The sequence below is a fragment of the Monodelphis domestica genome, chromosome 1 (assembly GCF_027887165.1).
Source record: "Monodelphis domestica isolate mMonDom1 chromosome 1, mMonDom1.pri, whole genome shotgun sequence".
Classification (NCBI taxonomy): Eukaryota; Metazoa; Chordata; class Mammalia; order Didelphimorphia; family Didelphidae; genus Monodelphis; species Monodelphis domestica.
This window is the reverse complement of record NC_077227.1, coordinates 515,044,948-515,310,185: the sequence shown is the minus strand read 5'-3', so window position 1 is coordinate 515,310,185 and position 265,238 is coordinate 515,044,948. Positions and strand designations below refer to the sequence as shown.

Below are 265,238 nucleotides of genomic sequence, written 5' to 3'. Positions count from 1 at the left end.
CAAGATTGGGAGGGGCTGTAGGGTTAACAAAGGAGAATAACAGGAGCAGGGAAAGAGGGCATAGGTACTGACTATTCTTTGGGAATAATGGAAAACACTGGAGAGAGAGTATGGGAACATCTATATGAGATCAAATTCAACAAATTCAATTCAGCTTAATTCAGTGAACATTTAATCCCTTACTACTTGCCAATCACTGTTCTAGGTGGGATACTAAGGCAAAAATGAAACCATCCTTTCCTCAGGGGAGCTTACTTGTTATTGGGGGATGAGAGGATTAAAACACAACACAGACCTGACTAAGTGAAGCATAAATGTGATGAAGGTTGAGAAATTTCTTCAAAGACTTGCAGGAACATGGTGATCCAATACCTGGGACATTTGAGAAGGATAAAATTCTAAGCTACTCAAAGCAATGGAGAGGCTCAGCACTGAAAGGACTTGGAATTTTAAAATAAAAACGCAAATCCTGAGTGGGCCCTTGGTTCTCCTTAACTTTTTAATAACAACATTGGAGCAGGCTACTGTATCAGGAAAGACCTGTTCTCTTCAATCTCCAAGAAGCATTTTTTTTGGTATTCCAAATATTCAAAATCAAGGCATATAAAAATACCAATTTGTAAAGACAGATTCCAATGAGAGAGAGAATATAGAATGCAGATAACCTTGAAGCTACATGCAATAATTGTCTTGATTTTTTTGGCAAAGGCTGAGAGTCCAGTTTTTTGTTTTTTCTAATATATAAATTTTATCCTTCTGTGTAATCTCATACTCTTTCTCTGTGTTGAAAATCTCTCTAGGTGTCTTTGTTTATACATTCCACTTTCTACAAGAAACTTTTCATGAGGGGGCAGCTGTGTAGCTCACTGGATTGAGAGCCAGGCCTAGAGATGGGAGGTCCTAGGTTCAAATTTGGACTCAGACACTTCCCAGCTATGTGACCCTGAGCAAGTCACTTGACCCCCATTGCCTAGCTGTTACCACTCTTCTGCAATGAAGCCAATACACAGTATTGACTTCAAGATGGAAGGTAAGTGTTTTAAAAAAGAAAAAAAAACTTTTGATGATCCTTCTTAATTCTAATCCCTTCCCTCAGCAATTATCTTCATTTTATCCTGTATATAGTTTGCATACAACTTTTGCATATTGTCTCTCATTAGACTGAGTTCCTTGAGATAAGGAATTCTCTTCTACCTTTCTTTGTGTTCTCAGCACTTAATCCAGAGTTTGGCACATGGAGCTGCTTAATAAATATTTACTGATTATATAGCTTCTTCTTGAATTATCAAGATGATTTGGAACTTTTATATCCAAAAAACCAACTTTGGTATAGGTAGCAATGACAAATTTCTGATGGGTGCTTCCTAAAGGAACATGTGGTCAGAGGTCCAGTTACAAATAGCAAGCAGTTTTTTCAAGAAAATGATTTTTGCCTCTGTGATAACCAATAAGTATGATCAAAACCAGGCCAGAAGTGATGCCAGCTTGTTGTTTCAGTTCATTTGTTTTTCAGACATGTCCAACTCTTCACAACTCTGTTCAGAATTTTCTTGGCAAAGATATTAGAGTAGTTGTCGATTTCCTTCTCCAGCTCAATTTACAGATGAGGAAACAAGTTAGCAGGGTAAATGACTTGCCCAGGATCACAAAGCTAGTGTCTGAGGCCAAATTTAAACTCAAGAAGATTGAGTTCATTCTATCCACTGAACCACGTAGTTGCCCATTCTGCTAGCTTGCAGTAACATATGCAGACTGAGAAACTTTTTGTTACAACAGCTTTCAAGGCACATCTTCAATAGAGTAATACCAGGTATTCTGCAAATTTTTATCACCACTAATTGGCTTTGAAACAGAACCAGGAAATTTCTTTTTCAATCTTGGTTTCAAATGAAGCAAACTTCCATTTAGACATGCCTGTAATTAATTTCTCTGACAGCTGTATATATAAGTTTAAGTTAATTTATTAAGCCACTATCCAGGAAAATCTAACTAGCCAATGGACTCCCACCACAGTCCAAAGAAATGGCAAAAGAACTCAAGCAGGAGAATGAGAGAGAGAAAGAAGCTCAGCAGTTAAGCTGGGTGTGAGAGATTAAGGCCAGAAGAGGGGCAAAAGAGGGACTTCCTTGTGACATCATCATCCTGGGACAACTCTGATTGGAAAATGGTCACTGAGAAGGTGGGCTCAGAAACTTCAACCCTTCAATATTTCAGCACAGAAAGAGGTGGGCCTCAGGAGGATGCCAAAATGCCCTTTCCTCCTTGCCATGTGACTGGATCATCACATATTCCAATGTGATGGCTAGAGCAGACCAACTTCATTACCTAAGAAAGTTCTTGTTTATAGATAATAAGGAGCAGGCATCCTGTAACAAAAGCCAGCCCTTTGAGATGCCCTTAATCCTGTTATCCTTAACAAAGACAAAAGATCTAGACAAAAGAAGGGAGAATCAATCCAGTTTCATAGCCTGGAAGAGAGACTTTTTAGCTTTAACATCAACTGTTCTTGGTGGAGTCAAATGCAGAAACCATTTCATAAGTCAATATTAATTTCCTACATCTCACCATTGCAGAGAGGGAATATCTACCAATCTTTTGAGCCAGAACAAGATCCCAACTATACTGCTTTCTTTCTAAAATTTTGTCCTTTTTGTCTCTCTTTTTTTTAACTACTATTTTGAAAGCTAAAAAAGAGAAGACATCACGTAACTGTAAGATTTCCAGTGAGGGATAGGACAAAAGCTAGCCTTTATGAGCATGGTCTCAGCTAGACCAGCTTATACTTTGACCCTACTTGCTTTTTCTGTTATACAAAGAAATTTGAGAAAAAGAAACCCCTAACAAGGTAAGGAGATCAAGGAAGGCTTCTGAGATCAAAATCTACCTATAAGATTTGTCCTCTTAAAAAAGAGGTGGTTTTTTGTTGTTGTTTTTTTTTCAAAAATTTATGTATACATTTCTATCTGTTGGTTAACTTATAGATAAGCACAGAACTACTGGCTGGCTTTTGTGCCCAGATCTGTACTAAAATTTTAGGAGTTTCTAAACTTATTGGGAAGACCAAACATAAAAATGTGAATAGGCAAAAGTGGCAATATTACAAAAAGCTTAGAAATATTGAAAGAGAAAACAAATCTTACACACAGTACCAGAATAACCAGTACTCAGTACTCCAAAGAAAGAATCAAAAGAATCCAACACGACAAAAACTTGATCTAGACATCTTCCCGGAAGTATGAAACCCCAATAAAAAGTCAAGAAATAGATAAGAATAATAAACAAACAAAAAAAGAACCCCACCATAACAAGCTTTTATAGGGCCAGGAATATGCAAGACACAAACCTAGAAGAAAATTACTCCAAAACATCTATAAGGAAAGCCTTAAAGGAAAACACAGCTTGGGCACAAGTCCAAGACAAATCCCTACAAGGGAGGAAGCAAGAAGTTTTTGAAAAGCAAATAAAGGGGCAGCTGGGTGGCTCAGTGGATTGAGAGCCAGGCTTGTAGATGGCAGGCCCTCTGTTCAAATCTGGCCTCAGACACATCCTAGCTGTGTGACCCTGGGCAAGTCATTTCACCCCCATTGCTTAGCCCTTGCCACTCTTCTGCCTTGGAACCAGTACACAGTATTGATTCCAAGACGGAAGGTAAGGATTTTCAAACAAACAAGTGAGAATGTTGGAGGAAAACTAGAAAAATAAATGAGAGCCAGGGAAGAAAAATTTTGAAAGAGAATTAACAACTTGGCACAAGAAGTAGAAAACTTTGCCCCCCTCCCAAACACTCCTGATAATTAGAATCAACCAGATAGCAGCTAATGACTCCATGGGACAAGAAATCTTAAAAAGTCAAAAGACTAAAAAAATTAGAAGAATATGTAAGGTATTACATAGGAAAACAATTGACCTAGGAAACATGAAGGTAACATTATAAGAATAATTAGTCCACATGAAAACCATAACAATTTTTAAAAGGACCTAGATTTCATATTTAAAGTAATCTTAAGATCTATAAAAATTAAATTAGTATCTAGTGTGATATTGAAATCATTTTGAAAGACATATATATTAATTTAAGGTCGCCTAGGAATTCAGCTATGTAATTCCTAAATGAAATACTCAAATCAGCTGCCAACTTTTTTTTATGGTGTTTTAATTACAAATAGGAGGAAGAAAGTATTAGAGGGAGAGAGAGAAAAGAAAAGAGGGTTTAAATACCCACTCTGCTCAGGCTGAGCCAAAGTGGGCTTAAGGCCCTAGATAGCCAAGGCAAGGAAAAGAGATCAGTCCTTATCACTCACTTGACCAAACTGGAGAAAAACAGTCCTCGGACTCCTCCAACTCCAAGCACCAGCCTCCAACTGACTCTCCCCCTCCTCACAGGAAGTCCCAAAAACTCCAGAGGCTGTTCCCTACCCCACTTCCTGCTTCTCACATGTGCCAATGGTGCCTCTAGCTTGAACTAGGACCCCCCAGAGGTCTGTTCTTTTTTGCACATGTCTGTTGAAGGCCATATTCTCGAATAATTAAATCTTGAGTTTTGCTGCAGTCCTTCCTAATCTTGTTACCCCGAGTAGGGTGGAGATTGAAGTTTCCAAGACCTGATTCTGTTATTCCAAGTATCTCTATTGTTATTGATCAGGAAATAGCTAAATCCTATCTTCTAAAGAATGGTCTGAATAGGGTGGAGTAATTTTGAAATTCACAATATCCCCCTGAAGCCCAAGGAAGACTAGTCTCTCCAGGCCCGAGGAAGACTAGTCTCTCAGATGGGTCTTGTAAACATACCAGCTATGAAATTACAATAGTTAGAGATAAGGGGAAAATAGGAGAGAGAGAGAGAGAGAGAGAGAGAGAGAGACAGCAAAACCAATGTTTGGCTGGGCACATTGACAAAAGCCAAATAGGGGGGCAGTCCCCTTTGGCAGAAGAGTGTACATTCAAAATAAGTTCAATCAACCTTCAGTTCAAGCAACCACACCCCAGGGTTCATTCTTGATCTTGATGTAATGTAGGTTTTCTGGCATCTTTCTGTAACAGTTCATTCTCTGGATTTAGGAGTTAGCAAGCTTCTTCCTTGAAGATCTTTCTCAAACAAACAAAAAAAAAAACTTTTCAAAATCTTGGATTTTTATTAAAATACAATCCCCCCTGAAGTGGGTGATAAAAAAATCCAGTTCAGCTCAGGATGCATTGTTGAGTTATGGGGGTGTATGAGTCAGTTATTAAAAGAATTCAAAAACAATAAAAACAAAACAAACAAAAAACAAAACAAAAAATATATAAAGGGAAAAATATGAAAGAAAGTTAAACTTTTGGGAGAAAGGGAAGGAAAAAAATTCAAAATCAGAATCAAAATACCAAAGTCTATGTATAAAATGTTGATTAAACAAGAATAACTTCATAATGGGCCCTTGTAAAGGTTCAATTTAAAGTAATTTCTATCCCACAAGTGTGAAGGACAGAATGCAGTAATATTTCACTTACCCATTTGCAGCCAAGACTACAGGAAGTTGTCATATTATAAGAAGGAAAGGAACTAGAATTCTATTTTGATAGGGAAGAGTCATTGCCTGGTTTGAATTTTTTCATTCTCAGGGATATAGGGAGCCAGCATGATATTTAAATTTTTGTATTTGTATGAGTACTTCATAGTGTAGACACAAGGAAGTCCTACGACTTAATGTATGTCAAGCATCGCAACCTCAAGTCCACATTTGTATTTCCTGTGTGCTCTTTTGGCACTATTCAGGTTAAGTCTGTGCTCCATGTTTTTATCCCATTTCCTGGAATCAGACACAAACATTAATCATAGTCCCATAAGATTTTATCAATAAATGGCAGGTTCCCACAGTCTAAAGCTGTTTGGGTATGTTTTAATAATATAGCAAGTATGTATATTTAAATTTATATTAGTACAGAGAGAAAAAAATTTAATTCTATGTACCTTTTGTACAAGAAATGAGGAAAGGGGGGAAAATTCAAATATTCAAAAGAAAAGCAATAAAAAAAATAAGGGAAAGAGAAGAAAAAAATCAGGAATTCAATGTGTTTTTGAAAAACAGCATCCACTTGTCAATGGATTATTATCTTCAATGCATGTGGTAGGATATAGTCAATAAGTCTCAGCAGAAGATGCTCTCTTTACACGTGAGCAATGAATCCAAGAGTCCTTCTCTCCAACCTTTATAGATTTTGGAGTAGTTAACAATATTTGGAATGGTCCTTCCCAGGAAGGCTGAGTTGCTCCAGTACACTGGAAATTCTTAATATACACTTTGTCTCCTGGGTTCAGGTCGTGAAGTGAAAAATCTAGTAGTCCTGCGTGTACTGCAGCTCCAGATTCATGAAGTTCACGCAGTTTATGCTGTAATTCCCGTATATAGGAAGCAATAGTAGTAGCTCCCCCTAATAGTGATGTATATGCTAGGGAGAAAGGCTTAGCCTGTATAGGTGGATGTCCAAAAAGCATCTCAAATGGTGAGATATGTAAGTCTCCTCTAGGCCTGCTTCTAAGATAAAGTAGGGCCAGAGGGAGAATTTCAGGCCATTTTAAATGGGTCTCAGTGCATAATTTGCCAATCATAGTTTTAAGTTCTTTATTCATCCTTTCAATTTGGCCTGAGCTCTGGGGATGATATGGAACATGGAATTTCGGAGTTATCTCCAAGCAAGAATATATTTGGTTTAAGACAGAATCAGTAAAATGACTTCCTCTATCTGAATCAATATATGCTGCCAGGCCAAAACGAGGAATAATTTCTTTTAAAAGCACCTTAGCAACAAAAGCTACTGTGGCTCAGGTCGCAGCAAATGCTTCTGGCCATCTGGTCAGTTGATCTACTAGGACTAGACAAAATTTAAAACGTCCAGCCTTTGGGATTGTTATGAAATCTATCTGTAGGTGCTCAAAAGGTCTGTAAGCCAGAGGACACCCACCGAAAGCTTTGCCACAAAAGGCGTGTCGGTTATATGCCTGGCAGTTAGAGCAGGCTGAACACACTTTAGAGGCTATGGTAGTTATACCGGGGGCTATCCATACTCTCTTAACAGAGTCCAAGATGCCCTGGGTACCAAAGTGACCATTTTTATGAACAGATTGGCAAATTTGGTTATAGAAACTTCTAGGGAGCAGGGGTTTCCCTTCAGACGATACCCATACTCCATTAATCTGTTTTGCTTTAAAGTTTTATTTCCATTTTTCCACTTCCTTTTCATTATAGGAAAGTGATAAGTTTAAATCATCAGTGGTTGTTAATGTTAAAATTAATCCAGGTCCTTCTATGGCTGCTAGCTTTGCAGCGGCGTCTGCTCGGTCCTTTCCCCTAGAGATAGGTTCAGAGCCACCTGTATGGGCAGAGCAGTGAACTACAGCTAGGGCTTCAGGCAGTTTGAGAGCAGAAAGAACTTCATTAATAATTTCTGCATTAGCTATGGATTTTCCAGCTGAGGTTAAAAATCCTCTCTGGAGCCATAGCATCCCAACTGAGTGACAAATGCCAAAAGCATATCTAAAATCCATTTAAATTGTTGCCTTTTTATCCTTGGCAGTTATACAGGCATGTTTCAGAGCTATGAGTTCTTTCCCTTGAGCGCTAATATTAGAGGGCAGCGAAGCTGACCACTTAGTGGGAAATTCTGTGACTACAGCAGCTCCGGTGTAGCATATGCCATCTCCCATAAAAGAAGAACCATCAGTCAATAAGACCAGATCTGAGTTTAAGGGAATGTCCAAGAGATCATCTCGAGGCTTTTCTGCCATGGACACTAGTGTTTCACAACTATGTAATGGTTCTCCTGAAGTTGATAAATCTGGAAGCAAGGTGGCAATGTTAGATTTAAAATAGTTTTGAGCTTTAAATAGTTGTAGATAAGAGAGTGGGAGCCATAAAATGTGATAATTAAAATGTTTGGGAGCAAAGGAAATATATAACAATTATGACCGCTGAAATATGTTTTCTACTGTGTCTTGGTTTTATATAAATATAAGATGGTTGCCAGGGAATATATTCCCAATTTATGAATATGCCCAAGCCAACTGGGTTTTATAGAGAAATTTAATTTATAATACACTGATTAATCAATAGAAAAAGAGAGAAAGTAAGAAAGGAATAAGAATAAAGGGCCTCAAGCCAATAAGGCCTAGACCTCAGTCCTAAGAGATAAATCAGTCAGTTGGTTTTATCACTCACCCAAGATCTCTCTAGGTAAGGCTTCTCATGCCAACCTCAGGCTCCACCTTCAAGAGAGCCTCCTTTCAAGAAATGTTTCCAGAGCATTCTCCTCCTGACTCCTCCTGAGTTCTCCTTCCACAGCCTCCTTCAAGACCTCTCCAGGAGCTCTCCCTCCAGGACCTCTCTCCTCTCAGACCTCCTTCAGAGCATCAACCTCCTCCTTTCTCTCAGTCCTCAGACCTCGCTATCTTTAAGCAAAAAATCTAAGTTCCCTCCCCTCAGTTCTCACATCTACCAATCACTGTCCATGTCTCCCCTGTGCCAATGGTGGCTCTAGCTTAACCCAGGACTTCCCAGAGGTCTGTCCCCTTTGCACATGTCTGTTGAAGGTCATACTCTCAAATAATTAAATCTTGATCTTTGCTGCAGCCCTTCCTAAATCCTGTTACTCTGAGTAGGGTGGAGATTGTAGTTTCCAAGACCTGGTTCTGTCATTCCAAGTATCACTATTGTATCAATCCTAAAATCAATCATGACTCAAAGAACTTCCTGTTCTATGCTTAAGCATAGGTCAAAGCCCTTTCCATTGTTTAGCAAAAGGTTTCTGTCCTAAAGTAGTCTTAAGTAGGGAGGAGAAGGATCCTCCCATGCCAAGGAGTTTCATATTCCAATAGACTTCTTACTACCAGTAGGAAATTTTTTCAAGTATGAAATTTCCCAATGGGGAAATTCCCAACATTCATAAGTCTAAGAAAATTTAAGGTTTGCAGGTCCCAATCCAGGTATCTGTCCCCAAACTCGATTATTCTATCCATGAATCTGGAGGGTGTTTCTTCCTCCTTTTGCTTAATTTTTTCAAGTTCCATCCACTTATCTGTATTGTCTGCACATACCCTCATTGATATAAGGATGGCCTCTCTACAACAGTATAGTTGTAGATAATCCTCAGGGTTGTTATAGTCCCATTCAGGATCCTGAGATGGCCAATGTGCTGCATTACACCCCTGGGTTTTGTTGACATGAGCAATTATTTTATTTTTCTCACGTTCAGTTAAAAAAGCCTGTAGCAAGTTCTCAACATCCTTGTAAGAAGGATGATACTGAAAAAAATCTGTCTCCCATCTTTTTTGTTACTAGATCATATGTGGGGATATTTCGTGTAAATTCATTTATTTCTTGGGGTGTGAACTGTGTCTTAAAGTCACCACATCCCCATTCCATCCTATTTCAGGTACTTCTCTTAGAGGAAACTGGCCTCTAGTTGAATTTTGTACCTGTGGGTCAGTTTGACTAGGACAAGTTTCTCTAGGAGGACGAGATCTCCTTTGGGCTGGAATTTGGTTTTCTGTAGGAGAGAGAACGTGAGAAACTGGGATTGCAGGGGAAGGGTTTTGGGGATTAAATTAAGTCAAAATTTGCACTACATGAGAGAAGCAATCTGTTAACTGAACTATAGGGAAGGTGTTTTCCATCTCTATTTCAGGGAAGGAAAATTCCTCATTCAAAGGTTCTGAAATGTAAACCTTAAAATTTCTTAGACTTACGAATGTTGGAAATTTCCCCATTGGGAAATTTCATACTTGAAAAAATTTCCTACTGGTAGTAAGAAGTCTATTGGAATATGAAACTCCTTGGCATGGGAGGATCCTTATCTTCCCTACTTAAGACTACTTTAGGACAGAAACCTTTTGCTAAACAATGGAAAGGGCTTTGACCTATGCTTAAGCATAGAACAGGAAGTTCTTTGAGTCATGATTGATTTTAGGATTGATACAATAGTGATACTTGGAATGGCAGAACCAGGTCTTGGAAACTACAATCTCCACCCTACTCAGAGTAACAGGATTTAGGAAGGGCTGCAGCAAAGATCAAGATTTAATTATTTGAGAGCATGACCTTCAACAGACATGTGCAAAGGGGACAGACCTCTGGGAGGTCCTGGGTTAAGCTAGAGCCACCATTGGCACAGGGGAGACATGGACAGTGATTGGTAGATGTGAGAACTGAGGGGAGGGAACTTAGATTTTTTGCTTAAAGATAGCGAGGTCTGAGGACTGAGAGAAAGGAGGAGGTTGATGCTCTGAAGGAGGTCTGAGAGGAGAGAGGTCCTGGAGGGAGAGCTCCTGGAGAGGTCTTGAAGGAGGCTGTGGAAGGAGAACTCAGGAGGAGTCAGGAGGAGAATGCTCTGGAAACATTTCTTGAAAGGAGGCTCTCTTGAAGGTGGAGCCTGAGGTTGGCATGAGAAGCCTTACCTAGAGAGATCTTGGGTGAGTGATAAAACCAACTGACTGATTTATTCATTCTTATTCCTTTCTTACTTTCTCTCTTTTTCTATTGATTAATCAGTGTATTATAAATTAAATTTCTCTATAAAACCCAGTTGGCTTGGGCATATTCATAAACTGGGAATATATTCCCTGGCAACCATCTTATATTTATATAAAACCAAGACACAGTAGAAAACATATTTCAGTGGTCATAATTGATATATATATTTCCCTTGCTCCCAAACATTTTAATTATCACATTTTATGGCTCCCACTCTCTTATCTACAACTATTTAACTCTGAAAACTATTTTAAATCTAACAGAAACAGGTCTGTTTCTGGTAGGGTGTATGTTTGCCAATTGATCCTGTAAGAAACATTTTAAATTTTCTAATTGGGCTTACATGTTCTCTTGCATTTTATCCTCAATTTTTTTGGTGTTTTTTTCTGAATTTCAAATGATTTTTTTCAAATTTTCAAATGAATTTCAAATGATCTTTTTATGTTAGCATCTCTAAACACAGTGCTGAGGAGTATAAAAATGATATTACCTATTAATATAAAAAATTGGAGGTATCCTACATTCCTCAATATCTCTAATTCTTCAACCGCCATATAAATGTCGAAGAATGTAGTATTCATTTATATATATATATATATATATATATATATATATATATATACATATATATATATATATATATTTTGTAATCGGACAGAATCATTAAGCAAAGTCCCATACATTTTCTTTTTAAACAATCAGTGGCATCATTTTTATAGTCTCAAGCTTTTGCGGATGCGTTGACATTATAGCAAATATATTTTAAACTTATATTACTGCTAAATCAAAAATGTTAAAGAAAATCTAAATACTGGTGACGTGCTTTACATATAAAAAGGGAGAAAATAAAAACTGAAATAGTATATTGCACATGCAAGCAAAAACAATAATAAAAGAGTGTTAAAAATAAAGAAAATACATAATTTAAAATCATTGACACACTGTGTCAGCTAAAGAAATAGGCTTCTCACCAAAAATGAGATCCATTGCCTCTTCATATCTGTCCATGATCCACTGTGAGTACAAGCAAATGATTTTCACAAGGTAACAGTTTGTTTGTTTCTTAATAAAGAGCAGTAGTATAACATGTAATGCAAATTCAAAAGGTATCAAAATCCCTAAAATTTGCCATAGCCCAGTTAATTAGACTAGCAAACAAACCTACTATGATATTTCACATAAGTTGCTGTATGACATAAAAAAACCCTATGAATTGATGGATATTTGTCACAATTTTTACAAATGTAGCAAACATTTCAACCCTGGCAAATACATTTTAAACAAAGTAAAACTTATTTGGGTCTAGGTCATCAACATGAAATCTAGAGATCATTCTGGTGGAAGTAAAGTGGGTTGAAGAGTTATAAATGAGAGATGCTCCTCTTTGGGGAGTCATCCAGGGGTACCATGCCCTGGGATTAACTTCCCTGCTCCTTTGGTATGAGACTGTGATGTCCCATTCATTCACATTTTTATAAATGTGGGAGGTGGGAATTAAAATTGTATTTCACTTCAGCTACTAAAATGGACCTTACCTGTTAGAGGCAGGCAAAATGATCAGAGTTGTTGAAAAAAAAAAGTCTAAAAAATCATGTCTAAAAGACTCCTTAAAATCAGTTTGAGATATTTAGCTCATTAAAATTTCCAAATGTTGTTATACAATTGTAACCAGTCTTTATAAAGTCCATTCATCCTCTATATGACAACTTACAAGGTCAAAATAGAAAAGGCTGTTTTTATATATGAGCTTATTCAATAATATTTGTTCAGTATAGTTATAGGAGAAAAGCAACAGAATATAACAATAGTTAAAACCCAGTACATTAAAATGATTCAGTGTAACAGAATAGTATCGAATACACAAATATATGAACTTAAAACCAACAAAATTAAATCTTAAAACAACCAGCAAAATGCAATAAAATACAGAGGTTTTTTAATAAAACATTGGAGTCTGAAATGCCTTAAATATATAACCTCCAGTCTCTTTAAAGTTCCTTGTTTTGTTTTATCCTTTGAGATACTGTTTGTCAGAGCTATGGAATTGGTTCCAAGGCAGAAGATTGGTAAGTGGTAAGCAATGGGGGTCAAGTGACTTGCCCAGGATCACACACCTGGGAAGTGTCTGAGGCCAGATCTGAACCGAGGACCTCCCATCTCTAGGCCTGGCTCTCAATCCACTGAGCCACCCAGCTGCTCTACCATACTGAGGGTAGGTTTTTGGAATCTCAAATTGGGTAGGCCCAACTATCAAAGACCTTGCAGGGAGATGAATTTCTCTCCTGAATCTCAGGTGAGATGAATAAAAGGATCAGTGAACACAATAAATATCCTTTGAAATGGGAAATGCACTGCTCTCTCATAGAATATGCCATACTTGTAACTTCCTGATTGGAAAAGTCTTATTTCTCCTCATCCCATCTTCCACCCCCCAACCCCCCCCAATGGTCCCCTGCCACGTGGAGGCTAATTGTAGCCTAAAGGAAGAACACCCCAGTTTTTACCAGTTGGTTTGTGATTTCTGAAGACACAGGAACAGCTACCAGCAATCTGGGTCCTAGGAATGGCTTGGGATGATCTGCCTTGGAGGCTGGAGATCAGCTGGGGCCGGGCCTAGGGCAGGTTGGGCCTGGGAGAGCAATCTGGGTCAAGCAGATCCAGAGCAGATGGCTGGAGGCAAGTGCAGATGGAGAGCAGAAGCAGGCAAACAGGCAGCAAGATAAAGCTGAATCAAGATGCTTTGCTGAAAAGCCTTGGCAGGAGAAACGTGGCTTTAAAAAATTATGTAGGCTATCTTTTAAAAAAAATTGAGACATTCTTATGCAATCTGGTGGTCACCATTACTGTTACAATTAAATTACTATCTAGTAATAAAAATATTATATTTTATGAGGTTTATTAAGGATTATTAGAATTCAAGGAATAAAGAAAATACAAAAATAAGAAACCATGTTTCCATGGCTGATTAGCCATTTCAGAATTCAGCTTACTTACTACATCATTGTAATAGGAGAGCAGAGCATAGAAGAGAGAGAGGTAGGCATTACTGCCAGTTTAAATACTAATTGTGATCTCACCCAGGTGGAGTCTGAGATGAGATTATAGGGAATTCTGGGAAAGGGATTGAAGTCTAGGGTACAGATCCAGCCATAGCACTGCTGGGTTTGTACCCCCAAAGAGATAGTAATGAAAAAGACGTACAAAAAACTAGAAAGTGAACAAATTAAAAATTCTCAGATGAAGACTAAATTAGAGATCCTAAAAATCAAATGAGAAATTAATAAAATTGAAAGTCAAAGAATTATTGATTTAATAAATAAAATTAGAAGCTGGTACTTTGAAAAAACAAATAAAATAGACAAAGCACTGGTCAGTCAGTCTAATTAAAAGAAGGAAAGAAGAAAACCAAATTGACAATATCCAAGATGAAAGGGGATACATCACCTCTAATGAAGAGGAAATTAGGGCAACCATTAAAAACTATTATGCCCAATTATATGGCAACAAATATGGCAATCTAGGTGATGTGGATGAATACTTACAAAAATATAAACTGTCTAGACTAACAGAGGAAGAAATAGATTACCTAAATAACCCCATATCAGAAAAAGAAATTGAACAAGCCATCAAAGAACTCCCTAAGAAAAAATCCCCAGGTCCTGATGGATTCACAAATGGATTCTATCAAACATTCAAAGAACAACTAATCCCAATATTATACAAACTATTTGACAAAATAAGTAAAGAAGGTGTTCTACCAAATTAATTTAATGACACAAATATGGTACTGATCCCAAAGCCAGGCAGGTTAAAAACAGAGAAAGAAAACTATAGACCAATCTCCTTAATGAATATAGATGCAAAAATCTTAAATAGGATGCTAGCAAAAAGACTCCAGCAAGTCATCACAAGGGTTATTCACTATGACCAGGTAGGATTCATACCAGGAATGCAAAGATGGTTTAATATTAGGAAAACCATCCACATAATTGACCATATTAACAAACTGACAAAAATCACAATTACCTCAATAGATGCAGAAAAAGCCTTTGATAAAACACAACACCCATTCCTATTGAAAACACTAGAAAGTATAGGAATAGAAAGGCCTTTCCTAAAAGTAATAAACAGTATATATCTAAAACCATCAGCCAACATCATCTGCAATGGGGATAAACTAGAAACCTCCCCAATAAGATCAGGAGTGAAACAAGGATGCCCATTATCACCTCTATTATTTGACATTGTACTAGAAACACTAGCAGTAGCAATTAGAGAAGAAAAAGAAATCGAAGGGATTAAAATTGGCAATGAGGAGACCAAGCTATCACTCTTTGCAGATGATATGATGGTCTATTTAAAGAACCCTAGTGAATCAACCAAAAAGCTAGTCGAAATAATCAACAACTTTAGCAAAGTTGCAGGATACAAAATAAACCTGCATAAGTCATCAGCATTCCTATATATCTCCAACCCATTTCAGCAGCAAGAATTAGAGAAATTCCATTTAAAATCACCCTAGACAATATAAAATATTTAGGAATCTATCTGCTGAGACAAACACAGGAACTATATGAATACAACTACAAAACACTCTCCACACAACTAAAACTAGACTTGAACAATTGGAAAAACATTGATAGCTCATGGGTGGGATGAGCTAACATAATAAAAATGATAATCCTACCCAAATTAATTTACATATTTAGTGCCATACCCATTGAACTACAAAAAACTTTTTTACTGAATTAGGGAAAAAAATCATAAAGTTCATTTGGAAGAACAAGAAATCAAGGATATCCAGGGAAATCATGAAAAAAAATGCAAAGGAAGGAGGACTTGCCATCCCAGATCTCAAACTATATTATAAAGCAGTGGTCATCAAAACAATTTGGTACTGGCTAAGAGACAGAAAGGAGGATCAGTATAATACACTTGGGGTAAATGACTTCAGCAAGACAGTCTGTGATAAACCCAAAGATCCCAGTTTTGGGGACCAAAACCCACTATTTGATAAAAAGTGCCATGAAAATTGGAAGACAGTGTGGGGAGAGATTAGGTTTGGATCAACATCTCACACCCTTCAGCAAGATAAACTCAGAGTGGGTGAATAACCTGAATATAAAGAAGGAAACTATGAGCAAATTAGGTGAACACAGAATATTATATTTGTCAGAGCTTTGGGAAAGGAAACACTTTAAAACCAAGCAAGAACAAGAAAAAAATCACAAAATGTAAAAATCAATAATTTTGATTACATCCAATTAAAAAGTTTTTTTACAGACAAAAGTAATGCAAACAAAATTAGAAGGGAAGCAACAAATTGGGAAACCATCTTCATTACAAAAACCTCTGACAAAGGTCTAATTACTCAAATTTACAAAGAGCTAAACCAATTGTACAAAAAATCAAGTCATTCTCCAATTGATAAATGGGCAAGGTACATGAATAGGCAATTTTCAGTTAAAGAAATTAGAATAATTAAATCAGTTAAAGAAATTAGAAGAATCAAAACTATTAAAAAGCACATGAAAAAGTGTTCTAAATCTCTTGTAATCAGAGAAATGCAAATCAAAACAACTCAGAGGTATCTCCTCACACCTAGCAGATTGGGTAACATGACAGCAAAGGAAAGTAATGAATGCTGGAGGGGATGGGGCAAAGTTGGGACATTAATGCATTGCTGGTAGAGTTGTGGATTTATTCAACTATTCTGGAGGGCAATTTGGAACTATGCCCAAAGGGCGATAAAAGAATGTCTGCCCTATGATCCAGCCATAGCACTGCTGGGTTTGTACCCCAAAGAGATAATAAGGAAAAAGACATGTACAAGAATATTCATAGCTCCTCTCTTTGTGGTGGCAAAAAATTGGAAAATGAGGGGATGTCCTTCAATTGGAGAATGGCTAAACAAATTGTGGTATATGTTGGTGATGGAATACTATTGTGCTCAAAGGAATAATAAAGTGGAGGAATTCCATGGGGACTGGAAAAACCTCCAGGAATTGATGCAGAGTGAGAGGAGCAGAACCAGGAAAACATTGTACACAGAGAATGATACATTGTGGTACAATTGAATGTAATGGACTTCTCCATTATTGGCATTGTAGTGATCCTGAACAATTTGGCGGAATCTATGAGAAAAACCACTATCCGCATTCAGAGGAAACACTGGGAGTAAAAATGCAAAAGGAAAACAACTGCTTGAATACATAGATCAAAGGGATATAATTGGGGATGTAGACTCTAAATGAACAACCTAGTGCAAACATCAACAACATGGATATAGGTTCTGATCATGGACACAAGTAATGCCCAATGAAATTGCGTGTTGGCTGTGGGAATGGTAGGTGGAGGGAAGGGAGGGAAATAATGTGATTATTGTAACCAAGGAATAATGTTATAAATTAACTAAATAAACCAATTCAAATGGAAAAAAAGAAAATGCAAGGAAAAAATATTCATAGCTGTGCTCTTTGTGGTGGCAAAAAATTGGAAAATGAGGGGATGTCCTTCAATTGGAGAATGGCTAAACAAATTGTGGTATATGTTGGTGATGGAATACTATTGTGCTCAAAGGAATAATAAAGTGGAGGAATTCCATGGGGACTGGGAAAACCTCCAGGAATTGATGCAGAGTGAGAGGAGCAGAACCAGGAAAACATTGTATACAGAGACTGATACACTGTGGTACAATCAAATGTAATGAACTTCTCTTCTAGCAGCAATGCTATGATCCTGAACAACTTGGAGGAATCTACGGGAAAAACCACTATCCGTATCCAAAGAAAGAACTGTGGGAGTAGAAACACAGAAGAAAAACAACTGCTTGACCACTTTGGTCGAGGGGATAGGGTTGGGGATGTAGACTCTAAAAGAACATCCTAGTGCAAACATCAACAACATGGAAATAGGTTCTGATCAAGGACACAAGTAATACTCAATGAAATTGTGCATCAGCTGTGGAAAGGTTGGGTGGATGGGAGGGAGGGAAATAATGTGATTATTGCAACCAAGGAATAATGTTCTAAATTGACTAAATTAACTAATTCAAATGGGGGGAAAATAAAGATGAGAAAAAATGAAAAAAAAAGTAATCTTCAAACTTCACATATATTTTAGATCCAGAGAGCAAAGAAGAAAAAGAACCTACCAGATACCTGCTAAAAGAAACCCAAAATGAAAACTCAAAGGAGCATTATAGCCAAAATCCAGAGCCTCCAATTCAAAGAAAAAATACTGAAAGCAATCTGAAAGAAAGCATTCAAGTGCTGAAGGACCACAGTCAGGAGCATACAAGATTTAGCAGTCTAAGACTTAAATTTAATATTCCAGAAGCTAACAGATCTAGGCCTATATCCAAGAATTACTTATTCATCAAAACAATATAATTTTGCTTGGGGGGGGTAGAAATAGGTCTTTAATGAAATTTAGAAGAAGCATTTCTGTTCAAAAGCTCTACTCCAGAGCTAAGTAAAAATTTTTAAAAAACAAACATAGTAATCAGGAGTCAAGAGAAGCACAAAGGAACAAAACAAGAGTGAACTGTTTGCATCCTAATACAGGAAAATGACCTCAAGCTTCTGTCATCATCATGGATCATAGAAGGAATGTAATTAGGTAGAGGGCTTAGTTCTGTTATGTATAAATGATCTTGGTGGTTGTCCTTCATACTTAAAGAGGTCCAAAATGACATCACTATGTCACTATGTTGGGGTCAATGTATAATGTGGCAATGTATAATGGGGAAAAGAGCAAAGAGCAGAACCAACAGAGAATTACAGGATCCAAAGGAATATAAGCAAAACCCCAAAAAAGAAACCTGGGAATTAAGCTCATGCTCTGGAAGAATCCAAAATGGAATTAAAAAATCAAATAAGACAGATTGAAGAAAAATGGGAAAAAGAAAACAGTAGCTTAAAAAGGAAAATTGGTCAACTGGAAAAAGAGGCAAAAAATCCAATGAAGTAAAGAGTACACGAAAAGAGTGGACCAAGTGAGAAAGGAGGATCAAAAGGTCATGGAAGAAATTCAGTCTTTAAAAATTAGAATTGTACAAACCTGGTTTGTACCTGGTTTGAACCTGGTTCCTGAAACATCAAGAAACAATAAAACAAAATAAAAAGAATTTTTAAAAAAATAGAAGAAAATATGAAATATCTCATTGAACAAATAACTGACCTGGTTGGACTACCTGAAAGACATGGCAAAAAAAAAAAATTCTAGCATCATATTACAAGAAATTATCAGAGAAAACTGCCCTGGTTTTCTTGACCAAGAGGGAAAATTACAGATTGAAAGAATCCACAGGGAACTAATGAAAAAAAACGACGGTAGCCTAGCAGTACCAGTTCTTAAATCGTACTATAAAGCAGTGATCATCAAAACAATCTCGTACTGGCTAAGAGATATAAGGGTGGATCAATAGAATAGACTAGGAGTAAATAACCTCAGCAATCTTGTGTTTGAGAAACCTGAAAATCCCTGCTTTGGAAATAACCTACTATTTGACAAAAACCATTGGGAAAATTGGAAAACGGTATGGCAAAAATTAGGTTTAGATCAATATCTCACACCCTCTACCAAGATCACTTCACAATGGGCATATGAGTTAAACATAAAGAGTGATATAAGTAAATTAAGCAAAGGTAGAATAGTATGCCTCTCAGATCTATGGAGAAAGGAAGAATTTATGTTCAAACAAGAGTTAGAGAACATTACAATATGTAAAATAAATAATTTTGATTATATTAAATAAAAAGGCTTTGTACAAACCCAATGCAACCTAGATTAGAAGGGAAACAACCATCTGGGGAAAAATTTTTATAACAGATTTCTCTGATAAAGGTCTCATTTTTCAAATATGTAAAGTACTAAGTCAAATTTATAAGAAATCAAATAATTCCCCAATTGACAAATGGTCAAAGAATATGAATAGGCAGATTTCAGATGAAGAAATCAAAACTATCAATAATCATATGGAAAAATATTCTCCTGATTAGAGAAATGCAAATCAAAACAACTCTGAGGTACCACCTCACACCTAGTAGATTGGCCAATGTGATAGTAAAGGAAAATAATAAATGTTGAAGAGAATGTGGCAAAATTGGGACACTAACCCATTGCTGGTAGAGTTGTGAATTCATCCAACCATTCTGGAAGGCAACTTGGAATTATGCCCAAAGGGCTTTAAAAGAATGCATGCCCTTTGATCCAGCAATATTACTACTAATTTTGTATGTCAAAGAGATTTTTTAAATGGGGATGGATGTGTTTATACAAAAATATTTTATAGTTGCACTTTTTGTGGTAGCAAAAAATTGAAAAATGAGCGGATGTCCCTCATTTGAGGAATGACTGAACAAATTGTGGTATATGATGGTGACAAAATACTATTGTGCTATAAGGAATGATGAATCAGATAATTTCTTTAGGAATTGGAAAGACCCACATGAACTGATGTGGAATTAAATAAGCAGAACAAGGAGAATATTATACATAGTAAATGAAACATTGTGGAACAGTCAAATGCAATAGACTTTGCTACTAATAGCAATGCAATGATTCAGGACAATTCTGAGGGACTTATGAGAAAGAATGCTGTCCACATCTAGAGAAAGGACTGTTGAAATAAAAATATAGGAGAAAACATTATTCATCACTTGTTTATATGGGTATATTATTTTGGGGTTTGGTTTAAAAGATTGCTTTACTACAAAAATGAATAATATGGAAATAGATTTTAAGGGATAATACATGTATAGCCCGTAGAATTACTTGTCAACTTGGGGGGGGGGGGGAAGAGAACATGATTCATGTAACCATGAGGAAAAAAAATTTTAATAAAAAATTAGCACAAGTAGCAGAGAATTGATCCATATTCTGTTGCATCTCAGCCTCAGAGGTTGCATTGATTGCATAATCATTAGAGAACATAAAGTCCAGCACCAATTCTCCCTTCACTTTAATCTTGCCTTATGGTCTTTTAAGTTTAGTTTACCATCAGTGCAGTAGCTGACATTGATACCATTCTTTACATCATTGAAGGCATCTAGCAACATCACTGAAAACACCATGCTAAAAAGCATGGGAGCAAGCACAGAGCCCCTTTTTTTCTTGGTGACTAGAAAAGCAGGAGAGTCTCTTCCCTCATCCAGAACCAGCACAAATATGCCATCAAACAACTGGAATATAATACTGGCAAACTCCAGAAAACCAAATTTTTTTTGTGATCTTCCACAAAGCCTTCATGACTGACAGTATCAAACACATTGGTCAGATTGACAAACATTGTGTACAGACCTCTATTTTGTTATTCATACTTCTCCTGGAGTTGTTGGGCACTAAACACCATCAATTAGTCTTTGGTCTTTCTTGATGATACGTTGGCTCTCAAGTTGGTAACCATCATCCAGGTAAAGGATCAGCCTATTAAAGAGGACTGTGGCAAGAATCTTGCCACTAATAACCTAAGAGAGAGACATCCTTGCCCCCATTGTGATTGTCACAGGACAGCTTATTTCCTTTTCCTTTCTAGAGATGGACAATAGAGATATCTTTGATCTCCTGGGGGATAGCCTCCTCTTGCCATATAACCTGGAAGATTTTGGTCAACTTTTGTATAAGCAGTGGACCCCTTGCCTTGTAGATTTCTACTGGGATGGAATCAATACCAAGAACTTTGCTGAGCACTTTGACTTCAACCTGAGGCATACAGTCATTGACTTCAGCATTGCTTGATGATGGTCTATTGAGAATGGTTAAAATATTCAGTCCATCTCCCCAGGATCATGTCCCTATCACTGGTCAATGTAGTTCCATCAGCACTGAGTAGATGAAATGTGCCAGAGGTGTTTGGCCAATAACCAGTCTTCAAGGAATTGTAGAAGTACTTAGTATTATTGCTGTCAACATAAAACTGAATCTCATCTGCCCCTTTACTGAGCTAGTTAAAAAAAAAAAAAGATAAAACATTAGCTTACCCTTACCTTCCATCTTGGAATCAATACTATATATTGGAAGTGTCTGAGGCCAGATTTGAACCTAGGATCTCTCTCTCTAGGCCTGGCTCTCTATTCACCTAGCTGCCCCTATTACCTTTTTTTTTTTAAGAAAGAATGAAACAATTACCAGTGTAAAAAAAAATTTTTTTAAAAACTGAATTCACAACCAGTGAAGTAGAAATAAAATTAATTATTAAGAACTATTTTGTCCAATTATATATGCCAATAAAATTGACAGTCTCAATGACATGGATGAATATTTATAAAAATATAAAATGTCCAAATCAATAGAATAGGAAACAAAGGACTTAAATAACCTCATTTCAGAAGAAAACAAAACAAAGCACAAGTGAACAAAACATCATGAATACTTAGAGAGTGACAAAAAAGCGGGAAGGAAGTAGGCATAGTACTGATCTGAAAATATATAAAAGTAGTAAGCATAAAAACAATTTGGCACTGGGTAAAAAATAGAGGCTGTCTAGTGGAACAAATTGGGTACACAATATAGAAAAATAAATGAACACAATAGCCTAGAATTTGATAAACCTAAAGATCCTATCTACTGTGGCAAGAATTCATTTATTCAACAAAAAAAAAATTCAGAAAAAAGTAGGAAGTAGTCTGGCAGAAACTAGGTGTAGACTAGCATCAACACACCATACATGAAGACAACTTCTGAATAATCTATGACTTAAATATAAAAGATGACATCATGAATAAATTCAAGAATCATGTAATATAAGATCTATGGATAAGGAAAGGAGTTGTGATGAAATGAGATAGGGAGGATCACAGAAAGGAAAATGGGAATTTTTGATTATATAAAACTAAATACTTATACAAATAAAACCAATATAGCTAAAATTAGAAGAGAAGCAGGAAATTAGGGGGAAAGCTTTGCAGCAAGTTTCTCTGATAAGGATCTCTCATCTAAGATATATAAAGAACTAATTCAAATTTATAAGAATGAGAACTATACTTTGTGATGTATAAATAGTTTTATGAGAAAGAAACTCAAGCTGTCAATAACCACAGGGGGGAAAAGTTCTATAAATAATAGAGAAATGTACATTAAAACCACTCTGAAGTTTCACTTCATGCATATCAGATTGACAAAATTGACCAAAAAAAGGGAAAATAACAAATTCAGGAGGGGCTGTAGAAAATTATGACATTTATTAAGTGTCTACTATGTACCAGGAACTGTACAAAAATTCTGGGGATACCAAAAAGAGTCAGAAGGCAATCCCTTCCCTCAAGAAGATTACAAAAATAGATATATTAATAAACTATTAATAGAGCAGTAAACTGATCTAGATATTCTGAAAAACAATTTGGAACTAAGTCCAAAAGACTGTTAAACTATCCATACCCTTTGACCCAGGGGTACCACCACTAGAGCTATACTCCAAAAAGATCAGAGGAAGAGGAATAGAACCAATAGGGACAAAAATTTTTACAGTAGCTTTTTATAGTAGCAAAGAATTGAAAACTGGGGGTGTCTATAAATTGAGTAATGGTTGAACAAATTATGGTAAAGAAATGTGATGGTATATTTATGTGCTACAAGAAATTATGTAGAGGATGGTTTCAGAGAAACTTGGGAAAACTTGTATGAACTTATGCAGAGTGAAATGAACAGAATCTGGGAAATAATTTATGTAAGAATAACAATATTGTAAAGAAAAATATTTTTTTTTCTTAAAATTCTTAAAATCTTAACTCTAATCAACAAAATCAACAACCATAATTCCCAAGGAGTCAAGATGAAACATACTACTCACCTCCTAATAGAAAAGTAAAGGCCTCGGTACAGACTGACATTTTTTTATATGGCCAATACAGGAATTTATTTTGCTTAGCTATATATGTTTGTAACAAAAGTATTGTTTTTGTTTCTTTATCATTTGCAAGGCGGAAAGAGGTAGGAGGGAAAGAATGTGGACTTGAAAATGAATTTAAATTTTAATTCTTAAAAATTTTTATTTTTAGGTTAAAATTGTATGAAATGTTCAGCAAGAAAAATGGTAAGAACTCTTCTGCCTTGGAGCCAATATATAGTATTGACTCCTAGATGGAAAGTAAGGGTTTAAAAAAATGGTAAGAATATTTTAAGAAAGAAGTTTTTAAAAGTATATCTGTCAGAGGCTAGCAGAGGAGTCAAGATGAAACATAGTGCTCACTTCCTAATAGAGAAATAGTAGCCTCATAGTACACAGAGACTTTTTTTTTTGTAAAAATATAAACTTGCAAAGGAAAAGTTTGCTTTTTAACTCCATCCTACCTTACTGAACCCCTTCCTAAAGTTGTGTCTTGATGGGCAGTAGCTTTTTTCTGTAACTAGATATTCTCTTTTCTACTTTAGGTTTTACAAAACCTACTTAGGGGTCAACTGATCTTTGTTCCTGCTCCCAAGCTAAAGAACACTATTAGAGGAAGGCAAAAACCTGGCCCATTATAAATAATACAGTTCAAGTTCCTGATACTCATTGATCAGTAAGAAATCTCTTTATTCCTCTCTCTCTGCCTTTTGAGTTTCTTGCAAACAGTAGTTGCTCCAAATCTTTACTATTTTCATTAAGCCCACATTTTTTTCCTCATTTTCCATCCAACTCCCTATCCCCACGATTTAGTACTGCTTTTCTGAATCTATTTCCTTCCAGGATTTCCCCCCCTAAACTGGAAAAAAATGAGCAGGTTTCTTTTTCTGTGCATGTTAATTCCTTTTATGTACTTCTCAGGAAATATGTTTCCAAGTGAATGACTTGGTTTTAAATTAGTATCCACATTAGGAAACAGAAATTCCCCCACACAAAAAATTATGATTCCAAATGAGAGTTGTTGAAGGAGATTCTTTATAACCAACTCTAAAGTGAACTGATACACAAATAAAATGAATGCAAATTAACCAAGGGTCTGCTTCATACCTATCAGATTGGCAAAGATGAAAAAAGGACTGTTGACGGATCTGAGGGGAAACAGGTACATTAATGCAACTCTAATGATAGAACTGTGAATTGGTCCAAATTCTGGAAAACAATTTGAAAGTATATACAAAAAAAAATCACTTTTTGACCCAGCAACACCAATAATATGTATATTTCACCCAAAAGGCCAAAGGTACAAGGAAAGGACCATATTTGCAAAAATATTTGTAATGGTACCTTTGTATTATAACCAAGACCTGCAAACAAATTGATTGCCCATCAATTATGGAATAACTAAACAAATTACAAGATGTGAATGTATAGCAAGTACATTCAGAGCCAAACTGGTTGTATTTCCCCCTTGGGGTTCTTCAGGGTCAGCATGTTTCTTTAACGGTCTTGACTTGAAATCCTACCCCCACCCCCATGATATTCCTCCACCTCACTGATAAGTAACAATGAGTTGTGCACTAGTCCCACCTCAGTGTCTAGGAAGAGTTCGTGTGGGGATATAGGATGGCTGACGGTAAGTCCTTGCTACTTGAAGTATTTATGTGGGACTGGCTGCAAAACTCAGGTGCTAGGGCACCCAGACACCTGGAGATTCACTCTCTTCCATGTGAGAAGGCACTATCAGAAGCACTCTATCTACATCGGTGGCATTTAAAAGAGTGGATGCCATAAACTGTAAGAGTTAAAATGGTTGAGGTTGTAAACTGTAGTGAGTAAAATAGTGGAAGATATAAGTTGTAGTAAATATAAGAGTGGGTGAGTAAATTGTGACCACAGAAAATATGTTTCTACTACAGTGTCTTGTTTTAAATCAAATATAAGGTGGTCACCAGGGAAATATTCCCAATTATGAATATACCCAAGTCAACTGTGTTTTATAGAGAATTTAATTAATAATACAATGAGGAATCAAAGAAAGAGAGAGAGAGAGAGAAAGGAAATAAATGAGAAAAGAATAGGCCAGTGTGACAAGGAAATCACTTTTAAAAGACTGATATATATTAATTTAAGGTCGCCAAGGAATTCAGCTATGTAATTCCTAAATGAAAACTCAAGTCAGCAGTCAACCTTTTATGGAGTTTTAATTACAAACAGGAGGAAGAAAGGAATTAGAGATAGAGAGATAGAGGGAGAGAGAAAGGGGAGAGAAGGGAATAGGGCTTAAATACCCCTTCTGTTTAGGCTGGGCCAAAAGGCCCAAGCCCTTAGATAGTTGGGGCAAAGAAAGGAGATCAGTCCCTATTACTCACATGTCCGAAATCGAGAAACAGTCTCAGAGCCCCCACCTTCAGCTTCCTTCAGAGCAAGCTTCTCCGAGCACGCTCCCACTACTCAGACCAACTCCTCAACCACCACCACGAGTCTTCAGACCCCCCTATCCTTAAGGAAACCCATCCAAGTTCCCTCCCCTCAGTCCTCACATCTACCAATCACCTGTCCATCAATTTCCCTGTGCCAATGGAGGCTCTAGCTTAACCCAGGACCGCCCAGAGGTCTCTGGATTTGCACATGTCTGTTGAAGGTCATATTTTCAAATAATTAAATCTTTGATCCTTTGCTACAGCCCTTTCTAAATCCTGTTAACCTGAGTAGGGTAGAGATTGGAATAATTAAATTTTGATCTAGGCTGCAGCCCTTACTCAATCCTGTTAGGACTGAATAGGGTGGAGATTGATTCCAAGTATCTCCATTGTATCAATTCTAAAATCAATCATGACTCAAAGAAATTCCTGTTCTATGCTTAAGCATAGGTCAAAGTCCTTTCCATTGTTCAGCAAAAGGTTTCTGTCCTAAAGTAATCTTAAGAAGGTAAGAGAAGGAACCTCCCGTGCCAATGGGGTTCACATTCCAATAGTCAAGACCCACTATCAATAGGAAATTTTTCAAGTATGAAATTTCCCAATGGTGAAATTTCCAACATTTATAAGCCTAAGAAATTTTGAGGTTTACACCAGCCCAGGCAGCCCTGGCCAACCCAGGCCTAAGCCCTAAAAGAAAAGATCAGTCAGTCCTTAATCACTCACCATAAGATCTGTTCAAGCGAGAATTCAGGGGGACAGAGTTTCCCCAGAGGGAGTTCCAGCCAGAGTCAGCCTCCCTTGAGAGACCTCCTTAGAGATTGTCCTTCTCTCAACAACCTCCTTAGAGACTGTCTTTTGAGAGCTTCAGAGATCCTCTTCAACAGACTGTCCTTTTCTTATATAGGGGGTTTTCTCCTATGTCACCTCTCCTAAGTTCTTCCATCTACCAATCACAGTAGATGTTTTCCAAAGGACAGCCCATTCTGAATTCACACCTGAGTAGACTAATCCTTTTAGTAATCCACACCTGAGTAGGCTAGAATCTCTGAGTAAGTTTTTTCCTCTTTGCTCCTTGTAAGTTCGCAAGTTGCCTGACCTTTATAGGTACTTAGCACCCCTTTGTATAAATTCTAAAAATAGGCATGGCTTAAGTATGGGTTTAAGTATTTTTCATTGTTCAGCAAGGAGTTTTCTCCCCTAAAGCAGGCTTAAGTATGGGTGGAGTAGAGGTCTTCACATTTTTGATCTAAGTAGAGTTCTCACTGCCCAAATGGGGAATAGTCCCAATAGGGAATTGTCCCAATGGAGAATTCCCCAATGGGAAATTTTTTTAACATTCACAAGTTTGAGAAATTTCAAGATTCACACATCCCAGAACCCATTAGAAATATGATAGGATATTACTAAGCTATAAGAAATGACAATTTAGGAATGGAAGTGAAAATGAGAAATGAAAAAATGAATGGAAAGAAACATGGAATGATTTATATGAGCTGATGCTGAGTGAAGTGAGTATAACCAGGAGAATAATTTATATGATTGCCATAATAAGAAAGGAATACTTAAGAACTCTGATCAATGTAGTGACCAATCATGACTTCAGAAGACTAATATGAATTATAGTCCTCACATTTTGGCAGAGAGGTAATGGACTAGAAGTCCAAGATGAGACATACTTTTTCAGATATAGCCACTGTATTGATTTGTTTTGCTTGACTATTTGTATTATTTGTAACAAGGAAGTGTTTCTACTTGAGAGAAGAGGGGAATGGGGGGGGTGGACTTTGAACAGGAGGAAAGGAAGCATCACGGGAAGGAAAAGTGATGGAAAAAAAAGAAAGAAAAAGAAAAAATCAAAAGCCTTCACTGAAACATTTTAAAAATACCCAGAAAAGAACAGAAGAAAGTTCAGAAGGAGATATAAACAAGTAGAAGTTTTGTTACCACAATGTTAATTAATTAATTTCCAAAGCAAGTATCTGAGATGTTCATGATTTTATATACAATTATCTTTTTTGTTCTTTGAGCATATTATAATGAGAAAATCAATAATCAGTTCCTTAATCAATGCTTAGAGTATGGTTAGATTATAATCTTAGAACTGTAATAATTAGAATAAATATTTCTACCTAGAAATGTATTTTATAAAGTTTATTGGAAGGGTAGACAAAGTTCCTATAAGTAACCTGACTGCATGGTAGCCTGCCAGTCTCTTCCTCATTTCCCCCCCACCTGCCTGCTCTCTCTCTTCTCCTCGTGGTTCCCTCTTAATTCTCCCCCAGTTCTCCTCGTGGTTCTCTTCATTGGTCTCCCAGGTTCTCCCAATTCTGCCCTAAACCTTAACTTTTATTGACATACTGAACGTACACTAATACAACCCTGGCGCAATTGTGGTATGTCAGGAATGTTTGATAGACACGTAAAGTTACTGAGGAGGGGGAGGGGATGAGCTTCATTGACACCAACCTCCTTGTGATCCTTTGGGAGACCTGTCTCCTTGATGGATCATTTAAATATAACTATCTTAAAAATATAAATAACTTCTAGCTAAAAGTTCATACAATATAGCATTTTTCTAAGAGGGAGTTACAATAGTTAGAAATGGGAATAAAATACAAAAACTGATTGATAGATGCATTGACAAAATGCCAATTAGGGAGCAGTCCCCTTTGGCATAAGAGTTTACATTCAGAATAAGTATGTTCAACCCCTTCAATTCAGTTCATTATATCCCAAAGTTCATTCTGGATCTTCTGATGCAATATGTAGCTTCTTCAGGCATCTTTACAGCACCTTCTCCAAAAGGATACACTTTCTTGATTCAGGATGTTGGCAAGTTTCTTTTCCTGAAATTTCTCAAAAAAATTTTAAACCTTGCATTTTAGGATAATTACACAATCCCCCTGAGAAGGGTGTTGACCAACACCAGAATCACACTGGGATACATGACTGAGTTAAGAGGTATATGAAACAATTGTTAAAAGAAAAAAAACAAAAACAAAAAACAAACCACCCAAAAAAATCCCAAATAAAAGAGTAAAAATTAAAATTCTGTATAAAAATAACAAGAAATACAGAATAAAATAAAAAAATCTTACATGTATAAAATTCTGAGTAAAAAATAAAAATAACCTGTAAAAGGTTCTTGAATCACAGCAAGGACCAATTAAAGTGACTTATGTCCCACAAGCCTGTAGGACAATAGCAGCAATACAGCATTTTACCCATTTGCAGCCAGGACTACAGAAAATTGCCAAACTGTAAGAGAGAAAGGACTAAGTTTCAACAGCAAATGAGAAAATTCATTCACTGGTCTGATTTTACCATCACTTTCAGAGATGGGAGAGTCAAGATGATAGCCAGCCTGAGGTATGTGAGTCAGAATATTGCACATCGAGTGAGGTACAAGGAGTTCTGCATCTTAACATATGCCAAGTGCCTCAACCTCGATTTGCACACTAGGTTCAAGTCCTTTCGTATCGGCATAGAAGTTCAACAATCCTCCCTGGATTGAATTTGGTCTGTTTTGACCTTGTGCTACTTGGCACTGTATATTGACTCTTTTGTTCCCTTTTCCTAGAATCAGACATAATCATTAAACAAAGTTCCATAACATTTATCAATAAATGGCAGGTTTCCATAGTCGAAAGACTTTTGGGAATGCATATTACTAGGGTTAATAGATACTATAAACTTATGCTGTAAACTTTATCCTTCAAGGCAAAAAAAAAAGCACATTAATACTGATCTCATGTACTTCAAACATCACTGTTAGGAAAAAGAAAGAAAAAATCAAATATCCTATTACAAACATAAAGAGAGAAAAAATATATAATTTAAAAAAAACATAATTTCACAGTTCACATTCCATGTGACAATGTGTTAGTCAAGCAAAGGCACAACACAAAAGGTACTCACTCAAAAATGAAATGTATATCACTCTTAACTTGGCCAGGATCCACAGTGTGAGTGTACATAATTCTTTCACCAGGTAAAAACCTTTTAAAAACTGTAATACAATTAATACAGATTCTAAAAAATACCAAAATCCCCAAAATTTAAGAGCCCATTTAAGGATAACTGCAAACAAGCCCATTTCTTTCAGCCTTGAGAGGTTCTACCAGCTATCATTAGGATTCACATGAGTCTGTATAGATACTTGCTGTGTCATTAAAAAGTTTCTGAAGCTCATGGATATTTGTCACAAATTCTCCAGACCTATTTACATAAGAACAACAATACTGATTAATAAATGCACAAGCACCTTCTGATGTGGCAGTGGGCTATCGAAGGCTAGTTGATTTTATAAGACTGTTTTTGCTAAGGAGTCAATCTCCTCCTGCAGATAAGAGATGGCTTTAGTGGTTTGAGAGATGGCTTGAGCTGTGTCTTGTGCCAATCTTTCAACCTCAGCTGAGATATTCCTAACAGAGTATCACTGCCATCATTCCAAAATTTGGCAAGAGAACCCAGAAAAACCTCTGTCCTGCTGATGAAGAAGCTACTGAATTTGGTCTTAACCTCTTGGGTCTAGAATGCCACCCTGAGCCTAGAACTTTGGCTATTGATTTGTCTATCTAGCCAGTATTGTGATCATGCACAGAAACAGATGCAATAACATAGGCCAAACCACAAGTAACATACCATCCTGGTGACAGGGTAGAGTAAGCTGAGGAGTTACAAATACAGAACTGTCCAGGAGTGACCAAACCCCATAGGAAATCCTCCTTCCTCTAGGATGAGATTGTTATAGCTGTAAAAGACATGTACTTAAACATCCCATCCATTTCATTTTTAAGCTGCACTCTAGCACAAATAAAAGTGGAGGTAGGGACTACAATACTGTGCTTGCACTGTGCCTTGTCTCACATGTACTTACTACTACTCAATGGACCCTTACCTCTTCTTACACCCAAGTCAAAGGTGGGCATATGATCAGTCATAGGCAGTGGTGCACCTAGATATCTGAAAATTACTTCTGAAGACCCACTAAAATCAACTGAGATTTTCAGCTCATCAGATTTTTCAAAAGTCACTGACACAGGTTGTAACCATTTCAATGGCATCCACTTAGCATCATTAATGTGACAATTAACAAAAGCAAAAGGAGCAAAAGGCCGTTTAGACACCATGTCACCTCCTTGTGTTGTAAACTGTGGTAATGTCTCATTACTGAGGACTGGAATTGTTGCCCATGACAAAACAGAGCTCCAATGGATCTAGTGACACACCCAGCACCTGTGAGGAACAATGGCATTTCCCCAGAAAAGAGTTTTTCCAACTTGTCTATAGACTTTTATAATGGTATTATCATCAGTCCAGTCATAGAGGGAGAGTACAAATAAAGACAGTGTAACAGGACATATAGCTAATAGCCAAAATGCAGTAATTGAGTGTGACATAGTAACATGGAATATGATAGATTAGACTGATATGTGAATACAAAACCAAAATAAAATCTTAAAACAATTAGGAAATACAATAGATGTGACAAAAGATTAAATCAGTCAACATCAACAGAAGGTACCTGTTTTACATGGGAGCAATGTATCCAGGAGTCCTTTTCTCCAATTTTAATAACTATAGGAGTGGATAACAGTACTTGGAATGGACCTTCCCAGGCAAGCTGAGTTGATCCAGCATGCTGGAAGTTCTTTACGTACACTTTTTCTCCTGGGTGTAGGTCATGGAGCAAGAAGTCTAGAGGTCCTGCTTGTACTGCAGCTCCAGATTTGTGGAATTCTTGCAATCTGACCTGCCAATCCTGTATATAAGAAGCAATAGAAGTGTCCCCATCTAGTAATGATATGTATGCAGGAGAAAAAGGCTTAGCCTGCATTGGGGGGTGTTCAAAAAGCATCTCAAATGGTGAGATATGTTACAGACAAAAGAGTGGTTGCCATAAACAGTGACTGTGAAAATATGGTTTCAAGACTTTGAATTGCCAACACTGTAAAGATAATTTTTAGTGTCTTGATTTTATATTAAAAATAAAGTGGTTGCCATGGGAAAAAATTCCCAAATATGAAATACCCAAGTTAGCTGGGTTTTATGGAGATTTTAATTAATACAAATAAAGGAATTAAGAAAAAGGAGAGAGAATAAAAGAAATATAGTATGAAGGGCCTAGGCCAACATGGCCTAGGCCTGAGCCTTAAGAGAGACTACTCAGTCTTTTATCAACTTACCACAAGATTTTGTTCCAAGCAAAACTCTAGTCTTCAGAGAGACCCTCCAGTTTATCTCAGGAAGCTACACTCAGTTCAGAGCCCCAGCAGCCTCCTCTGACTCCTGACCTCCAATTCAGCTCCAAAGCTGAATTCCACTCAGAGGCCAAAAGCCCTTCCTTTTAAAGAAAATTTTCTCCTATGTCACCTCCCTTAAATTTCTACATCTACCAATCACAGTAGACATTTTCCAAAGGACTGACCATTTTTAATTCACACCTGAGTAGACTAAAACTTTTCAGTAATTCACACCTGAGTAGACTAATCTTGTCCTTTGCAAGTTGCCTGATTAATTTGATCTTCATAGGTACTTAGAACCCCTTTGTATTAGATCTAAAAATAGACCTAGATTAAGGGTTCTTGCTTCACTTTAAGTATGGGTTGGGGACTTTTCATTGTTCAATCAGGAGTCTACAACTTTATCTTCCCCTAAAGTATGCCTAAGTATGGGTGGAGTGATGTTAGAGTTCCCACCTACATTCCTGACTCAGTACCTTCATTGAAAAATAAGGGGATAGTGTAAAGATTAAAATTTAGGGGAGACTGAGGCAGGTAGAAATTAGTTTCTCTCTGCAAGGAGTATTATATTTTTTAGAGGTTTATTAAAAGTTAAGGATTAAAGAAAATACAGGATAAGAAAAACATGCCTAGGCCAGAGAGGCCTAGACAAGATAATCTCACATCATGGAAGAGCCGTGTCTGCTCCAAAATGGAAGTCCAAAAGAGAGCACAAAAGCCTTTACAATCAGGTTAAATCCCTTCTCGATCTTGGCCCACCTGAGAATTCAGTGAGATTACAAAGCATTCTGGGAGCTAGCAAGGACTCCTGGGGAATGGAGTCCAGAGTTCAAATCTCAATTTTACAATAGCAGCCTTAACCAAAAATGTTCTAAGGTAGAGTCTGAGAATTTTTAAGATTCACAAGTCTGAGAAATTTTAAGATTCACAATCCCCCCCCCCGATGATCATTGGGAGACTAGTTTTCCCATTGATCATTTAACATAATCATCTTGTAGTCCTAAACACACTTCTAACTACAGATTCATACAATATTCAATTTTCTAAGAGGAAATTAGAGTAGTGAGGGAGGAAATAGAAAAGAAAGAAAGCAAAACCAATGTTTTGCTAGGTGCATTGACAGAAATCCAAATTAGGGGCAGTCCCTTTTGCCATAAATGTGTACATTTACAATAAATGTTCAATCAAACTTCATTTCAATCAACCATATCCAAAGTTCATTCTTGATCTTCTTGCTGTAGTGTGGATTTTCTGGCATCTTTCTGCAATAGTTCATTCTCTGGATTTAGGAGTTAGCAACCTTCTTTCTTGAAGGTCTTTCCTCGAACAAAATAAAAATCTTGGATTTCTATAAAAATACAATCTTAAACAAAAAATCAAAATTCTTGGATTTTAAATTAAAATACAATCCCCCCTGAAGTAGGTGTTAAAAAACATCCAGTTCAACTCAGGATGCAATGTTAAGTTATGGGGTGTATGAGTCAATTATCAAAAGAAGATAAAAACACAACCAAAACATAAGGGAAAAAAATTCAAAATAGGCCCTTGTATAGGTCCAATTTAAAGTAATTTCTATCCCACAAGTCTGTAGGACAGAATGCAGTAATATGTCACTTACCCATTTGCAGCCAAGACTATAGGAAGTTGCCATAATATAAGAAGAAAAAGAAACTAGAATTCTATTTTGATAGGGAAGTGTCATTCACTCATTTGATTTTTTTGTCATTCTCAGGGATATAGGGAGTCAGCATGATAGTCAGATTTTGTACTTGTATGAGTACTTTGCAAAGAGTGCAGATACAAGGAAGTCCTACGACTTAACATATGTCAAGCATCACAACCTCGAGTCTCACATTAGTATTTCCTGTGTGCTCTTTTTGGCACTTTTCAGGTTAAATCTGTGCTCCTTGTTTTTATCCCATTTCCTGGAGTCAGATACAAACATTAATCACAGTCCCATAATATTTTTCAATAAATGGCAAGTTCCCATAGTTTAAAGTTTTGGGGTATGCATTGACATTATAGCAAGTATATATATATATATATATATATATATATATATATATATATATATAACTTGTATTACTGCAGAAAAAATAGTAATTATATGTACCTTTAGTACAGGAAATGAGAAAAAAGGAAAAACAAATATTCTAATCAAAATAAAAGAAAATCAATAATAAAAATAAGGAAAAAATCAGTAATCCAATGTGTTCTTGAAAAACAGCATCCACTTGTCAATGGATTATTATCTCCAATGCATATGATAGGGTACAGTCAATCAGTCTCAACAAAAGATGCTCTCTTCACATGTGAGCAATGAATCCAAGAGTCCTTCTCTCCAACCTTTATAGATGTTGGAGTAGTTAACAATGTTTGGAATGGTCCTTCCCACAAAGGCTGAGTTGCTCCAGTACACTTGAAATTTTTAATATACACTTTGTCTCCTGGGTTCAGGTCATGCAGAGAAAAGTCTAGTGGTCCGGCTTGTACTGCAGCTCCAGATTCATGAAGTTCACGTAGTTTGTGCTGTAATTCCTGTATAAGGAAGCAATAGTAGTATCTCCTTCTAATAGTGATGTATATGCAGGGGAGAAACGTTTAGCCTGTATAGGTGGATGTCCAAAAAGCATCTCAAATGGTGAGATGTGTAGGTCTCCTTTAGGCCTGCTTCTGAGATAAAATAGGGCCAGAGGGAGAAGTTGGGGGAGGTGGGGCAGGGAGTTCCCAAACCTAGTGCACAGCCTGGAAGGACCCTCAGAATTAATTTAATGAGTGACTCAGAGCAGGTCCCTGCTGCGGTGTCATGTGGGGAAAGTCAGGAAGACACTAGGCTGGTAAAGTTCCATTGGGTCCTAGTACCCCTTGGTTTAAAACAGGTCAGGTGGTGGGGTAGCCATATGGGGAGAGTGCACACCCTGGGAAGAAACAGGAGTCTGCATTTCGCATCCGTGGGATCCACCTCTTTAATATAAAGCAGCTGCTCCCCTGCCTGGGTCCCCAGTTCCGTTTTGGGCAAAAAGCCTCCTTTTCCTTCTTTACTGCCCCAGAGAGCCCCTAAACTATACTCTAGGATTGATTTAAGGGGGTGTCTCCGCACTCAGCACAGTGCCTGGCTGAGCAAAGCAGCAGTACCAGCCAGTGGAGTCAGGGGTTGGGGCTGGGCTTCTAAAGTAAAAGAACAGGGTGGAGAAACACAGGGGAGGGAGTTTTTTCTCACCAGTCCATCTGAAGAGGTGCTTAGATGATTCTATTTCTCTTTCTCAGCAAGCTTCCATCTATACAGGCAGGCAGCATGCTTCTATCTCATCTAAGCTTAACTAAGCACTAATTCAAAACTTCTCAGAAGAAAATTAAGGTTCTAAAAAAAATTCCCCACTATGGTTGCCATCTGTAATAATTAACAATAAATATTTCTACCCAGATATGTATTTTATAAAGTTTATTGGAAGGGTAGACAACATTCCTATAAGTAATGTGATGCTTAGCCTGCCAGTCTCTTCCTCATTCCCCCTCACCTGCCTGCTCTCTCTCTTCTCCTCGTGGTTCCCTCTTAATTCTCCCCCATTTCTCCTTGTGGTTCTCTTCGTGGGTCTCCCAGGTTCTCCTGATTCTGCCCTAAACCTTAACTTTTATTGAAGTACAAAAGTTACACAGATGCAACCCTGGTGCAACTGTGGTATGTCAGGAATGTTTGATAGACAGGTAAAGTTACTGAGGAGGGGGAGGGGATGAGCTTCATTGACACAGAACTATAGTATATAACTATATAACTTGTAATAAGAATATAGTCCCAGGTAAGAGTCTGTGTATGTAACCAGATTAAGAATGTAGTCCCAGGCTAATGTCAGAGTAATAATCTTAAGTATGTGTATTACCATATTAAAAATAAGTGTGTTACTATATTAACCCTAAGTATGTGAACATATTTTATCATATACATGAAAGGTCATGAAGACCAGGAAGGTCTTTAGAGGTCTCAGAAACTAGAAAGGTCTCTAAAGGTCTTGGGGGTTGGTGAAAAAATTTTCAGAAATGAGAGGTGATGGGACAAACATGAAACTATAAACGAGTGTATATTTGCAATATGAAGTCTCAGACTTCAAACTGGGGAATTTATAGACCTCCAGCCTGATTTTCTTGCTCTCAATAAAGTCACCCAAAAGGGTTTCCCAGTCTCTTTTCTTTTAGTATTCATGTCTGTTGATTATGAATTAATTAAAAATAAGAAGACATTTTAAAGTGAATATTATTGTGATATGAAAACAAGGGATATCAATAAAAATATTTAGAAATTAAAATAATGGAATAAAAATGCTGAATATATGTTTTATAAAGCCTTAAAAGGAAATTGCATGGATATACTAGAATCAAGTTGTAGGGGAGAGATACAGAGAGAAATTTAAATAATGAAAAAGGGATAACAATAAAAATGTGTTTTAAAAGATGTTTTAGAGAGCAAAATATAGGTGGATAGATTGTCTAAGACAATACCTGTGAGGAATACCATGTTTAATTCTTCTATAAAAGTGGTTGCCATGCTGCAGGACTTCAGAAATACTAAAAGCTACTAGAAAAGATAGCTCACATAATAACAAATCCAGTCAAAATCTCTTAGCACTCATGATTAAGGATAAATTAAAGGGGGAAATGAGAATATGATATGCTCAAAAGCAACAGAAAATGATGCGTATCCAAAAATAATGGGCCCTCCAAAAATAAGCCAGATTCAATGGAGGCAGGAAGAATTTTAACAGTAAAAGAACAAATCGGGAACTGTGGATTAAATGATTATATAATTAAATGTTTGCAAAACTGATTGAATAACTAGAATTAAATTTTCAACTTGGCAGGAGGTTGCTAGTGGAATGTCCCATGGATGTGTACTTAACTAGGTGCTGTTTAACATATTAATGTCTTGAATCATCATAGCAATCATACTACCAAAAAAGTATTTTATAGAGCTAGAAGAAAAATTAAGTTCATCTGGAGGAACAAAAGGTCAAAAACATCAAACAAATAAGTTAATCTAATTGTTATGATATTGTTTCCTCATGTTGAACCTAAATCTGTGCCTCTGTAAATTCTGTTGATTATTTTTTATACTTTCCTCTGAAACCAAGCTAGTTAGTTAGGTTGGTTAGGTTTTGAGAGGCTGGGCTATTTGTAGACATTTATCCTGGACTTACAATGAGACAATGAATCAAATATATCTGGTGATTCCAATAAGGTATTGATCTAAAATAATCTTTAGTTTTCATTCAGGAAACATAATCAATTCATGTTTTCGAGCATGCGTAAGGCCTTTGTACTAGAACTGAGGTGGGTATATATATAAGCATCACAAGGTTTTTATTCTCAAAAAGGTTTAATTCTACTTTTAATTTTTTCCTAATACCCATATTCTTTTCTAAAATTGTTCTCTTTTCTAAAATTTAGTTTAACAAGGACATTCCTTGGAGTATGGTCAGAATTGCCCTAACAGCTGTAGTCCACTTCATGGGAAGGTTGGGGCTGGCTTCCAGCCATAATTAACTCGTTATTGAGAGGTAGCTCTTGAGTCTCTTAATTGGTTGCTGAATCAGAGATTATCATCCACTTAGTGTATTACAAAAGGGATAAACCTTCCATGTCTCTCTTCTTTTCTAGCTCTAAGTATGAAAGAGCATAAAGTCTGTTTCTGTTTTCTTCTGCATATTTTTAACATTTAATTGGTGCTTCATTTCTTTTATCTGTATCATTCTCATTATTTCCCCCACATCTCTCCACTGTTAACTCTCCCCCATGCACAAATAGAAACCTTTCCTTCTAATTAATGTGTGGTAATCAAGATAAATTCACATAAAGACTGGGTCTAGAAATATTTCTCATTCTACACTTCTAGTACATCTTCTCTCCTGGTAAGAGGCATAGTACATGATTCTTCTGAAGTCATGATTGGTCATTGCATTGATTTTCTTGTTGTTCAGTTGTTCAGTCAAATCCATTTCTTCATGGCTCCATGGACCATTACACACCAATACTGTCCATGAGGTTTTCTTGGCAAAGGTACTGGAGTGTTTTGACATTTTCTTCTCCACTGATAGAAGTTCTTAAATCTTTCAAGATTTCTGTCAAGTTTTTAAATCTTTCAAAGTTGTTTTCTCCTTTTTTTCATTTTCTTTTTTCCAGATTATATGTCAATGCAATTTTCAATAATCATTTTCTGACATTTTGAGATCCATGTTCTCTCTCCTCCTCTCAACTCTCCCCTCTTCCCAAGACGGAAGACAGGCAATATGGATATTGGTTACACATGTGTTTTTCCTATATATTGTTACAATCATTCCATAAATTATTCTCCTGATTCTGTTCACTTCGTTCTGCATCCCTTTATTTTGTTTGTCATAGATCCTAGGCATCGTGCCTACTGTGACTATGAGATAATATGGTCCTATAGTGGTGAAAGCACCTGACTAGGTATCAGGAGACCATGTTCCAATTTTACTAAAGGCCTTGCACAAGTTACTTGCCAAAGGTCATTAGTGCTGGAGCAAATAATCTAGTTTCTTACCTCACAGAGGGTTACCATCTCCATCTTGTGGCCTTCTATAATATAACCATTAAAAATATTTAAAGTATTGTTTTTTTTTTCTCATTATAGACTTAAGTAAGCTTTGATGGTATGGGAAGAGCTGCAATAAACACTTAAATGAGGAGAACTTGCTGTAGGACTAATGAAATTAAGTTTAGGACTATTGGACCAGAAGTTTTCTATCCTCTGATTAAATAGATTTAGTCCAGAGAAAAAGAAGACCTACTCTGGCCCAGGGTTTGTTCTTCCCTGTCATCTTAATCCTATAGGAGTAGAGAAACTGAAGTTCTCAGGGCAAAAAAGAATAGTTGCCAAGGATTCTCCCTCTATTTATTTCAATTGTGGTGATATGTGGTGGTACTCATATTAACCTTGAAACTAGTAGGGTCCCTTGCCCTGTCCTTGCCCACAGTCAAAATAGGACCCCACCTGAGAGCTGTAAGAACTAGCCAGATGAGGTAGCACACACATGTAATCCCTTTCATCATGTAGGCTGATCAATCATTTGAGTTCAGGAGTTCTGAGCTGCTGTGATATATAAGCCCACTGAGTGTCCCTGCAAAATGTGACCAATCTCATGAGGCCTTCAGATTGGAGGGGATAGGGGTGGCCAGCAGACTGCCAATAGAAGGGCAAAGGACCCAAGACATAAATAAAACATCAGAGTTCCTGGAGGATTAGTAGTGGAATCAGGCCCATTAGAAGCTGATAGACTTCTAGCCTAGTCAAGATATAGAGACGCAGTCAATAAATAGAAAGATGATAGATAGAAAAAAGAACAGCTTGGTAGCACAGTAGATAGAATGCTGGGCTGGAGTCAGAAAGACCTGAGTTCATATATGATCTCAGACACTTATTAGCTATGTGATCTTAGACAAGTCATTTAACTTTGTTTGCCTCAATTTCCTCATCTGTCAAATAAGCTGGAGAAGAAAATGGCAAACCACTCCAGTATCTTTGCCAAGAAAATCCCAAATGGGGTCACAAAGAGTCAGATATGATTGAAATGCCTGAGTAACAACAAAAAGACAGACAGAAAGATAAATAAATAGCTATAAGTAAATGAATGAAAAACAAAAAATGAAGACCCAGACAGTATCAGCAACTCTTCTGGAATAACTCAATACTCTACCTCTTTCACAATTAGGTCAAAGATTTCTATCTTTGAATCCATTAGACATTTCAATATAGGAAAAAAAAACTTTATATTGTCCTATTTAAATAATTATTGTTTCTCTGCCCTGTCACATGTTCTTGGTCAGAGCAATATTATATTAAATATCTTCTATATCAGAGTTTTGTACTACAAGAATATCCCTTCTGCACACACCTCCTACCTAGTAGATACACAAGATTATCTCTGGACAGAAGAATAATGGTACAAAGTTTACTGTCACAGAGAAAACTGTCTTTTTTTCTTTTTCATATGTGGCATTCCCACTGACTAAAGTCTTTTTTTTTTTCCAATTTAATAAGCATTTGTTAAAGGCTCATTATGTGGAAGGCATAATGCTAGGGATACAAATACAAAAAATGATGAACAGTCTCTGCCCCTAAGAAATTTATTCTACTACTATCATCATTTTACAGATGAGGAATCTGAGACTCTGAGGCTCAAATTAATTCAAAGCAATCAAAGTCTTAATAGCAAATGAGAAATAGTTATTGAATTAATTAGATATCCCAGAAATCATCTGGTCCAATACAATCACAAAGCATATATTCCCTCTATAATATTACATGCATTCAGTGATTTATCTATGAATCCATCTATTGATCCATCTGATTTGCATTATCTTATGAGGTCATCCACTATCTCAGGAAGTGGCTCACTCAATATCTGGATAGCTTTAATTGTTAGGAAGTCCTTCTACAGAATGAGTGAAAATCTGTCTCTTTTTTAGCTTTTCTTCTACTACAAGATCTACTTCTTCCCTCTGGAGCCATATAGAATAAGACTATTCCCCATTCCAGAAGGCAATGCCTCAAATACCTCTGAAAGGGCCATTGTGGCATTGTCCCCATTTTACAGATTTAAAAAACCTGAAGATCAAGTTATAACTCAAAGTCCAACATCTAAAAAGTGAAAGAATTCTGTTGTGATCCAGTGTACTTTAACTCAATTCAATTATATTAGTTCAATTCAATTGAACAAACATTAATTAAGCTCCTATCATTTGCCAGGCTTCTACTATGTATCCTGGGGATGCAAAGACCATAGCAAAACAGTCCTTAAATTCAAGACTTTCTAAGTTTCCCTATGTTAGTACTCTTTAAGAGACTGTTTTAGACAGCACCATATTATCTCCAAACTATAGAGCAATGTATTAACATAATATAATACAAATTATCATTATCATGATTTCTGTGCCAAATCTTTATTACTACTTAAAGACCCATATTTCCAGGGCTATCTCAAACTAAATCAGCAATATTCTACAATCTAAAAGTATAGTGTTCATACTCGATTTCAAGAAAAGAAGGAATACTTCTTTTGCAAGAACATGTGTCAGCACTCAAGAATTTTTTAAGCTCCTACTGTGCCAGGTGCTGAGGATAAAAAGGCAAAAGTGGAACTGTCCTTACCCGTAAGGAGCTAACATTCTATCAGAAGGGGCAAATATATACACATGTAGATATAATGTAAGTTATATAGAATTTGTGCAGATATTCTCGGCCACAAGAGAACTTGAGGTGATGACTTCTTCCATGCATGAGTCTTTCAATTTGCTGCTAAGCCGAAACATCTAATGATTCAGAAGACATGTTAGAAAGACAGTTTCCTGTTGATGCTTTGCTAACTGCAACTCATGAAGTGACAATATGTGACTCCAATGAAGGGAGGAGGCCCCCAATGTTATAATGATCCCACTCAGATGGCAGTTGGTGCCAGGAGCTGCAACTAGATAATATTGTGCCTTTCCTTTCCCAGAGGAGAAGGGGGAGGAGGAACAGCAACAGCAGGAGCAATAGTAGTCAGGTAATAGAGAAGAAAGAGGAGGAGGAGGAGGAGGAGGAGGAAGAGGAGTGAAAAAATGAAATTGCATTTAATGCTTTTTTATATACTTAATCAAACCAAGTGATCACATATAATATTTTAGGTAGTAACTACAACTATGATTTTAGAAAGAATTTGATCTGGTTGTTTCTTTTTTTTTTTAACCCTTACCTTCCATCTTGGAGTCAATACTGTGTATTGGCTCCAAGGCAGAAGAGTGGTAAGGGCTAGGCAATGGGGGTTAAGTGACTTGCCCAGGGTCACCCAGCTGGGAAGTGTCTGAGGCCAGATTTGAACCTAGGACCTCCCATCTCTAGGCCTGGCTCTCAATCCACTGAGCTACCCAGCTGCCCCCAAGATGCATCTTCTTGATTCCATTTCCGTAACTCTATCTCTTATAACTCCTAGCTGCTCACATATATCTCTCTAGCTAGCTATCCATCCATCTATTTATCTCTCTAGGAAGATGGTGGCAACTAAGTGGCATAGGGGATAGAGCTCTCAATCCACTGAGCTACTCAGCTGCCCCCTGGGTTGTTTCTTAATGGTATACAAACAGAATAGTAGATAGGGAGAGAATTAGTTTGGGTGTATTCGAATATTATAGCTACCAATAAAATTAAGAGTTTCTATGATCAACTTTGAAATGTTAAGTGCACAGCTTGACTGAATCCTGATTCTTGATAAGGATAACAGAGACAATCACTGAATCAGTAGTACAAATTAGAAATTTATTACAAGGATGAGATGGCATCTCCTTTTGTGACAGATTTATATTTACTATGGGTTCCTCAGAGTTTATGGCCCAGATAGGTGCCTCTGGTTTATCTTTAAGAGTCAGCGTAGTGAACTAAGTCTGATTATGTCAGTCTGTTATTTACAATATCAATTAGAGATGACTGAAAAATATATCCTGATTAGATTCATTCACATATTTTCTGTTATTGTTACTTTCAAACTAGAATGATTAATGGTGTTTGTGACCTACCATGAACTCACATATTCCAGAGACTGAGACGTTTAACAGAATCCCTCATCTTTGTAAACCCTTCTGATGTCCTAAGAAGTCTTACTTGGTGCTGAATCGCCAGAAGGACAAGGGCAAAGAGGGGCTGCCTGTCTTAAACCTTTTTTTTGGAATTTATTAACTCTCTTGCGAATATTTCCTAAGCTTTAGTAACATATTCTGAATATTTGGCTTTATTAATTACTTATGTTAATTGATTGTCAAAAGCCTATAAAACAGACTATTGTACATCTACAATATGCATCTTTGCTACGGACTGGATGTGGTGAGACCTCCAACTCTATTTTCCACAATTAAAGTTGGATTTTCAACTCAGGATCGATGTCCCAGGTATTTTTATTTCTAACAGTAGTAGTAATAGTAGTAATGCTAATAGCAGTAGTAATAATGGTAGTAGTAGTAAGTAGTAGAAGTGGTAGTAGTGGTAGTGGTAGTAGTAGTAGTGGTAGTAGTAGTACTAGTAGTAGTAATAATAGCACCTGTCCCCTTGAGCTTGATAGATCTAAAGATTAGTATGGAGATCAAATCATCTACCAAAGTGGGTGAGGTTTGAGCAGCAACATAAGTAGACTGGTAGGGGGTAAAAAAGACACTTTTGAGAGAAGCCACTAGAAATGAGAAGTTTAATTGTTTGAAGGGACAAGGCCAAGAACCAAGATAAAATGTGAAATGCCTAATTAACAGTATTTCAAAACTCTATGATGCCCTGATGAGGCTTAAAATGTTAGTCTCTTCACAAAGACTTGTACAAAAATATTCATAGCTGCGCTCTTTGTGGTGGCCCAAAACTGGAAAACAAGGGGATGCCCATCAATTGGGGAATGGCTGAACAAACTGTGGTATATGTTGGTGATGGAATACTATTGTGCTCAAAGGAATAATAAAGTGGAGGAGTTCCATGGAGACTGGAACAACCTCCAGGAAGTGATGCAGAGCGAGAGGAGCAGAACCAGGAGAACATTGTACACAGAGACTAATACACTGTGGTATAATCGAACGTAATGGACTTCTACATTAGGGGCGGTGTAATGTCCCTGAACAACTTTCAGGGATCCAGGAGAAAAAAAAACACCATTCATAAGCAAAGGATAAACTATGGGAGTGGAAACACCGAGAAAAAGCAACTGCCTGAATACAGAGGTTGAGGGGACATGACAGAGGATAGACTTTAAATGAACACTCTAATGCAAATACTATCAACAAAGCAATGGGTTCAAATCAAGAAAACATCTAATGCCCAGTGGACTTACGCGTCGGCTATGGGGGGTGGGGGGGAGGAAAAGAAAATGATCTATGTCTTTAACGAATAATGCTTGGAAATGATCAAATAAAATATATTTAAAAAAAAATAAAAAATAAAAAAAATGTTAGTCTCTTAACTAATTAAACTATAGTTATCCTAGAGACGGGAGGTCCTAGGTTCAAATCTGGCCTCAGACACTTCCCAGCTGTGTGACCCTGGGCAAGTCACTTGACCCCCATTGTCTAGCCCTTACCACTCTTCTGCCTTGGAACCAGTACACAGTATTGATTCCAAGACTGAAGGTAAGGATTTTAAAAAACAAAACAAAACTATAATTATAATTATAAGTTAAGTTGCTAAAGGGTGTGCTAATCATTCTGTTAATGCACACTATTCTTCTAGGTTTAACATTGCTTTGCTGTGTAGGAATAAATTACCCATCTGTGAATCTTTTACTTTGTCCCTTGGAAAGACCCAGTCACAACCTACAACTATTTCTATAATTGGCAACTTCCTCCAAGATGATTGTATAGGAGTTAATTAGCAAAACAGAAAAGTGACAATGAGAGGTTAATTAAAGGTTGAGCCTTGGGACCAAACCCAGGCAAACCACAATCACTCAATAAAGAACAAAACATAAATGTCATAAGTCCCGTAAATTCCAGAGAAGCAGAACCTCTGTGCTATATATATGGACACCTTATCTGGTTTTTGAAGGGTTGACTAAAGCCAGGAGCGGTTAATCCCTTTGGGGAGTCCCATTTGTGTTTATTGATCAACTGACTTTAGTTTCTTTTTCTTTCTTTCTTTTTTTACCTAATTCTGCTTGTCTTATTAGTTGAGTGGAGTATTTTATTTGGATTGCCTTTCCAATTGACATGGATTCCTAAAGAAATTTTGTTGTGCTTTATGTAAAGACTCCTGGAGGTGTTTTGTCCTGGAGACCTCCAATAATCCATTTAGATTATTCTATATACTAAAGGGAATCATGGGAAATTTTTCATCTAGGACAATTTAGTTTCTTACCCTCCTAGAATTAGATAGGTATTTACAGAAGAGATGTAAAACTAGGTAAGAAGGTAATTTAGAAAAGGGGGAAATACTAGTTGCTAGAGCAGAAATTCTTAACCTATGGTCTGTGAATTTGTTGGTTTTTAAAAATATTTCTATAACTGATTTCAGTGATTGGTTTCCTTTGCAACACTGTGTTTTATTTTATGCATTTAAAAATGTTATTCTAAAAAGAGGTAAACTTCACCAGCTAGCCAGTGGGGTCCATGATTCAAAAAGGCTTAAGAATTAAAGTTTAAGCTAGAGGGATCAGGAAAAGCTTCATGAGAAAGGGATTCCAAGTATAGGAGCCAGCCAATACCAAGTTAGAAAAACAAGGAATGTGGTGTCTTGTCTGAGGCATGGTAAAAAGGCTAATTTGGCTTAACTACAGACTGTGAAGGGGAGCAATGCTTAATAAAGCTAGAAAGGTAAGCTGGAGCCAGGTTGTGAAGAGCTTTGAATGCCAAACAGAGAAGTTTATATTTGTTTCTAGAAGTACTATGGAATCATCAAAGAGAGCAGGAGAGTGAGAATATTAAATCTGAGCTTTAAGAAAATCACTTTGGTGGTGTGTGGAAGTGTAATAAAAAAAAATAGACTTGAGTAGGGAGATGAACCAGGAAGCTCTCATAGTGGTCCAGGTTAAATGTGATGAGAGCCTGAATCAGGACTCTGGCTGTGTGAGTGAAGAGAAAAGGAGGGAAGTGAGAGGTATTGGGAAGGTAGAAAGAAGGGGATTTGGAGGATGAATGATCACCATCTGCTGTAGAAGAAAGGAGGGAATGGTATCAAGACTACATATTGAGGAGTTGGCCAATGCAAAGTTGGCTGAGAGCTGGGTTGCTCAGTGAATAGAGTGCCAGGCCTGAAGTCAGAAAGACTCGTCTTCCTGAGTTCAAATCTTGCCTCATAAGCTTATTAGTTGGGTGACCCTGGACAAATTACCTAACCCTGTTTGCCTCAGTTTCCTTATCTGTAAAAAGTGTTGAAAGAGGAAATGACCAACCACTCTAGTATCCTTGCCAAGAAAATCCCAAAAGGGATCATGAAAAGTAGGACATAACTAAACAGCAACAATATGGCAAAGAAAAGATCAACTACTTTGTCAGGGACTGGAGTAAAGGATGAGGGTGGAAGTAATATCAAGGGGCTATAAACTTCAGAGAACAGAGAAGAGTAAACTCAAAGCAAGAGAGCCTGATTTTTTTGAGGTCTTTATTCAAGGAGGGGTAAGACTGAGAAAGTTTTGAAGAGAGAAGAGAACTAATAGGTTTAGAACAACTACTTTCTTAATTTAGGGGTTTGAAAAATATGGTCATCATACATATCATTCGCTTCAGTGTCAATAAAGCTGAGCACACATTCTAATTAATTAACATGAATTATAAGTAAGCTACACTGGGCTTAAGGATGATACTATCAGCATCAAGCCCCTTCTATATACTCGTACCTGTCATTAAGAAAAACATACAAAAAGCCAAATTTAAAAAAAAGATAAATTTGGGGGCATCTATTTTCATCATCAAAGGAGTAAGAAACAACATGGTTTGGAGGAAAGAGTATTGCAGCTGGGGCCAGAGGACCAGAGGTCAAATTCCAGCACTTCCACTTATTATCTTTGTGACCTCAGGCAAGTCACTTAATGTCCTTAGGTCTCATTTTACTCATCTGTAAAATATCAAGTGGTTGGACTAAACAACTTCTCAGGTGCCCTCCAGCTTTAAATTTGTGATCCTGTAATGGGAGGATAGGGGCAACTAGGTCACAAAGGAAAGAGCTCTGATCCTGGAGTCAGGAAAAGATGAGTCCAAATTTGACCTCAGACACTAACTATGGGACCCTAGACAAGTCACTCCTGTTTGTCTCAGTTCCTCATTTGTAAAATGAGCTGGAGAAGGAAATGGCAAATCACTCCAGGTATCTTTGCCAAGAAAATCCCAACCTGGGATCAAGAAGAGTCAGACATGACTGAAAAAAATGACTGAACACACAGTGGGGATTGGCCAATTAGCCAGGCCTCACAGATTAGCAAGGTCTTATATAGAGTACTCATCTAATGCTGAGTTCAGCTGATGATCCTCACGTGGACTTTGGAGCATGTGCTGACATTCTAAAACCGATTCTAGTTTGCTTGCCACATTGGCCAAATAGGTCATAAAGACAGCAAGTGGAAGAGCAGGGATTTGAACTCTACTCCTCTGACCCCAGATGCCATACTCTTTCCTCCATACCATGTTGTCTCTCTCTGAGAAGTGCTACAATATCCATAAGTGGCACTGCCCCATAGTGCAGGGTCCCACACTGTTTAAGAGATCTAGTAGCTCCCAACTTCTTATAAACCCCAGGTTGCTTATAAGGCTAGAAATAGCTATCAAAGGTATGCTATTCAATGACCCATGCTCAGGCCAAGAAATACAAAGCAAGAAAGAAAAATGCACCCAAGACCTCAAGATTCCAACTCATACTCCCTTCGCTGCTTTGCCAACCATGTATAAGCAATCATTGTTTCTGCTAGGTTTGGAGAGGGTCTCTCTCTTATATCCCCAATAGGTAGTACCAAGGAAAATTGTTTCAGAAGGGAGAAAGAAAAGAATCAGAAGGTGCCTCTCCTTTTAAATTTCCAAACTATCACCATCACCCAAGGGACCACCTCAGATTGCTTTATCATCCCATAGTGCTAAGCCCTGCAGTGCTAAGCTAGAAAACATGGCCCATTAGAATTGGCCCAGGATCCAGTAAATGGGGGGGGGGGGCGTCTCATTTTCTTCCATCATACTATGATTATTCTACTTTACAACTAGATAACCCCCATGGGTGCTTTAAGGAGATAGAGCCCCACTACCCACCCACCCCCAGCTGTTCAAATAAGATCTAATTTAGAAAAGTAAAAATTGCACACTAATCTTTTTCTCTTCATTTAAAAATTTTATTTTAAAGTGTTTTCCATGGTTACATGATTCATGTTCTCTCCCTCCCTTCATCCCTCCCCCCTCCTGGAGCTGACCAGCAATTCCACTGAGTTATACACGTTATAACTCAAATACTATTTTCATATTATTCATTTTTGTGATAGAGAGTAATCTTTTAAAGCCATAACCCTAAATCATATACCCATATAAACAAGTGATGTCATGTTTTTCTTCTGCGTTTCTACTCCCATAGTTCTTTTTTCTCTCAATTGTACATCAATCTTTTGAACATACCTGAAATCCTATTCAATAGAAGCATGGGTTCTGAGGAGAACTCACTTTCTTCAATGTTATACAATTTTCAGGGATGAAATCATTAGCCCCAGGGTACGTGGCACTAAGAAATGTGCTTAAAAGGTATGGCATTCCTGTCTGACGTGCGGCTATTAGCTTTCCTGTCATTCACTCATGTATAAAGTCATACTTCTCAGACTCTCTCTCTCTCTCTCTCTCCCCTGAAATCCTGTTCGCCAAACAGTCAGCAATCCTGCTGGGTTTGGGGAGGGTGGCCCTCATCTCTCATTGGAAGTCCTTACACAAAATAAGCTTGGCCTGATCTGGTTTAGGTCCTAGGAGCTTTCTCTCAAGAATTATTCTCCCAAACATGGAGGAGTAAAAATATCAAAATATTGAACAAAGATAGAAACATGGAAAGTGTGATTTAAGCTAGAAAAAGAAGTGCAAATTATTAGGCAAACTAAATGCAAGCACCAGAGGCCAAACAACCGGTGTACATTTCCAAAGCAAAAACTCCCTTATTCAGATACTAAGATCCCCGAAGATTGTTTTCCTAAACCAATAAACCTTAGACCCAGACACCTGCCTGAGTAGAACTGAAATATTGTGTAAGAGTTAAAGTAATGAGTCTTATTGATCAAGGATAAAATAAATGACAAAAAGTCTTCATTTCAGCTTAGAACTGGCCAGTGCAGACTGTAAGGAAGAAACTCAATATATTTTATGGTCTGCTTCTTAGATTTTAGCAAGACTAGGGTTGGGATGAAAGCATATTATCAATAGCAGTGATGTCTAAAAAGTTAGTGTCATGAGAGATAGCTAGTTAACTTGAGTGGATTACTTTTGCAATCACATGACACTTGTATTAAACTAAACATCTTATATTTTTGAGGCTGAAGACAATTATGGAGAAAATAGATGGATTGCATTAATAATATAATAATAAATATAATAATCAAATAATCAAATTTGTTCAGAACTAGATGGATGGGCTGACTCAAAATAGTCCATAACAGTTTTGAAGGAGAACTCCAATGGAATAACTAAGGGGTCTATGTTTGGCCTTGTGCCATTTAACAATTTTATCAATGATTTGATTAAAGACATGAATTATATGTACATCATATTTGAAGATGATAGGAGACAAAGTCAGAAAGTTAATTTACTAGATAACTAAGTCAGGATCCAACATCATCTGACAGGCTAAAAGCATTGAGCCTAATCTACTAAATTGAAATTCAGTAGAGATTAATGTAAACTCTTAAGTACAAAAAAAAAATCAACTTTACAAGTATAGGGGAGGCATGAGTAGACAGCAGTTGTTGTTTTTTTAAATCTGGAGGTTTTAGTGGTCTGTAAAAGCAATATGGATTAATTAGCATTATGATTTGGCAGTCAAAAAAAGGTAATGTGATACTAGTCTGCATTGAGAAGCAAAACTAGTTTTGCTTGACTACATGCATTTTGTTAGAAGGTGTTTCCTCCCCCACTCCCAACCCCAATTAAGGGACATGGGAGAAAGAAAACAGATATTAAAAAAATAATAATAAGATTTTTTTTAATGAGTAGCATAGCTTCCAGGAATAGGGAAATAATAGTGTTTCTCTACTTTGCCTTTGTCAGACCATCTCTGGAATATTATGTTCAGTTCCAGACACAAAGGTTTAAGAAGAAAATGTTCTTGAAGTGTCAAAAAAAAAGGCAATTAAGATTGTGAAAGACCTTAAGTCAATGTCAAATGAGGATTGTTTGAAGGAATTGGGCATGTTTAGCTCAAAGAAGATAAGACTTAGGGGAAACAAGATTTTATCTTTAAGACTTTCAGATAGAACATTAGACTTGTTTGGCTTGTTGGGAGAGAGCAGAACCAGAGTAGTGAGTGGATGTTGCAAAGAGCATAATTTAGGCTTGATGTCAGGGAGAATTGGGAGGAGGATTTTCCCTTCCCTAGAGATCTGTAAGAAGAAGCTAGATGACCACTTGTGGTTTGAGTGGAGATTTCTTGGGAGCACAGAATATGTATGGCTGATGGGGTTTCCATAATAACTATTGTTTCCCGCCTTTGTGATTGTATAATTGCCTTTCCTCTCACATATTGTACAAAATCAGCCATTAGGACAGTAAGTCTGAATGAACTCTGTGTTTTAACTTTGCTCAGCCTTTGAATACAGTGTTCAGTCAGCTTGCAGGAAAAGTTCAAATTCCCTTAGGACTAATCCCACCTCAAGAGGGCTAACCCTATAGCCCAATGATGCTTGTAATGGGGAGGAGCTGAGGTGACACTAATTCCATGTCCTCACTGAGAGGTTTACCAGTCAGGATTTTCTGGTCCTAAATATTAAATGATTTTACTCCTATCTATAAAAGCTGCCCTCAGATAGGTGGCAAAGTGGATAGAGCTCCAGGTCTAGAGTCAGCAAGACCTGATTGCAAATCTCACTTGGGCTAACCCTGCTTGCCTCACTTTCCTTATCTGAAAAATGAGCTGCAGAAGGAAATGGCGAACACACCAGTATCTTTGCCAAGAAAACCCCAAATCAGTCATGAAGAGTTGGATATGACAAAAAGACAAGTGAATAAAAGCAGCTAAAAATTGTAATGAGGCCGGCCTCAAACTACTTGATTTCTTACTGTGCTAATAAGCTCTTTTTGTCTTGTGTTCTGAGTTTGCCTTTAACGGACCCATGTGAAGTCTAAATGCATTTTCTTTAAACAATTTTGGCAACTACCCAGAGATCCTTTGCTAGCATGACTATTACTGGGTGAGCCCACATCACAGTGGCACTCAGGCTGTTGTCTGATCTCATTTAGGAGTGGACTCTTCTAATTGAACTCTCAGTAGTTAGTCAGATGTGAAGTGGGTAGAGAATTAAACTACTCAAACTCTGGAAGGATAAGAAGAAATGTTCCTAAACAAAAATTTTGATTCTTCCTCATTTGTACATGAAGAAAAGGAAGAGGCAAGGGTGAATAATGGTCTAGCCTGGCATTAGAGTATCGCCAAAAGTCAAGGGGGTACTATAATAGGTCTGGTGCTAACTCCTTCTTACCCAAGCTATTAAAGCTTGAGACAAGAAAGACCTGCCAAATTATGCCTACCATTTCAATAGTAAAGTTCAGTTTGGACAATAATGGCAACAGATTTGACCAGACAAATATGGGACCTTTGATGACTACCAGCTAGCTGCACATGCTAAAAAGGAGACTTGAAAAAACTAGAGCCTCTGGGGGAAAAAAAAGAAGACCATAGCACCCTTAAGAAACCACTTTTATAGGGAGTAATCACAGAAGAAGGAAGTAAAGATTTGGTGGGCACCAGGAAATGGGGCAATCAGTGAGGAAGGCTCAATGGGGTTTCTCCTTCAGAAATCTTTTTGTTGCTTTATAGACATTTATGGCATTACAGATTAATTAGAGACTAGAAATTATAATTGAAATTAAATATCTTCATTATAGATTTCCAAATTATAGTGACTACTAAAAACACATTAGTGCATCTTGGAGGTGTACAGCTAGGATTAACACTAAGCACAAACAGCACATTCCCTTCTCTCCTTCCTCAAGCATATTATTCTAGAAGAAGTAGATTTCATCTACTTAGAGAATAAGAAGAACCTGAAATGATTAAAATTTTCTTGGAGACTGTATATTAAATTATAATTATTTATTAGTAAAAGTTGGAGAGGATGAGAAAAAAAAATCACCAGGTCTAAAAAAATTTTGGGGAAGGTCCCAGGTTGGCTGTCCTTCATTCCCTTGCCAACTCTGCTTCTGAGTCTTTGGACTTCATCACCATATTGCCACCTTAGGACCTCTCACACCCCATTTTCTTCCCTTATTAGATTGTAAGCTCTTATGGGATAGCTAGGTGACTCAGTATATAGAGTGCCAGGCTTGAAGTAGGGAGGACCTAGATTCAAAGCTGACCTCTGACATTTTCTAGTTATGTGACCCTGCACAAGTCATTTGACCCCATTTGCCTAGCCCTTGTCCTTCTGTCTTATAATTGTTGCTAAGACAGAAGTAAGAGGTTTGTTTGTTTGTTTGTTTGTTTAAATGATGATCTTATCCTGGGAGGGAGCTCTTGTAGGGGGTAGTCAGGTGGCTCAGTGGATAGAGAGAGCCAGGCCTGGAAATGGGACGTCCTGTATTCAAATCTCAGACACTTTCTAACTATGGGCCCCTGGGCAAGTCACTTAACCCCCAATGCCTACCCCTTACTACTATTCTGCCTTGGAACCCCTATATGTATTGATTCTAAGACAGAGGAAAGATTTTTTAAAAAGGAAAAGAATGTAAACTCTTATGGAGCAGCTAGGTAGCACAATGGATAAACAGTCAGGCCAAAAGATGGGAGAACCTGGTTTCAAATTTGGCCTCAGACACTTCCTAATTATGTGATTCTGGGCAAGTCATTTAACCCAATTTGCCTAGCTCTTGCTCCTCAGTGTTAGAGTTATTACTAAGCAGAAAACAAGGATTAAAAAAAAAGATATTAAAAAAACTTTTTGAGGGCAGAACTGGTTTTCTTTTGGCTTATATCAAACCCTTCTCATACCTCTTCTTAAAATTTTTTATTCTTTTTCTTTTTTTATCCCCCAATGGACTTTGATTAAAACCTTGAAACTAATCTTTGATTTTACATTCTGATTCCTCATTTCTCTTAATTTTTTAAAAATTTCTCTTTACCTAAACTATTTTCTGAAGCTTATCTCATCTTATTTCTTAACCATATTCTAGTTTAACATTTCCCTGCATAGTCCATTTCAATTTAGGTGACTTTGCTAATTTACTTAAATAATAAAATAAAATAATATTTCCCCCTAGCTGTTCAGTGAAGTTCCCTGTGCTGTGCTTTTTAGAATCTCTCACTTCCCAACACCCTCCTACCCGGTGCCTATTCCAAGGTTGTTTTTTTTTTTTATTTCCCCAACTAGTTAGTGTTATCTCCCTCTTCAAATTATTTCTTATATATATATTTATATCCCATACCTGTGCCTCCTCCAGATTCCATTGAAATAGGAAGAATTCAAGAAACTTTCAGAGAAAATGCCTCTTGGCAATTTCAGACAGAAAATTCCATCTTTGAAGGGTCATTGGAAGGGCATATCCCTATCCCCAATCCTTAGAACTTAATGAGCATCAAAGGATGAGGGATGAGAATGTGAACCTGCCACATGAAGTCCCTTCTAATCCTTCACCTTCAGTTTACCAAGATTAAAAACTGCAAAGACTCGTAGGAGCCTTGGGGAAAGGTGAGGCATGCATTTTATCCACCTTCTTAAAGTTTCGGGGTGGGGTTAGGGAGATGGTGTCATGAAATTGAGGTATGACTACTTCCATCCTTTCCCATTATTAATGTAAACAAGTGTTTGTGATTCTTAGGGGAAGAAATGCCCTCCCTATTTAAGCTCTGCTTGCTGACTAGTAGATGGTACAATCGTTCTGTGACTTGGTTCTAGGGTCTCCCATGATGGGATGATAGGAATGCAGAGCTGGCATCCCAGTGTTTTGGGACGAGGCAATTCCACGAGCAAGCCTACCCTTAGCTTCCAAGAGATTTATCATCAACCCAATTTAACTACTATTTATAATCAATACATAAGCGTTTAGTGGTTAGAGAACCAAGTCATATAATGCCTCAATTTCCCAAGGCAATTCTTTGGAGCAGTAAGTTGTTGAACAGTTGCCAATCTGCATTAGTTAAATGACTTGCCTCATCTGGAATTCTCTATACCTATGAAATCAAAGATCTGAACATTGAGTGACTGCTGTGTGCCACACACCATAGGATTTTTCAAAGAGGACCAGTGGCATAATAGGGTGATATCTTATCTTGTGTGTAAATTGGATCTAAATAAGGCAGAGTTTCACAAAGTCATCAGCCTCACTCTTTCTTCCAGTCATCCAAGTCTAATCACAAAGCAAAAGTCAGGATGACTGGTCATGGCCTGGGATGTAGTGGATGATCTTGACATCTTTGATGTCTAACCAAGCTCTAAGTGCTCCATACTTGCTTCCACTTCCTTCATGGCTGTCTGCCCATTCTACTGGGGAAAGTCTTTACATGCTTGGGGTAGATACTCCCCTAACTCACTGTCAGATATGAAGCCTGTTGGTTATCCTCAACCTGGTTTGCCCAACTGCTATAATGGTTTTTACCAGGGCTGTGGCTGCTGCACACACCACAGCTTCTTGGAGTCTCAGGTGAGAATTGGGTGACAAGTGGACACCAAAGGTGAATGAACAGCCCTAAAAAGATCGTGGCAAGTCCCCATACCAGAGATACTAGTCCTCCCTGAACATCTCACATAGGATGCAAGTTTTTAAAAGTGAATTGAGTTTGGGGGAAGCTAGGTAGCATAGTAGATAGAGGGCCAAGCCTGGAGTTGGGAGGACCTGGGTTCAAATTTGACTTCAGATACTTCTTAGCTATGTGACCCTGAGCAAATCACTTAACCTCAATTGCCTAGCCCTTTCTGTTCATCTGTCTTTGATTGCATCCTATCTAGTTTAAGACAGAAGGTAAGAGTTTTTTAAAAAATGAATTGAATTTGATGTGGCTAACATGCTGCTCTCATGAAAAAAGGGAGGCTTTCACAGAGTAATTCACTGTATGAAACAAATGACCATTTGCCAGGACTTGCTACTTCCTCTCCCCTCCTCTCCCTGTAACCAACTACTGTGTATTTTCCATGCAAATGGATTTCTCCTTAGTCTGAGATTTTTTGCTATGAGACAATTTCTTGCCTGAGCCTCTGGATTGAATGCTTTGGGGGGACTCCTGACATACTCAAGCATACTAAAGACTGTGCCTTCACTCTCCATCCCAGCCCTGGTATCTTTTCCTCCTGGCCTATGCATTAGCACCAGCCTCAGATACAAGCTTCTCTCACTTCTTTACTCTTCCTTGTAAGGGGGCCTTACTGTACCTGAGACTTGTTTTTGATACTTGTTTCCAATGGTTCAGACTCAACGTACCCCATGCAGAAGTCCTCTTCATGATCGTCAAAAGGAAAGGAAGCAGCCAATTTAGTCAGTTAATGCTTTTTGAATGAATACTTAGCTCCAAACCAGAAACCATTCCTAAGGCCCGTCTTCACCGTACACTGAGAGGACCAGGAACAGAATACCTGTACATTCTCTGAAAGGGAGGGACAAGTCACTCCATTCTGTGCCATCACAAACTTCCAGAAGCAGGATCACCAACCATCTATATGGCTGAGAGTATCAGGCAAAGAATGATGCCTGTGCTTCTGAGTACTGGCAGCCTCTCTGACTAAGGTTACTTCCAGTGTAAGACACCTATATCCTTCCCATTCCACACAGCACCTACTGCTCCTGCTTCTCTCTCTCTCTCTTTCTGATATTTGACACCTCAGGGATTATTTCATAAATCCTAAGGAGTTCTATAGGCATACAGATATCTACAATACTCATCTGGAGAATTTAGTGGGCTTTTTTTTTCTTTTTAAGTAAAAAAAAAATTCAAAACAGACAAAAATGAATGGATTCAATCATAATTGAAAAAAGATTTTGCAGCTAGGTGGCACAGTGGATTGAGGGTCAGAACTGAAGTAAAAAAGGCTTATGTTCAAATCTGACCTCAGATACTAACTAGCTGTGTGATCCTGAGAAAATAATTTAAATTCTATCTGCTTTGATTTCCTTGTCTGTAAAATGGGGATAATAATAGTACCTATACACCAGTGTTGTTGTAAGAATCAAATGAGATATTTGGAAATCACTTTGTAAAACTTAAAGCACTAAAGTTGCTAGCTATATTTGTTGTTTATAACAAAAAGTAATGTTTCTCTAGATTTTAAAAAAATACCTTTACCTTTTGTCTTATAATCAATATTGTGTATTGGTTCCAAAGCAGAAGAGCTGCAAGAGCCAGGCAATGGGGTTTAAATGACTTGCCCAGGATCATATAACTAGGAAGTATCTGAGGACAGATTTGAACCCAGGACCTCCCATCTCTGCACTTGGCTCTCAATCCACTGATTGCTCCCCTTCTAGATTTAAGAAGAGAAGCAGCACATTGCCAGAAATGAAATCTGACCATCAGAATTTACACAAATTCATTAGCAGAAGTTTTATTACAAATAACACCCCCAATTATTCAAATTTTCTAATGAGAAAAAAGCAAATCAAAACAACTCTGAGATCCCATCTTGTTTCTATTTCTTTTTTTAATTTAATTTAATTTATTAATTAAAATTTTTTCCATGATTACATTTGTTTCTATTTCGTTGACAATGATAATTCCCTTTTCTTTATCCAGGTCGTACTTTCTTTCTAAAGCCCCATAATAAAGTGTCCCTCACAACGGAGAGAGCAGGTTTCATCCAGGGCTTCTGGTTCAGAAGGTGGTACAATGAAGCTTTAAGTTTGGAATTATACTGTGTATGACTCCCCCAACAATTTTGCCCCCCTTATGCCTTCTCACACCTACTTCCTATCTTTTTTGCCTTCACCCACCTCACCATTTCACCACTGGACTTCACTCAGAACTTTTTGCTGGGGGCAGCTGGGTAGTTCAGTAGATTGAGAGCCAGGCCTAGATATGGGAGGTCCTAGGTTCAAATCTGGCCTCAGACACTTCCCAGCTGTGTGACCCTGGGCAAGTCACTTGACCCCCATTGCCTAGCCCTTACCACTCTTCTGCCTTGGTGCTAATATACAGTATTGACTCCAAGACAGAAGGAAAGGGTTTAAAAAAAAAAAGAACTTTTTGCTGCTACTTTATGACTAGTCATTGTCCTGACCTGCAGGTGGGGAGCCTATTTATTTTCGCCATGGCTTCCAATCCAGATAATCCTTCATACTTTCCCAGGCTGGCCCTCCTTTCTAGCTTCACCTTCTTCCCTTCTGAATCTTGATCCTAGAATTAATCATTTTCATTCTACACTGTCTCATCTCTTGCCCCCTTTCCCCACTGCTTTTCCTGTTTTGCCAGTCCTAGATTTGCCGGTCTTGGATGATTTCCCACCAGCTGCCTCCTCAGCTCCTACTCACTTAGTACTAAATGGAACTATAGAAAGCTACACTGTGCTCAAGGGTAAGGGTCGAGTCAATCAGGGGTTTTTTTCTGTTTAGTAAGCTTTTATATCTCTTATTCCAAATTGTTAATGCTCATCCCAAGTCTTTCATCCAGAACTCTCATTCCTTTCCAATATGTTCTAAAGCAGTGGTGTCAGCCTTAAATAGAAATGTATTCCTGCAGGTCACATATTAACTTAGAAAAGCACAACTTGATACTACTTATGTTGCGTTGTGTTCAGTTGTTTTTCAGTAATGTCTGACTCTTAATGACCCAATTTGGGATTTTATTGGCAAAGATACTGGAGTGGTTTGCTGTTGTCATCTCCAGCTCATTTTACAGAGGAGGAATTGATATGAAATAGGTTTAAGTAACTTGCCCAGGGCCACACAGCTAGTAATGTCATATTGTACTTTTATTTATAGTGTTAAACATTTTGCAGTTACATTGTAATCTGATTCAGTTTTTCAGGCAACATGTTTGATACCTCTACCTCAACATCTCATTTCATTTAAAAACTTTTTTTTTAAACCCTTACCTTCTGTCTTGGTGTATTGGTTCCAAGGCAGAAGAGTGGTAAGGGCTAGGCAATGGGGGTCAAGTGACTTGCCCAGGGTCACACAGCTGAGAAGTGTCTGAGGTCACATTTGAACCCAGAACCTCCTGTCTCTAGGCCTGGCTCTCAATCCACTGAGCTACCCAGCTGTCCCCCTATACATATGATATTTCAAACCTTTAAAATTGTTGTTTCATTCCTTCCACATATTAATTTATCTTTATCTCATATTCTCTCCTTATATGTAATAAATTAGAAATAATCAACAAGGAGAAATTCTAGCATTAAAGAATCTATAGTCTACAGTCCCTATCCTTGTTATTCTAGCTACAGTATGAATAAAATAAGCTGATCCCTGGTCTGCAGTTCTTCACTTGGTTATATGCCTGTAGGACAAATCTGAGGCTTTGGGTTGGAATTAAAAATAGTTCACTGTACGACTTGCTCTGGTGATTTTCCTTGAATTTTGTTGGAGTAGTTGTGGGAGAGAATTGGTCTGTATTGTTTGAATCTATTTCATTATCATCTTCTTCCTGCTCTGTCATCTCTGCTGTTCTGATTCAATTAAGTCACACAGTCTATCATGCTATTCTTCCCTCCTTGAAGAATGTGACAAGATGTCATGCCCCAATACCTATATCAAGTGAGCAAAACCTATTGAATCAATCGGTGTAATGTATAAGCTAATCTGATTATAAAATGGTTAAATAGAAAAGTGGGATGAGGAGACCCTAAAATTGAGGGAACACAAGCAGTGAGGACTTAAGCTAATGACAGAGGTTAGACACTCCCTCCTACCCTTGTCCACAGGTTCTGGAGAACCCTTAATAAGTTATGAAGTTTTACAACATCAAGAAAGATGGGATAGTAAAAAGGTACTTTGGTTCTCATCATTAATTCATTCCTGAAGGCAGGTTCAGTCCCCAAATGGTCAAATGCCAAATGAATTTTTCCTATAAGGAATAATGTAAATTTAATTAATCTGTTCCAGACACACCCAGAAAGCCCAGATTTTATAAGGCATTATATGCATTAATTGAGTTGTATTTTACTAAATAAACCTTAATAATACATACTCATAAATTAAAATGATAATTAAATAAAATAATTTTAACTGAACTTTACCTGTATTGAGGGAAGTTCATGGCCTAAAAGGATGATGGGATACTCTGGTTTCTTTTCAGAGCATATAAATCTTTCGCCTTACTAAGAGGATGGTGGGGAGGAGAAATGATATTTGTCTGGAAGAGGAGTCCCCTTCCATAATATCTGAGGGCAACTGCCCCTCTGGAGTTCTTTCTCTTACTCTTTTCTGTCCATTATCTCTACTGAACCCTGCTTGAAATTCACCAGATATAAGCTTCACAGGAAACCTATCCAGTGACGTTTGATTTTTTCTGAGTTTCAAAATTCCTCTTGTTAGGGTCCAGGTTGTCGCCCACCACCATGGAAGACCAATAGACAGTGCAATCGGGCAAAGGGTCATTTATTAGTCTGGTACGTACCAGGGGACTCAGCACAGAATTCCCACTGTAGCCAGTGAACCCAGAGGTTTATATCCCTACTACCCACCAGCATGTATGGCCCTCAAGTCCTTATCTGGTACGTACTGTTGTTGGAACCTTGACATGTTTATGTTTTCTGCGGGGGGTCTGCTTGGCCCCTAAGTTCTTATCTGGTACAGACTGCTATTGGGACCTTGACATGTTTATGTGTGCTTACAGTTGTTCTGAACTTCCATGGCCGAGCAGTTGGGGGTCTGCTCAGGTCTCCCTCACTCTAAAGTGGGAAATGGTCTGGTCATTTAACAAATTTACAATTCTGCTTGTTACGGCTTTATCAGGGTCATATTTTTCAACAAAGTTTGCATTTCCACTTTCCATTTTGCACAGTTTTTCTTGATTAATGAAGTGGGGACATCCTCCTTTGCCTCTTCCTCATCTAAGGAAAACTCCTCTGCCACTAGCTGTTGCATCTCCTTTTGAAGTTCCTGCATCTCCTCAGTGTTGAGTTCCTCTTTATGTTCTTTAACTAACATGTGATCCTTTGTTTTAGCTGGAATGGGCATACTCTTTCCCAAAGTCACAAAGCCAACTAATTCTAGCAAGCAAACTGAATACCACTACACTTTTTTTTTCTCATCAAAATGCATTGCATACCAGATTTGGCAAGTTCTAAAACCTTGAGTACCAGGATTTTACTGCAAATTGCTACAGATAACTTTGGAAAGATTACTTTCATTGAATGATGACATTAAAAGCAAGATTGGAAAACAATTGTGAAAGGCTGAATTTGTGAGGGGAGAGTAAATGAAAGTAACAAGTCTAGGCAGGAAAGGGAAAAGAAATCCACAATGATAGCTTAAGCAAATGCAAAGGTCTAATGAGAATTTTTAAAGGACTGGAGTGATGTGAACACATTTGTAAGTGTTAGGGGAGAAGCCATAGGAGGACATCAAATATTAGATATTAGATAGGTGGGTGAGAAGATAAATAATAGAGAGACATAGATAGATAGATAGATAGATAGATAGATAGATAGATAGATAGATAGATAGATAGATAGATGGATGGATGGATGGATGGATGGATGGATGGATGGATGGATAGAACATTTAAGTGCCTATTAGATATTGGATACCCTGTGAATTTGAGTATACAAAAAAAAAAATAAACAAGAAAATCTCTATTTGAAAGGCAATTAGAGAATAAACCAGAAAGAAAATAAGCTGCATCACCAGGATAATATCACCAGGATAATATGCAAAATAGGGGGTGATTGTAGGAAGAAGCTGGAGAAGACTATGGGGGCGGGGAGTGGAATCAAGATATACTTATAAAGCAGCAATCATCAAAACCACTTGATTCTGGGGAAGTACTAGAAAAGTTGGAGAGAGTTGAGAATATAACCCTGAAGAAGAATGAAGATATGACTGACCTCCTTGAGCTCCTTAAAAATGGAGATTCTGAAAGGAACTTGCAAACCAAAGGGAGAGATAACAGAGGCAGAAGGTTCTATTGATATGTATATGAAATTCCGGGGTGGAGTAAGCTTACAGGGTGAAGAGATTTCTGGGGCACTATAAAGAAAGTCTGGAAGAGTAAGGAGTGCAATCTGAAAGTTACTTAAAATGCAAGACATACTTCCATATTGGCCATTACTGTAAGAGAATATGTGCTTTTCCATTATTTGCTGGGATTGATTTAGTTTATCAATGTCAACAACTGAATGAATATTATATTCACTTTCTTCCCATAGCTGATTGGCTCCACTTAAATCTACCTCTTAGTTTGAATAGTACTTCCCTACCAGCCCAGGTCCAAAGGATGCTGGGATGTGACCAGTGCTTAGCTTAACTATAGATTACTCATCCTGAGAGTCTCAAGAAAAATATACTTGGTTTCACATTCTTCTCTCAACCCCTTTCTTGGAGTTCTGGTCCAAGTTGAAGGTTCTTGGAGACCTGACTTGACTTAGAATCTCCAGAACTACCCAGAGCACTTTGAATTCCCTAATCCCCTAGAGCTTACCCTATTTCCCCAGGATCCTCTTAGGATCCCTAACTCCTTTCAAGACTCAGTTCAGGTGCCACTTTCATTCTCTTGTTTTCTTTTTTCTTTTTAAAACTCTAACCTTCAATCTGAGTATCAATTCTAAGACAGAAGAGAGGAAAGGACTAGGCAATTGGGGCTAAGTGACTTGCCCAGGGTCACACAGCTAGGAAATATCTGAGGTCAGATGTGAACCTAAATCTTCCTGACTCTAGGCCTGGTGCTCTATCCACTATCCACCTACCTAGTTCTGCTACCTTCATTCTACATGAAGCTTTTCCTGATCTCCATCTAATTCCATCACCACTTTTAGCATTTTCCTTCCAAAATTACTTTGTATTTATTTTGTATCAATTTTGAATTTAGAGGTAATTGTTATATCTAGTCTCTGGCCTCAAAGTCAAAAAGAACTAGGCTCAAGTCCTGCCCTTACACAGTGGAAGCATATTAAAAGCATCCTTTGGGGCAACTAGGTGGTTCAGACCTGGAGACAAGAGTTTGAATCTGACCTTAGACACATGACCCTGGTCAAGTCACTTAACCTCAATTGCCTAGTCTTTATCAATACTTAGAATTGATTCTAAGTGTACTTTAAAAAAAAAAACAACCATAAAACTCTTTTTGATTTCAACTGAAAATATTAAGAAACATATGTTTCTCTAGTTCTCAAATGTTTACCTTTTCTCTTAGGTTTAATCATTATTTTAGGAAAGTATGTAAATGGTCAAGAATGAAGACTTAATTCTTCGAAAAAGGATTAAAAAACGGTAACCAAATGTATGAGGAGAAGCAATTCATGTCTAGTTGCCTTCTCTGTGTTCTGAATGACTCAGGGGCAGGGCTTTTAGCCTTTTGGGGTGTTTGAACTCCTCTGGCAGACTATGGATTCCTCAGAATGATTTTAAGTAATTGAAAGAAATTCTAGATTTCAGTTAGAGGTTAGTGAAAATCAAGAAAATAAAGATTCTTATCCAAGTTCATCGGGCTCCTCTGAAATCAATGGATCCCAGATTAGAAATCTCTGTATTAGAATTATGGCCTACCTAAGGGAAATACTCCCCTTTTCCCTATTTCCTGAAGGGTATTGATAAGGTGATAATCACTTTGATTATCCCCTGGTCACCTGTGATTAGCAGTGGGAGGGATCAAAAAGGGATGAGTGGTTTTAGGAGAATGACTTTTCAGAGGTATTCTGGGATGACTGTAATCAATATCCTATTTAACAGAGTAGAATGTTAATTTCAAACCGTGTTTGATTATATTGTGACATTTTCCTTGTTCAAGATTCCTGTAAATGTTCATTTAAAATGTTTTATGTTAAAACACATCTAGGGGACTGAAGGACTCTGCTGGTTAGGGCATTTCTTTCTCAGGAAGGGGAATGCTTGCATTTCAATTAATGCTAAAAAAATAGATAGCAGAGTATAATATTAATATTCTTTCTTATCTAATATTCAGACTTTTGTTCTATAATCCTAGATAATTCAGTTTTTTTCCTTCTAAAAACTCTTATTTTCTGTCCTAGTATTGATTCTAAGACTGAAGAGCAGGAAGGTCTGGGCTTTGGGGGTTAAGTGATTTGCCCAAGATCACACAGTTAGGAAGTGTCTTCCCGAATCCAGGCCTGGCCTTCTGCTCACTGTGTTAACTAACTGCACCCCCTCCTGCTTTTTTTTTTTAATGGCAATTCATTTAACCTCTCAGTGCACCAGGCAACTTTCTAAGATTTGTCAATATTGATTTGTGAACTGGTCAAGGAAGTACCTCACAGAGAGTGGCCTACTCTGGGGCCTACTGGAGCCAGCTTGCTCCTGAGAGCCATTGGTTAAATTTTCAGGGTGAGTATTTACACCTGGGGAAATCCACAAATATTGCAAATCAGGGCTTGATTTGTTGATTTGCCAACTGACTAGATTCAAGAAAATGATGATGTTAATAATGGAAATTAAATTTTAAAATATGTAGTCTGTTTTATTTTGCTTTCTGGAAAGCAGCCATTTTGATGAAATCCCAGGTCTAGTCCAAAATTTTTTGTACTTACTTATTTGTATGTATATTGCTTGCCCCCAATAGAATATAAGTTCCTGGAGGGCAGGCACTGTTTTCATTTTTTGTCTTTATCTTGTATAAATTTCTAAAGGGGCTGGCAAGTAAATAGTCTCTAGGTAGGAAGGGAAATGCCTTCAGCCAGTAGGATTTAACATGAAAAGTATTTAGCCAAATGGATAAGTACTAACTATTCTAACTGGCTAACACAATGCCTAGAATATAATAAGTGTTTAATAAATGTTAAATCGAGTTGGATTGAATTGAATATAATTGTTTTAAGTCCAAGAAAGTAGCTGGGTCAGAGCTTTCAACCTGGATCTGTGGGCTTCAGATGGGAATAGTAGGAGCTTCACTCCCTTCCATCATCCATTTGACTGGATCCATTTTTGGTGTGAGGCACTTCCCTTTCTTTTCTTTTTTAAAAATTTATTTATTTAGTCAATTTAGAACATTATTCCCTGATTATGAGAATCACATTATTTCCCTCCCTCTCCTCCTCCCACGCTTCCCGTAGCTGATGTGCAATTTCATTAGGTATCACGTGTCCTTGATCAGAACCCATTTCCATGCTGTTAGTGTTTACATTTGGATGTTCATTTAAAGTCTACATCCCCAACCATATCCCCTCGACCCATGTATTCAAACAGTTGTTTTTCTTCTGTGTTTCTGCTCCCATAGTTTTTCCTCTGAATATGGATAGTGTTCTTTCTCTTGGATCCCTCCAAGTTGTTCAGGATCACTGCATTGATACTAATGGAGAAGTCCATTACATCGATTGTACCACAGTGTATCAGTCTCTGTGTACAGTGTTTTCCTGGTTCTGCTCCTTTCGCTCTGCATCACTTCCTGGAGGTTGTTCCAGACTCCATGGAATTCCTCCACTTTATTATTTCTTTGAGCACAATAGTATTCCATCACCAACATATACCACAATTTGTTCAGCCATTCCCCAATTGAAGGGCATCCCCTCATTTTCCAATTTTTGGCCACCACAAAGAGTGCAGCTATGAATATTTTTGTACATGTTATCTCTTTGGAATACAAACCCAGCAGTGCTATGGTTGGATCAAAGACAGTTTTTTAGCACCCTTTGGGCATAGTTCCAAATTGCCCTCCAAAATGGTTGGATCAATTCACCAGCAATGCATTAATGTCCCAACTTTGCCACATCCCCTCCAGCATTCACTACTTTCCTTTGCTGTCATGTTAGCCAATCTGCTAGGTGTGAGGAGATACCTCAGAGTTGTTTCGATTTGCATCTCTCTGATTATAAGAGATTTAGAACACTTTTTCATGTGCTTATTAATAGTTTTGATTTCTTTAACTGAAAATTGAGGCACTTCCCTTTCTAAGCCTCATACCTGTTTCTTTCTATTCTTTCATCATCCCTTCCCATCCTATTGGTGTGCTGAATAAGTATTCCAGCCCATGGTGGAAATTTTCATAAGACAACTAACAGGAGGCATCCTCTGAGCCATTCCACTGCCAACCTGTCCCTCTGCTACCCTGATGGCTGGTCTGCTGCTTCTGGCCATGAACTTCCACCTGATGGGCCCTCTGGCTGTCAGAGCATCCCAGACTGTGAGTAACACTGAGAGTTTGAGATAGCCTCTTTATAACGGGGTTACCTGGCTTAAGGAAAATAGGAGGGTGTGGAAATGATGGCATACTCTGTGGAAGTACATTTTGAGAAAGAAATACAGTTAGGAAATTATGCTTTGGGGGAAGGGAAGTAGGGTTTGGATTAGCAGGGGATGAAAAAATGGCTACTAGAGAAGAAGCAACATGTAAGCAAAGAAAGCCAGCTTTAGTAGATTTCTTGACATCTTATTTATTTGTCTATCTGTCTGACTGACTGCCTATATATTTCCATTTACAGAAGTAGAGCTAGAAATTTGTCCTACATTTTAGGTCCTATCTCATTTTCTAGTATATTGAGTGAGAAATAGGATATCAAGATTTTTTTTCACAGATTTAGAATTGGTAGGAATCTAAGAGAGAAGTTGTCTAGTTCAAACCACTCATTTTACACATGAGGAAAGGAAACTGGCTAAAAGAAATGAAATGATATCCAAAGTTCCTTAACTTAAAGGTGTCAGAGCTAGAATATTTGAATCCTGATAGGTACTATTAATCACTTCTATATTGTTAGAAAAATATTTTTTTTCTTTCCTAACACTAAATGTCAACAGGAGATTCTATATTCTTCAGAAAAATAAGACAGAAGAAGCCTAGAGGAAAAATAGTGGAGTTTTCAATATCTTCTTCCCTAGAAAGACAGAATAGGGGCCATGTTGGCAAACCTAAGGAACATGAGCTGGAAGGGGCTGCTCCCTTCCCTCTCTCCACAACACCCAAGAACATCATTCACCCCTCTGCCCAGCAGCCCTATGGGAGTGCCTCCTCTCTCCCTTGTCTGGGGTAAGGTGGTGACTCACATGTTGCATAAGGGTGCAATTTGGGCATTCTATCACTAAAAGGTTCACCTTCACTGGCGGGGGGGAAGACGAATAGGAGATATAAAGGTATGTGCAAGAAAGAGTGCCCTGGCAGCTATGTGGCACACTAGGTTTGGAATCAGGAAGACTCACCTTTATGAATTCAAATCTAGCCTCAGATACTTACTAGCTATGTAATTCTGGGCAAATCACTTAACCTGGTTTGCCTCAGTTTTTTAATCTTTCAGATATGCTGGAGAAAGAAATGGCAAATCACTCCAGTATCTCTGCCAAGAAAACCCTAAATAGGGTCATGAAGAGTGGGGAAATGACTGAATAAGAAAGACAGCCATCTGGGGAGGTGAAAGAAAAGAAAAAACTGAGTTTAGGTGAAGAAGGAAATTAAAAATAATTAATCACTTAAATATAATGGCTTGAAGTTAGCAAAACAAACACCTCATTTGATCTTCAGAATAACCCTGTGAGGCAGGTGCTAGTGTTATTCCCTACTTTACAGATTCAGAAACTGGTTTATTCAGGGTTCCATAGCTAGAAAGTATATTATGCAAGATTGGAACCCAAATCCAGCATTCTACCCACTCCCCAAGAGGTTACAAGAAGAAATTGATTTTATAACTGTTACCTTGCTACTTTGTTAAAATTAATATAGTTTTAAAAATGTAAATAATAGTTTACAATAATATCTCACACATTCCCTGTAAAGACTTGTACTTATTTGTGTATCTGAATATTGTGAAATACATAAAAAATTTTTTCTTAAACAGAAAGAAGTAATACCAGTTTGACTATTAGGGAAGATCAGCCCTGTGTGCTGATCTTTCTCAGTCACAGGATATTTATTAAATGTTGGCACCTATATGCCTGGCACTGTCCTGAGTGTTGGGTTACACAGATAAAAATCCAATAGTCCCTGCCCTCCAGGACTTTCTGCCTATCTGAAAGATCTTGCATAGCAGGTACCAGGATGGTCAGTCCCCCAGACTGAGTCCCAAACTCCTGGAATCTAGCCATTTAAGATCAACCAGGAAGCCCAGAAATATGTAAATGCAGGAAGGGAATAAACAAAGTGGTTTGACTTTCCTGAGTTTGCATAATCCTTCCACCCAGCCTTGCCACAAGTAATCTTTTCTGACTTCTCCTAGGCACAACCATTTTCAGGCAAAGAAAGGAGGCTAAAAAAGACTCAGCAGGAAGAAAGCTAGAGGGGAATGCGACCTAGAGGAAGCCTCTGAAGAGGGAAGCCCATGGGAAATAGTTAAGGGCAGAGCAGGGGGCTGTTTAGATCCTTTCTCCTAACTTAGAGTACTCCGTGTGTTCTATCCCAGGAAATATGGAATCCGGTGCCAGAAGGACAAACCAGGTGGCATACAAACCAATTAGGGCAAGCAGCTGGTGAGGCCATCACTGGGGGACCTCAGTTTGAGCAAAGGGGGGAGTGGTTTGAGCAGGAGATGGTACCTTGGATAGCTACAGGAAGAAATGTCTATCTGGCTGATTCCTAGGGCAGAAGAATGAGACACCCATTGTGCCACTGGTGCCAAATCTTTTTAAATGAGTGTAGGAATTAAGAAGGCAGCTGGGTGACTCAGTGGATAGAAAGCCAGGCCTGGACATGAGAGGTCCTGGGTTCAAATTCTTTGCAGACACTTCCTACTTGTGGAACCCTAGAGAAGTCACTTAACCTGTCCCTCCACCCCCACTGCATAGCCCTTATCACTCTTCTGCCTCAGAGCCAATACACAGTATTGATTCTAAGAAGGTATGGGTTTAAAAAAGAAAAAGAAGGCAGCTAGATAGGTCTGAAACCATCCTTATCCTTTGTCCTAGATTCTATAACCACCTCTGTTCTTCTAGAAACAACTCCCTTTACTGCCTATGTACAGATGGAAGTGCTAGAAAAGTCCTGGTCCTGGTCCTTTTTTAGTAACTCAACTCTTCCCCAATCCCTAAGATATCTCACTGACCTCAGTATCACCACAGGTAAGAAGGAGGTAGGTCACTACTCTCTACCTCTCAGTGCCTTTGGAGGGAAGGGGGTTATGAAGTAGAGTGGGCAGCTGGCAGCCATACTCTTCATTCCTCCTGAGGCCAGCTCAGCTGAAGTGCTGGGAACAACCTCTAGGAGAATGAGGTCAAGAAACAGAACAGGTAAGTGCTCTCATTTCTTAAAGTTAAACATGAGCTTCCCTACTTCCCCATCCCGTTCAAGTCAATCCAGGATGCTCCAGTGAAGTGTTTACTACCTGTCAGATCTCGATCTAGGCACTAGGAAACAAAGAAAGCTATAAAGTACAGCTCCTGTCCTCAAGGAGCTTATATTTTACTTGAGGGTTGTGGAGGGAAGGAGGACAAAATGTATGCAAGAAGTAAACTTGAAGCATATAGAAAATGGGAGTTAAGAGAAGTGATTATGATGCTATGTGAGGGTGGGGTGGGGAATGGATAAGGAGAGGCCTTGCATAAGTAGTGGGAGCCTGAGTTGAGCCTTAAATTGGGCCAGAAATCTTTTGGGTCAGAGATGAGGAGATAGAGCACTGCAGACAGTGTCCTGCTTAGATACTGGTTCAAATCCAGACCACATCCTTTGCCTACCCCTTTCTGCTCTGTGTGATTCAGGGATCAGAATACTCGTGGGTCTTGCCCTCTTCTTCTTTAAAGTTATATAGAGTCATATCTTCAGCTACTCTCTTAATAAGTAGCCAGTACCTGTTTGATTGTGAATGACACTACTATTCTGTGACCTAGGTGACTCTTAGCAGCTGGCTCTAGGGCACAAAATGGTGGTTAAGCCTTGGTTTTCTTGGTCAACTTGCCCATTCCATGCCTTCTACAGAGTGTGTTGAAAACCATAATGGGAGCTTCAACTGTGAATGCCTACCAGGGCATGGATGGAATGCCAGCACCTGCTACCATCATAAACCCTGCCGTGACTCAAATTTTTTCCACTCCTATACCTGCATCATCTTCCACCATCCCGACATTGGATACTGTCAGTTGCTACCACCTGGTAAGAAGGGTCTATTATTGACTATGACTAAGTGACTGACCCCGAGGAAGATCTGTGGCCAAGTCAGTGGTTCGGCATCTTTCCATTGGAAGGATGGCCCAAGTCATGTTCAGAGAGTGCAAGCTACTTGAGGACAGGGATTGACTTATCTTTTCTATTTGTATACCCAGTGCATAGCCCAGTACCGGGCATGCAGTAATCACTTAATAAATGCTTGAGTGGTTGACAGAACATTTATGCCAAAGGGGCAAGATGGGAAAGAGAGACCATGGAGGTTCTAAACCCAAAGAACCAGCATAGATCTAATTGACCTAATCAAAGCAAATGCATTTACTAAATAGAAAATATAAGATACACGACCTGTCAGATGGGCTTCAGTGCCCAGATAGATAGCTTCCCTCCTCATTCCTCTGAATCCGTGTAGCAAGCCCACCCTGCCTTCTAATCTGATTTGAATCTTTCATCCTTCTAAGACCTTTGAAGTTCTTAGATTCTTTGCAATAAAGAAAGAGTCTAGTCCTTCTAAGGAGCCTAGGTCAGGATGACAGTACTTTACAAATTTTCTTTTAAACACAGATGCTGGGCTTATGGCCTAAAGCCATGAGACCAATGGGTGAAAATGGACAGGATAGGAGTCTCCACTGGCCTGTTCCCCCTCATCTGTTCAAGGGGAGGAAACTTCAGGGCAGTAGGCCCTTATTCCCTAGCACTTAAGGCACAGGTAGTTTTGATGGGGTTCTGGGAGCTCTCGGCCACACCCAGTCACATACAGGAAACTTAGCAGAACAAATAGACTTCTCCAGATTAGTGCAGACATGCTTTTCCCAATCTCCTAGGGACTGCTAAAACAATAATAAAATGGGAACCAATTCTTGACTTTGGGCAGGCCAACCAAATTCCCTTCTCTTGGAGGGAGCAAGCTAACATGCTTAGAGTCATGATCAGAGTGAGCCAAAGTTGACCAGGTGGGAAAAACAAGCCATACTGCTTCCAAATCCTGAGCACCCAGCATGGAGTCCATCACGTTGATTCAGAGCAAGGGAAGAAGAGAGTGAGGAAGAGTGTCCAGTGTAGACTCCATCCTTCCCTTGTCCTGTCTTCAAAGCCCTCAGAAGACAGGACAAAAAATCCTTGATTATTTATTTGATAGAATCTTGGCTAGGAAGCTCTGGAAAACAGGCCGTTGTCTCCTAGAGGGTATAGACTACTTTTTTTCTTTGTGTCTCCATACCTGGTACAGAAGAGCCATTTAAATAAATGCTTGTTGATTGATGCTGGAAAAGCTGCAGCAGAAACAAGTTTAACCAGAAACATCTCTTCTTTTCCTCCTGACTTTCCTCTACTTCGGCTTCTTTGCTAGTCCCTGGGAACCTGAGCCTACATTCAGCACTGCCCAGTCCTGGCAGCACCCTGACCTTGACTGTCCTCCTTAGCCACGAGGCCACTCATCTGGGATGGTACCTGCAGCCAGTGGGGAGCCAGACCTCAGTGAAACTTCAACCTGGAACTCAGGTGTTCCTTGGTGACCAGAAGAGCCAGGCTGTCCTCACCATTGCCAATGTCTCTCGAGACTGGGCAGGTAGCTTCCTTTATCTCTTCTTACTGCTTTTCTGTTGATTCAGGAAGCTGGAAAGCTAAGATGCAAGTTCATGGAAGATAATTCCATGAAGACTGTGGGGTAAATGATTTCTGCTTCAAGTGAGGAAAAAGCCAGAGAAAGGGAGCTTAACTTAGAGTAAGAAAGTTTCCTATTATTTCATGGTGAGATTGGTGAACAATGGAAAAGGCCTTTGGGGAAGCTGAAGGGAGGCTAGGGAATGAGCAGGGAGAGAAGGTGGAAAGAAACCCTGGACCAAGAACCCAACCACCTGAGTTGGCACAGAGGGAAGAATATCCTAGCTCTGCTATTTGCTAGCTATGGTGACCTTGGATAAGTCACTTCCTCATTTTCTAAATAAGAGTTTTGGACTAGATAACCTCTTAAGTTCCTTCCAGCTCTAAATCCTAGGATGAGAGAAAGCAAAGTGCAGTGGGAGGTCTGTTGGATCTGGTATCAGGCAACTTGGGTATGAATCATGTCTCAGATATTTAACTGTGGACTTGGGCAAATTGCTTAATGTCTCCTGGGGCTATTTCCTCATCTGTGAAATAGGGTGGAGGGTGGGACTGGAGGTATATTTAAAAGTCTTCTAGAATCCTTCCAGCTCTAAATCATGATCTTATTATCCTAATCCCAGATCTACCACCATATTACATTAGGTAAATCAAGTAATTTCTGAGCATTAGTTTTTTCTTCTGTGAAATGCATATAATAATACTTGCATTGCTTTTCACAGGATTTCGAGGATGCAACTAGTAACCTATATAAGATTCTTTGTAAGTTGAAAGTGTAACAAAAACATAAGCTGTTTTTATTATTATCCTAAAGATATTAGATCTCCACATCAGATTCCTTTTTATGGAGAAGGGAATGACTATTCTGTCTTCAGTTTTATAGTTCTATAATTCTTAGTTGTTCATATTTCTTCTTAAAAAGAAAATCAACAACTGTTATTTTAATCTAATCTGTGCTAGGTATTATGTTAGATTCCATAATGTTTTACTATATATGAGAAAGTCATTCCCATATATACTTATCCCCAACTCTATGAACCCTTCCTTGTAACAAATAAAAACAGTTAAGTAAAATTAACTAACAGTGCCCACATTTGGCAGAGTATGCCACTTTATTCACCCCTTGTCTCCCACCTCTCTTTCAAAAGGAGGTAGGTACAGCTAGATGGCATAGTGGATAATGTGCGGGACCTGGAGTCAGGAATACTCAACTTCCTGAGCTCAAATCTGGCCTCAGATGCTACTAGCTGTGTGTCCCTAGGAAAGTAATTTAATCCTATTTGCCTCAGTTTCCTCATCTGTAAAATGAGCTAGAAAAGGAAATAGCAAAGCCCTCCAGTAACCCTACCAAGAAAACCCTCAAATAGGGTAAAGAGGAGTTAATATGACTGAATAAACAACAGAACATCAACAATAGGTGCATTTTGTCATCCTTGCCCCAGATTAAGCTTCCATTTTCTGGGCCAGCACTAGGATCTCATAGTAGGAAAATGGCATAAAGGGGTGGAAGGAGGGTGCATGCCACAAACCAGCAATGCCAGAAGTCATTGAGGAAAGTATAGCAGTCAGTATGTGCCCACAGACTGGTACATGTGCCCACAGGCCAGTATGTGTGTCGCTTTATGTCCCGGGGTTTCCAGTGGTTGCTGCACCAGGTGGTGGAAGTGCCCCTGCAGGCTAATGACGTGATTCGACATCCAAGTCAGCTTTCCATCTCCTGCAATGCCTTCTCTGGCTTTGAGTTGAGATGCTGCATCCCGAACACAAATCGGACCTACACTGCCTCCTGGAGCCCAAGAAACCTGTCTAGTACCACAGGTGTGAGGGGATTGAGGAGTGGGGAGGGTGGGAATGGAGTCTCCTCTGTGTCTCTCACTCTGTCTCTATATGGTGTTCTATAAAAATGGATTGTTAGGCGTGCTCTGTTTGAGCAAGCTGGTGGAGTATGGGGAGAAGAAGGTTGGAGTTTGGCCCTTTTCATCTTTTTTTTTTTGTGGCCTTGATGACAAGTGATAACTGGTTTTTCCTGGCTAGGATGGAAGGACTCTGAGAATTCCTTGAAGATCCAATTAAGTATCTTCCCTTGTAATAACAAATCAGGCAAGATAGACCAATACAGCTGTGCCTTTCAATATCTAACACTCGACATCCCTGGTCATGTGTCCTCTGAATTTAGTGTCACTCGTATTTTTCCTGAGTTTACATGTTTTTTAACATTCTGTTCATTTCCACTATTATAATCATGTGTGTGTATATACAGATAGATATTTTTTCTGGCTCTACTTACTAGGCTCTGCACCAATTTACAAATCATCTCATGGTTGACTAGCAATTGAAATCCTTTATCTTCATTTATTCTTATTACATAATAATATTACACTCTATTTTTATATCAGGCTTGCTCAATCATGCCACATATGATAGATACTCGATTTCCATTTTTTGGTTTGCTACTACAAAAAGTCCTGCTATTAATATTTTTATTGATGTGAGACTTAAAAAATTATTGACTTCCCTGGGATAGTTGGACCAAAGAGTATGAACAGTTTGGTAATTTTTCTCACATAATTCCAAATTGTTTTCCAGAATGGTTGGATCAATTCACAACTGTATTAGTAGTGCCTCAACTTCCCCATTCTATCTGCATACCCTTAGCTACTCTCTACCTTACAAAGTCAAAGGGATTGCTATAGTATTATGAGTAGATTATTGGGCTTGGTTTCAAGTCCTACATCATATACTTATTAATTCTATGACACTGTATAAGTAAGTCACTTCTGTCAGATGAATTTTCCTCATCTATAAAATCAGGGAGTAGGACTATATGGATTACATGGTCTCTTCTAGATCTACCAAGGTTTGGCTACAATTGGCATTCGTACCATTCTCCCACATTCTAGTGACAATGTTCTTTTCTCTTCCTATTTATTCTCCAGCACTCTCATCCAGGACCTCTGGGACACAGTGTCTTACTCTAGTTGTGCCAAGATGTCCTGAGAATGACACCAAGTACACTTGTAAGCTGCAGAGCCCTGGCCTGGACCCTGTGAGCATCTCTATCTCCGTCTCTATAATCCGGGGTAGGAAGATCTTGCCCAGATTCTCACTGTCTTCTATCTTCATCACTGTGATTCAGGGTAGTCAATCTTGTCTAGGAGCTGTCCAACTTACCTAGTGTCTGATGAACAGACACTTACATGGAAAGGTTATGGATCTCCCCTATCCCCAGATATATCTAGGTCTGTCTGCTCTATCTTAGAACAGAGACAGATTTAGAATTGCTCAAAGATACTCCCTTCTGGTGGACAGGATGCAACCTTAGACCACATTGGAGAAAAATTCTCTACTAAGAAAAAAGAACTTCTGTAAGACTTCTGAATGTGTCTTGTTTATTCCTTCAGATGGAGACACTACTTGCCCCCAGGACTCTTTGGGTGGTGATTGGAATGTCACTAAAGCTGGACACATAGCCCAGATCCCATGTCCTCTGAATACGGTGGGAACGGTTGAAAGGCACTGTGGGACCAAAGGCACCTGGGGGCCCATCAACAGCAGCTGTACTGATGAAAGGCTAGTGACCATGTTTCACACAGCCCAGGTGAGACTTTTAAAGCACTTAAAAAAAACCAAAACAACCCTTACCTTCCATCTTGGTATTGTAAAGATTAAAATTTAGGGAGACTGAGGCAGGTATAAATTAGTTTCTCTCTGCAAGGAGTATTATATTTTTTTAGAGGTTTATTAAAGATTAAAGATTAAAGAAAATACAGGATAAGAAAACACGTGCCTAGGCCCGAGAGGCCTAGACAAGACCTCACCTACATTATGAAAAGAGCCACCTCTGCTCCAAAACGGAAGTCCAAAAGACCCCTCAGTAGGCGGAGAACTCCTTTAAATAATCATTTGTGTTCTCACCCAGGCGAGAATTCAGTGTGATTACAAAGCACTCTGGGGAAGTGGAGCAAAGGATTCTGGGGATTGGAGTCCTGAATTCGAGTCTATTTTTACAGTATCAGTTCCAAGGCAGAAAATGGGAAAGGCTAAGCAATTAGGGTTAAGTAATTTGCCCAGGATCACATAGCTAGGAAGTATCTAAGACCAGATTTGAATTCAGGACCTTCCATCTCTAGCTCTGGCTTTATCCACTGAGCCACCTAGTTGCCCTTTTTGAATCACTTTTAATGCTGCAGAACTTATGTCCTAAGCTAAATTCACTTCACAGGATGTATGGAACTATGCAAGGAGGGGGCCATAGGTCCTAGACAGCTTGTTTTCGAAACCTTTATGGTGAGAACCTTGTCCAATGTTTTCTCTCCTTTGCCTAACTCCTCTTTCCTTCTTTTTGATGTAGCTGTTGTTGGCAGGGCAAGGTCAGCCAAGAAAAAAGGTGCCCAAACTCATGACACAGCTGCGGAAGCATGTAGCAGCTGTGAGTTCCCCCTCTGACCTATTAGCCCTGTTGGGCACTGTGAACATCCTGGCCCAGGTGGTGACCAGGGCCAGGACAGAACTTCCCCGGGAGACCTTGAAGGTGAGCACAATCTCAGGAGTCACAGGCCTCAGGACGCAACAGAGACAGGGAGAATGTGGAAGGACTAGTCTCTTTGGCCTCCTCCTGGGAATTTCAGCCTACATAGGTGAAACCTTGGGCTTGTGGATGCTAGATCTTGCTAATTACCCGTGTTTGCCTTTGGCTTGTACATTCCTTGCAACACACCTACAACAGGGACCTCCAAGATTGGGATGGGAACAAGATATTGTGGAGTAGTCTGAAAGCTAAGAGAACTAGGGAGCAGCTAGACAGCCCAGTGGATTGAGAATCAGGTCTAGCGATGAGAGGTCCTGGGCTTAAGTCTAGCCTTAGAGACTACCTAGCTGCATGACCCTGGACAAGTCCCTTAACCCCCATTGCCTAGCCCTTACTGCTCTTTTACCTTAGAACTAATACACAGTATTGATTCTAAGACAGAAGGTAAGGGTTTATTTAAGAAAAGAAAGAAAGCAAAGAGTGCTAAGGTACCTATATGTTCATTCCCATATGTAGACACATGAACATGGACCTGAATAAACACATACATGGAGATATATGCAGACTCACACATGCCTGGGTACATGCATATACAGTTGTAATCATACAGGGTCAAATGGAAATGCATAGATCCCCATTCAAATAGCAGAGAGATATGTTCATGTCAGGAATTGCCTAGCTGATCAGGTATACTCCTGGCATGTAGATGCATGGTACATGCAGAAGTAGCCAGAATCTATGGCATGTATAACACACATAAGCACACACACAAATACAGATGGATATATAGATACCCTTCCTCCAATTCATGCATATTCATGCCAATGCTGACCCATGCCACTGACTCCTAGGCATAATTGCTTCCACAAATGCTAGGACATGCCAGGAGGGAGGAAGCAGAAGAGAGACCCCTTTAAGGTGACACAAGGGATGTCAAGCTGTGTGGCCGGTAGGTGGAAATGGGAAGTGGATTCCATTGCCAGAGTCTGTCTGTAAAAGCCTTGTATAGCTTGCTAGATAGCCCGCTTCCCCTTTCACACATTTGCCCTTCTCGTTCTAATTTTATCTTATTATGAGGAGAGGGTGAAGGGAGAGGGACAGAAGCAAAGTTACACATGCCACTACCCATCCTCCTGGCTAAGACCCATGGACTCTGACCAATTAGGGTTAATCTCTGTGTTGGATGGCTGCAGGATTTTCTGGTGGCCACAAATGACCTCTTGGAGTTGGACCCCAATTCTATTTGGGCCCCAGCCCAGGCACAGGTGCCCTCGGTGAGTTCAGCAATCCTGCAGGCTGTGGAGAGCCTAGGTCGAAGCCTCTGTTCCAACGACCACCCCTTCTCTCTCACCTTGTCCAATGTTCAACTACAGACCCAGCTTCTTGGACCTAAGACCCCAGAGGACTACAGTATCTCCTTCTCCACTCATCCCCCTCTCAGGGTACAAATACCCCACCATGCACTGGCTCAGCTGGATTGGGAGACTGGCAATATCAGTATCACCAGTATGGTACTGAGAAAATTGGGCCACATCCTACCCAGGAACTTTGGGCAAGAGTTAGAGGACTTACTCTATGAGACTCCTGACTTAGTTCTTTCCAACTCCATCAAAGATGGCAATCAGACTGTAACAAAAGGGGAGATCATCATGGATTTTGGGGGCACAAGGGGTACTCCCACTTGTGTCTTCTGGAACCACAACCTCTTCCAGGGTGCAGGTGCCTGGTCGAAGGAGGGCTGTGAGGCTAGAGTGATTGACACCAGCAGCACCACTCGCTGTGTCTGCTTGCACTTGACCTCTTTTTCCATCCTTATGTCCCTCCACTCTGTCCCAGACAACCCAGCTTTGACACTGATGACCCAGGTGGGTTTAGGGGCCTCTATATTGGCTCTGCTATTATGCCTGGGAGTATACAGAGTTGTTTGGAGCGCTGTTATCCGGAATAAGATATCTTATTTTCGACATGTGGCCTTACTCAATGTGGTACTCTGCCTGCTCACTGCTGACACCTTCTTTCTTGGGGAATCACTGTTGTCCCTCAGCCCCCACAGCCCACTTTGCCTAGCTGTCACCTTCCTTTGCCATTTTTTCTACTTAGCCACTTTCTTCTGGATGCTAGCCCAAGCCCTGATACTAGCTCATCAGCTCCTTTTCATCTTTCACCACCTGTCTAAACACCGTGTGCTGCCCATCATGTTCATCCTGGGCTATTTGTGCCCACTGGGATTTGCAGGTGCAACACTGGGTCTGTACCTCCCTCAGGGACAATATTTGCAGAAGGACCAATGCTGGTTGGATGGGAAGGGTGGAGCACGCTATACTTTTGTGGGACCAGTGATAATCATCGTAGGGGTGAATGGGCTGGTCTTAGCCATGGCTGTGGTGAAACTACTGAGGCCCTCACTGTCTGAGGGGCCCCAGACTGAGAAGCGGCAGGCCCTTTTAGGTGTGATCAAGGCACTGCTCATCCTTATGCCCATCTTCGGTCTGACTTGGATGCTGGGCTTGGCTACTTTGATGGATGGAGGCAATGAGGTCCCTCACTACCTGTTCACAGTTCTTAATACTTCCCAGGTAGGTGATTATTCTGGTTATTCTTGTTCTTGACCATCTAAGCAAAATTGGGCTAAACTAGTTAATAGCAACCATTTTTCCATAGCCCATTTGCTTGGTTTCCTAACTTCAGTTTTAACCCCTCTTACCTTTTTTCCTCCTTTTCCATATCTGATCAGATTCCCAAGCAACTCCAAGTTGAGGTTCTAATTTCCATGGCTTCACCTCAGCTATTTCTCTCTAGGAAGCTTGCTATAAGGGCAGCGTGCTAGGAACCAAGACATCTGGGTTCTATTCCTAGATATGTTATAGTCAAAGCTGGTCCCCATGTCCAGAAGACTAAGAGTACTTTGAAGGGGTGGTAAATGATATAATGATAATGATCTGCATTAACATTTAGCCCAGAAGTCCTTATTCAGTTCCAGGTAGTAAGAAGGCATTTTCTGAATTGTCAGTGCTTCAAATTCTTTTACTAGGCTCTACATAAAATATATCCGCACTATAGATCTATTTCAATAACTTCTTGTGGTGTGAGTTATAGGATAAATTGTCATAGGATCCTGGAGCTAATGCTATATCTAGGGGCCTCAGAGGCCATCTAGCCCAACACCCTCATTTGACAGACGAGGACACTGAGACTCAAAAAGGCGATTTGCCCAAGATCACACAGGCAATACACATCTGAAGCAGAATGGGGTGATCCTGGGGTCCTGATGGTAGAGGTCCAGCCAGAAAGGCTTCCAGTCCATTCCAGGAGACAGACTGTCATCTGAAGATGAGTTTAGCTAAATCACTACAAAGTTGGACGCCACATGACAACACATGTTGACCACAAAGCACGTCATGAATAGCATCCACTAACGTGAGGAAGGGCTGTCATCTGCATTACTGGAGAGCATGCCCACACCAGTGGATCCCTTTTAAAGTACCCAAGAAAGGATATAAATAAAACAATATTCAAAGTAAAGATTATTTATGAAGTTGTCAGTAATTTCCTCCATATGATATAGAACTGAGCTAGACAAAAATTCCAGGGAAGGAGTCTTAGGACTTGATTTAGGCAGGTATATGGGAGGACAAAGAAGAAGAGGCAAAATGACTAGCTTTCCCATCAGAGGCAAGAGGAGCACAAAGATGTGGTAGGCAAATTTGCTCAATAGGGCAAGTTTTGTATTCGTACCTTCCTCTCAAGGGGAAGATCCTCACCAGCATATTCCCCATCTCTACTCTCAGGGGATCTTCATCCTACTCTTTGGCTGTCTTATGGATAAGAAGGTGAGAGAGCTTGTCCTCCCTTCTAGATAGGGGTCTGGGCCAGGAGAACACACCAGCCCTGCCAGCATGATGCTTCTGTTTCCTTTGCAGGTACGAGAAGCATTACACAAACGCCTCTGCTGTATCCTTCCTGCTGCCTCTACCATCTCCCTGGTGAGTGCGTGTCACCCCTGTTTAAGTTCACCCCGGTACCGACAATCTCTAGACAAGATGGGAGGTCGAGTTAGGGCCTGAGGCTTAATTCTACACTTGTGTGCTGTTTTTAGAATTGGCCAGATTGAGGATAATTCCTCTGAAATGCTTTCTTTAATACCTGTATAAAGAAGCAGTGTGCCTAGTGGAGAGTCTCAGAGCCAGGAAGATCTGAGTTCTAGTCCTATCTCCAGCACCTAATGGCTAGGGAAGCCTGGGTGAGTCATTCCACCTCCTCCCAGTTATCTGGGCAAGGCTAGAAAAGACAAAGCAGGTGCCAATCCTTGTGAGTCCTTAGAGAGAATTTCCTTATCTGGGAGTTCCCTGTACTTGTGAAATCACAGGCCCGGGCCTTAACCCTACTTAAATGGCACTTGGGTCCTTCCTAGAGGCATAGACCCTGGGCCAGTGAAGTGCAAACTGGTGTGTCCTGCTAATGTGGAAAGGTTTCAGATAAGAACCAGCCTCGAGGGGAGGAGGATCATGGAAGGCCAGCCACTGGTGTTTTTGGTCACGACTTATGGAAACATCCCTAAGGTGGGGAAGGAGTGTGATCTGCATGAGGAAGAGAGTATTCATCCACATTTACAGAAAGAAAAAAAAAACCAACCCACCCATCTTTTTTAAGTATATGATCAGCCAAAAGAATAAGGGGAAGACTAGGGATCCCAGACGTCAGGAATCCTAGCTAAGGCTCAGGTCCCCGTGACTCTTCTGGGCCTCCTTCCCCCTGGCCTTCCTTTGAGGTGTGGACAGCACAAAGACGTGTGAGTATGGACAGAGCTTTAGGAACCGCTGAGCTAGAGAGATGCCAGTTATTGTGGTGCACTCGGGACCTGGGCAGCAAAGAGGGTAGGAAGAGGCCCCAGGACACAGCCTGCGCATGGGGACTGGGAACGAGGCCAGCCTCTCTAGGCAGCTGCGTTCTTTTGCTCCACACCAGGCCACAAATGACATGAGTGAGCTGGAATCCAGCAAATGAAGAACAGAGAATCCTGGGTAAGAATGAAACTCTTTGTTGGGGACAGCAGGAGGCGAGGGCCTTAGAAAGGTGGCTTGGGGACAGAAAGGGACTTTTCAGCTTGAATAAATGTCTAGGAGCCACTTTGGTGTCCACACGGAAGAGGAGAACTCCTTTATGCAGAGGACACGGGCTTTGCATGGGTGACTGAGGGAGTGGTTGGGCCAACCAGAGCATTTCAGTGACTTGTCTTGGTAGAAGACAGTGGGATCATCTAAATGTCCTTCCTCAGGCTACAAAATCCTCATAGCTTCCATACATTATTCTATGAGACCCTAAGCAAAATGACCATAAAAGAACCCATAATGGCAGAATCTTGGGGCAAGGAAGGCTGATGAGATGAGGTAGGTTTGATATATGTATTTTTTTTTACACCTTTACCTTCTGTCTTGGAGTCAGTGGTAAGGGCTAGGCAATGGGGATCAAGTGGCTTGCCCAGGGTCACACAGCTAGGAAGAGTCTAAGGTCAGATTTGAACCCAGGACCTCCCATCTCTAGGCCTGGCTCTCAATCCACTGAGTCACCCAGCTGTCCTGTGTGTATCTTTTGATAGGGCAGATAGATGACTTAATGGATATAGCATTGGACCTGGAATCAGGATGACTTGAATTCAAGTCCAGCCTTAGACACTTACTAGCTGGGTGGCCCTGGGCAAATCACTTAACTCTGTTAACCTCATTTTCCTCATCTGTAAATGAGTTGGAGAAGGAAACAGCAAACCACTCCAGTATTTGCCAAGAAAACCCAAAATGGGGTCACAAAGAGTCAAACATGACTGAAAACTACTAAACATCATTTTTTGATATTCCAGGAATCCTTCAAGGCATTCTCACTTTGCATGAAAAGCTGCCACTTTCATTCATTCAATGAACATTTGGGGGAATTTTATTTTTCTTGAGAAGAGGCAGGAGGAACAGATAGAGAATTAGTTAAGGCATGAGGATCATCTGGGTTCAGGTTTTCCTCTGATCCAGGCTGGCTGTGACTCTAAACAACTCTCGTTGCTGAGCAGGTGTAGTTCTCCAACTATTTGGTAGAAGGAGTTGTTCCTCCAAAGTTTCTTATATCAATGAAAGGGCATTTCTGGCCCTGAGATTAATCTTATACATTTTAAAATTTTCTGAATATCTCTCTCTTCTACTCCCTGAGGACTCATTCCTTAAAAAATAAGAATAAAAAAAAATTTAAACCTTACATTTTCTTAGGATTGATACTATGTATCCGTGCCAAGACAGAAGAGGAGTTGGGGCTAGGCAAGTAAGGTTAAGTGGCTCACCCAGGGTCACACAGCTAGGAAGTGTCTGAGGCCAGATTTGATCCTAGGACCTCCAGACTCTCGATCTCTTGAGCTACCCAGGCACCCTTTTAACAAAGGAGAGAGAAAAAAAAAAAACCCACACAAGCTCAGCAATAGGGTCTGACAGAATATACCTGTGTTGGCAAACCTATGGCACACATACCAGAGGGTCTGCTCCCCTCTCCCTCTCCATGTGCCCGAGGATATTTCTCCTATCACTCACCTCTCTGCCCAGCAGCCCAATGGAAGCTCCTCCCCTGTCTGGGTTAAGGTGGAGGTGGGGGCTCACAAGTGGTATGAGGATTGCAATTTGGGTTCTTGGTCTCTAAAAGGTTTGACATCATGGGTATATACAGTATTCCAGACCCTTAGTCCTCTACCTCTTCTCCAGAGTTAAGCTATCTACAAGGATTTATTAAACCCCTACTGTGCTAGGCATTGTGCTAGACAAAATCTAAATAGCCTGTTTGCAAGGTGCTTACATTCTACTGGGGGGAAATAAGGTGTGCCTAGAAAATTAAATATACAATAACACACAATTATTTCTAGGGATCAGGGGCACTAATTCCTGGGCAATCAGACTAGACTGTAAGAACTGGCATTTGACCCGAGTTCTGAAGGAATCAAATTCTGATTCTGGTCTTGGTCTTATTCTCAACTTCTATAAGTGGGAAGAGTCTGGAATGAGGCTTTCAGGATGGCTTTCATTAGAATAAGTTGTCCTCAGAAGCTTTTGAGCTTGTCTCAAAATTTCATGGGCTGATACAGCGAAAGCTTCAGAGCAAACGCACCTTCTCTGCCATAAGGGTCACAGGAACTGATCACAAAGCCCAGAAAGGTTTAGTCAAGTTTACTGCTGCTGCCCCTTGTAGCTGATGCAAATAGCTAGATGTGCTAGGTGTAAATTATTAGCCAAATGGCTTCAGTGCTTTCCCCAAACAGCTAGTGAGCTTTTTCTTCTTTTTTTTTCTGTTCCAGTTTTGGAGAGATCCCCTGCTGGAATGGGCACCCGGGAGCCGATTTACTCTCTTTCTGCCATTCCAAAGAGATGAAATCAGCAACTTCAACCTTGGCTTTAATCTCTTTAAAAATTGAAGCTTTACAAGATGTTTGATGTATTAAATATGTACAAACTGAACAGGAGCCAATTCAAGACATTTTATAAACAGTGTATAATTCTGTAGTGGATGTGGAGACTATTTTAGAGTATTAAATATGAAATTATGAAAAAGTGAAAAGGACAAAAGAAAGTTGGATTTTTTTTTATTTTTTTAACTCTTACCATACATCTTAGAATTGATATTGTAAATTGGTTCTAAGGCAGAAGATCAATAAGGGTAGGCAATGGGGGTTAAGTGATTTGTCCAGAGTCATATAGCTAGGAAGTGTCTGAGGCCAAATTTGAATCCGGGACCTTCCATCTCTGGGCCTGACTCTGAATCCACTGAGACACCCAGTTACCCCCCCAAAGTCAGATCTTTAAAAACTAAGTTTATTGATGGATTTTGTTTTTTTACAAACTGACCCACATCCTCCACACATAGTTTGGAACTCAGTTTTGAGGAGGCAGCAGGCAGATTAGTAGGTTTATATTGTGTATGACTGGGTATATATAGTCCCTTTCTTCTTCTCCAAATTACATGTAACCAGTGCAAACCTTTCTAACAAAATCACAACTTTTCCTTGATTCACTTTTTTTTTGTCCTTCATTGGGTATCCAATGGATAAAGGTACCAAGTCCTGCAGGGACTCTTCTCCTTAAAACAAAGGGGAAGAGTTAAGGGAAAACATGGGATACTGTGACTTCCTCTGGCAGCATATCCAACATTCTGACCGACATGATCTTCAAAAAAAAAATTTAAGTCCTTGTAGAACTTGGGCTAATGTCACAGCCCAGAGTCTTTTTAGAGAACTAAAAACAGCACTAAAGAACCAAGATGGGAAAAGCAACTGAATGTACAAAGAGGAAATTTATACTGGGAGCAAAACAATTGTGAGGGCACTGAAGTATAAGCCATGAGAATATATATATATATATATATATATACACACACATCTAAGCCCTCTTAGATTTTCAGATATAAGGGAACCCTAATCTATGAAGTGCCAAAAAAGAAGTGTGGGTTCCAAAAATTTAGAATACCTGTTTTCTTGAAGAAGCATGGAGATACATGGAAAGGAGTAAGGAGGGGAATGATTAAAAATTATTTTTGCCATCCTCTACTTTTAAAAAAGTAAAACAAATAAACCTTACTTTCTTACTTTCAACTCTAAGACAGAAGAGCAAGAGCTAGGCAATTGGAGTTAAGTGACTTGTCCAGGGTTACACATACAGGAAGTGCTGTCCTTTCATATGAATGAGTACAAAAAGGGAAAGAGTGATTTTATCATCAGAGGAATTTTCTTCTCCTAGGGAAATTAATAAGGACTTTTAATGATATGCTAAAAGTCCTTGGGTAGATGTGGTCTCAGAAATATCTTTACCCAGATTAGAACATCTTGCAAATGGAGGGCACCATCTCATGCATCCTAATGTTCCTGTCGGTCTCACAATCTAGTGACCCAGCCACACCAGCACTTTCAATCTTCAAGAGGAAGCAAAAGGCAAATCAGTAGATCTATGCTGTGGGTATATACATTCCCATTCTTCTGCCCCAACAATTATATGTAACCAGTGCAAAACCTTTCTAGCACAAGCACATTTTTTACTTGATTCATTTTGTGATATCCTTCATTATGGAGACTAGTGGATAAAAGGCACCAGACCCCTACAACAGGGCTTAGCTCAATTCTGGTTCCACAGTTAGCTGAATTATAGAATTCAAAGGCTATTGAAAATGATCTTAAAGATCTTAAAAAAAACTAGGAAGAAATTTTGAGAAACTAGAAACTAGGGTTATTGCTTTTGTTAATTGCCATTTGGGTTTCTAATATTGTAAATAATGAGACTAGTCCTGTGAATACCAAAAACATTTATCAGAGGTTCGAAAAGCTAGGGCGAAACAAAGATACCGAGCACCAGAAGTGGAAAAACTGCTTACTGATCCTAAGGTGGTAGAAAACTACAGCAGAGGTGTTAGATGCTTGGCCAGCACCCTGAACCAGATTAAAATGTCACTGAGAAATATTTAGCAACATGACTAAAAATATAGTAGAAAATAATGTCACTACATCAATATGCAGCAGCAAGGACACATGTTTAGTTGCCCCCATTTCTAATTAGTTTGATAGCCAATGAGCTACAGCAATGAGATAACATTAATTCTGTAAGGCGAGTGCTGTCAGATCTAACGTTAATTATCTTGGGGGTCATGAATTGAGAGTCAAGTCTGGAGATGGGAGATCCTAAGTTCAAATCTGGTCTCAGACACTTCCCAGCTATGTGATCCTAGGCAAGTCACTTAGCCCCCATTGCTCCTCTGCCTTAGAACCAATACAAAGTATTGATTCTAAGATGGAAAGGGTTTTTTAAAAATAAAGTTAATTATCTCTTAGGCAGTTCTCAGCGGTGAGGCTAGCCCTTGTGTGTTAGACTGAAGTCTGGTCTCTGGGAATGCAGTTAATTTAAATAGTCTCTTAAGACCAATTGTCACATAAGCCAAAAGGCCTCTGGGCCAGGAGTATGCTGGTAGATGTTTAACAATCAGCTCTCCAGAAAAATAAAGTGTCCCACATATACTTTTAGGTTTAATTTGCATTGCTGATATTTTCTCCATCACTTAAGTCTGAATAATCAATAGAACAATAAATCAAGGCCTGATTTGTGGCTTTTTCTGAGTTATGAAGTGCAAATGTTCACCTTGAAAATTTAACAATCAGTGGCGAACTGTTTGGAGGCGACTCAGCATATCAGTGTCTTTGAGAGCTGAGTGTTTCCACGAGGTCACTCACAGCTAAGTTTTTATCATCTTTCCAAAGGCCATGGCACTGCCTAATGGGTCATTCCAAACACTGTACTTTAAACATCTGTTCATAAAGCTCTAGCCATGATTGTGGATGAGGTGGGGGTTGGAGGGAGGGTAAGTCTATGTGAACTCCCAGTGGTAGATGTCCTGGCCAAGAGGGGAAATGTTTGGTAAGGATTCTTTCATTGGCTAAACTGAACACAAATGTTCTCTGAACAGTAGCAGAACAATGAATATGTGTTGAGTATTGCAAACTGGTTTAATGTACCTATTTAACTCAGTTTTCCATAAGGGTTATAGTTATACATAATGATAAGTTACTGGCAGAGGTTTTAGGAGATTTGGAGTTTTTGCAGAGGGAGAAATTCTATTGTACTAAGGTTACTCTTTTAAAAGTTTCTGGAAGAAATCGATCTCAGCTATAAAAGTTAGTTTCAACATTTTGCATTTTGCTCTAAACACTGGGGTGATCTATTTAAATTCTCTTTGTTCCCCACAAATGGCTCACTTCTTTTCAGAGTATGCTTTCTGCTTTCCATTAGTTTTCTCCTTCCACATCCTCTTAGGCCCTCTTCCCTTTCTCCCTAGAATATTTTGTTTTTTGTCAAGCTGTAGATTTCATGGGTGTGAGGAACTAATTCCCTCTGCTGATTCAAACTGACAAATCACCTGTTGCTTAGCCTTAGAGTTGCCTAGTCCACTGAGACATTAGGTGATTCAGGAGCAAAGATTTGAATCGGAGAGGCCTCAGTAGTCATCTAGTCTAGCTCTCTCCTATTACACACAAGGAGGCTGAAGCTCAGAAAGGTAAATGATTTGGTCAAGGTCACATTAAGTTAAGTAGAAGAGGTGGGATATGAAACCAAGGTGTGTTAGAGCATGATACTTCAGGCTCAGACCCCTAAGCTGACTTTTGTTACCCAAGGAAAAATGTCTAGATTTTGCTATAAAGGGCTATCTAGCTTAGGTCAAGATAAGTTGGAGAAACATCTGGGAAGAAGCAAAGAAAACTGACAAGTTGGCTGGGGGAATGAAGAATGAGGGCTGACCAAAAATATTAGGGTCCTTTAGTTTGGAGAAATGAATGGTAAGAGGGAAACAGAACCAAGATCCACAAATGAATATAAACTTAGCTGATTAAGTAATATGAGAATGAAGGGATGCACTTTGAACCTTGAGTGAAGCCAGTTTAGAACAAATAAAAGTACTATTCCAATATGTAGTTGTGCAAGACAGGTATAATTAAAGCTGATAAGTAGGAGAACTTATACCTTGTTAAAAAAAAACAAAACATTATATTGGGGAGTTCCTTCCAGAGGTCACTATAAGAGATGAAAGTCAAACATCTTCCTGGAATAGATCTATTATATTCCCATGTAAACACAAAGGGCTGGTAGACTTGGATTTAAAGGTTTTTTTTTTTAATCTTTAGAATTCTATAAACAACTTTTGAATAAGACACATGCCCTAATGAAAACGATCATTTCTGCTCCTTTTATATTTTTATTCTATTTATAAATACTTTTCAAACTTAAAATCTCAAAAGTAGAAAGGATCATACTGGCCAATCAGGTCCAAATGAGATGTCAGCTCTAGGGTGGCTACACAGCCCATTCTATCCAGTCTACCTCGTGGATAATTTTGATTGAAAACCACTAGGATCTTAAGACAAACCGAATGACAGCAGGGAAGTTTTCTTTTCCAAGCACTTTTTGTTTGGTAGATTTAAAAAAAATAGGCCAAAAGATCTAAGGTATATTGGTCTAAGTTCAGAGCTTTTTAACATTTCACTAAACATTTGGCCAAGGGATATTAAAGGATGAAATCATTTTACTTTAAACTAAAAATCCTGAAGCAAACTAACTACTTAGAAGAAATCGTTTATTTTTATACCTCTGATTTCTGGGACTGATTTAAATGCACATAAGTAACTAGGGGACAAGATGATTCCTGCAAAGAGTGAGAACTATGCCCAGCCCCTCTCCCTATGCGCACACCCAGAAAAAAAATCATCCAGTCTCCAATACTTCTTCAGTTTATTCAGGTGGACAAATTAGGATGATATTTCTATATCTAGACATTTATTACTGCTTGTCCGTGTAGTTTAGACTTTACATCATCCTTTCATTATTAGATTAGATTAGGCACTTTATTTAGAATGAAAGAAACCATATTTACCTGTAGGTTATTTCAAAATAAAATTTTGAATTAATAGATTTTGAGAATGCTACACAGATGACTTCAAATCTTAATGATCTATTACCCAAAATTATCTCCACTCAGTTTAGTTTCTAATGAAACAAACAAAAAAAATTTTTTTAAAGAATAAAAGATATTTGGAAGCATTATGTTGCTTGATTAAGTAATCCTATAACTGAATAGCTGAGAACACTCATGATGCTTAATTAGGAGACAGTTAATGAAAGGCTACAAATCCTGCTTTCCTAAGAGAAGCACACAAGTGTAGATGACTTTGTTTTAGTGCATTGAAATGGCATTGCCTAGCACAGGACTCCTACAGGTCCTTCAGGGGCTCTCTAGTCCTCTTATTTGGGGTAAGCCTCCACAATCATAGCATGGCCCTGAAAAAAAAAAAGAATCATTGTTAGATAATAGGAATAACTGTTGTTGTTAGTACTATATTATTAATATGACATAGTATTAACTAAATAGTTTATTAATATGTTGCCAGCACCCTCTAAGTGCCAGGCACTATGCTGAGCACTTTACAAATATTATCACTTTTGTTCTATATGACAATCCTGGGAGGTAGGTCCTATTATAATTCTCATTTTTCAAAGAAATAGGTAGGCAGATGCTGTGACTTGCCCAGGGTCAGAGACTAGATCTGAATTCAGATCTTCCTGATTCTGGGTTTAGCATTCTTATCCGCTGAACCACCTAGCTGCCAAAGAAAGCAGTGAAGGGAAAGGAATCTAGGTAGAACACAGAAGAGAACAGAAATGCTGGACACTTTGAGCTTCTCTATTGGAATAGCCGCAGACATTTGTATCTCTAAGTCAACCTAAAGCATGAAAGTAAGGTGACCTAGAGGACCTCTGAGATTCCTTCTAACTCTAGAATTGTGACCCAAGGGCCCAGAACTGACTGAACATCACAGTCACCTAGACCCTTCTGTGACTTTAAGAAAACTTCTGCTTCATTTCCCTATTGACCCTGGGAAAGTCACTTAATTCCCATTACCCAGCTCTTACTGTTTTTCTGCCTTAGAACCAATACCTAGTATTGATTCTAAGATGGAAGGCAAAATTTAGAAGAAAAGAAAATTTCTGCTTAACATTCTGAAGAAAAGAAGCCTTGTGGGTCTTGGGGAAAACCTGAAAGTTTTTGATGTGAAGTTCAGAACTCTGTTGGCTGGAGGAGCTCAAAGGGCATACAGACCTGTCCCTTTCACTATCTGGCAAACCCTTTATTCAATTCTCAGTGATTCCCTAGCCAACTCTCCACTCTCCATGAGTCCCCATGTTCATCTCACCTTCCCTTAAAGCAGAGGAATTAATCTCTGAGTTTATAGGGAAAGAAGAGGTCTGAGTGCCTTCATCCATCTTCCTTTCTACTTCCAAGCATTTGTGCTTTCAGGATATGCTCATGCACACCACCTCTCCTATCAAGGCAGCCCTCTTGCTTCCCAAGGAAAATCATTTTCCATTTCTGCTGTCCCCACTACCTTCTCCTGGATCTTGCATCTCTCCCATACTACAGGCTCTCCTACCTTCAAGCATGAACACATTTTCCAGGAAAAAAACTGCCACTGAAAGTTCTTTGTATGACCCTACTGCTACCAGATGACTTGTCTTTCCATTTATTTCACTGCCAAACTGCTTGGACTGAAAGCCTATACTTGTTATCTCCACAGCCTTATCACCCATTCATTCCTTAACTCTAAAATTTGGCTCTTGATACCATCACTCAATTGAAATAACTGACTTTAAGACCAACATGAGACTCAAAGGCTTTTTCTCGGGTCTCATCCTCAGTGACCCATCTTCAGAATTTAACATAATTATTGTTCTTTATTCTTCTCAAAGACACTTTGATTCAAATATTTCTTCGATGCATACTCCCAAAGTCTGTATTTCATCATCCCTTCCATAGTACCTTTCTCACAATGGGCACTCACTAAGTAGTATCTCTAGCCTGGACCTGCTTCCCAAGCTCTAGTTGTACATTTCCAAATACCTACTGGACATTTCCATATGGAGATGCTATCACTTCAAACTGATAATGTCAAAAACCACATTTGCCATCAATTTTTACCTCTAGCAGGTTCTCCCCCATTCCTAATTTTTTTTTCAATCCTTACCTTCCTTCTATCTTAGAGTCAATACTGTATATTGGTAGAAGAGGGGTTAGGGCTAGGCAGTGGGGGTTAAGTGACTTGCCCAGGGTCACACAGCTAGGAAGTATCTGGGGCCAGATTTGAACCCAGGTCTTCCCATCTCTAGGTCTGGTTTCTTAATCCACTGAGCCACCTAGCTTCCCCCTTAGTCTGAGATTTTTAAGGATATCCACCATCTGGCCTTGTCCTACCTATCCTTTAACTTTATCTTATTTCACTCTTCCTAACACAAACCCTCTTCTTCACCCAGGGTTTGCCCAGTGTATCTGTCAAATAGACCACATATTGTTTAAGTGTTATGTGCTAAGAATAAGTTGCTTTTTCAGGTGCAATTATACAGATTTAAAGACCTTTTCAATCATGTAGTTCCCAACTCCATGGCATATCAGCAATTTCCTCTTTTTCAGAATCATCAAGGATGTAGATTAAGTGATTTAATAAATTTTACTTCTATAGTTTTATTCACCATTCAAAAAGAATAGCCATTTGCTATTTATCAATTACCAGAAATCTGTATCAATCTTACACAGAAGTTTTTTTTTTGTTTTTTTTTTTTAAGGGGAGGGCAGAATAAGTAGCTCAGTAGACAGAGTGCCAGGCCTACATACAGGAGATCCAGGTTTCAAATCTGGCCCCAGACACTTCCTAGTTGTGTGACCCAGGGCAAGCCACTCCATTGCCTAGCCCTTACTGCTCTTTACACAGTATTGATTCTAAGACGGAAAGTAAGGATTAAAAATATATATATATATAGGAGTTAGATTATCCAACAATTTTAGTTTTTTAAATTTTAGTTTGCTCTGCCAGGAGGGTTACAATAAGACAGAAGAACAAGATCTTTTCAGTAAGGAAATAAGGACTACAGGTATCTTATCCAAGTTATCTCTACAGTGACTCAGTAAAGCAGGGTGGAAAATATATCAGAACAAAACAATTTTTTCTGCATAGATGCACTCAAAAACAAATTAGCTAGGGCAAGTTAACCCTCCAGTTGGGCAATTAAGATGCAGTCCAGTTCTCTAGAAAAATGCTATATCTCGGAAGCGTTTTTATAAACAAGGCACCTTTCTTAAAAACAGCTAAAAAAAGACGACAGGATTAATTTTATGAGCAAAGAGATGACAAAAAAGGTTTTGTTTTGCCTCCCAGTTGCCTGAATACTATAGTGCAAATAAGGCTTCTGAAATGGTCACAACTAAACAGAAGAAGACCTATTAGCATGAAACCAACCATTCTCAGAAGTTTTTTTTTTCCCCAGTTCCTTTCTGATATCAGAAACTGAATTTTAGAGGAAGCTTGTACCATTGTGCTGTAACTTACCTGTCCTCCTGCTGCACAGGCTGCAATTAATGCATACTGACCCCCACCTTTCCTTAGCCTGTTGGCAGCTGCCATGACTAGCCGACAACCAGTAGCACCGAAGGGATGTCCAAGGGACAGGGATCCACCCCAGGTGTTAAACTTCTCCAAAGGTGGTGTGCCAACCTAGTGCCCACAGAAAACAAAAAGATGGATATAATGTTAGGTAGATTTTGGGAAAGGTACTTGGTCAGGCTTATAACAATAGAAAAGCCTAGCATTTGTGGAATACAAGGGACTCTAAAAATATTTGGCAGTCACGTTAGTGTGGTGGAAAGAGTCACAGACCTAGAATTTGAATCCTAGCCCTATCACTTACTATTTCCTTGTGTCACTTTAGGGTAAGTTTCTTTTTTTTTTTTAAACAATATTTTATTTGATAATTTCCAAACGTTATTCATTGGAGACAAAGATCATTTTCTTTTTCTGCCCCCCCCCCCCCACCTCTCCCATAGCTGACGCGCGATTCCACTGGGTATCACATGTGTTCTTGATTCAAACCCATTTCCATGTTGTTGGTATTTGCATTAGAGTGTTCATTTAGAGTTTCTCCTCAGTCATGTCCCCTCAACCCCTGTAGTCAAGCAGTTGGTTTTCCTCGGTGTTTTTACTCCCACAGTTTGTCCTCTGCTTGTGGATAGTGTTTTTTAGATCCCTGCAGATTGTTCAGGGACATTGCATTGACACTAATGGAGAAGTCCATTACGTTCGATTGTACCACAGTGTGAGGGTAAGTTTCTTAGCTTCACTAGGTCTCAGTCTCCTCATTTGCAAAAAGAGGGGGTTGGATTAGATGACTTCTAAAGTACTATTTTAACTCTAGATGTATATATGATCCCAAGATCTTATTATAAAGTAAAAACCATCAAGGCAACCATAAGGCTAATGAAAGCAGTGGTCAATACCTGCTATCAGTCAAAATATAAAAGATAACAAAAATGTGATGTGACTTTTTGCTTTTGCTGAAGAATTTGAAAATTACTATAACTCGAAGACCTAGGATAAATATGTTTAAATTAATAGGAAATTTACCTCTGAATAGGCATTTGCATGTAACTCTACTCTGTGTTCACATGCCTTGGAAATTCAAACACATGTTTAATTTCAAAACTCACCTTAGACTTTCTACCCATGTAGTTTTGTGCAAACCAATCTGAATCCATTGCCTTAAAGTTAGCCAAAATCTGACCCTAGAAAGAAAAATAATTTAGCAAGGAATAGATCTGTTACTGTCACATAAAGAGTACTTTACTAAAACCAAAATTTGATCCAAACACTGTTTCATGTATGGCTTTAAGCAACTTTAAAGATGATGACGATGCTTTTTCTGGGGGAAAGACTTTAGTTTCTGTGAAAGGTTCTGAAAAGCATTCTAACCCAGTTCTAAACCTTTAGGGTCTTTGCCTGATTTTTTTCCAATACAGTGGGTCAGTGTACAGCAAAGAAGGTTAATACTTTAGCTTTTAGTCATTTTGCAATTCACTATTGGATCTCTCTGACATAAACACAAAAAAACCATTGTAAGGTGTAAAGCCAATGTTTAAAGCCTCTTTCATTCTAAGCCAAAGATGGATCAGTATCCATAAACTCATCTAATTCCATCTTCTCTTTGCTATTTCAAAGCAAAAATATAGGAGGGAGAATTATGCTAGCACTTCTAGCATTTTTATACAACCATATTCCCTTAGTATACTTCTTTTTAAAAGACTTACTGAGAAAGCTTCATGAAATTCAAAAACGTCAATATCTTGCAATGTTAAACCTGCTTTTTCTAGCACTTTAGGAGTAGCATATGTTGGCCTGAAAAAAAAAAAGGATAAAAGTCTCAAGACCTTAACTTGAAAGGCAGTGTGGTTTAGTGTGAAGTCTGAGTCAAATCCTGCCTGAGATATACTTACTAGCTTTGTGACTATGGACAAGTTCCTTCACCTTTTTGTGCCTCCTCATCTGTAAAATGAGAAGGTTGGCCTCGTTGGCCTCTAAAGTTACTTCCAGGTCTAGATCTATGATCCTGTTTTTTCCAGGTGGATTATACATCATTCCTCCTCATATGAGCTACACTCTGTCAAATCAAATTTCTTGCTGTTCCTCAAATAGGACAGACTCTGCTGCCTTCACTCCTTTACCCAGGATATTCCATATGTTGGGGATGGCTCTCTTTCCTTGCTTTTACCTCTTGGTACTCCTAGTCCTCTTCAAAGATTAGCTCAAATGCTAGCTCCTAAAGAAAGTCTTCTGATTTTCTAATTGTTAGCACCCCAACTCCCCATCACTCTGTTGTGTATATACATATATGTAAGTATATTTCTGTACATATATATATATGCACACACACATGAATATATATTATAAATCTATTTTGTTTATTTTATATATATTCTAACTCTACTTCTCTGTGAACATGTTGTCTGCTCTTCTCCTCCCACCCCGAAAATTCTGACTTTCATCAGCTATAACCTGAGAGATCAGAAAGTCATGATGGCTAGAATCTATTTCACATGACATCCTCTCAAATGTCATATCAAGACCTCCATTAGGCATTACATTATTGTTCCCTTTTCTCTCTCCCACCATAATGCCTGAGTTTACCTATTAGATTCCTGAAGATGCTAGAGGAAAATATGTGAACACTTGCTCTAATGTGTTAAACTGTGCTTAGAGTTTATCATCTATTAACCCTAAACTGTACAATTTTAAAGTCAATAGGATACAAACACTCAATTTAAGCAGCCCCCCTAACTATCTATGATTGCAAAGGCCCCACACCAGCCTGCCCTGAGCAATCCAAACAACCAAACTGTCACTGGCCATTTGGAGTCTGATATGGGTGAAACCACCCCTGCTCTTTCTTTCCATTGTTTCTTGCTCTCCCTTTCCTTTTCTTAAAAACCGATATTGATAAAGAGAACTCCCAGTGAAGTACTGCCTCTCCCAATGCATCTTTTCTATAACTCCCATGCAAAGAGTTGAAGAGATGGGCCCAAAGTCTCTGGGAGTATGTCCCAAAGGTGAACCTAGACTTTCCTGTCTTAAAGGCTAGCTCTTTCTCCACCACAGCTTACTTTTCCTCTCCATCTTTTGTGGGTCAGTTAATTCTAGCTCAAGTAATCTTTCTTAAATGTCCATCAATATTTCTTTCTTTTCTTAAACCTTTACCTTCTGTCTTAGAATCAGTACTGTGTATTGGTACCAAGGCAGAAGAGGGGTAAGGGGTAGGCAAATGGGATTAAGTGACTTGCCCAGGGTCACACAGCCAGGAAGTATCTGTGGCCATATTTGAACCCAGGACCTCCTGTCTCCAGGCCCAGCTCTCTATCCACTGAAACACCTAACTGTTCCTCCAACTGCATTTCTTTAGCCCCATTCCTCCTCTTTCTTCACTTTCTATTCTCACCAGGGTTCCCAGGACGGATATTTCCTTCATCCTTCTTTGTTTTGCTATAGATCAACAAACAATGCAAATCATGGCTCTTCAGCTTCAGACTAGGATTAGCAAGGAAAAGTTATAAATTTTAAAATGAAGTGAGATAAGGAAGCAATACCCTACTCTCTAAAACCTCTAAAGAGTGTCCCAATGTCTCTTTCAAGAGTTTCCTAGTTTCTAGCTAAGTCTCTTCATGCTACAATTAGGCTTGTTTTTCCTCAAGCACCACCCTTCAATATATAGAGGAAAATTCCTTATCAGTTGTATATAATTTCTGTTTTGTTTAATAAATTTGTTTAATTTTCGTTTTGTTTAATGAATCATAATGGTATTTCATTGCAAATGTTGAGTACTTTATCTGTCCTATAAATTGAAAATTCCTGTGTGCTCACCTGGTAATTTAATCATCACTTGTAATTTTGTTTCTACCAGAAAATGTTAGTCCTAATGCAGGGTTCATTATTGAGCCTTAGGCTAACTCCTATTTATCCTCCCTAAGCATCTGCTGCTTCCTGTGTCAAATGGAGATTAAAGATCCCCTCCTACTTCACAAGGGTCAAAGAAGATGATGATATAAGAGAAAAAGCAGTGTAAATTATAAAGTGCTGTGTACATATAGAGAGGATCTGTGCAGGGGAGCAGACATAGCCTAGCTATGTGACCTTGGGCAAATTATTCTTGATGCTTAGATTTGTCTCTAAGACTAGGTCATAAGCTTACTTACCCCAGTAAAAGTTGATCTTTTGGATCTTGAGACACATACACAAAATCCCTGGGCAAAAAAATACCACGTTAGTCCCATAATAAAAAATAGAAATTGCAGATGTCTCAGTTTAATATTTCATTTTACCTTAAGTATGCCTTTGGTTTATAGCCCAAGGCCAAAGCTTTTTCTTCTGACATAATCAGCATTGCTGAAGCTCCATCAGTCTGAAATAGCACCAGAAAGTTCAATTATTGATCTTAATATTGAGTAATTAGGTCACCTAAATGGGTTCTGTTAGCTTTATTATTTATCCTATTTCTGAATCAGGCAAATAATTTATAGTATCTAAAGATTACTGAGAATGAGTTTATTCTCTGAGTGATGCTTTAATAATTCCATTTAATAACTCACTTCTCTAGTTTCATTAACCATTAAATTACAACTCTTTTATCTGGGAGTTGGGTTAACAAAGAACAAAGAATGTACAAAAATTTCATTTTATCCCTTGGACTCTTGAAAAAGCATGCCTTGTTTCATATATCAGAATCAAAGCTTTGTGTTTTTGGCACAGAATACCATGACTTTTTGTAACTCGACCCATAGCAAAGATTCCCTCAGCAGATTGAAACTTTTCAACCTTATCTTGGGATCTTTCTTTGAAACTGTTCTTTGCCCCTATTATCTTATAGATGGCTTCTTTTCCACTTCCAGGCTCTGTAGTGGTAGGAAGCAGTGATAACAGGAGTGGCAAGAACAGGTAAGTAAATTACAAGCAGGAAGCAGAGGGTCATCACATGTAGAAGTCCCTCCTGAAGAAAGCTCTAAGCTTTTTGTTGTTGTATTAAAATACTTAATTAACTCCCTCCATAGCTCTTCTTTCCCCATTAGAGAAGGCATGATTTAACAAAAAGATATATGTTCATATATGCTTGTTTCTATTTATTATTTCTTTCTATGGAGGTGGACATATACAAGTTATTTTTTAAACTAAATTTCTATTTTATACAATGTTCTCTTGGTTCTACTCATTTCACCAGTTGTAATTTCATGTAGGCTTTGCCATGTTTTTCCAAAATTAACCTGCTCATTTCTTATGATACATTAATATGTTATCACAGTCATATGCCACAACATTTTTAGTCATTCTCTAATTGATGGGCATCCCTTCAATTTCCAGTTCTTTGCCACTGCCGGAGGCCATCATACCACAACTGGCTGACAAGGTCACGGTCTAAGGAAAGGAAGTATGCAAAGCAGACCTCAGAATGAGGGCCCCATGCTCATCCCCCTCTGTGACTTCTCTCCCCAAATTTTCCCCACTAATGGACTTGTTATGATTATTATTCTCTCCCCAATACAGGAGAAATAATATGAGAGCAAATACTTAAAGGATCAATAAATATATATACTCTACTTTAAGGCCCCTAGGTTATTACCCCCAAAAGATTGAAATTACAGAATTAAAGCCCAAAGATCACTGCCCATGACCCCTCCTTTCTCAAGCACTAGACACGCTCCAAGGCCCTATAATAAACACCGGCCAAAAGCTTGAGTACTATAATGAATCTTTTCCTACAGTTACCACTCTAATGAATTTGTTGAAACAGAAGCCAAGTAGCATTGCTAAGCACTTCAAAGTAACACAAAGAGAGCTGCTATAAATAGCTTAGAACATAAAGGTTTTTTTTCCTTTTTCCCTGATTACCTCAGGAAATAAGCCTAATAGTGGTATTGCTGGGTCAAAAGATATTGTTTTATAACTCTTTGGCCATAATTCTCAATTGTTCTCCAAAATGGTTGGATCTGTTCAAAGTTCCATCAAGACATCAATGTCCCCATTTTTCCATATCTCCTCCCACATTTGTCATTTTTCCCTTTTAACATATTAGCCAAGCTGATAGGTATGAGGTATCTCAGTTGTTTTGATTTGTATTTCTATAATTAATAATAATCTAGAACACTTTTTCATATAGTTATGTATAGCTTTGACTTCTTCATCCCAAAACAATCTGTTCATATCGTTTGACCATTTAAGGGAATGAATCATATTCTTACAAAATTAACAAAGATATCTACATATTTTAGATATAAGACTTCTAAGAAACTATCTATAGAAATTTCCCCCAAATGTTCTGCTTCCCCTCTAAGCTACATTAATTTCATTTGTATAAAACCTTTTTAATTTAATATAGTCAAAATTATTTATTTTAACCTGAGAGGAACTGACATTAGAATGACAAAATATCTATCTAAATGCAGTACTTACTGTACTTCAGATAAAATAGTTACAGGTGACTGGTGTTCGGATGGAAGGATTACTCCATTATAAATTCTCCAAGAACCAAAATAATCATCCTGGATCATATTGTTATAGCTCAATGTCATAGTTCCTTGAGTTATGATACTATCTAGTCACATTACCATAAAATCAAAAGAACAGGTCACACTCTTACCACATCATATTTCTGTTGTATCAAATATTGCATCAAAAAAGTCTTTGGCTAGAGTATGACAATTTTTTGTTTAGATGTTGACTATATGTTGGAATTTGAAAATGCAATTTGTTCCCTAAGCTTTCTTCCAAACTGAGCTCCTCGCTTATTTGCAATATATTTTTTACTAATAGAATTTATTTTCAAGTATCTCAGCCCCTTCTGTACCTTCCTCATATCATATTGTCTATTGGTTCCAAGGCAGAAGGTAAGGGTTTTAAAAAAAAAGAAAGAAAACATCATCAAGCAAACAGGTTTATATAGATTATATCCTTATATCCACTTCGCAGTTCATTCTTTGGAGGCAATTGTTCACAAGTTATTCTTCAAATATTAAATCCATAGCTACATATAATGCTCCTTTAGTTCTATTTGTTTCACTCTTTATTATCTCATGTAATTCTTTCTAAGTTTTTATAAAATTAATCTGCTTGTCATTTTTCATGACATAGTAGTATTCCATCATAATCATATACCACAATTTGTTAGCCATTCCCAAATTGATGGACATCCCCTTGACTTCCAGTTGTTTGCCACCACAAAGAGAGCTGCCATAAAAACTTTGGAACACATAGGCTGCAGTATTAAAGAATACTACAACTATCACACTCTTTCAAAGGCAGGTTTCAATTGCATGTTGAATATCCCTACCAGTCAAAAAGTGTGAGAAATGTTGATGAACAAACAAACATATTGTGTGGTTACCAGAAAAGAAGAGTTAGCAGCAGTGACTGTGCCATAGGGTTTAACAAATGCAGGTTTCAGTTTTGACATCTGTTCCAGTGAAGAAGGACGAATGCCATTATCTTTGGTGACTGTATCTTTTCCTTAATGGGGGGGAAAAAAGGAAAGGTTGTTTTTTTTTTTAAACTAAAGGTACACTAAACATCAGATGCTATTTTGTAAAAAAGAGAACTTCAAAAATCACAAAAACATGAAATTTAAGCCAGCCTTAGCCAATTAACATGGGAATTCTTATAAGATCTAAAGAATGAAACTATTAAAAAAAATAAAATATCAGGGCATTTGGGGGAAAATCTAAAGGACTAAAAATACTTTGTTTCTTTAAAAGTTTGGGTTATCAGTAATATAATTTAACCTGTAAGTAATATAATTCAACCTATTATAAATCATATAATTCAACCTGTAAATCAGCAATCTACAAAGAGAAAACCCTATGTCTGAATAGTCCTTACAATGTGCTAGGTACTGCTAAGTGCTTTATAAGTATTCTCTCCCTTGATCCTCAACCATGGGAGGATCTACTATGCTAATCATCTACTATGATTAACTCCCTTTTACAGATGAGGAAAGAAAGGGAAACAGAGGTTAAGTGACTTGTCCAGGTTCAGACAGCCAGTAATTGTCTGAGGCTGGATTTGAACTCAGGTCTTCCTGACTCCTGGTCTGGCCCTCTATAAAAAAGAAATCAAGTCTAACTCTAAGAGAACTTTAATGAGTTCTTTTTGTGTGTGTGCTCTCTTTTTCCCATATTCTTAGATGAATCAAAGGACTCTCAATGAATTTGGCTGAAGGTATGCACATGCCTATAACCTGTTGGCCTAACACCATCATCAATATAAGTACTTTCAAACACTTGCTTGTTTCCAAGAACCCTGTGAGATAGGTAAACTACAAATTATTATTCCCATTTTACAAATAAGAGGTTAAGTGCTTTGGCCAAAGACTTACAGAGAATTTTGAAGGAGCCAAAACTCAAGCTTGACCAGAGCTGTAAGTCTTTGGTCAAAGCACTTAAACTCTTAACAGGAAGCAAGTAAGCATTGTAAATGAAGAAGGGGCCAATTAATGGGTTATTACAATCCCAAAATTGTGGAGAAAAACAGAAATGAAATAGAACTCTTCAGCTTTTAAAATACCAACATGAGGAATTTCTGGTGGGACTGATATTTGATAGCCCTCAAAAAAGAGATTTGTGTTGAGGGAATAATTTAAGATTCTGTAGCTAGTTCTCACTTTGAATTCTTATATAAGAGAAGATTCAGATTGTTTTCACCTGGAACCTTGAAGGCGATAATGTCAGTGAGAAATCCTTGTTCCTGGGCTTCCTTGGCTAACTGGTGAGAACGAAGGGCATACTCATCCTGTTCTGCCCTCGAAACAGAAAATGCAGCAGCCAGTCGGTCAGCAGAATGGCCCATAGTCTCACTGGTTGAGAACTCAGCTACAGCAGGGAGCTAGGAAGATGAAAATGATGAGAATTAGGAATTCTGATGACCACTGACAGTAGTCACATAGCATTGGGGGGAGGAGTCCCACAATATGACTTTTGCTTATTCTCTTTGGAAGAACTATAACCTACAGGCTTTGTTGGTTGTATTACAAATGAAGAAACAAGAAGTGCTGTAAAAACCATAGCGTATGTACTGTATGTATTCTATGACTTCTATGACAATCCAAACCAGCACCTACACAATGAAGTCCTCAGTATCTACAATTTTTTTGCATGTTTAAATAATTAAGTTTTCAATATGGCCAACAAGTTCTTCCTTCATGAGTGTTCAGCACACTCATAATTCAACCTTTATATTACTCCAAAGGAACATACTTGGCAATCAGAGATGTTACATATCTTACCTCTGGAGTTAAGAAATTCAGTCTGAATTTAGAAGCTAAAGACAGTCGCTGACCCAGGGTCTTGGCCTTATTAAGCTCAAGCATCAGTTTCCTCATCTTCCTAGAATGTCGTATTGGGACATCGGACATTAATTCCACACCACCTGCCACTATTACATCATACTGGCCAGAAGCAATCAAACCAAAACCTATAGGAGTGAATTAATAATGATGAAGTGACATAAATTTCTTATTGTTAATGTATCATGAATTATTTAAATTTTTATTTTTTTAATCTGATCTGAAATACCAAATACCATGAGTATTTCCATATCTAAAGCAGAACAGAAAACTGTACCTATTATTTACAGCTTGCATTTTAAAATATATAATAAATGCAACATGGATCTTTTTAAATGGTCCTGCTTGTTTGTTTCTTTCTATTTTCTTCTGTGCATTTAAAAAAATGGTATAATAACATTTTTTCTTTCTTCATTTATGGAGATGCTGTTATTAGTTTCTTTTTCCTCTCATCTACCCCAAAAGTTTTAAAAAGACAAAACTAAAACCCCAATAATAAATATGCATAGTCAAGCAAAGTAAATTCCCACAATGGCCATGTCCAAAAATGGTTGCCTCATTCCACTCCATGAGTCTTTCACCTCTCTCTATAAGGTGGGTAGTGTGTTGTCCATGGTCACTGAAATTGCTTACCAGGAAATTGTAAGGATCAGCGCAATAGAACATGAATAACTAAATATGTTCTCTTTCCAGAGCTAGTCAAGCTAATGTTAAAGATACAAAATCAATTCAACACACTAATAAAAATGTGCTTCATTGAGCAATAAACTAAGAAAAGTCACCTCAATTATACTAGTAGTCTATCCCCCTGCCTCTCGACAATATTGTATTTAGACTAACTCAGACACACGGATACCTAGTCTATTCAAAAATCTTCACTGAAGATGACCTACAACTTTTACTTAACTTGTTTAATTTCAATGTTTAGTGATCCTTAATAGTCAAGAAATTTTTTCTTATGAAAAACTTGTAAAAATCTCTTCAGTGATGTAATACTATTATTTCTTTTTGCTCTATTGGATGCTGAGAAACAGAGATGTTAAGGTGTGAAGGGCCTATATTGGCAGGTAGAAAGCCTGAGCTCTAATCCTGGCTGGGTCACTAGTAAAAACTAGTGAACCTAGGTAAATCATGTAATTTCTTTGGGCCTTGACTTCTTTCTCTGAAATAAAAGGAACTTTAAGGAAAATGCTAGTGCTTATTGGATGTTATACTAACTAGTGGTAGTCTCTCGGTGACCGAGAATGACAATTGTCTTTGTGCATTATCATCTATTGATGTACCCTCATGTGGCTTTGAAGTCCAAAGACTGAGGTGCAAAGTTTGTGGCACATGGGGTATTTATACTAACTATAAATCAGAATAGGTGGCAAACATCTATCATGGAAGCAGATTTTTGTATAGTTAGTGGACCTAGGTTCAAATTCTGGTTCTATTACTTACTATCTGTTTGATATTAGGTAAGTCATAGGATTTAATGATGGATGGAAATTTAGGTAATAATAGCTGACATTTTGACTATGCTTTATTTAGTAAGATTTACAAAGTGCTTTATTTAGTGAGAATACTGAGGCCCTGATGGTTGTAACCTTGCCCAAGATTACACAAGTATTAAGTTATAGAACTAAACCAGGACATCTACAAAACTAAAGCTAGGTTTTTCAATAAACAATAAATCATTTTATCTTTTGTAAGCCTTAGTTATTTCATTTAGAAAAGGAAGAGATTCAATCAGATAATCTCTAGTCCTTTTCAGTTCTAAATCCTATGATCCTTATCTGGAATCTAGCAGCCAATGTTGTAATCCCTTTTACAAGGTCAGTTTAAGTTCGGTTACCAAGACCCATTGAAAAGAAACTCCATCATATTACTGCTAACATTTCTTTTCTAGTTAACTAGCTTCTTTCCAGTTTCTTCTGGCTTTAGCTCTGGCTTTTGGAGTCTAGGGTTTTCCCATTTGTGAATTCTGTCAAGTGTAACCTTTCACCTTTAGTAACTAAGGCTTACTCTATTCATGTTTTGTTCCTTACTTGTCTGCTTTTAGCTGACTGACTTGGCTTCTTCCTTACTTTCTTCCTAACAGGGCCTGAATTAACTAGCAGCTCTGCCCTAATTTCCTTCAGACTGGGACTCTATTTTCATTCTTCCTGGTTGCCTCTTACTATTTTTCAACCAGACTATGTATTCCTCATATCCAGTACTGAAGAATATTCATTAGGTAACCTCATGTGAACTGTACCACTATGCTTGGTGCTGAGACCAAAACAGAAAGTAAATAGCTCTTTATTTCTCAGTATTCTTATCTACCTCTCTAAAAGACCCTGGGGATCTTACAAAATGTCAGTGTCTGCCAATGTAATGCCACTGAGCCGATGATGAAGTGTATTTTTGTTTCTTCTCCTTCAGTGGCAATAACATCAGCAATTGTGATACCCACAGACCCTAAGCCTCCTTACCATGTAAACACATATTGTTTAAATTAATAAAATTTTTTCTCTTAACAAGATATGCTTACTTTATCATCAAATACTTGTATTGACTTCTATTATGTTCAAGAATGATACTAAGCCAGGATATAACAAAACCACTGTTCCCTTGGGAAGTCATGTAGCTCACTTATCTCATCATCTGCTCTAAAATTCCATCTCTCAGTTAAGAAACTCAGAATTTTGAAAAATATTACTAATTACCAAAGACATAGCTGTTCAGATAGCACTGAATCAAGGATAAACAATTTTTCATTTGTGACAAAAATGCTCTTGGGATGATCTGAATTATCTGGATCTCTTGTCAACTCCCCATAAACGTGTCTTTCTTGCTACTGCTTCTCACTGTTGCATGAGATACCCTTTGCTCATGCTGCTTATCTCACATCCTATACCATAAAATGTTACCAACATGTTTATATTTTAACTACTGTTGCCCTAAGCTCAGATCTCTCTCTACTTAATGAAGAAATCAGTGGGTTGTTAGTTAAATAAAGAATTTTTAGGTCTCCTTATATTTGATTTATTTCAGTAACACTTTCTTAGGAAATTTTGCTAGTCTATAGATGTGTTTATTTTTTCTGTTTTCTAATTAATCAGATTTCCCTCTTACTAACTTCTGATTACCTTCCCTAAATTCCTTCTACCAACAAAGATTGCTACTATTCTGTGATTTACAGTCTTAATAATTTTCTGTGGGTGACACATGGAATTATCGGTAAGAGGCAGAACTTGAACTCAGTTCTTCATAACTCCCTAGCCAAAAACTCTATATTTAAATTTAAGGATTAAAAAAAGGAATAGGAAGAAAAGGAATAGCAGCAGTGTCATCTAGAAGATAAATTTTATAACTCATAATTTTTAAACTCTAGTCTTAAGTTAATTTAAAAATATTGGTGTTGTTTTAGGTTTTGCTTAACAAATTCTGCTATCTTAGACAAATCACTTAATTTCTCTTTAAAAAAAAAAAGAACCAGAAACAAAAACAAGGCTTTTGATTTTTAAATTATCAGCTAAAAATTATGGAATTTGTGAGTATACCTGTTGTCATGGCTTGGTTGGAAGAGATGCAAGCCATAGTGACAGTGTGAGAAGGAATCTTGTCTGAGAAACCAGCTCCAAGGGCAGCCTTTGAAAAACACAAAGAATAATTATTTATTTGTTTGTTTGTTTATTTAATTTAGGATATTTTTCCATGGTTACATGATTCATGATCCCTTCTCTTCCCCCTCCCGGAGCTGAAAGGCAGTTCCACTGGGTTATATATGTGTCATTGTTCAAAACCTATTTCTGTGTTATTCATATTTGCAGTAGAATGATCTTCTAACATCAAAACCCTAATCATAGCCCCACTGAAGTACATAATCGATCATATATTTTTCTAATGCATTTCTGCTCCCACAGTTCTTTCTCTGGATGTGGATAGTGTTCTTTCTCCTAAGTTCCTCTGGATTGTCCTGGATCATTGCATTGCTGCTAGTAGAAAAGTCTATTACATTCGATTGTGCCACAATGTCTCTGTGTACAATGTTCTCCTGGTTCTGCTCCTTTCACTCTGCATCAATTCCTGGAGGTTTTTCCAGAGGAACAATTATTTATAAAGAAAGAACCTGACACTGTTGACCATCCTCTCCACCTCTTGGATACTTACTACTTTCTAGTTTTTATGACACTATAATCTTCTAACTCTTCTCCTCTGGGTTATCTTTTATGTCATGCCCCATTAACTGTTCAAAAACTCTCAAAGTTCAAGCCTGGGACCTCTTCTTTCTTCTCTCATTATCTATTGGTGAACTCATCAGCAGCTAGAAGTTTAATTACCATCCCAGAAGGATTATTTCCAGATTCACAAATCCAACCCAATTCTTTCCCCACCAACCTACTATTCCACATTTCAAAATAGATGCCCCATAAACATTTCAAATTTAGCATGTCTGAAACAAAATTCATTATCTTCTCCCAAAAGTCCATCCTTCTTCTGAACTTCTTTATTTCTATTGAGGGTATTAACATCTTTTCAATCACTCATGTTTGCAACTTCAGAATCATTTTCATCTTTTCTCTTTCTCACCTGACATAGGCAAATAGTAGTCGATTCTTAGAATTTCTTTCTCTACAATATCACTTACAGCTATTGTCTTCTCTCTATCCATACCCCTTTTCAGGTCTTCATCATTCTTTCCTGGACTATTGATAAGGTCTTTTCTTGTATCAGATTTACAAACCTTAAGACAAAATGAAACACCCTTGCCTTCAAGGAGCTTACATTCTATCAGGAAAGACAATATGTAAATATGTATGTATGCACATAAATACGAATAGAGGCAGGTACGCAACTTTGTATGTAGATATATATCATATATATCATATAATATTATTATAATTTATAATTATACATATATAATTATAAATTATAATTATATATATATATATATATATATGAGGTAATGGAAGAATGATAAAGAAAGATTTCATGTAGAAGATGGCTGCCAAAATGAATTTTTTAAAAAAAGTTTCCTAAAGTAGCCAAAGGGATTTTCCTCAAGTGTAGCCCTACTGTATCACTCCCTACTCAATAACTCCTAATGGTTTCCTTTTGTCTCTAGAATAGGACATAGCCTGGCCCCCAAATGCCCTTCCAGTCATATTATTCATAATTCATTATATATACATTCATACTACATATATACATATACATAATTTACACCCTTTAAGGTTTAGTCAAGTAGCCTTCTTGCAGTAATTTATATTTGATACTCTTTCTCCCAACTATCTCTTTGAATTGATTGGCCACAGTGTCTAAAATGGACTCTCTCCTCACCTCTGATTCCTGTGATGATTGGATTTAGCTATCTCCTGATTGTAACAATGAAGATACTTAGCTCTTCCTTTATTGGGAAGATTGAATTTCAATCCACAATCTATTTTTAGATTTTAATCCCCAAAAGCTAGTAATTCAGTATTTGAAGTATATCTACCCATTTTAACTACAAAAAGGTGTTAACTAACTACACAAGGTGAACTAACCAAAACAGATGTTAAGTAACCAAAAAAGGTATAATCTAACCAAAGAAGGTGTGAACTAAAGAGTGGACAGTCCTAGAGAGGAGCGTCTGCTGAGATTGGTAGATGTGAAATTTAGGGGAGGTGACACAAGAGAAACAGATTTTTAAAAAGAGGACCAGAGGCCAGAAGAAGAGATTCGATATTCAATTTAACTTAGATCGAGGAACTCTGACTCAGAGTTAGACAGTCAGTCACCCAGGCATGGAGTGAAGGATCTCAGTCACTTGGAGCTGGAGGGAAGACAGACACTTAAGGAGAGACTGGACAATGGACATTCCCTGTGGAACTGGACCCCTGGAGGAGCTCATGCAGGAGACCTCAGACTGCTTTCCTTTTAGACAGTCACCAATGGTGAGTGAAAGGCTGACTTAGTAACCTGCCTTTAAGGCCAATCTTGAGACTTTTTTCCCCAATTAGGGCCTTAGAATTTCTACCTGGCTCAGAGGAAGCCAGAGTTGTCTCTCTCTCTCTCTTATTCCTTAATATCTTCCCTCTATTGTATGATAAATTCTTTATTTTAGTAATTCATTTTGGGATTTAGTAATTAAATCCCTGGTGACCACCTATTATATATTCAGTCCAACCATACTTCCTTCAAAAAATCAAAATCCTCGATTTCCTTAAAAAATTAGCTCAAGCGTTACCTACTTCATAAAGTCTCTCCTGAGTCCCTCTCAACCACTTGCTAGTGCCCTCCCTGCAAAAATTACCTTGTATCTACCTCCATGGTGTCTCCTCCAATACAAAAGAAACTCTTTATGAGCAGGGACTGTTTCATTTTTCTCTCTGTCTCTCCAGTGCCTGGCTCAGTGTTTGGCACAGTGTCAAAGTCTGTTTTCTTTTTATGCAAAACTTGCTTAATAAATGTTTGTTGAATCCCAGTAAGTGTCCATGAGTCATTTCAATTTTTAATAAGTACTGCATCTGGAATGCTGAATCAACACTCTAATCTAGGGCATATAGCCCAATTGGCTGAGAGGAGTTTATAAGTCAATTTTGGAGAAGACTGAAATAACTACTTGTACTGAAATACAAAGCCAGAAAGATAAATCTCCATTATACAAAGTGAGACATCTATTATAGATCAGTAAGGGATAACAGAACTTCCAAGTCTTGTTCTCCTGAGTTTCCAGTGATAAACCATGATGGCACCATGCCAACTGGTATAAAGTTGAAACACATTAGGAAGTTAAAATTAAACTCCTGTGAGTTTCCCTCATGTAAGTGTCCTCCGATCATGGAACCATGTGAATCAGTAAAAATAACTCATTAACTAACACTGCCAAAAAATGCAAAAATAACATATTGACAAGATAAGCAAAAAAACAAGTTGGGATATATGTTTCTTTTTTCAAATTATTGGAATGTCTACCTAAACTTCAAACTTGGATTAATTATAGGGATTATCATGCAGGAGTACTACTACCTAAATTCACCCCTTCCCATAACCTCTATCCTTCCCATCATGAGAGGCAGACAAAATATTTTCCACATCAGCTGAGATGTTAGGCAATGTTTCTTGTTCCTTTTTAAGACAACATCCAACTCTGAAATGTACACTAAAAGGACTGAAAACTAAGAGCATGATTTGGCTTGGCCAGATCAAAGTGAGGAATTAATTAACCTTTAAATGTTTATGCAAAAGCCTGTCAGTTTCATATAATTAGAGTTATTTATTTTATCTTATGTAAATGGCATCTATCCCTTGAGTTAAAATATATCTTCTACCCCATTAACTGCAAAAAAATATGATCTGCTTCTCTCCTACTTATTTATGGAAGATTTTTACTATTAAAATAATGAATCCTTCTCAACTGACAAATGGTCAAAGGATATGAATAGACAATCTTCAGAAAAGTAATCAAAGCTTTATATAGTCCTATAAAAATTCTCCAAATCAGTATTGATTAAAGAAAGGCAAAATAAAGCATCTCTAAGATACCACCTCACACCTATTAAATTGGCTAATATGGCCAAAAAGGAAAATGAAAAATATTGGAGGGGATGTGGGAAAACTGGGATACTAATACACTGTTGGTAGAATTATGAACTCATTTAACCATTCTGGAAAGCGACTAGAACTAAGCCCAAAGGGCTATAAAACTGTGTATATCCTTTTATCCAGCAATACCCCATGTGGGTCTGTAGCCCAAAGAGATTTTTTAAAAAGAGAGAGAAAAGGGCCTGTTTGCACAAAAATATTTATAGCAGCTCTTTTTTATGGTGACAAAGAAGTGGAAATTGAGGGGATGTCCAACAACTAGGGAATAGCTGAGCAAGTTTAAGCATGTGATTATAATGGGATATTACTGTGCTTATAAGAAATGATGAGCAGGATGATTTAAGAAAAACCTGGAAAGACTTACATGAACTGATGCAAAGTGAAGGGAGCAGAAGCAGAACATTGTACATAGTAACAGCTACTGTATGATGATCAACTGTGAATGGCTTAGCTAAATGTCAGCAATATAATGATCCAAGACAACTCCAAAGGATTCATAATGAAAAATGCTAAATACCGCTGGAGAAAAAATTGATTAAATCTGAATACAAATACTATTTTTCCTTGTATTTTTTTCATGGGTTTTAAAAAAATGTCTTCCATAACATATGGAAATATGTTCTGCATGATTGCACATATATAATCTATATAAAATTGCTTACTGTCTTTGGGGACAGATTTTATTTTTAGGTTTTGAAAAATGAATATTAAAATTATTTTTACATGTAATTGGAAAAATAAAATATTAATGAGTCAAAAATAAAGTCATGTATTCACTTCAAATGTATAGTATAAAGTAATGATTGGTCTAAGTTTAATTTCTGCTGGACTACTTTCCAGTTTTCCCTGGTTTTATCTTTCTTAAGTCATTTATGTATTCTATTTTGTTAAATTCTGAGTTACTGAGATCTATTGTTTCTGATTCTCCCTTGCCCAGTCTGCTGCTTTATAATATAGTTTGAAATCTGGAAGGGCTATTCAATCCTCCCTTCTTCTATAGCTTTTACTTTTCTAAATGAATTCTGTTATTATTTTATTAAGTTGTATACAGTATCCCTTTGACAATTTGATTGGAAGAGCATTAAAGCTATAAGTTAACTTTGGTGGCATTGTCATTTTGATTATATTGGCACAACTTAATCACAACAAGCATTAAATATTCCTCCAGGTATCTAAATTGCTTTCTATTTCTTTAGGGAATACATTGTATAACTAGATCTATATTGTGTGCTTTGGTAGATTGATCTCCAGATATTTTATACATTTTGTAAGTTACTTGAATTTAAATTTCTCTTTTTTATTATTATTTCTTAGATTTGCTATTTTTATTGTATTTATCTATTATATTTGCTATATAAGGACTATACTTTTCTCATAAAACTATGATAAAGTGCTTTCTTTCTTAATTTTTGAGAATAATTAGCATTGGCACTAATTGTGCTTTAAAAATTTAACAGAATTCTCCTGTGAATTCATCAGTTCTAGAAGATATTTTCTTTGGTATTTTGTTTACAGATAGTTCTACTTCTTTTTTTCTCAGATGGAATTATAAGATCTATATTTGGTGTTCTATTAGTTTGGGTGTTTTATAATTTTTGAATATCCATTAAAACTTTTATGTCACCTCTATTCCCTTCCTTGCTCAGGTTTTGTTAGAACAGTACTGGGGTCCAGAGTATTAACATACATTAAGGATTTTAAGAATAAATATGATTTAACACTTGATATCATTTTATTTTCAAGTTAAATAAACTTTATAAACTTTTCTTAAATGTGAAAATCAATCATCTGAAGATCAGGTTCATTGTCCAATGAGACTTACTACCAATACAGCTTTATTTTACTTACCTCCCTAGCAACATTGCTTGTTTTCACTTCCTGGATGACTGTACCATAGACAATATAATCAACAACATCCTTTGGAATATTGGTACGATGTATCAAGCCCCTGAAAGGAAAAAAAAAAATCAGAACTATGTGTTCTATTCTTAAAATAATCCTTAGCTCTAGCATATGAATACTGGGATACAGGAGAGTACCAAATGGCACTTTTCCCAAATGGGAAAAATTTCATGCTGAGATAAGTCTATGACTGTAGGAAATAAGGGAAAATGTTCTGGTGCCATTTAACATTTCAAACAAAATGTTCCACAGAATATAAATTCTTGGAATTGAATATTTAAATGAAAATAATATTAAATACTACTAAGCAGCTAGGTGGCACAGTGCATAGAGTCTGCATAGGGTCTGGAGTCAGGAAGACTCAACTTTCTGAGTTCAAATCAGGCCTCAGACACTTACTAGCTGAGTTTGAATATTCCTGTTTGAGTTACTGCATGCTTGGTATCTTCATTGGTTCAATTCAAGAATCTACTTTGTGAACACACTGAAGGGGAGTTTGTGGAACCTGACAAAGGACAATTACATATTAGATCTCCAGCTGCCTGAGTTAGCTATAGTGTAAGGGGAGTTATGCCCTACAGCTGGATCCTGGAGCACAACAGCAGTTATAACATAGTTGACATAAGGTGATGACCAGTGTGGAGTAACTCCCTCATACAGAATATCCTAAAAGCTAGTTGTTTTACTACAGTTTTTTCAATTCAGTTAAAAAAAAAACATTGATTAATTAAGCAACTACTATACAAGGGATTGGGACTATAAAGATAAAAATTAAAAAGTCTCTACCCTCAAGGGGCTTATTGTCTTATTAGGATATGGGCTGGAAACAGAAAATATGACATCTACACAGACAGGGAGAGGACATTATAAATGCTTTTTGTAAGAGGTAGTACTTTGGCAAAGCTCTGAAGGGGACTAAGGTTTTAAAGAGGTAGAGGAGAGGAGGGGAGAAGAACAGGTCTAGGTATGGAAGATATGCAAAGACAGGGAACCTGGGATAGAATTTCAGCTCCAAGGAACAGCAAGATTAGTTTGGTTTAAATATAGAATGGGAAAAAAGGAGGGAAGTAAAATAAGGCTGGAAAGACAGCCACGGGCTAGATTATAAAGGGCATTACATGGTAAAGTGAATAGGATGAACTTTATCCAAGAGGGAAAAGGCCTCTGAACATTCGTGATAAGGGTAGTGACACAGTTGGATCTGTGCTTTAGGAAGACTATTTTGATAGCTATATGGAGAAAGGACTGGAAAGGGGAGAAATTGAAAGCAGGATGGCCAAGTAGGAGTCTATTGCTAGAGTATAGTCAAGAGGCAATAAGGATTGGAACTAGGATAATAGTTGTAAGCAATGAAGGGGAGGGGGCAATATGTTGTGAAGGAAGAATCAGCAGACCTTGGAAATCGATTGCATAGAAACAGAAGAACTGTCTTTTTTGTTATAGTAATTCTAGAATTATACTAAATACACAGCATTTTTGTTGGAATGAAAGAAAGAAAGAAAGAAAGAAAGGAAGGAAGGAAGGAAGGAAGGAAGGAAGGAAGGAAGGAAGGAAGGAAGGAAGGAAGGAAGGAAGGAAGGAAGGAAGGAAGGAAAGAAAGAAAGAAAGAAAGAAAGAAAGAAAGAAAGAAAGAAAGAAAGAAAGAAAGAAAGAAAGAAAGAAAGAAAGAAAGAAAGAAAGAAAGAAAGAAAGAAAGAAAGAAAGAAAAACACATAAGAAGGAGAAAGAAAAGCCTTACTTACTTAAGTGCTGCTCTGGCCAAATCATGTGGCATCAGATCTTTGTATCTGGAGAGAACAAAATACACCAATTCACCACCACAGCCTGTTATTTTTAGGAGATAATCATGTTTCTATTTGTGATTTTTAAAAAAAGAGAGCACACATTTATATAGCCCTCTCCAATTTACAAAGTCTTCTCATTGAACCCTGGAAAATAGGAACCATAAGTATTTTTATCTTTATTTTATTGCTGAGGAAACAGGTATGTGATAATGGGAATAGATATGATATGAGAAAGTTCCAGCTCCTACTGAACAACTATATAAAGAATTAACAAAAATGCTATTATATACCTATGCAATAGTTTCTTTAGTCCCCATCCCAGGATGCCCCTGCACTGGGTCCTACTCCCCTGATTGGTGAGTTCCTGGCCAAGACCATTCATGAGGAGTCCCAGTCATGTTCATCTTATTCCCAGTTCAACAATCTCAGAACTTTTCAACCTCTTTACCAGCAGCTCTGCCCCCAAACAAGGACCCACCTCCCTCTTCTCCCTTTTTCAGATCCTTGATTATGTGTCCTCCCCTATCAGAATGTGAGCTCCTTGAATGGAGGGATTGCCTTCTTTGCTTGTATTTTGTATCTTATAGTGCCTAGGCACAGTGCCTGGCACAGGGTAAACAATAAATGTATTGTCTATCATTATTAAGCATGGAACACTAAAAAGTGCAGTTTCAACGTTTTCAGGTAAGGTTCTGTGTTTATTTAAGCCAACATTTCCTTCCATAAGTTTGTACTGAGAGACTCAATGACAAGATGGTTCATGAAATTCTTGCAAATTCTCTCTGGGTCAGAGAGCAGCCAATAACTCTGTAAATTTCCAAAACTAAACTACTCTCTTCACTCATAGAAGAATTTGATAAAATCTAAATTATGCCAACATTAAAATGCCAAAACTATAATTGTGTAACCTTTGTTGCTCTATTCCATCCACACCCCCAAACCCATCCACACACACAAACATACACATACACACAGCTTATCAATTCATTTGCTCCTTCGCCTCCTTAGGCCCATTTCTAAATGCTTTTGTTGGATAATTCTCAACCTCTGTTTTGGATGATCCTTCCCAATAACCACTCATACTGAATAGTAATTTATTCCAAGCAAGCAGGAAAAGAAACCAAAATAATTTATTCTGTTATTTATATTCCCTTCAAGGGGAGAGGTAAGGGTTGTATAAATAACTTTACACTGTTAAATTCTATGTAATTCTTTAACCTATATCACTGATATGGACTTTTGCAAAACAATCATTCCAAGCAAAATATAGTAAAGAAAGTAGTTCTTCCTCTAATCCTATCCTCCAGACAGCAGCCCAAAATATAATCATAAAATGTTAAGGAGATGTTAAACTGAGACCTATTCCCAATTCCTTTATCAGATGTGAACACCTAGAAATTAATCAAAAAAGAAACAATTTCATTCAAAAAAAGTCAATTAGTCACTGCCATCTCTGAGGACTTTAAATAGCTAAGTCTTGAGGAGACAGAGAAAGTTTAGAGCAGTTATAAAATGATACTCTCATGCAGATGAAGTAGAGGGGATAATTTCTCTCTTTTCTCTCCCATCTTTTCATCTTCCATTAGCAAAGACATCTAACAGCAGAGAATTAGATACCTCATTCATCATTTGATTCCTCCACAAAGGCTAAATAAACTATTATGAAATAAAAGTCTGAAGTAATCTGCTGAAACCAAGTGTTAACATTTGATGAACCTCGAATTGAACCAAAGTTTAAAAAAGCAATCCCTTGACCCCACCCCTACCTGAAGTCAGTGAACCATTTGGAACAAGTCCTACCTTGGCATATAAAGGAACAGATCCTGAGAATGTTCAGTCAGTGTCTAGCTACTCCACACTGTCCTGAGGCCCAGTGCTAAAAGAAAGAGCCCACCTCCTCCTGCCAGAACTGTATCAGGATTTGTGACATTGGAGTATAGAAAATGTTCTTGTGAGAATTCAATATGATGTTCCACATAGTGTTTTCATGGTAACAATAAGTGCTATTCAGATACAATTTAGATGAAATGGGCTTCCATAAGGTATCCTAGAAATTTAACTAATACTTACAACATTGTTTCTAAAGGAAAATGAGATTGTTGTTTCCAAACTTTTGACTTCTTAAGCTTAGAACACAATACGCTTGTAAGACAAGAACTTCCTACCCTCCAAAACCAGAACAAAACCTGATAAATTACTCTCTTAGTTGAATCTGAACAGTTGCATTCAGCTAGTTGACTTTTCTCCATAGATTTTTATCTACTCCTCTCTGACCTAACTAGGCTTCTTTTACTGAAAAGAAGAACTAGTAAGATGAACAATCTGAAATCATTATAATTTAGTTTAATTTGCTCCATTTCACTCTGGCTTCCAACAAACATCCTGGAAGATTTCTGTCATAGGTGACCTAGAAAATGTCAGAATTCTATTCTTTCTGGGTATTTGGGAATTACTTCATTACATTTAAAATTTTCTTAAGACATCAGTCCACCACCAACAGCAACCAATTGAGGCAGTCTTAAAAAAAAGGATGTAACATAATTGTTTCATACTTACGAAGTGCCAGACATCAGAAAGGGAGTGCGTACGCCATCTACCACCACAATGTTCTTTACATTAGGCTTGCTTAAGGTCTTCTTAGTTTTTGTTTGTACAGCTTTAAGACAAAGTTCAACAATTAACTAAAAGATCCATTAGCAGTATTTTCTAAGAATCTTAAAAGAAATCATTCGCCAAGTATTTATTAAGCATCTATTACATGGCAAGGCATTCCAACTGCTGCAGGAGATACAAAGACAAACCCTCAAAAAAGTTACATTCTATCTGTGGAGACAACACATACATATATAAGTAAACACAAAACTAACACAAAGAAAAATTGGTGTGGGGGTGAGGAGGAAAAAGGGAGAAGGCAAAAAAAAGCATGGAGGAACTATTGAGTGGCCCCTGAGCTGAGTTATGAAAATAGATTGAAAGTATTCTAACAGTTGAAGGTAAAGAGGGAGAACAACTCAGGGGAATAGGCAAAGGCAAGGAGATGATAAATAGAGTGTATGAGGAAACAGGTCCATTTGGCTGAACTCTAGAATGGACATCTCAATCAAACAATCAACAAACATTTATTAAGAGCTACTATGTGCCAAGTACTGTGCTAGAGATAGAAGTACAATGAATTAAACAACCACTCTTTTAAAGGAATATAAGGCTGGAAAGGTAGATTAGGGTAAATGTCAAATACAAGTTAAATTTGATACTAGAGGAAATTGGGATTCACCAGTGCTTGAGTAGGGGAGTCATATAGTCACATCCATACATAAAGTTGTATTTGCCAGTTACCCAACTACTAGATTATTTAAAATACTTTTTAACTTTCTTTTATGTCTTGCCTTCCTACTGGATTGTTATTTCCTCAAGGACAGAGACTACTTGCCTTTTCATATGTGTATCTCCAGTGCCTAGCACAGTACATTACACACAGCAGGTACATAATAAATGTTTATTGACTGTTGATTGACTAAAATAGCAGGCTAGGAAGTTGACTGAAACACAGCTATGTTTATAATAATTCTAAATAAAATTCAACACTGAGGAAAGGGGATGCACCTGAAAACAGAGCTAATGCAAATAGGCAGGGATTCTTGCTGAGACAAAGATGTTTATCTTTATTCAGTGCTCTACTATATATCTCTTATAAAGCAATCTATTCTTGCCCTTTCTATTAGAATGTTAAGTTTTCCCCCTAATTCTTATTGATAGCTTCTATTTTTATATCATCTTCATTTTTAAATGTATCTTTCCCTCCTTTTTGATGTATCATCTTTGAAGACAAAGGATATAGAAAAGAGAAAAAAAAAGAATTTTTCTCCATGTTTCAAATTCATAGGACTACCCCTCTCCAAAGAAGGATTAGAGGTAGAGGCACACAGTAGCAAATGACCACAGTAACCTGGGGTTTGACAAACCCAAAGATCCAAGCTTTTGGAAGAACTCACAATTCAACAAAAACTTCTGAGAAAATTCAGGCCTAGAGACAGGAGGTCCTAGGTTTAAATTTGGCTTCAGACATTTCCTAGTTGCATGACCCTGAGCAAGTCACTTGACCCCCATTGCCTAGCCCTTACGCACTCTTCTGCCTTGGAACACAGTATTGATTCCAAGATGGAAGGTAAAAGTTTTTAAAAAAACAAAACAGAAAAACATCTCATAATCTTTGGGATTATTAACCAAAACATGGTTCTGTGTTCAGAACAACAGACTCTATAGCCCTGATATTTTGGGGCCTATTGAGAATATATCTGGATATTGTATTGTTTCTGGGCATTACATTTTAGAAATAACATGGACAAGTTGGTGTGTATCTAAAAAGGGGCAATGAATTTTCCAATCTCCAATTCTTCTCAAATGTGATGGTCCATATGACATGACATTGACAGTTTCAAATTCCTAAAACATATATTATAACAGTTTGCTCCCTTTCTCTAGAATCTACCATGGTTGTTACTGTCTCAGTAAAAAGCTTACACACACAGAGTATGCACACTCTCCTTTATCATCTTAAGAAATTAGTAATATGTACCCATCTACCACTAAAGTAATATTTATGCCTTTTTATAACTTAGAGGTGACCTCTGAGGTGTGTTCTTTGGACTTGACCACTATAACTCATATGCCTTAAAAAGGCAGAACTTTGATAGAAACACTAGAACATTGATGGCAAATCTTTTAGAGGTGTGCCGCACCCCCCCCAAGTGCTGGGTATACCCCCCAGAGATTATGTACTGTGCCCCCACACATATTGAGTGCCAACCTTATCTCACTTCTCCTTCCCCCACACAGGGGAGAGAGGAAGCACTCCCATTGGGCTACTGGGTGGAGGGGGGGGGTGTGAAGTGAGGAAAGTACTCAGCTAGTGTAGAGAGGGTAAGGGGTGTGGCCAGAGTGCTCTGCCACCTGTGAGCTGCCCACCTTACCTCCTGTGAGCTACCATTGGCTGCTGGGCAGAGGGGCAGAACATGTGAAAAAAATGTCCTCAGGAGCAGCTTTGCCTGAGTCCCTCTACCTTTGCCTTTCTAGTAACAAACTTTTTTTTGCTGGGGGGGGGGGGTGTTGCAGCTGTGTGCCCACAGAGAGCACTCTGTGTGTGTCATCTTTGGCACTCATGCCTTAGGTTTGCCATCACTGCCCTAGAATGTCCCTTTGCCATGCTGGTCCCCTTCTCTCATTGGGGAGCTTCTTCCAGGACCCCCATTTTGAGGAGAGATTCAGGCCAGCCATGCTTCATTCTGCCTCCCAGCTACGCTTTTAACACTCTGGGCATGCCACCAAGGCCCTGTAATGATACCTAGCCTGGCTCTGCTTTTTAAATCCCTTTTAGGTATGATTTCTTTCATTAAAATGTAAACTTGTTGAGGGTAGAAACTGTTTTTCCTTTTTTGCTTGTATTTGTAATCTCAGTGCTTGACGTGGTGCATGACACATAGTAAATGCTTAATAAAAGTTTGTTGCTTGTCAAATGTTTTATGCCAATGGAACACATGCTCTAGAAAGCCTTTGAGTTTGTTCAGGGACAAATTCTGTATCTGCATTCCAGACACTGGCTAAATTTAGTGAGTTTATTACTAGGCTTGCTAGTTTTTTGGTCATAGAAACTCTCAAAGGTCATCAATAGGCAGAGGGATTTGATCAGCATAGATTGTAGGAGTACTCACACTGATTATAGTAACAATATAACAAAACATATGTACAAATTACTTATATGCATATAAGCAGATATATATTTAATGATCTATTCAATTCAACAAGCATTTCTTAAACACATAAGGACTGTAATGGGTACTTAAGCCATTCCTAGCCTGCTCTCCCTCTAGTAGTTTCCTTCAAGACCGTACTCAAATATTACTTTCAGCTTCTTTGATCCCATCATCTGGTAGGCCAGCTCATCCTCTAACTACCTTGTATTCATTTTGTATATATTCTGTATGAACATATACATATACACACATACATATATATTTATGTCTCTCTCATTAGATTATGTGCTTCTTGTGAATAGGGACTGTTTCACTTTTGTATCCTAAACATTTAACACAATCTGGAATAGAGTGGGTAATTAATAAATATCTATTGATTGAATAATTGGTATATTTGAAAGCAAAAATAAAATAGTCCCTGAACTCAATGAACTTAGTGTTTCCTACGTGGGTATTCTTCTATCAAGACAGATCACAGTTTTTTTCAGATGATTTGATGACCCATCTTTGAGAAGTAAGATCCTTAGAATTCAGCTAAGCTAGTCCTTAGATGACAGAACATTGTCAGGCCAAAATTTGAAGCTTTCCTAGCTTAGTGGAAATTGCCAGAATTTGCACCCTCCTGGTAAATGCACCTCTATTCTATAAGCTCAGAGTAGTTCTATAAAAGGATATGATTAACTCATCTAAGTTTGAAGATGTATCACAGAAAACTGGTTACTGAGTAATCAAGTTTTCTGGCCACAATTCATGAAGACAGTCTACTGAACTGTGATCCACAGGTGGGTCTTTCTGAAATGTTAATAGCATAAGACAGAATTGCTAAGTGGCAAATGTGTAGCTAGGTTTATATAAGATGGTAGGATCCAAATACAAAAAGGAGTGCTTGTTTGTGTAAGATGGTAGATATGTGTTAAATAAATGACAGTTCACCCTTTTCGTAGCATTCTGAATGAACTTCCTTTTGAAAAGCACCCCAGTTAACAGAAGCCCCACAGATAAGAAATTGAAATGGACAACATGTAATCACAGCTACAGAAAAATGAAGTGAGCAATGAACCAGGATAGCAATTTAATAACATGAAAAAAAAAAACCAACAATTTTGAAAAACTTTAAACTCAAACAAAGCAATAATCAACTATGGTTTCAGAGAACTGAGAATAAAGCATGTTATTTACCTCTTGACAGAGGGCTGACAGATTCAAGGACCAAAATGAGGCACACATTTTTGGACATGGTAATTATAGGCTTATTTTGCTTGATTACACTTGCTAGAAGGATTGCATTTTTTTTTTCTTTTTAGGATGTGGAGCTTGAGGGCAATGGGGACAGTACTGCCCCAAAATAGAAAAGAGACTCACTGAAGTTTCCAAAAAATAATGGACAGAACAGAACAGAAGAAATCCATAAAGAAGCACAGATAAAGCAGATAGCTTTGAAAGTGATATGCTAAATTTACTGTATACCTTATTTTCTTAAAGCAGGCTGTTTAGTATAATGGAAATTCACGGTTTCATATATAATTCCATATTTTCAGTTCTACTTTTTATGTGAGAATACTTTTGGGTTTTTTTGGTTGTTGCTGTCTAGTCATTTCAATAGTGTCTTACTTTTCATGACTCCACATGGAGTTTTCTTGGCAAAGTACTAGAGTGGTTTGCCATTTCCTTCTCCAATTCATTTTACAGATAAGGAACTGAGGCAAAAAAGGGTTAAATGACTTGCCCAGGGTCACAGCTAGTAAATGTCTGAAGCCAAATTTGAACTCAGGAAGGCAAGTCTTCCTGATTCTAGACCCAGCACTCTATCCACTACATTATTCAGTTGCCCATAAAATTCAGAGTACAAAATAATTTTTAAAAATTAAGAAGAAAGTGATACTGGCCAGAAAAAGGACACCTTCTGTGAGGTTAACAGCAATCCTGACTACATATAGTAATAGGGGCTACAGAAAAAAAAAATAGATCAAGAATAAGCACACAGAAAAAAACATTCTTGGAAATAGATATAAAGCAGTTTAATTAAAAGCAGTCTTTCCAGAACAAGATATTCAAGTGATAAGGTCACTATAAAGCTGTTGCAGTGAAAAGGAAATCAGAAATTTAGGGGCAATATTAAAAAAAAAATCATAGAATGTTCAAATAGAACTTAGAACTCAGGATATTCAAATGCCAACTTCAGCCTGTTCTACTAATTCTAGAATACAGTACAATCTCCTCTATTTGGCATTTAAAATCCTTCACAATCTGGCTCCAGTCCTTCCAAGCTAATTACCCACTGGTTTTCCCCTTATACTTTCACGTATCCTCTAGGCAATAATTGGCTTACTTGCTATTTATTCCCCCCATCCTTGTGAGAGCATAAGCTCTCTGGCATGCCTGCAATACTATCTGTCCTCATCTCTACCTCTAGGAACTACTTTGTCATTGGTCATTTTTCAGTCCTATCTGACTCGTTATGACCCCATTTGGGATTTTCTTGGCAAAGAATATTGGAGTAGTTTGCCATTTCCTTCTCCAGTTCATTTTTATAGATGAGGAAACTGAGGAAAATAGGGTTAAGTGACTTGTCCAAGGTCACACATCCACTAAGTATCTGAGACCAGATTTTAATTCCTGGCCCAGGGCTATGCCACTATGCCACCTAGCAACCCTCTTAGAACTACTGTTTCCCTTCAATAGGCTTTCACTCCAGGGTCACTTCCTTCGGGAAACCCTTACTAATTGGTTCAGTTTGTTCTTACAGGACCCTGAGATCACTTTGTATTTATTTGCATTTACCTATCTGTGTATCAGTTGTTTGTGGGTTGTTTTTGTTTTTGTTTTTACTGTAGAATGTAAAGTCTGAGGATATGGATTGTTTCCTCTTTATCTGTTTCTCCAATGCTTACCACAGTGCTATTAACACAATTAAGTGATTAATAAATATTTGTTGAATGGAAACTGAATTGAATAGCAACATATGTACTCTCTTGTAAACCTTAAATTCCTATGTATGTATGAATTATTATTATCACTACAACTCAAATGAAAGAGAGTATGACAGAGAAGATAGAGAGCTGGATTTGGAGTCAAGAACTAGTTTATAACAGCAATAAATGATTCAGGACAATTCTGAGGATCTTATGAAAAAGAATGCTATCCACGTCCAGAGAAAGAACTATTGGAGTAGGAATATAGAAGAAAACGTATGACATCACTTTTTTACTTGGGTTTATGTTTTGGGATTTTGGTTCTATAAGATGATTCACTTACAAAACTGAGTAGTATGGAAATATATTTAACATAATACATGTATAACCCAGACTGAATTGCTTGTCAGCTCTAGGAGGGGGTAGGGAAGAAGGGAGACCCTTCATATAACTTGGTTCATATAACATGGTTCATATAACTTCAGAAAAATTATGTGGAAATTTATTAAAAATTTTTTTTAATAAGAATTAGTTCAAATCCCATCCCTAACACTACTAGCTGTATGGTCTAAACAAGTCATTTAACCCCTTTTAGCATTAGGCAACATTCAACTATAGATTAAACATGTCATAAATTCCCACACTGACAAAATGACAGCCCCTTGATATGCTGGCTTAACTTAAATGAAACCTAAGAAATCTAGTTCAACCTCCTTATTTCTGCAGATGAGGAAACAGAAGCCCAGAGAGGAGAGATAACTTAACTATTGTCACACAGCTAGAAATCTGAAGGTGACAATTTTCTCAGTGCTTTCAGAAATGTAATTAAAAAAAGATTTTTATCTGGGAGATATAATGGGTAACTGGCATTTATGTAGAAATGTAGGTTTTGTAAAACATACATATATTATTACTAGGAACACAAACTGATGATAGTAAAGAGGTCAGAGCAATAAAGAAGTGATGGAATGTAGAAAAAAAAATGCTTGTTCTGGAGTCAAAGGACTAGGGGTTGTGAATAAATCACTGCCTCTTTGGAGCTAGTCCCTATCTATAAAAATGAAGGGGAAGTACCAGATGATCTTTAAGGGCCCTTCTACCTCTAAATCTATGATTATATAATTTGTGAAATCAAAATTTCACCTTTGGCAAGAAACCTTCAGATAACTAAATTTGGCTTTTTGGGTATCTCACTATTTATAAAGGAATGGGTGGTGAGTATTCCAGTAATTAGGAAAACATTCCCCAGTGAAAGCAAATAAGCTAGCTTTTATAAATCAGGCTCATATAAGGTTTGGGTGATATCAGTCAATTATATCAGGGCATGGCCATAGGCAGCCTTCAAGCCTCCAGAGACTAAAATATGATGCTGCTGCAAAGATGCTTTATAATGGAAGTAGTTAAAGTACCTGGAGTGTTTTCACTTGGATTCAAGGCTGGATTCTGCCTGAATTCTTGGGCAAGGTGCCTTTTTTTTTCTCCTAAATCCTTACTTTCTAGCTAGGCAATCTGGGGCTAAGTGACTTGCAAGGTCACACAGCTAGGAAATATCTAAGATAAGATTTGAAGCCTGGTCCTCCCCACTCCAGGCCTGGCTCTTTATCCACTGTAATACATAGCTTCCCCAGGCAAGTTGTCTTATTGCTCTGACCTTCAGTTTTTCATGGGAATAATACTTCACTGCCTCCCTCACAAGGTTACTGGGTGAGGAGAGCATTTTATAAACTGTGAAGCACTATAGTAATGTAAATAATTATGAGACAAATCAGACTTTTCATTTTTTATATATGCATAACTCAAATAACTATCAGACAATGTTCTTCATATAGGTATGATGATAAACTGCCTCCAACCCATTTTATAGTTCAAGATTTAGAATCCCGAAGATGCAAGCAAGTGATGGTACCTGGTGTCAGTAGCTGAGAGGAACAGCTCAGGGGTCTTACAGCTGAAACACAAAATAATTATGGATTTATTTTTTAAGTGAAAAACAGTTTATAATTTTCTTAGATCTTAAGTTGGATTTTTCAAAGAGAATTAAAAACTTAACTTACAGGATTTGATGGTCCAGGTTGATGTAATGGACAGATTTCTGAAAGTTCGAGTCAATATGGAAGTCATTTTTATTTCTAAAAACAAAAACAAAAATAACATCTGAATTATTTGAATATTTTAAGCTATCCCTGTAAAATATAATGCACATATATTTTAAAGACAATTATTATTTAACAAATGGCAAAATATTCTCTCTTCTAAGGCCAAGATGGACTGTTGGGCATTGTGAGTCACTGTTCTCCTTCCAATCTGACTACATATTAAGGCATGCTTCATTTTAAACTTTCCTCTATAATAGCTTTTCAAACTTAGAATTTATGAGGTAGCCCTGGCAAGTATTAAATGATTACAATTACTTAAGGCAAGCATAGAAGAAATGGGATAGAAGGTAGAGGTGAAAGGCGGAGAATCTTTTAATAAGATCTTGACTTAACTGGTATAGGGAACTCTTGAGGACATTCTGTCAATGTAGTTTGGCATTTACTTTCAATCTTATGTTCTTAAGTGCCCACAGGCACTGGCAAGGGTCTTCTTCAGAGACACACAACTGTTGTGTGTCAGGAGCCTAACCAGAACTCAGAGCTTTTGATTCTGAAGACTGCTCTTTATGTACAATTTCATGTTGCCATGGTGGTAGAGAAAGGTTGAGAGGAAAAGACAGGTAGAGTAGGTATTGGAAGAAAGATTTTGGTATCAGTATCAATCTAAAATTTATGGAAAAACAATCTTCATTCTCCCATAATCTGGTTCTATAGTCCCCTTAATCATGCCCCAAACTTTCATTTCCATTAATTAGGAGTTTTCTCTGCTATAGGAAAATTTATTTACCTTTTATAATGTAAATCAATGGAACTGGGATTTCCTTTAAAGCAAATTTTCTGAAACTTACTTATTCTTATAATAGGCACAAAGCAAGCATTATACTGATATTTATGGCTCTATTCCTTAACTTTCAAAGGATTGGTCTAAATAAGTTGAAAAGAATTTAATGACAGTCTCTTACCATTGAGAGAAAAGATAGTAATCTCTTAGAAAGATTATATATATATATATATATATAAATATTTTAAGATAAAGGTAATGCCACTTTCCATTTGTCATTTGCCCTCAAAATAATTATTCTAAGAACCTTCTTTATGCCTTTTTCCTCACCACAGCAAACTGCAGTTTGCATACAAACCCTATTTGGGTTGTGGCCAATAGGATTTTTCTTTAAAACCAAGAAACTGAACTACTCCTTAACATTGCACAGTACACTAATAAATAAAGCTTCTACTAACCTCTTAAGGTTATGAATTCAAATAAATAGATTTGAAGAAACTTTTCCCATCCCATTGGCTTTGCATTGGTACCAAATGTCAGTTTTTCCTTTACTAAATTCTATTCCCCTCCTCTATTTCCTGTATTATTAGGCAGAAAACACAATTTTCGTTTTATATCAAACTTTCACAAATTTCCATGAATTCATCCTTCTTACCTTGTCCTGCTATAAATCCTCCACATGGTTCCCCCCACATATTAGGGGCTTTTTAAAAAGTTGCTGGATATTACATATATTCAAATAGATCTCATGAGATGTTCATCATTTATTCTTCTCAATGATTTGCCCATCTCATCTCAAATATCTGTCATCTCTCTACTGATAACTTTTTTACCACAAGATCTTGCTACACAATACTTCCTCATTAATACAATGAGGTCTATTTGCTATTTGGTGGTGGTGGTGGTCCTTAAAAAGGACCAATGGGAAGGGAAAGACTTTATTTTTTTTTTAATATATTTTATTTGATCATTTCCAAGCATTATTCGTTAAAGACATAGATCATTTTCTTTTCCTCTCCCCCACCCCCCATAGCCGACGCGTAAGTCCACTGGGCATTAGATGTTTTCTTGATTTGAACCCATTGCTTTGTTGATAGTATTTGCATTAGAGTGTTCATTTAGCGTCTATCCTCTGTCATGTCCCCTCAACCTCTGTATTCTGGCAGTTGCTTTTTCTCGGTGTTTCCACTCCCATAGTTTATCCTTTGCTTATGAATGGTGTTTTTTTCTCCCGGATCCCGGCAAGTTGTTCAGGGACATTACATCGCCACTAATGGAGAAGTCCATTACGTTCGATTATACCACAGTGTATTAGTCTCTGTGTACAATGTTCTCCTGGTTCTGCTCCTCTAGCTCTGCATCACTTCCTGGAGGTTGTTCCAGTCTCCATGGAACTCCTCCACTTTATTATTCCTTTTAGCACAATAGTATTCCATCACCAACATATACCACAGTTTGTTCAGCCATTCCCCAATTGATGGGCATCCCCTTGTTTTCCAGTTTTGGGCCACCACAAAGAGCGCAGCTATGAATATTTTTGTACAAGTCTTTGTGTCCATGGGAAAGACTTTAAAACCAAGCAAGACATAGAAAGAGTCACAAAATGTAAAATAAACAATTTTGATTACATCAAATTAAAAAGTTTTTGTACAAACAAAACCAATGTAACCAAAATGAGAAGGGAAGCAACAAATTGGGAAACAATTTTCATAACAAAAACCTCTGACAAAGGTCTAATTACTCAAATTTATAAAGAGCTAAATCAATCGTACAAAAAATCAAGACATTCTCCAATTGATAAATGGGCAAGGGACATGAACAGGCAGTTTTCAGTCAAAGAAATCAAAACTATCAATAAGCACATGAAAATGTGCTCTAAATCTCTTATAATCAGAGAGATGCAAATCAAAACAACTCTGAGGTATCACCTCACACCTAGCAGATTAGCCAGCACACAGCAAAGGAAAGCAATGAATGCTGTTGAGGGGATGTGGCAAAGTTGAGACATTGATTCATTGCTGGTGGAGTTGTGAATTGATCCAACCATTCTGGAAAGCAATTTGGAACTATGCCCAAAGGGCGATAAAAGACTGCCTGCCCTTTGATCCAGCCATAGCACTGCTGGGTTTGTACCCCAAAGAGATAATAAGGAAAAAGACCTGAACAAGAATATTCACAGCTGTGCTCTTTGTGGTGGCCAAAAATTGGAAAATGAGGGGATGCCCTTCAATTGGGGAATGGCTGAACAAATTATGGTATATGTTGATGATGCAATACTATTGTGCTAAAAGGAATAATAAAGTGGAGGAATTCCATGGAGACTGGAACAACCTCCAGGAAGTGATGCAGAGCGAAAGGAGCAGAACCAGGAAAACATTGTACACAGAGACTGATACACTGTGGTACAATCGAAGGTGATGGACTTCTCCATTAGTGTCAATGCAATGTCCCTGAACAATCTGCAGGGATCAAGGAGAAAAAACACTATCCATAAGCAGAGGACAAATTGTGGGAGTAAAAACACTGAGGAAAAGCAACTGCTGGACTACAGGGGTTGAGGGGACCATGACTGAGGAGAGACGCTAAATGAACACCCTAATGCAAATACCAACAACATGGAAATGGGTTCGAATCAAGGACACATGTAATACCCAGTGGAATTGTGTGTCGGCTATGGGTGGGGTGGCGGGGGGTGGGAGGAAAAGAAAATGATCTTTGTTTCCAAGGAATAATGTATAAAAATGAATAAATAAAATAATGTTTAAAAGTAAAAAAAAAAGGACCAATGACATTACAGGGCAATGTCTTGACTTGAGAGTGAATTGGTGAATTGGATTTAAGAAAAGCAGAATTACACAAAGTTTTCAGCCTCACTTTCTCTTACAGAGTTATCGAAGTTCAGGGGCAAGACAAAAGTCAGGATAACTGGCAAATGTCTAGGAGACAGTGCATCGTTCATGTCTGACCATGCTCTAAGCGTTTTATATCACCTATTTCAGCTGCTTTCATGGCAATTGAAACAAATTGTTCTCATCTGGAAGTTCCATTGGAGAAGTCTCCCAATGCTTGTGGTAGATACCCCAATAACCCACTGATGGGTTTGAGGCCTGACAGTTACCCTCAACCTTGTTTAGTCAATCTGCCAAGATGGATTTCTACGGAGGTGTGTCCAATACTCATTTAGTTCCTTGAAGTCACAGGTTAGAGTTGGATGACAGGTAGACACAAATGGTGGATAAGCAGCTCTGAAAGGAATTCAGCAAACCTTTGTGAAGTGCTTAAAAGCTATATGGAGGAATTGTGTTTTATCCTAGGGGTATTAAGATTGGATACTAAACTTCTTAGATAGGAGACTGACTTGGTAAGATTTGTATTTTTTGATCAATTAGCTTTTATCAACTACTTACTATATAGTGATTTTGTTAGGCCCTGGACATACAAATACTTCAGTGAAATAGTTTTTGCTCTCATTTAGCTTATAATCTATTGAGGAAAACAACATGTACATATACAAGTATATGCAAAATAAGTACAAGATAATTTCTTGATGAGAAAAGACTAGGAGCTGGAGAGGTAAAGAAAGGCCTTTTGTAATACAAGCATACAGAGATGGTGCTGGTTCAGTTCTAGACCATCACAATAAAGTAAATATTACAATAGTTACACAAATTTTTTGGTTTTCCAGAGCATATTAAAATTGCATGATACTATTAAGTCTATTAAGTGTATCTGTCTAAAAAAAGTTTATGTTTAATGAAAAAAATGCCTTATTGCTAAAAAATGCTAATAATTATCTGTGCCTTCAGTAAGTGTTAATCTTCTTGTTGGTGGTGGGTCTTTCCTCAATATTGATGGCTGCTGACTGATCAAGATGGTGGCTGCTGAAGGTTGGGATGGCTGTGGAAATGTTTTAAAATAAGACAATGGTGTTTGCCATATTGATTGACTCTTCCTTTCACTTGAACATTCAGAGGCCATTACTTTTTTTTTTAACCCTTAACTTCTGTCTTAGAATCAATATTAAGTATAGGTTCTAAGGCAGAAGAATAGTAAGAGCTAGGCAATGGGAGTTAAGTGACTTGTGCAGGATCACACATCTAGGAAGTATCTGCAACCACATTTGAACCCAGGTTCTCCTGACTTTGGGCCTGGTCCTTTATCTACTGAGTCACCTAGCTATCCCCATTATAGGGTTATTAGTTGGCCTAATTTCAATATTGTTGTATTTCAGGGAATAAGTTCAGAGGCCTGAGAGGGTTGAGAAAGAAAGAGACAGAGAGAATAGGTCAACAAGTAAAACAGTCAGAACACATATATAACATTTATCAATTACATTTGCCATCTTATATGGGCTTAGTCCTGGTGTCCCAAAACAACTGCAATAGTAACATCAAAGATCACTGATCATAGATCACCATGTCAGATACAATAATAATGAAAATGTTTGAAATACTTCAAGATTTACAAAAATGTGATATGCTTTTGGGAAAATGGTACCAATGGACTTGCTTGACAAAACTTTGATATGTAAAAAAATGTAATATCTATGAAGTACAATAAAGGGAAGTACAATAAAATGAGGTATGCCTGTGCATGGTATTTGAGCTGAGGTTTGAAGGAAACCATGGACTCTTTTTTTTAATTTTTATTTTTGAAACTTGGGATTCTTAAGAGATAGAGGTAAGAAAGGAGTTCTGATATATTGTAAAAAGCTATGGAGATGTAGCTAGGTGGCTCAGTAGATAAAAAGAGTATTGTGCCTATTGTCAGGAAGACCCAAGAGTTCAAATCTGGATTGAAACACTAGCTGTTTGACCTTGGACAAGTCACTTACCCTCTGTTTACCTGAACCCACTGGAGAAGGAAATGGCAAATCACTTCACTACCTTTGCTAAGAAACTCCGTGGATGGTATTGCATGCTATGGTCCATTATGTTCAAAGGCTCTGTGACAAAGAAGATTAAGAATTTGCACTACAGATGGTAAGATCTTCTTGATAAAACTATTTCAATAACAGATAACCAAAATGCAAGTTCAGAGAAGAGACAGCAATACAAAAATAAACACATTTCCTCAAAGGAAAATGTGAAAGCATATTAATTCCTGATAGAACTCTTAAAGAGGATCAAAAAAGCAATAATAAGACATAAGAAAAATTAGAAAATTATAGGAAAAAAATCAAAATCTTAGAACAAAAATTCACTGAATAAAGTAGCTCCCTCCAAAAAAGGAAATACAAAAACCTCAAACAAGAAAATAACTCCCTAAAAAAGGAACTGCAAAACCTCACAGAAGGAAATGGCTCCCTAAAAATTAGAATTAGTCAAATGGAAGCTAATGACTCCATAAGACATCAGGAAACAAAAAAACAAATTTAAAAGAATTTTAAAAATTGAGATAAACATGGTTAACTGACTTGCCCAGGTCCCACAGCTAGTAAGTGTTTGTGGTCAGTTTTGAACTCACAGAGATGATTCTTTCTGCCTTCAGGTTCAGTACTCTTCTGACTATATCATCTATCTGCCTCCAGTTAATAGCACCCTCCTCCAAATTACTTTATATAGGTATACACACACATAGGTAAATATAAAATATACACAAAGCAATTTATAGATATAAAAATATGTATATAAACATTTCCCCCCAAGTATAAGTTCAATGAAAATAGGCAGATATCACCCCCCCCCCATCTCTGCATTTTCAGCACCTAGATAGGAAATGTACACAGGAAAATAAATAATAAAAAAGGCAGCACATGTTAAATAAGATTTAGGGGGGAAATATCATTATGATGAATGAGGTGGTCTAGGAAAGCTCTTTGAAGGTCACTTGGTCTTTGTTATAGAAAGAGTGCTACTAGTGGTCAGGGGCTCTGATGTAGGTAAATTTTGTATCTCTCCAAGCAGGCAGCCTGGTGCTTTATAGATACTATTTAAATCAATGTTGAATTATTTCTGTATCTCACCTCTGTGCCTGCTTCATTATCTTTTGCTCCTGAACCTTCTAGTCTCAGATCAAGTGCCACTTCCTTTAGAAGACCTTTTCTTATCCTACAGTTTTTATATCACCACTTCTATATCCCTAGCCTCCCATTACTCTATATTTAGCTGATAAATATATCCTGCAATTTATCTGCCAGTACAACTGTTTTTCCCCCCAGGAGACTTTTAAGTTCTTTGAGAGTGGGAACTACTCTTTTTTATCATCTTTATATTTATATCTCTACTTCTAGGTACATAGCAAGAAAGTAAAAAATGTTTGTTAAATTAAGTAGTTCTTGCTTTGCCATATACTAAGTTTCATGATCTTAGTTAACTTTGAAAACCTCACTTTCATAGACTTAACAGAATCTCAGCATTTACCTCGGAAGTTAATTTAGTCCTACCTTACCGAAGCAAGAATTCCCTTTACAACTTTAATGACAAACTGTCATCCAGTTTCTACTTGAAGACATCCAATAATGGGAAATTCATTATCTCTGGATTCATGCCAGTTGATTTTAGACCTGTATCCTTAGGAAGTAAGGATAAAATAGGAAACTTTTACCCATTACTTCTAGGTTTCAGAACCCTCCAGAACCTAACTCTTCTCCTCAATAGGACAACTCTTCAAATTACTTGACTCTAAAAGTTGCTTTTAAAAATTAAAAAAAAAAAGTCGCTTTTCTAGACTAGATGTTCTAAATCTCTCCAGTCATCCCTATATGGCATGGTTTCCAATAGCATCATTTGGGCCAAACTATAGACAAAATTCCAGCTCATAAATTTCTTTCCTAAAATTCAGCAAATATTTTTTGTTTGCCTATTGGACATGAAACTTAAGTACTTTTACCAGATGTACAATCTGTCAAATTGGGATGCCAGTTCTTCCTGGGTGGTAGAGAGTATGATCTTAAGATGAAATGAAATAGTACCTGGATAAAAAACAAGCAAACAAAAAACACCTAGTCCAGTCCTTTTATTTTATAGATGAAGAAACTGAAGCCCTTGGATGAAAAATGACTTGCCCTGGGCTCTTTAACTTACCTCAGTCCCCTCTACTGACTGTTAAAGCCATATAATTGTAAGGGGTAACTGCTTCTACACCTTTACTTCCCTTCCTGGAATTTGCCAACCACTTTTTTTTCCTGCTCCTACTTTTTTACACCTGCACTACTCCCCAAACCTGTCTTATGGACTGAAAAATGTTGGCTCCACCCTCACTCCATCTTGGATTGTCACCAGGCAGCACTCATTTCGGGATAGTCTGAGGCATACAGACACTACTCCTACTCTAAGTCTCTATGGCTAAAGCAAGGAAACAACACTTAGATTTCAATGGTGACTGATCTATATGCTTAATATTTTTATTGAAAGAACTAACAAAGCCAGCAGCTGCTGATCAAAAACAGACTTCGGAGCTCACTCCCCAACTCCTGGATTTTCATCTGTGTTCTAACAGGTGCTTGACCTGGGGAGTCCAGAGACCTGGGCTCAGGACTCCATTCTAACACTGACAGCTGCTTAGAGTTTGGGCTTTGGGCCCTACTTCCAACCAGTGTTGTAGAACAAAAAGTAAATTTATACAGAGAAATAAATAAATAGTAATAACATTGTCTTACCACCAGCACCCCCACTCGCACCACCCCCAGTGGAGTTTCCTGGAGGGAAGACTTTTGTAAAATGCAAAATGTGTGCTGAAGGTTTCTAGCACTCGGGAAGATAAGCTGGAGGAATGATTACAGGCAGAAGGGACATCGTGAAGTCATCTAGTCTAATCCTCTCCTTTTACAGATTCGTAAACCGAGGCCTAGAGAGACTGCCAAAGTCTCTCATTTTACAAAGAGGTAAACTGAGGCTCCAGGCACGAGTGACATCATCCCTATTCTGGTGCCCCAGTCCCATCCTACCAGGGTACACCCGGTCCGCGAGGGATTAAGGTCCCGGAGCTTCGCTAGCCTGGACAGGACAGCCTGGAGCCTAGCCGGGGCCCAGGAGGCACTGGTGCGGACCGGGTAGGCCCGGGGGTGCGAGAGCTCTCACCTCCTAGCTCACCTCAGCTCTAGCTTGTCCAACCTTCCGCCCGAGCGATCCTGGAAACCAGAGCCAGGCCTGAGCTGCACTTGACCGACACGGCGCTGACGGCTATAAAGGACCCCGCCCTTCCCCCCCACCCCCTCTTCCTTTCATGGATTCCCGCCCCGTCCTTCGTCCCGGTTCCCCCTCCCCCGCTCCGCGTCCCGGTCCTGTGGCTGTCCCGGCCTTCGCCTGACTGAAACTTCCTGCAGCCCCGCCCTGTGCCGAGGGGCGTCTTCTGCCCTTGAGACTAGAAAGGGAGGCTCTTCCGCCCGCGTCAGCTTGACCTGAGGGCGAGAGGTGGAAGGTCTTGTCCCGCGCCTAGGTTCCCTTCCGGCAGTGTGCGGGACGGACCTAAGTGGGCACCTTCCCGGGCATCGAGGCCCCCTGATTCGCCGCTGGCTGGCTCCCGGCGCGAGCTCGCATTCGCCCTCTCCCGTCCAAGATGGTGGCCTCCCGGGCAATTGGCAGCCTCAGCCGCCTGACGGCTTCCCGCGCCCGCCGCTTCACAGGTGAGGCCGCGGCTGGGAATGCCTGGCAGGGAGAGAGGGAGGGAGCCGGCCGCGGGGAGTTGGGGGTGACCGAAGTCTTGGAGGGGTGACAGGAGGAGAAAGTTGGCGGCCGTTTCCCTGGACCCCGCCCCCGGGCGGGCGCCGGAACCGAGCCGGCTAACCGTTCTCCAAGGCATCCCGGTCACTGCGCGCCCACCTGCCCTTTGTCCGGCGAAGCCCGCGACGGCTTTTATCCTCCCCTACCCCCCGATGGAATTCCAGCTGCCGGAGTGCTGGTTGGGACTTAAGAGGTCACCTCACCCCGTGCCCTGTCTCACCCTCTGAAACGAGAGAGGAAGTCGAGGTCCCGTGAGGGGAAACGACTAGGGCAAGGTCACGGGCCGAACTAAGATTCGAACCCGAATCCCCTGACCCCAGATTCAGCCCTCTTTTACCTGCTGCCACCCACTCTGGCTCCTCGCGGATCCTTATCTGTGTGTTTCGATTTTCAGAATATCCCTTTTCATCTCTCAATTGGCCTTTTTAGGGAAAATAGCGTTGAATTGGAGATCGAATTCCACCGACGATACTTTTCTAGCTAGTGTGGCAATGGGAAAATTATCTGAGCCTGCTGCTCGTCAATAAAATGGGGATAAGAATAACTATTACATCCTGAGTTAAATGAAATAATAATGTACTTAAAGTGCTTTGCAAACTTAAAAAAAAGCTGTATACAAGTTAGCTGTTAATATTGTTCAAAGTACTTTCATCAAGAACTTCCTATCTTATCAAATTAGGTTGAAATGCCTTATGTAAGAAACAAATTTTGTAGGGTGGATAACGTTAGGTGATTAGAATTCTCACCCTGTTTTCAGGTACCAAACTCTTTGCAGCAGGTGAGAGACTTCCTGGCACAGTGGATAGAGAGCTTAAGCTTGTCTTGCTTCTGAAACATACTAGCTGGGTGACACTGGGTAAATTACTTAATCTCTAGTACACCTAGGCAGCTAAGACTGTAAATTGCAGAAAGGGTTTGGCTGGCATTGGAAGAGGCAATTTCCTTTATTAATAAAAGTCAAAGGTCCAGTCCCTTTTCCTGTCTTAAATCAGTTAAGAGACTGTGTGTGGTAGTGTAATGGGTAAAGGGCCAATTTTGGATTACTTTTATTTCAGTTCAGCATGCTTTATTAAGCTACTATGTGCCAGGGACCAAAGTCTGGAAGACCTGGGCTCTAGCCTTGCCTCTGACTGCCCTGAGGCACTTTAATTAAAACTATTTTTGAACTGCATCCTGGTGGGAGCTTTGGATGGAGTAGAGAAAATAGCATTTCTTACCCCAAACAACTACATCAGCAACAAAACTGTCACTCTCCTCAGTGACTTTGCAGTAATATAGGTAAGGTGATTTTTAAGTTTGTACTTAGAGAATTTTCTTTCCCATTAACTTCATATGACTGATTGTCATGTTTTATTCAGTTTGTCTTTGAATATTTATGTCATGCTAATGATACATCCCAAAGTAAGACTATAAGTAAAAATTCAGTTGGAACTCAAAATCTTCTGACTACAGAGTTAGAGGATTGGAATCAGATGATCTTCCAGACTATTTTACTATAGAGTAGGTGATTTTTTTTTTTAACCCTTACTTTCTGTCATAGTAACAAAGGCAGAAGGGCAAGCAAGGGCTAGGTAATTGGGTTAAGTGACAATTTCCCCAGGATCACACAAGCTAGGAGGTGTCCAAGGCTATATTTGAACCCAGGTCCTCCTGATTCTAAACCTGACCCTCTATTCCCTATGCCACCTTGCTGCCAGAGTAGGTGATCTTGAGCCAATCGTTTAAGTTTTTGAATTTTGATTAACCATCTCTTCTCATCCTCCATTTTAGAGTTGCTCTCTGGGATCTTTTCCAGCTCTAATGTTCTATGATTCCACATTCTTTATCATTAAAAGCTGTTTCCATTTATATACCAAGGCTAAAAATCCTAGCATAGAGGCATTTAGGTAGTATTTTAGATACGAGTGCTTGTCTTTGAGGCAAGAAATCAATTCCAGTTTGAAACCTGCCCCAGACATTTGCTAACTCCTTGACTCTGCAAGTTGCTTAATTAACCTCTGCCAACTTCAGTGTCTTCATCTGTAAAATGGAGATAATGTGGGAACCTACTTCATAGCTTTTTTGTGATTATCAAATGAGATAATATATGTAAAATGCTTTGCAAACTTTATAAATGTTTTATATATATATATATATATATATATATATATATATATATATATAAATGTTAACTACTATTAAAAATGAAGAGAAGGCTAACCCTAGAGATTGGAAGACCTGAGTTCAAGTCCTGTTCCTGACACTTACTGGCTCTGTTACTCTAAGCAAGTCACATAACCTTTCAGTGCTCCCAGGTGGCTCTAAGAGTTTCCACATTTTGCCACATCTAGAGTTCCCCACAAAAATGAAATCATAGTTCAAGTCCCAAAACATTGGGATTGTAATTACATTAAAACATGTACAAGAATTACAAGAAAACAAGTATTCATTGATATTTTCCTATGGAGTTTCTATACCAATGAAATCATTAATTCAGTATAGTCCTAAAATATTTTAAAGTTCTGCATATAGTCACAGATTTTGACTAGTTGAAGGTTATGCCTGGATATTTTTATTTTGCCTTTGTGTATTGAATGTAATCTCTTCCTTCAGCTTCCCTGAACCCAACCCAAATACTTATCAACCTATTTAGAGATAAGAAATTGACCTCTTACTTTTATGGGCTGACTTTGTGCACCTTTGTGCAAATTTTCTATGGAATGGCTGCCTGGTTTTATTCAGTTTAGCCAAAATTAACTTCATAACATTAAATTCTTAAACCTTTATCAACTCTATGTACTGAGAAAAAAATTTACCCCACTCTAATATAGCTTTCTAATTCTGTAAGTGCTAAATGAGATGACATTGTTTGTATAAATTGAAGATATTTTCCAAGCAGAATGGATATTTTTACTAGCCCTCTTTCTTTTTAAACTAATACCATTTCTCCCTCCCTGCCAAATTTGAGATGTTTAGAAAATGATTAAAGCTTTCGTTTTTAAAACTGTTTGCAATTTCAGCATAATCTGTTCTTTTTTTTGGAACCATAGTTGATGGAAGACATATGTATAATATTTTCCTAAAGCTTGGAGCTATTTGTTTTGGTATACTGGCATGTTTAGAAAGTAGGACAAAGGTTGAACTCTCAGTAGCAGGCAAACTGGAATGTAGGCCAAAGTTTATTGAAGCCTCTAGCTGTGAAATGATATAAGCTAATTGGGAGATGTAAGAATCTTTGTTAAAAAGAACCTGAAAGTTTATTCTAGTTTCAGTAGTTGACTTTGGTTAAATACTAGGTAACAAGTTTGGGAATCTTATCTCAAAACTATCTCACCTACTATTCCCCACCCTACCATTTCAGATTGTCGTTGTTTGGAAGACTTTTTTCAACATTTTATAATTTAAAGCAGTCAAATTACTAGTGAGAGAACCAGTTTTAATTAGAAAGAAAAACAGATATTTATGGGAAGCAAAAGATATTTCCTGGTCAGTGGTGGTAAATGTAAAAGTTCTATTTTGCTTGTCCTTAGCCATTGTGGGGCTTAGCAGAATGCCTTTCAAAGTCCACTTAAAATTTTACTATATTCTAAGACCTTTGACCAGGCATCATAATAATAACTCACATTTATATAGTACTTCAAAGTTTGCAAAGTGCTATGATTTGGGACAATTCCTCAGTAGAATGCAGGCTCCTTGAACCATGGACCTTTGTGACCGAGTGCCTTTATGTCTTTTTGTGCTCTGCATAATATAGCTCAGACTTTAATATTACTGAAATGTGTTAGCTGCATCCTATGAGGTCAAGAGCATTTGATCCTCATTTTACAGTTGAGGAAACTGAGGAACTGTAAGGTTAAATGGCTTACCCAGAATCACTCATAGGTAGTGCTATAATAGCATTTATTTGAATTGGCAATGTAAGTACTTTTTTTTTAATTAAAGCTTTTATGAAATAGTTTTGTGATCACCAAATAGTTGATCTGAATTTAGCCAAGGCATGACATAAAAGCCTTTCTTTAAATCAACCACTGAAATACTAGTTTATTCATGTTCCTGAAATATTTATACCTTCAATTCTTTTTCTCTTATGGCTTTTAGAAGTAGAAGAGAGTAAGCTGAATTTTATTTCTTTACTGCTTTACTGATAGTGAATGTCTGGATTTATTTAATTGTTTTATTGGACCACCTAACTCCAGTTGGCAACTATGAGGAGGAACAAGCTTGAAACAAATATTATAACTAAAATTCACTCCACCCATTCTTTACTGGAAATTTAAGACTTTGTATTTAATAAGGACACCTCTCCTTTTTCATATCATCTGAAACTCAGAGATGTTAGCGTTATCCCATTCCCCCTTTTATAGATGTTTTTCTTCCTCCCATTCCTGCAGATCAGATAGGAGCCAAGATGTCCTGTCTCCTTACAATATCATTGATAATACTGACAGAGTCCAAATTTCATAGATTAACTTGTTAACAGTCTAGTCCTATTGTGTTCACATATCCATAGCTGCCTGATTATCCTGACCTATACCCTGAGAGTTCAGCATTCTTGGGGTCTTCTCAGGGTGTCCTGTTGATGTCTATAGGGGAACTTCTCTAGTCATCCTGTTTTCCTGTCCCGCTTCAACCACCTCATGCCACTCCCCCTCAGCTACTCTCCCTGCAACCCAGCAGCCAAATTCCTTGAGATTAAATGCTTGGGGGAAATACCAGGGCTGTACATTCCTGTATGGTAATGAAACTGTTGAGATTATTTCTGAAACTATGGAGGTATGACCTTGACCCTGAATCAACCACTGCCTACCCAGAACTACCCCATCCTATTCTTCTTTGCAAGTTTTAATCTTTTGTTGATTAATGTTATAGTAATGTTACAACCTCAATAATTCATTCCACAAACATTTAATAAATGACATAATGCCTTAAGATTTCCAGAATACTTTAAGTACATTCTCATTTGATCCATACATCTCCATGAGATGGGCACTACAAATGTTATACTCGTTTTACAGATGAAAAAGCTGACATTTAGAGAAGTTTTGACTTATCCATGTTATATAACTGGTAAGTTTAGAGATTAGATTTGAATGCAGGGCATCCTCTAAAGTTTGTCAGTCTTTCCACTCTACATTTGTGAGACCTATGGTTAAGCACTGGGGAAGACAGTTTAGATAAGACATAGACCTTCTTTCATGAAGGTAAAACACAAACATAATTAAATTATAGCATCATATGATCTGGAAGGGAGCTTAGAAACCATCTAGTATAACACTCATTATACTAATTTGGGAAGGTGACTTGCTCAAAGTTAAAAAGCTAGTATAGGGCCCAACTGGGATTCAAACCAAGTTCTTCCCACTCCAAATTCATTGTTCTTTAGTGATTTGAATTGTTGAATTAAACCATTTAAGAGAATGTAGGAATCAAGCCATATATGTAGCCACCTCAATTTTGGTTGATTAGAGAAGGGAGAAATCAATATAGGTTGAATATGAATCCTGCTTGGTTTCATGGAAGAAGCTAGCCTTGATTGGGTCTTGAAGGCAATATCTGGAAGTTGCTTTTAGGAATCAATCAACAAAAATACTTAGTTAATTGATTTAATAAATGCTATTAAATATCTGCCATGTTCTGAGTACTATGCTGGATATTAGGAGTACAAAAACAAAAATGAACACACTCTGCTTTTAGTGAGTTTATAGTCATTCAGAAAAAGAAATGTAGGCATAAGTATGTATGAAATAAAATAAATACGAGGACATTTTAGAGGAGAGGTACTAGCAACTGAGGGATGAGGAAAGGCCTCATATAGGATACAGTGCTTAAACTGAACTTTGAAGGAAGATAGGAATTCCAAGAAGCAGAATTAAAGAAGGTAGTGCACGCCAGACATGGGGGATGGATTGTGTAAAGGCAGGAGATGGAATGTCATGTTTTAAGAACAATAGAACATTTAGGCTAGATTGTGGAGTGTGTGAAAGGAAGTAATTTATAAAAAGTTTGAAAAGGTAGGTTGAAGCCAAGTTGTGAGGGACTTTTAATGTCAAACAAAGGGAGTTTGTGTTTTAACCCTGAGGAACTAGGTAACAAATTGAAGTTTGTTGAGCAGGAGAGTAGCCTAACCAAATCTATACTTTTAAGAATATCATGATGGTAGTTATTTGGAAGATAGATTGGAGAATTATAAGACCATTTCAATAGCCTGATGGTGAGGGCCTACTCTGAGGTTATTTATAGGCTTATAAGAAGAGGCAAAGGGATTTAATGCAAGAGATAATATGGAAGTAGTATTAGCAAGATTTGACAACTGTTAGGCTATATGGAATAAAGGAAAGAGGATTTGATATTAACACTAGAGTCTCTCACATAGGTGACTAGATAAATGATATTGGCCTTGATAGGAAGAGATGTTCAGAAGAGAGGTAGGTTTAGGAGAAAATAGGATGTCTGTTTTTGATATATTGAGTTGAGGTGCCTCTAACTTGAAATATCTTATAGGCTTTTGGTAATTCATTCAAGAGTGGAACTCAAGTGACTGGCTGGCTGTATAGATCTGAAAGTGATTTATGTATAGATAATTGAACTTTTGAAAAGCAGGTTTCCAATCAACAGGCACTTATAAAGCACTCAATATGTGCCAGGCAGTATGCTAAATGATAGAGAAAGCAAAAAAGGCAAAAACAATCCCTGAGACAGAAGGGAGAAGAATCAGGAATCTACCTGTAATTGGGAGAAAGAACATAGATATAAAGATAATTGAAAAGGAAAGGCTTACACACTTGGGAAGAGAACTAAGGAAAGAAGAGCAAAAATATTGCTACATGGTAAGTGTATCTGGGAATTGGAAAACAGTGCTACGTGAAGGCCTTCCATGAATAAAAGAAGCTTTGTGGAAAAATTAGTTAAATTTGACTTGGACTCTAAAAATCAAGTAGTTACTGAATGAGCAAAATAGGAAGATAAGTAGAAAATTTGGTTGACTATTGAATAATGGCACAGAAAAAAAGATGCTGCTTGAAGGATAAGCATCAAATTATAAAGGTTCTTTAATGCCAAACAAAGGATTTTAAACCTACTTGGTAGACAGGACTACTGTACATTGTTTGATCAAAGGACTAATGTGACTAGAATGAAAGCATTTCTTTTTTGTTGTTTTTGTTACATTAAAGTTCCCTGGTATCTCCCTCCCACTCTCAACTCCCTGCACTAGAGAAAACATCATTTGACTATATATATATATATATATACACATATATATGTGTGTGTGTGTGTGTATAAACAAACTCATGCGTGTTTCTGTTTATCAGTTTCTTCTTTGAAAGCAGACATTCATGGCTATTCTGCAGACAACGTTGCTGTATATAATATTCTCTTGATTCTTATTTCTTATAGTGCAGTAGTACTCCATAATGATCATAAGCCACAACTTGTTAAGCCATTCCTCAGTTGGTGGGCATCCTCCTAATTTCCAGTTCTTTGCTAAGAGAACTGCTATAAATATTTTATAACACTTAGGTTCTTCTCCTTTTCCCCTAATCTCCTTGGGAAACAGACCTAATATTGGTATTGCTAGATCAAAAGGTATTCTGTACATAGGCTCACACTTTACCATAGGCCAACCTTGGAATGTTCCAACTCTACATCCAGATCTTTTCACATGCCTCTGAACAGGGCTGGAAAAAGATCATGCAACTAAGCTGGCTTTAATGAGAAAATGGAAGCCACTTGCTAAAAGTTCCTCCCTTTCTCTCTCTACATGTCACCTCATCAGAGTCATTCCCTATCTTCTCTTTGCTCCTACCTTTGATGAATAAGTGGTTCTTTTCAGGCTAACTCGTCTTCATTTTTCCCATGATCCCATCCTTTCTAGTAGATTGCCACCATAATCCTTCCCTCTTTGATCTTTTCTCTATCTGCTGGTTCTTTTATTTCTGTATTGCAAAAAATTTCACTATCCTAACTCCTCAAGTTATATTTCTTTCTTGAGCCACTTTCTCTCCTCTCACTTCATAAGATTTTGCATATCTAGCTTTCCCAGCTCATCCACCATTCAGCTAAAATAGTTTTCCAAATGATCAGATCCAAGAGCCTTTTCTCAATCCTTAACTTTCTTGACCTCTCCACAATATTTGACATTGTTGAACACCTGGATACTCCATCTTTTCTGGATTTTTGTGACACTGCTCTGTATTGATTCTCATTTTGCTATTCCTTCTCTGTCTCCTTTGTCAAATTATCATCATTGTCAAGCCCCTTAACTTGGTGACCTCATCAGCTCCCATAGGTTTAATTATCTTTATGAAGATGACTCCTAGGTTATATATCCAACAACCCCTCAAACTACCCTTCTTTCAAACTTCTCTGTTACTGATGTGAATACCACTATCATTCCAATCACCCACATTCAAAACCTCCAAGTCTTCCTTGATTCTTCATTCTCTATCATCCTGTATATTTCATTGTTTGCCAAATCTTGTACCCACCTCCACGTCTACAGATTTAAAATCTGTCCCTTTCTAGCCACATCATTTTTTAAATTTTTTTCCACAGTTATATGATCATTGTTGTCTCCCTTCCCTTTTCCTTTTCCTTCCCCCCTCCCAGAGTTGGCAAGCAATTTCACTGGTTTATACATATATTATCACTCATCCTATTTCTGTATTATTCATTTTTGTAATAGAGTAATCTTTTAAAGCCAAAACCCTAAATCATATACCCATATAAACAAGTGATAAATCATGGGGTTTTTTTAACCCTTACCTTCCATCTTGGAATCAATACTGTGTATTGGTTCCAAGACAGAAGAGTGGTAAGGGCTAGACAATGGGGGTCAAGTGACTTGCCCAGGGTCACACAGCTAGGAAGTGTCTGTGGCCATATTTGAACCCAGGACCTCCCTTCTAGAACCCAGAGCATCCCTAAGTCTGGCTCTCGGTCCACTGAGCTACCCATCTGCCCCCTTGATCATATGTTTTCTTCTGGATTTCAGCTTCCACAGTTCTTTCTCCAGATGTGGATAGCACCTAGTGTTTGATAAATCCCAACTGCTTGGGCAAGAAGTTGCTAATTGAGAAAAACTGTTGGGAAAACTGGAAAGAAATCTGACAAAAACAAGTTACAGACCAGCATCTCAGTTTTATACCAACATATGCTCAAAATGATTATATGACTTGGATATAAAGGGTGATATCAGCATATTAGTGGTACATAGAAGAAATTACTTGTCATATCTGTGGATAGAGGGTGAGTTCATAAGCAAACAAGAGAGAGGTTCACAGGTGGTAATTTTGATTACATAAAATCTAAAAGGTTTCACACAAAATCATGCAACTAAAATTAAAATTGAGTGGGTTGGTATTGAGGGATCTTTGTTACAAGTTTCTCTAATAAAGGTCTCATTTCCAAAGTATATTTGGCTCCAACTGAGTCAAATTTATAAGAAAGAATAAGTGCCATTCCCCAATTGATAAATGGTCAAGGACATGTAACTAACAATTTTCAGAGAAAAAAACTGAAGCTATCAATACTTATATGAAAAAATGTTCTAGACTAATAATCACTTATACTTATCACTAATAATTAGAGAAATGCATATTAAAGGTCCAATTTTAAAAAACTCTGTGATCAAAAAAAAGAAAGAAAGAAAAATGCTCAGTAAAAGAAAAAAGTTAAATATAAATTGGAGGAAAGGGGGAAAAGAATGAACATTTATATAGCACTTAATATGGGCCAGGCACTGTGCTTAGTGCTTTACAAATATTCCCTCATTTGATCTTCACAATAACTCTGGGAGGTAGGTAGTATTATTGTCCTCATTTTCCCATTGAGGAAAATGAGGCAAACAGAGGCAAAGTGACTTGCCCAGGATCATACAGCCTAGTAAGTGCCCAAAATTGTATTTGAACTTCGGTTTTCCCTTCTCTAGGCCTAGTACTCTATTTCTCATATCCCCTGCCTCCTGAGTTCCTCTGTAATTCCCATGATTTACTCTATTCTACCATACCTATAGACATACTCTTGATCATCACCCATGTATTCAAGAATTCCAAAATTCTTTATTCAGGTACAATTCCTTTGCATTCCATCTTTCCCTATGTCTTACTAATCCTAACCCTATTTCTCATTCTTACTGTGACTAATCCTTCTACCCCTCCATGTTTCCCTGCTCTGGCTACACTCTTCTCAATTTCAACACCTTAATGAACCAGTTCAGTTCTATTCTCAAATTCCTTGCTTCCTTATTCTTTTTTGGATTGTGTCTTGCCAAATCTCAACCTAGGATTACCCTTACAATCTACTTTTACTCATTCACATATTGTTGAATGGAGCTGGTAATATCACAAAACCAAACTGACTGGGCCTACTATAAATTCATGTGATGTAATTTCAACTGGGCATTCACTATAGCAAGGTAATCTTTTAGATTAGAACTGTAATCAGTCCTCTATCCCCTTTACCTCAGGAACTTATCAAAATCTCTCAAATTTGCTATACCATTCCCTTCACACACCTTTAAACATGAGAAACTTGCTTGATCCTCACCTATATCCAAATTAGATTCATTCACAACCAAGAGCTCCCTCATCTTTTCCTCTCATCTCAAATACCCTCTGACATCTCCTAACATCAACTAACTCCTCTTCCTCTGGTTTCTATGAAAAAAAAAAGTGATCCTTCTTGCCAAATTTTCTGGCAATGGGGGTTAAGTGACTTGTCCAGTATCACATAGTTAGTGACTGAGGCCAGATTTGATCCTGGACAAGTCACTTAACCCCCATTGCCTATCCTTGACCACTCTTCTGCCTTGGAACTAATACATAGCACTGATTCTAAGGCAGAAGTTAAGGATTTTTGTTTTTGTTTTTAAAAGGAAAAGAGATTAAAAAGTATCCAATAGGAAGAATTGCCAAAGATCTCAGAGAAAAAAAACTCAGTTTAAAACCTTGAACACAAACAGATAGATCATCAGGGAAGATATTAACAGCAGAAGGAAATTTAGCCTCCTGGTCATATAATGAGTAGTACAAACATCTTTGAATAAGATAAAGGAAAATAAATAAGAAGTAGAGAACACTGTTCCATAGAAAGCAGGGAACCAAAATAAATACTTTAGAAACTCAAATTCCATGACCAATATAGAGAATAAGGAAGGAATAAATAAGTGTGAGCACCATGAATCAAGAAATAAATAGTTCAAGAGAGAAATGAGAATTTATGGCCTACATAGCAGAATTCATCAGCAGACTAGAAAAATGCAAATCAATAGTGGTGAATCTTTCCAAGAAACAAAAGAGTGAACAACTAATTGAAAATACCAGATACAGAGATTGCTTCTACATGGTAACTTTCCCCATCACAGTTTTGATATACTGCAGGATGGCATAAGAAATGAAATGGTAATTTTGGGGGTAGTTTTAGAAGCCACAGATGTCATGCAAAGGCTAGCAAATAAACAGAAAAAGTTTAGAAACTCAGAAATGCAGAAAACATATGTATAGTATGGCATATCAACATAATTTATTTTTAATATCATAAATATACACAATTTCTTATACCAAAAACACCCCATAAAAGAAAAAGAAAAAATTTAACATGAATTTTTCAGATAACAGAGGCACAGTGCCCTTAATTAACCCCATCAATAATCAATAAAGGACAATCTAGAAGAAGAAAAGTTAAAAGCAATATATTCAAAGCACATATCTCTATACAAGTAAAACATCCTGATCTCAAATAGTTTCAGAGTGACAACTTTCATAGTCTCCCAGAAGAACAAAAGTCAAATAACCTAAATACTGAACTGCACAAAAATACTGCACAAAATAACTGAAGGAGACATTCTGGGACTTTTGAACAGAAAAAACAAAGTCAATTAAACAAATCCACAGAATGTCTCTAGAAAAAAAATTATGCTGCAAACTCCAAGATATACACTCATTAAATTAAATAATTTCAATGACAACAAAATCTGCAAATGACTTGGAGAAAGACTTTCAAGTATAAAGGAAAGGAATTTCAAATAATATGACAATTCTACATCCCCCCCCCAAAAAAAAAACTACAAAAGGAACTGGAATGTTTGTTTGTTTGTTTGTTTTTATAAACCCTTACCTTCCATCTTGGAGTCAATACTGTGTATTGGCTTCAAGACAGAAGAGTGGTAAGGGCTAGGCAATGGGGGTCAAGTGACTTGCCCAGGGTCACACTGGGAAGTGTCTGAGGGCACATTTGAACCCAAGACCTCCCATCTCTAGGCCTGGCTCTCAATCCATTGAGCCACCCAGCTGCCCCCTGGAATAATGTTTCTAAAAAATGAAGGGGCTCCGGTTGAAACACAAAGTGACATTCTGAAAGCCTAACCCTAAGAATCATCCAGGGGAAAAGATGCATGTTCAATAAAAGAGTAGTAGAAGTCCTATTAAAATAAAAACAAATGTGAACAGATAATTTGCTTTGTAAATACCCCAAACAATGGAAATGCAAAACAGGTTATCAAATACAACTAAAGGAAGCATAAATAAATTATTGCAGCAAAAAAATGTTTTTAAAAAAACTAGAAAGAGAGATTTATAGAGGGTTGAAAACAACAAAATAACAACAGACACACCATTTGGTAGATTCCTAAGAATTCACAAAGAGAAAAGGGTTGTGGAAGTGGAACTTAAATAAAAGTAATGGCCTAGAGATAGGAGGTCCTGAGCTCAAATGTGACCTCAGATTCTTTCTAGCTGTGTGACCCAGACAGGTTACTTAACCTCCATTGCCTAGCCCTTACTACTCTTCTACCTTAGAACCAATACTAATACAGAAGGTAAGGGTTTTATAAGAAAATAAAATAGCAAACAAAAAAAGAAATCACAACAAAACCAGAAAAAATAATTTATCAAACCCTACTGTACATAGTTATAGGCTAATAAAACCAAGAATATAAAAGAAATACCTTCAAAAATATAAAGTATAACAAAATATTTTAATAACAGAAAACCAAAAGGAGTTTTTGAATAATCCAGTCTTAGTTGTGATAAATTTATTGAATTCTATCAAATTTTAATAGAATAGTTCACACCAATATTACACAAATTAGTCTAAAAATTGATAACAATTATTTTTATGAAGTACTTTTGTGAGACTAATATACTCCTAATACCTAAGCCAGGGAAGGATAAAGAAAAGTACTAGAACTACAAACCTTTATTATTAATAAATATCAATGAAAATGTCAAACTACAACATTTTATACAAGAAATAATTCATTATGATCAAGTTGGTTTTATACCAAGGTTGCAAACATTGCAAACCCTGAAAACAGGGTTCAACATTAGGAAACCAATGAATGAAGACAAAAGTATCTCGAAACACATGATCATTTCAATAGATGCAGAAAAAAAACTTTAGACAGAGTACAACAGTCATTTTATACCCCACCATAACCCTACAAAGTATAAGCATAGAGGAATTTTTTAATATCTTTAAAAAGTATCTGAAACCAAAAGCAAATATATGTAATGGGGTTATACTAGAAAAGCTTTCCCAACAAATACAGAAATAAAGCAAGAATACTATTCTCCCTGCTTTTACTTGATAGAGTTCTGCAAATTCTAGCAATAATAATGAGAAGAGAAAGAAATTAGAGAAGTAAAGTAAGCAAAGAGATCAAACTATCCCTATTGGCTAATGAAATGATAGTTTAGAAAATCCTAGGAACTCAGCAAAAAGTACTAATTGAGGCAATTAGTAATTTCAGCAAAGTTGCAGGTCACAAAATAAAACCATAAAAACCAATAGTATTTCTATATAATAACAAACTAAGAGGCAATGATAGGAAGGGAAATCCATTCTAAATAATTACAAAATGCATAACATGTTCAGGGACAAATCTACCAAAGCATATCAAATATTTGTATAGATTAAATTACAAAATGCCCCTTAAAAAATAAAAAACCACAAAAATCTCAGGAATATTCAGGCCTCTTGGCTGTGCCATGCCCATATAATAAAAATGACAAGACTACAAAAATTATCTTACAGGTTTAACTATCAAAGAGATATTTTACAGAACTCAATAGAATTATAACCATTCAGGAAAATTAAAAATATCTACAAAAATAACTCCCTATTTGATAGATGACAAAACTAGAAATCAGTTTGGCATAAATTAAGGTATAGGACCAGCACATTCTGTGATAAATTCTAAATGGATGTATGACTTAAATATTAAAGATAAAACCATTAGAAAAAACTTAAAAGGAACACATAATTTACCTTCTACAATCTATGGGAAGGAGATATAATCTTAAATAAATGATAAAGGAAATTATAAAACATAAAGTAGATAACTTTGGTTGCATGAAACTGAAAAACTACACATCAAAATTAATGCAGCCAACATAATACAGGAAATAGTCCAATAGGTAAAAAAATCTTTACATTATTATTCTCAGATTGGGAATGGAATCCAAGATATTTAGACTGCTAGCAGATATATAAATGCATATATGTATATGTGTGTGTGTGTGTACATATACACATATATAACCAGAAGGCCTTCCCAAATAGATATGTGGTCAAAGGATATGAATAGTTTTCAAAAGAACTACAAACTTAACTGTATTTGAACATTAAAATAATGTTCAGAATCACTAATAAGAGATAAAGGTTTTACTTCACACCCTGTAAATTGGTAAAAATGGCAAAAGTTTGAAATAATGTTGAAGAGGTTTGGGGGAAACAGGCACATTGATGCATTTTTAGTGGAGCAGTAAATCAATATAATCATTTTGGAAGACAATTTGGAATTCTATAATTAAAGTGACTAAAATGCCCATATCCTGTGGCCTAATGATTAAACTATTAGGCTTTCTACCCCAATGAGGTCATTGATTAGAAAGTCTTCATATACACCAGAATATTTATAGCACCACTTTTATGGTAGAAAAGAATTTGAAACAAAGTAAGTTCCTATCAGTTGAGGAATGGATAAATACATTTGATGTGCATTTAAAAAAATATCATTATAGTATAAGAAAAAATGAATACAGTGAGGCATGGAAAAATTTTGTACAATCTAAGGTATAATGATGTAAGCAGAGCCAAAAAACAACATACACACTGACTACGATAAAGTAAGTGGAAATATCAAACAACCACAAATCCATCAAAAGGGAATTTATAAAATTATAAAGAACAAGCATGATTACAAAATGATATGGGAAAATACCTCACCATATTCCTTTGCAGAGGTATGATGTCCACAGGCATGGTAAATTGTATATATTTTCGTACTTTTTCAATATATTAATTGATTTGGATGATTTGGGGGAGTGTTTTTTCTAATTCTTAAAAATATTGTTTATAAAATGGGATGGTTTCCTGGAAAGAGAAGAGGAAGAGATACTGAGAGAAATTCTGGTGATATAAAAGGGGAAAAAAAGAAATTTTGTTTTAAAAAGTTAAATTTCTTGGCTTCAGGGAAATAAGCATGAAAACCTTGTTGATAGAATTATAGTTGGAATATGCTTTTGGAAATTAGTCTGACACAATTTATTAGGAATCACAAAAATGACCATTACCCTTAATTCAACAACCCTAGGTCTGGGAATATTCCTAAAGATATAGCAACAAATATTTACAGAAGTAGTCATAGCTGCTTTATTTATAGTAGTGAAAAACTAGAAATTATTCCTTTAATTGGAATAGTTCAATAATAATGACATGTTAAGATCATGGAATACTGTTATTAAAATAGCAAATATAAAATATAGAAATATGAGGAGTGATGTAAAACAAGGTCAGAAGAAGTCACATAGACTACAATCAGATTTTTGAATGGCCTAAAATTTTTATAAGTACGGAGAACAAAATGAGATACCCAAAAATTGTGGTTAGTGTTTTGTAAAAATTGATATTATTATCAAATTGTAATTGTTTCTTCAAATAAGATCTTAAAATAGATTTACACTACTTTGAATATTTGGGTATTTGAGAATATTAAGTTACTTACAATAAAACAAATTTTATTTGAGTTATAAAATATTGTATTTAATTGTAGCCATATTGCTCTTTGGGATGACTTTTTACATCTCATGATTAGGTGGGCACATGACTAGAATATAGTCAGAGCAAAAAAATTTTTTTTTGCTTTTGTGAAAGATTACAGCCTCAGATAAAACTGCTTGATAACCAAGAGATTAACATATTCATTTCATTACCAAGTCATCAGTTTTGCCAGTGGATATAGCCTTAACCTATAAAACTCAATATAATGTTAGCTTCGATGTACTTTCTATCTTCTGTCTGTGATGTACCTCCTATTTATGTACCTTTGATCTACCTTCTATCTACTATCTGTAAACCCAGAATTTTTCCTTCCAATCTTTCAGAGTGTTATTCTGATATCTTTTTCTCAATAGGTTATGCCTGCCGAAACTTTGCTCAGTCCCCAGCTGTGCTAAGTAAGTTTATAGCCTTAATTGAAATACTACATATTTTTAATTGGTTTAGTAATAATATTATTTGCAAATAAATCTTCCACCTGCTTTTAGCCAGGACCCATGTTGACTATGCAATCAAAGGAGATGTGGCAGTTGTGCGACTTAACTCGCCCAATTCAAAGGTATTTATTGAATTTCTTAAGAATCCTGGTCTTTTCTTCATCTGTGGAATGTTTTAAAATTGCTCTAGATTTGTATACTCTAAAAGAGTTTCAAGGAAAATAAAATCTACTGATCTGATAGTAATTAGATATTATAATGAATAGGCTCCTAATCTTGAAAGTGAATCTAGATGGGGCTTTTGACAGGCTGCCCAAGGAGAACAGAGTAACAGAAGCAGAAATCCTGTCTCTGCATTCCTTTCATCTGACTTTAAGTGTCAGTTTGATTTCAAGGTCACATACATAGGACCAGCCTTCTGGTGCCAGGCAGATGAGGGAAATGAACTTTTTTAGTTTGAATTTACTTAAAATATTTGATATACCTTCCCAGGAAGGGTAGTTAAAAGAAACTGGAAGCATATTATCTTTTTAAAGATACCTTAAAGTTAGAAATATTAAGGCTTTGACATAAATTGTCATTTATACTAATCAAATTGGGTTAAATATGCTCAGCCCTTGTATATTTCAAAATGCCACAATAACACATTATAATGTCTCTATTAGATAGTTTTCTACTAAATAGAACTACCCACACACACACACACACCCCAGCCAATTGCTTAAGTATTTTGCATTACTTTAACCTTTTATAAAGGACATTTGATTGAAACCCTTAATATTTATTAAATTTGGCAGCCCTAGGCAACATAAGATACTGGTCAGAGGCAGTTGACATATGATATGCAGTGATGAAAAGCATTATTACCCTATAACTTTGTTACCCATAATTTGTCCTATTCTCTTTGGCTTTAGAGAATATTGTGACTCCTACTATCTTATGAACCAAGCTCCTTAAATATAATATTCAATTCCTTCTTTGGTTATGCCAATTTTTAAAGAGAAAGAACTAACAACTTGCCTTTTAAGAAAAATGTATTAACTGAAGCAGAAAGCTTTTTGATTTTATATATAAACAATATGTTTAGAGAGAGAGCATTCTGTTTCTCTTTTCCAAGATATATGATGGCTTTTCCTTGGTTTCTCCTCAATCAAAATATTATCTCATTTTGAATTAAAATTTGATCTTGTTAGCTCTGAGGCATCTGTAATATAATGAAAATTTTATTGGGTTTGGGATCAAAAGATAATTTGCTAACATAGTAGAATTTGCCATGGTGGCTAGATCCCTTACTCTTTCTGGGCTTATTGCTTCACCTCTTAAAAACTGAAATAATAATAACCACATTATTTACCTCGTAGGTATGATAACCAGAAAACATAAATGTTGGCTATTTACTGTTGTTCTTTTCATTCATTATTATTTGACAGGTAAACACTTTGAATAAAGAATTAACATCAGATTTTGTAAAAGTCATGAATGAAATATGGACTAGTGATACAGTCAAAAGTGCTGTCATTATCTCCTCAAAGCCAGGCTGCTTTATTGCGGGTGCTGATATCAAGTAAGTATGTCATTTTAATTAATGAGGAATAGAGAGGGTGTCTGTGTGTGTCTTTGTGTTTGTGTGTGTGTATAAAGACAGAGAAAGAGAGAATAAGTGTTATCATTCTTCAAAATAAGGTGGAAGGAAAACCTATGATTCTCTTTTAAAATAAATTTGTATTTATATCGATTTCATACTACATGTTTTCTTTTATACAGGATGTTTCCTCTCCCAGAAAATATTTATTCATAACAAGGAATATATAACTAAAATGAATCTTTGATTTTGTTAATTGGGGAGTTCCTTCCACTGTTACAGAATGCAGTCCATCCATGCCTACCCATCCTGCATAAAATTCTTGCTAGTATCTTACCATAAGTTGGCTTCCAAGGGACTGCCTAGTCATAAGTCTTCCTCATTCTGAAGGCCTTCCTTTCTTACTTTGTGAAAATACCTGAAGAACACTGTGGCTATCTATCACCTTTTTCTCTTTCCATGTAATCAGCTATCTTCTCTTCCTAGCATAGCATGATACCTTTTTTTTTTAACCCTTACCTTCTCTCTTAGAATTAGTACAATATATCGGTTCCAAGGTAGAAGAGCAGTAAAGGCTAGGCAATGGGAAGTGAGTGACTTGCCCAAGGTCACATAGCTAGGAAGTGTCTAAAGCTAGATTTGGACCTAGAATATTCCATTGATGGCAACTTTTATTACTGTCTTTCATACTTCCTCATTTGTCATATGTTGTAGCTTGCTTACAACCATAAAACTGAAAACTAACAAAGAATTTTAAAGGGTGAGGAAAGGGAAACAGTTAAGCAAAGCAAACCAAAAAATAATAAGTTTTCCATGCAGAGTTCTATATACATAATCCCCTATGAAGAATAGAGAGGTGCATTCCCATGTCTTCCTTGGGCCCAACTTTGGTCATAATTTCAGAGCATTTAGTTTCAATGGTTTTGTTCTTGTTTTTCTTTCCATTTCCATTATTGTCATTATTGTTGTTTTCCAGGTACTACTCATTTCATTTGTATCAGTTCATATGTTTTCCCATGCTTCTCTGTTCTTCATATTCATCATTTTGTTACAACACAACAATATTCTCTTAAATTTATATGCCACAATTCATTTATCCATTACTCAATTTATGGGCACCTGCTTTGTTATTTCAAAAAGTACCACTATAAATATTTTGCTGTAGATGGATATTTCTGTCTTTGACATTTTTAGGATAGTTGGATATTAGGGCCAAAGGGCATTTAAACAGTTTCTTAGTATTTAAAATTGTCTGCTGGGATGAAATATAATAGTGAACCTATATTTCTAAAAAATTCCCATTGATTATCATCTTGAGCAAAAAAGAGATTCATTCCAAATAAATCATAGTATAGTGTGTGGGGTAATTATATATTAATGAATATATAATCAATAGAAGAAGCAAAGTTTTGTTTTTACCCTTTCTTGTACACTTTAGCATGATAGCTGCTTGCAAGACTGCTCAAGAAGTAACACAATTATCAAGAGAAGGACAACAAATGTTGGAGAAACTTGAGAAGTCTCCAAAACCTATTGTGGCTGCCATCAGTGGGTCCTGCCTGGGAGGAGGACTTGAGGTACAATTTTATCCCAAAGTTACTGAAACTTTCCAAAATAATGGAGGGATGAGACTGGCAGCATATACTAGAGTAGCTAATGGATTCAAAGAAGTTGCAACCTCTAAAAATAGCTTCTTAGTCTTTGAGTTTATAGATAATGTAATAGAGCTTAATGGGAAAGAAAAATCCATTGCTTATTCAGTTTTTATAGTGATCTGGCCTCAGCTTTGCTACTAATTCATTAGATGATGGTGGATAAATCATTTTAAGTTCTTTGGGCTTTAGTTTTTCTCATCAGTAAAATAAGGGGATTGGGCTAGATTATCTCTTAAGAACTCTTTGTAACTCTTAAATTCTATAATCTAATGAATTGTATAACTACTTACTCAGTATATAGTATTGTGTTTAATTAGGGCTATATAAATATGACAATCTTGACTCTAAAGAGCTTATCATTTAGTTGAGGAAGCAAGCTACAGAAAGAATAATAGTAGGAAGTACAGTGTATGATTAAGTGACATGACTAGGCATGTGACAAATATTCATGGAATTAAGATGAGGGGATAGTCCACATTGGGCTTGGGTAGAAAGGAATACTTTGTGGAAAAAATAAGTCTTACATTGGTCTCTGAAGATAGGATTTCACTAGCCTCAAAAGAATAAGGAGGCTATTCCAGGAAGATGGCACAGCATGGGCAACAAAAGGAATGAACAAAATTTGAACAATGAGCAATCCAACATATATTATAATTTCTAGTAGAAGTCCTTTAGGTGAATAATGTGGGAGGGGTGGTGGGTTTGAAAGATCTACTTTAGAAAACCTTAAAGACAAGGCTAAAGAACCTAAACTTGGTTATGTTATCATGTTCATGCCTCAAGAAGTTTTGAGAGCCACACCTGTTCTCAATATTGACATATTTTCTAACTCCATTCTTCCTTGCATTTGAAGCTTGCCATTGCATGTCAATACAGAATAGCAACAAAAGACAAAAAAACAGTATTGGGGACCCCTGAAGTATTACTGGGAATATTGCCAGGAGCAGGAGGCACTCAAAGGCTCCCCAAAATGGTAAGTTAAAATACTCGCAAACTATAGTCAGATACAAGAGAAACTATGTGCCTTTCTGGCCTTTTATGCTTTAGTTTCTCCCTATGTAGAATTTACATTCTGATAGAAAAATTTGAAATTAAAAGCTTCTCTGGGTATATATGGATGTTATACTTTATATATGTATATATATACATCTGTTATACTTTTAACTAACTACATGTTTAACTATTGTTGCTTTTTTGATGTTTATGTATGATTTTATCATAATGATTCCTTATCTAAGCTTGGGCTAATTGCCATGTTCTACAGTGTGTTGAAAGGCTGGGTGGATAAGGGAGGTTGGAACTAGCACTGCAAAGTAGGTCTGGTGGCAAACACTCCCACCTGGGCATTGTTCCCTAAGTGCTACAAAGTCTCCAGCAGATAGCAAGATGAAAGAAGGCCTAGTGTGGAGAAGTGCAAGCTTTTTGTGGAATTTGTACACACAAAAGAATAACTGAGACTATGTTCCAAAATATTTTTTAAAAATGTAAAATGAATCAAGTTAGAGATTTAAATGAGGATTACCTGTGAACCATCTGGCATAATGCTGTAATAGTATCTAGTAACATGGAGAAGAATAAATTGCCAACCAGAAATAATTTCATCCTTTTCCTTATAGTTATTATTTCTATACTTAAAGAGATACATTTCATCTAAGTGGGTTATAAATAGGAGTTTGGCTACTTCTTATTGACACTTTTCCTTTTTACCCCACAGTCCTGATGTCTTCCTAAAACTCTACTTCATAACAAAAAAGGCAGGGGAGTAGAACCAACTGACAAAGTGACCATATGTGATAGCATATACCCATGTTGGTGAACCTGTGGCACACATGCCTGAGCATGCCAGAAGGGGCTGCTCCTTTCCCCATCTCCATGCATACCTGAGGACATTTCTCACATGAACTGCCCCTCTGCCCAGCAGCCCAATGGGAGTACTTCTTCCCTCCCCTATCTGGGGTAAGGGGTGGCTCACCTGTGGCATGAGGGTTGCAGTTTGGGCACTTGGTCTCTAAAAAGTTTGCCATAACAGGCATATACCATACTTATGCTGCGCCACCTCTCTGCCTTGAGGAGCAAAGTGTGTTTCATCATTAGTTCTCTGACAAAGAGATCAGATTTCATTGACTTTTTAGTGCCATTTTTTTACCTTAGGTTAAATGCTTGTACATTAAATAACACTTTACCATTAGGAATGCTTCCTAACAAGGAACATTCATCTGGTCTCTTGTAATAACCTCTGATCTAGAACATGTTAGTAATTTTAATCCTGCTGTAATTATCCAGGCCACTGCCTAATTTCCAGAATGTTCTCCATTGAGAATCTTCATAGAGAGACCATATAGTTAGAGATGGAAAGGGATTCCACTTAGAAATTTCAGTCTGTTTAATAAGACAGGGAACTGAATTCCCATTTATTTACTACCTGTGTTTTAAATTGGGAGGTGAAGAAAATAGTTTGGCTCCAATTAGAATCTCCAGAAAAATTTTAACAATTTTGCCACCTTGCATAGCATAGGCCAAATACAGTGGAAAGTGTTGGTTCCAATTGTTAAAGAATATATTCTTTCTGTTAACAGGCAATTAACTACAAAAATAGTCTTCATTGTTTAGTTGTGTTTACCTTTTTATAGTATAGTACTATGTAGGCTGTTTGGGAAGCAACTGATATGTCAAAACAATGTTTTCAAAAATTTGAGATGATAGTATTTTCTGCTCATGTAATCAACATAAAATGCAGCTTAATTAAATGGCAAGCAATAGTTTCTTTTCAGAATGTAATTGTATGTATTGCTTACTTGCTCTCCCTGACTCTTACTTCCTTGTTAGGTTGGGATTCCTGCTGCCTTTGACATGATGTTGACTGGTAGAAATATTCGTGCAGACAGAGCAAAGAGAATGGGTCTGGTTGACCAATTGGTGGATCCTCTAGGTAAGAGTTCAGAATATCCCCAGAATGTACTTCATGTGCTTAATTGTCAGCAGCCAAGGAATAAGCCCTTAGTTAGTTTTCTCTTCCCCAAAGAACTTTGTCTTTTGTTAATAGTATGTGACTTGTAAATAGAAGCAAGTGATAGTTACATGTAAGTTCCATCTGGATCCCTCAGGGAATGAGCCATTTTGGAGTGCAAGGTAATTTCACTGATATGAGATGTACTCCTTTAAACTCTGAACGTTTATTATTTTAACCATTTTGGATGAAAACATTTCCAAAAACACATTGCATTCTTCTCTGCCTCCTTAAATAGAAAACCTGTACTTTATATAACTCAAGGTCATTAGAATCTCATTTATTATGCTATGTATGCTATGTAGCATTTTAATTTTAACAATAGAGTGAACTGAGGCAGGTCACCAAGCAAGATAACATTGGCAGAGGAATACCACCTGTCAAAAAATGGGTCAGTGGTTTGCCTCCATTTAAGCCAAAGACCCCAAATAGATGAGCAACTCCCTTTTTATAGATTTGAGGGAGTACAGAACAAAGAACAGAACAGGGTAGATGACATATGGGATTAAAGGCAACATGGCTGATTACAGAGCTTAGGCATCAGGGTCAACATGATTGGTTTGGTAATAGGGACCAGAAAGGATCCCCCCTTATGTCTGATGAGACTAAGAAGTACTCATTGTTTGAAGCCAGGTGAAGGTTAGCAGCACAGACTTTTGGACAACAAACCAGATATTCTTGAAAGATAGCTTGGTGGGGTAAAAGTAACAAGCCTACACTCCCTTTGCATTCACACACATTCTCCAATGTTAGCAAAAATTCCCTGAGGCAAAAATAGATCAGGAGATCTGGATTTATTAACTTAACCCATTATAGGCCAGCTGAATTCTGGTCTAAGTTCAGAAACAGAGAACCAGGATTTAAGCAGTTACAAGTCAAAAACAGTTGCAGGATAAAATCAATTACTTATAAATAAGATCAGTAAGAAAATGATTCAGAATCAGTTTTAATCTTCTCAGCTATAATACAGTTATGTTGGGGGCAGCTGGGTAGCTCAGTGGATTGAGAACCAGGTATAGAGATGGGAGGTCCTAGGTTCAAATCTGGCCTCAGACACTTCCCAGCTGTGTGACCCTGGGCAAGTCACTTGACCCCCATTGCCTATCCCTTACCACTCTTCTGCCTTGGAGTCAATACTGTGTATTGGAAGATGGAAGGTAAGGGTTTTAATTTAAAAAATATACAGTTATGTTCTCAGAACCTTTTGACACTTTGGGGATCTATTTGATTCTCCACTAAGAGGACCAAATCTATTTTGCTTTAGGATTCTTCAAGTTGCTTTTCATAGTTAAGTAAGATAAAGATAATTTATAATACAATAACAACTTAATATTACATTATAAATGCATTAGAGAGTTTCAACAAAAACTGTACATCTCAGGGAAAGTCCTTGTTGAGTATGAGGATCAAGAAGAGTTACAAAGAAGAGATGATGCTTGCTTTAAAAGAATAGATAGGAACTTAACTGCAGAAGTAGAAAAGGGAAGATATTCCAGGAACAAGGAACAGTGTGAACAGAGACTGGTGGGAAAACAGATATGTACAGGTAACAGAGAGTAGTTATCTGGAACACAGAGTATTTGGAAGGGCACAGATAATCTGGAAAGGTGAGATAAATAAAGCTGGCTTGTATAGGGCACTGGTAATCAGTCAAGTCCAATAATTTGAATTTCAACTGGTGTAAATAGATTTGGACTCCTTTCATTTCCTAGAAATCCATGTGACTCTTCCTGTTATAAGTGTTTCACTATTACCTAACAGGGGGGAAATAGAAGATTTTACTTAAAGCAAAGTAAATGGGCAACATACCTGATATTAAAAAACCTAAGTTAAAATACCTAAATTAAAACAACCTAAGGATTTATCATCTTATCTATATAAAGTCTCAATAAGATTACCAAAGATTAATTCTCCTGAGACTTGATCTGTCATTATCTTGCCTGTGATGGTTATATTAAACTGTTATTTTAATATTTCAGGACCAGGTTTGAAACTACCAGAAGATCGAACAGTTGAATACCTTGAAGAAATAGCAATCATCTTTGCAAAAGGACTGGCTGATAAAAAGATCTCTGGGAAGAAGGAAAAGGGACTGATTGATAGTGAGTATGTCTGTTAGAGAAGCATAATCAGTGCTGCTATTCTGGACCCTGAATTTGAACAGCCACCATTTTGGCATAGAAAAATCTGTGCATTAATAATAAGCAAAATCCTTGAGGAATGGTTTTCACTTCTTGCTAGTAGAAAAGCAGATTTAATGAAGGTAAAAGTTTTATTTTGTAGTCACATTTTGTAGTACATTTACTTTAAATTTTTTTAAACCTTTACCTTCTGCCTTAGTATTACTTCTGAGATAGAAAAATAGCAAGAGCTAGGCAATTGGAGGTAAGTGACTTGCCCAGCGTCCTATGGCTAGGAAGTATCTGAGGCTAGATTTGAATCCAAGACCTTCCATCTCTAGGCCTTGCTCCCTATCCACTGAATCACCTAGTTGTCCCCCTTCATTTACTTTAAATTAAGTTAAAGAGCAGGTGAAGACTGAAGTGTTGCTTAAATGTAAAAAAGCAAACGAAACCCCAACTGTTCTGAACTGTGAGAGCCATGTAATTTAATAGAAGTTGCATAAAAAACTATGAAGGAAGTTTGGTTCTTCCCAGTGTCTGAAAGCATTTTGCCTTGCAGTGGTAACAACATACGTCATGACTATTCCATTTGTGAGGCAACAGATCTACAAAAAAGTTGAAGAAAAGGTACAGAAACAAACCAAAGGTCTTTACCCGGCTCCTCTGAAAATAATTGATGTAAGTTTCTTTTTCTTAAATTTTATTCAGTTCCACAAACATTTATTAAATGCTTTCGTGTACAACAGAAATGTTAGATTTGGCTGGAGGGAGCCCTATAAAACTCTCCAATATGGCCAGAACCAAATTAAAATGTAATTGGGAAATGTTTAACAAAATAAATCTACAATACAACAATGGTAGTATTAATTTTTGTTTTTCTAAGTGAATATGCAGCCACAGTGATCCTTTTCTATTGGAGTTTGACACCATAAACAAAGGATACAAAGACAAAGAAGTTCTTGCCTTCAAGGAACTTTTATATTCTACAAGAGGTTTACAACATCATTGGATTTCTTTTCTTTTCTTTTTTTTCTTTTCTTTTTTTTGAAACCCTTGCCTTCTGTCTTAAAATCAATACTAAGTATCAGTTCCAAGGCAGAAAAGTGGTAAAGGCTAGGCATGGGAGTTAAGTGACTTGCCTATAGTCACACAGCTAGGAAGGGTCTGAGACCAGATTTTAACTTGGGTTCTCCTGACTCCAGGCCTGGCTCTGTATCCTTTGAGCCCTCTAGCTTCCCCCATCATTAGCCAAAGAACAATATCTCTAGGTGTGCTACAAATTGTTTGGAATTTACACTTGCAAATTGCATGTAAATGAATATGTTTCTAGACACTCACCTACGGTTGCCAAGTTAATGTGATTCCTCACAGCAAAGTTCATGCTGTGCCATAAACAAAAATGTTTGAGAACCACTGATGTACACAGATAAGTATATGCAAAGTATTTTCAAGAACGAAAGAGTACTAACAATTGAGTGGAGGAAGAAGGAGAAATTAGGAAAGGGGATATACTACCTGAGATATACTTAGAAGAAAGTTAGGGATTCTAAGAGGGAGAGGTAAGAACATAACATTCTAAGTATGGGGAACTACTGGGCATAGAATATAGAATGCCATGTACAAACAGTACTTTGCAGTCTAGTTTGACTAGGACAAAAAGTATGAGAAAGTGAGCAATATGATATATAGCAATATGACATGATAGTAATGAGAAGGGAAGCAATATGATATTACTATCATATATGATATGATGAAATGCCAGCCTGAAGATATTGTATTTAATCATAGAGATAATAAGAAGCCACTGAAGTTCTGATTAAGAGTATGACATGATTGGAATTGTTTTAGGGATATCAGTTCAGCATCTGTATAAAAAATGAATAGGAAGAAAGCAGACACTTCTTTCTCCTTGGATGCACTATCTGTCTGACTATTTCCCTTATCCTTAATCTGATATAGCCCTTTTGCCTTCAGGAATTCTTCAGACATGTTCTTAATAAGAGTCTCTAGATTTGTATACACTGCCATTATCTGTGCTATCTTTCTAGGAATCACAAATCTGTAAATATTCTTAAGGTAGGTCATTGTCTGTGTAGCAGCCATGAAAATGATATAGATCTGTGTCAAAATTTGCCAGAAAATGGTTTCTTTGGAATGGCATCTGTAGTATAAACATAGTGGTGTTGCTAATGTATTCTACTGAATCTACTATCATGTTAGTCATTTTGCTATATAAGATAGTATAGATCCAATAGCCTATAATGGCTGCCAGCACAACTACCCCACAGATCACTTGTTTGAACATCTTTGCTGCTGTTTTAGGGATTTTGAAGTTCAGTCATTCTGGGTTCCAAATTGTAATAAATAATAATAAGGATAAATAATATTTATCAATAAATAATATTGATCGGTGATTGAGAACTAAAGATCAGGCAGTTATCTTCTTTCTTTTGTCTATTCCTTCCTCCCTCTATACCTCCCTTCCTCTCTCTTCTTCTCTTCAGCTTCCTCTCCCCCCTTCCTTTTTTCTAAATCACTCAGGGTTGAGTTTATGATGTTTCACTTGAAATACTTTTTCTCTTCTTTATCTTAAGTAAGGGTTTATTTGGGGAAGACAGAAAAGGATAGAGAATGGAGGTAAGAGGGTTGAGGATTTCCCTAATACTACAGTGAACCTTAGGTTGGAGGATATTGGGATATAGTTTCAAATTGAGAGGAATGTCTGATAGGTCTGGAAGTTCAGTCACTATCATCAACAGAGCAAGTCAGAGAGATATCTGGACTATTGTCCTTCTTTCTTCTGCCTTCAAAGTCACCAGAGACAATAGCCTTCTTCCTTCCTTCAAGACAACAGGGTAACCAGGATCCAGCCAGCAGTTGGCTTTGCCTCCAACTGTTTCTCCTGGTAACATTCCAAACAGAACCTTTGTTTGACTGACAGGTCCCACTCAGTCATTGCTTCTGCCTCTTTGCATGCTTCCCAATTCCTCTCTTTCACAAAGGAGACCAGTTAGGCTTTTTCAGTAGTCTAGGCAAGAGATGATCAAGCAATCAACAAAATTTGGCAATCAGTTGGATATGAGGGTGAGAGAGAGAGAGAGAGACAAGTCAGTAATGATTCATGGTTGTAAACATGGGTGACTGGCAGGATGGTGATGCTATAAAAAGAAATAGAGTGTGTGAAAGTGTGAAAAAAAGGATCAATTTGGGGAGAAAGATCACCATTTCCCTGCCTGTTGTCAAACCAGGTAGGAGGGAAAGGAATAAGCATTGCTGTAGCGCCTACTATATACCAGGCCCTGTTGCTAAGTATTTTTTACAAACATCTCATTTGATCCTCACAACATCCCTTTGAGGTTGGTGCTATTACTATCTTCATTTATAGTTGAGGAAACCAAGGCAGACAGAGCTTAAATGACTTGTACAGGGTGGCACAGCTAGTAAGTGACTGAAGCCAGATTTAACTTAAGTCTTTCTAATTCTAGACCTCAGCACTATATCCATCTACCTGCCTTTAAGGGGTTATAAATCTTTAAAAATGAAAGTCATAATGACCAAAGAGTTTGTTTTGCAAACTTAAAAGTATATCTTTATGGATATAGAATTCATATAGTTATATTATTCTGAATGAATAGGGCCAGAACTATTGATTATCATCATAGATTGCACACTTGGAAAGGGCTTCAACAAACATTTGGTTCAAGTTACATCCAGAAGAAACTCCATTATAATATACCCAAAGAGAGATCAAGCCTCTGCTTGAAGACCTTCAAGGAAAAGGGAATCCACTGCCTTTCAAAGTAACCCATCCCAGTTTTGGGCAGCTCAGATTGTTGAAAGTTTTTCCTTACACTGCCTAATTTCCCTCTGAAACTTCCATCTACTGCTATTGATTCTGCCCTCTGGAACCAAGAGAACAAATCTAGTTCCTCTTCCAAGTTTCAGCCCACCAAATACTTGAACACAGAAATGGTGTCCTGTATCACTCTCCCCTTTTTCTTACCTCCCCCCAGAATCTTCTCTTCTTTAGGATAAAAATCCCTAGTTCTTTCAGCTTATCACTTCATGATATGGATTCATTCTCTTGACTCTCCTGGCAGTCTTTCTCTGGATGCTTTCTAACTTATCTACATCCTCCTAAACTGCAGCTCCCAGAACTGAATTTTATGCCCCAGATGTGTAGGAGATTTCACCAGGTTCCTTTCTTAATCCAGCCCAAGCTTGCATTAACTTTTTTGCCTGCCACATTACGCTGCTGACTCATTAAGTGTGTAATCCACTAAAATTCAGATTTTTAAAACAAATTGTTCTTTAATCATGCCTCCCCTATGTACTGTACTTGTGCTGATTTTTTTTGTTGTTGTTGTTCCCAAGTTTAAGGCTTTAAAATGATTCCTATTGTATATTTCATCCTATTAGATCCAGCCCAGTATTCTAGACTGGCATGATCTTTTTTCTATCTTGAATCCAATGTTAACTTATCTCTCCTAGTTTTATGTCATCTGCTAATTTGTTGGCCACATTATTGCTATCTTTATCCTAGTCATTGATAAAAATGTTAAATAGCATAGAGCCAAGCACAGATACTTGACACTCCATGGAAGACATCTTGCCAAATTGACATAGAATCACTGTTAAAATCTAAGTAAACTCTATTTACAGTATTTCCCTGATCCACCAGTTTAGTAACGCTGTCAAAAAAGAAAATGAGGTTAGTTCAGCATGACCTATTTATCATTAAATATGTATGTTTGTTTTTTACATTAGTTACATTTCTCAATATATCTTCCCTTCTCCCATAGGGAGATTTTTTTAAAAAAAGGGAAAAATCTCAGTTTGCTGTATCACAGAATAGTGACATTGTGTTCTATACATATAGTCTCCCACCTCTGCAAAGAAGCAGAAGAGTACATTCTGAAAGTTCTTCTTTAGAGCCAAAATTGGCCGGTTTTTTTTTATTTTGGTTCTTTTCATTTACATTTTAGTAGTCATGTGTTTGTTTTCCTTGTTCTGTTTACTTCGCTTTATTTTATTTCCTTACTTTATTTATATTCATAAAAGTCTTCATTGTTTCTTACAGAACACTAATATTTTGTCATATTCTGATACCTCAGTTTGTTTAGTCATTCACTAGTCTATGAGCATCTATTTTGTTTCCAGTTTTGGATGCTCCAAAAAGTGCTGCTAAATGTTTTGTTAAATATGGAACTTTTCTTTTTATCACTGACCCCTCAGGGAATACATCTCTAGTAGTAGAGTTTCTTGGTATGGATGTTTTAAGTCACTTTCTCAGCATAGTTTCAAGTTGCTTTCCAGAACTGTTATACAATTTTGTAACTCCACAAGCTGCATCTTAGTCTTCCTCTCTTTCCACAATTACTATACCATTGCCTTTTCTTCTCTTTTGTTAGATTTAAAATAGTTTTGAGCATTAAATAGTTGTAGATAAGAGAGTGGGAGCCATAAACTGTGATAATTAAAATGTTTGGGAGCAAGGGAAATATATAACAATTATGACCGCTGAAATATGTTTTCTACTGTGTCTTGGGTTTTATATAAATATAAGATGGTCACCAGGGAATATATTCCCAATTTATGAATATGCCCAAGCCAACTGGGTTTTATAGAGAAATTTAATTTATAAGACACTGATTAATCAATAGAAAAAGAGAGAAAGTAAGAAAGGAATAAGAATGAAGGGCCTCAAGCCAATAAGGCCTAGACCTCAGTCCTAAGAGATAAATCAGTCAGTTGGTTTTATCACTCACCCAAGATCTCTCTAGGTAAGGCTTCTCATGCCAACCTAAGGCTCCACCTTCAAGAGAGCCTCCTTCCAAGAAATGTTTCCAGAGAATTCTCTTCCTGACTCCTCCTGAGTTCACCTTCCACAGCCTCCTTCAAGACCTCTCCAGGAGCTCTCCCTCCAGGACCTCTCTCCTCTCAGACCTCCTTCAGAGCATCAACCCCCCTCCTCTCAGACCTCCTTCAGAGCAAAAACCTCTCTCCAGTCCTCAGCCCCCGCTATCTTTAAGCAAAACCTCTAAGTTCCCTCTCCTCAGTTCTCACATCTACCAATCACTGTCGATGTCTCCCCTGTGCCAATGGTGACTCTAGCTTAACCCAGGACCACCCAGAGGTCTGGCCCCTTTGCACATGTCTGTTGAAGGTCATATTCTCAAATAATTAAATCTTGATCTTTGCTGCAGCCCTTCCTAAATCCTGTTTCTCTGAGTAGGGTAGAGATTGTAGTTTCCAAGACTTGGTTCTGTCATTCCAAGTATCTCTATTGTAGCAATTCTAAAATCAATCATGACTCAAAGAACTTCCTGTTCTATGCTTAAGCATAGGTCAAAGCCCTTTCCATTGTTTAGCGAAAGGTTTCTGTCCTAAAGTAGTTTTAAGTAGGGAGGAGAAGGATCCTCCCATGCCAAGGAGTTTCATATTCCAATAGAGTTCTTACTATCAGTAGGAAATTTTTTCAAGTATGAAATTTCCCAATGAGGGAAATTTCCAACATTCATAAGTCTAAGAAATTTTAAGGTTTACACTTTCCAGTGTCTTGGATGTGAGCTGATATCTTAGAGTTGTTTTGTTTACATTTCCCATATTAGTGAATTGGAATATTCTTCTATGCAGTAGAAAATAGTTTTCAATTCAATTAAGAATTGTTTATTCATATCCTTTGACTACTTATCTATTGGTATGATCTGTTCTTTTTCTGTATGTTTACTAACCAGATCTTTCAGGATCCATTTTAGAATTTTCCCAGGAAACAAAGCCAAACTCTGTGGTCTATAGTTTGCAGTCAAGATTCTTCCCATTTTCTGCAATTGAGACATTTATCCTTTGGGTTTCCACATTGATTTTTATTCTAGTGGCACCTTAATTTGAATACTGAATAAGTGTTTCCGTTATGTCTTTTAGGTGGTGAAGACTGGAATTGAACATGGAAATGAGGCTGGCTACCTCTCTGAATCTCAGGTAAAAGCAAATACATGAAACTATTCCTTTTTCTTTTACATTTAGAAAATTCCAAATTTTAATCATTCTGGTCCAGTATAATACCACGGAAATACACTATGTAATGAGCCCATTAGATTGTTTGCTTTTTTCCAAATATTACATGTCAAACTCATGTCCTTAAACACCCTTCTCTTATGTGGTAGATGGCTTAGGTTTTTAAATATTTGGAAGTTAGAAGTTAACATTGCTTCTTAGTAGCAATACAAAATTCATTTACAATATAGGCAGCAAAAGGTGTAGTAGTTACAAGGAAAGCATCAGTAAACATTTTTTTTTTACAATTACTCATTGTATAAAATAGCACTTCCCAACTTGTTTGATAAGAATCCCTGTAGGCCACAGAATTATTACTTGTATTCTAAGTAAGATTCCTTGTGCATCATACATTGACATTTTGAATTATTTTAACCTGTAATTTCCTTGGTCTGGGAAATTTCATCTACAAATAAATACAGAGGAACAAATACTCTGTACATTTTAGTTTTTCTTAGTTGGCACTTATAGGCACCGAGACTCAAACCCAAGTTATAGTAACTGAGTCCTGCTTTATCCCTATTTCATATTGCCTCCCAATTGAGAAACAGAAGTTAGCACAAAGTTACTGTGAATTCAGTGGTGCTTTTATGTGGATTTATATTTTATTATTCAACAGATAACTAATAGTACAACTCTTGTCATAGAGGCCCGTGACATTATTGACATTTCGTAAATGTCTTCCTATTCAAAAGGTTAAGAACTAATGTGAAGCCAAATAAAAGAATAAATGATTTCTGATCAACAGAAATTGTTTCCTAAGCATATTACTTTATTTCATTTCCTTCACTTTTCAGAAATTTGGTGAACTTGCAATGACCAAAGAATCTAAGGCTTTAGTTGGTCTCTACCATGGTCAGGTTCTTTGCAAGAAGAATAAGTTTGGAACTCCACAGAAGGCTGTTATGTGAGTCAAACATTAAGCTAGCAAAAACACAAAATTTTCTGGGGACAGACAATTTTTTTTGTTGTGAATTCTTTGTTTTTGATGTTTTTGTTTCCCTTTTCCTTTGTTCCTGATAAGACTATTGGCTTTTAAATCACTATCCTTTATTGCTTTTTATTATTGTTGTTTTTCATACCATTCTTGTTATTTCTAAAGGGCCCTTTCCTTATCTATGGTATTACTTAATATAAAAATCTGTGAGAAATATGACCTAGACCAGTGTTGACAAAATATTGGCATGTGTGCAGAGCCTGCACTCAGGTTGCTGTTCCATTCCCCTTCTTCCCAGCACCCAAGGACATTTTTTGCATGCCCCGCCCCTCTGTCCAGGCACCGACTCTTTGGGGTAATGGGGGGGGAGGTCCTCACAAACAGCTTGAAATTGCAGTCTGAGCACGCAAACTTGAAAACCTTCGCCAGTGCTGACCTAGCCCTTCCATTTTTCCTCCCTATGCCATAAGTATGTGTACATACTTAAATATGGTGTATTTGTACATATATACACATTCACATGTATGTTTTGTTTAATGAATTGATCCTTTCTGTCCCATTTAAAACAAAACCAAAAAAATCAAAAATCTATTTGGCACTCTAGTGTTGAATTCAAATTTTCTCATAATCTAAAATTAATGTATTTTTTCTATATACTTGTTTTCTTCTTAGCCATTCTGTTCTGTGCTTCCCAAATGTCTTGTCTTCCAATCTTCTGCCTTGCTATCATATAGTCTAAAGAAGAAAATCAAGCTAACATTTATGGAACATATATATATGTTGTGAAAATTTACAGACTGGCTGAAACTTAAAATATCCTAGCAAAGAGGATCAAAATAAGATATATAGCTCTAATCCATGCAAAAATTCATCTTCCCATTATGCTCAATGGCAAATAATTTAATAATTACAGCACAAATAAAATCTCTTGTCATGTAAAGAGATCAGTATTCATATACTTGTCATGCATAGGATTTTTTCCCTAACCTGTTCTGTAATTTTTTAGTCCCTTTTCAGTTTATGATTTGTTCTGGTTTGGAAAGACAGTATAGTATAGTGCAAAGACTACTTGATTAGAATCATAGGTCCTGAGTTTGAATCAAAACTTTGCTATTTACCTTAACCTCTTCTTGGCTTTAGTTCACTCAGATGTAAAATAAGGGGGTTAGATAAGATGACATCTCAGAGGTCCCTTCTAACTCTAAATCCTGTAGTCCCCTGGATCTAAGCTTCCAAAGAAAGCCCTTTCAAAAAGCCAAAAATGTGACTTATTGGTATTTAAGCTTCATAGCTACCTGTTCCTGCTAAAATGTTGAGAATTTGTACTCTGCTTGAGAATCAAATGCAAACAAGCTTTCTTATTAACTGAGAACTGATTTTTGGTAATTGCCACTGAAGTTTTTAAAGCCCTTTAGCATTTAATTGCATTTCAAGAATAAGAAGGAATGGTTAGACATTACATTTTAGGGGGGATGTGGCTGGTTATAGAGTTAAGCCTATGTTTTGCCTAAGTCAGACAGACATTGAGGAATGGTTAAATAAATTCTGGTACCTGAACTTAGTGGAATATAACAGCCATGAGAAACAATAAATATGAAGACAACAGAAAAGCATGGAAGATTTATATAAATTGATACAAAATTCATTAAGCAGAATCAGAAAGCAATATATACAATGACTACAGCAATATTAATGGAAATAACAGAAAGAAACCTAATTTGGTTCTGAAAAAGAGATAAGAAAATGGACCATTCTTCTTGTCTTTTCTAAAGTAGCAAACTATAGATATAAAAAGCATATTCTGTTCAACTCAATTGGTGTATTGGTTAATTTTAATGAAATACCTTTTTTCCCTTTTTATTTCATGTAAGTAATGATTCTATGGAACAGATATATTTGTAAATTATATCAGTTTAAAAAAATTTTTAAGTTTAAATTATACTTGGAGGTTATGCTTGACATGATAGACAGTTTTAAGTCATTATATGTTTTTTTTTTTAACCCTTACCTTCTGTCTTGGAGTCAATACCGTGTATTGGCTCCAAGGAAGAAGAGTGGTAAGGGCTAGGCAATGGGGGTCAAGTGACTTGTCCAGGGTCACACAGCTGGGAAGTGTCTGAGGCCAGATTTGAACCTAGGACCTCCCAACCTCCCATCTCTAGGCATGGCTCTCAATCCACTGAGCTACCCAGCTTCCCCCTCATTATATGTTCTTGAGCAGGAGAAGAACAAATAAGGAAGACTTTATATGAACAAGGTTTTATCTGACAGCTACATGTAGGTTGAATTGAAGAGGAAACTAGTTAGGATTTTTATATAAGAATTCAGGTTTGAAATGATCACAGTCTGCCCTGAGTTTGCATTGAGAATAGAAATGGGTAAAGTTTATAGACATTTTTATTGGCCACTAAATACTAAAACTTGGGCATAAAAGCTCATGAAATAAAGGAAAATATAATATTCATGACATTGTTACCCAGAGAGGTACCACCAGAGGGAGCAAGGATTTATTAGGTACCTATTTGTGCCAGGCACTGGAGATTGAAGTACGAAGAATGAAATCAGTCTTACTCTCAGTGAGCTTATACTCTGACGTCTAATGGAAAAAATAAGAAGCATATATAATAAACATAAAACTAATAAACACGTATGTGTGGACATAATAAGTACATTTGCATATCTACACACATCTATATTAATATGTTTTTACCTATAAGGAAATGCAAAGTTGTTAAATACAAAGTACTGTGAGGTGATGGGCAATAGTAGTTGGGAGGGGAATCAGGAAAGACTTCATCAGGAGATGGTTGTCTTAGCAACATCTTAAAGGGAAAAAAGGGACTCTATTAGGTAGAGGCAAAGAGAGAATGCCTTCTAGGCACTGAAAGCGACTAAGGCATTGGGACCGAATGAGGAACAAAGAAAAGGCCAGTTTATCTGGGTTACAGGGAGAGGAGAGAGGGGGAGTAAGGCCAAAAAGGTAGATGGCATCAAACTCTGCAAGGTGTTAAAAGCCCAAAAGAAGTGTTTATATTTCATTCTAGAAGCAATAGGGCACTATGAGCGTTGATTAGAGGGGGATAACATGAATTACTCTAGCAGAAGTATGTAGAATGAACTGGAAACATGAGAGATTGGAGACAGAGAGACCAATTAGGAGTTTTGTTTTTGTTTTTTTGGGGTGGCAGTAATCTAGACAAGAGGTGATAAGGCACTAAACTAAGGTAATAGCTTTATAAGTAGAGAGAATGCAAATAATGCTGTGAAGTTAGAAACAACAGTATTTGGCAACTCTTTGGTTATTAAGGGTGAAGGAGAATGAAGACTTCAGAATTATACTGCAATTACAAACCTGATATATTCAAAGGATGTTGGTATCTTTGATGACAGCAAGAGAGGATGGTTTAAAGAAAAAGATAATGAGTTCAATTTAGATATGTTCCATTTAAGACATCTCTGAGACATCCAGTTTAAATTACCCAATAGACAGTTGGTGATATGGACTTGCAAAAACTCAGGGAAGAGCCTGGAGTTTTAGATCCAGGAGTCATCAGCATAGAGATGGCTATGAGAGCTGAAAGTAGTGAGAGCGAATATAGAGGAAGGGTTCTTGATCTTTTCTATGTCATAGATTTCTTTTGCTTTCTGAAACCTGTGAACTCCTCTGAATGGTTTTTTGAAAAAATAATAATTGAAGGAAATGCTAGATTTTGATTAGAGCTTAGTGAAAATCTATAATGTATCCCCTTCTAAGTTCATGGACTTGTAACAAATAAATTAATTTTAATTTTTAAAAAAGACACAGGCAGGGGATTCAAGAGTAGTGAATAGAATAGAATCGAAGTAGCTAATTATTGGGTTGTCTTGGGAGAGGTTGTGATCAAACAGATGGAGAAACACCAGTTTCTAATTAGAGAAATACTTTGTCTAATGGCAAGATATGTGTGACCATCCCAATGTATTGCTGATATAGTTTGTGGGACTTATAGAAGTTGGAGGAATTAGGAGATTAGGGAGTATAAGAGATCATCTACATAAATATTAAGGCCTCTTGAGAGAAGAGGAAAGGAAAATGATGACCCAGATGTTGAACTCTATGAGAAAAAAGAAATAATGACTTGAGGGTTGAAATGCAACAGAAAAAATAATATTAATTGGGTAGGAGATTTTAAATGTGTGGTTTTCAAAAGAGGAAATGTTATTAGGTAAAGCAAGCAAAGGGAGAATCTGAAAGTAACAGTGAATATTTCACTTCCACCCCCAGGCCCAGTACAATGGGTGATCAGGGTGCCTAGAGAAGGTACATCTAGTGCTTTAGAAGGTAATCAGGTAATGAAATGTTCCCAGAGAGGAACTAGATATCTATGAAATCTAAAACATGGATAGAATGTGGAAGAAAGAGGTCTAGGGCTAAGGGGAGTTTGTTCACTATTAAACAGGAGTTTCAGAATGCACAGTATAAGCAATGGGCAGGGTTAGACTGGGACATGAATGAAGTTTGGTTGAGAGGGATGGGGATCAGAAAACATGAGGAGGAAGGAGGGGACAGTTTTCTCCTGAATGACTTATAATTGATTAGAAAGAGAAATTGGAGAAGCCCACAGGGATAATTGTGGATGCTAAATGAGAGAAGAACAGTCTTCCAGGGATGTAGCAGATAGAGTGGAACAGGATTTGGTTTGTTCTTCACCTGAGAGGCTGGTTGTTAGAGAAGGATGAAACATTGGAAAATGGAGGGAGCTAGTCACTTGGATTTGTGTTAAAACTTTGGTACTTGCTGGTTTGAGCTTGGTCAAGTGATTTAACCTCTCCTTGGCTTTAGTTTCCTCTTACAGAAAATGAGGAGGATTAGACTAGATGACCTAATCATGTAAACACTACCAACCTCTGCTTGGTAGTAGTCAAGCCTGGGCCTCATTTCAGCTTACATTTGCCAGATACAGATCTCTCTCCTCTCTGATGTAACTGGTGAAACCAGAAAGCAGATAAAGAAATATTATAGCTGAATGGAAAAATGACTTATCACTTCTGCTTGGAGAAATAGATAAAGGACTTGGTGGTTAGTCTTATTATGGATCCAAAGACAGCAAGAAACATCATTTCATGGAATTCTTGTGTTTATTACTTTGTGGTGTTCATGATGAGCTTAAGCAAAAAAGCATCTTGAAAGTAGTTGTAATTTGCAGTTTATCTGCTATTCTGTTGTTGGAAAGGTTGAAGAAGTAGGGTACTCAAGTTCCTCCCCCCTAAAAATTAGCATATACATATATATTCAGTGATCAAAGTATTGAACTAGACTTTAGGGGGGGAAACAGCAAAAATATAGCTCAGAATTAAGAATTGAAAGAGATCAGTCTTATGTGGAATCCTTATTACCTGCATATTACAGATACTTTTTTCCAAGATTTAAAGGGCAAAAGATGTGGTAAACACCAAACAACATTACAAAATATAAAATTGGCTATCTCAATAGATGTGAAATTAATTTTCCAAATCACTATTTTTATCCATCCATTCTGTAAAAAAAAAAAGTCAAAATGGCTAAATACAAAGGACAGAAATGGAAAGATACCATTAGTGCTCCTATCTGACTTATTCAAACAGATGTTAATGCCAAAAATGAATTTAAAAAAAGGAAAGACCACCATTAATTGCCATTATTTCCTATTAAAGTTTGACTGATATAAGGCAATTACCACAATAAGACCAGTTAAACCCAGAAACCGTCTCAGCTAGTAAATATTTGATCCAGTCAAGAAGAAAGAAATGGCATCCAAGTACAATGCCAATTTGAGCTGCAAATTCATTTTAGAAAAATTATAGAGCAGAATGTTAGAGGATGAGGTGTGCCTAATAAAATATCCAAAAGCTAGTTATTTGGAAACAGATTTGAAGAACCTTGGGCAAGAGATTCAGTTAAGCCTTATTATCCTTAGATCATTTCTAGATGAAACTAGATAGAGAACATCAAGTTGATGAAAAATGGAACACACCTGCTAATGATTTCATTATCTATGTTATAGATTCTATGACATTGAAATCAATGTCATACATTGAAATCCATCAGGTTTGAATTCTTTTCTCTCAACCTCCAGTGTTATATTAGAAGGAAATAGAAACGTCACCAAAGAAGACAAAGATCTGAAAAGCAGCTGGATCAGAGAGCGTACACACAGAAGAGCTTCCTGCTGGGGAGACGGGGGGGGGGGGGGGGGGGGGGGGTGTATTAAAGGATTGAACCAAAAGAGGAGAAGAATTGATGCAGAGTAAGAGTAAAGGAAGCTGTACCACAAAATCAGAGTTTACAGTTACTAAGATAATATGAGCAAAAAGAACACTAAAAACTTAAACCAAATACTGAATAAGTGTAATAAGAAGTGCTAGTCACCTGTTTGTTTTTAAAACAAAGTTTCTCATGATGTGTTCAATGAAAATCCATTTTTTCCTAATTTATCACAATTGAAAGCAAAATCATTTTTCTTGCATAGAAGAGTTCTAACATCGGCATTTTGTGTTTATCTTTTAGGATTTACTAATTTAAGTAAAAATCTTAAATGTAAGGATTTTCCAGTTATTAAAAGTATATTTATAGGTATAAACTTTATTGTATGAACATATAAATTATTTATGTTCCTGCTTTAATTAGCTTCCACTTGCCTTGTAGCTAAGATATAAGATCTAATGAATTATATTTGAAATAAGCAAAAGTTAAGGTTGGCAATTCAAATCACTATCTTCTTGTCTTAGGCAAATATGTGTTCTTGGAGCTGGTCTTATGGGAGCTGGCATTGCCCAAGTCTCTGTGGATAAAGGGATAAAGACTATACTCAAAGATACTTCAATAGCAGGGTTAGGACGAGGACAGCAGCAAATTTTCAAAGGGTAAGTCTAAAGAAGATAGGCTTATGACTCTGCATTGTCTTGCTGGCAAAAAAAAATTATGTATAGAAAAAAGAAATCTTTCATCTTTCTAGTATATTATTTATCTGAATTTAATTCTTAGAAAATATAATAACTGTATAATTAACCCAGATTCTTTTTGATTCTCATTAAAACTACCTTTCTCCTTTTATTTCTTATGTTAGAAATGGTGATATGATTTTACTGTCTGCCAACAGGAGAAATTGATGTCTATATTGTCTAGCTGGTTTAGCAACTTAATTTCAAAAATATCACATACCTTTGCCTTTAGCATCAAATTAGAAACTCTGGGATTCACTTATTCTAATCTGATTCCAATCTAGTTGCTAAATGAGAATGATACAATATTACTGGGGCAAGGTTATATGTTCCCTCTACCTTACTTTATGTATTTGTGGAAAAGCACACTTGGAGATGAAATAATAAAAAAAGTCAGTTGGAGCTGGGTTTGAATTTCATGAACTCAAAAGTTTCCAAGCTGGTGTTCAAGCTCTGTAGAATGATATAATGGTAATTGTAGTATTTGGAATGATTATAGAATAGACATTTATTCCAAGATTTAAGAGCTGCCATCATTGTCTTATCTCTGAAATTAATGATTCCCCCATGTTAGAGTAAAAAAATAAAAACTGGGGCTCAGTCATTTTACAAATCTCAAGCCATTGAATCTGTTCTGTTCTTCATGGACAAAACAGTTGCATTTATGTGATTGAGAATATAGCCCATAACTAAGTTAATCATTCTTTTAATTACAAATAACAAATGAACTTAATGGGTTTTTTTTTTAATAGCAAAGAAACTTAAGTATTGCTGCTACTGTCCTAAACAAGCCTGCATTTGATGAGACCTGGCAGATTGTATTTTCTGCTACATATTGGCAGATGAAGGATAAGGGAAAGGACCTAGACCTAGATCTAGGAGATGTAACTTCTAGGCCTTCTTCTCTCAAACCAGCTGTTTCTGTTACCTCAGGAAAAACACTTCTTTCCTTTGGTCCTCAGTTTTCTGAACAATAAAGTGATGGGATTGAACTAGACTTGTGTTGGCGAAGGTATAACATTCCTGCCCCAGCATGCTAGAGGGAGCTGCTCTGTTCCCCCTTGTCCCAACATCTGAGGACATTTTTTTTTTGTATGCCCCACCCCTCTGTCCAGCAGCCCAATGTGAACACTTCCTCCCTCTGTTCTCTGGGGTAATGAAAGGGCCTCACAGGCAGCTTGGAGGTGCAGTTTGGGCATGTGATCATTAAAAGGTTCTCCAACAATGATCTAGATAATCATTCTAAATCTCATGAACTTATAAATTCTCTGTAATGAGAACTTTGCCATGGGAGCATCTTTCAGACCCTACCTGTCCTTGTAGCAGTTTTTAATTCTTGCATACAACTATAAAACTGTTTATAGTCAACCTCACATCCTACTTCTTTGGGACATAATTGCCTTTATCACCTACAGTTTTCTTTTTCCTCTCTGACCCATTAGCCTTGCTCCAATATAGTGTTTCCAATTCCAAGTATGCCCTTTCATGGGAGCAGGTTTTACTTGTTGGGAAGTATCAGGATTACAATTGCAGCAACTATTGATTTTTTTTTTCACTTGGAAAGCATTTCACTCCTAGCAGAATGTTTTATGAAAAAGCAGTTTAGAAGTATTGAGATTTGACTCCTGCCTGAGACCTCAATTAACAGTTTTGTGAACTAACTTTCAGATTTTTAGTTTATACTGGGTCCAATGAATTAGAAAAGGAGTTTTAACTGAGTTTTTTAAAAAATTAAGATTTTTTAAAATTTTATTAAAAATAAAAATTCAGTGGAAAGAGTGCTGAAATTAGAATCATAACACCTAGGTTCAAATATGACTCTTCTATCTACTACCTGTGTGACTTTTGGGTAAATCACTTCACCTCTTCTGGTCTCAGTTTCCTCATATGTAAAATGAGAGGATTAGACTAGCCAAGGGATCTTAAACATCTTGGCTAGCCCCAAAGCTGATCCTATAAAAGTCCTTCTCTGAGAAAGTGGGGTCAGCCACCAAGTAGGTCTGGAAGAATAAAGCAGAGTCCATGGAAGTATTAGTATTAAGGCAGAAATATATATTCAACTTCCTGCAGCTATCCCTAAAAATGTATTGAACATCAAGATCAGTGCTGGTCATCATGGGAGAATAATAAGAGTAAGACAAATACATTTGAAACCATTACAAAAGGATTTACAAGAACTGTATTCTAAAGAACCTTATAAAGGACAGAGAGAGGAAGGAAAATTGTAGGTAATAAAGGCAGTTATGTCCCAAGGGAAGTAGGACGTGACACTGATTACTGGATTCAGGTATCATATGAAAATCCTTAAGAAAGGGTAATATTTTTCTACCTCTAAATTATCTCAGTTTAAAAATAAATTTATGTGTAAATATATAAAATATATGTGTGTATATAACATATATATGTACATATATATAAATAAACAGTGATTAGTTGAAGGCAGTGGGGTGACAGTGAATAAAACACTGGACTTGGAATCAAGAAGACCTGAATTCAAATCCTGGGTCAACTATAAACTCTGTGACCCTAGGCACAGATACTTAGCCTCTGTCAGTTTCTTTTTATTCCTCTGTAAAACAAGAATCATTAAAGCACCTACCTAACAAGGTTATTTTAAGTATCAATGATGTAGTGGATGTAAAGTATTTTGCAAATATTAAAGCACATAGAAATGTTAGGTATTATAATTGTTACAAAAATAGGATGGCTTTTCCCATCACCTTTATTCCAGGACATTCCATTCACTTAGCCTACATTTCCAGGTTCCCTGAAGCCCAAAACTGTTCTCTGATTAATTTTATGGAAATGTTGAATTAAAGAATAATATAAAAGAATATATCAAGCATCAGATTCTATAACCCATCTTCCCCTTAATAAAGTTGTCCTTTTTTAATTGTATATATAGCAATTAGGAATACTAGAGGTGCAAAAAGCTTTTTTTCTCATTCTGCTGTTTTAGTACTGTGCCAGTTTTCTTTCACAAAAAGCACTTGGGTTCTCCTTTAATTGCTGCAGTTTCTGTGTAGCACTCTGACTGACAACGTATTTTCTCAGATTGGATGATAAAGTGAAGAAGAAGGCCATAACATCATTTGAAAGGGATTCCATTTACAGCAACATGACTGGGCAGCTTGATTATCAGGGATTTGAAAAGGCTGACATGGTAATTGAAGCTGTTTTTGAAGACATCCAGCTTAAGCATGCAGTTCTGAAGGAAGTTGAATCAGTAAGTTATTAACCTTCTCTTTAAGGTGCCTTGGTATAGGATGTTTTAGGACTCAAAAGCCCTAACTCTTCTTTGGTAGAAAGGGATTCTGGGAAAGTCCAATGTTTTAACCAAATTATTCAAGAGCAAGCATTTTAAGTAGAGGTTTCAAGTAAAACAATCTGTCTTATGTATGTAAGATGTGTAGTTCTAAGCCTTGAAGAAGAAGAAAAAATAATTTATCCATTATGCATACTTTATCATAGAATCCCACCCTTTTTCTTGTTCAAGGGAAAATTTGCTCATTCAAGGAGCAAGCCTCATAACACAGCCACAAATTTTGAGATTCTTAGGTGACTAAAAATCAGCTGTGCTTTCTCAGTGCTGGGCAAAATACAAAGTAGATGAGAACAATTTAAGCAGATTTCTCAGACAACATTAATTAACTATTAATTCCATGGAAATATTGGATCATTCTTGATTCATAGTGTAATAGATGATCACTGTAAAGAAGATAGCAACATGGTTGAAGCCATTGTTGGTTGAGAACCGCTTTGTCATCATTGTTGAAAATAGATTAAAGAAGATGGGATCTGGAAAGGAAGATATTCTTTTAGTCTTGGTAAGAACCCAGAAATCTATAGAATTGGATGGGTAGATTCAGGAAATGAACAAAAACATGGCAAAATTTGGCAAAAAGCTATGTAGAGAACTATATGTAGTGGACTGAAATTACATGTAAGCTATATATAGTGGACAGAAATTTCCTACCTACTAAAAATAGCAATTAATCAGAAATTCTCAGTATTTTGTTTTAAAAGACATTGCTTTGATGGGGAGCAGTCGGGAGCTGAATATGAAAAGTTTAGTTTGTGTTTCTATTGAGACTTTCAGGTCTAGATTGTCTTCAATAAAATTCAAGGAAAGTTAGGAGATTTTTTTATATTGTCTATAAATGACAGTTTAAACTGAGAAAGTGGATAATGTTACTAGAATCCTTAAAGAAGAAAAGAGGGCCAAGGATAGATTCTTGGGAACTCCTCTGATCTCTTCCTTATATTCTTGTTTTCCCTGGTAGCATTCTTTCTCTCCCCCACTCCCATTAAGTTCTATGTAGTATCTAAAGAAGATAACCAGAAAGTTCAATGCCCTGAAAACTGAATCTAGGGAGAAAACAGTGTTAGAAACTTTGAGAAAGTATATAAGACTGAAATGAAGAAGTGCTTTTTTGGTTTAGGTAGTGTTGAAGTCATTTGTGACGTCTTCTGAAGAATTAAAGGGTAGTGGAAGCCAGAATTTGTGAAAGAATTGTTTATAAGGAAATGAAGAATGAATTAGGACCATGGGGCACAATTTGCATAGGTAGATCTTGATTCAGTAGAAAGCAGAACTTATTAACAGCTAGAATTATACAAAAATGGAATAGATTGCCATGGGAAGGAGCAGAAACTACTGGAATTCTTCAAGTAGACTCCAGATGACCACTTATTGGGATTGTTGTCGAGGAGATTCATACTTTTGGTAGAATGGGTTTGGACTGTATGATCTCTTGAGTCCCTAGAATGCTGAGATTATATGATTTTGTGAGTTAATTTGATTAGCTCTCCTCTTTTTCTGCTGGTCTTTAAAATATCTTTTCAGTCTTACTTCTTAATTCCTATCACATACTCTGGCCACCTTGCTATTCCTCACACAAGACACCTCATCTCCAGATTCTGTATATTTTCACTGACTGTTTCCATGCCTGGAATACTCACTGTCTTCATCTGCAACCTCTACCTTACCTGGTTTCCTTCAAACTAATCTAAAATTCCATCTTCCTTTCTTGATCCTCCTAATGCTAGCAAGAATTTTCCCCCTATTGATTGTCTACAGTTTATTCTGTATTATACAGTTTTTTGTGGGCTGCTTTAGTGCAAGGTCTGTCTTTTGCCTTTCTTTTAATCCCCATTGGTTAGCCTAGTGCCTGGAACATAACTTCCTCTTAATAAATTCTTATTTACTAACTAAATTGACTATTATACTAAAATATGGTCTAGATATCTGGGCCCTGAAAAGGGCTTTGTTGGTGACACATGCTTCTATTTTTTAAAGGAACATGATATGAGGCATTGGTAGGTATTAGAATCTTATAGGGGCAGGGCAGGATAAAGATATTCTTAGGGGCAGCTAGGTGGCTCAGTGGATAGAAAGTCAGGCCTATCACAATATGCAGATTACTGCAATGGACTCTTGTCCTCCACCCTTGCTATAAAGCAAAAATTTTTAGGTTTGTTGTTCTTGATACTCATGCTTTGGGGTATCTATGCAGCAATGTGCCTAGATACTGCTCTAGCCCTTCTCCTAGGAATTTTTGCGCTCTTTGCTCTCATTTTCTAATTCCTATCTTCAACTTTTGTCTTCAAGGTCTTATTTAGAAATTCAGGTTCCAAACATTCTCTCTTCCTTTCCAGTCTTTAGTCACGTAGGACACCATAGATATAATCTTTCCTCTTGGCCATTCTGAGATGTGGCTCCATTTGATTTTAGGAGTCACCTAATTATAGATCAGACAGACGTAAATAAATTAATTTTAATCAGATTTTTGTCACAATGCTTACTACCATGCCTAAATCTTGACTATACTTGATATTTTTTAAACTTTAAATGTAACCACTAACATTTTTACCTTTTGAATTCCACTGTCTCATTTTCAGCCTATTTTAACCTTTTGAGCATTTTGAATCTTGAGTCAGCTAGATTTCTACAGATGCCTATCTGCCCCTCCTAGATTTTGATTATTTTCAAAATTCATAGAATGCTTTATTACATTTTCATCCAAGCCACTGATAAAAGTGTTGAACATGAGAGTACTGGGGAAGCAAAGAACATGGAAATTCCACTAAAGAAGACACTGGGTTGATAGAACTATTAATTGACAATGTTGATTCTGCTGTTTATTCTTTATCCTGTGTTCCTTTCTGCTTTGTTACTATAAAGTACTCTAGCTCTAAGTTTCCTGACCCCCACACTTCTCTGTTTGGGGAAAATGATTTCTCCCTCACATCAACCATTAATTGGCCATTGGTGTGTGTACTATTCTTCCTGTCCAGTGCTTAAGAGAACATACTCTTCCTTTCTTTCGCTGTATATACTTTCCCACCCCCAACCCCACTTCCAGACTGACTACAGCTTCCCCCCCCCACCCCCCATCTGTGTCCAGGAGACCACATATGCAGTTTTAGATAATTTTTAGAGGTAGGAAATAAACGATTGAATCAGTACTTAATGGTGGTATAGCTAGCTATGATTCCATTTAACATTGTGATGATCTGGTCCATACTTAGCCATCTTAGCCTCAGTGACATGCTGGGAAATTTTGTCAGATGCTCTGTTAAAAACAAGATATTTCAAGCAGAGGATAAACAATGAGAGTAAAAACACCAAGGAAAAGCAACTGCTTAACTACAGGGGGGAAGGGGATACGACTGAGGAGAGACTCTAAATGAACATTCTAATGCAAATAACAACAACATGGAAATGGGTTCGAACCAAGAACACATGTGATACCCAGTGGAATCGTGCGTCGGCTATGGGAGAGGTAGTGGGAAGGGGGGGGGGGGGGAGAAAATGATCTTTGTTTCCAATGAATAATGTTTGGAAATGACCAAATAAAATAATGTTTAAAGTGAAAAATAAAATTAAATTAAATTTAAAAAAAGAGAAAAAAACAAGATATTTCATAATCAGCAAAAAAAAATTGATTAAGCATCTACTATGTCTGTCTAAGGCACGATTGCCTTGATCTATCATTCTAGTTGTTATTAAAAAAAAAAAAGAATAAGATGTCATTCATTCTCAGAAAATCCAGGTTGGTTTCAGTGATCACTACTGATTTTTTCTGAATGCCTACAAACCATGTTTAATGAGATATTATGGAGCTGGCAAAATGATGATTATTATACTTTATACTAATGAAAACTCCTGCTAGGGCAATATAGAATGAAAGGTTGGATTGAATTTTGTTGATTCGTTTTTCGTTGGACTCTTTATGAAGAAGTTGATATATATATTCTTAATATCCTTTGTTTTATTTCATCAGGTGGTGCCCTCTCATTGTATCTTTGCTAGTAACACATCAGCTCTCCCAATTGGTGAAATTGCTTCTGTTAGCAAAAGACCTGAAAAGGTAAGTTTTACCCTTCCTAAGTTTCTAATTAGATTTTGTGGAGTTTAACAAATATAAATTGTGAAAAAACTGAAAACAGTTTACTTAGAGCTTTCTGCAGAAGATTTAGAAAATGAGTGGTTTGGGGATTATGAGTTTCCTAAAGGATGGGAATTATTAGTTGGTAACAGTGAGGTGTGATGTGAATATTTCCTAAAGGGCTTAAGCCTAGACCTCAAAAGGCACTGTGTGTGTGTACTTTCTTCTTTTAAAAAAGGAATCTTAAAATCTATACTAAGTATCAGTTATAAGGTGGAATTGCAGTAAGGACTAGGCAGTTGGGGTCAAGTGACTTGCCCAGGGTCACACAACTAGGAAGTATCTGAGACCACATTTGAAACCAGGACCTCCTATGTCCAGGCCTGGTGCTTTGTCCACTGAGCCACCTGGTTGTAAACTTTCTATGTACATTGTTCTGTTCTATAGTCATTATTTGCGTGTAAATCTTATTTCTCCTAATGAATTATTATTATTATTGTTAATCTGACTTGAGGGAATTGTCTTATTTCTTTTGTGTCTCTTGTAAAGTCTAGCAACATGCTCTCCACGTAGTAGGAACTTAATGTATGATTCAAGCTAAAGATAAAATAACATCTGTGTAATACTATTTTGTTTGTAAAAGACTTTAATACAGTTGCTGTATAAAGCAACAAACATGTTTTATGGGTTACAAAACAACTTATATACATTCTTACTTGGTCTTCACTGCAATCCTGAAATGGATTTAATTATCATGTCTTTGCAGATGGCTCCTAGAGCTAAATATCTAACTTTAATAACTCTCCTGAACACCCATTTCTATACAGATAAACATTCCAACAACAATTGAGAGTAAGAATTCATAATAAGATAAGAAACAAGTTAGGCATAAAGTCTAGGGTCATTTTAATGTAGGAACAGACAACTCTAGCAAATAATGATTCTTGAGTCATCCCTGGCTTCTAGGTTCTATCATATCATACTTTTACTCTGGTCTCTAGTGACTCTCCCTCTTGCCTCCCAAGTAAAGTTCAGACTCCTTTATTTGACATTCATCCTACTTTCTTAACCTCATCTCATACTATATAATCATAATAATTTGATGAGTAATCTCTGCCTGTTCTGCACTCTAACTTTTCATGGACTTGTTTATATTTTTATTCCATTTAATCTCCTACCCTTTCTTCCATTTTACTCTCTGCCTGTCTTTGAAAGCCTAATTCAAATAATGATCCCTTCAGGGATTTTTATACTGACCTCTTCTCTCCCAGATGTTGATGACCTTTCAGTTTGAAGTCCTTATATAGCACTTACTCCTTTTCTTATGTACTTATGTATTCAACTTGCATCTTAATCCCCCTGCAAAACTTTTAAGCTCCTTGAGGACAAGGATTGAATCCTTTCTAAGAATCCTTTTTATTTTCCTTTGTGCCCAGAGATATGTTCTATATTTTATAGGTTTTCAATAAATATTTGTTGAACTGAGTGTGAATAAGGGCTTCTTTTTCTTTTTTTTTTAAATTAATTTATTTAGTCAATTTAGAACATTATTCCTTGGTTATGTGAGATTTAAAATGGTGAAGGTCTTAAACTGTAGTGAGTTAAAATGGTGGAAGATATAAATTGTGATAGATATAAGAGAGGGTGAGTAATTTTGACCGCAGAAAATGTTTCACTACAGTGTCTTGGTTTTTAAATCAAATATAAGGTGGTCGCCAGGGAAATATTCCCAATTATTCAAATACCCAAGTCAACTGGGTTTTATAGAGATTTTAATTAATACAAATGTGGAATTAAAGAAAAGAAAGAGAGAAAAAGGAAATAAGTATGAAGGACCTTAAGCCAACATGGCCTAGACCTGAGTCTTAAGAGAGAGAGATCAGTCAGTCAGTCTTTTAACACCCACCACAAGGTCTGCCTAAGCAAGGATTCTAGTGACACCAGGCCAGCATCATCTCAGCTGCTTTCACCAGCTCCCTCCTCCATCTGAATGTTTCAGAATCAGTCCTTCCTCAATCTGAATGTTTCAGAATGAGTCCTCCTCAATCTGAATGTTTCAGAATCACCTCAGCTCTTCTCTGAGCTCTTATTTTTAAGGGCAAAATCTCCTATGTCACCTCCCCTAAGTTCTTCCATCTACCAATCACTGTAGATCTTTTCCAAAAGACAGCCCATTTTGAATTCACAGCTGAGTAGATTAATCTCTTTAGTAAGTCAGAAAAAAATGCAGCTGTGTCGACTAATTTCATTAAGAGAAAACCTCTGAGTAAGTTTTCACCTTTTAGGTCTAAGTAGTTTACAAGTTGCCCCACCTTTATAGGCACCTAGCATCCAATTGTATCAATTCCAAAAACAGGCATGGCTCAAAGAACTCCTTTCCTTTATAAGTATGGTTTTCAAGTACTTTCATTGTTTAGCAAGGAGTTTTCTGCCCTAAGGCAGTCTAAAGTAGGGATGGAGTAGGGATACTCCCATAGCAAGGAGTTTTCACATTCAAGTAGAGTTCTCACTATCTGGTAGGGAATTATTTTCAAGTAGGGAATTGGAGGATTCCTCAATGTGGAGTAAAATTTTTAACATTCATAAGTCTGTGAAATTTTAAGGTTTACAGTTACAAGTATCACAATATTTCCCTCCCTACCCTTCCCACAGCCAACACACAATTTCATTGGATATTACATGTGTCCTTGATCAGAACCTATTTCCATGTTGTTGGTGTTTGCTTTAGGATGTTCATTTAGAGTCTACATCACCAACCATATCCCTTCGACCCATGTATTGAAGCAGTTTTTCTTCTGTGTTTCTACTCCCACAGTGTTTCCTCTGAATGTGGATAGTAGTTTTTCTTGTAGATTCCTCCAAGTTTTTCAGGATCGCTGCATTGCCACTAATGGAGAAGTCCATTACATTTGATTGTACCACAGTGTATCAGTCTCTGTGTACAATGTTCTCCTGGTTCTGCTCCTCTCACTCTGCATCACTTCCTGGAGGTTGTTCCAGTTTCCATGGAATTCCTCCACTTTATTATTTATTCCTTTGAGCGCAATAGTATTCCATCACCAACAGATACCACAATTTGTTCAGCCATTCCCCAATTGAAGGGCATCCCCTCATTTTCCAATTTTTTTGCCACCACAAAGAGCGCAGCTATGAATATTTTTGTACATGTCTTTTTCCTTATTATCTCTTTGGGGTACAAACCCATCAGTGCTATGGCTGGATCAAAGGGCAGACAATCTTTTAGCGCCCTTTGGGCATAATTCCAAATTGCCCTCCAGAATGGTTGGATCAATTCACAACTCCACCAGCAATGCATTAATGTCCCAACATTGCCACATCCCCTCCAGCATTCATTACTTTCCATTGCTGTCATGTTAGCCAATCTGCTAGGTATGAGGTGATACCTCAGAGTTGTTTTGATTTGTATCTCTCTGATTATCAGAGATTTAGAACACTTTTTCATATGCTTATTAAGTTTTGATTTCTCTAACTGAAAATTACCTATCATGTCCTTTGGCCATTTATCAATTGAGAATGGTTTTTGTACAATTGGTTTAGTTCTTTATAAATTTCAGTAATTAGACCTTTGTCAGAGGTTTTTGTTTATGAAAATTGTTTTCCAATTTGTTGCTTCCTTTCTAATTTTGGTTGCATTGGGTTTGTTTGTACAAAAACTTTTTAATTTGATGTAATCAAAATGATTTATTTTGTATTTTGTGATTTTTTTCTAGCTCTTGCTTGGTTTTAAAAATCTTTCCCTTCCCAAATGTCTGACATGTATACTATACTGTGTTCACCTAATTTGCTTATAGTTTCCTTCTTTATATTCAAGTCATTCACCCATTATGACTTTATCATAGGTGTGAGGTGTTGATCCAAACCTAATCTCTCCTATACTATCTTCCAATTTTCCCAGCAGTTTTTATCAAATAGTGGGTTTTGGTCCCAAAAGCTGGGATCTTTGAACTTATCATAGACTGTCTTGCTGAGGTCACTTACCCCAAGTCTGTTCCACTGATCCTCCTTTCTGTCTCTTAGCCAGTACCATATTGTTTTGATTACCACTGCTTTATAGTATAGTTTGAGATCTGGGACTGCAAGTCCTCCTTCCTTTGCATTTTTTTTTCATGATTTCCCTGGATATCTTTGATCTTTTGTTCTTCCAAATGAACTTTGTTATGGTTTCTTTCTAATTCAGTAAAAAAGTTTTTTGGTAGTTCAATGGGTATGGCACTAAATAAGTAAATTAATTTGGGTAGGATTGTCATTTTTATTATGTTAGTTCATCCTACCCACGAGCAGTCAATGTTTTTCCAGTTGTTTAGATCTAATTTCAATTGTGTGGAGAGTGTTTTGTAGTTGTGTTCATATACTTCCTGTGTTTGTCTCAGCAGATAGATGCCTAAGTATTTTATATTGTCTAGGGTGATTTTAAATGGAATTTCTCTTTCTAATTCTTGCTGCTGAGATGTGTTTGGAGATATATAGAAATGCTGATGGCTTATGTGGGTTTATTTTGTATCCTGCAACTTTGCTAAAGTTGTTGATTGTTTTGACTAGCTTTTTGGTTGATTCTCTGGGGTGCTTTAAATAGACCATTATATCATCTGTAAAGAGGGATAGCTTGGTCTCCTCATTGCCAATTTTAATCCCTTCAATTTCTTTTTCTTCTCTAATTGCTACTGCTAGTGTTTCTAGTACAATGTTAAATAATAGAGGTGATAATGGGCATCCTTGTTTCACTCCTGATCTTATTGGGAAGGCTTCTAGTTTGTCCCCATTGTAGATGATGTTTGCTGATGATTTTAGATATATACCATTTATTATTTTTAGGAAAGGCCCTTCTATTCCTGTGCTTTCTAGTGTTGTATTTTGTCAAAGGCTTTTTCTGCATCTATTGAAATAATCATGATTTTTGATGGTTTGCTTGTTAATATGGTCAGTTATGTCGATGGTTTTCCTAATATTGAACCATCTTTGCATTCCTGGTATGAATCCTACCTGGTCATAGTGAATAACCCTTGTGATGACTTGCTGGAGTCTTTTTGCTAGTATCCTATTTAAGATTTTTGCATCTATATTCATTAAGGAGATTAGTCTATGGTTTTCTTTCTCTGTTTTTAACCTGCCTTGCTTTGGAACCAGTACCATATTTGTGTTGTAAAAGGAATTTGATAGAACTCCTTCTGCCAAATAGTTTGTATAATATTGGGATTAGTTGTTTTTTGAATATTTGATAGAATTCATTTGTGAATCCATCTAGACCTGGGGATTTTTTCTTAGGGATTTCTTTGATGACTTGTTCAATTTCTTTTTCTGATATGGGGTTGTTTAGGTAGTCTATTTCTTCCTCTGTTAGTCTAGGCAATTTATATTTTTGTAAATATTCATCCATATCACCTAGATTGCCATATTTATTGCCATATAATTGAGCATAATAATTTTTAATGATTGCCTTAATTTCCTTTTCATTAGAGGTGAGGTCTCCCTTTTCATTTTGGATACTATCAATTTGGTTTTCTTCTTTCCTTTTTTTAATTAGATTGACCAGTACTTTGTCTATTTTGTTTGTTTGTTTTTTAAGTACCAGCTTCTACTCTTATTTATTAAATCAATAGTTCTTTGACTTTTAATTTTATTTTATTTCTCCTTTGATTTTTAGGATCTCTTAATTTAGTCTTAATCTGAGGATTTTTAATTTGTTCACTTTCTAGTTTTTTAATTTACATGCCCAATTCATTGACCTCTGCTCTCTCTAATTTGTTAATATATGAATTCAAGGATATGACTTTCCCCCTGAGTACTGCTTTGACTGCATCCCATAGATTTTGAAAGGATATCTCATCGTTGTCATTTTCTTCAATGAAGTTATTAATTGTTTCTATTATTTGTTCTTTAACTGATTTTAGAGAATTGTATTGTTTAATTTCCAATTAATTTTTTATTTGCCTCTCCATGTACCCTTACTAATTATTATTTTCATTGCATTGTGGTCCGAGAAGATTGCATTTATCATTTCTGCTCTTTTGCTCTTGTTTGCAATGTTTTTATGCCCTAGTACATGGTCAGTCTTTGTGAATGTACCATGTGCTACTGAAAAGAAGGTATATTCCTTTTTGTCCCTATTTATTTTTCTCCATATATCTAATTTTTCTAAGATTTCATTCACTTCTCTTATCTTTCTTATTTATTTTTTGGTTTGATTTATCTAGTTCTGGTAGAGGACGGTTCAGGTCTCCCACTAGTATAGTTTTTCTATCTATTTCATCCTTAAGCTTCACTAGTTTCTCCTTTAGAAATTTGGATGTCATGCCATTTGGTGCATACATATTGAGTATTGATATTTCCTCATTGACTATACTGCCTTTTATCAGGATGCAATTACCTTCCCTATCTCTTTTAACTAGATTTATTTTTACTTTGCCTTTGTCAGATATCAGGATTGTGACTCCTGCCTTCTTTTTATCAGTTGATGCCCAATAGATTTGGCTCCATCCTCTTACTTTTATCCTATGTGTGTCTACCTTCCTCATGTGTGTTTCTTGTAGACAGCATATGGTAGGGTTTTGGATTCCAATCCACTCTGCTATTCGCTTGAGTTTTCACATTCAGAGTTATGATGACCAGCTGTGTATTTCCGAGCATTTTGATATGTACTCCTAGTCCTGCCTTTTCTTCTTTCAGTATTTCCTTCTACACCAATGTTTTGTTTTTAATCAGTCCTCCTAATTCCTACCCTTATTTTACTTCCCTTTTCTACCCCCCTCCCTTCTTATTCCCCCCTTATTTTCTTTAATTTATTTAAACTGCCCCCCCCCCCCAGATACAGCTGGGGATGTAGACCCTAAATGAACATCCTAATGCAAATACCAGCAACATGGAAATAGGTTCTGGTCAAGGACACATGTAATACCAAATGAAATTGTGTATAAGCTGAAGGAAGGGTCAGGGGAGGGGAGGGAGGGAAATAATGTGATTCTTGTAACCAAGGAATAATGTTCTAAATTGACTAAATAAATAAATTAAAAATAAATGAATGAATAAATAAACTATCCCCACCCTCTCCCTCCCTTGTACTGCTTCCCTCCCCACCATTCCATTTGTTACCCTTCTCCTTCCCTATAGGGCACAAATCTATTCTCTGCCCCAATTGATTGGATTGTTCTTCCCTCTTTGAGTCAATTTCAATGCACGTAAGAGTTGAGTAGTTCCTATTTCCAACCTCTATACCCTTCCGATGTATTGATGTTCTCCCCCCTCCCATCATGAGCTTCTTTGTGACATAAATTTACCCCCTTTTGTTTCTTTTCCAATTTCTTTTAGTATTAACCTCTTTTTTTAGCTCTAGTTGTATATGTATATATTATATATACACACATGTATATGCATTTATGCATACATATATCTATATACATAATTATGTCTTGGCATTTCATCCTATACAGTTTATCACTGTTCCCTCTAAGTGCAATTCTTCTAGCTGCCCAGATGATAATAACAATTTTTAAGAGTTACCAATGACCTCTTTTCTTGTAGGAATACATATCATTTTAACTTATTGGGTCTCTTAAAAATTTTTTGTTTTGTTTTGTTTTTCTTTTTTCCCTATTTTTTAATTACCTTTTGATGATTCTCTTAATTTCTGTGCTTGGGCATCAAATTTTCTGTTCAGGTCTGGTCTTTTCTTTACAAATGCTTGGAATTCATCTATTTTGTTAAATGACCATTCTTTCCCCTGTAAGAATATAGTCAGTTTTGCTGGGTAGTTGATTCTTGGTTGTAGACCTAGTTCCCTTGCTTTCTAGAATATCCTATTCCATGCCTTTTGGTCCTTAATTATAGATGCAGCCAGATCCTGTGTTATCCTCACTGTGGTTCCATGGTATCTGAATGACTTCTAAGCAGCTTGTAATATTTTTTCCTTGGTCTGATAGTTCTTGAATTTCTCTATAACATTCCTGGGTGTTGTCAGTTGGGGATTAAGTACAGGAGGTGATCTGTGGATTCTTTCAATCTCCACTTTTCCCTCTTGTTCTAGAATATCGAGGCAGTTTTCTTGGATAATTTCCTGGAGTATGATGTCCAGGCTTTTTCTTTTGTCATGGTCTTCTGGTAGACCAATGATTCTTAAGTTGTCTCTCCTCGAACGATTTTCTAAATCTTCTGTTTTGTGAATGAGGTGCTTCATATTTTCCTCAATTTTTTCATTTTGTTTTATAGTGTCCTGCTGCCTTGTGAAGTCACTTGATTCTAGTTGTTGTATTCTGATTCTTAAAGACCGGATTTCTCCCTGGCTTTTTGGTCATCCTTCTCCTTCTGCCTTCTCCTTCTGATTTTCTTTGGAGGTCATCTTTCATCTCCTTTGACTCATCTTTCATCTTCTTTGCCTCATCTTCAAGCTGGTTGATTTTGACTTTCAAGACACTATTTTCTTGTTTTAGTTCAAGTGCCTCAGTTTCCAGATGGCTTATCTTAGTTTTTAAGTTCTTTTCCCAGTCGGCTTCAGCCTCTCTTAATTGTGTTTTGAATTGTATTTTGAGTTCTTCCAGAGTCTGTATCCAATTCGCTAGGTTTTCTGTTTTGTTTTTTTTGCTTGGTGTTCCCTCATCCTTCTCTGTTGCATTTGCTCTTTGTTCATTGCCTGTATAGAAGCTGTCGATTGTAATTTCTTTTTTCTTTTTCTGTTGTTTGTTCATATTTACCCCTTCTATACTCCCTGTAGTTGCCTGAGCTCTTGCTTCTCTCATTTTTTGGTGGTTTTGGACTTTTCTTTCTGGCTCCACCCTTGGAGTTTTGTCAGTAAATCTCTCAGTGCAGTCTGTGGGGGAAGGGTGTTGGAGCTTGAGTTTCCCCTGCCTTCTGGAGGTTTTGATGGGATTAAGTCCAGCAGTGCCCTCTGAAGGCTTTGATGGGATTAAGTCCAGCTGGTTTGCTGGATGTGCCCTGAGGTCAAAACCTTGGGAAAGGGTGGGGACAATATGGAGTGTCTCTGCTGCTGCAACTGCTGCCCACTCTGAACTCTGCGTTTCTTCTTTATCTGCTTCCCCACTGCCTGTGTTGGATGCTCTGAGCCTGGCACAGCTTTGCCCGCAAAGTACTCCCTCCAGACCAACGCCTTTGCCCGCCCAGAGGTTCCAGCTTCTGCAGGAGGCTTAGCACTCTAGGTGGAGGAGGGGTCCAGGACCATCCTTCTTCCTTTCCCTTAAACTGGAGTGTTCTCAAATTCTGGCTTTAGGGTAGGTACCTTTTGAGTCCAGCAGGAGGTTTCCTTGGCTCAGTCTTGTTGTTAGGTTTGATTTTCAATCCCCTAGGGGCATTTAGTTTGTAACTTGTAAGGAAGGGTTTTCAGAGGTCTGAATGTTTGTTGCCTCTGCCCGCCATCTTGACTCCACCTCCAGGCTTATTTTTCAAATACTTTGGAGAAATGAAAGCTGAGTTTTAGAAAGAAGGGTACCTAAGTAATTTGTATAGTCAGTTCAACAAACATTTATTTGCTGAGGGCTTGTTTCATACAAAACACTCTAATAGATACCAAGGGGGATACAGAAGAACAAATACAGTTCCCTGCCTTTCAGGAATCTATAGATTAAAGGATTAATATGAATATAACACAATGACACAATAAAGAATGTAAAAGTCCTTTGGGATTTCAAAAGAAGGGAGAAATTACATATGGCTATAGGAAGAAAAGAAGGCTGCATGTCAATAGAACCTGGATCTTGAAATATGAGTAGCCTTTCATTTGCAGAGATGTTGACAAGAGGGAATTTTAGGCATGAGAAGACCCAGTAATAAGAAAACATATGACATGTTCAAGTAGCAGCAAGTAATACTGTTGGGACCCTGGGCACATAAGGTATATTGAGGAGAGTAGTTTGACTTAAGGCTAGAAACATGCCTGGAAGTCAGATTCCAAGAATGCCAAGGTAACTCTGGAATTTTATTTGATTGGCCCTTGTCCAGGAATTTGAGGAACATATTTTGAAAAAGTAGATTGGTGACCCAACACTTACCTTTGTTTCCCCAGCCTTTAGTAGCAAATGTTTTCAGTATAGATGGTTATATGTTAAGCCTCTGTCTCCAGAAGGGAAGTGAAAGAATAGCCCAACACATAACTTTCATTTTCCAGTGAGATTTATTGAAGCCTCTGGTCTGGGCCTCTTCTATGGCTTATAACAATAGTCCCTATGGCTATGCAAGTCCTAGTGCAGATAGAGAAGAAACTTAGATGACTCTTGTCTCTCTAGCATTTGCTTAAAGTTAAAAAAAATTATTATTATTCAGATTATAGACAAATTTGGCAAGCAAAAGTTCCAAATACCTTCACTAAATCTAAGCAGGAAAGTGAGCAAATAAAGGAACTATAAACAATAATACTGAGAACTTTTGGGTAAAAGGATCACAGTATGAGGGAGGAGAAATTACCTTTATCTGGGAAGATTATGGAATATTTTTGGATGAGGGATATAGACCCAAGCAATACCTTAAAGGAAATAAGGATTCTAAAAGCCAGAAGTGAAAAGAGAGCATCCTAGGCATAGGACATTTCCTATGGAAAGCAGGAAATGCCTGGTTGAGTTTGGAAAATAACTGTTCAGTTTGTCCAAAATATTGAGTGAAAGGAGTGATTTTAAATAAGGCTGGAAAGGTAAATTGAAGCTGAATTATAGCAATTATTCAGTGTTAGGTTAAGCAGTTTGTATTTTATCTTAGAGAGAAGAGGAAATCTCTGAAGGTTTTTGAACAAGGAGTGACAATTGGCTTATAGGTCAAGAAATTAGTAGCTGTGTAAAGGACAGTTTGGACAGAGGAGAGCCTGAAGTTAGAGAGACCAATTAGGAGGTAATTATAATAATCCAGGCCTAATCTAGGGTAATGGCTGTTTTGTGCATAAACAAAAGAGAACAGATTTGAGAAATTTCCTGGAGGTATAATTTACTTAACAATTTGGTAGTTAATGGGTTGGGGACAAATAGTAATAACATATTTGTATGGCATTTTAATACTTGCAAAGTGTTTTCCAAACGTATCTAATTTAAGCCTCTCAATAACCCTGTGAGGAAGGTACTCTAGGTGTTATATCCCCATTTTACAGATAAAGAAACTGAGGCTCAGAGAAGTTCAGTGACAAAGTCACACAGCTAACAAAGGCAGAAGCAGCATTAGAAATCAAATCCATTTTATCATGAGGAATAATAAAAGCAATTAAGAGTTCACCTTTGAAAAGCATTTTCAGTAAACTGGTGGGATTGGAATCTATATTGCATGGAACTGAGTTGGGAGAGGGGACAGAGTAGAATGGAAAAACATTAGATTGGATTGAGGGTATTTGGGTTCAAATCTGATCTCTCTCCTTCACTGCCTGTGTGACTTTGGGCAAATTAAACTCTTTGGGCCCCAGTTTCCTTAAAATGAGAGACTAGATAGAACTATATAACTGATCTTCTAAGATCCTTTCCAACTATTAAGACATGAAATGAAGTCAGCAAGTATAGACTCTTCTATGGAGGAGTTTAGTAACAAAAAGGATGAGTGGATGATATGAGAAAAGGATATTAAACTTGAAGGGATTTTTTCTTTTTTAAGGATAGGGACTACAGGCAGTTCTCATTTTACATAAGTGGACTGTTTTGTAGACCTCTACATGAAGCAATTTTTACATTAATGTGAATTTTCCCACAGACATGAGAAAGGGAGGAGAATGGAGAGGGAGAAAGGGGCCCCATGCCTAGGGAGGGAGGGAGCCAGCACACAATTCAAGAACATGTAGAGGCTAAGGACAAAGAAGTGAGAACAGAAGGAACATTATGCGGTCTGGCCAGCACAGAGAGAAGAACACAGGAGTAGACATATGGGACACAGATTCAGACAAGAAAGGACAGGTGACACACAGGATTCGGGGGCAAATACATGGTACCTCAACATGGACAGAAGACAAATTGTAGGTGAGTAGAGTTGGGCAAAGGTCTCCATTCTCAGCACTGGAGGTCTCAAGCCAGGTCCCCAATCTAGCCAACAGAGTACATCTGTTCTGCTTTCATTTGGAAGTTTTAAAAAAATTTTTGGTGATGGGGTAAGAGGTAATGAAATGCCAAGTCTGACAGGAGCAGAGAAAGAGAGCACAGCTGTACAGTAAAGTTAATATGGATGTTTTTTGGAATGCAGATTCCTTTCAGAATTCCTTATATAAAGTCAATTTTGTGTGATGTGAATTTATGAATAACAAAAACTATCTGTATTCTAGTACATTTTGGTTAGCCAGAAAAGGGGCCCTTTTAGGAGAGACTAAAGAGGGGACATTCCATCTCCTGACTCTTAACATTCACAGAAACTGTCTTCCTGGCATATTGCCCAGTAGGAAAAACTTTGTGGATAAAGGGGTTCCAATGAAGAGGTGGATTTGAAGAAGTCTCTATTTTAGTATCTCCCTTATTTGGTTCCCCCCCCCCCCCAGTTGATTTCATTGAGGCTGGGAGGGCCAAAGCTTTGGGTAGCCAAGAGGATCCTGAGATGAAGATGCCCTCTGAATGATGTCTTCCCAGGTAGAATCCCATTAGTCAATTGTAGTAGGTACAGATTAATCCTAAGGTGAAGGAAGCCCCTACCGTTTCCATTTCCAGATAGTGTCTCCTTCAGTTGACTTCAGTGGGAGAGGGAATGACCAATGCCTGTGTTAGCTTGAAGTTCAAAACTTAAGTAAGCCTCTGTGCTTTATCTAGATCTTCAAATGGATTTTTGATCTCATCAGGTTGGATGTTTCTTTCTCTGATGCAGATCACAATCCATTCATCCCTGCCAATCTCATGTGACTCTTGTCCTTGTCTTTCCAGTAAGTTTGTCAGGCAATCTGTACAATATGCAATGTATCTTCTTTACTTTTTCTATAAATCTTCAGAATGCCCATATAGCATTTGAGCCATGTGAACTACCCATCTTTTTACTTGTATATTCCCCAGAATAAAGTTTCAAAAGTTTCTTGTTATATGTGGCAACATATTCACCTCCATCAAATTTTACCTCTATTACACTTCCCAACTACTTTACTCTGATAGTAATTCTAGTGCTAGTCTTTGAAAGTGACTTCTCTTTTAACTATTGATGGGAACAAAATGGCCCTTAATGAAGAAAGATTTGGCTTCCAGGTGAGTGAGAATAGATCATACTTTTTTTCCAGCAGGCTTTCTGCAAATATACTAAAATTTTCACTAAGGAGCACACATCTCCACATCAAAGTTATTTGCCACATTAATCATCTTTAGCTGTCTCAGGCATTGATTTTAGTTTCCCTAAGCACCAGTGTATTTAATGCTTTTTATACCCCACTCTAGGTCATTGGAATGCACTACTTTTCTCCTGTGGACAAGATGCAGCTACTAGAGATCATTACAACAGAAAAAACTTCCAAGGACACAATTGCCTCTGCAGTCTCAGTTGGTCTCAAGCAAGGGAAAGTGATCATTGTAGTTAAGGTAACAGGATTATGTAGCTACATGTTCTGAAAAAGCATATGATCCTTCCCTTCAACTCCCAATAAATAATAATTACTATTATCATCAGAAATAATCACACCTTATGTGAATATATCGCTATATAGTTTGCCAAGCACTCTTGCATCCATCTCCTCGTTTGATCATCATAACAACCCTTTGGGGTAGACAGAGCAGCTATTATCTCTGCTTGGCAGATAAAGAAACTGGTGTTCAGAGGTTGAGAATGTCCCACAGTCATACAACTAGTAAGCGTTAGAATGTGATTAGAATCTAGGCCTTCTGACTTTTAGCCCTGTTCTATGATGATAGTGATAGGATGATATCCTGGCTTTCTTTGTAAATATGAATAGTCAGAATAGTAAATCTTTGGTATTATTTCTTCTACCTTGGCTGTCAAAATAGTCTTTGGTGTCCCTTCCAGCTATCTGTCAGATAGGGTAACTGACAAAATACCATGCCTGGGAAGCAAAACTACAGGTGAGTTCTTCCCCTGAAGAGTGTTTACTGCCCCTGCTCTTCTTGGAGGAAGTGTCTCTATTTTTGCAATTATTTAATACTTCAGTAATATCAGTTGCCAAGGTCCTATTGAGTTTTTATATTCTCTCATTTGGCAGGATGGACCAGGCTTCTATACCACCAGGTGCCTTACACCCATGATGTCTGAAGTCATCCGAATTCTGCAGGTTGGTGTTTTGGTGTTACCTGTTAAAACATTTCTGAGATAAACTCTGCTCCTTACTTCATCCTGTTGAACTTCAAATCTAATCCTAAACGTTACTATATTGACACAGGCCTAATGGGATTTAAGCTCCCTTTCACAGACCTTTTAGCACAACTTCATTCGCCCTGAGTATTGGGAGATCCACATCCTAATGTAGGAGAAATTGTTGTGCTTCTGAGATTACTCTGTATCCACTACAGAGTAACAGACAATTAGGCACAAGGTAACACTTCCCCTGCCTAGTACAAAGGCTTCTCCCAGTGAGATGAGCCAATCCTACCAACATATTCTAGGCACTTTACTGATTGTTGCTGTGGCCTCTTTTCTCCTTCCGTAGATTTCAGCCAGTGCTTGAAAAGCACAACAACTTTTTTTGCCTCTCCAAAGGCTATTTGCCCATCAGACCTGCTTATGGCACCTGACGTGCTTTGTGCCTTCTGTTCTCTCAGATGTGCACTTTGTCATGATGTCTCCTTCCTCTCTTTTCCAGGAAGGTGTTGAGCCTAAGAAGTTGGATAGCCTGACTACAAACATGGGCTTTCCTGTGGGTGCTGCCACACTTGTAGATGAAGTTGGTGTTGATGTGGCTCTGCATGTTTCAACAGCGCTGACCAAAGCCTTTGGGGAACGCTTTGGAGGTGGAAACATAGAACTGCTGAGACAAATGGTCAACAGAGGTTTCTTGGGTGAGTGGCCCTAGAGAACTCTGCCTCCCAGAAGTTTCCCAAGGAGTCTCAGGTCAAAGGAATTTCAGAAGACCTAAATGGAGTAGACTGGCTGTTAAGGGTAAAATCAAGGACTGAGTAAAATTCTAAAAATTATTCCATAAGAAGTTGCTTTTAGCAGTCACTCAAAATCAGCCTTTGTCTACCTGGCTATACTAAACTGCTGTACAATTATTCTTTCAGGCACTTTGATTTGCCATCATCTGATCCACGTACCAAATAGGCTGGCATTTACATTGCACCATAGACTTGTAAATGCTTCTGTAATCTAGGCCAAAGAAGAGGCATCTTTAAGTTTTGCTTAAAGTCTTTAGGTGTGAAAAAACAATCTCTAAACATACAAATGAGAACTTAAAGATTCAGTGCAGTAGATGAGAGTGAGGCACATCAGATAGACGGCTTGCACTGGACAAGTTACCAAACAGCAGCAGAACCAGGAAGAGAACTTTGATGCCTTAGAGGCCAACTCTTTGCTTTAGGATCCAAAAGAATTTAAAATATCCTAAAGGCAACATCTCTTATCTAGTTATTGTGTTATGAAGCTCTAGAAACATCCTTCACTAGCTGCTGTTCCCCAAAAGGAGACTGGCTTTCTTTGGTTAGATACAAATTCAAGGATGGAAAGTTAGAATAGGTACCATCTAGCTAGAGCATTCAAATTTTATGCTTCTTATATACTTAACATGTTGTTTTTGTATTATTTGTGTATATGCCTTCCCTCGCCTGCTAGATTAGTTTTATATATTCTTTAGCACCCAGAACATTTTTTGCACATAGGCACATAAGAAATGTGAATCATCTATCATCTGGTCTTCTCGGGAGGCCAGTAGAACAAGGATTCAAGTAATGGCCTAAGAATTTAGTGATTCTTTTTCTTAATGCTTCCTCTAGGTCGCAAGTCTGGAAAGGGCTTTTACATCTACCAGGAAGGAGTGAAGAGCAGGAGTTTGAACTCTGCCATGAATGAAATTCTGTCAAATATGAAGGTGTCTGCTCCAGCCGAAGTGTAAGTCAACTGGGGTGCCCAGGGTGAAAATGTATTTCTCTATCTGAGAAAACAATCATTTTTCTCTATCTCCCAGTGCCTAATTGTATAGTTGTCTACAGTTTTTATCTTTTCTTACCTTCTGTCTTAGAAATTGATACTAAGTATCAGTTCCAAGACAGAAGAGTGATGAAGACTAGGAAACTGGAGCTAACTGACTTGTCCAGGGTCACACAAGCTAGGAAGTATCTGAGGTTATATTTGAACCCAGGACTTCCTGTCTTTAAACCTGGCTCTCTGTCCACTGAGCCACCTAGCTTCCCCTGGTTTTTCACTTTTTTACTCTTCAGACACTTCTACATAGTCTAATTTGGATTCTATATTATTCAAAAAGTATGTATTATCAATCCATCCCACTGATGCAGACCCAAGTTAAGATTTCTACTCCCGAATCTGAACAGAGAGAGATACTGGTCCCCCTAATCTATTCCTATGGGTAAGAACCCAGCATTTGCAATGATACTGTGAGTAATTGGCAATTGGGCAACAAAGAAGTCTTTATAGTGTTTTAGGCATTTATGACCCCCTCTGCTGTGTTCTGCTTTCCTATTCCTGGTAGAAGGACCTACAGAAAGATTGGGGGGCAGGTGGAGGGGGGGGTCAAAACCTTTACCTTGTCCTAGAATCAACACTAAGTATCAATTCCAATGCAGAAGAGTAGAATGGGCTAAGTAGTTGGGATTAAGTGACTCACTCAGGGTCATATGACTAGGAAGTATCTATGGCCAGAGTTGAATGCAGGATCTCTCATCTCTTGATTTGGCTCTCTATCTGCTAAGCCACCAAACTGCCCCAAAAGTGGGGCTTATGAACAAGTCCTCTTGTGTCAGAAGCCCTGAAGTTATGTTCAGGCCCTGAAGACACTAGTTTGGCACCAACCCTATGATAAAGGCTTGAACTGAATTTAAATTCAATTATCATTCCTCATTTGTATGCATTCATCTTTCAATCCCTTTGAATGAGATATTTCACAACCTAATTGCCTTTCCTGTTGGCAGATGTACCCCAGAAGAGATCCAATACCGAGTATTGACAAGATTTGTGAATGAAGCAGTCATGTGCCTACAAGAAGGTATCCTGGCTTCCCCTGAAGAGGGAGACATTGGTGCAGTCTTTGGCCTTGGCTTCCCCCCATGTCTTGGAGGTTTGTTCATGTCTTAAAGATTGATGATCTTGTATTGTAAATATTCATTTTGTTATTTCCCTCATTATCTGATAAACATTCTCTTTTTAGGTCCCTTCCGTTTCTCAGATCTGTATGGTGCTCATAAGTTGGTGGACCGGATGAAGAAATATGAGGCAGTCTATGGAAAACAGTTCACCCCTTGCCAACTACTAATTGACCATGCCAACAACCCTAGCAAAAAGTTTTATCAGTGAGCAGGCGGGGGTCTTCCCTTGTGCAAGACGTACACTTAACCTCTAGCTTGGAGGTAGTGTTATCTCCAACTGTGCAGTGTCTGGATTTGTCTGGGTAACTTGGTGGGAAAACACCCTCAACCTTTGCAGTCTAGCCCCTGGTTAAAGTGCCTTAGGTTCTAACCAACCTTTGGTGGCTCCCAGTTCTACCAGCTTTGAATTGGGTTTATTGTACTTCATTTCAGAAGATGGAACTCACTGTACTCTAGATTCTAACCCAAGTTGGTCCATACATCTAGAGCCACCTTTGCTGCCAATAACCTGCGAGGCCAATGGCAGGACTGATTCCTGCTAGAATGACTCACATCTAACAATAAAACCAAACTTTATAAGCCTCCCCACCTTCCTTTTCTCCTCGTTGAACCTCCCCTTTTGGTTAAACAACTGCTTCCTAGAGCCAACAAACACGGAATATTTTACTTTAAAGAAAGGTAGGATCCAGAAAACGCCTCAGATCTTCCATCAGTACCTCAAGGGAAAGGTCATGCAATTATGGCCATTCTTTTAATGAGCCCACAGGTATGTAAATCTGACTGTCCACAAATGTTCTTTGCACTCAGACTTTCCCAGCTACATCTCTGGCTCTTCATCAAACTGTGCATTCCTGCTACAGCTCTATTTATTGCTGCTCTAGAGAACTAAGGGAGAAGGGAAAGACAGGACAAGGATGAGAAAGAATGGAGCTCTTTTTACTGCCAAATTCCATCTCCCTCATTGTCCATTCTCCTCACTTGATTATCCTATGCCACTTGGTCTCTTGAAACAAGGAACCCCAGAGAAGGGCAAGTACTGGTGAGGAAGGTTTTGAATGCAGGCCTGGAGATGGACTCTTTGTCATCTAAGAACCAGCCTGGCCAGGTTTGGTGATGCTGACCACCAGCCTGCCCACATGGGGATGAACTTTCTGCTCACAGCTACCATTAGAGAACACTTAAGTCATGGAGGAGATGCTACCTGTACCAGTGGAAGAAGCCCCAACAACAATTAAATTGGATCTTTCATGCACTGGAGAAGAGCATACCAAACTGTAGGAAGCTAGACATGCTTTGGGGTCTTATGTACAGAGAAAATCACAATTAACTGTTTCTTCTCAAACTTAGATTTCAGTGGGGAACCTATTCTAAGGTTCTAGCTTTAGCCAGAGGAAGCTTCCAAGATGATAGGACCTTAGAAATCTACTCCAGCTCCTTCATTCTGTAAGTGCAGAAACAGACCCAGAAAAGTTCAATTTCCCAAGATTTTGAAACTGGTTTTAAATGTGGTTCTTGACTCTATATCCAGTGCTTTTTCCCAGGCAGCACATTGACCTGTTTTGTTTTAGTCTTTGCTAAGGAACTCTGTACTAGCTTACTAAGTAGCATCTGAAATACATTTACTTTGTAGTGGGAGCTGTTACATAGCTACTTAAGTTGTAGAATGAATTTTAATACTGACTATATATCAAAATCTGGTCAGAGTGGCTGAGACTTGAGGTCCCACATTCTAGGATTCCAGTAGGTGGCAGAAAAGAACGGGCTGCCCATCCTCATGGATATGAGGATTAAGGCTCTGTCACGGGATAGCTAGAGTTGACAAGTGTCCTCTTCGTTTTGAGTCATGGAGCATACTTACACACTTTAACATCTAGTTCTGGGAAATGGAGACCTGGTTCATTCTAGTTTCAAGAACTATCTATCCTTTTGTCTTTCCATTCAGGACGGTGGGGTAGGCACAACAATGGGCTGGAGAGAAGACCTTACATAAGTAAATAACAGCTTTAGGTGAGTTCACAGTAGATCCTAGGGTCCCACAAGGCTGGGCTCCAACAAAGGGGCACATTACTCAGACATTATATCTCCTTATTTCTCCCTCTCAAGAGAATAGAAGGAAAATATATTAGCCTCTAGTCTTAACATACATACACAATTCAGCTTGCACCCTTCTATAGTATTTATTTCATTGATCCATTAGAATTCCTTAGAATCAACTTTTCTAGTTCTAGAATTACTGCTATCCACTATTTGGGCTCCTTTCCCCAGAGCCAAGGCTCTGGCATGCCTAGGAGCAGGAATAGCACCCAGGCCCTTTAAAATATGAAGAAATAAATATCCAGGCAGCCCAGATGAGGTAAGATTATAAGCTGGTCTCCACAGGTACTTGGCTGGCCTGACTCAAAATGAGAGAAATTATTTGGGGTGGGGGTGCAAAAGGGAAGAGTAGAGTTGGAGAAATGCACAGGTATCCAGAACTGTATTTGGTTTGTATTCTAGATGACATCACTGAAATTCCTGTGAATGAAAGCCCTCCCCTGTGTTAATGCACTTCAGCACCCAGTAGGGATTATAGATCTGAGAGCTAAAAAGGACCCTTAAAAGTTATCCAATCCAACCTCCTTATTAGGTAAATGAAGAACTTAAGGTCCAGAGAACTTGTTACTTAAGGTCGAACAGGTAGAAAGTAGTAGAACGAGGATTTGAATTCAGGCCCTGTGACTCCAAGTTTGACATTTTTTTACGTCTATACCGTGAGGTCTGTGAACTCAGAAGTCAGGGAATTAGATTTTCCCTAAGATTCTATGGCTTCATAAATCTTCCCCCTTTCTATGTCTTTGCTCTAGGTTGGAGACAAATAAGGAACTTATGAGAAGGCTACAAATACCTAAATTAATGACTTCATGGCTGAAAGAGAAGGAAATTCCATAATAAGTAGGAACTGGCTATGAAGAGAAGGCAGGAGTAGTATTGATTGAAAGAAACTCGAACTCTTAAAATTTTAAAAGAGTTGAAAGGGATGCTAGAAGGTCATTTCGTCCAGCCTGACTAGATAACTGTTTCCTAGGATTGCTTGGCTCTGGAACCATCAGGGAGTGCTCTTAAGTCTTGTCTTCCCAAATATATTACAAGCAACTCAAGTACAGGAACCTTCGCCAAGTAACCTTCCCTCTCTGAACTTCAGTCTCATCTGTAAAAGAGGGGGTTGGACTATATGATCTACGGGGCCCTTTCTAGCTCTATCAATGAGTCTACAGTCCTACAATTGTGCTCAGTAATTATTAACAAGGTGACTAGAGAAGGGAGCATGACTTGTGAACAGTGCCCAGGGGACAAGGTAAAGGATACTCCAAGTTTGCTTGACCCTTTCCTAATGCTTTAAACTAATGAGTTAAGAGTGGTCGAGGAAGGGAAAGAAAGGAAAAATGGGGAATGTTTGGGAATAACGATGCTGAAGTTATCGGGGTGCCAAGAAGAGTCCTTGGGAAGCCTTATGCTTGAATGCAAGATGGCCACCTCTCTCCCCTTGCCTTCACTTAATCTAGAAGTCTGGATAATGAAATAGGCTCCCTCAAAGTCGGAAAGGGATCTGGAGAGCCTGTTGCGTCATTCTGTTGGGCAGAGTTGAGCTCTGAGGAAAGGGCAGAGCTATTCTAGTCTGCACAGTTGTATTAATACCATTTTTAACTTCCCCATGTGATATCCTTAGAGGGGGAAAACTGTACCAAAGGGCCTGCTATCTATGAAGTGACCCAGTGGGCTCCACTACCAGCTCTGCGGACCTTTTGTTGACTGTTGAGCCCAGTGGGGCACTAGATCTCCACAGCACGGCCGATCTGATACCTATAGCAACTTTAAGCCTGCGAGGCCAAAACCCATTCTTCCTGTCTAGCCTTAGGCCAGACTGCTCAGATCTTGGGCCTCCAGCCTTTGATGAACTGCATGATCTTCTTGACCTGCAGCTTGGTGAGGTGGAAGTCATCAGCCAGGATGTCCTCACTGAGCTGTACAAAGATGCTACCGTCTATGCGCTCCCTAGAGAAGAAGCTCACCACATCCTCCGAGAGGCCAATGAAGCGCAGACTCCGAGAGACTTCCTCCAGCGAGAGGGCAGATAGGTCAGCCGGGGGTTGCCAAGAGGTGTTGTCTCTGCCACCCCAACCCACTGCACCCTCCCGTGGGTTAATAGGAGGCACATCCAGGCGCCCCTGGGTAAGGTAGAGCCGTGCTCCCCCTCCCTCTGGTCCCTGTAAGACTGTGGGGGACATTGGAGTGGGCATCCGCCTGAGCATCAGGCTATCTGGCTCAAAGGCCTTGGTGGAACAGAGAGGTGACAAAGGCCGAGGCCTGCCCACTCCTCTAGGCTCCTGATACCGGAGCAGCTCTGGTTCTGGGGAACTGCTCTGCCTCACTTCAAAGGGGTCAAAGGTTTCCAGTGCTGTTTCTTGCCATTCAGAGGAGGAAGAGGAGGAGGTGGGGCAGGAGGGGGAACCAGATGAGTAGGCCTGACTGGAGGAGGCAGGGCCTGGGGAATAAGTTGGGCTTGAGGATGAAGTGGGGCCAGGGGTAGAAGTGGGACCAGAGGAAGAAGAGGATGATGATGAGGCAGGTCCTGGGGAATAGGAGGGACCAGCAAATGGATTAAGGGCCCCAAATGGAGCAAAACGTTTCTGAGGATGTGAAGGCTTTGGTGGAAGGGGACAGCTATGGTATGTCTTGAGGGTCTCACCCCCAAGTAGTGTTGTGGATCGACTGTTTCCAGGCTCAGGATAGGCCCAGGAGGCCTGACTGGGCTGTGTTGTAGAGGGGAGAGGGCCTGGGAGCAGGCGACTAGAGCAATCGCCCACCTTGCAGTCTCCCCAGGTACAGGGGTAACAGTAGAGGGAATATGAATCTGGGGATGGGGAGCAGCTGCCACTCCGAGAGCCAGATCTGGGAAATTAGGGGAAGAGGGAAAAACGGAACAAGAGACAAGATAAAGTAGAGATAGAGAGAAAGGGAGAATAAATGGTCAATATATTCTTGCATGACTCACTGCTGTCCCTGTTAAGACTTCATTGATCTGAGCTTGGTGAAACAACTCCCCACACTAGCCGTAGACGAGAAAACCCCAGTGGCTTTTTGCTGTTCATTTCCAAGACCCATTTGGGGTCAGAGCACCCTGGAATCTGGCCTGTCCAGCTCACACCAGTTCTCATGGAACCTCAGAGCCGGAAGGGACAGTAGAGATCATAGGGGCACAGGGATGATCCATTCAGAGCCAAAAGGGGTCTTAAAGGTCATCTGGTCCAAAACCCTCATTTTATAGATGAGGAATCATAAAGGTTGGAGAGGTTTGATGACTTGCCTGAGGTCACAAAGCTGATTCACGACAGGGGCAGAACTAGAACCCAGGTCTCTCTATTCCCAGTTCAGTGCCTTTCCCACTCTACCATATTGCCTTGGTTATATACCTATCTTTGTGATGGTGGAGCCTCCCTAGGAGGGGCCCAGAAAGTCAAGGCAGGAAGGAGACCAGAGTCATTACTTGGCCAGGGGACATGGAATGAGCCTCCCCCCAGGATGTCAACTTAGAGGGTTCTCTCTCTGGGGGATATGCTTCCTTACCATGAAACTCAAGAGGCTCAAAGCGGGCCACCTCCTCCCAAAACAACTTCCCCCACGCCAGGACTCTGCACTGCCATACACTCCCTTCCCTCCCTCTGAATTGTCCCAAGTGCAATTTCAATGAGTAATAGCTTAAAGGGCACTCACCCGTCGTGTAAGCCAGAGGAGTAAAAGGAGAGGCCAGGGCTAGGGGAGTGAGCAGGCTGAAGCTTGGGATAGCGAGGTGGGATAGGAGGGCTGCCTGGGGGCCGACCGCCCCTGGGGGGGACTGGTGGAGCGTTGAGAAGGCGGCACTCTTCCTTGACCTAGAAACACAAAGTCCTGGAAGTCAGGAAAGATACCAGGCTGGGTGCTCTGCAGGCCCAGCTGCTAGCCGCGCCCCAACACACTTTACACCTGAGCCACTTGACATCATTTGGGCTCCTAGGGGACATTTGGAAGGGTACAGGGTGTCAGCCCCCAACCGCGCTGCAGAAGCTACTGATGATAAACCCAGACAGACAGAGAAGTCCCCCTTCCTCAGCAGGCACCAAAGCCTGGCCCATGCCATTCTAGTTCCATCTCCCCACCCACCCCCAGTGCTCTATTTCCCCAGCCTCAGGAGCCCAGAGACCCCTGGGTGTCACAAACCAACTGCTTAGAAGCAACAGGGTATTTTTCACTGAAGGAACAAGGTGGCACAGTGGACTGTGGGTGGGATCTGAAAGACCAGAGTTCAAATTCTGCTTGAGACATTTACTAGCTCTGTGATCTTGGGTAAGTCCCAGGGCCTCTTTGCCTCAGTTTCCTTATCTGTAAAATGGCAGTAATATTAGGACCTGCCTCTCAGAGTTGTGAGAATCAAATGAGTCCATATTTGTAAAGCACTTTTCAAACCTTAAAACATTTATCTAAATGCTAGCTATTACTATGATCATCATCAAAGAAAACCAACAGCACAGTTCAGTTAGGAAGAACAGAGTAGAGAGGAAAGGACAGGGCAGAAGAGGGCAGGAAGGGAGCCAAGGCTGAATTCTCCTGGGCCCAGGCCCCGATTGGCTTATGCAGAGGTTCCCCTGCTTTCTCCCTATTCTCCCTTTCTTCCATGTTGGCTCTCTTAAATACACACACGAACATATTCTCCTAATCTGCTCAATGCCACACTTGCACTCCTGCCTCCTTTCTCTATTAATAACACATTTCTAGATGCCCTTTGAAAGTTTTACAAAGCGCTGGCTCTGGAATGGCTCTAGAAGAGAAGCAGTTGCAAAGATGCTGCAACGAAGGCCGAGGTGTAGGGAACTTGCCCAGAGTAACGCAGGCAGGGAATAGCAAGGCCAACATGCCCTCCCCCTCCCGCCCCCCACTTCGCGCTGCCTTCCCCTGCGTGCATATACAAGGGCACAAATGTATGCCCACACCCGTCTGCCAGCCCCTTCTATTCCCCTTGCAGAGCTTCTGTGGACCCCGGATTCAAGATGCTGTGTGGCAGGGGCTATGGGAAAGCTACCCATGGCAAACCCTTGATTAGCCAAAGAAGGCAGGAGGCCAGAGGCCAGAGGCTCCAGAGGCCCCGGGGGAAGGAGAAGGGAGGCTCCCAGGGAGGAGTAAGAAAGTCTCAGGTTTCTGGAGTTCGTTTCCCTTTCCCCACCCCGACTTCACATGCTAGTTCTGGCATTCATGAGCCCCGTGACCTTAGGGAAGTCATTTAATCTCTTCGGGCCTCAGTTTCCTCGTCTCTAAAATGATGGGATGGGAATAAACTCCAAATCTCTTCTTTGAATTCTGTCATCCCACGACTTTCCTGGCGCCTGTCTGCCCCGACCCCAGGAGCCCCCTTTACTTACCGCCTCTGACTTGGGAGGGACAGGGGGTGGGGGAACCTCGGAATCCAGATGAGCCGTCCCAGCAAATGAAATGAGGTCAGGCTGCCTCAGCCCTGCAGGTGGTGACCTGCCTCTGGCCCGGCCAGCACCGCTCTCAGGGTAGCTCTCCATGGCCTGGTGCGTCCACAGCTCCTCGTAGGGGATCTCTGCTGGAGGGGCAGCTTCTGATAGGCTGCTCCAGTCTGGGCTCATGTATTCCTGCTCCCCGTCCCCAGCAGGGGGGTAGAGGCAGAGGGAGAGCTGGGGCAGTGCCTCGGGCCTGGGCCCCTGCAAGCAGAGCCTGGCCCTGCGGGGGCTGGCACACTCCTCTGCCAGGTCACCCGGGGCTTCTCTCACAGCTTTGGAGTACTCGTCCGGGTCAAAGCGCTCGTGGCAGTAGGAGGCGCTATCCCTCACCAGCTGTTCCACGTGGGGATCCCCAACCAGCAGCCCCTGGGGCAGGGTGAAGCGGGGCATGTCGGTGAGCAGCAGGAAGTGCAAGGGGGTTGGGCCCTCCCTGCGTAAGGCCAGCCCCAGCACCACCGTCTTGGAGATGATGCTGACCAGCTTGTAGCAGTGGCCCTCCCGCACCGGGTGCAGGTCGTAGGGGTTGCAGGGGGGCCTGCTGGGCACGAGCACATTGACGGGCAGCCGGACCCGCTCGATAATGGCCCTCACTGTGTGCTCGCCCTCCTGCATCTGCAGCTCCAGGGGGCTCCGGGTGCTGAACCGGCCCCTGCACTGGAAGGGCAGACTCAGGCTCTCGTTGGTGCGGTGGTTCATACAGATGAGGCAGGGCATCTTGCCTTTAATGGGCTTGATGGTACCCGCTGTTCCGCCGGTCCCCAGGCTACTGCTGACGCTCCCCATCCCCGCCAGGGACCCTGCCAGGGACCCTGCCCGGCCCAGTTTTCGAAGGATGGTGGTGAAGCGGGAGCGTTCTTTTGGGGTCTTCCCGCAAAGGATTTCTGCCTGGCCCATGAGGGTGAGCTCATCACCCGCGTGAAGGGTGAAGTTGTAGACCTCACTGTCTTCACTGAACTCCCCAGACACCACCTGGTGAACAGGGACAAGACAACAGGAAGGAAGCAGGATTTTCTGGGCTGCTTGGCTTGGAGGTGGGGGACCAGGAAGAGCGTGTCTGCCACATGGGACCCCTGGAAAACTCTCTAAACCCTCTCCAACCTTCCCTCTCGAAGGAGCCTTCCAGCAAGACTGTCTTCCCATCAGCCTCCCCTTCTCTTTCCCCCCTCCCAGATACTTATACACAAAGATGCCAACCGGCTACTCTGGAAGGGTAAAGAAAAAAAAGAATTTTAAAATCTCAAATTGAAAAAAAAATTGTATTGGGAAAAACTTCAACAAGAATTCCTCCTGGCCTCAGTTAAAGCAAGAGGTATAATCTTTTCTGGAGATCTGGATTGGTTTAGGTAAAGCCTCAACCTGGGACACTTCTCGATGACCTCCAGAAAAATGTTCTAGCCCAAGAGACGGTTTCCGGGTGAGAGCAGGGCTGTGAGAGCTGTCAGCTGGAATTGGAATGGGAATTGGGATTTATTCTACTTGGCCAGAGGGCACAGAACCAGGTGTGATGGGTAAAGACTGGGTCGAGGCAAATTTAGATTTGCTCTCAGGAAAAACATTCTAACAATTAGAGTTGTCCCAAAGCGGAATGGGCTGCCTCAGGAAGGAGCTGGTTTGCCCTCCCTCAGATCTTTAATTCCACTTAGCTGAGGATGCTAATATTCAGGTCTGGATTGAAATGTGACTCCTGAAAGTCCTTTCAACCTGGGGGTTCTGGGAAGCTGTTTCTAAGGGAAAAGATCCCAAATTCTTCCTGCCTCACTTTTTTTTTAAGCCCTCCTTTTCCTGAATCCTTCCCACTGAAACATAAAGACTTTTCTTCTTCTACTTCAGTGGAAATGGAGAGCGAGGTGGCCCCTTCCTGTTGTCTAGGGTAGGGAAAAGGAGAAGGCAATAGTCAAAGGAAGTGCTAGCATGGCTGAAGCTTCCACCCGGCAGAATTTGGGTCAGGGAGGCTCCTCAGAGGATGCTGTCTAAACAGGGCTGACCTTGACACTGAAGGTGATGGCCTCCATCACAAAGATGCGGTCAGGAAAGACGCTGGCTACCTCCTCAATGCTGCTGAAATACTGTACTGGCTCCCGAACATCTCGTGCCTGCTCCAGAAGCTTGAACTTCCCTGTGGAAGGAGCAAGAACCTTTGACCCCTGAGATGAGTCTAGCCCCACTGCCCCTGGGACCCCACACCCTCTCAAGAGTGGTCTCAGACCCCAGCACCCTCATGGCTCCAATTTCTGTGCTGTGTTTCCCCCTCCAGGCTACACTCCCTGGAGAGACCACAAAGAGGATCCGGAGGCTCCCTGATAGACTCCCAACAGGGCTCTCCTGGGTCCAGATGCCTCATGGACCCATCACTTTGGGCTTAGCAAGAAACCCAGACACAGGACCTCGGAACAGCCAAACACTCCCGAGTCCAAACGGAGAACTCATGAGTAAGCAGCAGTGCCAAGGACTCGGGAGTGCCCGAAATGGCCTAAAAGTCTGGAGCCCCGAGTTCTAGTCCCAGTCCCGCCATTGCCTCGCTTGGGGAAGTCACTTCAACTGAGTCATGGCTTCCTCACTTGTAAAAGAGACGATACTTTTAAATTTACTAATATTCAAATATTGATTAAGCCTCGACTACATACCGGGCATTGTCCAAGGGGATGGAGAAACAGATGATGAAAAAGCCCCTGCCCCAAAGCAGAGGCAGCACATACTATGTGCATATACAGCAATATACATGTATATGTGGGCATGCCTATTTACAAATGCACATGTGTTTGTGTTTGATATTCACATGTTTTAAACCTATGGATACGTAGAGTGTCTTAAAAGTCTTAATAAAGTTTGTTTTTTAACCCTTACCTTCCATCTTAGAATCAAAACTGTGTATTGGTTCCAAGGCAGAAGAGTGTAAGGGCTAGACAAGGGGGGTCAAGTGACTTGCCCAGAGTCACACAGCTGGGAAGTGTCTGAGACTGGAAGTGAATTCAGGAAGATGAGTCTTCCTAACTCCAGGCTTTTCCCACTTTGCCACCTAACCACCCATTTTACAGATAAGAAAACTGAGGCTTAGAGAGGTAAACGACTTACCCAGAAAATGTCTATGGCTTTGAACTCAGAATTAGTGAGTTCAGATGCATAGACTGCATAGAATTCAAGCGTAAGGCTTCCTGACTCCCAGTCCAACACTCAGTCCCTCTGCCTCCTCGAGCTACCATCCCAGCCCAGATGTCGAGGATCATCTTTCTAACACTGTTTAATAACAGCTTCTTATACATGGAGATGTTTAATTCTGGTCTCCCCAGCTCCTAATACAGAACCTGGCAATCAATGGTAGGTGCTTCATTATGCTCATTTTGAATAGTGGTAATGCTCACACAATAGACACCAACCTGTGAGAGCTGGACAATTCCTAGCAATCGCTTTGGAGAAGCAACTCCCTCAGAGCCACAGCCCTTTGCCTTCCTCCACCTTCCCCAGACTGAGTTCCCTGGCCAGGAGCACATGGCTGAAAAGCTGCCACCTTGGACAGGAAGGAAGAGCAAAAAGTACCTCCTGAACCCTGTCCGAGCAGCCAGGTGCTGAGCCTGGAGTCAGGAGCACCCGAGCTCGAAGCCTTCCTCAAGCACTTACTAGCTGTGCGACCTGGCACAAATCACTTAACTTCTGTTTGCCTTAGTTTCCTCATCTGTAAAATAGATCTCCCAAAGTCAAAGTGAGGATCAAATGATGGAGTAATTGTAAAGCACCTGGCAATAGTAAGCACTATTTAAATATTAGTTCTCATTTTTATTATTAGTCCTGACCAGACCAGAGAAGGTGGTGAAGCTTTACACCAGCCCGAGGATGGACAGCTATGGCCACAGGTAAAGAGGATTCCAGTGGCCAGCAAATGATGAGGAGCCAGGAAGCAGAGGGTCTGAGCTCAAGCCCCTGGAGGAGTGGTCTCCTCCAACCCACCCACGTCTCCATTCCCAGAGGCCAGTCAGAGGGTCAGGAGCCTGACCACTGACCAGTGAGGGACCAGGAAGAAATGGGCCCATTATCCCCAGCCAAGCTGGGATGGGCCAATGCCAGAGTACCGGCCAGGAGAGGTTCAGGCTGATTCAGGGAAGCTGGGGGAGAGGATGCGGTCAGGAGAATCAATGTAACCATGGCACCCGATCTACTCCTTCCTCCCTCTAGCCCAGAGTCCAGCTGGTGGAAGGGAGGAGGAGGTGTTTCCTGCCCCTGAGGAATGAAGTAGAGCCCCCTAATCTCTCGCCTTCCCTAAGCCCCAATCCCACCCTCGCTGCTCTCTCTTACCACCTCTGTCCAGCTGTATATCATTCCCAGCTTCCCCCAGAGAGTGCAGCCAGAAGGAGCCATTCCCACCAGGGTGTGGGACTAGGCACAAAGACACCAATCCATATCCCTTGAGGGATGTCTGGGGCACTCACAAGCCACTTGTCAGAAACTGCACTGTCACTCATTCATCAGCCCTCACATTTCTGGCGCTTTGAGGCAGTGATGCCTTCTTTCTCCCTATTTGATGGGGAGTTCCAGGAGAGCAACGACCAAGTCTTATTCCCTCTCTATATCCCTCACCCCACCTAGACTGAGTCAGCACATAGACAGAACACTGGGCTTGCCATTGGGAAGGCCCCAGTTCAAATTCTGTCTCAGATACTTCCTAGCTATATGGACAAGTCACTTAACCTCTGCCTCAGTTTCCTTTTCTATAAAGTGGGCATAATGGTGTCTACCTCCCAAAGTTATTGTGAGGATAAAACATTTATTTCTAAATCATTTTATAAACCTTGAGGTACTATTTACATGTTCATTATTATTATTTTTATTAATAGATGAATCCTGCTTGCCAGAAAAATCAGCCTCATGCTCCACCACTACAGAATGTCAGTGCTACAAAGGTGCTCAGAAATCTAATATAGCCCATTCATTTTACAGAGAAGGAAACTGAGGCTAGAGAAATTAAGTTACCTCCTAAAAAAAATACTAGCTAGCTGGTGACAGAGGTCTCTTGACTGCCGACCTCCATCCCATCTGCCACAACTTATCCCCATGGAGCCAAGAATCTAGGAGTAAGAACTCCCAGTAAAAGGGAGATGGCTCCCACTCACTCAACTCCAGCAAAAAAGGGTTCCTGGTCCCCCAAGTCCCCTCCTGTACCCCTTCTTGTCTGCCTCCCTTCTTCCTATGGAGTGGGTAGAGCGGGGAGGACCAGGTCCCCACACCCCTCTCCAAGTTCCATTTCTCATTATTAATTCATCGGGAGGAATCAGTGTCCGGCTGATCACACTTAGTGCTTCATTATCCCCTCCCCCACCCTCTCATCTCAGACCTCCCCACTCCCTGGCCTGCCTCCCTCCCCCACACCCTGTCAGGCATCAGCCCCCAACTTGGGACTCCCAGCTTGTCATAAGGCAGGGCAAGCTTTCCCTCGTCCTAGGGCTCGCTGCCCCAAAGCCCCGAGGCCCTCTCAAGGGGAAGATGGAGATGAGGAGAGGGAGGGAGAAGCAGCAGGGATGGAGACAAGGAGCAGAAGAAAGTGAGCCTTGCTTGAAAGGGTTCTCCTTTGGCAGGCAAAGTGAAAGGGGCCGGACCCCTGAGCCTGAACAGGGGGTGGATCCCCCTCAAGTCAGTCTAGACACTTTCCAGGCACCTGCAGGGGACAGGGAGCGCCTCGCTCTGGGAGACCCTCACTCAAAGGGCTCAGGACAGGCCATCGAGTCACAAAGGGGGTTATTTCTGGATTCCGAAGTCAGAGCTCGAAGCAGATTTAGAGATCAGCGAGTTCAGTGGGGAGTCACAGGGAGGGGAAGCAATCGCTCCAAGGGCCCGGTGGGGTAGCCAGGACGCATGGCCCCTCCTATCCGGGTGTGACTAAGGACGCCAGCGTGCCCCCTGCGGCAGCGCCTGCCCTTGGCATTCTGAAAAAGGAGCGGGTTCCCACTGCAGCAGTGCCCGCCGCCTTAGGAAGGCCTCCCTGGAGCTTCGCACTGTCCATGAGGTGATGGAGCAGGTCCGAATGGTGCCCACCAGCATTCCACAGAGACCTGGGGGGAAGCTGCCCTCAAGAGAAAGTGCCACGGAGGGAGCGGAACCAGCCCACACAGGGTCCTCAGAATGCTGATCTGCCAACTACTCACAGCCCTTTCCAAATAAGAGACAGCAGAGGGGGCAGCTGGGTGGCTCAGTGGATGGAGAGCCAGGCCTAGAGACGGGGGTCCTGAGTTCAAATCTGGCCTCAGACACTTCCCAGCTGTGTGACCCTGGGCAAGTCACTTAACCCCCATTTGCCTAGCCCTTACCGCTCTTCTGCCTTGGAACCAATACACAGTATTGTTTAAGGGTTAAGTATTGTTAAGGGTTTAAAAAAAAAGAGTGAGGCAGCAGAGAGGGGCCTTGGCCTCCAACCCAGGAGACCGGATTAGACCCTGGTTCTGCCACTCACTAGCCTTGGACTTGGCTTCTCTGGGCCTTTGTTTCCTCATCTGCAAAATAAGGGGTTTAGGCTAAACGGCCTCCAAGGTGCCTTGTGGATCCAAGTCCAGGATCCTGGGCTCTTGTCATGTCCGCCCTCACAAGACGGAAGCCTAGCGATTGCCCCTTGGCAGCCCTCAGGGGCGTCCTCCTCCATCTCTCCTACCTGGATACTGCAGCGGGATGTCGATCTTGGGCCCGATGACATAGTGCCCTTCCTCCAGGCTGTGGGCCGTCACCGTCGTCCACTGGCGGCAGGAGTGGATGAGCAGGACATCCTGCTGGCTCACCCCCTCCACGTACTCCCCTGGGCCAGGAAGGGGGGAGAGAAGGAAGAGACTCAGCCAACGGGGAGGGACGAGACCTCCCAGCCTCCCCAGAGGCAGAAGGCTCGCCCCCCGGGGGGGGGTCCCCCTCCCACGTCACCACCCCTCGCTGTCCAGCCAGGCGGGTTGCAAAGAGCGGCAGTGCGAGGAGGAGCCCTGGAGGGGAGCTCTTCCCAGGAATGGGAGCGCGCCCTCCAGCCCTTCCCCTGGCCCAGCAGGCCACAACCTCCATAGCAGGTCAGATGGGGCGGGACACCCCCTTTCATCAACCTGACCTGGGAAGTCATCCGTATTTGGTCGGAGGTTCTCAGGAGTACGTCTCCCATCACCCCCTTCCTGGCTGTTAGATAGGAGGCAACACTTGAACCTGGCTCCAATGCCAGCTCTATCCATTATGCCCTACGGCCTGAGAACATGGTAGCTTTCAGTGGTGTCCTATGCTTAGTGTCGGGTCCCATGAATTCTTTCTTCTTCAGTGCATTCATTCATTCATTCATTCAACTGCTCGATCTCCCATTCGCCCCATAATTCTAAAAGAGGAAACTCCCCCACATCATTAGGAATAGAAGATTGAGACTTGGAAAGAGCCTTCAAGAGCCTCGTACAGAGAGGGAAGCCAAATCCCGAATCCCGGGGGAGTCAATGAACTGCCCTTCCTGAAGATGGCACAGATAGGGAAGGGGCCGCTGGGTGGCTCAGTGGATAGAGACACAAGGTCCTGGGTTCAAATATGGCCACCGACTCTTCCTACCTATATGACCTTAGGCAAGTCACTTAACCTCCGTTGCCTAGCCCTTAGTGCCTTTCTGCCTTGGAAACAATACTTGGCATTGACTCTAAGCCAGAAGGAAAGGCTTTTAAGGGAAAATTGCCCAGGTAGTAAATAATACTCTTAAACCCTGGATGCTGACCCCTTGAAGAAGAAACTCCTTCTCCCAGGACCCCCGGCTCCCTCCAAGGTTTCTTTCTGGCCAGGAACATACAAGTAAGGGGGGGGGGGGAGGAGGGAGAGGGGGACCAGAGGGAGAGAGGGAGGGAGGGAGGAGGGAGAGAGGAGACATCAAAAGGGCCCAGAGGAGGAAGGTTGTTAAGAGAAGAGGGGTGTAGGGAGGGGCTTGGACCGAATGGGTTCTCTAACCCCAGCAACTGTTACCAGGGTAGCAGGAGGGGCCTAGAATTTTCAATCCGAAGGGTTTCTCCTGGCAGCTATGGGCATGGGGGGAGGCAGCTGGGGAGGGGACACCCTCCTGACTGCTTCCTTGCCAGGAAACCAAAAGGTTCTGCCCGTTTCCCCTCAGGTCCTCCCCAAAAGGATAGCTACTACGCAGCTACATTCTACGCCATTTGGGACTTTCGAAGTACAGAAAAACCAGCCTGCATGGTGAGAGCATGCCTGGGACGGGATGACCTTAAAGGAATGGCCCAGGAATTTAATTAGAGTTCCCTGACCCCCATCCAGCTGCACAGCCGGGCTGGAGAAGGAGCATCTGTTTGGCAGTCACAAGTCCTGGGTTTGAATCCCAGCTCTGTTCCCTCTCACCTGTGTGACCTTGGTTATGTCACTCACTTCCTCTGGGCCTGTCATCTAGGAAACAAACAGGTGGGACAGTTCCCAGCTCCAAGGCCCCTTCCAGCTCTAAATCCCATGATTGCAGCCCTCCCGAGGAGAGTCCAGCTTTATCTGTCTGTAGAGCCACACAGGGACATCGCAGTGGTCCGTGATGCTGCGACCCTTACCTGGCCTGCTGATATACACTGCAGTGGGCAGGCACAGAGGTCAGGAGGATGACAGAGCTGCTCATTTAAGTGGTTCTCCCAAGGCCACAGAGGAAGTACCCTTTGGAGGTAGGATTTGAATCCAGGACTCTAAAGCCGATGCTCTCTCCACTGTACCCACCGCCTGGTACCCCAGTGACACCTCCTGACCCTTTCCTGGGACACACACGACTTCCCATTCCCTCCCTCCCTTCCACCTTTCCCCACCTCATCTCCTACCCCTGGGCAGGGCTGAGCTCAGCAGGAGCAGTGCGGGCTGGGGGAGGGGCCGGTGGGCCTCTGCCCCATTAGCATTCCGGGAAGCGAGTGTGACAGGGCCGGCCAAACCCCTATTCTTCTCTTATACAAAACCCCCAGCCAGGCAGCCAGGCCCCATCCCCACTTCCCCTCCCCCTTCTCCCCCCCAAGCCAGGCCGCCAGAACTCCCAGCCGTCCCCTCCTCGTCCTCCCGCTACAAAGTGGTCGCCCCCTCTACGTTCCCCAGGCCAGCCTGGGATGAGTTGTTATGAGAAGGAAGCAGAGAAGGGAAAGGGGGGAAGAAGAGGGGGAGAAGAGGCAGGGGAAGGCGAGGGGGCACCCTATTGGACAGGGGAGGCACAGGTGGCTGGGAACAGACTGCTGGGAGAAGAGGGTCAGGGATGGAGCCGGCAAAGAATGGGATGGGACCCGGAGGGAGGGAAGGATCAAAGGCATGGGGAGAGAGAGAGACCCGAGAAATGAGGGAGCCAAAGGTGAAAGGACAAAAGGAGGCTGGGGGTGGGAGCAGAAGAAGGATGGAGAGAAGAAGAGAGGGGCACCGAGGTCCGGGCGCCATGCTCAGAAAGAGCTGAAAACTTTCTCAGGATCCTACAAAGCCTAACGGGGAAGTGCAGCCCCTCCCACCCTTCTCCCCCAAACCCCACCTGCTTCCAGGTTCCTCTTCCCTCCAGCCTGTCCCTCCCTTCTCCCTCTTCCTGCCTCCTTCCTCTCTCCCTCCATTCCTCCACCCGGGGGCCCTTCTGTCACTCCCCAATTTGCTCCTGCCCCAGCATCTTGGTCCTGACTCACCTGATCCCCAGGACTTCTCCCCCTTCCCCCCCTCCTCTCCCCTACCTGGCCCTAGGCAGGCGAGAGTGGGCAGACGGCAGCGGCTGACGATGAGGTCCAAAGGGAAAGCCCCCATGCTCCAGTGGAGACCAGCTAGCCCGGCTGCCAGTTTCTCCATAGCATTGCTCCAAAGACTCGAGTCTGGGGGACCTAGGGAAGCGGGGACCAGTCCCAGGAGCTGCCCACCGTCCTTCTCCCCACCCACGACTCCAGCTCTGGGAGACCAGGGGCAGCCAGAAGCACCATGCTCCCCCTGCTTGAACTGCCAGCCCGGAGTCTAGCCTGCACCTCCTGTAGCCCCCAGGCTGCTCAGAAGCCCCACCATCCCTTCGGGCCCCTCTCTTCCCCTCCCTTAATTATCCTCCTCCAGACCCAAGCCCCACCTCCCCTTCCCAAGACCAGCCCTCTCTTCTACCCCACCCCCTTCACCATGTCTCCCTCCCAGCTTCCCTTCAGTCTTCCCCCTTAGTTTCCTCTCCCCATCATTCCATCTCTCCCTTCCCCCTCACCCTTTCTCTTTAACCCTTCTCATTTCATCTCATCCCTTGAATTCTTTCTCTCATTCTACTTTCCTCCTCTAATTCTTTTTTCTGAGCCTTCCCCTAGCAAGCCTGGGAATGCCTCCCCAACCTTCTTCTCGCCACTCTCCTTCCTCTTTTAGCCCCCTCCTCCCTTTCTCCTGACGGTTCCGGCTTCACTCTCCAGGTGCTTCTCTCGTTTCTTCTCTCTCTTTCCCCTCCCCCATCCACCTCTGAACCACCTTGCTCAGGTGTCTCCCCTTATCCTATTTCTCCCACCACCCCCAATTTATATGCTGCTGAAATCAAGCTCCAGTGACATTAAGAAGAGCCTTGTAAGTGGAAAGAATAGGACTGTAAGATTTAGAACTGGAAAGGGCCTTAGAAAGCCAATTCAATTTGCGAAAATGTATTTGGTGCCTACTCTGTGCAAGGTGCATTCTAGACTCTGGAGATACAAGAAGAGATGAGAGCCTGCCTTCAACAAGCTTATGTTCTACTGGGGGTGACAAAATTCAACAAGTAAATAGGTAAGTAAATTCAAAGACATTTTTAGCATTAACATCTGGAGAGAGCTAGGAAGACTTTTTGGAGAAAGCAGCAAGTGCATGGAGCTTGGAAAAAGGATCAGAGATTTAGAGGGGGAAGGGACCTTAAAGGGTGTCTAGTTCAACCCTTTTGATTCAGAGATGAGGAAACGGAGGCCCGGAAGGTAAGAGACTAGCAAGGGTCATGCAGTTAATGAGTGTCAAAAGCAGGATTTGAACCCAGGTTGATCCCAACTTCAACCACAGTTGAACAACTACTACATTAAGGTGAGGATCTAGAACTGAGGAATCCAGGAGGGAATTTGTTCCAGGCATGGGAACCAACAGCTTTTGTGAATTGAATAGAATTAATAAAAATAAATAATAATATGGGGGTGAGGTGGAGGAGAGGGCTAGCTTTGGAAGAGGAGGTGGAGCTTAGATGAGGAGGATAATTAAGGCTGTGATCCAAAGGGATAGTGGGGTTTCTGAGCTCCTAGGGGACTCAAGGTGGAGCTTGGCACTTGAAAGGTAAATTCAGAGTAAAATTTGTGAGAGCTTTAAATACCATGCTGAAGAGTTATTTTATCCTAGAAGCAGTGGGGAGACATTGAAAGATTTCTACCCTGTGTTTTAAGATTACTTTGGCAGCTATGTGGAGAATTACAGAAGGAGGCAAAGGACAGAGGTGCTTGGAGGAGTCGGAGTCAACAAATTAGGAATGTTTGAGAACTTTACTGCTGGAAATTTAAAGCAGGGATTCTTAACTGTGAGCTCATGAACTTTCAAAAATATATATTTTGGTAACTATCTTTCAACATAATTGATTTCCTTTTATAATCCTATGCATCTCATTTTATGTATTTAAAAGCATTCTTCTAAGATGGGGTGCTGAGCCTTGACCAGACTGCCAAAGGGGGTCCCATGACACAAAAAAGGACCTTTGTTTTAGTGTTTGTTTCTATATGAATAATCAGCTTCTCTAAAGTTGGTTGCACTTGTGACATGAAAGCACTAAGTAAATAACATTGTTAAGTCTTGTAGAGACATCCCTAATAGCTTGATAGTGTAAAGATACAGACCAGACTCCCTGATACCTACTTGCCTCCTTCAAAAGTAACAGATTTTCTTGACACAAGAATAGAACAGTGATTACCAAAGAGCACTGGATTTCTAAACTTAACTCCTTACAGGAAAGCTGGATTTCTGAAGTTCAGACCCAAAGAATCATGACTTGGGCAGTTATAGGACAAAATCAATTAACTGTAAATAGGATCGATTTTTTTAAATATTTTATTTGATCATTTCCAAGCATTATTCATTAAAGACATAGATCATTTTCTTTTCCTTCCCCCCACCCCCCATAGTCGACGCGTAAATCCACTGGGCATTACATGTTTTCTTGATTTGAACCCATTGCCATGTTGTTAATATTTGCATTAGAGTGTTCATTTAGAGTCTCTCCTCTGTCATGTCCCCTCAACCGCTGTATTCAGGCAGTTGCTTTTCCTCGGTGTTTCCACTCCCATAGTTTATCCTTTGCTTATGAATAGTGTTTTTTTCTCCTAGATCCCTGCAAATTGTTCAGGGACATTACACCGCCACTAATGGAGAAGTCCATTACATTCGATTGTACCACAGTGTATCAGTCTCTGTGTACAATGTTCTCCTGGTTCTGCTCCTCTTGCTCTGCATCACTTCCTGGAGGTCGTTCCAGTCTCCATGGAACTCCTCCACTTTATTATTCCTTTTAGCACAATAGTATTCCATCACCAACATATACCACAATTTGTTCAGCCATTCCCGAATTGATGGGCATCCCCTCGTTTTCCAATTTTTGGCCACCACAAAGAGTGCAGCTATGAATATTTTTGTACAAGTCTTTTTGTCCATTATCTCTTTGGGGTACAGACCCAGCAGTGCTATGGCTGGATCAAAGGGTAGACATTCTTTTGTCGCCCTTTGGGCATAGTTCCAAATTGCCCTCCAGAATGGTTGGATCAGTTCACAACTCCACCAGCAATGAATTAATGTCCCTACTTTGCCACATCCCCTCCAGCATTCATTACAGGATCAATTTTTTTTAAGACACTGAATCAATCTAATTATTTCAATATACAGAGTGGCCGCTCAAGCAAGGGTAGTTTGGCTGAGGATCAAACCACTTCCACAAAGGGGGTCCTCCTTAGCTGCAGCCCTCAGCCTCAAGGATGTCTCTGTTAGGAGAGAAGGCTCATAAGCAGAAAACCTTAGAGTTTCAAAGCCCTGGCTCAGAGAGGTGACTTTTCCAAAGTCATGCAGCTAGCTAGGGGCACAATTGGAACCAGAATTGAGATCTTTTTATGCTACTCTATCTTTTCCCTGCCCTTAACAAGGTTGCTCAAGCTTTTCTACATTTTCTCTTGTCTTTTAGTACTTAGTAAGAGATTGTGACTTCATAATCACTTAAGAACTTGCATTTAAATGGTGCTTTGCATAAAAAGCCTTTGACAAAATACAACATCCATTCCTATTGAAAACACTAGAAAAATATAGGAATTAAAGGGCCTTTCCTCAAAATAATAAACAGTATTTATTTTAAAACCATCAGCAAAAAAGACTGTCTGCCCTTCGATCCAGCCATAGCACTGCTGGGTTTGTACCCCAAAGAGATAATAAGGAAAAAGACTTGTACAAGAATATTCATAGCTGCACTCTTTGTGGTGGCAAAAAATTGGAAAATGAGGGGATGCTCATCAATTGGGGAATGGCTGAACAAATTGTGGTATATGTTGGTGATGGAATACTATTGCACTCAAAGGAATAATAAAGTGGAGGAATTCCATGGAGACTGGAACAACCTCCAGGAAGTGATGCAGAGTGAGAGGAGCAGAACCAGGAGAACATTGTACACAGAGACTGATACACTGTGGTACAATCGAATGTAATGGACTTCTCCACTAGCATCAATGCAATGATCCAGGACAATTCTGAGGGACTCATTCATGAGAAAGAACACTATCCACATCCAGAGAAAGAACTGTGGGAGCAGAAACACCAAAGAAGAACAATTGCTTGATGACATGGGTCGAGGGGATATGATTGGGGATGTAGACTCTCAGAGATCACCCTGGTGCAAATATCAATATGGAAAAAGGTTTTGATCAAAGATGCATGTAAAACCCAGTGGAGCTGGTGGCTACGGGAAGGGTGGGCAAGGGGAGGGAGGGAAATAATGTAACTCTTGTAACCAAGGAATAATGTTCTAAATTGACTAAATTAATTAATTAAAAAAAACATCAGCAAGTATCATCTGCAATGGGGATAAGTTAGAAGCATTCCCAATAAGATCAGGAGTGAAACAAGGATGCCCATTATCACCTCTGTTATCTAATATAGTACTAGAAATGCTAGCAGTAGCAATTAGAGAAGAAAAGGAAATTGAAGGAATCAAAGTAGACAATGAGGAAACTAAACTATCACTCTTTGCAAATGGCATGGTAGTGAATCTAGAGAATCTGAGAACATCCCCTAAAAAGCTAGTAGAAATAACTTTAGCCAAGTTGCAGGACACAAAATAAACCCACATAAATCATCAGCATTCGTTTGTTTCCAACAAAACCCAGCAGCAAGTGTTAGAAATAGAAACTCCATATAAAATCACTCTAAACAAGATAAAATACCTGAGAATCTACTTGCCAAGACAAATCCAGGAATTATATGAACCTAACTATAAAACAGTCTTCACACAAATAAAAATAGATCTAAACAACTAGAAAAACATCAATTACTCATCAGTAGCATGAGCTAATATGATAAAAATGACAATCCTACCTAAATTAATTTACTTATTCAGTGCCATACCTCTCAAACTACCAAAAAACTTTTTCACAGAATTAGAAAAAATAATTACAAAGTTCATTTGGAAGAACAAAAGATCAAGAATATCAAGGGAACTAATTTAAAAAAAGTGAAGGATGGAGGCCTACTGTTATCATATCTTTCTAACTATACTATAAAGCAGTGATCATCAAAACAATATGGTACTTGCTTAGGGATAGAAGGGTGGGTGGATGGAATAGACTTGGGGTAAATGACAGTAGCAAGATAGTGTTTGATAAACTCAAAGATCCCAGATTTGGAGACAAGAACCCTCTATTTGAAAAAAACTGCTGGAAGAATTGGAAAACAGCATGGGAAAAGTTAGGTCTAGATCAACATCTCACACCCTATGTAATTCAAAATGGTAAATGACTTAAATATAAAGAGGGAAATCATAAACAAATTAGTTGAACATAGAATAGCATCCCTGTCAGATCTATGGGAAAGGAAGGAATTTAAGACCAAGCAGGAGATAGAAAATACTACAAAATGTAAAATGAATAATTTTGATTATATTAAATTTAAAAGTTCCTGTACAAACAAAACCAAAGCAACCAAAATTAGAAAGGAAATAACAAATTGGGGGGAGGGGAATTATAACAAAAACTTCTGACAAATGTCTAATTTCTCAAATTTATAAAGCACTAAGTCACTTGTACAAAAAAATCAAGCCATTTCCCAATTGACAAGTGGTCAAGGGACATGAATAGGCAGTTTTCAGATAAAGAAATTGAAACTATCAATAAGAACATGAAAAAGTATTCTAAATCTCCCATAATTAGAGAAATACAAATCAAAACAATGCTGAGGTAAAACCTCACACATAGTAGATTGGCCAATATGACAGTAAAAGAAAATAATAAATATTGGAGGGGATGTGGCAAAATTGGGACACTAATGCATTGCTGGTGGAGTTGTGAATTAATTCAGACATTCTGGCAGGCAATTTGGAATTATGCACAAAGGGCTTTAAAAGAATGCCTGCCCTTTGATCCAGCCATACCACTACTGGGTTTGTATCCCTAAGAGATAATAAGGAAAAAGACTTGAACAAAAAGATTTATAGCTGCTCTCTTTGTGGTGGTGAATATTGGGAAATGAAAGGTTGTCCTTCAATTGGAGAATGGCTGAACAAATTGTGATATATGATGGTGATGGAATATTATTGTGCTGGAAGGAATGATGATTTCAAGGCTTTCTATATAAACTGAGAGAACCTCAATGAATTGATGCAAAGTGAAATGAGCAGAACCAGGAGAACATTGTGCACAGAAAGTAAAACGTGGAACAATCCAATAATGGATTTTGCTACTAGTAGCAATGGAACAAGCTAGGACGCTCCTGAAGGACTTAAGGGAAAGAATGCTATGCACATTGAGAGAAAGACCTATGGGAGTAAAAAATGCAAAAGAAAAATATTATATCACTTATCATATGTGTATATGGGTATATAATTTGGGGTTTTGACTTTAAAAGATTGTTTTATAGCAAAAATGAATAATATGGAAATAGGTATCAAATGATAACATTTGTACAACCCAGTGGAATTGCATGTCAGCTCTGGGAGAGGGGAGGGAAAGAAAATGAATCATGTGAACATGGAAAAATATTTTAAAATAAAAATTAATTTAATAAATAAATAAAAATAAACGATGCTTTGCAATTGCAAAGCATGATGCATTCTTCCATCTTGGATTCCCAAAAGACTGTGAAATGAGCAGTACAAGTATTATCTCCATTTTGTAGATGAACCTCAGGAAAGTGAGTCTCAGTAAGAATCCTATAGGATGCTAGAACCAAAGGGATGCTGAAAGAATCTTTACAGGTTTATTTATTCACATTTTTTCATTTATTTTGGTAGATCAGAAAACTCAGGTTCCAGGACAAAAACCTGGTTCTTTAACTTTATATCTAGCAGTTTTCCTATCATTCTATACCTTCTGTCTCCTGGTAGCCTCTCTTCCATTACCAAAGAGTTTCTATTGAACAGTGGTGTCAAACTCAAATGGAAAGAACTCTGCCTGCTGCATATTTACTTAGAAAACCACAAATTAACTATCTATGTTATAGTCTGTTTTTATTTTGTTAAACATTTCCCATTATATTTTAACCTGGTTCTGGTAGCATTTGATAATTTTGTTGGTAGAGTGAAATCTGAAAAACTGAGGAAATAAAGGCCCAAGCTTCTGAGCATATTGATTAATAAGTAATGCATGCTACTTGTATAACAACTCGGGACCAGGTTTCCTCAGCTTGGCACTGGACCCCAAATATAAGAGGAGACAGATTTTTATGCATTAAGAGAAAACAATATAAACCAAGATACCGGACTGGAGGCTTTCTGAGTTGGGAAGAAGAGAACGAACAGGTCTGATTCCCTTCATGTGACTGTATTCTGTTGAAGGAATAAGGAAATAGTAAAACCAGTACAGGGCCAGTCCTCAAATAAGACATAGCGATTGCTTAAAATGTATAATTGTTAGGAAACTCCTTACATCAGTCTTCAGATCTGGCTGGATTTCTGGTCAGCCTAATCTAGATCCTTAATTAAGAGTGTCTAAGCACCAGGTAGCAGTGGTGCAGTTTCCTAGCCATCGGGGCTAGGTTCAAAAAATGCAATATTGTTTTCTGACAATTCCCACAATTGAATAAAATTTTCTCACGAGAAAGAAATTTGACTAGACCTATAATTAAGTAAAAAGGGAACTGAGTTAGATTCAATTGATTCACAAGATGGAGTCAGTTCCCACTAGTGCTTTCAAGCCTCTTGAATCTTGAATTCGACACCTGTACTATCAGAGATGATAGAATAGATCATGATTAGGAAGACGTTAGTAAAGATGACAAAAGATGGAATAAATAGTGTTGGAAGAGCTGAGGAAAGATATGTGTATTGCTACATTGTTGGTGGAACTTTGTTTGAATTGATCATTCTGAAAAGACATTTGGAATTAAGTCTAAAAAATTGCTTGAACTATTTTTATTCTTTGACCTAATAGTTTCTGTGCTCTGCATGTACTCCCAAAGTCAGATAGAAAGTTCCATATATGTCAAAATATATTTATAGCAGCCATTTCTGTGGTAGTAAAGAAAGTGGGTGCCCACTAGTAAAATGAATTGTAGTACATGGATACAATGGACTGTTACTGTGTTGTAAAATAATGAAGACGGAAGAGTTTGGAGAAATATGGGAAGACTTATATGAGCGGAAGTATGGTGAAATAAGCAAAACCAAGCAATAGACAATGTCTACAACATTGTAAACAGAACAAAAAAAAAGTGGACACTGAACAGGATATACTTGTAACTGGGAATATCCCTTATCCATAGAATGGAAATGTTGTTTAGTTTTGTTGAACTGCTTTTTTTTCTTTCCTTGTTAAATCTTTATTATAAGTCAGAGCTTTTCGGGTGAATATATTCAGGGGATAAAATATATTCAGAAATCATGTGAAATAATAAAGTATAAATAAACAAAGACACCATCAGTCTTTAGAGCACTCAGCCAACTCTGTCAGCTGTGCTTTCTCTTCCCTATTCCAAATGTGTGTGTCATGTGTATATGTGTGTGCACACCTCTCCACCTTTATTCCCCACTGTAACATTGTGCAATGCTTGGAATCAATCAATCAATCAATATTAGTAAGTACCTACTATGTGCTTGGTACTGCGTATACTCCTCTAGGAATACAAAAGAGGCATGAGGCAATTTCTATCCTCAAAGTACTTATAATTTAATGGAGAAATCTAATGCCTAGAAAATAGTAAGTGCTTAATAAATATTATTGATTAAGACAGGGTACTATATTGAGAGATATAATCTAGGATGAGGAAGTATGAAGTAAAGGATAGCTGTGAGTAGAGTAAGAGAAAAGAAAAAAAGAGTAAAAAGCTGGAAAAGAGAGAAGAGTAAGTGAGGAGGCTACTGTTTCCCCTCCTTAGTTTTCAATCGGTATAATCAGAGAAGATTTAGAATATAATTAATAAAGTGATTGTTGTTGTTGTTTATCATTTCAGTTGTATCAGACTATGTTCCCATTTGGTATTTTCTTGGCAAAGATACTGGAATGGTTTGCCATTTCCTTGCTCACTTGACAGATGAGGAAACTAACAGGATTAAGTGACTTGCCCAGAGTCAAACAGCTAGTAAGTGTCTGAGGTCAGATTAGAACTCACAGAGATGAGTCTTCTTGACTTCAGGCCAGGCACTCTATCTCCGGTGCCACCTTGCTGCCCACAAGATGATCATAAAGTGTCCAAATGACTATAGACTGCCAAGGTGATTGCCTTCTTGAGGCAATCAAGGCTTGGAATGGTCCTCATACCGAGGGAACCTCAAAAGGGAAAGCCAGGGATTGCTCTCTCCTACTCTATCCCATTAGACAGGGTGTCCAGCAACAGAGTATCTCATCCAATGGTTCAAGAATTCTGAGATGTTCTGCGCTGAGAGCTGCATGTGGAGGAGGCCCCCTGCAGAAGAATCAGAGTGGGAGGAGGAGAGAATTTCTCTCTTCTCTTTCCCATCTTTCCCCCTTCCTGTAGAGCTTTGAAGGGAGCCTTCTGGAGCAGGAGGAGGAAATACTGAATCCAGCAGGGTGCAGAGTCATACATTCCAGATCAGATAAAATACAGAGACTCCCAGCAGAGGGATGAAGCTATTTCAAAGATCCATTCAAACTTAATCCTCTCTGTTTTCTACCCCTACCTCTCTGGACTATTAGTCACTGTGCTATAACAGGATAAGGATATCCTGAACATTCACTCTGCTCTTGCTACCCTTCCCTCAATTTCTTTATTCCTGGCTCTCCAGACTTTGCCCTCCCTCTCCCCTTGCCACCTCCTGCTTTTCAGTTTCCTGTCTCCCTCAGATTGTAAACTATTAGGGGCAGCTAAGTGGCTCAGTGGATTGAAAATCAGACCTAGAAACAAGAGGTCCTAGGTTCAAATCGGGGATCAGACACTTCCTAGTTGTGTGACTCTAAACAAGAAAAAAAAATTGTAAGATCCTTGAGGGTAGGGACTATCTTTGGCATCTTTGGTATCCCCAGTGCTTAGCCTGACACACAGTAGGACCTGGCACACAGTAAACACTTAAAGTTTATTGATTGATAGTAATGGCCTTAATAAATGTGGGAGGGGTTGTTGTTAATTTCAAAAGGTGTGACCTCTAGCCACGAGAAACTGGCTATGGAGAGGAGACTCTGGGAATCCAATGCAAGGTCATGGCCCAACATGGATGCTGCACCTAAGGATGGCTACAAGAGAACTCTATGAAGAAAGAAAAGGACTTCCAGGCCCTGCTGTACCACCAGGAGTTGTGAGTTGCCTTTGATGCCTCATTGCCCTTGTATTTTAAATCGGAGCCCATTTTAATTTTTATTTAATTTTTGTAAACCCTTCCGTCTTGGAATCAATCCTGTGTATTGGTTCCAAGGCAGAAGAATGGTAAGGGCTAGGCAATGGGGGTCAAGTGACTTGTCCAGGATCACACAGCTAGGAAGTGTTTGAGGATGGATTTTAACCCAGGACCTCCCATCTCTAGGCCTGACTCTCAATCCACTGAGCCACCCAGCTGCCCCCTGGAGCCCACTTTTCTCATGAATATTGTGTATATTTGTGGGAGAATACATTCCAGACTTGCGTTGGATACTCTTACTATACCATCTTAGTAAATGCTTTTGCAAGAGCTAATTGTGTTTTCTGGAATGCCTATTAATAGGATGCACTTCCACAGGGGTTCATGAGCTAGAATAGTAGTCGCCACCCATCCATCGGGTTACCCCTAAATGCAAAGTAGCCACTATTTTCTGGAGATCCAACCATTGTAAGTGCAAGATGGAGGAGTAGTTTAGAGAGGCTGCTACATGAGGATCAAAGATAAATGAGATAATATTTGTTGTTGTTCTTTTGTTCTTGAAGAATACCAATGGCATTAAGTGATGATGTCTTGGCTTGTGAGTAAATTGGATTTAAGTGAGGCAGAGTTGCACAAAGTCCTCAGCCTCACTCTCTTAGAGTCATTAAAGTTCAGTGCCAAGACAAAAGTCAAGACAACTGGTGATAGCCTAGGTTTCAGCGAATGAAACCTAGCATCTTCCATGTCTGACTAAGCTGTAAGTGCTCCATAGAGTCTGTTTCAGCCATCTTCATGACTATTAGACAGATTGTTCTCATCTGTCCATTTTGCCAGATCTTCATAAGGTTGGGGTATTCATTTCCCTTCCACCCCTCATCACTGTGCATTAAAAAAAAAGCACAAAAAGATTAAGCATAATCCATGTCCAGAGAACATGGAGAAATGCTGCCCATTCCTGGCTCCTTATCACCTGTCCTCTCTCCTTGAGAACACAAGCAATCTGATATAGATTATATATGTGTAATTATGTGAAACATAGTTCCATATTAGTCATACTATGAAAGAAAATATAGATAAAAACAAAGAAAATAAATAACAATTTTAAAGTATGCTTTAATCTGTATTTAGACTCCATCAATTCTTTCTCTTTAGAGTAGCCTTTTAAAAAAACTGCATCTGCACTTTAAAAAAAAATCTTCAATAATACTTAATTTTTCCCAATTACATATAAAAACAATTTTTAGCTTTTATTTTCTAACAATCCGAGTTCCAAATTCTCTTCTTCCCTCCTTCCCTTCCCCTCCCCGAGACAGAAGCAATGTGATATGTATTATACGTGTGCTATCATGCAAAATACATTTCTATATTCATCATATTATGGAAGAAGACACACTTAAAAATGAAAATAAAGTGAAAATGGTCTGTTTCAATCTGTATAAGACTCTATCAGTTCTTTTCTCTGGAGATTGATAGCATTTTTAAATTTTAAGTCCTTTGGAATTGTCTTGATTCATTGTATTTCTGAGAATAACTGAGTTATTCAGAATTGATCATCGTACAATACTGCTGTTACTGTGTACAATGTTCTCCTGGTTCTGCTCGCTTCACTTTGCATCATTTCTTGTAAAATCTTTCCAGATTTTTATGAAATCATCCTGCTCATCATTTCTTATAACATGATGATATCCCATTACAATCATATACCACAACGTGTTCCGCCATTCCCAATTGATGGATATCCCCTCAATTTCCAATTCTTTGCTTTCACAGAAAGAGTTGCTATAAATATTTTCATACAAATAGCCAATCCCAATCTTCCCATCTACATTTAAAATAAAAAAAAAATTTTCTCTGGGATACAAACCTATTAGTGGTACTGCTGGATCACTGGGTATGTAGTTTTATAACTCTTTGGAAGTAGTTCCAAACTGCTCTCCAAAATGGTAGAACTAATTCAGAACTTCACCAAAAGTGCATAATGTCCCAATTTTCCAACATCCCCCTCCAATATTTGTCATTTTCCTTTTCTGTCATAGCAATCAATCTGATAAATGTGAAATGATACCTTAGTTGTTTTTAATTTACATTTTTTCCAGTCAACAGTGATTTAGAGCATTTTATATGTCTATAGATTTGATTTCTTCATCTGAAAACTGCCTTTTCATATCTTTTAATTATCAACTGGAGAATGAGTTGTCTTCTTATAAATTTGACCCAATATTCTATATATTTGAGATATGAAGCCTTTATCAGAGACACTTATTAAAAAAATTTCCCAGTTTTATGCTTTCCTTCTAATATTGGTTACATTGGTTTTGTTTGTACACCTTTTACATTTTCTGTTTTACATCTCATAATATTCTCTGCCTCTTGTTTGATCATACATTCTTCCCTTATCCATAGAGCTGACAGGTATTTCATGCTCCCCTAATTTGCTTATGATATCATCTTTTATGTCTAAATCATGTACCCATTATTGATCAGAATTTTTAAGTCTTTCAAAATTGTTTCATCTTTGAAAGTTTGATCTTATGGTATAAATTGTTCTCCACCTTCTACTCTCTTCACTCCATATCAACTTATCCATCTTCCCAGATTTCACTGGAAGTCATTTCTTATCGGGTAGGAGTCCATCATATTCATATACTATAATTTGTTCAGACATACCCCAATTGATGAATACCCCTTTAGTTTCCAGATCTTTGCCACCACATTTCCATGCTGTAAATAGTTTGTTTGTTATTTATGGCTCCTTTTCTTCTTTCTTTGATCTTAATGGGATATAGGCCTAGTAATGAGTAACATTTTGAGGTAAAAATGTATATTTTATACATATTTTTGTATTGCATATATATGTATTATGTATATATGTAAAAATACATATTTATTTTCAATGTAAAAATGTATACTTTAGTAATTTGGGGAACATAGTTCTGAATTGCTTTCTAGAATGGTTGAATCAGATTATTATTCCATCAATAAGCACCTACTATATTCAAGAAAATATACTAGGCACTAGAATTACAAAGGTGAAAACCAACATAGATCTTGCCTCCTAGGAGTTTGCATTTTAGTGGAGAGGATAGGGCATGCACATGAATGAATTATAATACATTTTAGAATATGGTTACGTGGAAGCCTCTGGGTGGCTCAGTAGATTGAGAGCCAGGCTTAGAGACAAGAGATTCTAGGTTTAAATCTAGTCTTAGTCACTTCCTAGCTGTGTGACCCTGGGCAAGTCACTTAACCCCCATTGCTTAGCCCTTACCAACCTTCTACCTTGGAACCAATACCCAGTATTGATTCTAAGACAGAAGGTAAAGATTAAATTTAAAAAACAAACCAAAAAAAGAAAGAAAATGGTTAAGTGCAAGGAATGAGTCAAAGAAAATGCCCCAGAAGTTCAAGGAGGAAAGGATCATATCTAGCTGAAAAGTCATAGAATTAAAGAATTTCAGAATTAGGAGGGAATTCAAGAGCCAACGAGCCCAACCCATATATGAAAGGAGTCTCCACTACAACCTACCCAATAAGCTATCAACAACCTCTGCTTGAAGATTTCTCAGGGCAGGCTGTTCTGTCCCACTTTTGGATAGCTCTAATTGTTAGGAAATTTCTTGACATCAAACCTAAATTTGCCTCTTTACAATATCTTCACATTGCTCTAGGTTCTGCCCCTGGGGCCAAACAGAACAAGTCTAATCCTTCCTCCGCATGACATCCTTTCAGATACTTGAACACACTACTAATCTTCATAAGCCCCATCTTTCAGTCAAAGTGGATTATTAGCATCTTTTCCATATCGTCATGACCTCTCCCACTCTGGGCATTTGTGCATTCAGGCTGTCATTCTTAAAATACAGCCTCCATTTCCCAAGACTTTGCCCCAAATTTTGAGACTGTTGAAATCATTCAAGGTCTAGTCAATATAAAAGAAGGCTTAAAAGTTACCTACCTAAAATTAGATTGTGAGAGAGGAACCTTGAATGCTAGGCAAAGGAGTTTAAGTTTTATCCTACAGGTGAGTGGTAGAGACTGAAGTGCTTTACACAGTGGAGTGACCCTTTAAGAAGGTTATTCAGGTAGCAGTGTGGAAGATGGAGCACTGAGGAGAGAGCCTGGAAGCAGGAGGTCCACCTGTAAAACTCGATAGATGAGTGATGATGAACGTCTGAACTAGAATGGATACAGTGGGAATGAAGAGAAGGGGCCATTGGGAAAAGACGTCCTGGAGGTGGTATCTCCAGAATTTGGCATCTGATTGAATGTAGGTGTACATTAGTCTTCTCCATGAAGGCTGAGCAATAGCCAGACAGACCTTTCTAGGCTGTCTTATCCTTTGGCTTTCTTCTAGAGAATCCATCATGTACCAAAAACAAGTTGGTGCCTCTTTCAAGCTTTTCCCTTCCTTTCTCGCCCAATCAGAGGTTCTCCTCATTATCCTTCTTCTTCCTCTTCTCCCTATCCTTTATTCAAGATTCCCAGACCTGGAAGTACTTCAGACATTATCTAGTCTATTGATTTATTTAAACAAATATTTATCAATCATATAATATTGCACTGGGACTATGAGAAATACAAAGAAAAATCATGTGACACATGTATGTGCTACATATGCAACCTTGTGGGTTTCTTATATGACATAACATTAGAGTAGTATAAACAGCCTATACCAGCATTGGTGAAGGTTTTCCAGTTCAAGTGCCTAGAAGGCAAATTCAAGCTGCCCCTGAGGCTCCCCACCTTCCATTACCTGAGAGAGCAGGAGGGCGGAAGTGCTTGCCTTGGGCAGCTGGACAGAGGGATGAGGCCAGCAGAAAATGTCCTCAGGTACTGGGAAAAGAGGGAATTGAGCAGATCTCCAAGTGCCAGCTGGGCATGCATGCCAATACTTTACCAATGCTGGCCTATACCAACTCATTTGCTTCCTCACTTAAGCTTACAGAAAAGAAGGGTGTCACCATATTAATTATCCAGTGAGGGACAATGCCTGGCATATGGTACTATTAAAATATTAGCTGTTATTAATCTTATTAATTTACCCAAAAAGTGATGATTCAAGCCACCAGTGATTTCATTAAGGTCTCTTTGTTGCATGTACAAGATTTCCCATCACCGAATGCTGGAGGGAATGTGGCAAAATCGGGAATTTAATGCACTTCTGGTGGAGTTGTGAATTGATCCAGCCATTCCAGAGGCAATCTGGAACCATGCCCAAAGGGCAATAAAAGACTGCCCTTTGATCCAGCCATAGTACTGCTGGGTTTGTACCCCAAAGAGATAATAAGGAAAAAGACTTGTACAAAAATATTCATAGCTGCACTCTTTATGGTGGCAAAAAATTGGGAAACAATCTTCATTACAAAAACCTCTGACAAAGGTATAATTACTCAAATCTATAAAGAGCTAAACCAGTTGTACAAAAAAACAAGCCATTCTCCAATTGATAAATGGGCAAGGGACATGAAGAGGCAATTTTCCATTAAAGATATCAAAACCATTAATAAGCACATGAAAAAGTGTTCTAAATCTCTTATAATCAGAGAGATGCAAATCAAAACAACTTTGAGGTATCACCTCACACCTAGAAGATTGGCTAACATGACAGCTATGGAAAGTAATGAATGCTGGAGGGGATGTGGCAAAGTAGGGACACCAATTCATTGCTGGTGGAGTTGTGAATTGATCCAACCATTCTGGAAGGCAGTTTGGAACTATGCCCAAAGGGCAATAAAAGACTGTCTGCCCTTTGATCCAGCTATAGCACTGCTGGGTTTGTACCCCAAAGAGATAAGGAAAAAGACTTGTACAAGAATATTCATAGCTGCACTCTTTGTGGTGGCCAAAAATTGGAAAATGAGGGGATGTCCTTCAATTGGAGAAAGGCTAAACAAATTGTGGTATATGTTGGTGATGGAATACTATTGTGCTCAAAGGAATAATGAACTGGAGGAATTCCATGTGAACTGGAACAACCTCCAGGAACTAATGCAGAGCGAGAGGAGCAAACCAGGAAATCATTATACCCAGAGACTGATACACTGTGGTACAATGGAAGGTAATGGACTTCTCCATTAGTGTCAATGCAATGTCCCTGAACAACTTGGAGGGATCCATGAGAAAGAACACTATCCACATTCAGAGGAAACACTGTGGGAGTAGAAACACAGAAGAAAAACAACTGCTTGATCACATGGGTTGATGGGGATATGATTGGGGATGTAGACTCTAAATGATCACTCCAGTGCAAATATTAATAATATGGAAATAGGTCTTGATCAAGGACACATGTAAAACCCAGTGGAATTGCATGTTGGCTACAGGAGGGGTGGGGGAGGGGAGGGAGGGAAAGAATATGATTCTTGTAACCAAGGTATAATGTTCTAAATTGACTTAAAAAAAATTTTCGCATTACCACCAAAACTAACTACTGCTGTGCTGAGCTGTTGGGCTCAGTAGGTGGGTTGTTTTTTTGTGTTTGGTTGGTTTTTAGTCCATAGTAGTAAAATTCATAACTGATTTAGATCATGCAGCAGATGATCCAAAATGATTTGAATGCAGAGGAAGGGAACAAGCATTTCCTAAGCACTTACTTTGTGCCAAGCACTGTGCTAAACACATTACGAATATTATCTCGTTTGAACCTCCCAACAACCTTTGGAGGCAGGTACTACTATGACCCCATCTTATAGTTGAGCAAACTGAGACAGAGAGGTTAAGTAACTTACCTAGGGACAGAAAGCTAATAAATGTAAGAGATCAGATTTGAATTCTCTATCTTCTGTACCAGAAAAATCTCTGGCTTATTTTACCACCACCCCCCCACATTTGAAATTTCCCTTTTCAGTATCTACTCCCACATTCATAGAAAACAATCTACATTCTGTGGGCACATTGTTTATTGTACACAAGGAAAATGTAAAGAAAACTGTCTCTCACCATCTCCCAAAATTGAACTTGACTCTCCAAGATTTGTAGGGCTCTAGAAGATTAAGGGAAAGAGTTGTGTGTGAATTCTTCTTGGAATCAGGGATTTGTGACTGATGGAAAACAGAGTAAATATGGTGAGAGGGGCAGCTGGGTGGCTCAATGGATTGAGAACCAGGACTAGAGAAGGGAAGTCCTGGGTTTAAATCTGGCCTCAGACACTTCCTAGCTCTGTGACTCTGCACAAGTCACTTGACCCCCATTGCCTAGCCCTTACCACTCTTCTGCCTTGGAACCAATACATAGGATTGATTCTAAGAAGGTATGAGTTAAAAAAAAATTTTTTTTAAAGAAAAGAAAAGATGGTGAGAGTTGGCTGTTGTTTCTCCATTTCACTAAATGAGGAAATTTTTTAAAGTGACTAGTTTCTAGAGCTCTGAAATTCACCTCCACTGCATATTCCAGCTTGTGATAATACTTATCCTTGTGCACCAGGGTCTGGACCTCAACTTTCTCAAGCTTTGCTCCATTTGTGAGATAGTTGAAGAGGTGATGATGGTGACCACCTCCAAGATGTCGGTCTGAATGTGACCAAAATGGCACACAGGAAGTCCTGGTTTAGCTATAGGATTTCTCCTTGTTTCCTGTGCCCCAAATGCCAAGGACAGAAGTCTTTCAAGAACAAAGGGACACGTGATACCCAGTGGAATCCGTGCATCAGCTATGGGAAGGGTGGTGGGAGGGGGGGAGGAAAAGAAAATGATCTTTGTTTCCAATGAATAATGTGTAAAAATGACCAAATAAAATAATGTTTAAAAGAAAGAATATGGAATAGGGAAAAGGAGATGGGGGATTCAATACAGCTGGATGGGATTAGAAAAAGAAAAGGTAAATGATCTATGTCTTTAATGAATAATGCTTGGAAATGATCAAATAAAATATAAAAAAGAAAAAAAAAGAAAAAGAAAAGATTTTATGATTTTTTTCCCTTTCTGTCTGTTGGGCTTTCCCTTGTTTTATGAGTAAAACCTAGAGGTCTTGTGTGTCAGGTTGCTCTATCTAATCTATCCAGACTTGGAGAATAACAGGAGAATAAATTTATTTTTTTTTCATTTGTTTTTTTTTCTTTTTTAAAAAAATATATTTTATTTGATCATTTCCAAGCATTATTCGTTAAAGATCATTTTCTTTTCCTCCTCCCCACCCCCCATAGCTGACGCGTAAGTCCACTGGGCATTAGATGTTTTCTTGATTTGAACCCATTGCTTTGTTGATAGTATTTGCATTAGAGTGTTCATTTAGAGTCTCTCCTCTGTCATGTCCCCTCAACCTCTGTATTCAGGCAGTTGCTTTTCCTCGGTGTTTCCACTCCCATAGTTTATCCTCTGCTTGTGGATAGTGTTATTTAGATCCCTGCAGATTGTTCAGGGACATTGACACTGATGGAGAAGCCCATTACCTTCGATTGTACCATAGTGTATCGGTCTCTGTGTACAATGTTTTCCTGGTTCTGCTCCTTTCACTCTGCATCACTTCCTGGAGGTTGTTCCAGTCTCCATGGAATTCCTCCACTTTATTATTCCTTTGAGTGCAATAGTATTCCATCACCAACATATACCACAGTTTGTTCAGCCATTCCCCAATTGATGGTCATCCCCTCGTTTTCCAGTTTTGGGCCACCACAAAGAGCGCAGCTATGAATATTTTTGTACAAGTCTTTTTATCCATTGAGAATAAATTTGTTGACAATAAAAAAAAAGAACAAAGGGAGAGGAAAATCAGGAACTCTGCATACCCAAATTCAGCTCCTTCCAATGCCCAGGATCTCGCCAATCTCTTTGTCTCCTTCACTGATGCTATGAGAAACTTGCCCCATCCCTGGAGCTCTTCCTTCCTCTTTGGTAACTGTGGAAGAGAGAAATTGGGAAGCATGCAAGAGGCAGAAGCAGTGGCTGAGTGGGACCTGTCAGTCAAACAAAGGTTCTATTTGGAATGTTACTGGGAGAAACAGTTGGAGGCAAAGCCAACTGCTGGCTAGATCCTGGTTATTCTGGTTGCCTTGTATCAGGGAAGGAAGGAATTTTTTTGTCTTTTAACCTTGGAGACAGAAAGGAGTAGTGGTCTCTGGTGATTAAGAAGGCAGAAGAAAGAAGGATATATCTTCAGTCCAGATATCTCTCTGACTTACGCTGTTGATGATAGTGACTGAACTTCCAGACCAATCAGGCATTCCTCTTAATTTGAACTCTATCCCCAAATCCTCCAAACCTAAGGCTCACTGTAGCCTTAGGGAAATCCCCAACCCTGTTATCCCCATTTTCTATCCTTTTCTGTCTTCCTCAAATAACCCCCTTATTTAAGATAAAAGAAGATAAAGAATATTTCATTTGAAACATCATTAACTCACCCTGGGTGATTTAGAAAGAAGAAGAAGAAAGGGGGGGGGCCTGAAAAGGCTGAAGAGGGAGGAAATGGGAGGAAGGGAGGTTTAGAGGGAGGGAAAGGCAGAAGAAATAAGATAATTGCCTGATCTTTAGTTATCTATTACCAATCAAATATTACTCATTATTATTTACTACATAACTCTCCCCACAACCACCATCTTAGGAAGGACCCTAGACATGTTTCAGTTCACTCCTGATTGAGACTGTTTTTATACTCCTCTCCTCACTTGCTGTATTGATCCCATTGTTACTCTTTCTTGGACCTCATCTTCCCTCCTGTTTTCCAGCCCCTTATTTGCTATCTGCCCCCATTAGAATATAAGCTCCTTGAGGGTAAAGACTGTCTTGCTTATATTTGTAACTCCACTGCCTAGAATAGTTCTAGCTCTAGCAATCCTTCCATGTATCATCTATTTGTCTATCACCTATCTCTATCTCTCATTTATATCCATCCATCCATCTGTCTGTTTATCTATCATCCATCTGCCTGTCTCTGTCTAGTCATCCATCCCTTTATCTGTCTATCTATCTATCTATCTAACATCTATCTATCAATCAATTGATCTATCTAACATCTGCCTCTGCCTAGCCATCATCTATCTATATATCCATCATCTATCTATCTATCCATCATCTATCTGTCCATCCATCTATCTATCTATCTATCTATCTATCTATCTATCTTCTATCTGTCTGTCTCTATCGTCCATCTATCTATCTCTTGATCTAATATCTGTCTGCCTCTGCCTATCCACCATCTCTTTGTCTATCTCTCTGTCTATCTCCCATCCATCCATCCATCCATCCATCCATCCATCCATCCATCTATCCATCCATCTATCTACCTACCTACCTATATACCTAGCTATCTAGCTATCTGTCCTTCTAGCTAGCTTGTCAGGAATTCTGGGAGCTACCCCTGGGACCTGAAACTTGTTGCAGAAACACCTGCTATAATAATAGTAAGAGAGTTTTCTAACCCTCTAAGATTAACAAATGCTTTTTATGTGTTCTGATTTGAGCCATATAAGAACTCTGTCAGATGAGTACTTCAGGCATTATTATTTCTATCTTACAGACGAGGAAATTGAGGCTCATAGAGGTTAAATAACTTGCTAATGAATTTATAGTCTAATACAGGAGATCAGATGGTTGTATACATAGTTACACTATAAGGTAGAGTGGGATAAATGAAAGCAGAAAGAAGAAAGATTCCACTCCCTCCCACATCTTTTATTTTCAGATGAGGAAACTGAGGGCAGAAATGAAGTAGCTTATTTCAGGCAAAGCCTTCTGATCATTGACCATTATGCTCTTACTCACACCATGATTCTTCCCTCTTCACCATGTTTGCTTCTTAACTTACCTCTCCCCAAAGCCCTGGATTTTGAGTCAGAAAGAGGAAGGTTGGTCTTTTGATCTTTTTGGTCTTCCTATTTCCCTCAGAACATTTCTTCTTGCCTCCACTCCCAGGCTACTGGGATCCTATGCCCTGACCTCACACTCCCCATACCTCCTCTTGCAGAGCTGGCCTGAGGTCCCAGGAGGAGATGGGGGTATCAGGTTGCTCTCTCCCTGCCAAGGCAAATGCCAGGTGTCAAGGTCACAGCCAAACTTCAAACTCCAAGATGAAAGGTCACCCTCTAGTTCCCCATCCCTCTGATCTCATACTTTCCAGCCATCCCTTCCAGTTGAAGGCTTCCCAGGCCCATGAATCTCCTTCCTTGGACCCAGATGTCCCACAACTTGGGCCTCTTGGAGCTAATGCTGTTGTTAACACACCCCACAATCTGCCCCAAGTTTTTCAGCTCCTCATCCCAAGCCTAATCCCCAACCCCATCTCAAATTCTGCCATCCTCAGATTCCTGATGTCTGTTCCATGGGCAGGCTGTATTTGCTCTCTGTCTCTGTCTTTCTGTCTCTGTCTCTTTGGTTCTCTGTCTCTCTCTCTGTCTCTCTGTCTCTCTCTGTCTCTGTCTTTCTCTCTCTCTCTCTCTCTCTCTCTCTCTCTCTCTCTCTCTCTCTCTCTCTCTCGTCTCTCTCTGTCTCTGTCTCTCTGTCTCTCTCTCTGTCTGTCTCTCTCTCTCTCTCTATTTCTCTCTCATCTGTTATCTCACCTGAGCAATGGGGCTAGGAAAGGGAAACTGAGAAAGAGAATCATGGATTCATAACAAGTAGCAGCAGAAAAAGGAATGGATTTGGATTCAAAGCACGTGGCTTCCAATTCTGACTCTGCTCTCCATAAGCTATGGGCAAGCCATTTCTCCTCTCTTGGCCTCAGTTCCTTCATTTGTAAAATGAAAGAATGAGACTAGACGAACCAGTAACTAGGATCATGTTTCCTTCCATCATCCTGCTTTAAGTTGTTGTTTTTTTAACTCTTACCTTCTGTCTTAGCCTGGTTTAAAAGAAGAAGAGCAATAAGGGCTAGACAGTAGGGGTTAAGTGACTTGCCAAGAGTCACACAGCTAAGATATATCTAAGGTCAGATTTGAACACAGGACCTCCCATCTCCAGGTTTGGCTCTTTATTCACTGAGCCACCCAGCTGCCCTTCTCCCTTAAGTTTAAGGTCCAGATAGGACTTTCTATTAGGAACCATGTTGTAACATGACCTAACTAAACGCCTGAGGACTGGTTTTTATAGAAATGATCATAAACTTGATGGACGAGAGGTCAGGAGCTGTCTCTATGTAGATTGATTGGTACCTTCTCTGAAGCTCATAACAGTTGACTAGACCATATAGAGGCCGCATGTGTCAGAAGTCAAGGACTGGAACCCAGATCTTCTTCCTGACTCTGAGGCCACCTCTTGATGCTTTTAGAGTAAAGGCTTGAGGCCCCCCATCTTTTACAAAATTGACTATAAACAAAATAAAATGGAAGGCAGTTACATGGCTCAGTGGATAGAGAACCAGGGGGTCCTAGACTCAAATCTAACTGCAGATACTTCCTAACTGTGTGACCCTGAGCAAGTCACTTAACCCCCATTGTCTAGCCTTTACTACTCTTCTGCCTTGGAACCAAGACATAGTATTGATTCCAAGATAAATGGCAAGGGTTGTTTTTTTTAAACTAAATTAAGTGGGAGGCCAAGGGTACAAAATGGTATATACATTATCAGACAAGAGTCACCTTTGTTGAGCTGGAGTTTTTTGTTTGTTTCTAAGGGCAGGTTTATTTTGGGAGGGGAAAAATTAAAATGTAATTCAAATATTAAAATTCAAATATTAAAAACAAAAGGCACCAATATAGTTTTTTTTAAGTTCATTGCACAATCAGCTCTAAATGAAATCTACCTGTCTGCCATACAGAGTAAAGCTTTAAAATCCGTATGAATTCCTCTAGTAATATGGGAATAGATGACACACAATTGTACCAGAGATGCAGAGATGCTTCACTGCCCAGTCACCTAGGCAACCCTTGCTCAAGCTCCTCAAACAGTCTGAGGACTTCCAAGGTGGCTGAGGTCTGGGCCACCAGACACTCCAATCTTCTTTCTCTTGGAGAGAGGCTGTGGGGCCAGAGTTTCCTTGGGACCATATAAGTTCCCTTATGCATTGTCTTTGGTAAGTGACTTGAGTAATAATAATGGGAGCAACTGGGAAACAGAACAAGTATTTATTAAGTGCCTACTATGTGCTAGGCATTGTGCTAAGTGCTTTACAATTAATGTCTCATTAGAGCAACTAGGTGACTCAATGGATTTAGAGCCAGACCCAGAGATGGGAGGTCCTGGGTTCAAATTTGGCCTCAGACACTTCCCAGCTCTGTGACTCTGGACAAGTCACTTAACCCTAATTGCCTAGCCCTTACCACTCTTCTGCCTTGGAACCAATACACAGTATTGATACTAACATGGAAGGTTAGGGTTGTGTTTTAAAAACAAATATATAAAAAATTTAATGTCTCATTTGATCCTCTTAATAACACTAGGAGGTAGATGCTATGATGATTCCCATTTTACAGTTGGGGAAACAGAGGCAAACAGCAACTAAGTAATTTGCCCAGGATCGTATAGCTACTTAGTGAGTGAGGCTGGATTTGACCTTAGGTCTTCCTGACTCCAGGTCCAGCACACTGTCTACTTTACTACCTAGTTGGTTGAAACTTTCTAAGTAGAGCTGTCCAACAGTGAAATGGACTGACTCAAGAGGTAGTGAGTTCTCTAACTGGAAATCTGTAAGTAGCTAAATATTTGACTGCTGGTCAAGGACATTAGAGAAAGGATCCCTGTGCAGTGTGGTTATGTGTGGCACTAGATATAGCCTCTGAGGTCCTTTCCAATGCTGAGATTCTATGGTCCAACCAGACCAGGCCTTCTTGTTCCTCCCACTCTATGCTCCATCTCCATCCTCCATGTCTTTGCCTAGGCTGTGTCCTCCATGCTTGGAATTCATATCTATCTCATCCCCCTTTCTTAGAATCCTTATATCCTTCAGACTCCACTCAAGTGACAACTTCTACATGAAGCCTTTCCTAATCCCTCCAGCTTCTCATGCCCTCCCCTGCCTCACCCCCAACAAGTCAAGTCACCCAGCATTTATTAAGTCCTTACTATGTTCCAGACACTGCATATAACATATTGATTCCAAGGCAGAAGAGCAGTAAGGGCTGGGCAGGTCGTACTCCTTGACGTCTATAATCAAATTTAAACCCAGAACTTCCCATCTCCTTTATCCCCTGAGCTACCAAGCTGCCCCATGAAGATGGAATTTTAACTGAAACTTGAAAGAAGCCAGAAAGAGCAGAAGAAGGAGATGAAAGAGAGAGAGAGAGAGAGAGAGAGAGAGAGAGAGAGAGAGAAAGAGAGAGAGAGAGAGAGAGAGAGAGAGAGAGAGAGAGAGAGAGAGAGAGAGAGAGAGAGAGAGAGAGAGAGAGAGAGAGAGAGAGAGCGAGAGCATTCTAGCATGGGGACAGTCAGTGAAAATGCCTGGAGTCAGGAGAGGGAATATCTTGGGTAAGGAATAGCAAGGATGCCAGTGGCACTGGCTCTAAGAATAATGGAAGGAATTAGGAAGGGATCAGGATATGAAGAGCTTTAAAAATCCAAAGAGAGGATCTTTAGAAGATCATAGCTTTGGCACTGGAAGAAACTCAGAGATCATTGAGTTCAAAGGTTTCCAACCAGCACTGACCGGCTTTTCTAGTCAGAAGACATGGATGAAAATGCTGAGCAAGTCACTGAGCTTGTCTGGATCTCAGTTTCTTCCTACGTAAAATGAAGAGGTTAGACCGGATGATGTTGAAAGTCTCTTCCTACTCAAAGACAAGGATATTGTCAATGTCAGCGAAGTAGATGGGGAAGAGCTTCAAGAAAGAAATGGCAGCTCTTAGTATCTGGTCCTATTGAAATGTCTAGTAAAATTAGGACTGATGTCACCTGGGCTTGTCTGAGCCTGCTCAATCCTCCTAACACGGAGGCTCCCTGAGGATCACCCAACATGGTGGCTGTTGGATCCCTCCCATGTGGCTAAGTGTAGCCTCCTTGGATTGGCTGTGTGACAAGAACAGACTGAATCTTGAAAATTGGTGAGATGACCAAAGAAGGAACTGTTAAAGTCTAATTGCAGATCAAGACCTGCCATCTTCCACTTTATGTCCTTCATGAGTCTTTCATTGTACATGTGGTATGGGTCTTTTAGCAACATGAGCAATATGGAATATGTATTACATGAATGCACTGGTATAAATTCTATCTGACTATTTATCACCTCAGGGATGGAGAGGATGAGAGGGAAGAAGACAATCTGAATCTTAAAATGTCAGAAAACAATCATCAAAAATGATTTCTCCATGTAATGAAAAAAAGATTGTAAAAAAATAAAAGAAAGAAAATTCTTGAGACTGACATTCACTCTCTTTTATGTTCTTTTTTAAGGGTGATGATCCCAGCTCCTTCATAGACAGGTGCCATGAACTGAACTAGTGTGAGGGGAATTTCTTCCTTCCTCTGCTCTCTCTTTTGCCCCAGGTCAGAGAAATGGGCAGGAGAGTGTTGTTATGGCTCAAACTCCCAGAGCCAGTGAGGATCGTTGCTAGAAGCTGAAATCAAGAAGGACAAACAAAGCAGAACAGAAATAAAAGAGAGTGGCCATCCCGATCTTGCCAGCTGTAAAGATCCAGCCTGTTCTGGTTACACAGCCAATCACTGGAGAGGTGATGCCCACCCACGCGGCAGGGGCCTCCACAAATGGCAATCTGGACATACTACAAAAGCCCTTCAGAGAGCCTCTGTGCTAGGAGGATTGGGCATTCCCAGGCAAACCTGGGTCACACTAAGAGAAGGGCATTTGAAGAAGAAAAATAATACTATTTGTGGCAAATATGAAAGATAAAAATTCAACATCTAAAGAGGGAAGGAAACAAGCATTTATTAAGTGCTCCCTATGTGCCAGTCACTGTGTTAAAAGCTATACAAATGTTGTCTATTTTGGTCCTCCCAACTGATTTGGAAAGGAGATGCTATCTAAAAATGTATGCAGGGACAGCTAGGATTCACAGTGAATAGAGCACCAGGTCTGGCATCATTAGGACCTGAGTTCAAACCTGGTCTCAGACACTTCTTGGCTCAGTGACCCTGGTCAAGTCACTTAACCCCATTCTCTGAGCCCTTGTCCTTCTGTCTTAGACAGAAAGTGAGGGTTAAAAAATAATAATAAAATAAAATGTATGCATATGTTAAAGGTTTACAAAGCAACTCCAAGCCCACAAATGACCAAAATATATGAAAAAAAGGATGTATGAAAGAGGAAATAAATTGTTTATAAACCCATGATTAAATAGTCAACCTCATTAACAAAGGGTTTCAAAGGAAAACTAATCCAAGGTGCCAGTGTACTTCTGATTGGCAAAAATAATTAAAAGCAACAAAACTCAATAGCAAAGTTCTAGAGAAATTGGTAGATTCATTCATTGTTGGTGAAATTGCAAACTGGTAGAATCTTTTTGGAGAGAAATTTGGCAATCCGTAATAAAAGTTACTTGTTCACCCAATAATTCCATTGTTAGTATTATACACTGAAGCTATTCTTGGCGAAAGGCAGGGAAAAGGTAGTTTTTCCAAAAATTTTCTAGTAGCATTCTTTGTAATTTCCCTCAAATAGAAGCAATAAAATAACTAAAGGTTTAGTAACAGTTAAATACAATTAAGGGTATAATGCAATTAAGATCATCAACTATGAGGAGTGGAAAGACTCTGGACAGTCAAAACCACCTGATGGAGAATCAGAGGAAGAGGAAAGTTGTGGTGACATTTTCTATGTTGAAGTTAATTTATTCAAATGTAAATAGTTTCAAAGTACGTTTAATCGGGTATGTTGATGCTTGTAGCAATTCTCAGTGCCTGGCATATGGTAAGTACTTAATAAATACTCATTAATTGATTAATATGGAATTAAAAATAAGCCATTACAAGGAATGTGCCAATCAAAACAACCCTGATGTTTTACCTCACACCCAGCAAACTGGCAAAGATGTCAAAAGAGAGGAATAATAAATGTTGGAAGGGGTTATGCAAAGGCAGGTACACTAAAACACTGTTAGCGAAGATGGGAATTAGTGCAACTATTCTGGAAAGCAGCTTGGAATTATGCAAATAAAGCAGCTAAAATGCCCTTCTTTCTCCCAGAATTTCCACTGCTAAGCATATTCCCCAAGAAGGCATCACTGGCAAAAAGTAAGCCTTCATATGCACCAAAATATTTATGGCAGTGTTTTTTGTGGTAGCAAAAAAAAAAATGGAAGCAAAGCAGATGCTCATCTGTTTAGGAAGTGACTACATGAATGTCATAGAATGTTATTGTTCTGTAAGAAACGGCCAACTGATGGATTTGAAGAAGCCTCAAAAGTCCAAGAACTGATGCAGAGTAAAGTGAGCACGGCCAATAAAATTGTGTACACAATGACAAGGTCAATATAAACAGAAAGAATGACTGCAAAAAACCCCAAAAACATGAATATTGCAAAAGTACAAATAACAACTGAGTCTAAAGGAAAGAGAGAAGAATACACTGCCATCCCATCCCTTTCCAGAACTCCAGAAACAGGAGGTTCCCAGATGAGGTACATTGCACACATTTTCAGACTTTTACTAATTTCTAATTTACTAATTACTAATTACTCAGTTCTTTCCTCATCCTTGTCCTCCTGGCCTTTTCCTTTTAACAGTTATTTGTTTTATGGGATAGCTCTCTGGGGTGGGGGTGGGGGCCAGTAAGCTCTGGGAAATTATGGTGATATAAAAAACAAATAACATCAATAAAAACTTTTTAAAATAAACTTAATTCCCCCCCCCAAATATGAAAATATACCCTCCCCTTCCTAAGGGAGTAGAGGATGGATCCAGAGATGTATAACATTGCATTAAATTTTTTTTGGATGTATCAATCAGTTTTAATCTTTTTTCTTCCCATTTAAAAGAAATTCTTTGTTCTAAGGAATGACTTTCTGGAAGTGCAGAGGAGAAAGGATATGGGGGGGTAATATATAAACAAAAAATTAATTAAAAAATCTATTTTTAAAAAGAAAAGAAAAAAGGAAAGGTCACTAGATTTTAGTTAGAAGGATAACATGGAGGCAGCAGTTTTGGTTGAGTAATGGGAATGGAGTATCAAATTTCAGAGTAAAGGTGAAGTTTGGGAAGGAGACAATGTCCAAAGATATGGACCACATTTTAGATCACATTGTCTGATCAAGGATATTCCAAAAATCTGTGGTGGCAAACCTATGGCACACATGCCAGAGGGGGCACTAAGAGATCTCTCTGTGGGCAAGTGCACTATTGCCTCAAGATAGGCTGCTCCCCTCCCCCTCTCCACATATACCTGAGGATATTTCTCACATACCTGCCTCTCTAAAAGGTTCATATTCACTACTAGAAACCAATCTTCAAAAATAAAAAATACTTTTATATTTTTTTCTTAAAATCTGGGATCTCATCAATAACAGTTTTTCTTCTAAGAATGCAGATTCTATTCTATGTATGCCTACCCAAGCTATTCTTACTCATATCTTCCCATAAACCCTCTGTAGAGGGTCCACCCTAGAGATTTTTGGTGTTAGGGTTGTCTTTTTTCCCCAAGATTGTGAAAAGTATGCCTCAAAGGAGACCTCAAAAGTTTCATTACCAAGGAAAGAGAATGTTCCTTGGAATCAGGAAGACCTAGATTTAAGTCGTTCCTCTAACACATTCTGTCATAAATCATTAATTATTTCTTAAGTGCCTACTTTGTGGCAGCACTGTGCTGGGAGCTGGTGTTCTATACAAATACAGAAAGAAAACTGCTCCTGTCCTGAAAGAAATTACATTCGACTGGGAAAGGCAACATGTTTATATATGAATAACAAAGGGTCCAGGCTCATTCTCTCAATTCCCACTTGTGCTGGCCAGTTTGGTTTCCAAAAGATGGCTCTTTTTAAAAAAAAAAACTCTTACTTTCTGTCTTAGTAATAACTCAGTGACAGAAGGGCAAGGGCTAGGTAAATGGAGTTAAGTGACTTGCTCAGGCTTACACAGCTAGGAAATGTCTGTGGCCAGATTTGAATTTTTTGGCTATTTTTCCCTTCAAGGTTCTAAAGATAACCCTGAAGGATTGCGAATATTTTACTAATGAAATTGCTCATAAGTCCTAATTAGTGTATTTTCCCCCTTTGGTTATCAGTTGATACAACTAACTTTATTTTTTAATTTAATTTTTTACTTAACAAAAATCTATTTTACTTTCCTCTCACTTCTTCCTCTCCTCCCTATTTAGAAGGAAAATAACAACAAATATGCAGTTAAGTAAAACAAATTCCCGTATTTACCAATTCCAAAAATATATTTCTCATTCCCTGAGTCTATCAGTTGTGAGGAGGTAGGTAGTGTGTTTCACCATCTGTCCTCTGGAGTCATGGTCGATCAACAAATATATCAGAGTGCTAAGTTTTTCAAACATTGTTGGTCTTTGCATTAGCACAATTATTAAATCATTTTGCATCAATTCATTCAAGTTTTCTTGAATTTCTCTGAAATAATTTTATTTCTTTTTTAAAGCATAGATATTTATTTTTATATATAACATAATATAAGTAACAATAATATAATATATAATTTGTTATAAATAGGTAAAAAATGTACTTATCCAAGACAAACAAATTCTCACATTAGCTATGTTCAACAATTTATGTCTCATTCTTTCCCCCCCGCTCCCTCCAGCTCCTCCCCAAGAAGGCAGGAAAAATTAAATAGGCTATACATATATTATCATATAATATTTATTTCCCTGTTCCTCATGTTGTGAAACAAGAGATAGATTGCTTACACTAGAGAAAAAGTTATGGAGGAAACAAAGTGAAGAATGGTATGTTTCAATCTGCATTCAGACTTCATCCATTCCTTCTATGGTGGTGGATATCCTTTTTCATCATGAGTCCATTGGAGTTGTCATGGATTCTTGCATTGTTGATAATAGTTGTCAGTTGGCCATCATACATTTTGGTTGTTACTGTGAACAACATTTCTGGTTCTGCTCACTTCACTTTGTATCACTTCATGTAAGTCTTTCCAGTTTGTGTGTGTGATCATCTTGTTTGTCATTTCTTTTGGCACAATATTATTCCATTATAATCATATATCATGACTTGTTCAGCCATTCTCCAATTGATGGTTATCTTTTCAGTTTCTAGTTCTTTGCCTCCACAAAAAGAGCTGCTATAAATATTTTAAGACTTAGTTTCTTTTCCTTTTTCTTTGATCACTTTAGAAAACAAACCTACTGGGTCAAAAGGCATTAACAATTTTATGACTCTTTGAATTTAATTCCAGATTGCTCTTCAAAATGGTTAGATCAGTTCACAGCTCCATCAACAATGTATTAATGTCCTGATTTTTCCACATCCCTTTCAACATTTGTCATTTTGCCTTTTTTGTCATTTTATTTTTTAATTGAAAATGTTTATTTATTTAATTAATTTTTAATATTTTTCCATGGTTACAAGATTAATGTTCTTTCCCTCCCCTCCAAACCCCATCCCCCATAGCTGAGGCACAATTCCACTGGGTTTTACTTGTATCTTTGATCAAGACCTATTTCCATATTGTTGATGTTTGCACTAGGGTGATCATTTAGAGTCTACATCCCCAATCATATCCCCATTGAACCATGTGATCAAGCAATTGTTTTTCTTCTGTGTTTCCACTCCCACAGTTCTTCCTCTGGATATGGATAGTGTTCTTTCTCATACATCCCCCATAATTGTCCTGGATCATTGCATTGCTGCTAGTAGAGAAGTCCAGTACATTCAATTGTACCACAGGTATCAATCTCTGTGTACATTGTTCTCCTGGTTCTGCTCCTCTCACTCTGCATCAATTCCTGGAGGTTGTTCCAGTCTCCATGGAATTCCTCCAGTTCATTATTCCTTTGAGCACAATAGTATTCCATCACCAACATATATCACAAGTTGTTCAGCCATTCTCCAATTGAAGGGCATCCCCTCATTTTCCAATTTTTGGCCACCACAAAGAGCACAGCTATGAATATTTTGGTACATGTCTTTTTCCTTATGATCTCTTTGGGGTACAAACTGGATCAAAGGGCAGTCTTTTAGTGCCCTTTGGGCATAGTTCCAAATTGCCCTCCAAAATGGTTGGATCAATTCACAACTCTACCAGTAATGCATTAATGTCCCAACTTTGCCACATCCTTTTGTCATTTTAGTCAATCTGATAAGTATGAGGTAATATCTTGAGTTTTAATTTGCTTTTTTCTAATCAATAATGATTTAGAGCAATTTTTAAACAGCTTTGGTTTCTTCATTTATAACTATCTTCATATCTTTTGACCATTTATCAGTTGGGAAATGATAGACACATATATCTGACATATTTTTCTTTATTTCTTATAACACAATAGTATTCAATTATATCCTCAATTGACAGATACTCCCCAAGTTCCAAGATCTCTGCCATTATGAAAAGAGCTGCTATATGTTTGTCCATATGGGCTCTTTCCTTTTTCTTTGATCATAATGGGTTATCAGTCATTTGAAAGGTATGTACAGTTTAGTAACTTTGGGGCATAGTTTCATATCGTTTCAATAATGGCTAGACCAATTCACAGCTCTGACAACAATGTATTCAAGTGTCTGGTCTCCCATAGCCCTTCCAAATCTGTTATTTTTGTCTTCTTTAGTCAGTAAGAGGAAGCTAGATGACTCAGTGGATAGAGAGCTGAACTAATCTATCAAGAACACCGCAGACACTAGCTGTCTAACATCAGGCAATTAATTTAACGTTTATTTGCCTCAGTTTCCTCTACTATAAAATGGGCTTAATAATAACACTTCCCTACCAGCGTTGTTGTAAAGATCAAATGACATAATGATTGTAAAGTGCTCAGCAGAGCACCTGGCACATAGTAGGTGCTATATAAGTGCTATGTGTTGTTTTTATTATTAATGTGATGGGTATGAGGTTAAAGCTCAGAATTACTTTGATTTTAATTTCTCCAAGTATTAGTGATTTTGAAATATTTTTATATAGTGATTGATAACCTGAATTTCTTCCTGAGATTTCCCACATATTATTTGGGAGTTGTTTTTAGAAATGTATATTTACCTTGATAGTATAGTAAGAGCAGTTATTACAAACACCCCCCCCCCCCAAATCTAGGTCTTGCCCTCCCATCAGTGTACAGAGAATCCAGCGGAAGGTGAAACAGATGCGGTCTTAGGTGGCCTTAGCACACGCTCCTTCCGCTGGCTCTGGGCAGGGAGAGTGCAAGGAAAGCATTCGTGCCATCCGCACAGAGCTGGCAGGCGGCTCCCTCCCCCTGGGCAGTGACAGCTGGAAAAACCAGCTTGCCAGCTGCTGCTCGAAGCTGCATTGCCCTCTTTGGGGAGGTCCAATGGCCGGGATTCCCAACCATGTCTCCTTAGTTGTTCTCTGGGCCAGAGAAGGAGCGGAGTTTAGGGCTGGGGGGAACGGAAGGCAGATGCTCTCCAAGGATGGAAGGGGCTGCAGTGTCCAGATATGGCCACCAGGGGGCAGCTTGAATCTATATACAGAGAGCCCGTTAGCCCAAGGTGGGGAGGATTCTGGGCTGAACTTTACTAGATGTCTGGGTTCAGAGTTCCCATTTGGGTCACCCTCTTCTGGATAATCTCCAACTTATCACTAGCCTTTTTTTAATTGAAAATTTTTATTTAATTAATTTAGAATATTTTTCCGTGGTTACATGATTCATGTTCTCTCCCTCCCCTCCCCCTCCCCCCAGCCAACGCACAATTCCTCTGGGTTTTACATATGTCATTGATCAAGACCTATGTCCATATTATTAATATTTGCACTAGGGTGGTCATTTAGAGTCTATATCCCCAATCATATCCCCATCGACCATGGGATCAAGCAGTTGTTTTTCTTCTGCGGTTCTACTCCCACAGTTCTTTCTTTGGATGTGGGTAATGTTCTTTCTCATAAGTTCCTCTGGACTATCCTGGGTCATTGCATTACTAGCCTTTTAAAAATGTGTCATCTGGGGGGCAGCTGGGTTGCTCAGTGGATTGAGAGCCAGGCCTAGAGATGGGAGGTCCTAGGTTCAAATCTGACCCCAGACACTTTCCAGCTGTGTGACCCTGGGCAAGTCACTTGACCCCCATTGCCTAGCCCTTACCACTCTTCTGCCTTGGAGCCAATACACAGACGGAAGGTAAGAGTTTTAAAAAAATGTGTCATCTGTAACACTAGAGCATGTGGGATTGCTTCTCATGTCTTAGACATTCTACTCTCACACAATCTAGGAATCTGTCCTCTTTAGCTGCCTTATCATTTCATTTACTCTCAATGAACTTGAAGTCCACTCAGACCCCTAGATCTTTTTCAGAATTGTCATCTCGGCACACTTTCTCCATCTTATAGGCAGCTGATGATGCAGTAGAGAGAGCATTGGCTTGTGCTGGGCTTCTAGTTACAGAGGCAAGTTCAAATCCAGTCATAGTTACTAGCTATGTGACTGGGGAAGCACTTAACCTGCGGCCTCAGTTTCCCAAGTTGTAAAATGGAGATAATAGTACCTACCTCCCAATGTTGTTGGGGATCAAATAAGATAATATTAATAAAAGTGCTTACTTAACCTGATGCCTGACATATATTATGTTATGTGACTGCTTATTCTCCCTCTTCCCCACCCCGTGTTTTTAAGCATTTACCTTCTGCCTTAGAATTGTAATGTAAGAAAGAGAGATCCAGGGGATTGCAATGAGAAGCCAGGCTGAAGGAGAGATCAGCTGAAGAGCAGCAGAGGAGGGGCAGAGAGAGAAGCCTGGGAGTTCTAAAGGGGTTAGAACTCCGAAGCCAAAGGTCAACAATCTTCCAGCCTGGGAGGTGGAAGAAGGTGGTTTTCCTGGAAGCTGAGAAAGAGCCCATCCGTTTGGGACCTGTTATTGCTTCTGGGACCCCAAACACCTCCACTAAGACTCTTCAAGAACAGCTACTAGAGAAATTGATGCAGAGTGAAAGGAGCAGGACCAGGAGAACATTGTACACAGAGACTGACAACACTGTGGTACGATCGAATGTAATGAACTTCTCCATTAGTGGCAATGCAGTGATCCTGAACAACTTGGAGGAACCTACAAGAAAAAACACTATCCACATCCAGAGGAAAAACTGGGAGTAAAAACACTGAAGAAAAACAACTGCTTGAATACATGGGTTGAAGGGATATGATTTGGGATAGACTCTAAATGAACATCCTCATGCAAACATCAACAACATGGAAATAGGTTCTGATGAAGGACGCATGTAATATCCAATGAAAGTGTGTGTTGACTGCGAGAAGGGTGAGTGAAGGGGAGGGAGGGAAACAATGTAATTATTGTAACCAAGGAATAATGTTCTAAATTGACTAAATAAACTTATTCAAATGGAAAAAATTTTTAAAAAAAGAACAGCTACTAGAATTCTAAAAGGGGGTTTGGATTTGGATTCCCGCTGGCCAGAGCCATCCAGATCTTTCCCTTAGATTTCTCTCTCTCCCTGACCTGTTCCTGGACTCTTGAATTAAAATTGAATTAAAAGCTAGTTAGCTGAGGAATAGGGATCAACCAGCAGCTGGCCAGAGGAAGGTTCAAGTCACTCAGCCTTGAACCCCGAAAACTTGGGGGAAGCAGTCTGCCAGAGGGGACCAGTGTTAGGGTTAGGTACTCCTCACTTTCCCTGCCTGACACCCTTACCTCTCCTTCCCTGTGTGAACCCAAATAAATTGTTTGCTACTTTAGAATTAGGTCTGGCTGGCTTCTAACACTAGGAAAGGGGTCAGAAGATTGGGGAGAATCACATCTCTCCCCAAAAAGGGGAAGCTTAGCTCAGGATCCCAGGGATCCAAACTGTGTAACCCAGGGAACAACATTTCTCCTTGATAGTGGGGTGACCCCAGGTTTCTGAAGGGAAGTGACAGTGGGTGTCCTCCATCTCCCAGAACAATTCTCTGAGGAGACATATTTCCTCTGTCAGGGGGACAAGTTTTGGCTACCTCTCTGGTAGAAAAGAAGGGGGAAGAAGAATCTCTTCACCCTCTCTCCCCATTGCCCTCTCTTCTTCTTCCATTCCCCCTGTTCCCCTCCCAATCCTTCTATTACAGAATCAGTACTAATATTGGTTCCAAGGCAAAAGAGCAGTAAAGAGAAGCCAACTGGAGTTTAATAGCTTGCCCAGGGACACACAGTCAGGAAGTGTCTGAGACCAGATTTGAACCCCAACACCTCCTCTTGAGGTCTGGCTCTCTATCCACTGAGCTACCCAGATGCCCCATCTTTCCCGGTTTGAAATTAATTTTTTGAATGTATAGCTTTGCATTTACATTATTTGATTTGGTTCAACAGTTCTATGCCGTTACAGTTTTTCTTGGATCTTGTCCTACAACATGTTAGTTCTCTCTTCTAGCTTCATGTTAACTGTAGATTTCATATGGATCTGTTTATGCCTTTAACCAAATCATTTTCAAAGTGTTAGATAGCCCTGGGTCCAACACAGTCTACCGGGGCACTCTTGATGATAGCGCTCCCCAGTCCCCTTCTTCACAAATGGAATCCACCCTCCATGAGAATCTGACCCAGCCTCAGGGTAACCAAAGAGACACCATTGTTTTTCCAAGAGTCCAGTGGCACCCAGGCTCATAAACTGTATGAAGGCTTCTGTGATTGTGGATGGAGAGTTCTGGGAAAGAGACCCAAGTAGGAAAAGGAGGAAGGCACAACTAGCAGTCGAAGATCAGGTTGCCACCAGCTTGGAGCCATGGAGACTTTGGCAGAGTCAAGTACTTCATATCATCTTTGCTCACATTCTCTGATTTACCCTTCAAAGACTCTGGAAGAAGTTGTTACTGATAACACATCTGCTTTCCAGGTAGCAATACCATTGAACTGGGGGTTGATGTTTGTGCCAAAGAACACTTTCAGGAGTTGCTGAGATGACCCTTATTGCCCTTAAAGATGAACATCTTCCTTCATGACTCAGAAGCTGGGGGAGACCAGGAGCCCTTAATTACTATACTATATTCCTCTGCAGTTGGTGTTTCACTTCTACACTAGCAAAAGGAGTCAATGTGGGAAAGCTGTGGTTTGAAGAACAGTTGACTGAACCCAGTTGGCTCATAACCATGAAAGTTCCTTTTTCCTCCCCTTAATTCCCATCTCTTTCTTCACCCATGTTGATTCTAGGGTTCTATAACATATATTAGTGGCTGCTGACTTTGTCTTTTATATTCTGTTTTGTTGGTGACAAAAATTGGGAACCAACACAATCTGGAAAGTGTAGAAGATTTGTCCAGTACCTGATATGGGGGAGGCACAAGACCAGGAAGCAGCTACAGAGTGATGGATTCTCTTTGAGAATACAAGAAAAGCTAGGCTATGATGGTAAACAAGAGAAATAAAAGTAGAGAGAGATTTTAAATCTGACGACATACATTTCTCCTACATCAGTGATGGCGAACCTTTCAGAGATGGAGTGCCATTCCTGTCCCCCACCCTACCCCCCAGACCAAGTGCCATTCCTGCCCCCACACCCACCCCACACAGGGGAGGGAGAAAGTGCTCCCATTGGGCTGCTGGACGGAAGAGTGGATGATGTAAAAAATGTCATCAGGCACAATGGAGAGAGGGAGGGGAGCAATTCTGCCTAAGTCCCTCTGCCTTTCTAGTAAGGATCTCTGGCAGCAGGGATGGGGGTGGGAGGGGAGGGTGGTGCCTACAGAGAGTGCTCTGTGTGCCATCTTTGGCACCCATGCCATAGGTTCACCATCATTGCCCTAGACTAAATATATTTTTATGGCTGACCTGAAAACCTGGAATTTAGGGACAGATGGGTGCTTGTTCTCTAGAAATCTTTAAGGTAGGCATTCCTAGATCCTTCTCCCTTATTCCATGCTAAACTGTCTAAATACTCACTATACATGGAATAGTAATCCATGTTAGGTGACATATGAAAAAAGCTAGGTGACAGTGAAAAAAAGCATTTGGGTTTGGAATCAGGAAAAATCATCTTCCTGAGTTCAAATCTGACCTCAGACACTTCCTAGCTATATGACCCTGGGAAAGTCACTTAACCCTGTTTTGCTCAGCTTCCTCATCTGTAAAATGAACTAGAGAAGGAAATGGCCAACCAGTCCCATATCTCTGCCCAAAAAATTCCAAATGGGGTCACAAAGATTTGGAAACAACTGAAAATGACTGAATGAGAAGAAGGATATTTGGGGTTTGTATTTTTAGTATAGAGGCTTGGTTTCCATTTTTCATTATCTTTCTAATGCAGTGAACTTGTTGGATCTAATTCTAGCCACCTAATTATATCTTTCTAGGTGGCAGCAGATTTTTGCATTCTAAAGTGATAGCGGGTAGTTTCCACTACTACTATCCCACTGTTTAATCTGATGGATCAATAAATCTAGCTCCTTTAGAGGAATTTTTCCATAACTTCTAGTGACAAAGACTGAGTTTGAATTGCCAGCACAAACTCCTCCATTTCTAATTTTTAAAAAAAACTGTGCATGATCCAGTCATTGGTTTGACACTTCCTTATCAACATATTGTTGATTGAGTTCCTGAGGGGTGTAGCCTTCCTAATGCTCTTTGGTTCCAAGCTTGAATATAGCCATGTTGTTGGTTTCTTACAGAGATCAACCGCCTTTACTTGTATTACACAGATCTAGTAGTGGTATATACCTGTTGTCATCCTTTTCTATCACATTGTGTCAGGGGGTTTCTTTGTTCCAAAAGGATTCCTGAAATTTTTAAAATTGTTTTGTCAAATACTCTATAATACATCTATTGATTTTCTTTCTCCCTTTTGATGAGGGAAGTATTCATCTTTCCTGGGATAATAATGATCCCTGTAGGTTTATTGTTGTGTGAGTTTTCATTTGGACACTTTCTTGATGCATCATTGTCAGTTTTACCATGCCCAGACTTTATTCTCTCATTCTTCTTATTTTGTTTGATTGAGTTCAGATAAAAATATCCTAGAACAAGTTGCTATTTACTATCCTGCTTTTATTCTTTTATGGTTAATATTAGATAGACAATATCTTCCAGGTAGATAAAAGAATTACTATCTGTAATTGGATAAAAACATTAAGATAGAGGCTTTTCCTCTGGAAGAACACTGAAAGCCATTCTCAGTTCAACTCCAGTGACAGGCTCTGAGACGGTTTTCTGATTTTTATTTCTGCTGGATCTCAATGTTTAAAAGACTTTTCATTCAATGAAACATGGAAATCACGAGTCTTTCAAATATTGTCATCTACTAAAAACATTGTTCTTGAGTTTTTAGAGATTGATGTTACATCCTAGTGATTGTAGGCAAAAGGTTAGCCTGTGATAATGTTCTAGTTGTAGCTCAGTTGATTGGTTGAATTCTCAAGAATATTTTGAGTTTTGGAAGGAATGTGGGAAAATAGGTATATCTATGCTGTTAGTGGAGTTGTGAATTTTACCCTGCCCATACTTTATTATTATTACTGTTATTATTAAGCAGCCATTATGAAAAGCCCCCAAAGTTGCTAATTGTGTGTACACTTTGACCTAGTTGTTCTGCCATTTTTCAGTCATGTTTTGAGACCTCATTTAGGGATTTCTTGGCAAAGATACTGGAGTGGTTTGCCATATTCTTCTCCAGCTCATTTTATAGATGTGGAAACTGAGGCAAACAAGGATTAAGTGACATGCCCAGGATCACAACTAGTGACTAATGTCCAAAGTCAAATTTTAATTCAGGTCTTCCTGACTCTAGAATGAGCACTCTACCCACTGTGATATCTGCAACCCTTAAGAGATCAAAGAAAGAGGAAAAAGACACAAGGTATTTTGAGGTCCATATGTGTAGTATCATACTAGATCAGTTCAAGCTTAGATTTGAGTTGACACCTCAAGTTTAAGATTGAAATAGTACTAGACCCTTGTACTTTAAACAACAGGTAAGAAAAAGAAGTTTCCTTAGTGATAAAAGGGAAAGGCCATTTAAAGTAAGGGAAGGATAGCAATAGAAGATACAATATTGATTCAGCTGAGCACTTATTTCCAGTGTTGGCCATGCTGCCCTATGTTATTCTAGTCATTAGATTGTCTTGTTAGGTATTCAATAGGTGGTAAATGTTTGTTGTAATTTTTTTCAATGATATATTTCTATTTCTTTGCATAACCTATATTGGTCTTCTAAGTCCAAATTCCTTAATAATAACCTTTCTGTAATTTCTGGTGATGAACTTGGTCCTGAATTGCCATTGAAAATCTCTTCATTTCCACAAACTTATCTGCATGACTCAATTCAGTGCTTCTTTGGTGACACATATTGCTGGCTGGGTCCATGCAGATGTTACCCACATAGGGCCTTTTGACTCCATTCTTGGATCCCAGCCATTTTCTTGTCTCTGTCCAGAGGTATATGACATTCAGTTACTATCACTCAGTGGAGTGAGATCTGCTTATTCCAAAAGAAGTTTTTTACCTAAATTATAAATTATGTGCTCTTTAAGGTGCTTATCCATCCTCTTCCTCTTCTTTTGTTGAGGAAGTGATAATTTTTCTATACCATGAGGTAATAGGACTGGGTTTTGTTAATACTGTAAAGGTTTTTGTTAGTCATTTTTTTCCATTTTATTTTATGTTCCATTTTAAAGTTCTGAAATTGGAATTAGGAGTTGTATTGTGTAAATGTTATTTGCTCTAAACATGCTTTTTTTGGGTTGAGTTTTTATTTCATAATGCCTCTCTCTCTCTCTCTCTCTCTGTCTGTCTCTTTCTCTCTCTCTCTAATCTATCCTTTGATCTATGTTCCAACTCTGAGGTGGATGGCATTCTTTGTCAAAAGTCCTTCAGAATTGTCCTAGATCATTGTATTGCTGAGGGTAGCTAAATCTTCCACAGTTCATCATTATACAATATTACTGTTACTATGTACTATGTTCTCTGGTTCTGCTCATTTCATTTTGTATCAGTTCATGTAGGTCTTTCCAGATTTCTCTGAAATCTTCCTGTTCATCATTCCTTACAACATAATATACAACTTGTTCAGCTATTCCCCAAATGATGGACATCCCCTCAATTTCCAGTCCTTTACCGCCACAAAAAGAGCTGCTATAAATATTTTTGCACAATTAGGTCCTTTCTTTGTGATACATACCTAGTAATGGTATTACAGGATCAAGAAGTATGGATTCCTTAATAGCCCTTTGGGCATGATTCCAAACTGCCCTCCAAAATGGTTGGATCAGTTTATAACTCCACCAGTAATGCATTAGTGTGCCGATTTTGCCACATCACCTCCAACATTTATCACTTTCTTTTATTGTAATATTGGCCAATCTGATAGGTGGTACCTCAGAGATGTTTTAACTTGCATTTAGGATGCCAATCTTTTAATATTTTTAGCCATATCTTTATTCCTTGGTAGTTTTCCACTCAATATCTTCTACCTGACATTGATTAAGATATTTATTGATATCATCTGTACCACCATTGATTCATTATCTTTCCTTGATGTAAAATAAGAATTGGACACTCATTGAGTCAACAGCATTTTAATAACATTGGAGAAAGATTATATGACATGAAGAAGCTGTTTAATGTGTATTTTGGTGAAACTATCTAGTTTGATGCCAGTCATGTGTAGCATGTTTTTGAAGACCTGGGCAGAAAGGCTTTTAACACCTGAATATAGGGCTCCTAGGAAATAAAGTAACTGAGGGAGAAAAAAAAATTGATTTTTTTATCCCCTTTTCTGTGGAAGGGAGACATCATGAGAAGTAGACCCCATATGCTAAATGAGGAGACAGCATAGAATTTGGGAAAAAAGTTTGGATTGAGTGATTGAAGCCAGGGAGACTGTGGGAGAATTTATTGCCCCTTTGTTGCTGAAACTATTACAATCAGAGGTCTAAAACAGGCAGAGATAGAAGACTATGACAGCTTAGGTTTGCCAGGAAGTATGGTGACATTTTCCTCCATTACTCTCTCACATTCTCTCTGTCTCTCTCTCCCTCCAACATCCCTCACAGGTAGATTGAGTTCCTGTTCCAAAGACTTTAAGGTCCATTTGTACTTTTGATTCTAATTAGTACTATTGCCAGCTTAGATAAAGATATGATCAACTCTAACTGCTTTTTTTTTTTTTGGTTACAATACTCACTTTATTTCCCTCCCTCCCCTCCACCCACCCTTCCCCTGCAGCCGATGCTCAATTTCATTGGGTATTACTTGTGTCCTTGATCAGAACCTATTTCCATGTTGTTGGTGTTTGCACTAGGATGATCATTTAGAGTCTCCATCCCTAATCATATTCCCATTGACCCATGTAATCGAGCAGCTGTTTTTCTTCAGTGTTTTTACTCCCACAGTTTTCCTCTGCTTGTGGATAGTATTTTTTCTTGTTGATCCCTCCAGTTTGTTCAGGGGCATTGCATTGCCACTAATGGAGAAGTCCATTACATTCGATTGTACCACAGTGTATCAGTCTCTGTGTACAATGTTTTCCTGGTTCTGCTCCTCTCGCTCTGCATCACTTCCTGGAGGTCGTTCCAGTCTCCATGGAATTCCTCCACTTTATTATTCCTTTGAGCACAATAGTATTCCATCACCAACATATACCACATTTTGTTCATCCATTCCCCAAACGAAGGGCATCCCCTCATTTTCCAATTTTTGGCCACCACAATGAGCACAGCTATGAATATTCTTGTACATGTCTTTTTCCTTATTATCTCTTTGGGGTACAAACCCAGCAGTGGTATGGCTGGATCAAAGGGAAGACAGTATATTTTATTGCCCTTTGGGAATAGTTCCAAACTGCCCTCCAAAATGGTTGGATCAATTCACAACTCCACCAGTAATGCATTAATGTCCCAACTTTGCCACATTCCCTCCAGCATTCATTACTTTCCTTTGCTGTCATGTTAGCCAATCTGCTAGGTGTGAGGTGATACCTCAGAGTTGTTTTGATTTGCATTTCTCTGATTATAAGAGATTTAGAACACTTTTTCATGTGCTTTTTTAATAGTTTTCATTTCTTTAACTGAAAACTGCCTGTTCATGTCCCTTGCCCATTTATCAATTGGAGAATGGCTTGGATTTTTGTACAATTGGTTTAGCTCTTTATAAATTTGAGTAATTATACCTTTGTCAGAGGTTTTTGTAATGAAGATTGTTTCTCAATTTGTTGCTTCCCTTCTAATTTTGGATGCATTCATTTTGTTTGTACAAAACCTTTTTAATTTGATGTAATCAAAATTATTGATTTTACATTTTGTGATTTTTTTTTCTAGTTCTTGCTTGGTTTTAGTCTTTTCTTTCCCAAAGATCTGACAAGTATACTATTCTGTGTTCACCTAATTTACTTATAGTTTCCTTCTTTATATTCAAGTTATTCACCCATTCTGAATTTATCTTGGTGTAGGGTGTGAGATGTTGATCCAAACCTAATCTTTCCCATACTGTCTTCCAATTTTCCCAGCAGTTTTTATCAAATAGTGGTTTTTGGTCCCCAAAACTGGAATCTTTGGGTTTATCATAGACTGTCTTGCTGAGGTCATTTACCCCAAGTGTATTACACCGATCCTTCTTTCTGTCTCTTAGCCAGTACCAAATTGTTTTGATGGTCATTGCTTTATAGTATAGTTTGAGATCTGGTACTGCAAGTTCTCCTTCCTGTGCATTTTTTTCCCCATGATTTCCCTGGATATCCTTGATCTTTTGTTCTTCCAAATGAACTTTGTTATGGTTTTTTCTAATTCAGTAAAAAAGTTTTTTGGTAGTTCAATGGGCATGGCCCTAACTGCATTCTATGATTTCAGTGCTTTAATATTTGTTAGCAGTGAGTTATGATAGAGAAGGGAAGAGTGGTTTATACTATACAGAGTATTATAATCAAAATTATTTTGAGACTGGTTTTGAGTAAGAATATCAGTTTATTGATTAGGCAGCATTATAATTAATAAAGTGATAGGTCAGAGGCTCCCTTGAGTGACCAAAGACCCTGAAATTCCATCTGGCAGATTTATAAATAGAGTTTTAGGAGCTTATTATTCAGCCCTTCCCTTGAACATCCCAAGATATCTCTAAAGAGTAAATAGCTAATTAGTAGGTGGTCTATCAAACTATCCACCCTATCTCATCTCCATCTGATGAAGGTCACTTAGGCAGGAGAAGAAATCTTGTCTCACTTTTTTTATTAACCAATTTTTGTTAAAAGGAAGGCATTCATTGAGATCCCTAAGGATAAATAAAATTTAAAAGTCCTATGAGCCCAGAGACAAAAATACACAGAAATTATCTCTAATCCACAACCCTTATAAGAAAAATTAACATACTATATGAAAAATAAATTATCAAAAGGAGAGAAGTAAGCTGAGAGTAGAAGCCTTCTCCAACTTGACTTTTTACCCAAGCAATCTAGTTGGGGGCTCAGGATGTAAATAAGATTTGAGATCAAGATCCAGCCATTCTCGAGGGCAATTTGGAACTATGCACAAAGGGCAATAAAAGAATGTCTACCTTTTGATCCAGCCATAGCACTGCTGGGTTTGTACCCCAAAGAGATAATAAGGAAAAAGACATGTATAAGAATATTCATAGCTGCGCTCTTTGTGGTGGCAACAAATTGGAAAATGAGGGGATGCCCTTCAATTGGGGAATGGCTGAACAAATTGTGGTATATGTTGGTGATGGAATACTATTGTGCTCAAAGGAATAATAAAGTGGAGGAATTCCATGGAGACTGGAACGACCTCCAGGAATTGATGCAGAGTGAAAGGAGCAGAACATTCTACACAGAGACTGTTACACTATGGCACAATCGAATATAATGAACTTCTCTACTGGTAGCAATGCAATGATCAAGGACAAGGAACAAGTCTGAGGGACTTATGAGAAAGAACGCTCTCTCCACATTAAGAGAAAGAACTGTGGGAGCAGAAACATAGAAGAAAAACAACTGCTTGATCACATGGTTCAATGGGGATATGATTGGGGATGTAGACTCTAAATGATCACTCCACTGCAAATAATAATATGGAGATAGGTCTTGATCAATAATACATGTAAAACCCAGTTGAATTGCTCATTGGCTATGGAAGGGGGGAGGGAAGAGGTGAGGAAAAGAATATAAATCATGTAACCATGGAAAAATATTCTAAATTAAATAAATAAATGAACTTTAAAAATAAAAAATGAATATGAAAAAGTCATAATGAAAACATTAGAAAACCCATATGAACTGATGCAGAATTAAGTTTCCTGACCCAGAAAAACCATAAACACAATAACTTTAATAGTGTAAATAGATAGAACACCACCAAAAAGAAACCATGTTGTATAATTATAATAACCAAGAAGCTTAGTTGTAAAAGAATTGTGAAAATTTTGCTGCAAAGGGAGGAGTGTGGGTATGGAATATTGTACATGTTGCCAGACTAAATTAACATGTTGGTTGTTTTTGTTGAACTGATCCCCCCCTTCTTCTAGTCTTTGTTATGACTATATTGATGGTCATCCATTCAATTTCCAATTCTTTGCCACCACAAGAAAGAACTACTATAAATATTTTTGTACATATGGGTCTTTTCCCTTTTCTTTGGGATATATTAGTGCTATTGCTGAGCCAAAAGATATTTATAGTTTTATAGCTCTTTGGAAGTAGTTCCAAATTGTTCTTCAGAATGGTTGGACCAGTTCACAATTCTACCAACAGTGCATTGGTATACCTATTTTTCCACATTCCCTCCAGTATATACCCTTTTCTTTTTCTATCATATTAGCTGATCTGATTGGTATGAAGTGATAACTCAGTTGTTTTAATTTGTGTTTCTCTAATCAATAGCAATTTAGAGCATTTTTTCATGTGACTATTGATAAGTTTTGACCTTTTCTGCTGGAAACTGCTTGTTCCAATCTTCTGACTATCATTTGGAGAATGCCCTTAGTTTTATAAATTTGCCTCACTTCCCTATATATTTGAGAAATTAGCCTTTCTCAGAGAAACTTGCTATAAAAATTCTTTCCCAGTTTCCTGCTTTCCGTCTAATTTTGGCTACATTGATTTTATTTGAGCAAAATTTTTTTAATTTCATGTAATCAAAATTATCCATTTTACATCTCATAATGCTCTTGATCTCTTATTTGTTCATAAACTTTCTTTGCCCATTGATCTGACAGGTAAGCTTTCCTGTGCTCTTCTGATTTACCTATGATGATACCTTTTCTATCTAAATCATTTACCCATTTTCACCTTATTTTAGTGAATTAATCTATGCCTAGTTTCTGCCAAACTGCTTTCTAATTTTCCCAGCAATTTGGTCAAATAGTGAGTCTTGCCCCCCAAAGCTTGAGTCTTTGGGTTTCTCAAATGCTATATTACCATAGTAATTTACTACTGTGCGTTGTGTACCTAATCAATTCCATTGATCTATCTTAGCCAGCACCAGATTGTTTTGATGCTTATTACTTTATAATATAATTTTAAATCTGGTATTTCTGGACTGCCTTCCTTCACAAGTTTTTCCCCACTGACCGCCGGGATATTCTTGAACTTTTGTTCTTTCAGATTAATTTTATTACTTTTTTCTAGGTCTGTAAAGTAATTCTTTGGTAGTTTGATTGATATGACACTAAATAAGAAAATTAATTTCGGTAGAATTGTCATATTTATCATATTGGCTTATACCCATGTGCAATGAACATAGCTCCAATTATTTAGATTTGTCTTTATGTAAAAAGGGTCTAATAATTGTGTTCATATAGTACTTGGATTTTCCTGGCAGGTAAGACTATATCTATATTTTTAAGAGGACATAAGCTCATTGAGGGTAGGGTCTTTGTTTATGTCTTTGTATCTTCAATACTTTATATAATGTCCTGTACACAACAGGAATTTAATAAAAGCTTCCTGAATTTTGTTCATTATGGGAATTGATTTACACTTGTTAAATTTCAACATAATCTTATAATTCATATTATATCCTTTGCTTTGTTGATATCCTATTTTTTAGCATCAATAACTTGGTTGGGATGGAGTGTTTTAATTGAGCACCATAACTTTTTCTCATTTTTAATCATTCTTCTAGTTTTGTATTAATTTTAATCTTTGTTCTCACAAGGTGGTGGACTCTGTGTGCACAGATAGCTGATTCAGGAATGACTCCCACACCAGTAATGAGTTATTTTATTTTTTGTTCAAATAGAATCAATTTTATTTTTTATACTGTTATTTGATGCTAATCTATCCAAAACCTTTTAATTCTTTTCTCAAAGAAACTATTCAGGGTGTTTAAATGTTTGACTTTTATATGATCTAAAAGTCTTTGGCTTTTCAAATTCCTTATTCCTTTCTAACTTAAAAAAAATATTTTTTTATTTTCTGTGAATCTATTTTATTTTTATTTAAAAAATTTAATCAACAAAAATCTACGTCCTTTCTTTTACTCCCCCCATGAAGAAAAAGAAAAGGAAAAAAAAACAAACACTTGTAACAAATATAGTCAAACAAACAAAATAGTTACCGCACTTATCACATCAAAAAAAAAAAATCTCTCTCATTTTGCTGCCTGAAGCCATCTTTTCTGTCATGAGGTGGGTAACATACTTTGTCATTAATCCTCTGGGGTCATACTAAGCCATAATTTCCAACTTATTTCTGGGCCCTTGCCTATCCCCACACTTTTAATTCATATAATAAAATACTAAAGTATATGTTGATTTAATTTGGAGGGTCTTACCAAGTTCCTCTTAGGAGTTCTCTACCTCTTGATTCTCTGTACTATCATTCACTACAATCATTTTCATGGTAGCTTATTTAAATACTTATCATTGGATATAAGATTTCCAAACATCTCATAGCATGGTATCTCTTGTTGCTTTTGCACTCACTCAGCGAAAGCATCATCTGCCATCTCCTTTCTCTCTTCCACCAAGAATCATTCTTCTATTCAACTCTGACTTCTACCTGCTAGTTTCAGTTATAGTGAGAACATCAAGATCGATATGATTTTGTTACTCCAGCAGCACGTTCACTTATTGGTCATCAGAAATAATCTCGGAGTTCCAAAAGCTGAGCTACTTTTTAATGGTCTCCAAACAGTATAATTCTTAGCACTCCTTCCTATCCCATTTTTACCTCCAAAAAGCTCAAGGTGGCCACATAGGACTGAGAATCATTTTTGCCTTTTTCTTAGGTTTGTGGGTTGCAGTGATCCAAACAAAGATTCTTCACCAACCGGTTAGCCTACTAGTAATGATCTATTTCTTAGAAATCAAACACTATCTCTTGCTTGAAGTCTTTCCAGCATAGTTGACCTACAGGGTCACTTCCATGCCAGGATGATGTGGAATTAGAGTAAGTCACTGTGGAAATTACTAGGGTAGAAACCCTGCCAAAAAGAGAAACCTGCAAAGCCTGGTATGACTTGTTCTTGATGAAATCATATTGGCTCTTTATGATCCTGCTTTCTTTCCTAGTAATCACTAACTACACCTTTCAGAATATCCTAGAATTTTACTAGGAATCAAAACTGGGCTCAATGCTGAAGTTTGTGGACTTCCTCGGGAACTTCCCCTTTTGAAAATCTGGACATTTGCAGTGTCCAATGCAGTGGTAACTCTGAATCATCACAGTCTTTCAGAAGTCATTGATCTTGCATTCAGCAATTACATTTACTAGTTCCCTCAGTACCCTGGCATGAATTTCGTCTCTACTGAATCCTTTTACTCTCTACTTGATTTGTTTTAATCCCTATTAACCAGCCACTCATCCTTTCACTGGCATTCTCCCTGGCAAAAAGTTGAAAAGCTGTGGCCTTTTCTCCAGCTGTGATCATTCCATCACCCTGAGCAGTGATTATAACTACTCTACAATCCTCTTTTCCCCAATGTAGCTGAAAAAAAAAAAGCAACTCAAAACATAAAAAACCTTTTTGTTGTTAATTTTCCCCATCAGCTTCAGCCCATTCTGAGCTTAAACAACTCCTACACTATTCTTAGAAATCTAGGCTATTACTCCCATATTTATCATTCTGTTCCTCATAATCTACTCTAGCTTCCATTTTCTCTACGTCTTTTAAAAAAAAAATCTTTCATCAGTTTCTTGTTTATCTACGTTAGTCTCTTTAATTTCTCATTTCAATCTCCCTTATAATTGTTTCTTTGTGGTTTCTAAATTCCTTCTTGAGAGCTTCCCACCTCTTCTCCCTGGGTTGATTTCCCCCATAATTTAATTTCTAAGGATTATACATATCCCTCCTCTGAATTTTTTGGAATCTATATTTTCTTTTTTTTTTTTTGGAATCTCCTCTAACACCAAATCTAAGGTGAAATAATCATCTTCTCAGATTCCTATTACTTCCATCCTAACAACCAGTTAGTTCTTTCCTATTGTCAGAATTGGGTCCAGAATTGTAGTTCCCTAATTATTTTTCCTAGCCCTGTCTTTTGATGTCTTTCATGTAATTTATTTCATTTGCATTTGATGGTGAAGGCAAATCCTGTCGTTTCTTCATCAGTAAAATGACAAAGTTACACAAGTGAACAGCTAAGATCCCTCCCATATTTGAAATTTTGATTCTCTGGAAGACAATAGACTAATTTGACCAGGGAAATAGTTCATCTGGGAGAATATAAAGGAAAGTTACCTGACACCTACATACAGAAGATCTTAAGAGATTAGTGTTTTCTACAAAGGCCAGAGCCCACTCCCCATTTTCACAAGAAGAGCTTGTTTTGATTTGCCAAATTTATACAAAAGTTACTGGTAGTATTAGTTCCTGAATACCCAAGTGATAGCTGTTGGGTTCATTCTCCTCCCATAATCCTAAGGAAATTGAATAAAAATGGTGATATATGGATGCCAAGAGATTTGGTTTGTTGGAGGCGACTGTACCATGGGACAGTGGGAAGCTCCTGAGGGTCTCTGAGCAGAGGATGAATTGGTTTGGGGATGACTGTCCAAGGTGTATATGGTAGAGATGGAGGGCAGACTAAAGGTAAGGAGACTCCATTTAGAGGAAACAATTTAGAACATTCAAATGTGAGCTGGTGAGGCCTTGGACTAAAGATGACAGGAAGGAAATGAGGGAAAAGAATAGAATTTGAGCCTCCATGACTAGTAGGAAAAATACAAGGTAGAAGAAAATGCTTCAATCAAACTGGTCTTTAACTTAACAGCTTGAAGGCTTCTCAACTAGCCTGGAAGTCATGAGAAACTTCTCTCCCAGAAATCTAGCCACTATCTCCATCACAATCCTTCAGGCACTTCCACTTTATCCCTGCTAGTGTCCATAGAGAAAGTCAGGAGCTCCGATTGAACTAATAAAGGGAGACAAAATATCGACTATTCAGGGGTCAGCGAGCTGGAAGTTCAAAACGTAGTACAGGATGCTTTCCAAAGGAAGTTTGGGGAGTGTTTGCAATGAGGGTAGAATCTAAGCATATCAGAACTAAAATAAATGGGCCTCAGAGATCATCTGTTCCATTTATAGTCGAGGAAAATGATCGTTAGTGAGCTGTCCACGTGGAACTCAAATTCTGGCCTGACTTACCAGCCCAAAGTTCCTCTATTATACCATGCTGTCTGCTCGATTCTTCATACTGTTACCTAGTCCCCACCATCCTACCTCTACCCTAGCACAGAAATATGCTGGGCTAGCATGCTGACATCAGTGAATCCAAGTACCCTTCTGATGTAGAATAGGAGGTTCTCTCTAGCCTGCGGCTAGATATGGGAAGGGGAGGGGGAATGAAATAGATTGAGATAAGCACAATAAAAATCTGGGCTAGTTATTACTTGCCTGCATAATATTTATTGGGAAAGGAAATGGGGAAATGGGAAAAATGGGAGATAATGGGAGGTTTGTATGGGAGTATGGAGTAGTTGAGGGGAGAGGGAATGTTGCTTGGTGAAGCAAAGGAGATGCCCCCTGCTGAGAGGAAGCAGCAGGGGTCCGATAAGGACTGTTTGTCCTGGAATGTCTGAAGTTCAGCTCCCTCTATGCCCAGAAAGATAGTCCACTTATCTGACTGCGAATTCATATAATATCAAGTTTATTAACCAGTTGGGATTGGAGTTTTTTCTCAGCTTCAGAGCTGAGAAAAGGCCAGGCCCCAGAGGCTGGCGGAGGATTTCTCTCACTCCCGTCTACTCTATATCAGTCCTGCTTAGTCTAATTCAGAATCTTAGCAGTAGACATAAAGCAAACAAAAACAGTTCTGAACTTCAGAAGTAATTGGGCCTGAATCTTTGGGCTGAACCAAAAGAGGCACACCACACTAGACTGGGCTGAACAAGCTCCTCTCTCCTCCAACACCAGGAAGCAAGTCCCACCTGGCAGGAAGAAAGTGCTAGTCACAAGACCCAACTGCCACACCTGGCAGGAAGTGCTAGTCACAAGACCCACTGCCACTCCCAGTTGCCCCTTCCCCTACCATCAATCTTGTTTCCTTTCCACACCTGGGGCATATCTATTAGACACCAGTTACATTATTCGCATTAAGTTATTAATTACATGGCCAGTTTTACTTGTGTTGTGCCATGTTCTCCTAGTACTAAAGTACTTCTATTTTATACACTCAAGGAAGTTGCTTTCAGAGCTTAGCCAAAGAAGTCATAAACAAACCAATACCTCAGATTTACCCTGTATTCTCCAGCAGCCTCCAGCTGGGTTCCTTCCCATCTATTCTCTCCTACACATAATCCCTAACCATAATTCATTCATGGAACCCTTTGGAACTGGTCTAAGTGCTTTGACATTCAGGCCTCTGGGCAGCCCTTAGAGTGACAGGTATCATCTCTCCTTTACAGAGGAAACCAGGACACAGATGAAGTGACTTGTCCAGGATCCACTGAGCTAATGTGAGGGGTGAGATTTGATCCCATATATTAACAACTCAAAGTCCAACATTTGGAATCCACTGTCCCCTGTCCTATCACTGACATTTCTCGACTAATTTCTTTATGGGTTCTCTATTGCTCAAGGTTCCCTATAAAAATAATTCACTTGGGTAGCTTTATGGTTATGTGTAATGTCTCTCATGCTTTTTGGACAAGAAGAGAAAATACGGGGAAATAGTTGTCCCTTCCATATCACAGGGGTTAGGGGTATGGTACCCTATGATCAATCTGGTACGCCAAGTAAAAATTTTTGGCCTTCCCTTTATACCAGAGAAGTCTGCATTTTTTCCTTTTATGGGATGTTTGCAGTACCCTACTGTCAATTTTGAGTTTAAGTATATATTTGAGTTTCTAAACTTTTTCTGTGTTGTCTGCAGCTTCTGAAAAACTCCTTCAAAATTCCCATTTAATTTCTTATGCCAACCCACAATACACTGAAACTGTGATGGGGAATGTTGAGATGTTGAAGGGTTAACTGTATAACTGAATAACTGATTAAGTGAATGAAACCAAAGAATTGGAATTAATGATGTCATTCTAGAGGAAAGCCTCTAGTCACAGGCCCCAAGAACTTCTGCCCCTTAGTATTTAACATAAGTACCGTATGACTCAAATTTGGAAGGGATGGCTGAAATGGACAAATAGTTCCATAATGACCTCAATAATCTAGAATATGCTACCAAATCTAACAGGGATAAACATCATCTATTTTTGTTTAAAAAACAAAACCCAAACCAGTCGTATGAGTACAAGAGCAGAGAGACAATGTTTCTGGCAGAAAAGGGTTGAAGTTTTTTGTGGATTCTATGCGTGAGCCAACGGTGACAGGTCAATCAGGCACTGGAATACTATCCAAAACAAAGGCGGTCATATAACCTCCAAGCACTGGTCAAACTACAAGTAGAGTGTGCCACTTTGGGGCACATTTTAATGTAATGAACAAAGAATGGTCAGTGATTTTAGCATTAACTAACCAGTTTTCCCACCAATTTATAAGCAAATTCCTAGAATGGTATTTAGAGACTGAAACTGAAAGGCTGTTAGGGTTAATCCAGTTACCTTATTTTTATAGGTGAGGAAATAAGAC

The 265,238-nt window shown here is 38.7% G+C and overlaps 4 protein-coding genes across 9 annotated transcripts; 2 read left to right on the top strand and 2 right to left on the bottom strand.

Moving 5' to 3' along the window:
* Nucleotides 1-64,805: 64,805 nt before the first annotated feature.
* On the top strand, nt 64,806-82,891 carry ADGRF3 (adhesion G protein-coupled receptor F3). The gene is made up of 12 exons (XM_056817368.1): nt 64,806-64,877; nt 68,589-68,762; nt 69,339-69,450; nt 70,123-70,341; nt 71,979-72,194; nt 73,313-73,456; nt 73,778-73,974; nt 74,728-74,907; nt 76,098-77,480; nt 78,693-78,734; nt 78,825-78,887; nt 82,223-82,891. Exons 1-12 carry the CDS (start codon nt 64,806-64,808, stop codon nt 82,337-82,339), a joined length of 2,919 nt encoding a protein of 972 aa, XP_056673346.1. The 3' UTR covers nt 82,340-82,891.
* A 4,277-nt stretch (nt 82,892-87,168) lies between these two features.
* Nucleotides 87,169-131,845, bottom strand: HADHB (hydroxyacyl-CoA dehydrogenase trifunctional multienzyme complex subunit beta). Of its 5 annotated transcripts, none has more exons than XM_056813145.1 (16): nt 131,811-131,845; nt 122,105-122,179; nt 121,957-121,998; nt 113,945-114,044; nt 111,347-111,391; nt 109,551-109,650; nt 103,676-103,763; nt 100,089-100,276; nt 99,508-99,688; nt 98,196-98,317; nt 95,143-95,222; nt 95,017-95,064; nt 92,581-92,668; nt 91,984-92,058; nt 90,830-90,994; nt 87,169-87,731 (listed from the first exon to the last, which is right to left on the bottom strand). In XM_056813145.1, the coding sequence occupies exons 2-16, from the start codon at nt 122,169-122,171 to the stop codon at nt 87,696-87,698; spliced, it is 1,425 nt and encodes a 474-aa protein (XP_056669123.1). In that variant the 5' UTR covers nt 122,172-122,179; nt 131,811-131,845; the 3' UTR covers nt 87,169-87,695. The 5 variants fall into 5 exon arrangements, with proteins under 5 accessions (XP_056669123.1, XP_016278964.1, XP_056669125.1 ...); XM_016423478.2 differs by lacking the exon at nt 131,811-131,845 and adding an exon at nt 131,690-131,767; XM_056813147.1 differs by lacking the exon at nt 131,811-131,845 and adding an exon at nt 130,961-131,091.
* On the top strand, nt 131,221-196,510 carry HADHA (hydroxyacyl-CoA dehydrogenase trifunctional multienzyme complex subunit alpha). Its single transcript, XM_001380161.5, has 20 exons — nt 131,221-131,493; nt 147,982-148,023; nt 148,114-148,184; nt 149,493-149,626; nt 151,083-151,221; nt 152,153-152,272; nt 154,126-154,228; nt 156,286-156,408; nt 156,989-157,107; nt 163,354-163,410; nt 164,283-164,392; nt 171,170-171,304; nt 174,437-174,608; nt 178,669-178,755; nt 192,102-192,242; nt 192,878-192,946; nt 193,475-193,670; nt 194,601-194,715; nt 195,753-195,898; nt 195,989-196,510. The coding sequence occupies exons 1-20, from the start codon at nt 131,427-131,429 to the stop codon at nt 196,132-196,134; spliced, it is 2,292 nt and encodes a 763-aa protein (XP_001380198.2). The 5' UTR covers nt 131,221-131,426; the 3' UTR covers nt 196,135-196,510.
* A 1,578-nt stretch (nt 196,511-198,088) lies between these two features.
* Nucleotides 198,089-213,878, bottom strand: GAREM2 (GRB2 associated regulator of MAPK1 subtype 2). Of its 2 annotated transcripts, none has more exons than XM_056813143.1 (6): nt 213,121-213,878; nt 210,093-210,233; nt 205,447-205,577; nt 203,357-204,430; nt 201,678-201,835; nt 198,089-200,855 (listed from the first exon to the last, which is right to left on the bottom strand). In XM_056813143.1, the coding sequence occupies exons 1-6, from the start codon at nt 213,230-213,232 to the stop codon at nt 199,832-199,834; spliced, it is 2,640 nt and encodes an 879-aa protein (XP_056669121.1). In that variant the 5' UTR covers nt 213,233-213,878; the 3' UTR covers nt 198,089-199,831. The 2 variants fall into 2 exon arrangements, with proteins under 2 accessions (XP_056669121.1, XP_007476008.1); XM_007475946.3 differs by lacking the exon at nt 213,121-213,878 and adding an exon at nt 211,164-211,449.
* Nucleotides 213,879-265,238: the final 51,360 nt, after the last annotated feature.

Coding starts and splice junctions, on each gene's coding strand:
- GAREM2 (XM_056813143.1), bottom strand. CDS start 213,232: ATGGAGAAACTGGCAGCCGGGCTAGCTGGTCTCCACTGGAGCATGGGG. Junction 205,578..210,092: donor CATCCCGCTGCAGTATCCAG/GTAGGAGAGATG, acceptor CTCCTTCCACAG/GGAAGTTCAAGCTTCTGGAG. Junction 201,836..203,356: donor TCCCTCCCAAGTCAGAGGCG/GTAAGTAAAGGG, acceptor TTGTGTTTCTAG/GTCAAGGAAGAGTGCCGCCT.
- HADHB (XM_056813144.1), bottom strand. CDS start 122,564: ATGTCCTCAAGAGTTCCCTATACCA. Junction 114,045..121,956: donor CTCTCAGCTACTGACACCAG/GTACCATCACTT, acceptor TTTGTCTTAAAG/CTGTACAAACAAAAACTAAG. Junction 92,669..95,016: donor AAAGATCAACTTTTACTGGG/GTAAGTAAGCTT, acceptor TTTTTTTTTCAG/GCCAACATATGCTACTCCTA.
- ADGRF3 (XM_056817368.1), top strand. CDS start 64,806: ATGGCTGGTCTGCTGCTTCTGGCCATGAACTTCCACCTGATGGGCCCT. Junction 64,878..68,588: donor CTGTCAGAGCATCCCAGACT/GTGAGTAACACT, acceptor TGCCTTCTACAG/AGTGTGTTGAAAACCATAAT. Junction 68,763..69,338: donor CTGTCAGTTGCTACCACCTG/GTAAGAAGGGTC, acceptor TTTTAAACACAG/ATGCTGGGCTTATGGCCTAA.
- HADHA (XM_001380161.5), top strand. CDS start 131,427: ATGGTGGCCTCCCGGGCAATTGGCAGCCTCAGCCGCCTGACGGCTTCC. Junction 171,305..174,436: donor CAGCAGCAAATTTTCAAAGG/GTAAGTCTAAAG, acceptor GTATTTTCTCAG/ATTGGATGATAAAGTGAAGA. Junction 193,671..194,600: donor GGTCAACAGAGGTTTCTTGG/GTGAGTGGCCCT, acceptor TGCTTCCTCTAG/GTCGCAAGTCTGGAAAGGGC.